At 42.9% G+C, this 281,114-nt stretch overlaps 11 protein-coding genes, 1 non-coding gene and 3 pseudogenes across 18 annotated transcripts; 9 read left to right on the forward strand and 6 right to left on the reverse strand.

Moving 5' to 3' along the window:
• The first annotated feature begins 733 nt into the window (after window positions 1–733).
• Window positions 734–27,098, forward strand: ETF1 (eukaryotic translation termination factor 1). Its single transcript, XM_054568388.1, has 11 exons — window positions 734–864; window positions 1,027–1,130; window positions 17,738–17,913; window positions 18,293–18,432; window positions 21,846–21,984; window positions 22,322–22,512; window positions 23,524–23,653; window positions 24,196–24,351; window positions 24,774–24,838; window positions 25,628–25,775; window positions 26,142–27,098. The coding sequence occupies exons 2-11, from the start codon at window positions 1,045–1,047 to the stop codon at window positions 26,222–26,224; spliced, it is 1,314 nt and encodes a 437-aa protein (XP_054424363.1). The 5' UTR covers window positions 734–864; window positions 1,027–1,044; the 3' UTR covers window positions 26,225–27,098.
• Window positions 11,295–12,460, forward strand: LOC129066650 (60S ribosomal protein L7a-like; annotated as a pseudogene).
• A 17,089-nt stretch (window positions 27,099–44,187) lies between the features above and the next one.
• Window positions 44,188–44,290, forward strand: LOC129066789 (U6 spliceosomal RNA). The gene has a single exon (XR_008528727.1). It is a non-coding gene; the product is annotated as a U6 spliceosomal RNA (small nuclear RNA).
• Window positions 44,291–52,761: 8,471 nt separating this feature from the next.
• On the reverse strand, window positions 52,762–56,114 carry EGR1 (early growth response 1). Its single transcript, XM_054568389.1, has 2 exons — window positions 55,537–56,114; window positions 52,762–54,824 (listed from the first exon to the last, which is right to left on the reverse strand). Exons 1-2 carry the CDS (start codon window positions 55,835–55,837, stop codon window positions 53,497–53,499), a joined length of 1,629 nt encoding a protein of 542 aa, XP_054424364.1. The 5' UTR covers window positions 55,838–56,114; the 3' UTR covers window positions 52,762–53,496.
• Window positions 56,115–70,181: 14,067 nt separating this feature from the next.
• On the reverse strand, window positions 70,182–75,929 carry REEP2 (receptor accessory protein 2). 2 transcript variants are annotated; one of them, XM_054567973.1, is made up of 8 exons: window positions 75,814–75,929; window positions 73,766–73,838; window positions 73,423–73,499; window positions 71,939–72,059; window positions 71,599–71,712; window positions 71,096–71,237; window positions 70,863–70,993; window positions 70,182–70,651 (listed from the first exon to the last, which is right to left on the reverse strand). In XM_054567973.1, exons 1-8 carry the CDS (start codon window positions 75,843–75,845, stop codon window positions 70,583–70,585), a joined length of 759 nt encoding a protein of 252 aa, XP_054423948.1. In that variant the 5' UTR covers window positions 75,846–75,929; the 3' UTR covers window positions 70,182–70,582. The 2 variants fall into 2 exon arrangements, with proteins under 2 accessions (XP_054423948.1, XP_054423947.1); XM_054567972.1 differs by having other exon boundaries at window positions 71,096–71,243.
• Window positions 75,930–77,971: 2,042 nt separating this feature from the next.
• On the reverse strand, window positions 77,972–131,373 carry KDM3B (lysine demethylase 3B). 2 transcript variants are annotated; one of them, XM_054568390.1, is made up of 24 exons: window positions 131,147–131,373; window positions 116,993–117,160; window positions 114,333–114,446; window positions 112,811–112,916; window positions 111,124–111,248; window positions 109,247–109,321; window positions 105,990–106,589; window positions 101,067–102,306; window positions 100,024–100,225; window positions 97,022–97,236; window positions 96,116–96,268; window positions 93,355–93,462; window positions 91,869–91,996; window positions 90,326–90,599; window positions 89,316–89,572; window positions 86,898–87,164; window positions 85,981–86,152; window positions 85,487–85,577; window positions 85,218–85,348; window positions 84,404–84,523; window positions 82,817–82,956; window positions 82,365–82,541; window positions 81,736–81,870; window positions 77,972–79,395 (listed from the first exon to the last, which is right to left on the reverse strand). In XM_054568390.1, exons 1-24 carry the CDS (start codon window positions 131,342–131,344, stop codon window positions 79,315–79,317), a joined length of 5,277 nt encoding a protein of 1,758 aa, XP_054424365.1. In that variant the 5' UTR covers window positions 131,345–131,373; the 3' UTR covers window positions 77,972–79,314. The 2 variants fall into 2 exon arrangements, 1 of the variants encoding a protein (XP_054424365.1); XR_008528712.1 differs by lacking the exons at window positions 77,972–79,395; window positions 81,736–81,870 and having other exon boundaries at window positions 82,402–82,541; window positions 84,445–84,523.
• Window positions 131,374–134,967: 3,594 nt separating this feature from the next.
• FAM53C (family with sequence similarity 53 member C) lies at window positions 134,968–143,913 on the reverse strand. 3 transcript variants are annotated; one of them, XM_054568392.1, is made up of 5 exons: window positions 143,882–143,913; window positions 140,341–140,570; window positions 139,891–139,948; window positions 137,593–138,377; window positions 134,968–136,673 (listed from the first exon to the last, which is right to left on the reverse strand). In XM_054568392.1, exons 2-5 carry the CDS (start codon window positions 140,416–140,418, stop codon window positions 136,416–136,418), a joined length of 1,179 nt encoding a protein of 392 aa, XP_054424367.1. In that variant the 5' UTR covers window positions 140,419–140,570; window positions 143,882–143,913; the 3' UTR covers window positions 134,968–136,415. The 3 variants fall into 3 exon arrangements, with proteins under 3 accessions (XP_054424367.1, XP_054424366.1, XP_054424368.1); XM_054568391.1 differs by lacking the exon at window positions 143,882–143,913 and adding an exon at window positions 143,427–143,472; XM_054568393.1 differs by lacking the exon at window positions 143,882–143,913 and having other exon boundaries at window positions 137,593–138,374; window positions 140,341–140,618.
• Window positions 143,914–144,712: 799 nt separating this feature from the next.
• On the reverse strand, window positions 144,713–147,114 carry LOC129066315 (oocyte-specific histone RNA stem-loop-binding protein 2-like; the record flags this gene model as incomplete). The annotated part of the gene is made up of 5 exons (XM_054567853.1): window positions 144,713–144,838; window positions 145,722–145,842; window positions 145,991–146,143; window positions 146,806–146,910; window positions 147,017–147,114. Coding segments are annotated over 5 exons (603 nt in total), but the record flags the coding sequence as incomplete, so codon positions are not given.
• A 2,013-nt stretch (window positions 147,115–149,127) lies between these two features.
• CDC25C (cell division cycle 25C) lies at window positions 149,128–169,620 on the forward strand. The gene is made up of 12 exons (XM_054568395.1): window positions 149,128–149,367; window positions 150,344–150,438; window positions 151,853–151,898; window positions 153,292–153,325; window positions 153,439–153,528; window positions 158,694–158,870; window positions 163,159–163,209; window positions 166,558–166,620; window positions 167,942–168,040; window positions 168,592–168,725; window positions 169,111–169,222; window positions 169,423–169,620. The coding sequence occupies exons 1-12, from the start codon at window positions 149,171–149,173 to the stop codon at window positions 169,573–169,575; spliced, it is 1,251 nt and encodes a 416-aa protein (XP_054424370.1). The 5' UTR covers window positions 149,128–149,170; the 3' UTR covers window positions 169,576–169,620.
• Window positions 151,474–151,570, forward strand: LOC129066777 (uncharacterized; annotated as a pseudogene).
• Window positions 169,621–175,054: 5,434 nt separating the features above from the next.
• On the forward strand, window positions 175,055–197,429 carry GFRA3 (GDNF family receptor alpha 3). The gene is made up of 8 exons (XM_054567974.1): window positions 175,055–175,136; window positions 184,628–184,900; window positions 191,997–192,089; window positions 193,371–193,683; window positions 196,154–196,257; window positions 196,419–196,553; window positions 196,947–197,026; window positions 197,221–197,429. Exons 1-8 carry the CDS (start codon window positions 175,055–175,057, stop codon window positions 197,308–197,310), a joined length of 1,170 nt encoding a protein of 389 aa, XP_054423949.1. The 3' UTR covers window positions 197,311–197,429.
• On the forward strand, window positions 181,784–182,143 carry LOC129066427 (40S ribosomal protein S20-like; annotated as a pseudogene).
• A 30,439-nt stretch (window positions 197,430–227,868) lies between the features above and the next one.
• Window positions 227,869–242,761, forward strand: CDC23 (cell division cycle 23). 2 transcript variants are annotated; one of them, XM_054568407.1, is made up of 16 exons: window positions 227,869–228,042; window positions 228,131–228,203; window positions 229,907–230,044; window positions 230,925–230,967; window positions 231,474–231,579; window positions 231,678–231,810; window positions 233,830–234,007; window positions 234,088–234,185; window positions 234,332–234,413; window positions 239,320–239,473; window positions 239,594–239,713; window positions 240,101–240,176; window positions 240,471–240,532; window positions 241,210–241,288; window positions 241,512–241,631; window positions 241,825–242,761. In XM_054568407.1, the coding sequence occupies exons 1-16, from the start codon at window positions 227,882–227,884 to the stop codon at window positions 241,993–241,995; spliced, it is 1,794 nt and encodes a 597-aa protein (XP_054424382.1). In that variant the 5' UTR covers window positions 227,869–227,881; the 3' UTR covers window positions 241,996–242,761. The 2 variants fall into 2 exon arrangements, with proteins under 2 accessions (XP_054424382.1, XP_054424383.1); XM_054568408.1 differs by lacking the exon at window positions 228,131–228,203 and having other exon boundaries at window positions 228,004–228,042.
• Window positions 242,762–243,420: 659 nt separating this feature from the next.
• On the reverse strand, window positions 243,421–251,074 carry KIF20A (kinesin family member 20A). The gene is made up of 18 exons (XM_054568405.1): window positions 250,910–251,074; window positions 249,391–249,480; window positions 249,168–249,287; window positions 248,355–248,493; window positions 248,045–248,232; window positions 247,829–247,958; window positions 247,447–247,641; window positions 247,228–247,339; window positions 247,058–247,126; window positions 246,697–246,840; window positions 246,384–246,549; window positions 246,124–246,288; window positions 245,865–246,004; window positions 245,618–245,720; window positions 245,110–245,308; window positions 244,801–244,892; window positions 244,450–244,587; window positions 243,421–243,805 (listed from the first exon to the last, which is right to left on the reverse strand). Exons 1-18 carry the CDS (start codon window positions 251,072–251,074, stop codon window positions 243,485–243,487), a joined length of 2,676 nt encoding a protein of 891 aa, XP_054424380.1. The 3' UTR covers window positions 243,421–243,484.
• A 1,001-nt stretch (window positions 251,075–252,075) lies between these two features.
• BRD8 (bromodomain containing 8) lies at window positions 252,076–272,654 on the forward strand. 2 transcript variants are annotated; one of them, XM_054568396.1, is made up of 22 exons: window positions 252,076–252,132; window positions 253,089–253,185; window positions 259,467–259,536; window positions 260,160–260,209; window positions 260,420–260,542; window positions 260,884–260,964; window positions 261,593–261,657; window positions 262,340–262,476; window positions 263,033–263,251; window positions 263,662–263,806; window positions 264,655–264,864; window positions 265,274–265,554; window positions 265,896–266,348; window positions 266,644–266,737; window positions 266,938–266,984; window positions 267,746–267,960; window positions 268,331–268,423; window positions 268,621–268,689; window positions 269,080–269,257; window positions 270,021–270,125; window positions 270,558–270,602; window positions 272,276–272,654. In XM_054568396.1, the coding sequence occupies exons 1-22, from the start codon at window positions 252,114–252,116 to the stop codon at window positions 272,333–272,335; spliced, it is 2,856 nt and encodes a 951-aa protein (XP_054424371.1). In that variant the 5' UTR covers window positions 252,076–252,113; the 3' UTR covers window positions 272,336–272,654. The 2 variants fall into 2 exon arrangements, with proteins under 2 accessions (XP_054424371.1, XP_054424372.1); XM_054568397.1 differs by lacking the exons at window positions 264,655–264,864; window positions 270,558–270,602.
• The last annotated feature ends 8,460 nt before the right edge of the window (window positions 272,655–281,114 follow it).

Consider the following 281,114-nt stretch of genomic DNA (forward strand, 5'->3'; position numbering starts at 1 on the left):
CAAACCATTCAAGGGATCAGATACCTCAAGTCTCAAACTTCAGATAACCAGCCCCTGCCTGGCTTCCCCCACCCCCCCTCAAAGTCCCGTGTACAAAGTGAACCATCTTAGCACTGAGGCGAGGAGGAACACGCCTCTTTCGCCCCAGCGAGTGGCGGGGTCCCGAACCACCCGGGGTAAATTTCCTAATCCGGACGTCCTGGCCGGGAGTCTGAACACTAGTCCAGTCAGCTGTGACGCACGCAGGCCGGAACACTTCGTCAGCTGTGAGGCCGGGAAGCCGCGAGACGCTGCTTTGAGGCTTCTCAGGCGCAATTCAAACCTCGCGTCCCGACTCCAGCGTCTAGTCGCGCGTCCCAGACCCTCACAAGTCCATTCGATTCAAGGAGGAGGGACGGGAAACACGACGACCCACGTGCCTCGCCCTTTAAGAAACACCCCCATTCGAGCCTGGCGGGGCTCTGAGTAAATCCTCGCGATAGCTACCGGATTTCGCCCGCTTCCTCCTCTCAGCTTGCCGGGCCGGAAAAAAGATAGTACGTCCCGCCCCTGGCCTTATCTCACAAGGCAGCGCGGTCTCAGCTGTGGCCAATCGGCAGGCTCATTGTTGGCCACGACGCAGAGAGCCAATGGAAAGTCGCGGCGCGCGCCGACCTTTCCCTTTTCCGCACAGCCCCCTCCCTTCCGCCCGCCGACTTCCACTCAGCCCCCTGGCGGAGGAAGTGATGTCACAGGCCCCATGTGAGCGGATTGCAACACATGCAGCTGCCTGGAGAGAGGGAGCCGGTGTCCTACGTCAGAGCCGCCGCCGCGGAGCCGCCGCCGGGGAGGAGCAGCCGCTGCCGCCCAGGACTGGGCCCTTAGGTAAGCCAGGGGGAGGGAAAGGCCAGAGACCACTACGGCGGGTCGCGCGGGGCGGAAAGAGGAGGGCCTCTCGGGGGGTGGCAAGGAAGGGGGCCGCTCTGCCCCAGTGGCGGCGCTAACTCTGTGGTCTTGGTGTCTCCGGGCCCCGCCGGGCCGCTCTAGGGAGGAGGAGGCGAGAAGATGGCGGACGACCCCAGTGCTGCGGACAGGAACGTGGAGATCTGGAAGATCAAGAAGCTGATTAAGAGCTTGGAGGCGGCCCGCGGGTGAGCGCTGCGTCCAGCCCCCCCGTGCCCTCTTGGTACCGGGACCCCTCAGGATGGCCGCCCCCGCGCCGCATGGCCGGATGAGAAGAACCAGGCACTAGCCAACTCCCGCCTTCTGGACCTTTGGGTAGTTGTCCCTGACCCAAGGGCTAGGGTCTACATGATTGACCCAAGAAGGGGTCCTTCCCCCGCCTGGGGTAAGAGGCCCCGTCCCGGGGCTCGGACCACTCGACCCCCTCGTGGCAGGCCACTGCTACTTTTGTACCCCTCCTAGGTCCTTGAGTCCAGCTCCTCTCTCTCAGAGCTCCAGGTGCTGCCACCGTGTTCGGGTGCTGTTGGGAGAAAGGACTCGGCCTCCTTTCCGAACGTCCTTTCCTGATTTCCTCCCTTCTTCTTTCACGTTCCTCAGCCAGGGCTCATTAAAATGGCCTCTTCCTCCTGGGCTTCTGGGACCCGGTTGGGTGAAGTTTGCGTGGGGCAGGAAGGCGAGGTGGTCAGGGACAACCTCTTCCTGACATCCCCCGATTTCTCTGGGTCTTGCGACTCTCCCAAGATGACTTCTCTAAATCCTCTAATTACTCCGGAGCTTCCTTGTTTTAGTTATTCCAGGACCCACCTATAAACTGAAAATGCCAACGTGTGAGGGGTGAGGGAGTAGGGGAGGATTTGGTTGACGAATCTATATCGGTATATCCAAGAAAAATCCGGATTATGGGGCTGCTGATAGGAATACAACAGGGTCCCTTTTGGCCCCTCTGGACCCTCTGAGGCTAGAAGTACCTGATGCTTGCTGAAATTCAGAATTAAAGTAGGTGGGCTTGAATCTCCTTTTGTAAATTTTTATTAAAAACTGTTAGGTGTGTCCACTGTGGGAAGGGTAAACTAGTGTAAAACTGGCTTTATATGCTGTTTTTACTTTATTTTACTTTTTTTAATTAATCGTTTGGGAAAGGTATGTCAGAAGTATTTGTTTTCTTAATTATTTTGTTCCTTTCCCAGTCGTGGAAACTTTTTACTAATAGGAAGTGGCCAAAAAAAAAAAAACTGTTGGGGACATTTGTGGGTCTGAGCATTCTTAGAATAGCTGAGTGACTGTCCTGAGCCATTGTGAAAGTTTTCAGCTGAGGAATTGAACGTTTTGGTTTCAGGCCCAGGTTTGTCCTTGATTGATAGATTCACAGTAAGATTAATTAAGCTCTTAATTGTTATACCTTATGAAATAAGGTGTACTTAGTTCCGCAGAAGGCCCAAAGTTAAGACTGGTTTTGCCATAGTACTTTGTTCTTAATGAATTAGTGACAGTCCGGCTTGAGATGAAGCTTCTGAAAGTTTGGCCCTATTTGGTGACTTGGGCTTTGGCTCACTCTGATATGAACTGAAGTAGCAGATTATTTTTTATTCTTTAGGTTTGTTTTTATTTGAATTTAATAGAATATTCAGACTTAGTTAATAATTTTACAGGAATTTGTACACAAATAGTTCTGTGCCACATGGTGAAATGAATATTCATTCCCCAAGTGTGAGAATACTGAACAGTAGGGGTAATATAGGTCATGACCCATAACAACGCACTACCAGGAATTAGCCAAGTTCTTTGTTTCACTAGGATCTTCTGTTGTGTTGACTCACTCGGTTGAGTATGGCATTTTTTATAAATTGCTCTTGTAGTGTTGTTTAAAGTTGGTTGTGACTTATACATTTGTTCTCATTTAATTTGGAAGCACGTTCATACTTTAGAATTGACAGACACTATGTTCTTCAGAAGCGTAGACTATGAATTCACAGCTATAATTTGTTGTCTCAGTGAAATGACATTGAAGAAATAACACTGCTTGTAAGTAACAACATTTCTTTCTACTGCTTTAGGAACCTCATTCTTATTTGTTCCTAGCCACTTCTAACTTTTAAGTGCCCTTTTAAAGCTTTTAAAAGGCTTTTTTCCCTCAATTAGCAGCGTTCACTAAAGATTAAGTTCTTATGTACAAGTTTTCTTTCAAGTGATGGAGTTAGTTTGGATGTTTTAGGATTAAGCTGTTCAAAATAACTGGGGAGTAGTTTTCCTCTAAACAAGGTGGTTGATAATCTTGTCCTACTTTGCCTACTTAGCTTTTATTCAGGTTTTGGTTGCACCTTGAGCCCATGAAAATTTAAAATCTTGGCCATCTCTAGGTATCAGTAAGGGAGTAACAAGTTTGTTCTGTTTGCTTCAGAAGTTTCCCAGTACATACCGATTTCTTTTCAGGAATAATAAGATTGTGTTTTCATGGCTGAGTTGTGTTACAGTCAGACTCAGATTATCGTAGTGTACAGTGAGAGTGTTTTTTTCTTCTTTACCCAGTGCTAAAATATTTTAAGGAGAAATGTAATGGACTTCAGAGACAAACTGGATGGCAAAAATGAATCTGTATTGGGGGTAGTCTGGGTCTCAGGACAAAACTGAGGTGGTATTTAAGTGTGGTTATTAGCACTAGACAGTGCAACTTAGGGATAGATTAATAGAATTGTGAGTTGAAAGGGGTGTTACATGTTTTAACTTGAATTTAAGTTAAGTGGGACATCCCTATTTAGTTTTTAGAAAAGTCTGTTTGAATGTTTCGGTTTGTGTGTGAGTAAAATAACCAGTTCTTTTGCTACATAAGTCCCACTTAAAGTTAGTGGGAATTTCTTCCTGATTTATGATTTCTCCTGGTATATTCTCCATGGTTGGTTTAATGAGGATAAATGTGTACATTAGCCAAAACTGGAACAAAGGCCATGTGAGTAGAATGGTGGTTGCAGGTATTCTTAATAAGAAACTAAAGCAGGTGAATGGTAGGTGGGAAATTTGGGTGGTGGTTTTTTTCCTAATGTTTCCTGAACCAGCAAGAAGTAATCCCAGAAATAGTGTTGGACACTTTATGATTTTCAGGTAGTAAAACCATAACCAGAGTCTGTTGTAACCAAAGCAGTGGTGAATGTGACAGAGGAACATACAAGGTTAATTTAGGCTAAGTTGTGTCTGTGGGTGTTAAAAAATACTAACTTCTCTTTGGCAAGGAACCTTGTATATTTCAGATATAATGAGGACTGGGTCAGTTAACCCATGTGTGAAGATCATTGAAGTTTGTAAACCTCATTTGGTTGTCGTCTTTTGTCTTTTGGTATTTTTAAGGCTTACTGTTTAGTTAAAATAACTTGTAGCCCTGGCTGTGTAGCCCAGTTGGTTAGGGTGACATCCTGATATGCTAAGGTTTCAGGTTTGATCCCAGTCAGGGCACTTGCAGGAATCAACCAATGCATGATGGATGGGGGCACAGCTATCACTCTTTCCTCTCTTTCTCCCCTCCTTCTAGCCCCTCCCTCCTTCTCTTTCATGTCAGTTAAATAAAAATAACTTGTAGATACCTTGACTTTGAAAGAAGTAGAAATTACTTGCCTGTACTTGACTGTCTTTCTTGCCTCCAAATGTAACACTGGGCGGGAGGAAACTACTCTCTCAAGAATTCTGATAACCAGGTATGTAGGGGTTTTCCCCATACCAAGCTATTCTCCAGTTCTTAGCCGGCACCAGCTGAGTGTCCTACAATTTAGTTCATTTCTCATACTACCTGAATTAACATCATATCCCACAAGGTAAAGGGCTCAATACCACAAGACTGCCCTATTTCTGACCGACATGCTATAAATTTGGGGTTCAGTAATTTGCCAGAATTGCCCACAGAACTAGGGAAACACTTTAGTTGTATTTATTGGTTTTTTACAGAGGATACTATAAAAGATAGAGATGAACAGCCAGATGAAGAGATACATAGGACAAGGTCTGGACGGGTCTGACTGTGGGCATTTCTACGCCTTTGGAACTGGGGTATATCACCTAGATTACCAACCTAAAGGATCAATATACCTTGTTCAGGAATTTTATAGAGCTTAATCTGTAGCACACCACTTCCCTTTCCCCTTCCCTGCAGTCCGTGGACAGAGCTAATATTTCCGATCATGGATGCACTTTTTTTTTTCTGGTGACCAACCCCATCCCGAGGCTTAGACCCCGCACTCTAAGTCACTTAATTAGCAAAAACCTAGATGTGCTCTAAAGGGACTCCTAATGATTAACAAAAGCACTCCCACAGGGAATTCTAAGGATTTCAGGAGCTTTATTGAAAGCCTGGGACAGACCAAATTTACTTATTATACCATGTAATATTTTTTTAATCGCCACAAAATTCCTTACATTGCGTTGAAATAAAAGTTAGTAATTTTGAGAGGTACTTGACTAGGTTTTGTAAAAGTTTTATAGACAAAATGTACAAATTGTTAATATAATTTGAATAAATTAAAAAATACTAAGTGTGTTTGAGTACCTTCCCCAAGTGAAAATTGTTGATTAACAGAACATTCACTTAAATGACACTTGGAATGTTCTCAAGGCCATGATTTTAAGAGGTAGTAAAGGGAAGAGGGGCAGAAAGGAGTATACTTGATAGGCTGTGGTGGTGTTCCTCAGGCCACTTCAAGTGTCTCAGGCTGCCTTCCTTAACTCTGAACTTGTCCTAACAGCCCTTGTATTCTGGCATGGTGTTCTATGCACTGTGAACCTAATGAACAATTACTCTCTTTGAATTTCAACTCCTGACAGACTTCTCATTGTAATAGCAGATATACTTACCCTTCCAGGAAAGGAAGGCCTACTCTGGACACACTCCTAGGTAAGCAAGAGTACCTAATTAGAATACCATTTAAGGCCTGCTGCAGTCTGGGTTATAGGTGGCCATCCCCCACCCCACCTTTCACACACAGCCACATCAGCTGGACCCTTTTTTGTAGAATGCCCTTTTTCTCTGAGATTGGGGTTGAGTGTGTGCTCAGTGTGGCCCCTGGTACTGGGAAGGTGTTCAGATTTGAGATAATTTAAAATGTCAATTTTGCAGCAGGTCTAAATTGTCCTTAATCCCATTGAAGAGTCAGAAGGAGAAATTTACGTCTTTTCCTAGATATGCTGCTAGAACTGTTCAACTGAGAATTTAGGACAATAGAAATTTCTTTTCAGTCCAGCATATTCTCCAGGGATCTCAGAATAGAACCTTCTGGGATACATTCTGTAGGTGTTTCTTATTCTTCAACAGCCAGGTCTCAGTGAGGGGGAGAGAGATTAGGGAGGTTCAAGGCTCTTCTTTCCATTAGAAATTATGAGGTTTCTCACTTTGGGGCATTGTCCTCTTAGAGCATAATGAAGTTTCCCTGATGACAACTTTATCTTATGCCACTGGACACACTTTGAACCCTTGCCTACTGTCTGTTAGAAAGAGAAAATTCCCTTTTTTATTTTTTCACTTTCCCAGAATAGGTATACTTTTCTTCCTTTGAATCTAAATGAATGGATATCAATAAAAAGAATGATTTTGCTTGTATTCTCAACCCAGAGCATGATTGAGTCTAATTAAGAGCTATAATTTTATTATTCTCTAATAGATAAAACATTAAAATAGACATTAAAGCTTTCTGTGTTTTAATGCAGGCCTTTCTCTTTTTAAGTTTACTTAATTATGTGATAGGTACCTTCTAAGTCTATATCCTTGCTTGTCCTTTTTTCAACCCTCCAAGTTACTTTATATTTTTACTGTATAAACACTAGTTTTCAGACATGTGACTTTTCATCCAGTGTATACTTTTTACTCTTGTTATCATCCTTTCTACCCAGTTCAGAAGACCTCACATTTTCAGATGCCCAACACTGCTTGTCATACAGATAACTGGGGGATATTTGTCCCGTAAGTCTTCATTTGATTCTCTAAGGTCTTCTTTAGTTTTCTTTTTGTTTTGTTTTTTTAAGATCTTATTTATTTTTAGAGAGAGTGGAAAGGAGGAAGAGAAACATAGTTTGCAAGAGAAACAGCAGTTGGATACCTCTCTCATGCCACCAACTGGCCTTCAACCCAGACGTGTGCCTTGACTAGGAATCAAACTGGCAACCTTTTGGTCCTCAAACTGGAGCTCAGTCCACTGAGGTCTCCTTTACAAGAGTGATCCAAGTCAAAGCAAAAATTTGTGTCTTCATGTCCTATCTGTGGGCTTCCAAATTGGGTTTTCCACTGACTCGCATCTAGGCATAAAGTAAGTCCGCAAATGCATTTTTACTATTAATCAGTCAGCTTACAAACTTCCCCGAACATCTGTTATGAGTTGAGCACTAGATGTTTTGTTTTGTTTTAGATTTTATTTTTAGGGAGAGAAGAAAGAGAGGGAGACAAACATTGATTGGTTGCCTCTCACATGCCCCCAACTAGCCAGCAACCCAGGCATGTGTCCCAACCAGGAATCAAACTGGCAACCCCTAGGTTTGCAGAATGATGCCCAGTACACTGAGCCACACCAATCAGGGCTGGGCACTAGACATTTTGGAAGAAGTATGTAATACAGTGAGAACAAGGTCTGGCTCACAACCCTGGTGTGATGATAAGAACCATTTTCAGCCCTAAATTAGTTACGTACAGAATAACAGTACATGTTGAAGGGGGTGTAGTGTAAGCAGATGATTTGGCTCTTTAATAAAGTGTTGTAAGTCTCAGAAACCAAAAGAGATTGTGTCACTACTCAGGCACATTTCCTAGGAGAGGCAAATATTGTCAAAGGATGTTACTTTGGGCCTTGGTGTTTTTTGACTGATGACAATATCATTGATACAGTGGTGGAGTGGAGCTGTAACTGATCTGCAACTTTGAAATTATAATTGAAATTCATTCTTGATTAAAAGCCAGTTAGTTTAAAATTAGATCCAAAAGCTTTGTGTTGTTTGATGGTTGGTAAGCTGTCAGGGTATTGAAATAGTGCAGATCATTTGTGCATGCATACCTTGTTGGTAAAGTGGACATGGCAGAGCTTATGGCCATTCCAAAACGATTTGCTTTCAGCCCAAATAAACTTTAGTTTGCGAGTAATGAAACTGTACTGATCCCCAAACACTAATTTCTTAACCATCTCTGGACATTTGAGCTTTTTACTGAAAAATGAAAAAAACTTTTACTTTTTGACTACCCCCTTTTCTGGCATCTTAAGGCTTTATGACTCCACTTAAGCAAAGAGAATCCTCAGGAAAGACTGAGTTAGTAGGTCCATAGCTGAGATGTGTTTTAATCAAATAATGAAACTGGTTTTCTAAAAATGAGTTGAATAGCATACATTTTGATTCTTTACAGCAGCTCTGTGAGGATAGCTATTACTGCATTTCATGGACAAAGAAATTAGGTTTGGAGAAATCAAGTACAGATAGGGGCATTGCTAGATTCTGTTTGTACTTTTCTGATTTCAAAGCCTGTGATCCTAACTGTACCACACTGCCTCTTGCTCTTTGATTAGCATTTTGTTTGCTGAATAGAAACATCTCCCATTCCCTTCTGAAAGGAGGAGACCCAGGATCCAGGAGCAAAGATAAAAGGAAAACAGGCAGACCTGGCCTGGCAGTTCAGTTGGTTAGAGCAGTATCTTGATACATCAAGGCTGTGGGTTCGGTCCCTGTGCTAGAGCACATACAAGAATCAATCGATGAATGCATAAGTAAGTGAGACAACAAATTGATGTTTCTCTCTCTCCCCTTCTCTCAGTACATAACAAGTTTTTAAAAGAAAGGGAAAAAAAGCCATGCTGTTTGCAGTTCTATCCTAGGAAAAACTTGGGTACTAAACATGTTTTTTGTTAATGAGCATCCATGATGAGGGAAATAAGTCACTTTTAAATCCCTCCCTAGAAGCTTATATGTATATGAGAAAGAAGATGAACAGGAAGGGGATGGCTTTTGTTTTATTTGAATAATACTTACATAGTAGTCAAGAAAGATAGGAGCTGGATTTTCATTTATAGGATCCCATATAGAACACTGGTAGTGATTTCCTAATGCTGGTTGTGATTGATATCTCCTGGCTTTGTGCTGATGTGAGAACACTAGGGAAATTTTCCAGCTTCTGCTGCTCCCTGGTGGAATATTCCACTAGGTTAATTTTGTGAAGCTGTTAACATTTTTTTAAAGACAAAGTAAATGTCTGTACTTGTAGAAAAAGTAATACTCCATCAGGCATATACATTTTTGTTGTGGATAAATGAGTAATCCTAGTGCTTTTGAGGGCAATACTAAAATGAACCTATGTAAACTTTTCTACTGAAAATTTTTGGGACAGCTGAGTTATCCTGTCCTCTAGGGTAGAGGCTGCTTTATTTTAGAAATTAACCATTCATTCATCAAATGTTGGAACGTCCACTAAATGCTAAAATGATTTCTGCTCTCAAAAGGCTTGTATAGACCTAGTATAAGCAATGTGTTATTTCATTGATGCTTAGTGGAAGAGAAAACAGGTCAGGTCTTTGAAGTGACTGATTGTAGGTTTATCAAAATAGTGCGCCCGTGCTACAGCTATAGATTAGAGCCCACTTAAGCTTTTACATAATATAACTGTTTAAAGTTTTAGAGGGGAATGAATTTTACCCCCTTATGGTAAATTACAAAAAGGCTTCTGGTGTTCTGGCCATGCTGTTTTGAACTACATTTTTTTGTTTGGGGCATTTGTTCTCTGGGAAGATTTGGCAAGTCCTATAATCCAGTAAAGGTGATCACCGTCTACCACAGAATTAACCTCTTCCTCCTGCCCCCCATTTGACTTAGATTCAGATAAGACTTCAACACCAATTACCAGTGTCTTTTTTCCCCCCCTTCTAGCTGTGCTGTGATAATTCTTTCTAACTTATACTATAAAGGTTCAGGAGGATAGGGCACAAGGAGCTAGAGTTCCATCTAGTTACCATTCAATGCACACTACCTACTATCCATGCAGGGCATTTAATATATTTTTTTCTTAATTTTATTGTATTATTTCCATTACCATTTAGCCCCCTTATATCTCCCTTTCCCCCTGCAATCACCACACTGTTGTTCATGTCCATGTGTCCTTTTTCCTTTTTTGCTCAATCCCTCCACCCCCTAACCCTCCCCCAATAATTGTCATCCTGCTCTCTATCAATTAATCTGTCTCTATTTTGCTTATTCAGTTTGTTTGTTAGATTCCACATATGAGTGGAATCATATAGTATTTGTCTTTCTCTGACTGGTTTATTTCACTTGGCATAATGTTCTCCAGATCCATCCATGCTGTTACAAAGGGTGAAATTTTCTTTTTTGTGGCCGAGTAGTATTCCATTGTGTAAATGTACCATGGTTGTTTTATCCACTCATCTACTGATGGACACTTGGGCTGCTTCCTTATCTTGGTGATTGTAAATAACACTGAAGTGAACATAAGGGGTACTTAAGTGTTTTCAAATTGTTTTGGGTTTCTTTTGACCTAGCAATCCCAGAAGTAGGATTGCTGGGTCAAGATGCAGGTCCATTTTTTAATTTTTTTGAGGTATCTATACTGCTTTCCACAGTGGTTGCACCAGTCTGCATTCCCACCAACAGTATAAAAGGTTTCCCCTTTCTCCACATCCTGGCCAGCACTTGTTAATTTATTGATGATAGCCATTCTGACCAGTGCGAGATGATACCTCCGTGTGGTTTTAATTTGCATTTCTCTCGTTAGTGATGTTGAGCATCTTTTCATATGTCTGTTGGCCATCTCCATGCCCTCTTTGGAGAAGTGTCTATTCAGGTCCTTTGCCCATTTTTTAATTGGATGGAGGGGGGGGTTGTGTTGAGTTTTCTAGGTTTTTTATAGATGTTGGATATTAACCCCTATCAGATATATCGGTAAATAGGTTCTCCTATTATGTGGGTTGTCTTTTTATTTTGTTGATGGTTTCCTTTGCTGTGGATATATATTATCTTAATAGAATCCTCATAACCTTGTAAATAGAAACTGAGGCCCAAAGGGTTTTGTTTAGTTTTCCCTACACACAGATAGGACAGGACATGAACCAAAATCTCTCTGATTTTAAAAGTTCTGTGCACTCATAACCACCCTCCTATTCTGTTCCCCATGCTAAATCCATATCAAAAAGATTACTTTAGTCTCAAAGTTCAAACTTAGCTGTGTGCATTTGGTAAAAGAAGAAAAATTGAACCCCTTGATGAATAAAAAATAAGGACATAGGTTGTAAAATAGGAGAGATGCTGATTTTCAGCTGGTGATCCATATAATATGGCTAGCGTATCAACTTCCAGAAATGATCTGAGGGGGGATTTTGTTGTTGTTTTAAGATTTTAATTATTTGTTTTTAGAGATACATCTGTGTGTGAGAGACATTGATCGGTTGCCCCTCTCATGCTCCAAACTAGGGACCTGGCCCACGACCCAGGCTTGTGCCCTGACTAGGAATGGAACCAGTGACTTTTCGGTTTGCAGGCCGGTGCTCAATCCACTGAGTCATACCAGCCAGGGCTGGTCTGAGCTTTAAGTTTTGTGAGCTTGAAAAGGGTATGGTGGCAACCTTAGCCATCTCTATCCTAGGCACAACCCATATGCTCAAGGGGAAGAAGGTGACACTGGCCCTTGCTGTCATGAAGCAGGAGGTCAAGAAGGTGGTAAATCCCCTATTTGAGAAAAGACCCAAGAATTTTGGCATTGGACAAGACATCCCACCAAAAAGGAACCTCACCTGCTTTGTCAAATGGTCCTGCTACATTAGGCTGCAGCAGCAAAGGGCTGTTCTCCATAATCATCTAAAGTGGCTCTTGCCATTAACCAGTTGACCCAGGCCTTGGACTGCTAAACAGCTAATCAACTGCTTAAGCTGATCCACAAGAACAGGCCAGGGACAAAGCAAGAGAAGCAGAGGTTGTTGGCCCCTGGCTGAGAAAAAAGCTACCAGCAAAGGTGATGTCCCTACTGAGAGGCCGCTTGTCCTTCAAGCAGGGGTTAACACTGCCACCAGTGTTAACAAGACGTTCCGGTGGAGAACAAGAAGTCCCAGTCGTGTGATTGCACATGGTGTAGATCCCCTCGAGCTGGTTGTCTTCCTGCCTGCCCTGTACTGTAAAATGGTTCCCTACTGCATTACCAAGGAGAAAGTCAGGATGGAGTGTCTAGTCCACAGGAAGACAAAGGAGCTCTGGCTAAGCTAGTGGAAGCTATCTGGATCAGTTACAATGACAGATATGATGAGGCCTGCTGCCACTGGGGAGGCAATGTCCTGGGTCCAAAGTCAGTGGCTCACATTGCGAAGCTGAGATAAAAGTGTACACTGTTGAGTTTTCTGTACGTAAAAGTAGTAAAAATTCTCCTTCAGCCAGTGCAGGGTGGGGGTGGGGTTGAGACATTGAGATGAAAGCTTTTTGGAGAGCAGATACCCTAAATTCCACTAAAAGAGTGTAGTGGGTGGTCTCTAAACTGTTCTGGTCCTAACCTAAAAGTAATTTTATTTTATTATATCGGGGTGATGAGATGGATGGCAAGGCATTGCATGAGGAGTGAGTGTTCTGCCTAGGAAAAGTTGGACATCTCTGAGCCTTGACAATTCACTGGTTGTTAGTGCCAGTATAAATGACAGCAACTCACCTGTGAACTTCTTTTTAGGAGGGGGTGAAGTCATGGAATCTCTGATTTCAGCTGGTCAAGACATCTTCTTCTTAAAGGTGTAGAAAGCAAGTCAGACTCATTAGTTCTCAGTCCTTGTTGTGCATTAGAAATTAGCGAATTCTATTTGAAAATTGAGATTCCCTCTTACCCACAGTCACCACTCTCTCTTTCCCTATTCAAGACCTATTGAATTAGAATAATGCAAGGGGAGCTCATTTTCTACCTGGATTATTTGTTTTTTGCATTTCAGGGGGTTTTATGTTTGTTTTTTAGAAAACTCTCCAAGGATTCAGGGTCCTCATGCAAATTTGTCAGTGGACAAGCTTGTAGAAACCACATTTTTTTTTTTTTTACACCTACCTTTCTAAAGTGTTCTTGAGCATTGGTAATGTTGATGAGCTTTCATAAGATATTTACAAGTCAAAGAGTGCTTACTGCATTTTCTCGTTTGCCTATTACTAGGACTGACCAAAACGCACCTTGCATCCAAAGTCTGGAACTCCCTAAAGTTACACACGCAGAGACACTACAGCCCAGGCTTTGCTCTAAACACCTTGAGTTTTCTTCCTTAGAGACATTCTAGTCCTGACAATTCCACTGACCCATTGAATGGTTCCCTGTTCATAGTGCTCAGGGGCCATGAAACCTTGGATTGGATGAGTAACTTCGTGGTTCTACCCTAACCTCCCATCCTAGGAAGACTTCCTTCAACAGTCCGAGAGTGAGGGAAAGAAGAGCTGTCAGCTGTTTGTTTTTTTAATTCTCTTCCTTTCTGAGCTTTGTCTAGTTTTTTTTTTATCCTCCACATTTAGTCTATTTACTACTTCCGTTCTCCCAGCTGTTTTATTTCTCAGAAGTTAGAGCTCTACTTGGAAGCATTGATGAACCTTCTTGGATAAGGGAAAGTGTCCCTAAAATGAGACAAGAAAGAATCTGAGAGCAGAGGTTCCTGAAAGCCTTACGTTGGAGCACATTGTTATATGTTGTGTCTTGGTTTTCTCAGTTTCTACAACCTGCATATCAGTTACTGCTGTCCTTCATAATTCACTGGCTCTGGAATGAGTGCCTTTGATTTTGAAAAGGGACATGATGACAAAGCTGAAGAGTGAATGAAAAATATTAAAAATTTTAAAAGGATGTAGTTTGCATATGTAGTCAGCAGCTCTTTGCTTTTATTGTATTTTTCTGGGGTTGTTCACTCTACCTTAAAGTGAAATATTCATCTTCCTTTGTTTTATTTTGGTGTTTACACAAACTGGTTTAACAACTTTTGATTGGCTTGCCTGTGGGGTAAATGAGTGTTTATTTTGTTTGGAAACTTTCCTGGAAAAAACTTTAATCTGCTTGTATTAAACTCAAGATAAAAAACATCAGAGATTATGAGTAACCTTTAAATTTGTAAAGTAGAAGCCATGCATTTAATACTTGTTTCCTCTTTGCCAGTGAGGTGTCTTACAATAAAGATGAATTTAGAACCTTTTAAAGTTACCCACAGATGAGATTCCCCCCGATGGGGTAAGGAGCGTCACAAGGGAAAACTAGTGAGGGGTAATTATTTTTAATCTTCACCTAAGGTTATGTTTATTCATTTTTAGAGAGAGAAAGAAATCAGTGTGAGAGAGAAACATTGATTGGTTTCCTGCTGTAAACACCCCAGCTGGGGATCGAACCCATGACCTTTAGGTGTATGGGACAATGCTCCAACTACCTGGGCCACCTGGCCAGAGTGTACGGGTAATTTTTTGAGCATTAGTCAAAACTCAAAAGGAGTGAGAGACCAAAACTAATTTGGAGTAGTGTTTCAAATTTAGCAACTTGGTAGAAATCTACCAAACAATATTTTGGCAAGCTGCACTTACGAACCATTTTTTAAATGGAGTCCTGTAATGAGATTATGTTCTTGGGTATCTTCACCACTTTGTCCCCTCCAGAAGTTACTTAAATGTGAGTGTAAGGTTGCCCAACTCTGGTGGCTGTACAGTGAAGTTGCTTAATGAGTACTTATCTTCTTAACCTATCTGCTGTAGGAAGTAAGTAGTTGCTTATCTTAATGTCCTTGCTTTGTCCTCAATATAATTATCTTGCTTTAAGGATTTTCTTCAGGCAATTTGGATTCACTCAGTTAATTTGTCCCAACATCCTCTCTGGCCTCAAACTTTCCATTCCCCCCTTGCCCCCCGAATTTTTATGAGTTTATTTGAGCAAACTGATGGCATATACTGGGGAACAAGATCTCAAATGCTCCCAAACTTTCCGTCCTTTGGGGTTTGGGGCCTGTTTGCTTTCTGTGTTCTGAGCCTTTGCTCCTGCTATCCTTGTAGCCCCTTCTCATTCCATTCTCTACTGATTGCCTCTTCGCTAGTTCCATCTCCTAGGAAACAACTCTGTAAATCAGAGCACGTCAGCTTTTAAAAACTGAGCCCTTTTGAGAAATAACTCCTTGGTCCCTAAAGATTCCAGGAGCCTTTCTAGGGTGAAGAAATATGCTCTCGAGAATTGTTAATCTGAAAGGAAGCACAAGCCAGTAAAGTCAGCATTCAAACTTACCCATCTTCTTTTTTTCCCCAATCTTGTATATTTTCATATTATACATTTGCATAAGTTGACAATCTTTGTAGAGACTGGTAGGTGGCACCTACAGTCCAGACAATGTTTGAAGTTAAATGTACTTGCCCAGTGTTTCCAGCCACTTCCAGAGCAAACTCCTTTCTCCTCCTTGGCCTGTAGGGTCTAACATAACCCCAGAAAGAATTATCAAAAAGGTTTTTTTGTTGTTGTTTTTTAATTTCTCTGTAGAAGCCTAGCAAAATAAATTATTGGAAGAAAAGCAGTTACATATGACAGCTTAAAAACAGGACAAAGGACACTCACTGGCTGTAAAGAGATTGTTGGTGCTGCTGTTCGTGGTATTGGTTTTGTTTTGGTTTTGTAACAAAAGATACCAGGTTTTTTTATTTGGAAATTTTTTTATATCTTGTTCAAAAACTAGAACAGGGCCACAGATAGAATTTTATTTGTGCCTGATATTATGACTTCTAGGCAATTTGTCCTGGTTTTTAAAAGTTCCTTTTATGTAGTTGTGCTGTGAAAATTAAAATGAAAAACATTTTAGAGAGCGATACACCTGACTTCATATGTGTGTGTTTGTGTGTGCTCCTGCATACACACAAGCAAGGGATTGTTCTGGGTCACTCTGGTTAGTCAGTACTATATTGAAATTTGAGCTGATTTGAATATTGGGAATAACATGTAAATGAAGAAATAGCTGTGGGTCAGGTTTGGCATTTTGGAGATTTATATGAAATGTTTCTTGGAAACAGCTTTGTTTTATGATCATTTTGCTTGTGTTTGTGATAACAACTGAAACTGCATATCATAAATTTGCTTGATTCTCTGGGAGAATACTTGCTCCCCTATCCAAGGGGTGGCAGCACTGAGCACACACCATACTTTACCTGGTACTGTCATTAATCAGTTTATGTTCATTGGGGAAAGTGTTGCAAAAGTTATGAACCAGCCCTCTAGGATTTGAGTAGAAACCCCAACAGAAACAATGCTGGTTTTGGAGCTAAGAGTTGGCAATCTGAGAGTAACTATTTTGGTAGTAGAAAGCTTGCCCACACGTAAAGAAGACTTGTCTGACAAGAGGACCTGTGGAATTTATCACCGGGAGAAAACTTTCAGAAGGCAGGGTCTTGTGTAAATGAGGTCCTGTTCTAGTGCTAATGCTGAGGAGAAATAAATTCCATGGTGCATATTTGTGAAATTTTTAGTATATGAAGATGTTTCCATTTTCAAATACCTAAAAGTACAAAGCTAATATAGGAGTTTCTCTAATTTTTGTTACTGTTCCCCTGACTGCTCCATGTCTTTGTCACTTGGCACATTAAGCCCATTTGACTGGACATTGTACCCATCTTTCTAATTCTTTTTCTTGCCATCTTCCCTTGGATCAAAATTCTATTAAAGTTGATGTGTTGGACTATTGTATGCAAGCTCAGTAATTAGTGGAAAGTGTAGGCATTTTTGACAGTCTTCTCTTTTTACCTAAAGAAAGCCCTCATGCATTTCCCATGATACAATACTTACAGTCATTAAACTTGTCATAACCTTTAAGGGCATAATCTATACCAGTCTCAGAAAGTAACAAGTAGGAACATTTTATAAAATGATTATCACATTTTTTAACATGCGTTTGCTCATATCAGAGCCACTTTTGCATTTAAAATATAAATCAGCTCAATTTATATTGTAGATATTATTAAAAAGTCAGCCATTAGATATGGTCAGGGCAGATTTAGGGCTTTTAATTTCCTATGTATATGTGTGGTATAGATTAGTTTCTGTTTATATTACTACCCATTCTCCTTATAAAATTGATAATTTAATGTTTTTAAACATAAAATTAACAATTTATGTTCTGTGGCTCTTTTAGTAAGCTGTCAGGTTAAGAGACCAACAGACCTTAAAAGGAAGTATCCTATTATGTACTGAGTCTTTTCACATAGATATTTTAAATAACAGCTTTATTGAGTTATAATTTACATACTATAAAATTTACCCCCTTTTTAAAGTGTACAGTTCACTGGGGTATTTTGTTTGTTTTGTTTTTGTTTTTCTCAGGGTTTTGCAATGATCACCACTGTGTAATTTTCATCAGTCCAAAAAGAAAACCCCCTCCCCGTCCCCGTTACCAGTTATTCCCCATTCCACGTTGGCAATCACTCTTCTTTTTCTGTGTCCAGGTTCCCTGAAGTCTACTTGATCCAAATCTCGTAAACAGTAATTTTCCATGCAGTTTGGTTGTTAATGAAAGCTCATTACATTTCCTAAACTTTCTTCTTAAAAGTCAGAGATGAGAAAAATACCTTAAGGAATGCAACTTACAGGAACCTTTTTTGAAAAGGAACCACCTAGAATGATCTCCCCGGGTGGTTTTAATGTACAGCCAAGATTAAGAGCTGCTATAATAAGGAAAGTGTGTGTTTTAGCTCTTTGATTACACCAATATAGTCCCTACCTTGCTGGTCACTGAGAGTGATCTGTTTCTACCATTTTAAGGAAATCTCTAGTTCCCTTTATTAACTCTTCACTTACATGATTCCTCTGATGTTGTTCTTTCTTCCACAGCAATGGCACAAGCATGATATCATTGATCATTCCTCCCAAAGACCAGATATCGCGAGTGGCAAAAATGTTAGCAGATGAGTTTGGAACTGCATCTAACATTAAGTCACGAGTAAACCGCCTTTCAGTCCTGGGAGCCATTACATCTGTACAACAAAGACTCAAACTTTATAACAAAGGTAATCTGGAGCTTAATCATTATTCTCCTGCTTTGTTTGTCTTGGTTATGTTGACATGTTGTATTTTGATCTTGCCATGATACTTTTAGTCACTAGTGTTTCCTTTAGCCAACTTTCTCAGCCATGTCCCTTTGACCTTGGAATTTAACCTTTTGTTGTTGTTGTTGTTACTTTTTGAAAGTTAAGTAGTATTAGTATTAAAATATTGAGTAAGTTTCAAAATCCAGGATAGAATTCTGCCTAAAAAGTACATAGATATTTCTGCTTTATTAAAATTATGATTTAAAGGGTAGGGACTGTAGGCTGTGGGTGTATTTTCTGTTAATGGGCAGAAATTAGCTGTGGGTTTAAGTAGAGAAATCGTTTGTGTTCTTTGCAGTACCTCCAAATGGCCTGGTTGTTTACTGTGGTACAATTGTAACAGAAGAAGGAAAGGAAAAGAAAGTCAACATTGACTTTGAACCTTTCAAACCAATTAATACATCATTGTATTTGTGTGACAACAAATTCCATACAGAGGTAAGAAGTTCAAGCACAGAATATTTTCATCACCTGAAAAAGAAACCCAAACCCATTAGTGATTAATCACTCCCATTCTCCATTTTCCCACCCCAAAATCCCTCTTCTCTTGGCTACCACTACTCTACTTTCTACTTCTGTAGATTTGCTTATAGTGGCCTTTTGTGACTGGCTTCTTTCACTTAGCATAATGTTTTCAAGATTCATCTTCTATGTTATGGCAAGTACCTGTACTTCATCCCTTTTTATTACTAGACATTTGCCGCATTTATTTATCTATTCATCAGTTGATGGACATTTGTGTTTCCACTATTTGGCTATTATGACTGATGCTGCTTTGAACATACAAGTTTTTGTGTGACCATGTTTTCATGGGGGAAAGTATGTACCTAAGGGTGGAATTTCTGGACCCTATGGTAACTGTTAAACTTCATGAATTGCCAGATTTAAAATAATTGTATCGTTTTATAAGGCTGGCTATTTTCTTTATTTTTTAAAAAAGTAATTATTTTAAAGATTTTATTTATTTTAGAGAGGGGAAGGAAGGGAGAGAAACACTGATCGATTGTCTCTCGCATGCATCCTGACTGGGGACTGAACCTACAACTCAGGCCTATGTGCTATGACTGGGAATCAAACCAGTGACTTTTTGGTTCCCAGGCCGACGCTCAACCCACTGAACCCCCACAGGTCAGGGCTAAGCTTGGCTATTTTCAAAAAATGAAAGAGTTTACATTTATTACAACACACTGACAGACATCATTCAGCTTGTTTGAGTAAAGTGGTAAGCTGGGTTTGGAGAACTAATTAGAGGTGAAGAAATAATTGGCTATGTGATCTCCCTTTCACCCTGTGTACCCATGATACTTGCCTGTATTCCTTGAACACTTTGTTTTCATGCTCAGAAATTATAAAATCTTTAGTAACAGGACTGAAAGAGCGCGTGCGCGCACAACTTTTGAGTGACAGAACTGCCATAAGATGAACTTTCAGGGTGGAAAAGAAACCTCATTAGAGTGACCTAAATCAGTCAACAATAGAACAGTCAGGAATTTGCAGCTGGCTCCTAGTTCAATCTCTTGCTTTTCATCAGCATAGGGGAAACTCTCTACAGTGGAATTAGAGCTGACATTTGTCAACATCATTCAGTGGGTGATTTTTGCTAACTCAAAAGGAAATCCAATTCCAGTTGGTTCTTGATTGATTGTGTGGATGGTCAAGACTCTTCTCTTGGGTATAACAGTCATCTTCCAGCAAAAACCTTCATTGGGAGGTTCTCTGCCACCCTGTCCCACTCTCCTGTGTCTGATTGGATGAAAGCAGATTTTGAATCTTGTTGATTTAAATAGTACCTGGTACACATGTTATCTAGCTTGAACTTAACTCAGTTGGCTTCATCTTCCAAGGTACCATTTATTCTTGCTAGCTTTGTTTATTTTCACTTTAGTTAATATGTCAGTAGATATGAATGTGGCACATACTGCACAACACAAATTATTTCCTGTTAATCAGGATAATTACACCTTTTAATGAGGGATAAGTCTATTCCTTGGTGAGCAAACTCGTTGAAAACCTAAATTAATCAAGCCACCTAACAGGGATCATTTCAGTAAAGCAAAATTTTTAACGTGCAATATTTATGTCTTAGTGCTAATTATCAGGCATGGTTTGGTTGATTCTTAGGGATTAATCTGCTTTCTAGTCAATTATTGAAGATGCTATTTTCTTCTTAGTTAAAATGGAGTGGATAATTACTTAGCTCTAAACAGGCTGCCACCTAGCAATTAGTCATCTACCAAGTCTATGGTATTCAAACTCCATTATGAAAATTCCTGCCCATCTATGAGTCTCAGGACTATTTAACTATTTGCTCTTTCAGGAGGCAGAAATACCAGGGATACTGTACTAGCCCAGAAGGAGAGCTCTCCCTTAAAAACTCAGAATCATTAGCTATAATGCCTTTAAAATGAAATTGGGTTCAGTTCGACAAATAAGTGCTGGCACAGATACAGAGAAAAGGGAACCCTAGTGCACTGGTACAGCCACTGTGGAAAACAGTATGGAGTTCCCTCAAAAAATTAAAAATGGAACTGCCTTTTGTCCCAATGATCCCACTTCTGGAACTATATCCTAAGAACCCTGAAACACCAATTCAAAAGAATGTATGCACCCCTATGTTCATAGCAGCATTATTTAAAATAACCAAGATCTGCCCTGGCTGATGTGTCTCAGTGGGATGGGCATCATCCTACAAACCAAGAGGTTGACAGTTCAGTTCCCAATCAGAGCACATGCCTGGGTTGCAGGCCACGTCCCCATTTCAGGGCGTGTGAGAGGCGGATGTTCTCTTTCCCTCTCTCTAAAAATAAAGAAATAAAATCTTAGAAAATAAAATAGCCTAGGTCTGGAAACAGCCCAAGTGCCCAACAGTAGATGAGTGGATAAAAAAAGCTGTGATTTCATTTACATATGGAATACTACACAGCTATAAAAAAAAAGAAGGAACTCTTACCTTTTGCAACAGTATGGATGGACCTGAAAATTATATGCTAAGTGAAATAAGCCAGTCAGAGAAAGACAAACACCATATGATCTCACTTATATGTGGAATCTAACGAACAAAATATACTAATGAGAAAAATAGAAACAGAGGCATAGAAACATGGGATAGACTGGCAGCTGTCGGGTGGGGCCAGGGGACTAGATGAAGGAAAGTGAGGGAATTAGCCAAAGAACACATAGGCATAACCTGTTGACACAGACAACAGTGTGGTGATGGCCAGAGGAAAGGGGTGTGGGGACTGGGTGGAAGTAGGCAAAGTGGGTGGGGAATGGGGACATATGTAATAGTGTCAACAATAAGTTTTTTAAGAATTGAGTTTTGTATCTTGAGAAGATCGTTAGTGATGCCTAAGACGTAGGAGTTAAAGAAACATTTCCAAACTAGAAGATCTTTCTATAGACTGGGTTTTCTACTCATGTAGTCATACTCTAGAGGTGATTTACAAGATATTTTCTATAAAGAGAACTTCCAATTAATGCTGGGGTTATTAATGGTAATAGAAAGTCAACTTTTGGAGGTTAGACTTTTAATTTGAACATTATGTTCATACACTACCATCAGTCTAAATCAACTAGGACAGATTTGCACCTATAACTCTGGATTTTGTAATCATGTGCCCAGGTCAGTGTTCACATCAATATCATTGGCTTTTTCCTGCATCAGGAATTCAAGTATGTCTGTGTTACATATTTATAGCTGAAGTCTATAAATTACTTCATAAAATGGTTTTTCTATGATATTCATCCCATTATGAGAGGGATGGAAGGGCTCATATATGTCCTTTCAGAATTTGTCTTGACCCTGTCAGAACTTTGGGATTTATTGAATGGTACTTGTGTTTGCTTTTCAGGCTCTTACAGCACTACTTTCAGACGATAGCAAGTTTGGCTTCATTGTAATAGATGGTAGTGGTGCACTTTTTGGCACACTCCAAGGAAACACAAGAGAAGTCCTGCACAAATTCACTGTGGATCTCCCAAAGAAACATGGTAATATAGTAAGAGAACATTAGCCCATTTGCTTTGTGTTTGGCAATAAAGAAAACAAATTGTATGGGACAGAGGGTGGGGGTTGGGTATGTAGATGATGGGAGAAGTATCATGAAATTACTTAGTGGTGTTTATGGCTCTTTCGATAACAGAATTAGTAGTCATTCTCGGGAAACAACTAAAGGTTTATGCCAAACTAATTTAGTTGAGGAAATAGTGATTTTTCTCTTTTTCCTTGTTTTGGGATAAGAGCATGATTATTCAGTTAGTTTTTAATTAGCAGGGCATCTTGTACTTAATCATTGACTTTTTTCCTCTCACCACTTTTGTGTCAAAGGTAGAGGAGGTCAGTCAGCCTTGCGTTTTGCCCGTTTAAGAATGGAAAAACGACATAACTATGTTCGGAAAGTAGCTGAGACTGCTGTGCAGCTGTTCATTTCTGGGGACAAAGTGAATGTGGCTGGTCTCGTTTTAGCTGGATCGGCTGACTTTAAAACTGAACTAAGTCAATCTGATATGTTTGATCAGGTGAGAAGTAAATGCTCCATTATGTAATTTCCGGGTGGGAGTAGTGAGTGCACTGAGCACCGGGACATGCACGTCTTTATTTTTACTGTCTCTGAGTTGTTAGGATTTCAGGTGTTTATTGGGAAACATTCCCCTTCGTTTTTCTGGACCTTTTCTCTTTTGAAATCAGCCGTGTTTAGATAGGATCTTTCTGGTCCTGTGGAGGCCCATGGTCAAGTGGGTTACCCTATTTGGCTTTAAAATGGAGTTTGATTTCAAAAAAAATTAGGGCCTCTTTTTTCCTTTTTATGATTTATTCTTGGAGGTAAGTAAAGCAGTGATACAACAGAGCTGATTCAGCCAAAATAATTTAATCCAGAAAGATCTTTTGGTTTATGACTTGGGCTTGGCCATAAAACACATTCCCAAGGTGTTCTCGTTGTAAGGGGGTTGGTAACATTATAATAGAGGCTCACCAAAGAAGCTGTCTTACACTATACCACCTGGGATAGCAGGAACTAATAATTCTCCCTTTTCTTCACAAGAAATTTAGTTTTGTTTGTATTTAATGAGTTAGCCTCTTATAGGTCTAATACAATGTGTTATATGATTGGCTGGGGAAGTATATCCCAGCAGTGTTGCTCACTGAGATTTAATTTAATGAATAAATTGGGCTCTTTCCCCATATTCTCCTTCTTTAGATTTCAGTGATCACGTTGCTGAGCTTTGCATGCCATTAAGAGGTAGTGGGTCTTGCCCTGACTGGCGTGGCTCGGTGGATTGGGCGTCGTTCTGCAAACTGAAAGGCCACCGGTTCAATTCCCAGTCAGAGCACATGCCTGGGTTATGGGCCAGGTCCCCGGTTTGGGGCATTTGAGAAGCAACCGATTGATGCTTCTCTCCTCTTTCTCCCTCCCTTCCCCCTCTCTAAAAATAAATAAATAAACTTTTTTAGAAAAAGAAAAAAATGAGGTAGTGGATCTTGGTGAAGGTGTTTTTAAAGTACTAATTATGTTTTTTTGTGTGTGTCAGAGGTTGCAATCAAAAGTTTTAAAATTAGTTGATATATCCTATGGTGGTGAAAATGGATTCAACCAAGCTATTGAGTTATCTACTGAAGTCCTCTCCAACGTGAAATTTATTCAAGAGAAGAAATTAATAGGTATCAGTGAAATGCAACTTATTTACTTATTCTGTGAAATGTTTTTATATGTATATACATGATTGTATGAAACAACGCTGAAAAGGTAAGAGGAAGATTTAGCATTTTTCTCTAAGATCTTCCTCAGTGGAATCATTTTTAACATTTCTTTAGTTATTAGGTCTAATAATGTATTTATATTTCCACTATTTTTACTCTTTGACAACAGGAACCAAATTTTAGTCTTATTTCTCATGTTAATTATCCTCTGTAGTAGAGTGATAAAGAGAGAGCCTGAATTAAAGATTAGTATGGCCACCATTTGGCTTTGTTTCTGACTTAACTGGCGCATACATTTCCAGATGGTTCTGTGTTTGGCCCAGCTATTGCCTCTTTAGAGTCAATTTCTGGGGCTTCAACCAGTGGTATCATTTTTCACTGATTTGGGACACTTACTCGGTTTTAAGTTGGGTTTTTGCCTTCCTGATTTTGAGTGTAAGAGTGTCTATATCTATAAAAAAAACTTTAATATATGTCCTTGTTTAACCTCTCCCTAATCACAGGACGATACTTTGATGAAATCAGCCAGGACACGGGCAAGTACTGTTTTGGAGTTGAAGATACACTAAAGGCTTTAGAAATGGGAGCTGTAGAAATTCTAATAGTCTATGAAAATCTTGATATAATGAGATACGTTCTTCATTGCCAAGGCACAGAAGGTATGAGAATTAGAAAATCAGGTTGTTCTTTGTTACTGACCTATGTATTCAGGAATCCTGGGGTAGAGATTAAGCAAGATGGCTGATGGCAGAGCAATCAGAAGGCAGATCTGTACCTTTTTCCCATCTCTTTCATTCTGTAGCATAATTCTGCATAGCTTCTGCTTGAACTGATAAATGTCTCATTAAGGTTGTTAAATTTGTTTAGAGGAGGACTGTATCTTGAATGCCTTTGGTGTTGCCTCATGATAGGAGCCAGGGTACCCAGTAGACACGCAGTGCATGCTAACTAATAAAATATTTTTAAAAGGTTGATAGAATGAGTTCAAGAGCCCTTTCATCTAACCTAACTCTGCTCATGGGACTTACACTTCTTATTGTATGAGAACCAGGTTAACACATTTTTCCCCCCAATGTTACAGAGGAGAAAATTCTCTATCTAACTCCAGAACAAGAGAAGGATAAATCTCATTTCACAGACAAAGAGGTATGTGATTGTTTTCTTGGTTCAGTGATACATGCAAGGAAAGATAAATCCATATGTTAGAGCACTGGCAACATAGAGTATCCATACGCCTGGGAAACTAAACCTTACATTTGTCAGTTAAGAGCAACAGGAGTGGTCATCTCCTATGTGTTACATACCAGTCTGATTCCAACAAAGGAGGCCAAGTTGTCCCTTAGGTTTAAAGTAGTTAAATATTCTCATCCATCTGTCCTGCACCATGAAAGCTGTGCTGCTGTTTTCACTCACTATATTAGCTCTTCTACTGAAGTGGCTTCTGCAGGTTTGTCTAAATGCATCACCGTGGCTTAAGGTACCACTTACACAGCAAAAGTCCGTTTATGTGATCGCTTCCTCCAATTCCAAGATGAAGTTTGGTGGTGGGGGGGGGGGTTTGTTTGTTTGTTTGTTTGTTTGTTTTGACAAGGCTGCTCCAAAAAGCAGTTGTGGCTTGTCTGTTCTGGGCTATTGAATGCCTAGAGACAGTGCACAGCAGCCTGGCTTCTAGAGACAACAACAGGATCCGTAAGTTGAAAAACTGCGAAATGTATGTTGACATTTCATTATTGAGACTAGAGCCTGGGCAGTATTCTTTGAAATAATAGGAATTCTGTGCTATTACAGTTACGTTACCAGAAACCAGAATTTACTTAGAGAGTTTTACACACACACACACAATGAGAGGGAAAACAGTCTCAGGCAGGATTGAGGGTCACTACGTCTTGATATACTCTAATCCCATTGTTTCTATATCTCATGGTCACCCTGAAGACAGGACAAGAACATGAGCTAATTGAGAGCATGCCCCTGCTGGAATGGTTTGCTAACAACTATAAAAAATTTGGAGCTACATTGGAAATTGTCACAGATAAATCACAAGAAGGATCCCAATTTGTGAAAGGATTTGGTGGAATTGGAGGTAAGTGACCAATTGGAAAACTAAACTTAAAGCCAGAGTGTCAGGCCAAGGCCTTTTCTGGACATCCCAAAATAATGTTACTACTCCCCCTACCCCCCCTACCCCCAATTGACTTGAGAGAGAAACATCCATTTGCTGTTCCACTCATTTAAGCATTCATTGGTTGGTTCTTATATGTGCTCTGACTGAGGATCAAACTCTACAACTTTGGCATATCGGGACAATGCTCTAACCAGCTGAGCTACCCAGCCAGGGCCAGGGACATTTTTTAATCAATACCTCTTTGCCTTCTATAATTCTGCAAGGGAATTGGGCCTTCTGCATTCTGTGAACATGCTTGATTTACTCTTTGGTTTCTGTCTCCAGGTATCTTGCGGTACCGAGTAGATTTCCAGGGAATGGAATACCAAGGAGGAGACGATGAATTTTTTGACCTTGATGACTACTAGGTAGTCGACATGGGTCCGGCAAAATGTGCCTCACCCTCCAGCATCCAACCCAAGGAGCATACCCGTGGTGGAATCCAAACAGATCCCTGCCTTACAATTGGAACATTTCCAGAACTTAATCCATGAGCATTGGATATTGAAAAGAAAACCGAAACAAAACCAGACCCAACCCTACACTTTGGTTTGTCATGGTGTCAGCGCAGCAGCTACAACTAAATCCTAAATGCCACTTTGGACTAATTTAAACAAGAATCCCAGTTTTTACTTTTACTCGATGGTGAAATTGGTTGCTCTTGTATTTTATGGGAAAAAATGATTTTTTTAACCTTCATACATAGAAGCAAAAATACCTTAACTGCTGTAAACCTTCAAAAGTTAATAGAAATGAGATCATACTGGTTTGTTTCTTATTTTGATTGGAAAAAAATTAAATTGCTGCATTTCGCAGTGACCCATTTACATGGCATTCTCAGCTTAGACTGCATAAGAAGAAATATATGTGGTGAAATGTTGGAACCATTTCTCTCTTGGTCTCTTGTTTAATGTTGTGAAAGGGTGAGCTAATAGGCGATTTCAGTTTCTCTCCCTCACACTACCCCTCCCACCTCCAGACTGTCAGTTTTAAGGATGCAAATTGCATTGTAAAGTCAAGCTGACACATGAAGCATTTAAGCCAGTGCACTGTTTACTTCCATCTGTTTTGCAGACGCATTTGTGCGGGGGGGTTGGGAGCCTTTAGCATCAGTTAGTTTGATAAGGGTATCCCAGGATCTTAGCCTACTAGAAACCAATTTGGGCTGGACATGATGGGGCTTCTGTGCTATTGCTGGGATTGGGAGAAATAAAACATGCAATTTAAGTGGAAGCAAAGAAATTTAGAGAATATTTTATTTTGCTTGGGTCTGTCCTTGGTAAAGGGGAGGTGGTCGTGTTTTCCTTGTGTTGGATGGCATGAGATTATGTGAATGTTTTGATTTTTAAAAAAACAAACTGCAAGGTTTTTCACAGGAACGACAGTTAAAGACATGTATGGCTGCATGTAATTATAACCCCCTGACCTCCTGGTGGGGTTGGAGCATCTGTTTCAAATATGGGACTTGCAAGCACCTCTCATGAGAAATTATGGGAGGGGGGTGGGAAGGGCAGGGGGCGGGAAGGGATGGGACACAGCTTCTGGCACCAAGGACTTAACCATGTTGGGTCCAAAGGTGGGCCTGAAAACCTGAAGCTCATGCTTCACAGCTGGACTGTGAGTTGGACTTGACCCCAGCTGGCATGCAAGGTCATGGCATGCTCGAGGTGGTGACTGAACAAAGTGTATGGGACGTGCCCAGTGGTAGCAATGGAAAGAAGTATACCAGATGGACTTTGAAGGACCAAAGGTTTTAAAAGTCAATTGGTATCACCCCCACACTGATAGGGTAGTGGGGTGCATTTGATTTTCAAATTGGGTACTTTCAACACTTTAGTGCCTGACTGCTGTTCTTCATTGACTTGACTCAGTCACTTGTAGCTTTATTGGTCTGAACCAGCTCCTTGTTCCCAGGTTGCAGACCTGCCTATCGTTCCAATAATCCTGTTTCACTTGAATGAAGGGAGTATGTCTTAAATGTAAAGTTTCTGGTTCTCACACTGTACTCTGAGGTCCAAATGACTGTCTGTCGATGTGTAACCTGATGTCTCAACCCCTGGTGAGAGAGTCAGTTCTTTGGTATTCAACGCGGAGGCTTCACTGGAACAGGCTTTTGCTTTGGGTTCTGCTATTTGTTTGCAGAACACCCAAGAGCAAGCAAACATGCTCTCTTCGCAGCAGTACCTTAGGGTTTTGCCATTGTAAATGGGTCTAATGTGATATGACAAGACCAGAGAAATTGGATGTAAATTTACATTTTTGAATATGCTTGTTGTTTCACATGATACATTTAGGGTATGCAGCTCCTTTTGTAGTTTTTATTTTTACTATTTAAGTTTGGAAATGATGCCAAATTTTTGTATTTCTTTAATCAATGTGTTCTCTTCGGTGATATATATTGCATTATATATTGATGTGTGTATCAATATATACTGATATGTATTACACTTAACATGCAAACACATCAATACAAGGGGGTAAAAACCGTAGCCTTTGCATTCTCTATAGCCTCTACAGAGAGATCCTAAGCAGCAAAATCTTGGTGTTGTGATGTACAGAAATGGAGAAGAGTATTAAACCATATTTAAGAATATATACTTTGTGTGCTTGAGATTCTTTAGGACTGTTCCTAGAAAGGCCTGAATGTGGCGATTGAGTGAGCTCTTTAAGGCATGTGTCAGTTTAGTCATGGCTGATGCCTTTTCAGCCTTAGTTGTCTTTGTTACATTTGCCTATGGAAGGGTATGTGCAAAGGATGTCTGAAGTCATCTCAAAGTTCATACTAGAGGAAGGAGGTTCAAGTTACTGGGGCCAAACTAATTTGTATCTTCTGTAATTCCACATGCACACCAAAGGAAAACCTACCCTCACTGTTTTTTTAAGGCATTTCAAGTATGTTGTCCCATGTAACTCAATATTCCATAGAGTTAGATGATGTACTCCATTTTACAGGTGATGAAACAGGCCAAAGGGGGTTACATAGCACTTCAGAAGCAAAGCCAGATTTTATCCCAGGCTGAATTTCAAAATTGTCATTCTACATCTGGTTTCCTTTGAGTCAGAGTGGCACAAATGGAAGGACAGAAACTAGGCCTCCCACTCTCGATCTTGTATACCTGACACCGAGTAGGAGAGCAAATAACATCCAAGAGCAAGCTGGTGGCTGGTCCAGTTGCAGCACTGCTTCCAGGCTAGGTCAACAGCACTAGACAGTTAATTTTTCCTAAGGGTCGAGGTGCTGGGGCTCCTGTGCGGTACCCGAGGAAGTCTAGAACTAGGGTGGTACATGATTTAGTCTCTCCAGATTTAAGGAAATGTTTTCAGTAAAATTGACCCGTAATGGCACATCTGTTGCTTTGCTTTTTCGGCATACTTTGGCCCACAGTCTGATCTAGATAACTTTGATGAAACCCAGTCACCCTCTGGGAAGGGCAGACCTGTTTGCACATGCCTTTACTCATGCATCCCTACTTACTGTTTGAAGTCAGAAGTTGGAAGGTAGCTCAGTGGTGCTGGGCATGTAGGCTGTTGGTGCTTGCCTGTCTGGGCCTGCAGCACTTGCCATCTTTTGTTCTCTGGCTCCAGTTCTCATGCCATGATGCTCCAAGACAGCACAGTGGATTCAGGGCTGACTGCCAAGGTGGAATTTTAAACCTTGTGCCAGCTTCTCCCTTGTTGCCAATTTGAGTGAGTGCCTGTTGAGACTCCCACCTGCCAAGTCCCACCCTGATGGGGATTGTTCCTCCAGGGACATAGGGGCTGACCTGCCAGGGAGTGTGGAAGCCAAGGAGGTTGCCAGAGTTGCTAAGGACATGGGTGAACAACAGGAACTAGAGATACATGTGAAAACAGTTTACCTCCAGGGTTCTCTGAAAATCAACTCCAAACCCTGTCTGAGAACTCGATGGCAGGTATAGTCTGAAATTGCTTGGCAGGCACATCCTGAGGCTCAGTTAAGAGCCAGGGCAGAGTCATCTCTTCAGACAAACAGCTCTGGTTCTGGGCTTGTGGTTTTAGGTGCGTCCCTTTCTATCTCTCAGTTTATTTAGTGTAAAGAAAGTAGTGAATCTAAAGAGCTTTCCAGGTGTAAAACTATCAGTAGTATCATGGTGAACAAGATACCTGACATCTGGCTCTGCCAGTGAGATTGGCAAATTATTTAATGTCTCCGAGCAGCAATTTTCCCACCTGTAACAATGCCTACTCCATTATAATTATGGTAAGGATTAAATGCAGTAAGGCACGTGAAATGCATAGTACAGTGCCTGGCACTCAGCAAGGGCTCCAAGATGGGAATTGCTCTGACAGGGTCCCACCACTAGCAACCTCGGTCCTCCAAAAGAGGCCAGGGTGAGTTTGCGCTGGCAAACCACGAGGTGGTGCTAGAGTTAAGGATACTGGCTACAGAAGAAATGTGTTGCTTCTGGTGGGGAGAGTTGTGACAAGCATTACGATGTGCCTGGTATAGTTTGTCTACTCTTGAAATTTGGAGAAATAGAAAAGGCAAACTACCAAAGGAAGTAGGGATGAGTAAACAGAGAGGACACTCAGCAGTCTCATTCTGGCCTTCGGGCTACCCATCTATAAAATAACTACAGTCACTAATATTTGTTGTACAGTTACCATGCACCAGGCAGAGTGCTATGTCACGTGCATCATCTCATTTAATCCATAGGAAAAAAAATGAGGTAGATACTGTTTTGCATCTACCAGTCCAAGTTTATAAGCTACTAAATGGCAAAATCTGGGACTCAAAAGACAAGTCTGTTTGGTTCCAAGACCAGTGGAAATGCAGGTCATTCCTTGCTCAAGAAAGGAGGCAACAGTTGCTGGTACTGCTGAGAAGATAGGTGGTGGACTCACCTCACCAACCCTTGTGTTTTCAGAGACAGCCAATGGCTCAGATTGCATCTGGAAGGCACCCAACTAACAGCTCTTGACCTTGCCCAACACATCACGCTTTGGTCAGCTCAGCTTTTCCACAGCCACAGTTGAAGATGGATAAAAGGAGCTCCCTTGGACTCTATAGAGGACCCCTATAATTTTATCTAACATCTTCAAAGAAGAATACATATGTAGTGAAATTTCTCAGAGACTAGGGCATCTGCCACTGCTTTTAAATATGTTGCCAGCAGAACAATTAATGAAACTGGAATGTGGACTATAGATAAAAGTATTGTATCAATGTTAAATCTGTATTTGGTAACTGTACTGTGGTTATGTAAGAGAATACCCTTTTCTTAGGAAATACACATTGAAGTATCAAGGGGGTTAAATAAGACATTCATTTGTATTTTCAGAAATGCCAAAGAAAAAGGTAAGAGCATCATGTAACTGTCTTTAATGGTTCAGGGTCATCATGACCATCATCAGAACTAGTGTGATAATGAGCGATTCGGTTCTAACTGGTTCACAAGGTATGTAAAACACAACTTGCATTTGATTCTTTATTCAAGTTTGGTTTTTACTCGGAATTTGGGTTTGAGTCAGAGGTCAGCACTTAAAAGAGTTCTGCTAGAGGGTTTTTCCATTCAGGAGAAATCCTTACTCTGAATCAGCCAGTGGGGTTGGGGGCTGAGCCTGGGATTTGGGCCCAAACTGGAAGAGGAGCAGAGGCAGGGCCAGGAGAGGAGCTGCTGCCACATGCCTCAGAAATGAAATCAGCTTTGGGGTTGGTCGGTGCTGGGTGAGATGAGGCAGTATTGATACTGAGCAAGAGTTTTGTGGGGAGGCGGGAAGGAACCCTGGGGATCATGGGGAGAAGGCAAAGCTGCACGTGGAAGCCTAGCGCCCACTCTCAGAAAGGACAAGAGTGTCATTAGGCTAGTCCTTTGTCTTCAGCCACATCCTTATGTAGTTCTGTTGCTCCATACTTTCACTTCTTAAAGAATCATTTTAGCACCTGAAAAGGACCTTACAATGCAGTCCCCTCACTAAAGAGATACAAAGCTGGAGCCCAGAAAGCAATATAATGACCTGTCATGATCTAGTAGCAAATGAGAGACAACATAAGCACCTGATGTTACAACTCCAAATTCAGTGCTCTTGACACATGGACGATCTTGTTACTCTTCAGCTAAGCCTTTTCCTCCCCCTTGTTAGGAATGAGAAAAGGGAGGATCAGAGAGAGTCAGTTGAGCAGCCTGAAACCAAAGACAAAACTGGGAGAGGAAAGGTGGCCAACCTCCAGGTGGGGTTATGAAAGCTGTTTTGAAGTCACTTCCCTGTGAGTCAGAGTTGCCTTGAGTGTATAGATTAACTTGCTTGTCCAGCCCCCAGGGTTCCAAATTAGTTCCATCTAGTTTTCTCTGACTGTCAGACTTCTGGCTCTTCCACTCTGCTGAGCTACCCTACCTGGGCTCAGCCCCTCTGTTCTCCATCCCCACCCAGAGGAAACCTAAAGGGCAAACCCATTTCCAGGGAACCCTGAAGACCTGGGAAGGAGGATGGGAATTTCAGAGAGAGGCTCTCTAAGCAGGTATGGCACAGACTTCTTTTTTTTTTTTTTTTTTTTTTTTAGATAAAGGCAAAGATTTAGTGATACTCTGCTTCATGGGGAAAGGGATGTGTGGGAACTGGGCTTAAAAATGAGAAATGTCTCTCATGCTGAATGCCTGCCCTGTGTTACGTGGCTATCCAGACCCAAGTACATTCCTAGCACAGGCCCCCAGTGGGGTGAGGTGGACCAGCCTCCTGACACAACTCCACTGGAGGGCTTGTGGAAGGGGACTCTGTGCTAGGGCAGTATGTCACCTGGGGAAGAGGAGTTGAAGCTCTTCTAGATAAAGATGCATTCCTGTGCTCAGTGCTAAAGGCCCTCCACCACCCCTGTCAAACTGATTCTGAAGAGAGGTTGTCTGAAAGAGATTCTGCCCATCCCAGGGGAACTGAGCAAATGCCCTCAGAAACCAAGTCTCCAGCTTTCAGTTTCCATATACACAGCCCACTGCTGTCTCTATTCCTTACATTTGTCTTGGGTTAACCCTGGTCTCCTTTTCTCATTCAGCAAATATGTACAGACATTTCCTGCATACTGGGCCCTATGCAAGATGCAGGGATACAATGGTGAACAACAGGCACTATCCCTACCCATCAATGCTTATGGTCCAGCCCTGGCTGGTGTGGCTCAGTGGATTGAGCGCTGGCCTGTGAAGCAAGGGGTTTCTGTTTCAATTCCCAGTCCAGGCACATGCCTGGGTTGCAGACCAGGTCCCCAGTAGAGGGCGTGCGAGAGGTAACCACACATTGATGTTTCTCTCCCTTTCTCCCTCCCTTCCCCTCTAAAAATAAATAAACAAAATCTTAAAAAAAATAATAATAATAATGCTATGGCCCAGCAGGGGATTCAGGGGATGACAATAAAGGAATGAAAATAAATGAGAATTAAAGCACAATGGGAAGGCAAGATGGCTCCCACTTCATCTGGGTGTGCCCAACTGACCTGGTGAACAGGGACCAACCTGGAGAGATGAGGAGTTTGGAGAGGCAAATGGTTTGGCCCTGACTTGATCTAAAGGCCAGGAAGCCACTTGGACTTCAGAACATGGATTTGTTTCACCCTGGTATCATTTTTGTTGTTAACAGTTTTATTGAGATGTAATTTATAAACTATAAAATTCACCCGCTGTTATTTTTTGAAATAAATTTGTACAGTTGTGCAAACATCACACAATCCAGTCTCCTACACCGCAAGAGGCCTTTTGCATCCCTTTGCAGACAATCCTTGCTCCCATTCCCAGCCCTATACAACCACTGACCTGCTTTCTATCTCTGTAAGTTTTGCCTTTCTTAGATAGAAACTTCATATTACTGGAATACAATATGTAGTCTTTTACATCATCAGACTTCTTTAACTTAGCTCCTTCATTTTTATTTTTATTGGATTTACTGGGGTGACATTGATTAATAAAATTGTATAGGTTTCAGGTATACAATTCTATAATACATTACCTGTATGTTCCTGGGTCTGAACTGTATACTCAGTTTTCAATCCCTTCATTGTAGGGTCCATTGTATATATTTGGTCTTTATACCCAGTTCCTGACACACAGTCTCTGAGGGCCCCTGGAGAGCCTCAGGACGGGGACTGGTACTAGAAAGGCATGGCTACAAGGTTGGAACTTCCAGCCCCACCCCGAGGGAGGAGAGAGGGGCTGCAGATTGAGTTAATTACCAATGGCCAATTATTAATGATGGAAAAGTAATGGCACTTCCATAAAAACCCTTCAGTAATGGAGTTCAGAGAGCTTCCAGGTTGGTTGGTGAACACTTCATGGTACTAGGAGGGCTTTTTGCAATTTCACATGAATTTAAGGATTAACTTTTCCATTTCTGCAAAAAGGCCATTGGGATTTTGATGAGAATTGCATTAAATCTGTAGATTGCTTTCGGTAGTGTTGCCATCTTAATCATGTCTTCCAATCATAAACATTAATGTCTTTCCATTTATTTAGGTCTTTAATTTCTTTAAGCTGTGTTTTGTAGTTTTCTGTGCACAAGGGTTTTACCTCCTTGGTTAATTTTATTTCTAGCTATTTTATTCTTTTGAGTGCTACTGTAAATGGAGTTATTTTCTTCATTTCCTTTTTTGTATTGTTCATTGGTGGTATCACTCTGGTTTTGATTCGCATTTTCCTGATGACTAATGATGAGCATCTTTTCATGTGCTTATTAGCCAGTCATATCTTTTTTAGTGAAGTGTAATCTTTCCATCCTGGCTGGTGTGCCTCAGTGGATTGAGTGCTGGCCTGGGAACTGAAGGGTCAATGGCTGGATTCCCAGTCAGGGCACATGCCTGAGTTGTGAGCCAGGTCCTCTGTTGAGGGCCTCCCAGAGGCGGCCAATTGTTGTTTCTCTCCCCCTCTCTCTTCCTCTCCTCTCCTCTCTCTAAAAATAAATATTTTTAAAAAAGAAATGTGATCTTTCATTCTTAACCTCCAGTTCTGTATTTCCATGAGTGAAGAGATGGGGAGTCCTTCCTTCTTCTCTTCTTTACTACTTTCTCTTTGCTTTCACAAAGCACTTACCAGCCCTGGTCAGTGTGGCTCAGTTGGTTGGAACATTGTCCCGTATTCCAAAGGGGCTGAGGGTTTGATTCCCAGTCAGGGCACATACCTAGGTTGTGGGTTTAATCCTTGTTGGGGTGCATATGAGAGGCAACTAATTGATGTTTCTCACATTGATATTTCTCTCCCTCTCTTTCCCCGTCCTCTCCCCTCTCCCTCTCCCCCAAAAGGCACTTAACAGGTGAAGGGCAGCACAGTGCAGGGAGTTAACAACAGGGACACTGGAGCCAGGTGTCCAGGTCACACGCTACCACTTAGGCACTTACTAGCTGCATGACCTGTGACCCTGAGCATGTTACTCCTCTTTCAATATCTTAAGTAGGGCTTTTTTGTTAAATGAACTAAGCTTTTATTTCATTTGTTACATAAAAGCACCTAGGACAGCCCTGGCTGGTGTGGCTCAGTGTATTGAGCACCGGACTGCAAAGCAAAGGGTTGCTGGTTCAATTCCCAGTCAGGTCACATGCCTGGGTTGTGGGTCAAGTCCCCAGTAGGGGGCACAAGAGAGACAACTACACATCCACGTTTCTTTCCCTCTCTTTCTCCCTCCCTTTCCTTCTCTAAAAAATAAATAAATAAAATATATTTAAAAATAAATAAAATCTTTAAAAAAAGAAGCGCCTGCTACAGCCAAGAGTGCACTTATTCCTAAAGAGACACAGTGGGCTTCATCACTCTAATGAGTGTGAAATCCCTACTGAAATTAATATGTGAAAGAAGGCCACACGTGAGAAGCTGCTGCAGAGGAACTGGACCTGGCCTGAGCCCACAGAAAACTTTTCTAAAGACTGGTGCTTAAATGAGCTCAGAAGATTTAACTAGGCAGAGAAGAAAGAGCATCAGAGGTACAAGAACAACGTGCGAGTGAGTACAGTTGAGGAGATAGGTGGAGAGCAGTGTGGATGAACCAAGGGGTCATGTGCTGGAAGGATGATGCTAGAAGAGGCCAGCGGGCACAAAAGGGGATGAGCCTCGAGGCCTTGCTGAGAACTTGAAATTTTATCCTGAGCCAAAGGTACCTACTGGGTGATGGTAGGAATACTCTGAAGTCAGACACCAGTTCCTATCACAGTGCAAGATATTTAAACAGCTGAAAATATTCTCCAATCTGTAAGCCCCCGATTAAATGTGACAATGGAGCATGGATCAAATATGCTACAAAGAGTATTAGCTATCATAGGTTCATATTCATTCACTTCACAATTGTTTATTGTGCCAGGCAATGGCAATATAGTAGTCGACAAGGCAGACACCATGTCAACAAAGGATGCCTGCCCAATCTAGTGGGGAACCCAGTCAAGCAAAGATTCTGTGCTTTGATGGGAAAGTCACCAGGCACTGGGTGGAGGATCGGGTGGGTGGGGAAACAAAAGTTGCACCCAATCCAGTCTTAGTAAGGAGGGATTGATTTTCCTTTTGGCAAGATCACTTGTTCCAGCGTGAAGATGGGGTTGGTGCCACTGGCCAGAAAAGGTTTGGTTCCCATCCTTAAAGAGAATATACTTTGATTGAGAAAGCATGCATAGGAAAACAATGCAAGAAAAGAAAATGCAAATGAGAAGACAATACAATGAGAAGAAAAATGCAGACATACCAGGCGACTATCGTATTGGCATTTGTTGCAAAGTCTCAGCTTATCCATTCCCAGGTCCAAACATCCCTATGGCAGAGGCAATATCTGTCTCTCTCAAGGCAGGGAGCCTCCCAGCATCCCTCCTGCTTCATAGGACTTTCTGAGGCTCTCTCCTGGGTGCCCTCTCACCCAGGAGAGAACACAAGGCCTACCCAGCAGAGACCTGCAAATTCGTAGCTGGAGAGGTGGCTGCTGGAGCTACCCAGCTCTTCTCAGGACTTCCCCCTTAGCTAGGCTCAGCTATAAATAGCTTGCTGGTTTCCAGCTGGGGATCTCCCAACCCAGCAAGAAGCGGGTACCGCCTTCTCACCCTGTGCTGCCCTCAGCCCGGAGCAGAAGGGGGTGGTGGCTGGCAAGCAAAAAAGAAGGGTGGGAGGGTGGGAACCAGCATCGCAGAGAAGCTGGCTCTGTACTACATTACCCACAATCCTACGTGGTAGCTGGGAAGAAGAGGCTGTGTGGGCCTGCAGCCTTAGGTGGGAAAACAAAGTCAGAGGCATCCTAGGCCCTGGATATGCAGCCCTGGCCTTGAGACCCAGCCTTCCCTCCCACCCCCAAAAAATCTAACCCCTAACCCTAACCCTTCAGTTCCGGACCTTAGAAATCGCTTGCTCTTCATGCACCTAGTTCACAGGCACTCAGCTGATCTGTGGCCAAGGAAACCAACAAAACTCCTTATCTTTTGGCTCTACCCCACTGTGTGTGTATGTGTGTGTGTGTACACACAAGCCTGGCCAAAGGCTGGAAGCCTGTGAGTGATTTTATCCTGGATCAAGCCCAAAGGCTGCTTGGCACTAGAAGCCCCTTCCCTGGCACATTCTCGGACTCTGTCTCAAGCTCTGAGCTTTTCTTTCCCTGCCTCACCCAAGGCAGAGCAATGAGGGGCTCGCAGGTTGGTCCAGCAGAAAGCCTGTACTCTGATGACCTGTTGACTTCTGGAAGAGCTCGGAGGTGAGGATTAGGGAACTCTGCTGAGGTTTGGCCCCTATCTCTGACCTTTGTTCATCTCCTGGCAGATAGATCAGGGCAGTCACATGGCTGGGCCAGGTTTTAGTCTCTGGAAATGCTGTAGGGGGACCTGTAGGGGCTTGCTGGTTCACGAAGTGGATAAACCAGAGTTGTCAGGCTGAGCAAGGGAGGACATTCCGGCTGGTGGGGGCACGCAGTGTAAACCACATCCAGACTTCAGCCCGGCTGAGATGTATACCTGCCCCAGCTCTGGCTCCCCCATCCCATCCCTCCCAGCTTTCCCTACAGAGTCAAACAAACTATTTATGTAGGGTTCTGGGGCTCATGAACCTCGAGACTGCAGGAAGTCTAGCAGGTGAAGATATTACCGGCCCCTGTTCAAGGTGAAAAGGCACTGCGGCTGGCCTGAAAACAGGGTCCTTTCCCTTTTTCCCCTTGCTCAGATATAACAACTCTCACTGAGCTCGGCACCAGGAACTCACAGATGAGTAAGATCAAATCACAGCATCAATAAATAAACGATGCATAATACTATGGGAAGGGCATAACAGACCTATGCAGTGGTTGTGGGAAGGATTTCCACACGGTCAAGGTCAGATGTCTGAACTAAGTATGAAGCCGTTCTACCAGAATGGTGCGGGAAGGGCATTCCAGGCAGAGGGGAGAGCTTTCAGTAAAGGCAAAGAGGAGCAAGAAACAGCCAAGTAAGGAATAAGGGAGAAATACCAAAGACCAACTTGAAGAAGGCGAGGGGAGGAGCAGTAAGAAGAGCGGTAGGCCCTACACCAGGCTTAGGAATTTGGACGTTAGGCCCCGGGCTGAAGCTGCGGAAGGATCTCCAGCAAGGTGTGCAGTGTCCAGGATTGGGGGGAGAAAAGTGGGTCAGAATGTGAAAGGAACCTGGTGGGGGCGGGCAGCGGTGGAATGGAAGAAGGTACCCTGTGGAACTGAGGCTCCTAAGTCCGCCTGTCCCGCGTTTACCTCGGCCAGGCCCGGGCCGCGCGTTCCCAGCCCCGCCCGCCGCCCCCTCCTTGGCAGCGGGTCCCCTGGCCGCTGGCTCCCGGGCGCGGGCGGACGCGGAGGGCCGCGCTCCCGCCCACAGCCGCCCGCGGGCCGCCTGCCAGACGCGCCGGGAAGGAAGCGCCTTGTATGGGCCTCGGGCCGGGAGGAAATGCCTTGTAGGGCCCTGGGAGGAAGCGCCATACATGGCGAGGGGCGGGCGGGGGCGGGCCGGGGGCGGGGAACCCGCCCGAGATGGAGGCCGTTTCCGCCGCCGGGGGGCCGGGAGCCGCAACGCGCCACCCCCACCCGTGCCCGGGCCCTTGGGCCCTGTCCCAGCCGCGGGCCTCGGCCTCCACCCGACCCCCCTCCTCCCGCGACGCCCCACCTGTGCCCTGGGTCTTCTCGGTGCCGGAGCTACAGGAATTGGAGGCTCCGGCGGGCCTCGCGGCGGGACATCCAGCCTGGCTTGGAGGCCTGACCGAGCCGAGTTGAATTCCCAGCCACGCCACACACTCACTCTGTGACCTTGGGTAAAACGCTTTCGTCTCTGAGCCTCAGATTTCTCCTGTGAGCGTTAGGGAGATAGAATGAGAGGATGTCCGTTAAGCACCCTGTGACGCGGAGTTGGAAGCAGCGATATTCCTGTCTTCCTAACAAACAGAAGGAGAGGGGGGCACTGTTCCCTGTCACCTGCTGTCTGTGTCCTTTTAGCCTCTTCCCAGCTGAATGAAGGGCTGGGGAGCCTGAATGAAGGACTTACATGGCAGCTGACGGATTGAGAAGAGCTATTTCCAGAAGAAAACAAGGCAACTTTAAAGTCTAGAGAGTTTTCCTTTCCAGGCTGTGGGGTTTAGACGGAGGGAGCTCCAATCCCAGCTTCTCCCCTAATCAGCTGGTTGACGCAGAGAACGGAGAACGGTACTTTCTTCTCTGAATCTCACTTTCCTGAGCGGTAAAATGGGGACAGTAATTCCTGATTTGCAGGGTGGTTGTGATAGTCAAATGTGTGTAAAGTGCCTGACCTGGAGTAGATGCTTAATTAATGTCAGTTCCTCAATTCTCTGTGCACTTTCCCAAGTGGGTGTGGGAAGAAGGAGATATGAAAGGTTTGAGTACTTGACCATTCGTCCTGGAAACCTGTCTCCTTGGGGAAGGCTGTCCCTTCCTTGGCACCTATGGGACCTTATTGCCCAGATTTGGTGCCTTAACCGGAAGCGTGTGTGTGGCCACGATGCTCCCCTTTCTCAGTTCAGCCACCACCCAGTGACCTGCCCTCCCTGACTGCTGCTCTTCTCTACCTACCCCAGAGCACAGGTGACCTGGAACACCTGGCAAGGACAAAAAAAAACCTGGAGGAAGTTGAAGTTCCCATCACAGCCAGGACCTGGTATCTAGGACACCGCACCCTCCCACGCCTGCTGCAGTACCACACCCACACATTTCAACCAGAGATGGGTATCAATCTCAGAAAAGCATTTCCCAATCCTCCCTAGTTATCCCTGCTCTGCCCTCATCAGCTCTGCCTGTCCTGGAGTTCCACTTAAATCTAACCTGAATCCTCCTGCCTTTGAGTTGCAGCCCCATCCTGCTGAGCTGCCCTCAGCAGCTCCTAAGAGGTTCCAGGCAAATTTGTAGACACACACAATAGATGTATATCACCCACGGCCTTGTTTCTTTTCATCCTTGTTGGACAAGGAGGCTGTCGTTGGCATGGTAACCTTCCCTGTATAAGTTGCAACCCTCAAGGATGTTTTTCAATTCCAGCAGGGACATAGCTCCTTCCCCCCACTGTAGATCACAGGGTGACATGTAGCTGTGTCATTCTGCCCTCCCCCAGAATGCAGATGCGGTGCAGGTGGCACAAAAGAAGGACTGGTTCATGGAGGGCAGCAAATGGCTTAAAGGAGATGCTGATTGAATCTCTGAGGAACAGGTTCCTTCTGCCTTACAGGTTGATCCTTGGCCACCCAGAGAAACCAGTTCTGAGGCCCAGGGTATTTAGGGAGTCTCTCGGGATCTCATGGTGAATGATAAACACACATCTTCACTAAAACCAGGCAGCCAACAAATGGTATAATGCTGGTACTTAATTCTATGGAAGCTGATAAACCATAAAGCCTCATAATCCAGTGATTTTCTTTCTCCTCAGTGCCTCTGTGGAATAAATTGATACTTATTAACCATCTCACTTGTTCCAGTTTCCCATACATTATTCCAACTAATCCTTCCCACAGTCCTTTGAGGAAGGTAGTAGACCACTCATTTTACCAATGGGGACACTAAAATGAGGACAAAGATCTTAAGCAACTTGACCCCAAAACACACAGCCATGGGGTAGCTGCATGGGGACTGGAACTCAGGCATTCAGATTCCCAATTCCACACTCTTCCTGCAAGGCCCTGTGTTCCTCTGTAGTTGTTATTGCGTTCCTGAGAAAGAAATCCTTCCTGCCAGGTCCCAAGACAATGCCTTTCTAGGAGCTCTAGGAACCAGGTGGGCATCGGCATCCGTCTCCGTGGCAGCGGGGTCCTGTATGGCCCGGGTTGGCGCAGCAGCAGCAGCAGCAGCAGTGTCCTCAAACTCACGAGGCTTCCCCCTGCCAGCTGCTGAGTCTCCGTCATGGAGTTTCCCCAGCAGAGGGCAAGCTGAGGGAAGTGGTTCCCAGCTGCCAGCTTCATCTAGGCAAAATTGCATTACAGCCAGCCCGGCTTCCCTCTGTCCCTCCAGAGTGAGCACATTCAGCTCCCCCGCAAAAGGGAGGGGGAGAGAGACATGGAGGGAAAAAAAGGGAAACTTCTAATTTTTTTTCTTGGCTGGGAAGCACTTGGCTTCAAGCTGCCACTCATCTTGTAGGTGGGGGAGATTAATACTGATCCTTTATTATACAAGTCACTAAAATGAACCCTTGGGCCAGAGCTTTGCCAGGGCAGAGATGCCAGTAGGAAAGCCCTGGTTTTGAATGCTGTGGAAGGGAAGGGGAGGCAGGTCTCAGGACAGAGAGAGACCCCTGCATCTCTTCCTCCTTGCCTCATGAGCTCCTTTCTGGGTATCGTTTTTCTTCCTGCATATCTTCTGTCCAAAAAGACAAGAAAGGTCATGTCCTACCAACTGGAACAGGGTGAGGAAGAAAGCAGTAGGAGCAGGGAACTATCAGGCTGTGACCTCAAGCAAAACAGGGGAAGTGTTAATAGTATTAACAGTTAATACTTACAGGTGTCAATCACACTTCACTTATTTTCTCATTTGATTTCCTCCCTCAAGATCCTCCTGTTATCCCTGCTTGAGAGATAAGAAAACTGAGGCTTATCGGTTCCTCAATAACAATAGCTCCCAATTAATGGGAGTGGGTGGGACACTCGATAGACATTATCTCATTTAATCCTCACCACAGGCTCATGAAATGAAACAGGTGAAAACTGAGACTCAACAAAGTAGAGAACTTGCCTGTGATCATAAGTAAGTGGCAACAGGAGGATTCGAATTCGGGTGTGGGGCCCTGGCCGTGTATCCCAGTTGGTTGGAGCGTCATCCCGATACGCCAAGGTGGTGGGTTTGATCCCCAGGTCAGGGCTCATCCAAGAATCAACTAACAAATGCATAAATGAGGGGAACAACAAACTGATGTCTCTCTCTCTCTCCCTGTCTCTCTCGAACCAATACCTTTTTTTTTTTTTTTTAAATAAAAGAATTTGGTGTGGGACTCCAGAGCATGTGTGCTTGATCCCTGCGCCTGGCTGCCACCAAGCTTCTCCCCTCCCTCTGGGGCCCCTGCTCACAGGTGAAGACCACAAAAATCTGCTCACACCTACATGCTCCTAGTGCTCACCACACAAGTGACAACCTGGCTGGAAGTGTTCACTTGTTATTTCAGACGTGCCACCAGAGCAGTTCTCGGGGCTCCGTCTTGGGACACTGGCTGTCTGCAATGCAAACTCCAGAGGCAGGAGGAAACCTTGAGAGAGCTTCGCTATCCTCCCACGCCTTGAGAGGCAAAAGTGCATACATCCAACAGCCCTCAGGAGGTCTCCTTAAGACCCAGGGAGGTGTTCCTTGGAGAAGAGGATGGAGAGCCTAGCAATCTCAGCCAGGGGAGAACAGCCAGCAGCGGCCTCTCAGCCAGGCAGGCTCCCAGTGGCTTTCCCAGAGGCTCCTCTGCACTGTGACAGGGCAGACTCCATCATTTCCACCCACGAGGCAGGCTGTGGGGATGGGACATACTTGGAATCCTGAGTCAGAGGAAAGGTTCCACTTCACTTTCTCTGCAACAACAAGTCAAGGATGTGGCAGTCAGTCTGTCTGAAGAGGAAGGGGAACTGGAAAATGAAATAGAATAGTGCTCGCTTCCTTCCCTACCATCTCTTTTATTTTTACAGCCTTTTATTTGTTTGTTTAATTTTGCCATATGTGATGCATGTTCATTGCTGAAAATACATGTGGTGGAAATAAGATTTATTAGTGAGTGTTCCTCCCTCCTCCTTTTTTTCTCTCCTCTTACCCGTGTACCAAAAGACTCCAATCCCAGGTTCCAGTTTAGAGAGCTTGGTGTTTGTCAGCCCACTTTCTGGACCTTTTGTAACAAAGAATCAAAATGGGGACCAGGGGCTGCTTCTTAGAGAGAGAGGATGAGGTGTAGAGACTGAGAGGCTGGGAAAGCAGGGCCTTGAGCTGAGAGGCTAAATTGATCTCTATAACAAAGAATTAGGAAGGGGAAGGGAGAAGAGCAAGAGGCCAGTTAGGAAGGAAAGGTGGGAGGAATTTTATGACTTATTGCTGTGGGGCAATAAATGGATTCCCCAAGTAGAGATTGGAATAACTTTTTTATTTTTTGGCTCTAGGATCCTAATTTTTTATTTGTTTGTTTGTTTGTTTGTTTGTTTAGAGGGAGAGGGGAAGGAAGAGAGAGGGAGGGAGAGCAGCATCAATGTGTGGTTGCCTTTCATGTGCCTCCAGCTGGAGACCTGGCCTGCAACCCAGGCATGTGCCCTTGTCTAGGAATCGAACTAGCAACCCTTTGGTTTGCAGACCGGCAGTCAATCCACTGAGCCACACCAGCCAGGGCCTAATTCTTTATTTGCAACACCATATAGCACTCTAACCATGTAGAGACCCAGAATTTAATAGGTTTCCATACAGGAAAGTACAAAATATCATTATTTGATCAATGAATGAAGGCAGTGAAGTATTTAACCTTCCTTTTTTTTTCCCCCAACTATGTTTTAGTGTAAGTTCCTTATAGACAAATTCTGGCTAATAAATGCAAATGGAATGAAAAAATTACAAAATCACCATTTTGTAAGCTCTAATTAGATAATGGATTTAGATAAGGATCAGCAGTCATTGGGGATTTCTAAAACCCACTGGGTGAAAGATTGAGGGGAACTTCAAAATACCAATAATACTTGCACCCACAAATTAATTTTAGCATCAGAAAAAGAGAGGCCACCCAAGAGAGTTGAAAACATATGTTCACACAGAAACCTGTACATAATGTTCATAGCAGCAGCATTCATAACAACCAAAAATGGAAACAATCCAAATGTCCATCAACTGATGAATGGGTAAACAAAATGTGATATATCCATAAATCGAATATTATTCAGCCAAAAAAATGAAGTAGTGACACATGCTACAATATAGATGCACCTTAGAAACATAATGTTAAGTGCTCGTTTTGGCAGAACATGCACTAAAATTGGAATGATACAGAGATTAGCATGACCCCTGTGCAAGATGACACACAAATTTGTGAAGCGATCCTTATTAAAAAATATATATGCTTAAGTGGCCAGATACAAAAGGCTACCTATTTTGTTATTCCATTTATATAAAACGTCCAGAATTGGCAAATCCATATCCATAGAGACAGAAAACAGATAGTGGTTGCCAGGTGCTGGGGGGAGGGGTGGAAGGGGGAGTGACTCTTAAGAGATGTGGGGTTTCCTATGGAGGTGATGGAAATGTTCTGAAACTTGATAGTGCACAACATTGCGAACATATTCAAAACTATTGAAGTGTACACTCTAAAATGTAGAATTTTATGTTATATGAATTATTTTGCAATTTAAAAAACATATCTAGGAAATTTAGAGAGACAACCAAAAAGTAGGTGCCTCTTGCTATGTTGCAAAAGCAAGTGCATAGCATCACTTAAAAAGTGAACCTGGATCTGATTAAGCCTTTAGGTGTAACAACCAGTTTATAGGAAATTCATGGGATAGTAGAGCATATTTCACATCGTTACAGGGGGAAAGTGCAATCTGTCGGATTCCAGAAGTGGGGCATTCTTCAGGACAAATAACCTGGTTTCTTAAATCAATAAAGAGCAAGGGGAAGAATTATGAATGGAAGAAACTTAAAAGGCCTATCAACCAAATGCAATCAAAGAACATTAAAAAATACTTATAAAGATATGTACTGAAGAATTCACAGATGAAATTGTATAACACCTGGAATTTGCTTCGAAACAATCCAGTGCGCCAGGGCGGGGAGGGACGAAAGCGGTACGGATGAAACAAGAGTGCTTGTGAATTGACAGTTGTCAAACTGCTTGATAGATACAGAGAGGTTTATTACACTATTCCCTCCTACTTGTAATGACTGGAAATTTACACAATAAAAAAAAATGAGGTTTGACTTATCCATGAATTTGGAGCACATTTACAAGTTATATCTTATTTGATGGAAAATGGGCTGAGATCAAATAATTGAGTCTGAGGTGACTCATACTTTATTGAAAGCTGAAATTAAAAAGCATGTGTCTGAAGTGACCAGCCCAAATTATTTTATTATTACTGTTATTATAGCAATAACTAAATTGGAAGTGAGTCAGGGGCACCAGGACCCTCCCAAAGAGGGAGGAAGAAGTGTGGCCTTCCGAACACCCAGAGACATGTTCAAACTAAGTTGTTGGCTTCCTTCATTCCCTTCTTCCTTCCTCTCTTTCTCCTTCCTTCCTTCCTTCCTTCCTTCCTTCCTTCCTTCCTTCCTTCCTTCCTTCCTTCCTTCCTTCCAACATCAATGTGTGATTGCCTCTCATGCACCCCCTCCGGGGACCTGCAGCCCAGGCATGTGCCCTCACTGGGAATTGAACTGGCGACCCTTTGGTTCGCAGGCTGGCACTCAATCCACCAAGCCACACCAGCCAGGGCTCAAACTAAGTTGTTGACCTTCTTTCTAACATCTTTTGAGTCCTTGTTGCCTCTTAAAAAAATGGAACCTTCCAAATTTGGCCCCACCTGCCTTTCCAGCAGCATTTCCTGCCCCTCCTCTCCTTGCTTCCCAGCCACACCACCATTCATTCCTGAGCACATGAACCTATTGCCTTTGCACATGCTGTTCCCTCTGCCAGCAAATCCTCCCATGAACTCCCAATCTTCTTTCTATAACCTGTTTCTTTGCTTCCTCCTCCTTGACAGAATTAGTCACTCTCTGTTCCATATACACCTCTAAATTATCACACTGTAAGGTAATTATTTATTGCTACATCACCCCCCTCCCAAATCTGTACTGTCCCAGACTCTGTTTTGTTTATCTCTACATGCTCAGGGCCTGATATGAAGTCTGGTTTTGATACATGTGTTTTCAATAACAGACTGACTGACTGACTGAAGGAGCAGCATAGACTGGATGGCCCAGTGCTGAGTGTGGTCCCAAGAAAGTTATCCAGGCTTGGGCTCTTTCTTACGAGACATGGCCACTTAATCTGGGCAAACAAAACAGTCTGCTACAAGAATAATCAACAGGACCACCTGGTTAACACCAACTCAGTAATAGGCAAAAGAAAGAAATTTAAGAGAAAGGCTTTGGGACTAATAGTATGCATGAGATATGTATATATGAAATGGGAATAGAGAAATTATTCATAAATGAGGGCAAGATCTCATGAATCTTCTAAGAAATAGGTGAGGGAGATTGATGATCTAATAAGATAACTATCCTTTCTAACTTAAGAAAAAAACAAACCAACAAACATACAGCCTCCAAACTGATAGGTTGCCTTGTAGGCGCCCAGAACTCAGATGAAACTTACAACCCAGTTATGTGCCCTGACCGGGAATTGACTGAGTGACCCTTCCCTTTGTAGGACAATGTCCAACGAACTGAGCCACACTGGTCAGGACTGGCTCCCCAGATTTCTGAAGTTCTCTCCCTCAAAATGAGTCTCAAGAGGGCCTTCTCCCCTACTACCCTAGGGCCTGCTCTTTGGCCTCCACTTTGCAAATCAGCACCATGATTTTAGAGGCTGTGTCCTCCAAGCAGAGGGGCTGGTCAGGGCACAGACCAGGGCAGCTAACAGGAGAGAGGACCCAAGAAGGTGACCCCAGGGATAGAGGACGGGTCTGTAGGATGAAATGAACACGAGGAAGCCCACCTGGAGCTGGAGAATGGGCACTCAAAGAAAGGGAAGAAAAAGACTTAAAAGCTAGCTTTATGGAGGTATAAAGTATTTCAAACTAGCTTTATGGAGTTATAATTTACATACAACAAACTGCATCCATTTTAAGTGTACTAGTCAATGACTTCTGTCTTTTAAATTTTTATTTATTGATTTTTAAAGAGGGAGGAAGTGAGAGAGAGAGAGAGAGAGAGACATCGATTTGTTGTTCCACTTATTTATGCATTCATAGGTGCTTCTTGTACGTGCCCTGAATGGAAATCAAACCCCATAACCTGGAAGTATCCAATGATGTCCTAACCAACTCAGCTACCCAGCCAGGGTCCATTCAACGATTTTAGAAAATTGACAAAGTTGTTCAAACAACACAATCCCCTTGTAGAACATTTGTATCATCCCCAAAATAACAAGCTGATTTACAGTCTAAACCTACTTTTACCCCAGACCCTGGCAACTACTAATTTGCTCTCTGTCTCTATGGATTTGCCTTTTCTGGACATTTAATATAAAGACAAATGCAATCATACAATATGTATCTAACTTCTTTTTTTTTGTTAGTCCTCACCCAAGGACATGCTTATTAATTTTAGAAAGGGAGAAAGACAGGGAGAGAAACATCGATGTGAGAGAGAAACATCGATCGGTTGGTTGCCTTTCACATGCGCCCCGACCAGGGATCGAATCCTCAACCTAGGCACCTGCCCTGACAGGGAATCAAACAATGACCCTCCGGCTTATGGAGAGCATCCCATACAACTGAGCCATGCTGGCCAGGGCTCTATCTAACTTGTTTATCATAACGTTCTTGAGGTTTATCCATGTTGTAGCACACGTCGCATTTTGGTTTTTTTTATTGTTGAATGGTACTTAATTGTTTGGGTGTACCACATCTTGTTTATCCATTGACCAGTCAAATAGACATTGGGTTGTTTGCACTTTTTGGCTATTACGAATAATGCTGCTATTAATATTTGCATGCATATCCTTGTATGAACACTTTTTCATTTCTCTTGGGCAGATACCCAGGAGGAGAATTGCTAGACCATTTTCCAAAGTGGTTCCACCTTTTTATAGGCCCACCAGGAATATATGAGGGTTCCAGGTTTTCCCACATCCTCACCAACACTTGTTATTATCTGTGTAGAAAAGCTAATTATTAAGAATAATTTCCTAAAATAGATAAAGCCACCCTCTCTCCACTTTAGCCTTAACACATACCTGGGCAGGCAGCAAGAGCCAGTTTATCAAAGTCAGGAACACAGACGCAAAACCAATTCTCTGGGCTCGGCTGTCCTTTTCGTTCAGGCTGCTCCACAGTCCCAGGCTCCCTGGGCCCAAAGAGAAGAAAGAAAAGATGAGGTTCAACACTATTCCAGAACTCAGAGGGGTAGGATACAGGGTTAGGGACAACTAGTAGATGCGTTGAGCCTGTGTTTCAAGAACACCACCCAAGGAAGAACCCCCAGAAGATAATAATAAAAGGCAAGGCATACAGATCACTTCTTAGGACTAGTACCCCACAAGGAAACTTCCTGTATCATCTGATCTCAGCTGCTTCCTCCTTATGATCTAGGAGTGTCTCATGAATGTGTAGCCTACCACCTATGAGGTACCTTTCTCTGTAGAAAAGTATCACCAGGGACTTACATGCCTTTGCCAAGATGAAGGAAGGAATAAACAAACGGGAGGGAGTTTGAAGTAGAGAAAAAGAAAATGATGAAGGGGCTCACCCTGTTCACCAGAGGAAAGATTAAATAAAGCAAACCCTTCAGGAGCCTGGGCCCCGACCCTGAGTATGAGGGGAGATGGGTGATTATTGCTCTGAGTAAAAGGAAGGTGAGTAAGTGGGGACATGGTAAGATGAACGCGCCAGAATGGGGGCTTTGGAGTAAATAGGGACACATCCCCACACAGCTTTGTGCTCAGGTGTGCACAGCAGCTTTATTTATATTGATAGTAGCCCCAAAGGGGAACCACCAAAATATCCATCCACAGATGAAAGAATGAATAGATTATACTATAGCTATACTGTGGCATGCTACTCAGTAATAAAAAGGATTGAACTATTTATTCAGCAACAACATGGATGAATCTGAAAGTGATGCTAAGTGAAATAATCCAGATCAAAATGAGTGCATACTGAATTACTCAATTTATATGAAACACCCTAAAATACTACTAATATATATAGAAACAGAAAGCAGGTAAGTGGTTGCCTGGGGACAGGGGTGGAAGAAGGAAGGACCACCAAGGACATGAGGAAAGTTTTGGAGGTTGTGGATAAGTTCACTATCTTAACTGTGGGGATGGTTTCACCTGTGTATACATATGCTGACTCCTAAATTGGAAACTTTGTATGTACAGTTTACTGTATATCATTTGTATCTGAATAAAGTTGTAATAATAATAATAATAATAATAATAAAAACAATAAGTACTGAGGAGAATAAGCTTGTGGGAGAGAGTTCCCTGAAAAAGGAAATGAGTTAATTTCACTCGGATCTGAAGAGCTGAGTCACCAACTTGACCTACTAGAAGTTCTCAAGTCTGCTTTGCTTCAAAAGGTTCTCTTAGATTCTAGTAATGGGAAAAGGGAAATGGGAAGAAAAATGACTGAAGTAGAGGACTAGATTTTATATTTGGGTGCAAAAAAACTTATTAGCACCCAAAGGTTTATGGGTAAAATGTTAAAATGTTACTTGCTCAACACCTGATCCTTTTAGACTTGGCCTCCTTTTCTTTATGACACTGGGATCTCACTCTGCCCAATCTTCCCATCTCAGAACATCCTAAATATGGCTGAACCAGGAAAAAACCAGCAGGCATGGGGAGAGAGGGGGGCATTGCAGGTGTACCTCTGAGCCGGTAGTACCCATTCCTGACTTCATTTCTGACTGGGGAGGGGGAGCTCCAAGTAGGGGGAGGTAGACAACTCAGCCTGACAACCAGCCTAAGTGCTTAGAATCTTTGAAAAGGAATGAGACTGAACATTTCTGAAATGTTCAGGAGAAGAGCCTCAGGTCCTGGGAGGAGGGATCAAGGGGGCTGAAGACCTGGTTCTTCAGTTCACTTTGGAATCTAAACCTGTCCTTTGCTGGAGGAGTCCCCCCACCCTCTCTGCTCTACCACCTGACTTCTCTGTGTCCTTCTCCACATTCCTGAAGCCCTAGACAATGTCCCCAGGGAGCAATCAATTGTTCAACATTATCTGGGTCCCTTCCCAAACCTCAGCCTTTATGATGATAGCTTTTATCAGCACTGCCCTGTGCCCTTAGTTTCAGATTTCCTCACAGAAGCAGGAGTTAAAATGAACACTTTCCTTTTATTTTATACTATAGGACTGTAAAATGGGGCAATTTTTGAGTCTTGCCCTATTTTAACCATGCCAAGAAATTTGAGTTTGGACTGTCAGAACCTAACGATACCCTGCTGGCAGAACTTATAAAAAGTAGCTGGCAGCCTTGGCAGAATGTCTCACCAAGCCATCTGTGTCAGAATCACCTGGGGTGCTTGCTGCCAAGGCCAGATCCAGGACCCCATCCCAGACCTCAAGAATCAGACGACCTGGGAATCTGATCCTGCTGCATGGTAATAACCTAGGAGACCCTCTGCTCTTAAGGGACTGATTCTCTTTGCTCTTTCTTTCAGATTTCATTCTTGCTATGTTTTGTCTCTTGGGAGTATGTGGGAGAAATTCTTAAGAATGTGTAACAGGCATAGACTTGTGTTCCTGGGCTTAGAGTGAGATGGGGAGAGGTAGGTGGGGCTGGGAAGAGATGTGCCAACGCAAATATCGTCCCATCAGGACCTGGCAATTTTGCCTGGAGGCACACAAGGATCTGCCCTGTGCTAGAGAGTGCGGCTTGGTTCCCCCTGCTCCAGACGGAGGAAGCTGGTATCATGGGAAAAGGCAGAGATCAATGGTGTTGGTCGGGAAGGCTAGAATGAAAGAGAAAGAATCGAGCCAGTTCCGGGGGATTGCTGGAATTCCCCCGGCCCCAGGAGAAGTTGATTGTTGGTAACCCGGGAGAAATCTTCAGAGGGAAGAGGAGTGGAGGCAGGTGACACCTTGACTTGACTCAGAGCCTGAGAACTATACCAGGTAGGGAGGGCAATTCTTCATTGTCCTTAATTTTCTGGGTCAGAAAATGCGAGGGGAGCAAAGGCTTGTGAACTCCAGGACACCAAATCTATGGCACGCATCTGACCAATGGATGGCGGTCTGATCAATTCACATAAGACTTGTATCAAGGTTGGAGGTAGTACTTCCATTCAGTGATCCATTCATCACTCTCACTGGCAAAGACTCAGCCAACACCCTTCCTGCCTCACACACAAAGGAAGTCAATCAGGTTGACTTGTACTTACCCTTCCCAACTCAATTTTTCCACCTTTCCTAAGCCCCAGGGTTGGGTGTCCTTCCCTGTGATCCCATAGAGACCCATGATTGCCCATATTATATAACATAGCACCATGCTATGTTTGGCTTACATCTGTCTCCCCAACTGACAATCTGCACTGTTGTGGCCAGCTCAAGGCCTCTCACAGAGCAGACAGATATTCATGAGCCCACAAGGATTGCTCTATACTCATGAGTATGGACCTTCATGGGAACTGGGGCCAGAGGAACCTAGCATCTCAGGCCTCCAACAAAACAGGTACAGACTTGGTCTGGATGGGAACCTTAAACACCAGGCCAGCCTCCTGCCCACTCTGTCTTTTGTCCCTAGAAGCTGCCAAGGATGGCAGCTCCAGCTGGCAAGTAATGAGATTTCTTCCTGGAAGGATTCTTGGCTTGAGAACTGGCCCTCGCCTCTTCTAGGTTTCAACACCCTTAGGTTTCTGGGGATATGGAGAATGGAAGGAAGAGGCTGAGTCAGCTCCCGCTTTTATTGTTTCCCAAAGCCCTTGTGCCCACCCCTTAGGAGTAAAGACCCCAGCCAAATACGTGGCAAGAATTCCCAAGGACATAGATTTTCCCAACCCTTGGTAGAGATGGGGGCAGGGCTTGCTGAATGTTTGGGGCCAGGAGGAAAGCACTGCCTCTGACAACATGTGTTCCACCCTACCTCTGGCCTTCTTTAGCTTTAACTAACCAAGATAAGGCTGCAGCCCCCCAGACTGAGGAAGAACAGGCCCAGAATCAAGAAGAGGAGACCCACGTCCAGTCCTCATAAAGAATTCACTCCAATGACACACAGTGGTCACTACAACTCTGGTGGGAAATCCTTGCCTCTGTAAAAGCCCATAAGAGCCCTCAATAGGGAGAGTGACTACAGAGCCCACCCCCCAGCCCAGTGAAGACATGTGCAACCACAGCGATTTTATTTTCCTTTTAATTTTTCTGAAGGATATACACCACATATCCCATGGGCAATAAAGCGCATTCAATGTGTTTATAGGCCAAACAGTCACTTTGTTTAAGCAAACACAAGTACAAAGTAAAATAAAACCACAAAATAATGAACTGCATGTTCATAACATACAAAAATCGCCGCCTACTCAGTAGGTAACTACAACATTCCAACTCCTGAATATATTTATAAATTTACATTTTCAGTTAAAAAAATAGACTTTTGAGAGTTCAGATTTTGTTTTAGATTTTGTTTTCTTACATTCCAGAGAACGAAGGCTCAGCTCAGCCCTCTTCCTTATTTTGCTCCCAAAGCCTCCCCGAATCATCACTCCCTGCCCCCCTTAAGGCTGGAGGTGAGCACGTCCCTTAAACTGGCACATGTCAAGCTGTCAGCAAGGCGCATCACACAAAAGGCACCAAGACATGAAACTTTTTAAACTAAAAGGACAAAAAAAAAAAAAAAAAAACAAAAAAAAAAACACACTTTCAAAAAAAAAAAAAAGGAAGAAGAAAAACTAAACCATATTTTGCCACATGTGAGAGTACAGTCGGGCAATATTTACAAAAAAAGTTGACAGAACATCACTCTGACACATGCTCTGATTAATACCAAGGACTGCTGTTTCAAAAAAAGCTTCAAACTTAATCATCACAGCATCATCACAAAATATAGAATCACCATTGGTTTGCTGGGCTTTTCTTTTTTATCCCCCCCCCCCAAAAGTGAGGATCTAACTCCAAATAATACAATAGAATATGCAAATTATCTTCACATCAAGAGTACCCCAATAAAAACAAAATCCATGGCACAGACACTGTACAAGGGTCAGGGCTGGGCTCTGAGAGGCCCAAACCCCATTTTGCCAACTCGATTTTCTAGCATTGAAGGGAGCAAGGGGTCAGGCATACGGTGGAGATGATACTGAAATGATATATCCAAAATCCATGCAAATCAAGTTCTTTGGATAGAGGTGAAGAACTTGGACATGGCTGTTTCAGGCAGCTGAAGTCAGAGGGAGTAGAGGAGGGAGGGGAAGTGGGCAGAAAGGATTGTTGGCCAACAGCCTTTCCACGCTGACCCTGGGGTCAAGGAGGAGGGGAGGACTGGCTCTGAGAACCTCCATCTGGCCGAAGAGGAAACCCTCCTTTGGCCATCTCCTCCTTCTGTCCTTTAAGTCTCTTGTGTTTTTTTCTCTCCTTTCCCTTTTTCCTCTTTTCCTTCAGCAAATTTCAATTGTCCTTGGAGAAAATGTTGTTGTCATGTCCGAAAGCCCTGTGGAAGCGCTGAAGGAGTTGGTAACAGCTGAGGAAGGGAAGCTGCTCACTTGGGCAGGGAAAGCAGGGGGAACAGAGGAGTACGTGGTGGCCACTGAAGGTGAGGGGAAACCACTGTGCACAGGGGATGGGTAGGTCGAGGAGCCAGGAGAGGAGTAGGAGGTGGGCACAGGTGATGGGTATGAGGTGGTGGCTGGGGAAGGATAAGAGGTAGTGACAGGGGAGGTATAGGAGGTAGCCACTGGTGACGAATAGGAAGAGAGGGAGGCGGTTCCAGAAGAGGCCACAACACCTTTGTCTGCTTTTTTGTCCTTCTGCCTCAAGTGGATCTTGGTATGCCTCTTGCGTTCATCGCTCCTGGCAAACTTTCTCCCACAAATGTCACAGGCGAAGGGCTTCTCACCTGTGTGGGTGCGGATGTGGGTGGTGAGGTGGTCACTGCGGCTGAAGTTGCGCATGCAGATACGACACTGGAAGGGCTTCTGGCCAGTGTGGATGCGAATGTGGCGGGTGAGCTCATCTGAGCGGGAGAAGCGGCGATCACAGGATTCCACCGGACAGGCGTAGGGGCGTTCGTGGGGAGGTGTCTTGCTGGGCCGGTTGGGGTACTTGCGCATGCGGCTAGGTTTGATGAGCTGGGACTGGTAAGCGGTGTTGAGGGCCTTCAGGTCCTGGGAGCCTGATTGTGTGGCAAAGGCCTTGATGGTAGAGAGTGGAGTGAGCGAAGGCTGCTGGGTTCGGCTCTCCAGGCCCTGGAAGGGCTTCTGGTCTGGGGTGCCCAGGCCCAGGTCCCCCTGCTGTTGTGGAAACAGATAGTCTGGGATCATAGGGACCTGGAAGCTACCCTTGGCAGCAGGGTAGGCAGGAGGCGGGTACTGGAGCGCGGTGCCTGCAGAGCCTGGAAAGGCCTGGCTTTGTGGCTCAGGGAAGATGTCAGTGTTAGGTGTGGGGAAGGTGGGTGCCGCTGAGTAAATGGGGCTGCTGTCGTTGGACTGCACGGCACAGCTCAGGGGCGGGCTCTGCGAGGCCGAGGATGAGGAAGAGGCCGCTGGAGATGCTGCTGAGCTTGAGGTGGCCGGTGGGTTGGTCATGCTCACAAGGCCACTGACTAGGCTGAAGAGGGGTTCAGGCCACAAGGTGTTGCCAGTGTTGGGTGCAGGCTCCAGAGAGAAGCGGCCAGTGTAGGTGATGGGGGGCAGCCGGGTGGTTTGACTGGGATAACTTGTCTCCACCAGAACCTTCTCGTTATTCAGAGAGATGTCAGGAAAAGACTCTGGCAGGAGAAAGAGAGAGAGGAGACTTGGTTACTGGGGAGCAATCACTGGAGGACGAGGAGGAGCAGAGCTGCCAGACAAGAGGTCGGGCCGGCTACCATTGACTGCCGAGCTAGTTAATAATTGATAGCAGCAGATTGCAATGTTCCTGGACCCGCTCCAGCAGCAGAGCCCATTTCAACAACAGCTGACGCAAATACGGAGAATCCCCCTCCACTGCAGCTCCCAGCGCTCCGCAGCTGCGGCTGCGCGGCCCAGGGATTCCCGCCAGCACCCCTCCGGCCACCGCCAGTGCGCATCCCCTATCCCGGGCTGCCAGGACATCCCTCGCCAGGGATTACGGCCCTCCCTTGGGGACCGGCGGCAGGCAAGGAAAGCCTTTCTGGAGGGGGAGAGCGCCTCGCAGCCCTGCTTATCAAAACAAGCCCTCCCCCCACCTCCACCCACCCACGCAGCCCAGAGCTCTCCATCCAAAACAAAAGCTCGCTCCTCTGCGCACCATTAAGGACACGGAGGGTGCGGGTGGGTGTCACCAGGCAGCCCTCTAACACATGACCCTGGGGAATCGAGGAAGAGAAGGGAAACCCCACTTGCATCCCTGAGGTCCAGCAGCACGGCTGCGGTTAAGGGAGAGCTGCAAAGGCTGTGGGGAAAGACCGGACGCTAGGATGGTGACGAAGGGGCTAATTCTCGGCACAGGCCCCCGCTTACCTGAGGTCAGGTGCTCGTAGGGCTGCTCGCCCGTCTCCCCTTGAGGGTTGAAGGCGCTGCCGCTGCTGCTGTTGCTGCCGCCCCCTCCACCTCCACCGCCCCCGCTGCTGCCGCTGCTGTTACCGCCGCTGCCCTCGGGGGCCCCAGGGCCCCCGAGGAATTGGGGAGCCCCGTTGCTCAGCAGCATCATCTCCTCCAGCTTAGGGTAGTTGTCCATGGTGGGCGAGTGAGGAAAGGAGCCGAACGGATCGGAGATCTGCAGCGGGGACATCAGCTGCATCTCGGCCTTGGCTGCGGCCATCCCGGACGGGCGGGCTGGAGAGCTGGTGTTGGGGCGGGTGGGCGCAGCCCGGGGCTGGAACTGTGGGGGGCACACTCTCGGGGGCCTGGCCGGGTCACATGCGGGGCGCGGGGCACACTGTGGAGAGCGCAGGTTGGGCTCCCAGGCTTGCTCTCGCCGCCGGCCGGCGTGGACGCGGCGCTGCTGCCGGGGCTGGGGCAGGGGCCGGTCCTGGGCGGCGGAAGCTGGCGGCGGCGGTAGCTGGCGGCGGCGGCTCCCCAAGTTCTGCGCGCTGGGATCTCTCGCGGCTCCCCGAATCCGCTTCTATTTGAAGGGTCTGTAACCGCACGGGCCCGCCTCTGTCGTGACGTACATGGCCATATATGGGAAGCAGGAAGCCCTAATATGGCAAGACCGGCCGGGAGGACCCAGAGTGACGTGAAGCCCCCTATCCGCGAGCGGTGGGCTCGGCCATCCGCACCCCGAGCCTGCGCCGGCTCCCGCACGCCGGGCACCCAGGTCTCTGGAAACCCTAAGCCTCCAGTCGCAGCTGGAGACTCCCGGACCCAAGCTGCCCCGGAGTTCCCGACGTTGCCCCCGCCCCTTCCCTCCGCCTTCTTTCCCCCGCCTTCTTCCCTCCGCCCGCAGCCGGAAGTGGCCGGGCCATATAGAGCCGCTCCAAATAAGGCTCTGACCAAATAAGGGTTGTTCCGGCGGGGGGATCCTTCCTCCTCCTTATATGGCGTTTCCGGGTCGCTGCTCGCTGCTCTCTGGCTCCCTCCCTCCTCGCTGGTTCCAAGCCGGGAGCCCGAACGCGCGCAAGAGCGGGGGACGCCCAAGCGAGGAGGGCTCCAGCGCGGAGCTCGAAGTGCGCCGCGTCCCAGGCGGCTCCCTGGCGGGGACTGGCCTGGGGAAGCCCGGCCCAGGGCGGGGGCGAGGGCGAGTCGGGCCAGGGTTTTGTCGCCGTCATCCAGTGCCCGCCCGCCCACCTCTGGGACCGTGGGAGCCTGGCGGGAGCGAAGGGGAGGAGCGGCTGGGCTGGCCGGGTCGGAGGCCGCCCAGGAGAGGCGGGGCCTTGACCCCGGCCTCGACCTACAAAACGGTGCTTTTCTAGGTGTCACCGAGGAAACTGAGGCTAGGAAATAATAGCTAGATGGTTCCTGGGTTCCTGTGTTGGGCACCTGTTTCTCCTACATTTTCCAAAGGGATATTGGAGCCTGGGGATCCCTCTGCGCCACCCAGAACCGAAAGGCTATTCCCTGGTGGCTTCCGGGAAAGAGACCACCTTTGGGTAGCCGGCTGAGGGAATCTGATTGCCCTAGGAGAGTCCTTTTCCCACCAGGAGCTGGTGATCTTTGTGGTGGTGGGAGACTTTCCCATCTTAACCCAGAACAGGTGGAGGTGGGGTGGGCAGTGTGGGAATCTTGAAAAGGGGGCTTCCCTCTGGGCAGTCTGGGGAAGCCAAACCAGCAAGTAGAGGACCTGCTGAGCGGTTTGGTGCTGCCCCCTTGAGGTCGCTCTCCAGCTGGGTTCCCTGAGCCCCTGACCGAGTGGGTTCTTCCGCTGTCTTCCTGCTCCCCCTCCCTGCTCCTGTGCTGGGCGCCGAGCCAAGACGGGGGAGCCTTAGACGCAGTGAGCCCGAACTGAGCAGGCGCCGCAGCCTGGGCTCTCCCTGCAGTCCCCGGGGAGCCGTCACTGCCGAGGCGACCAGACTCGGGGCGGGATAACACTTCCCTCCCTGAGATGGAGGGGGAGCGGTGTAGGCGGGAACCGTTACTGCAGAACTCCCAGGAGTCGGACGCGAGCAGGGAAGCCCTTCCCTGTCCCGATTACCCCGTAGTCAAGTGCGCAGCCCAAAGACCACAGGGACTCCGGGAGCGAAAGGCTCCAGCTCTAGCTCTGAATCTAGGGGAGGTGTTTTTCTGAATTGAAAAAGAAAGCGGAAAGTGTGTGTGTGGAAGGAGGGTGCCGATGACGCTTGGAGGGAAGGGGGCAAGTCCAGTTCTTTGGGAACCCAAACAGCCTCAGGCAGTCGGGGTCAAGGAGTTTGAATGCAGGGTGGGGATGGGGTTGTAACTCCTCTGGGCTTCATCCCTCTGTCACCCCCCGCCCCCCCCCCACACGCGTTTTCTTACAAAAATCTACTTAAGGAACACAGCGATGAACCAGAACTCCCTTGTCTCTCTGCTCTAGGTACTGAGCTCCCTATCTCAGTGCCTAGGGCCGGGTAGGGGGGGGCCCACTCCCACCACCTACCTACCGAGTTGTCCCTTAAGCGGCAGGAAGCATGAGCCTGTCTGAGGCCTCCTGCAGAGCAGGAAGGCCAGGCCAGGCCAGGCCAGGCAGGGTCAGATGGCTCTGTGTCTAATTGCCTATTTTTACCACTCCCTGGTGGGGTACCTTCCCCAGGCTTTTTGTATCTCGCTTTTCTCAGCTGTAAAATAAGGGTAATGTAATGATACCCACATGGAAGGATTAGTGTAAGGACTGAGACTTACATGGACTGCCATCTGTGAGGTCCCAAAGCCCAGTGTCTGCCTTGCAGTTGGCATTTAATAAACAGTGACTGTGGTTGTTTTCAGGGGCTTTTGACCCACAGGGTCACCCGCAGTTCACCCACCCATCCTCAGACTCTAAGCAAGCCCCAGTAACCCTTTTCTGACAAGTGGTACAGAGAGAGAGAAACATTCCGATTCTAACACAGGGGACATTGTCCTGAAGAGCTAATCTGTATCCTTCTTGCTGCAGTAGAACATCATGTCCTAGAGCAGAACTTTTCAACCTTGATGGTACAGCAGAATCACCTCTGGAACTCTGAGAAAGAAAGATTTTACACTAGACCAACTGAATCATAATCTTCTTGAGCTTGTGAGCGCCAGAGCTCAGCAAGCACCTCGTCCTAGGTTCCCTATTCTGTCCCTGGACAGCTGCCCAGACTCCAAGAGCAAATCTTCCTTCACCAGGCAGGGCAAACTGGTTCCCCTATGATTCTAATGTGCAGGCTGACCTGAGGTATCTTAAGTTCCTCACTGAAGCTGGACTCTGGAAATCCTTATAGTTAACATCTTTTGTTTTGCATATCCATCATCAGTTCCCCTTTCTTTTTAAAACTACTCCCCAGTCAGCGATTTCCTTTTGGGAACAATCCCACTCTGTGTGGTTGGGGGAAGATAACCCCAAGACTTAGCACTGTGTCTAATACAAGCAGTGGTCAATTAACTTTTTTTTTTTAATTTTTATTCAACCTTACCTCCTACTACATCCAAGTAGGAAGCCTCTCTACTCCAGGCCATTCGTTTCTCCCAGGCAGACCACACATGGACTCTCGGCCACCTCACCCCCGACCCCAGCCTGAAACTGCCTTTCACTTTCTATCCACAGAGTTTGGTTCTTCTCATGTTCTTTCTCTTCCAAAATCTCTTCATCGTCCCTGCCCTACTCCCAGTCTCCTGAAACCTCTTCCTCCCCTTATTCCCTATGCGCTTTGGTGTAAGGACTATCCTAGATCTCGGAGAGGGTATGTCATCCATCTAGGAACATTCTATCTTTCTAGCCATGGAGACTGAATCCAAATAGGCACATGACTCAAACCAGGCCAACAAGATTCAGAGAGTCTCTTTAGTGGGCTCCCGAGGAAGAGGAATTCTCTTTCCCTGGTGGTATTCACCCCACGGAATGTGAACCTGGAAACAATCTTACCGACTGGGCTGGAGGGCCCACCTGAGGGTGCCGCCAATGCAGAGGAAGTTACAGAGATAAGAGCTACCTACAGAGAGTAAGTCTCTGGATAAAGCCTGGGAGTTTTAGTTATGCAGACTAGTGAATTCCTCCCTTATTTAATAAAATAAAACAGATTTATTTCCATTTCTGTTACTCACAACCCAGGAGGTTCTGATTAATACACCCATTATCCACAACGGCAAAAAGCTTTTCTGAGAACTAACTGTGGGCAGGGCCTGGGATAAAGCCTGAGGCATAGGCCCCTGTCTCTGAAGAACCTAGTTGGATAGAAGAAGTCTGGGTTCCATTTTACATGAGAATTAAGAGTAAGAAGCAGCCCCATTAGCCACCAAAAGTTAGTTACACAAATAAAAAGGATAATTTCAGATTATAAGTGTAACATACCAGAGAGGTGAAGGAAGACATCTCAGAAGAGGTGACATTTACACAGAAAGAAAGGAAGGACAAGAGGAAACCAACTCTGCACAGAGGAGAGTAGTAGGGAGGGCACTCGAGGCAAAGGGGGTGGCTGCGTGAAGGCCTTAATGGGGAGAGAGGTCAGGCCATGATCAGTCTGGAGCTGAGGCCAAGGTGTGGGCAGTGAGAATGTTCAGGGCTCCACTGCACCCTCCACCCTCATCTCCTTTGTTCTGCCCTCTACAGCTCACGGAGAAGAGAAGGTGGCCTTCCCAACTCTGCCCAGCCTCCATGGCGTATGCTGCGGGAAGGCAGCCTCTGGCCAGGAACAGTGAGGGGAGCTGGCTCAAAGCCCCTGCGCACTGCGCAGGCCTAAGCCCTCTCTGTGATGGGGTAGCCATGAGAGGGAAGGCCCGGGAGCCTGCGTCCTGAGTAGGTTTACGCCGTTGGGCTGCCTTCTCAGCAGCAGGGCAGGGGGCATCTGAGTTATCCCCACACTCCTCTGTTCTGTTAGGCCAGTGGCATGACACACTTCTGGCTGCTGTGGCTTGGGGGACAGAAAGGGGAGGAGACATGGTAAAAAGAACTGTCACCTTCCAAGAAACCAAATTTCAACATGGGCACCCAACTTGTAACCAACAGCCCAGATGGAACAACTAGCCTGGGGCCAGCTGGGGGTAAGGAAGGCTCTGAGCCACTCCTGCACCCTGGTGTGGTACCCACAGGGCCTCAAGGCATGTTTAGGGGTGAGTCTGGGACTCTCAGACCTTGTCCACCACGTGACTGGTGCCAGAAGCCCTGGGAAAGGCAAGAGGCCCTCAGAGGAACTGCAGATATGAGTTGCTCTCTGTGCTCAGACTTTTCTTGCAAACAGGGGAGGAGGAGGCAGGGCTGGGAGAAGAACTGAGCTTGTCCATGGCAGCAGGGGCTCTAGGAGAAAGCCAGCAGGAGCCATCATGTCTCAGACACCCGCCCCAGGGCTGAGCAGGCTTCAGCTCTCAGAGAAAAACAAGCCCCTTTTTCCACTGCCGCTTCCTTCTCCCCAGCCCCGGGCTACGTCAGCACCTACATGTGCTGCTCAGATTGTGGTTTGCCACGGCTGTGGCCAGCCCCAGGGCTCAGGAAGTGACTCTTTTTTTGGTTCTGTCTAGGGAGCCTGTCACACTTTCCGATGGCTGATGGGCGGAAACATGGAGGGCTTGGTCTTCAATGGGGGTGGGGGAAGCTCGGCTCCCACCCAACGAGGGTCTTGAGGGGTGAGAAGAAAGGCCAGGTAGAGGGTGGGACAGGAGGTGCACTGAGAAAGGGAGACGTAGATACACAGAGAAATGCAGGGGAGATGAGAGAATCATCCCGAGTGTTGCCATCTCATCTACTCCAATTACTGATGGGAAAGTGGGTGCCAGAAGGGAGCCTGAGTCCTAGTGCAGGTGGAGAAGGCACGTTCTGAGAAGGACCCATGCAGAGGGTGGTCATCTGGGCTCTGAAGAGGATACCTGGCGTGCTCTAGAGGGGACCCAGAGGGTGTAGGAAAGAGACCATGGAGGACTTGGCCCGGGGCGGGGTCTGCCTGAGAGAATCGGGGTCTGGGCCCCTGTCCCCAGAGTCTGTATGAGAGGTCCTATGCCAGCCAGTTAGCTTAGGCCTGAAGTAGAAGACACTGGGGCATAACAACCTGGGGAGGTGGCACAGAGGGTCTGTTAAGGGAAGAGGGAGTGGGTGGAGGTCAGTGAACACTTAGGCGAGGTGCTCCCGGTCCTCTGGCCCCAGAGTTCCCTGCAGATGCAGAAAGCAACTACTACCCTTGGACATCAATCCCTCTGCTCCATCCTGGGTAGCCTCTCTCCCAAACCAGGGCTGGCAGGGCCCTGGCCTTAGAGGACAATCCAGCCTGTGGTAAGTTCTTTGCTCCCCCACCCTCAGCTGAGTGTGCAGCAAAGCCCGCTGCAGAAATCTCTGGAAGCTCCTTGGGCGGGCAGAGGGAGGGGAGTGTTATATAAGAGCCCACTGATGTGCAGGAAGTCTAGAGCAGCCTTTAGATGAGAAAGGCAGTGTTCCCATCCAGCCCAGAAAGGCAGGAATAGCAACGACGGTTATTTCTGTCCCTTCACCGCTGCCTGAGCCGGGGCTGCTCAGCTCAGGGCCGCGGAGCTTGGGCTCTGCCATTGTGGCGTGAGGGGGAAGGGACAGGGCAGGCAGCCTCTGGGGTTACCCCACCCTGGCGCTGCCCTCACCCCCACCCCCACCTCCAAACACCAGAATGCAGCAGTCAGTGGCAGTGCTTGTTTCTTCTGACTTGCCTTAATCTCTGGGTGCGTTCTGTAGCATACGCCCCTCACCCCCGAGAGTCACTTACTGTGTGACAGTCCGCTAAATGCTTGACAGGCATTTGCCCTCCCAATGCCTCATAATGCATTCTCACCCCCATTTCACTGATGAGGACACCGACTCAGAGAGGGCAGGTGACTTGCTCAGTGTCAGAGCCTGACAAATGTGGAGCCAGGATTCCAGTCCACCTCATACCAAAAACCGTTCCCTGGGGTCCCAGAATGAGTCAGACAAAGCCTTCACCCTACAGCAGTTCTTGAGTCAAGTGGAATAGGGGAGACAGACATATGAACAGATCACTCAATCCATTCATTCAACAACTATTTATCAAACATCATTCTGCTCTAGGCATTAAAGATACAAAGAAAAGTAAAGAGGGTACTCCTTTTGCCATTCACGGCCTAGCAGGGGAGACAGACCAATAAACAGGCAAGTTCAACAGTGTGATCTATGCTCTCTCAGGGGAAGCACAGTGATGAGGGGGGCCCCTAATCCAGCTCCCACCCACTGAAGTGGTCCCCAGGCAGTCAGAAAGCCAACTTGCCATTTTTAAATAATGGCAGGAGGCTGGGTGGGGGAGGACTGGTGGAGAGACCAGCTAGGAAACCACATGACGGTCCTGGAGAGGGGGTGAGGGCTGGATGCTCAGCACCAGGCACCACAGACTCCCTTCAGGGGCCTCCCAGTCCAAGGCAGAGAGCAAGAAAAAACTGATGTCCAACTGCTGACGGGCAGCTCGGCCCAAGTGCTTCCATTTCTTGGTACAATGGCAGTAGGATAGTCAGAGAAGCTGGATGGAAGGGGGTCTTCTCGTCTTCCTCCCCCAACTACCCCCCCCGACTCCACCCAATGGAAACCCTGTTTTAGTGCAACATCAGAGTAAGTGACTGAAGAGGAAGCTCAGAAAGAGGAGGGAGAGCTTCCATCCAGATGATCACACTGCCCAGTGGTGACAGGAGGGAGAGTGCGCTCCTCTTCCCCGGGAATATCTGCAGAGGGGTCTTCTTGGCTTTGCTCTGGGCTGAGGCAGCACTTCTGCTCCTATCAGCAGGCAAGGGAGGGAGTCTCTGGAACTTAGAGGACCCAGTTTCCCTCTGTTTCAGCCACAGGAATAGCCATCATGGTGAAGGATGACTGTGCCTTCTATTTATTATTATTGTTATTAATTTTAGAGAGAAAGAGAAACATCCATTGATTTATTGTTCCACCCATTTATGCATTCATTCATTGCTTCTTGCATGTGCCCTGACCAGGGATCAAACCCAAAAGCTTGGTGTATTAGGATGACTACCCAACCAATGGAGCTACCCCGCCAGGACCAGGATGTCTGTGTCTTAAAGCTGACATTAGACTCAGTGCCTTTTTAAAAAAATTATTGTGGTAGAATATATGTAGCATATTTTAACCATTTTAAGTGTACATTTCAGTGGCATTAAGCCCATTCACAGTGTTGTACAACCATGATCACTATCTATTTCCAGGACTTTTTCCATCATCCCCAAACAAATCCCTGTACCCATAAAACACTAATTCCCCATCTGCTCCCTTCCCCCAGCCCCTGGTAACCTCTATTATAGTTTCTGTCTCTATGAATCTGCCTATTCGAGGTACCTCATAAGTGGAATCCTATGTGTGCTTTTGCAACTGGCTTACTTAGCATAATATTCTCAAGGTTCATCCATTTTGCAGCCAATGGCTGAATTTCATTCCTTTTTAAGGCTAAATAATATTCCACTGTGTGGGTATACTGCATTGTGTTTATCCATTCCTCTGTTGATGGACATTTGGGTTGTTTTGACTGATTGACGTTTGTGAATAATATTTGCTATAAATATTAGTGAGAAAGTATCTGTTTGTGGGTTTTGTTTTTGTTCATCATCTATTTCAGCTATCACAGGAGGGATTAAAGTTAGAGTTAAGGAAGAGTTCCTGGCTTCCTACGACCAGTGACCAAAGCAGCAGCATCTCCTTCTTTGGAGAGTAATGATAACCAGAGTCTCCTCAGCCTCTCCTGACCACACCCCTAGACTGGGATAATGCCTGGAATGGCGGCACTGAAATAGGAAAGAGGCTTTATAAGGGTCACCGTGGGGTCATGGCTCTGTGTGGTTTATTTTTAGGAGCTGGGTGGTGGGGGTTTCATAGTCTTCTCTTTGGTATGTTTGCCACCACTCCTCAACCCAAACCCAACTTTCTTCTTTCCCTGGCAACATCCGGGCTGTCTCCCTTGTTCTCTCCCAGGCTAAATTGGGAGTGTGAAGCTGCTCTTCTTCCCAATATAGCTTTTGAATTAAAGTGAGAACTGAATGTGGCTGGAAAGCTGACTTCCATCTGTGTGTGTGAGAGAAAGGAGAGCAAGTGAGCCTGAGCACCTGCGGGGCAGGCGGGGAGAGGGGGCGGGCGCTCCGGGCGGCAGCCCGCCATCCTCAGGTGCAGTCACCACTCAGCCGAGGGAGGCTGACGTTTGGAGGCTGGTGTTTTTCCAGGGGCACTGCAAGGACATCATTCAAACGTCCCACAAAAAGGTGCCGAGTGCTTACCATGCTAGATGCTGGGAAAACAGTGGTGAACCAGGTAGACTCATTGTCTACTACGTGGCTTTCAGGATATGGTGGGGAAGCAGACAGTGACCAAGCAGGGCAATGTGTGCTGTCAGGGAGGAAGAGCAGGATGCCACAGGGGCCTGGAGGGAGTTGGGTAGGGGAGTCACATGTGAGCAGAGACTTGAAGTGCATGCAGGAGTTGCCCAAGTGAAGCCGGTGAGCAGGAGTGCTTGGGCAGAAGGCACTGCACATGCAAAGATTTGAGTGGGCCAGGCTTCTGCAGCGGCACTGGCACCGGGCGAATTGGGTTCAAGAGGGCTCAAAAGCATTCAGCTCCTCCCCCTTCTCCTCCCCTTCTTCCAGGGAAAAGAAAACCAGAAGAGAGTGATCTAGGCCAGAGAAGTCTTGGAGCACGTAAGTCCCTTCTGCTCAGGCTCTAAATAGTCGAGGTGGGGGCGGGGAAATTTCAGGTCTCCTTTTGAGCCACCACTCAGAAAGCTGGACCTGGCAGGTCCAAGAGGCACAGGGAACAGAGTGAGTAGGATCTCAATTGCATCATAAAAGGCACTTGTATCAAGAAGCGCCTGTGCTTCGTTTAGCTTATCCCATCCTTGGGGGGTGGGGGTGCTGGCTGAGTCAGCCTCGGAGGGACCTTCCCTCTTACTTGATAGGAGTGAATCATGACTCTGGCTGAGATGGGAACAGGTTGAAATCTTGGCAAAGGAAGAGCTTCTGTTGGCAGAGAGGGAAGAGCTCTCTGGGGGCCACGCATTTCTCTGTCAGCTCTCGCATTCCCCAATGACAGGCACAGCTAAGGGATCCTGGTGTAAAACTCACCATCAATATTTCAGGCAGCATTATTTATTGATCACTCATTTGGCCAGGACAAAAGGAGAGGGTAATTCATTCGGGATACAGGGCTGGTAGGGTCAGTTTGGGAAAAAGGTCAAGGAAAGGTAGATAGCTGAGGATCCCCAGCTTGGGCTCCTGCAAAAATACCATTGGATTACAGAGTTTGGAGATTAGGGAAATCTTTGTCTTATTTTTTAACCCCATGATACCCATGAAAGTAAGTGAAGGGGCAGGGGACAGGGAAAACCAGGGCAGGCCTGGGACTGCCACTAGGCTCATATCCATGAAATCCTGTACCGGGTGAGCTTCCTTTCCTCTGGATCCAATCTGCCCCTCCCAAGTTCCTTGTCTCTTGGGTCCCTCTCCTTACCTGACCCTGAAATCGGCTCCAGCAGCCTCTCTAGATGCCATTTCAGGAGCTCAGGTTGGGCCCCTTGGGCTGCAGGGCCCTTTCTGGGTCAGCCTGGCAATTTCCCTGCACCCAGGAGATGCCTGACCCTCACCCAAATGGAATACCTGCCCTCTGGTCTGACCTTCTGAGAGGAGGAGGCAGAGGGTGTGCACACGGGCTGGGCTTAGGAAGCGATTGCTTGAGGATCTATAACTGTTCTGTCTACCCACAAGAATGCTTTCTTCATGAACCTCTAGCTCCAGGGAGTGAGGCATGAGGCACTCCTCTCGCCACACTTGAAGCAGACTGGCTTCAGGAAAGATTGTGCCCTGCAAGAGCCAGGGAATCCCATATTGGGAGGGAGCTGCGCCACCCAGTGGGCTTTTTCTTTCTTGCAGGCATCCTTCCCACTTAGCTCTGCCTCCAGTCAAGATGCTGGACAAACTCTCAGGCAGAACCCGAATGGCTCTAAACCTTCAGGTGCCCTCTTCCTCCAGGCAGGCCTAACCCAGATCAGAGAGGAAAAAACTAGGGGAATTTTGGAGCAAGATGGTCATGTACTGGCTGAAATTTAAGACAGCAGGGAAGCCAGCAGTGGATTTTGACCTGGAAACGGTCTCTCCCTGTTATACTAGGTGCCGCAGATACGGGGACCACGGTCCAAAGCCCCCAGAGCCCCTGTCTCCTCTGCCTACAGGGGCTCTAGAGGCTCTGGACCGTGGTCCCCGTATCTGTGCCTGCCTCTCTTTCCTCCAGGCTGAGCAAGGCTAGGCTTAGGTCTGTTGATAGAAGAAGAGCTGGCACAGGCTGGAGCTGCTGGCTTTCTTCTGGTGTCACGGCCCGGAAATCCCATTTTAAGCAGATTCTCCAGGTGTGGGGCACACAGAAGAAAGGGAGAGGGAGCCAGATGAAGAAGCTCCAGGCCTGAGGCCATTCTATCCAGAAACCTCAAACCTGGAAGGCTGCCCAGTGTCCCCAGGATGGCGGGGTGTGGGACAAAGAGCTAGACCTCAGCCCCTACTCCAAAGCTAATGATCCCTCAGTGCCCACTGAGGACCTAGGCAGCGATTGAGCCCCCTTCACACAGCTCTAGCCATACAGCTCTGTTCTGACCTTTCTGTCCCACTCTCCTGGCATTGAGGGATCTACTGAGACAGAGGGGAGAGGACAGGTGGTCCCAGGGAATGAGAGAGCAAGGGCTCACCTGGACCCAGATGTGTCCCACCAACCTCCTCCCAGGAGACCTCCCACTCATTCTTTTTGTCACACCCTCCATCTCTCTTCTCCCCTGCACCACAGTGGCCAGGCCTCGTGCGGAGTTCTAGGAGAATGATTGTTTCCATGGCAACGGACCAATGAGCTTAGAAATCTGAGCATATTCTTGTTGACACAGGGAAATCCAGATGTGCATAGAGAGCCTAGCAGTGTGGCATCTGGAAGTGACCTCCTTAGCTACCGGTCACTGTGGGTGCCAGTCTGTAACTGTGTGTGTGTAATGCAGCAAATGAGATTTAGGCTCGAGAGGGCCTGAACTGGTTTCTTGGCCATATGGTAGCTGCTAGCACAAGACTGCAGCATCTTACTCTGTGGAGATCTTTCTAGAACAAAGGAGTCTCTTCCCTGAATTCCACCCTGACACTTCGTCTCCTTTCTGATAGAGAAAGGAGCCCATTTGCTCAGAGGCCAGTGGTGACAGAAATGACCTTGAGAGGGCTCTTGACTGGAGGATTCCAGGGAACATGGAAAGGGCATCTCATGCCTCACTTCCACAGCTGGACCTTCTAGGCCAGCTTGGCTCAAGTGTGGCTGGAGGAAGTACCCCTGTGATGCTAGGGAAGGAAGAGAAAAGCCTGGTGTAGGGGCATTTTGCCAACCTTGGGGCCGGAGGCTGGGGCTAGGTCACCACATTCCCCACCCCAGTCCAAGCTCTGCTTCCTCCATTTTCCTTCCGCAAGCCTCAGTGGTTCTTTCTCTGCTCCTTCTCCCTCTCCTCCTTCCCTGCTCTCCCTCTCCTCCCTGTTTATTTATTTCCTTTGTTTATCTTCTTTTCTAAAAATTAATTAATTAATTTACTTATAGAGACAGGGGAAAGGAGAAAGAGAAACATCCAAGTGTGGTTGCCTCTCCCACGCCCCCTGCTGGGGATCCAGTCTGAAGCCCAGGCATGTACCCTGACCAGGAACTGAACCAGCAACCTTTCCTTTTGCAGGATGGTGCTCAACCAACTGAGTCACATAGGTCAGAGCTCCTTTGTTTATCTTCTGATGCTACTTCTACTCCTCTGCCATTCTTTCCCTTCTCCTGAGTTCTGCCTTCCAGGGTCTCAATCCCAGCCACCCGTACCCCTTGGCCCTGGTGACCTGGGCTCTACCTCCCAAGGGCTTAGGCTCCATGTCCTATAGCCTTCCTGGAACCTTGCCCGACCCCTCCCTTTTGGGGCCTCATGGGCTGCTTCTCTGGCCCCAGTCCTTGGGTAGCTGTCCTCCTGTTCCCAGGGTCAGACATGAACCTTGGGGCTGGTTGCTATCTCCACCTCTTTCCTCAACCCACCCGCCTCCTCCTTTCAGTGTCTCTGGTTCACAGCCTCTGTCTGACATTTTTTAGCCTTCCCAGGCACTATGGCCACCCAGCCCGCCAGCCCTGCCCAGCAGTCTAACCTTTCTCCCGGGGGCGTCATTGGGGTCTTTGTCCCCAGAGCTTACCCCGGCACTTTCCACGAGGTACCAGAAAGTCCACTTGGGGAGAGGTCTCAGGGCAGGATTGTTCAAAAACATTTTTTAAATTGATTGTCAGCCCTGAATGGTGTGGCTCAGTGCATTGGGCATCATCCCACAAGCCAAAGGTCACAGGTTCAATATCCAGTCAGGGCACATGCCTGGATTGCAGTCCAGGTCCTCAGTTGGGAGCCTGTAAGCGGCAACTGATTGATGTTTATCTTACACATTGATGTTTTTCTCCCTCTTTCTCTAAATATAAACAAAATCTTTTTAAAAATTGATTTTTAGAGAGAGAGGAAGGGGAGAAAGAGAGAGAGAGAGATTTGTTCCACTTATTTATGAATCCATTGGTTGATTCTTGTATATATCCTGACTGGGGATCAAACCTGCCACCTTGGTGTATTGTAGTGATGCTCTAACCAACTGAGCTACCTGGCCAGGGCCTAGGGCAGAATTCTGAGGGACAACGCAATCCTAGAGCATTGAGGCTTCTAACCCTTCTTAAGTCCTGACTGCTCTTGGTCTCCTGACTTTATCTTGAACCCAGAGTTCCTGGGGTTCACAGTCTGACCTTTTCCCCCTCCCTTGCACAGCTGGGCCCTGCTTCTTGTTTCAGGTCCTTCCCATCTGGACTGGATAGGGCAAGAACAAAGCACAGAGACCAAAATTAATATGGTGCCAGAGTTTGGTTTATTGGCTCATCCAATGCCAAAGGGCCAATGAGCATCCACTTTCTACTGAACTGGGAGTCCCATGGCTCCTGCATTTTTCTTCCCCCTCACACATTCCTCCTGGCTCTGACTGAAACCACGGCAGAAGCTGGGGCAGGGTGTGGAGCAAAAGGCTGGGCTCTGGCAGGAGTCTGCTCACGTGGGGCCCAGTCTGCTTGGCACAGGAAAACCTGGGGGGGAAGGGTGGGCCTCCTGGTGTGGAGGAAAGGAGCTGGCTCAGCGGGGGGCTCTCCAGTGGGCCCCGAGGGGGAGAGGAGCCCCGTCTAGGGGCAGGAAAGGAATGGGAAGAGGCAAAAGAGAACTGAGGTCAGAGGAGGAGGTGAGAGGCTCCTCAGAACCCTGCTGCCTCATGGGCTGGGGTCCTTTGAGGTTCAGAGACTAGGAGGGAAGGCTGAGGGTGGGGAGAGATCACTGCGGGAGGGAAAGTCTTTTACCCCAAATCCCCCAGCCCTAGACCCGGAAACATCCACCCACGCTCACACCCACCCCCGAAACCCCACATCTTTTTGGTGGGGACACGTAAACACACAGTTCATTCAGTGCCCCAGCTACGGCTCTGGCCTGGCCATCCTGTCACTTAAGCCCACACTAAGCCCCTGTCCCCCACCCACAACTGTGGCCTGGAACCCCTGCCCAGGCTCCCTGAGGCCCTCCTCACTCCCCCTCCCCCAGGTGCCTTCCAGCCCCTCTCGGGTTCACCGGGGCTTGACTGCCCCCCGCCCCCAACCCAGGGACAGCAGCAGGTGCGCGTTAGGACCTCAGAGACGCAGATGGCCATGGTCTTCAGCAAGGCACTGGGTGGGCTAACAGGGCTGGGGAGGGGAGAATGGCAGTTCAGGCTCTGAGGAGCCCCCACCTCCTTGGGCGGCTTCGTCTCCAGCTCCTGGTCCAGCCTCTACCTTCTAACCCCCCAGCAGGGCTTCCCTCCTCTTTTCCAAGCCCTTCCAGACAAGTGGCCACTGGGCGGGCACCAGAAACAGCCATCCGAGGGGCCCTGGGGCCTGAGACACATGGGCTACGGGCACAGTGCGGAGCAGGGGCTCTGCAGCCTGTGGGGCGCCGGGACCTCAAGCCGAGTCGCCCCCCGCAGAGGTCTTCTTCTTGGGCCGGGTCTTCAGTGTCTTGGAAGCCAGTGGCTGTGGGAAGGAGGGAGGAAGACAGAGTGCTCAGCCTGGAGCCACAACCCCCTCCCCACCTCCTCACTGCCCCCCACACCCCGCCCCAGCCTTCCAGCCCCTCTCGGGTTCACCCGGGCTGTGACTGCCACTCTCCACCCCCAACCCAGAGACAGCAGCAGGTGCCCAGTAGGACCTCAGAGACGCAGGTGGCCATGGTCTGAGCTCTCACCTCAGCTTTGGGCACTTTTTTGACGGATTTGACCCTCTTTGGGGCCTTGTCTCCCACATCATCCTCAGAGGGCTCTGTCCGGGAATCTGCCTGGTTCGTGCCAGACCTTAAACTCAGGGCAGGGTCATCTCCTGGTTGTGGGGAGAAAAGGAGAACGGGGTTCTGGGTGTCTCTTACACCTGGTCACCTCCTTGCCCTCGTGCCCCCTGCCCAGCCGCGGGCCCTGCCGGTACCTAGGTCCTCAATGGTGTCCAGGAGGCTGCCGGGGCCCGGTCGGAGGCGGCCGTCCGGCCCGCGCAGGGGCAGTGAGTCCTCATCCCGGATCAGGGTCAGGTCTTGCATGCTGAAGCTTCGGAGCTTCTCTGACAGCACCCCCTGGCCCTGGGGTCACCACCACGCACCGGGAGAACCGGAGGAAGGGGCGGGGTGGAGAGAGAGGTCACCATGGGGCACTGGGAAGCCGCTGGGCTCAGTGCCTTCCCATACTGTCCTCATCCAGTCCTAGGGCAGCACTGATGGGCTGGGCCGTACTTTCCCTTTGGATAGATGAGGAAACAGTGGCTCGGAGAGTGAAAGTCACTTAGCCGGAGTGTGGCAGAGCCAGGACTGGAACCCCAAGCTGCACAAGCCCCAAACCTTCACGGCCTTGAGGACAGGGTGGACGCAGAAGGGCCTAACCAGGGGGACGTGATGAGCAAGGTGGGGCCCTGGGGGCTTGGGCCTGCCCCCATCTCACCTTGGCAGCAGCTGTGACGGCGGCGTTGGCAGCCAGGTTCAGGCCCCTCTTGCCCACCCTCATCATGGTCTCATAGCTCTTGTCTCGAGCCTGTGTGATGTACTCGTCGATCTCCTGAGGGATCGGAGGGGGAGGGGGAAGAAGTGAGAGCCAGCCCTCTTGGCCAGGCCCTGCCCTGCCCTTGTTCACACCTGGGCAAAGGCACTGCCTACTGCGGGCCAGGGCCCTGCCAGGTCACTTTAGGCTCTGGGCACCCCCAGGGAGGGCCAGGAATATACGTGGCTGCAGGCACTGGTCTGCCTTGGCCTGGGGCCGGCTGGGAAGCCCAGTGGGAGCAAACCTTCTCCTTGTTGGACAGTGTCGGGTGCACGAACTTGCGGTAGAGCACACTGGAGCCCTTGGTATAGGGGGACAGCAGCCATATCACAAAGGCAATCTTGAGCTCAAAGTAGAAGGGGAACCTGTTGGGGGGACACAGGCAAGCGACAGAGCCCAGGGCAGGGAGTCAGGAGGTGCACTGATCCCCTGCGTGACTCTGGCCAGCCCCCGACCCATTAGTGCTCTGGGGTCTCCACGTGGCCCGGGAGACTGGTCATTTCTAATCTCAAGGGGACTGGGAAGTTCAGCTGAGATCCCAAGTGGGAAGGTGAGAAGTGAGCCCAGCAGGAAGTCCCCGCAGCAGCAGCTCCCTTACCCTCTTCTCTCTTGGGAGTCCCAGTCCTCTCATCCTGACAGAAGACCCCCTATTCCTCTGTCCTGGGGCCAACACCAAGGGGTGCTCTCTCACCTAGGTCTGCTGCATCCTTACCCGCTTCTCCTCCTCCCCTTGCTCCCAGGGAGATGAGGGCTTTTCCAGCTGTGCTCTGGATCCTATCCCTTGCTGCTAAGACATGCCCCTTGCCTCTAAGGATTATTCTCTTTCCATTCCCCACAGTTTCCTCTGTCAGGTTACAAACTCCTTCAGGCAAGTTTCACGAAGCCTCCATCCAAGCTCTCTCCTTTGCTTGTGTTAGTCAGGAGGCATCTACACGCACTGCCCTCAATTTTCAACCCACTTTCCTTCCTCTGCTAACATTATTTTTCTCAAAGGCCATAGGCCCTTGTTCAGCAGGTCCAAGAATAGCATCCTTTCATTCAATGTCGTTTTGTTATAATGTTGATGAGATGGTGTAGGAACTTAACTATTATTTATATCAATTGGCCTACAGTAAAACTACTATTGTCATACACCACTTTGCTTATAGTTGCAGAACCTACTGATTAAGTGAGGACTTAGTGTAATCTACAAATGCAACGGTCTTTTGTCCTCTACCTCTCCCTAAAACTCTCTTCTTGTGATTCCAATGTACTGTGTGTGCTCTGTTAGTCCTCTCTTCCAAGAGGCATGTATGTGCCCATTCAATAAACATTTCTGAGCTCTGGCTGTGAATACACAGATGATTAAGACACTTCCTTCCTGTCCTCATAGGGTTCAAACATAGTCTAGTTGTGTCTGGAAAATGGCTTTGATGTACAAGTATCCCATGTGTTTCGGGTTGAATCATTTATAAATAGAGAAACTGAGGCCTAGAGAGCTGTGACCTGCTGCAGACCTAAGTATGCCTGGCAGAAAGAGCTTTCCTAAATTCTCTTGTGGTGCTTTGGCTCCCACCAGAAAGAGATGTGAAGGGTATGTTTGTTCTTATTTTGCCGATCAAGCCAGGCATCCAGAACCCCATAGAACTGTGGTCTCCATCCTGGGTCTCAATCTTTTGTTTGATTGGCTGGGTAGAGGAAGTCAGAGCCCTGGACACTGAGATGCAGGGACGGGACGCTGGACCTCACCAGGAGAGCACGATATCTGTGAGTGTCTCCGCTGTGGTGAAGAAGGCAAAGACGATCCAGTACATCATCCATTTCACCTGTGGGCGCAGAGGCAGTGTCGGCTGGGGTCTGAGGGGCCTCTGCCTGCCAGCTATGCTAGGGGTTTTATGGGGGAAGGGACATTCAGGACCTCCACTTTGCCTGAGGGTCACACCCAGGCAGGGGGGAATACATAGCCTCCTTTGGACCAGGGTCTCATTAGTCCCAACGGCACTGGTACAAAGTCATCCCATCTATGTGACCTACTATCCTCCCCTATCTCTACCATGTGGGTTGGGTGAGAGCTGAAGGGTCATACACTCACATATTCCTTCACGTTTTTTGTCTTCACGGCTTTGTAGGAAGAATAAGCTGGGTACAGGGTGCCGAAGATGAGCCTAGGGAGGCAGGCATGGTTACTGGGCCTCTCGGCCAAGAGCAGCGGCCTCTCCCTCCCAGTTCTGCATCAGTCCCCACGTAGGTAACAGGAGCTGGATTGATGAACTCATGACTCTGGGGAGCCCTGGCCAGGTAGCTCAGGTGGTTAGAACATGATCCTGCTATGCCAAGGTTGCAGGTTCAATCCCAGATCAGGGTACATACAAGAATCAACCAATGAATGCATAGATCAGTGGAAAAACAGATCAGTGTGGGTTTTTTCCCCTCTCTCTCCCCTCCTCTCTAAAATCAATAGAAATTTTTAAAAAAGACTCAGGTGATACAGAAGCATGGAGGTCCCAGCCAGCTAAGGTGATAGATGTCCTTTCCCCCTCATCGTTCAGCTTTTCTCCAGCCCCTGAGATATAGAAAGACCCAGAGGCCAGAGGGTCCAGTGCGGTCCCTTTGGCCATGGTCCTTGGTTAGGCACAAACATATGGGGGGGCAGGGTCTAGTCACTGCCAAAAGGGTGTCTTCCTTCCCCAAACACCATGTCCAGTCATACCCATCTGCCCTTACCCTCTACTCCCCTATCTCAGAGCCAGGTTGGGCAGGGCCAGGTGTGCGAAGGAACCTGACACTGTCTACAGGGCACGCTACCTGGGAGAGGCACCACTCTGGCCCTAAGGAGCAGAAGGCATAGGTGCAGGAGGCCCTGTGAGGAGCAAAGAGGTTCATTCCCTCAGGTAAGCACTCTTGGACCAGTCTCCGGGGAGGGCCTTGGTCTCGAGACCCTGGTTGGAGTGGACCTGATGGGGATCCCATTAGAGATGATGTACAGGTGCAGGGCAGGGGGTGGGGTGGGGGGCGGTAAGAGGCCCAGGGCCTCTCAGGGACTCATCCAGACAAGAGAAGCAGCTACTCTGAAGGCCACGTGAAATGAGGCCCCTGGATTCCATCTGGGCTGAGCTGGGCGAGAGGAAGGAAGGAGATTCTGGTAGGTTCAGGGGAAGCCAGGACACAGCACTGAATGGGAAGAAGGCAACAGGGAGGGGATTCTGGGGTGTTAGTCCCGGGTGGTGGAGGCTGAGGGTCTGGGTCCTGAGATGAGGTGGGGGTTTTCTGAGGCCATGTGGGGCCCTTGCCAGGCTGAACCCTTTGACGATCCGGAGGGTAGGTACTGCCTGTTCCCATATGGACCGGCCTTATAGAGGCAGGATACTTGGACCCGGCCTGTGGAGATGGGGTGGGGGTGGAGTCCCCAAGGACAAAGTCTGGGGTGTGGGAGCAGGGTTCCCTCCTGCAGCCTAGGAGAGGTGCAGTGACACAGCTCCATGACTGGCTGGCATCCTGGAATGAAGGCCATCTAGCGCCCCCCCTCCGTGGCTTCCCTGATCCCAGGCTGAGCCGCACATCCTCTCGGGGTGCCTCCCACACTTTGTCCTCCTAGCATCTCTGCCTCCCCACACCCAGATGTCGCCTCGGGGGCCCTCAGACCACGTGCCCTCACCCCCATCTCCTGACAGTCGGGGGGAGAGGGAGGGACCTGGCCCTTTAGGGAGGCCAAGGCTGTTGCTACGGCCCTAACTGTGGAATGAGGAGGCCCTGCCTTGCTCCCCACTCGTCCATCAGCTCCCTCTTCCCAGGGGGCCGAGGGCCGAGGTCTGAGCGGCTCCTCCAGACCAGATCTGCTGGGTGGGGAAAGGGACCTACCCGCCCCCCGTAAATCAAGCCATGCTGCTCAGCCCTAGGATGAGGCTGAGAGACGGAGCAGGGAAATTAAAAATGAAAGGGGTGGGAAGCCAGGCCTGCCAGGCTCCTCGATATTCGTCCCCAGCCCTGGGTCCCCACACCTCGATGTCTCCGGGGACCCCACATAGCGACGATGTGTCTTCGGGCGACTGTGCTGCAGGAAGCCCCCGAGCGGTCCACCCCGGGCTTCGGGACCCCCGGCCCCATCCCCCTCCCGCCCGCCGCGCCCGCCGCGGCACTCACACCACCAGGCGAGAGATGATCCAGGACACCATGGCGGGGCGCGGGGCGGGGACCCCGCCCGGCCGCGGATGCAGCTGCCGGAGGTCGAGCGGCGGCGGCAGGAGGACAGTAGCAGCAGCAGCAGCAGCAGCAGCCGCCGCGGGGGCCGCGGAGCGACGAGGAGCCGCCGCCGTTAAAGGGGAGGTCCCTGCCGCAGCGGCCGGCCGTGGGCGGCGGTTCTTAAAGGGGAGGCCGCCGCGCCCCCCGCACCTGCTGTCGCCGGGCATGCGCCTTTGACCCTCGGTGCCCCGCCGTCTGCGCGCATCTCCCGCTCATCGTCCTCGGGTTCCAAGCTCTGGCCGAGGTCCTCAGCGCCTTCGCGGCTCTGTCCTGACGTCCAGCCCGTCCCCTGCCCTGCGCACGCTGGGCTGAAAGGCTTAACTATCCCACAAGGAATAACATCTGTGACTTTGAATGCTTACTGTGCGCCAAGCCCTGTGCTGAGGGCTTCACGTGCATTGTATCAGTGAGTCCTCACAACCAGCCTCTAAGGCAGAGGTTATTAATTGTCCTCATTTCAAAGGTGAGGAAATGTGAAGACGTATGGAGGTTCAGGTATTTGCCAAGTGTCACAAAACCACTAAGTCACGCTTCTAAGATGCGAACCCAGGCAGTCTACTTAAATAGGCTACTTCTCCCAACCCTCCTTCCCCAACACAGGCCCTGTAAAGACACCTACCTGAGAAGTCCTGAAACCTAAGTTATAGTTGCACCTGTTCACCCTACCTCTTCTCAGCCACCAGTATAACCAACCCCAGTTGGGTTCTGGCTCGTGTGACTCAGTGGACTGAGCACCAGCTTGCGAACCAGAGGGACACCACTTGGATTCCTGGGCAGGGCACAAGCCTGGGTTGCAGGCCAGGTCCCCGGTTGGAGGCGTGCAACAGGCAACTGATAGATGCATCTCTCACATGTTATTTCTCTCTCCCTCCCTTCCCCTCTCTCTAAAAGTAAATAAAAATCTAAAAACAAAAAATCCCAACCCCAGTTGGAAGAAAACCCCTGAATTTGACCCAGCTTTTTTAGGGTTGTCAGTCTCTAAGCTTTGCAGGGGAGCCCGGTGCGCTCAGGGTGACCACTCTGGGGCAGGGGGTTGAGCCAGACCTTCTCCCAAGGCCTGAGGTCTAGGTTGGAGGTGCATCCAGGGGCTCCGGTTCCACCCCCAGCGAGCACGGACAGCTCTGCATGCCCTAATTCTGAAGACATTTATATCCAGAGTGTAGGCTAGCCCCAGCCCGCCTCCTGGTTCCCACTGAAGCAACAAAGCTCCAACCTCCACAGCTCCCATCCTCCCCATCGCTTTCCTTTCCTGTCCCATTTCAAAGCTTCTGCAGCCATTTACCTTTTATGTGGGGTGTCACACTTCTGGTGATCACAGCATCAACCCGTGCCCATCCAGGCTGAAAGAACATGCTCAGAGCTCTGTATTTCAGCCATGGTCCTATTCAATCTTGGTATTTTTGCACCACACAATGAACTATTTCCACTCTGATAATTGTATTTCCAGGCTTAAACACCTTGGAACACGTTTTCCAACAGGCTCCAGAGAAGCGGCCTCTAATGACCCTTCTTGCTATTCTTTACAACTTCCTCTTCAAAAGGCCTGTCCTAATTAGAATACAGTCTGTCCAAGCTCTTCAAGCCACTTTCATTGCTGCTTGATAAAAATAAATCCCCTCTGGGTCTTCTCCCACCAACTCTGAGGTGGATCTAGAGACACATGTTTTATATGTGGGCCTCCTGCTTTGAGGAACTCCACCATGGACCGTTCAAAACCTTGCTCAGGTCACACCCCATGTGCCTTTCCCCTAGAATGCCCCAGGAGGGTAGGACCCCACCTTTCCCACTCCATTCACTGAGCATGGACTATGGGAAACCATCTCTCCTCCCATCCTCTAACTCATGTGGGCCCTCCCCCCTCACTCCAAGCCCTCAAACCACAATGACCTGGCATTTCCCTCTCCCAACAGGGAACAATTTTGGAAGCAAAGGGCAGTAATCAGATGCAGCCATGTAATGAAGATCTGAAAATGAACCATCCTCTACTTCCAACCCCAACCTCTACCTGGCCTTTCAGAATGGCTGGCACAAGAAGAATTTAGTTCACTCCAAACAGGTTTGTTAGATTTTTAATAAGAACATGGAAATCCCAATCAGCCCTTCAACAAAATTAAAGTACAGAAAGTGAAATTAAAAGTATTCTACAGTAAATGACTTTTATTTAAAAAAAAAAAAAAAAAGTAACTGTGAACATATAAACAAGCCTGCAGGGCACTACAGTACAGCCAGAAAGAAGACAGATACATTTTCCAATGTACCCGTGGGCTAATGAATTCCATTATTTTCAAATAAATTCTTAATAAAACTCCACTGAGTTGGAAAGTTTTGCTGAAAATATTTCTGGACAAAAAACCCCCAAAACAAAAAAAGCCTCATGTAGGAAAACAAACTTTCCTTTGCATTTGGAACTGTTAAGAGGTGTCCCAAGGGAACGCTGGTAATAGGTGGAAACAGTTCCTGAAGTCACCAGTGTGTGTGCGTGTGGAACACACCACAGCTCAGACACGACAGAGTTCTTTCTCACATGGCTGTTCCCTCAAGATAGGACTGAGATGGGAGGGGGAGGAACTAAAAGAATCCTAAAAAGCCAATTCTTTTAAATTCTGCTTTGGCTAATTTTGTGCTATAATGGGCAGTTGATTTCTAAAAATCATATTTCTTCAAAGAGTTTTATTGAAAGGAAGACTAAATGTAATGTGCCTTTCCTCATAATCCAGGAAAACAACTGTGGTATTTCAAAAATTCTAAAAATATCTACTTTCATGAAATAGTAACTATTTCACTACAAACCTATTTTTCACTAAATACACACGTTTCCTAATCCTGGAGCCTCCTGGGAAAAGCAGTGGGTCCTCCCCGGGTCCTGCAAGACTCCAGTGTTCACGGGAGAGATTGTGGGGAATGGCTTCACCCTGTCTCCTGGGATGGGCTGTGTCAGAGGTCACGTGCAGAGCCGCTGTCGGGCTTCCATCAGGCTTGGTTAAGCAATTAGCCTCTACTTGTACCACTTGTGTGATCCCCCATACCTCCAGACATTCCCACTTAACTAGGCACGAGAGAGAAAGAAAAGTGTGCCCACATTCCTGGTTTCCACAAATCCCAAATCACAAGACTGTGCAGAAAAGCCCAGCGATGTTCAGGCAATTCAGAGTCCCAAAAGGCCACAGGATGGGAATGTGGCACCCTCGGCGTGGAGTCCGAAACTGTGTGTGTGAACAGTGTGTCTTTCCTGTGTCAACCTTCAGTGTTGAGGCAGCGTAGAAAAGAGTGGCTGGAGAGTTTGTAATACTGACCACACTGGCTCCGAGTGAAGGGCCTCCGCTCCAGCAGAGAACCCTGCCGTTCCCTGTAAGTGTGTGAGTGAAAGACCTGCTTCACAGGGGAGTTGGAATTTCTCCACGCCTAAGACCTTGCCAGTTTGGATTCATGAGCTTTGAGGGTGCCAACAGCATCTTTCACTGCATGATAAATGATGTTCTTCACCTGGAGAGAGCAAACAGCACAGTCAACACGGCAGCTCCATGCTGTCTTCTGCAGATGGAAATGTATGCTCTACACTGCCTATAAGCCTACTGATTAGTGAGGAAACTCCTCAAGCAGGACTGCACGCTTCCCAATACCATTCCAAAGGTGGTTTACAAGTCACACAGCATATAAAGTCTATGTTCAAAAAGAATAATGAAATCACTTAAAGGCTCTATAATCACCACCATCTGTGTGATTACTATGTGCCAGGCACTATTGCTAAGCTCTTTATGTGGATTTTTATTTAATTCTAACCATAATCCCATGAGATAGATTGATTTATTATCCCCCACTTTATAGATAAGAAACTGAAAAAATCAAGGTTCCATTGCTAAGAACCTTGTCTAAGGTCCTGTAGTGAATAAGAATGTATTAAACAAAGTGGGCAGGTAAGATAATTGGGTATTTTTTCCTTTTGTACTTGTAGATATTTTCTAATTTGTCTAAAAGAAACACATACTACGTGTGAAGTAGGAAGATATAGTAAAAGTTATTAAAAGAAAGTAAATAGCTCTGGCTGGTGTGGCTCAGTGGACTGAGCATCGGTCTGTGAAACTGAAAGGTCACCGGTTCAATTCTCAGTCAGAGCACAAGCCTGGGTTGTGGGCCAGGTCCCTGGTTGGGGGCATGTGAGAGGGAACCAATTGATGTTTCTCTCGTATTATCAATGTTTTCCTTGCTTCCCCTCTCTCTAAAAGAAATAAATAAAATCTTAAAAAAAAAAGAAAAAAAAAATAAGAAAGTGAATAGACAGTTTTAAACCAAGATGGTGACTATATCTGGGGAAGGAGAGTGGAGGGATAGAATGGGAAGGGTACCTGGAGATTTCAACAATGTAATTGCTGTACATGTTTATGTTGTACATGTGTTATGTGTGTATTTATGATGTTTTATTTCTTCAGCTGTGTAATGGACACATAAGCCCACTTGTGCTACTTTCCACTAAATTTTTTGTATTAATTCAACGAATATTTACTGAGTACCGACTATATGTCCAATACTGTGCTAGTGAAAAGCAGTGAATAAAACAGTAAAATCCCTGCCTTCGTAGAGCTTAAATAGCTTATATTCTAGTAGGAATAGAAACCAAAAGATAAAATAGAAAATATGTTAGATGGTAAAAAATACAACAGAAAGAAGTAAAGCAGTGGCAGAAGATTAGAGGTGACCTGTTAGAGGCAGAGACCTAATGGAGGTGGGGTCTGAAATATGTATGCCTGAATATTTGCACTGTCTATAATGTCAATGTTATAGTTATCAATATCATTGTACCTTGTGTAAGAACTTTATGGTTGAGCCCTGGTTGGGTTAGAGCACTATACAGATGTGCCAAGGTTGCAGGTTCGATCCCCAGTCATACAAGAGGCAACAATGAATGATTAAATAAGTAGATCAACAAAATTGATGTCTCTCTCTCTCTCTCTCTAATTAATTTTTAAAAAAATATTTAAAGAAAAGAACTTTATGGTTGAAATATTCTACAATTTTGAAAAAGGAATAGCAAAACAGATCAAATTAAGGTTGAAGATGAGTGAATCTACTGGAAACCAAGAAAAATCTCCAACCTCATTGGTCATTGACCAAAGAAGACACACGTGAGACACAAGTATGATGGATGAAAACAGGCCACAAATGAGAGGCTGGGAGAGTGTGTATTCAGATTGCAGAAGTTCTGCCTGGGCAACATTGTTTCTTTATTCTTTATTCTCTTATGCTATTAAAGCACACAAGTGTATTAACAATGAAATTTTGCCCTTAAAGTTCCAATCCACTTCAGGAGCAGAGGAAAACCTAATCTGATTGTCCATCTTAGATCTACAAGGGGAAAACAATCCTTACTTCTCTTAGGGCCATGGACTGCAGTCCCTAGCAGAGCTCGAAGGAACTGAGTCTGCACAGAAATCTGTCTTGAGAAGCAGCTTCAGAGAAATAGCTCTTCTAGGAAACCTGCTCAAAACAAACTGCCACAGTGCTTTTTCTCATCTGACTGGGGAGGTCAGTCTAGTCACAGTTACTAACACTGAAACACTGTATCTCCCAGGGGCAGAAAAATAGAAGACTGTTACATTGTAAATGATTAGGTTAAAAGATGAGTATTCTTTAAGTCCAAACCTGAAAAAGACTGATTAAATACTTCCTGGGTGGAGGACTCCATACCCCTAGACATGGTTCCCTTTATCATCTCTCCACAGTCTTACCTCCCAGAGAATACTCTAATAAAACAGAATGTGCCTCTTGTGTATGTTAGCTGAGTAGGAGATGAGAAGACAGAGCAGGGGTGAAGGAGGAAATATTTACCTGCAGTTTATCCTCATGGTTTGTATGAGTGTTTGAGAGATGCCTGAATTCCTGCGTCAGGCGGAAACAGTGCTTTACATGTTCTGGAGATACAAAATCTTCTGCTACTTTTATGCAACTGTATAGATTGTGCACCTGGGAGAGGAAAGGTACATAGGGAAAATACAGGCATTAGAGATTCAGTAGCACATGCAAAATGGCCATGATCTAGTTAAAAACAAAAACAAAAAAAAACTTTAGAAATACTTATAATAATTCTATTTTTATATAAACAACATATGCAGAAATACTATAAGTACAAATAAAACATTAGTATATGCATAGAAAAGGGTCTAGAACTGTTAAGAGTAGGCTACCTCTGGGGAGGGCAGGATGAGGGGCCTGGAAACGGGTATGGCACAAGGACCTGAGCTGGGCCTTTCACTTTATCTTTAACAGTCTCCATTGTTGCAAAAAAATTTTAATGAGCATTTACCATTACATAGAAGGAAATTCAAAAACCAAATATAAATTATACTTTCAAAGCAATCTATCTTATCTAGCCACTTAAATCTACTGCCAGGCCAGCAAGAAAGTCAAAGAAGGAAGCCCATGGAAGTGTGAGGCCCAGCTCCCAAGATGAAACCCACCTGGTGTGGGGCTCCAGCAGGTATGAAGACGGCATCTCCCAGGAACTGAACGATGGCCCAGCCTTGCACACCATACTCTTCATAGAGTCGTTTACGGAGGGTCTGGTCCAGGTACCAACTTTGGTCATGAATTGGGTCATGATCAGGAGGATTCTCTTGGCCTTGCTCTTCTCCAACCTGAAACCATGACCAAAATACAAAGACAGAAAAATCAATAAATACATACAAATTATTAACAGCATAAATCCAACTTGCTGCAGCAAAGTCCTTGGTGGGTCAAAGGTTCTCTTTTATTCAACACCCTCTAGGTTCAGATTCAGGCCTTTGGGGCATTTTGACAAGGGGTAAAGGTCTTTAAGGCCAAGGGACCCTGCATGAGAAACCACTAGGGAGGCTGTCTCAGCATCTCCAGACCTTTAATCTATGAGCTGGGAGCCCACCCAGGGGCATACCTTTCGGAGCAGCTCCCGGATCTTCTCTGCATCCTTGGCTGCATAGATGTGCCACAAAGCACCAGGCTTCTCATTTCCATCATGAATCCTCTGCTTTGTCACTTCATCAGCATCTCCCTCATCAATTGTCTTGAGTACCTCTGAAAAGAGCAAAATGTCACCTTTCAACATAACTAGCAATTTCGTACCTCTGAATGAAGCAAAATGTCTAATTCAAACAAGTTCAGTCTCCACTATTCTTGTCTTTTTGGCATAATACAAGGTAGAATCTAAGAATCAAAACTCATATTGATCTAAGCTTCCCAAACACAGGGGGAGCAAACCTTATCTTCCTTATTTAACAGAGACGTGGCATTTTTGGGAGGCATAGTTTTCCTTTAGAACATATTTCTTGTTCAAACTGTGTAGCCATACCTTATGTTCAAATTGCAGGTTATTTCCTGCTGCAAATAGATGAACTCTGTACTTTCTCTAGATCTCTTCTGAACTCTATGGAGTTTATGGATTTAAGGCCATTAAGCATAAAGCTTCTCTAAGTAAGTTAAGAAGGCTGGCTTCTGTCCTGACTGGTGTAGCTCAGTGGGTTGAGTGCTGGCCTGTGAACCGAAAGGTCGCTGGTTACGTGCCTGGGTTGCAGGCCAGGTTCCCGGTTGTGGGTGTGCAAGAGGCAACCGATTGATGTTTCCCTCACACACAGATGCTTCTCTCCCTCTTTTTCTCTCTCCCTTTCCCTCTCTCTAAAAAGAAATAAATAAAAATCTTTAAGAGAGCTGGCTTCTAATGCTGATATATAATCCCTCAAAGCACAACACAGTGGAAGGATCTGCAGGTGTGAGGCATTAGGAGCATATGTGTGGCAGGAAATAGACACCAAAATAACGATACTGAATATGCCTGAACTTTGAGATTTTGAGTTCCTTATTTTCTTCTTAAAAAATTGCCTGCTTTCTGCCCTAGCTGGTGTGGCTCAGTGGACTGAGCGCCAGCCTGCGAACCAAAGGGTCACTGGTTCAATTCCCAGTGTAGGGCATATGCCTGGGTTGCAGGCCAGGTCCCCAGCAGGGGCTGCGCAAGATGCAGCCACACGTTGATGTTTCTCTCCCTCTCTTTCTCCCTCCTTCCCCTTCTCAAAAAAATAAATAAATAACCTTTTAAAAAATTGCCTGTTTTCAAAAACTTCCATAATTGTACTGAGATAACAGGGAGTATAAATGCAGCAAAAATATCACTTTTTATGTTTCATTTCTGTGTGTGTGACCTGTCTTTATCATCTGTCATCCCACAGCTGATCTGGCTGATGACCAAGTAGGCTAGTTTGCCATTCCTTCTTTATTCCTCTTTGTGGTGCTACACACTCAGTGGAAAAGGGCAGCACTCCCAGGAGAATGACTGGTAAGATACACAAGTAGCATTCTTCTCTGCTAAAGCCTCCCCACATCTAGCAATATCCACTGGGCACTTACTACACATTAGGCCTGGTAGAAATTTAAGAAAAAGCCACTGTCCCTGACTAAGGAGGAAGACACCTAATTCTACTCTCAAGGCCAGCCCTCACCATCCTGAGGCAGGCGGTTCTAGAAATCATACCTTCATCATGAGCACCCTCCCCGATGGGGATCCCAACGTACACCATCACATTAACTGCATCAGACACATCCAAGTGAAGATTTGTTGTGCCAACTCTTCTATCTTCCGCTGTTATCAAGCCTGAAGGTAAAAGATATGCAAGGTGAAAGGGAATATTCTGAAGAACATACCGAAAGATGTGTATGTTCTTAAGAACATCTTCCAAAAAACAAACAAACAAAAACAAACAAAAAAGGAGAACATCTTCCAGTATGTTTTTAAATGAGTAACATTGGGAAAAGAAAGAATATCTGTTTATCATGTGCCTATCTTTTCTAGTGTTTTAAGACTGATTTCTGGCTTGGTTGACACTATCGTTTCATTAGCTTTGGCCACTGAACCAATTCCACCCCCCAAAATGATCTGTTCTTCAAAAGCAGAACAGATATGGGCATTATTGACATTCAAGTATAACTTGGCCTTCATAGTGATTTAGGACATTACTGAGACTTCGCAAAGAGCTGGTTGGGCAGCATGGTACTCAGACTCCTTCATTATTATTTTATCAAGTCTCTTAAACACCAAGAATCATGTCTCCTTGGATAGAATTTTTGAGAGGAAACTTTCTAACTACTAGAGATATACAAGCCTCTGGACTGGGCCCATATGGATATTATGCAAATTAGTATGGCAAAACCAAACATATTCAAAACCATCCTGGATACTGTTAACTTCGCTAGTACCTGACACTGCCCTCTATCATCTCTACACTCTTTTTATAGGTGAAATGGGAACACTAATGTCCAAAAAGGGCAATATGGCCTTGTTCTCATACCATAGGCATTGTACATCTTGGGGCCAAGATCGGGCCTTACGAAGTAGCTGGGTAGCCTGGAGGCCAGATTGAGCCTGCCATCTCGTTTGGTATATTCTGGCAGAGGAAGGTTCTCCATCAGATCTTCAAACCTACAAAAAAGCAGGAAAGATGACTTAACTTGTTACTGGGGAAAAAAGCAAAGAGGCAAAGTTCATTCTCCTGTGATGACTCAGTGATGGCTTCAGCAAGGCCAAAGTCTCTCAAGACGACCGCTGTAGTTTACTAACCTTGTTGGCATCATGTCCCGGAAATCTTCCCCAGGAGGCCAGTCCTTGAGTTTGAGCACCATTGGCTGTCCATCTTCTGACCTTAATCGCTCTGGAAGACAGAAATCCCCCCACAAACATCTGCTGGATCAGCTGCTGCCTGATTTTCCAGTGACTACAAGTTTTAGGAGACTAAGCTCTTACTTTCAGACTTGTCAACTCCCACAACAGACTAGATGGACCGTTTTCCTCACCCACTGCTTTAGTACAGGCTGTATTTTTCCATCTCAGAGGGATTCTATACCCCTTCCTCAGAGCGAAAGATGTTCCACACATCCCGTGGGATCACATGCTTAAGCTCAGATGTAATTGCCATGCTAGCTACCCATTTTGCACCGGGAAAGAATGTTCCTCCTGCCAAGAGGATGTAAGTTGTTATTCTATGGGCAGGGATGAACACAGAGATGCTTACTTCCCAGCCTGCCATTACTGAACTAGATAGAAAAGCTACTTACTGCATATGATCTCGAAGCCATCCCAGAAATCCCGAACTTTCACATCGGAAATTATAGCACAGTTCCTGCAGTTCACCAAGTCCACATCCTGGTCTCCAAATTCTTGGCTAAAGGCTTCTGGCTTCCAGAGTTCAGACTTAAGCTTTTTATGTACCCCTGAAACCAGCACTGGCTGCGGAAACAAAATTATCCCATTAAGGAAATACTTTTAGCTCAGCACTAAGAGATGGAATAGAAGAAGGGCTTCCTGAGGGCCACCTCTTCTTGTCCGTAATGATTTATTGTTCCTTTCCAGTTTCAGAATCTATGGATTTCAACCTGTCCACTACAGCAGATGGAAACTACTCCTACTCCATTATACAATACTTGATTCCCACCCTTGGGGGATGCCATAGAAATCACTTTTGTTGCCCTGGTATCTATCACTATTTTGAGGTGAGAGGACAAAAGCTAACAAATGCACCTTTCAGAAAAAGTATCCAGATAATTCCATAACCTGTCCCTTCCTCAAGCACCTGCTAAAGCAGAAAAATTAGGCGGTGTTATCACACCATCACAAAAACTTGTGCGGCCTTGAAACATTTACCTACGAAAGTACCACCCACTTCCACCCACCCTACACATCACAATTAAGGATTTTCCCCTAAAGGTGTCATTAACGCCAGATCACCACCTAACAGAAATTTCAACTGCCTGTTATTAACAACACAGAGCTATACAGCTCAGAAATAATAGAATCTACAATGTATTTTCAGGAACCTTTTGATTTTTAAAAATCGAAGAAAACTCAAAGTAGCAAGACTATCTACAATGAAGTTACTTATGTCTACATCTCCCTGGTCAAAGATCTTCCAGAGAGAACTGCAACTCCCCAGGTGACAGACAGGCAACACAGGGAATAGCTCATTCTTGCTTACCTGGCCTTGCTTCCAACACTCCCGGAAGATCTTCCAATTATTTTTGTTGCTGGGGTCATGGAGACACAGAAGTCTCCCATCACAGAGCCAGGAGTGGGAGGTATGGGGGTCCAGCACATTTAACCCCATCACCATCTCCTTCACCTCCTTTTGGGTATCAGTCAAGTTGCAGGCCCGCTTTGCAGCATCTGAGGTTTTCTTATTTTCTACCACTGAGGCAATGATGTGGTCAAGAAAGTTGGGTAGACTGGCCTTGTTCTTCACTCCCTGCCAGATACAAACCCATGAGGTAAGTTTGGCTGAGGCAGCATGAAAAGAGCATTCAAAAACTTATCTAACATTTGTGTTCATAAGAAGGAGTTCTGATCTACTTCATTACATTTCATGAAAGTTAAAATGTCTTTTATAATTGGAGGGGGGAACCTATTAAGTCAGTATCTTAAATTTCTCTATCCATCACACTTTCTTTACATTAATGAAAGAAAAGTACAGAAAGATCCCCTCTGCCTCAAGAGATCTGACGCCTAAGAAATAGCTTTGCATTCAGCCCTTAATTTGTATTAAGCATATGCATGTAGACCAGAGGGATCACAAAATACTGCAACCGAGTGAAAGAGATCATTTACTTTGAAGGTTATCAATTTCTTTTTGGGCCACAATGCCCAAGGGGTACAATACTTGGGGTTTTTGTAAACTTGATAATCTTATGCCTGCTATGTCTGAAGTGTTACTACTCATTATCTCTGTAGAATGCATGTAATCATAAAACATCCTGCGAAAATTTAAAAAGAAAAAGAAAGACTGGGGCTCAGAGCAAGTATAAAAAAATATAGAACCAAAATTTCTTTAAAGTAACTTATCCAAAAGATACAAATAACCCACAATGTACAAGGCTCAACCACCTACTATCCATCAAATTTCAGCCATTAATTATAAAACGGAATGAGAAACATGTTTATGTAGTTGTTTGAAATGATCTTCAAGATACAGAAACTGAAAACAGAAAAACACTGTGTAGAACACTTGTGTAAAAAGAGGAGGGAAAAGCTATGTACACATGATAATAGCACTAAAAGGACACTCCTGAAACAACAGTCACCTTCAGAAAGGAACCGGGTGGTTGGGAGACACCACGGTAAGGAGATTTTTCACTGAATCTTTAAAACCGTGTACCTTGTGAATTCACTTGTTCAGTAAATGCTTACAAAACATCTACACCAAAGCACTAAGGATATAATGGTAAATAAAACTGCAAAAAATGCCTATAAGGAGGGGTGAGCAGACAATAAATAAAGCATACAGTAACTCAGGTGGTGGTAAGTGCTATGGTAAAAAGAGGAAGTGTAGGAAAAAAAAACAGACGAGTAGGATGGGAGTGGGATGGACTTTCTAAAAAGGTGATCTAACACAAAGCCTTACGGAGCAGATAATATTTTGGGAGGGAGGCAAGGAAGTGACGAAGCAAGCCACATGGTTACCTGAGGAAGAAAGCTCTAGGTAGAGGAAAGGACAAGAGCAAATGCTTGGAAGAGGGTGCATGCCGGGCCGCATCCAAGGAACAGCAAGAAGGTGTGTGTGGGCGAACAGGGTGAACAAGAAGAGGGAGAGTGGTAGGTGAAGTGAGAGAAGTAAGGGGGGGACACACAGATAGGATGGAGCCTTACAGTCCACTGAAAGGACTCTGCTTATATTATGAGAGAAGCAGGAAGCCCATGAAAGCTTTTAGGCAGAGGTGACATGATTTGACCTATATTTTAAAAGGACTACCTAGCTCCTGTGTAAAATTGACTGCAGAATGGAAAGGGAAAAAATAGAGGACCTGTAAAAGGAATTCAGTGAAAAAATTCACATAAGAGGCTCAGACCAGAGGGAAACCAGCAGAGCAGATGAGGTAGGGGTGGACTCCATCCATTTTGAAGATCAAACGGAAGGGATTTGCTGACGAATTAGTTACGGAATGTGAGAGAGGGGAGTCCCAACTGACTCCAAGATTGCTGGCCAAGCAAGTGAAAGAATGAAGATGCCACTGACCAAGAGAGGAAAACTAAAGGAGGGGCGAGCACAGGTAGATCAGAAGTATGGTCTTAGTTGTTAGGTCTGCGGTGTCTGTTAGATAGCCAAGAGAATACAATATGGATGTAGTGCCTAGGTTAAAAAAAATTTTTTTTAAATGTCTGTCAAGGAAACAAAGTAGTTCCTACTGATGACTGAAAATTTCAATGTCTCAACTTCCACTGACTTCCTAACAAAAGGCTCACTACTCAAAAGGATCCTAACCTTAATGTAAAGAAAGATCTTGTTGTCTGGACAATGTAGAGAACACAGGTCACCCACATACCCTCTAACCCAGTTATTAGATCTCTGATGGGTCTTTCATGGAAAAGCAGCAAAGGCAAGAGTTGTAGAGGGGACACTTACTGCTGAGGATGTAGAGAAGACCGGGGGGAAGGGTATGCCTGTGTCCAAGGGGGTTTGAGGAAGCTTTCCGGGCCCGGAGTGAAGGAGGTCTCGAAGGCTAGAGCCTTCAGTTTTGTTGTTGGAGGCAGTGGGACCCAGTAACAGACTGTTAAAAAGCTTTGGAGTCAACGGAGAGACCTTTGCAGTGGAGTTGAACGAGTCCAGCCCAAAGGGTGAATGAGACTCTTTATTGAGCACCGACCTCAGGGACCCTGCTTCTGTAAGAACATAACCAGGATAGCATTAGGTACGACAAAGAACACCCCAGCAGGCAAATGACTCCTAAAAATTGGCCAAGTGGAAAGAGGGAAAGACTCTTTCCTCTCCCCTGTCCCCAAAGCTACCTTATGGTTTGTGTGGGCCAAGCCTGACGAGCTACAAGTATGGTAGGTCTCATTCATGGCCAAGGAAAAGCTCTCCTTATTTCTTCCTTTCTTTTCCAGATCTGGATTTCAAACTTCCCTTTGTTCCCATCCATCTTTCATCTCCTTTGCTTTCTAAGACAGTGTTTCTTCGAGTAAGTCTCTGGAACACTTGTATTGGAATCACCTGGAATGCTTGTTAAAAATGGAGATTCCTGATCTTACTCTAAAAGATCCTCATTTAATAGTTCTGGTGGGGCACAGGAATCTGCATTTTTAACAATCCCCCAGGTGATTTTTGAAAACTGCCCATTGAAAACTGTCTAGCTCTCAAGCCTAGCTGGCTAACAGAGCCATCTGGGAAGTTTATTAAAAATCTCGCATCAATTCTGACTACAGAAGTCTAGGGTAGATCCCAGGCATGTGCCTTTTAAAAAAAGTTCCAATTCTAGAAAGAAGTCAAAAGAGATTCCATCATTTTAGGTGGTCAGCCAGAGAAAGCAAGCGGCATGTTTCATAAATGTGGATGGTAATGTGTGAGTTTGAAGAACCCCAGAATAACTCAAGCGTTCCACCTGCAGGCAGGGCAAAGGCTTTTGTTCATCTCACCTTTTGTTTCTTCTTTAGCTTTTTGAGTTGCTAAATCCGCCAACCAGTGCAGGGCAGAGGAGGGTGGGGCTGTGTCAGGGCAAGGCGGCCTGATGGCTTTTAGCTCACTATTGCTGTTTGATGCCAAACTGTCTGCTTTCGGAGGTTCATCTGCTCTGGTGTCAGTGCCGTCGCCTTTGGGATCAGGCTCTGGAGTTGTGGCCGCTGCAGTTCCTCCTCCACCTGAGAAGGTGGTTTCACTTCCAGAAGAGGCACTAGGGTTTATGCTAGGAAGCTAAAGCACAGAAGACCAGCCAATATGGTTAGAATCCTGTCCTTGTGGAGCAAAAGTAATGGCTAAATAGGTCTATGTAGTTGACACTAAATAGGTCTGGGAAAACAATCTAAAACTGTTCCATAAACGGTAACTTCATTCATTCATTCGTTCAACATATACTTATTGAGTCCTATGATATGACAGAAACTACGCTAGGTCCTATGGAAAGAGAAGTGAACAAGACTGGACAATAAAACAGGGTTTTGTGTAGCATGTCTGAGTCTCAAATTCTGCAATGGCAAATTAGTGATCGGAACTTGACCTCATAGAGCTGTCCTGAAGATTAAATGAGATAGTATATGCAAAGAGCTTAGCATATTTTCTGGCACACATAAACTCACTAATTGTTTATTATTCTATTTTTGAATTTTCCACATGATTTACTCTAATATGGTAACTCTACTGAACATTTATCTTGAGGTCCCTCAGCATTAATCCCTCCAAATGTAATCAGTTAGTAGTGGGACGTGTATGCGTGTGCTTAAAAAAAACCAACACAACAGCCTCTTGTTCAAAATGGTCACGATCAAAGAGGAATGACCTCCACGTCTGATAGAGCAATGAGAAAACCACTGACTCTCTTTGGAGGCTTGGGATTGCTTTCAGGATAGAATGATCCCAGCTCAGCAAGTCAATCTTCATATTTCTGTCCTCTGCACCTAACACAATAAGGACAGGAACCATGTACAAGGAGAGGACTATATTTCTAGTAACCTTTTCTATACTCTTCACCTATACTGGACCCTGAGGTACAATATAAATCTTGACAAAATGTAAAGAATCTCTTTGTGCTATTTATCAACTACACCTGAATTGGTTTTAAAGATGCATCAAGAGAAATGTGTACCAGTCAGGGGGAATTAAAATTCCTTCAGTAACTCTTCTTAGGCTCTTTCTAGAAATGCTTCCCTAGAAACTTCCCTTAATTCCCCAGGAATTGAATCCTATGTAGTCTGATACAAAAGAAGTAAAAATTTCCTGGTACTAAGAACTTAAGTTTCAAAGTCAAGGAACATATAGCAAGGACTCATGGACAAAACCAAAGGGGAAGAGTTGAGGGAGGGAGGGAGGGAGGGAGGGAGAGGGCAAGGGAAAGTGGTGGGGGTAGGCAGAGACAAATGTATTTGAAAAAATAAATAAATAAATTTTAAAAAAAGGAAAAAATAAAACTGTAAAAAAAAAAAGAACTTAAGTTTCACTCAGTTATTCCCACACACACCACTTTACCTGTGACATCCCATTGGTGACAGCAGGTCTCAACACAGATTTGTTTTGCCGACTAATACAAGGGCAGTTTGCTTTAATTCCCCACTTGCCCCGGGCAGCATGTACCATATCTCCAATATTATAAAGAGCTGGAAAAAAGACAATAATAACAATAAATATTAGAATGCCCATATGTGCCAGGTATTGTGCTAAAGACCTTATTTAAATTACCTCCCTCAATCCTTACCACATTTCAATGAGGTAGTAGCTTTCCCGCTCAATTTTTGATGATGAAAGTGAGACTCAGATGTTAGGTCACTTATTCAAGTACATATAATTGGTCAATGGGAAGTATTAAGACTTTAACCCTACAGTTCTGTGAACTCAACCACTAAGCTACACTCTCTCCCTCCTCTAGTAAACGTTAACAAGGTATCCTCTAGGCAAAACTTTAGGGGTCAGATCCCTCTATTTTTTGTTTGTTTGTTTGTTTGTTTTTTAAGATTCAGTTGTTGATAGCTGTGAATTTGTTGTCTTTTTAATTCTCGGTATTGAAGAGTATGTAAATATTTTGAAATGCACACTTGAGATTTAGGTACTTTACTGTAAGTTATACCTAAAATAAAGAAATAAAAGTTAAAGAAAAAAGTAGAAAAAGTGAGAAAAAGAAGACCAATGTAATCTTTACTTACACAAACCTTTAACCAATGCTTGGGCTGGCAGGAAGCAGGCACCCTACTGCTGCACTCAGGCAGCCCTGCTGCCTGAAGGCACTGGGGTGGGTATAAGGGTGAAGGAGTGCACTCCCCAAATCTTTCTTTAGTAGAGAAGAATATAGGAAGTAAATTTGCAGATTCACCATCTTTAAAGATTTTATTTTTAGAAAGAGGGGAAGTGAGGAAAATAGAGAGGGAGAGAAATATCGATATGCAAGAGAAACACTGAGAGGTTGTCTCTCGGACGACCCCAGCTGGGGACCTGGCCCGCAACCCAGGCAAGTGCCCTGACTGGGAATCCAACCTGCAACTTCTAGGTTCATAGGCTGGTGCTCAATCCACTGAGCCACACCAGCCAGGGCAGATTCACTATCTTTAACGCATGTGTGTTAGTGGAAGTGTGCAAGCTGTCTGGAGGAATCAATGAAATAAACCAGGACTGTGACACAAAATGACCATTTATTCCTCCTGCTAAACTGCCTTCTTCATGGATTCAAGAGACTGGATTAGCTTCAGCTGGATTTTTACAAGCCCAAACCCAGAGGTCTTTCTGATAGCATGGGGACTGGCCTTTTCTGTTCTGGTCCTACCTACCAGAGGAACGTAAAATGATAATCTGGAAAAGTAACTAACCTCTCTGACCAGAAAGAAAGGTGAAGCAAAGTGTAAGCAGAGGCTGCATACAACCTAACACCTATCTAACAGTGCAGCTTCTCAGAGATCTGGTGAGGCTTCAAAGAAAAAGGCTGAGATGAACTATTTCACCAATTCAAAAAAAGGAATTTCCTTACCCGTGCCAGGGATGATCTGTGTGGGCATTAGATTCTCTGGTTCATGGGACTGCCCTTTTGCACATTTCAACCAGGAGAAAACCTCTTCGTCACCCATCTCTTCTGTCTCTGAAACAAATGAAATGCCTTCAGTTATTTTATGAGGTCACTAGATATATCCCTCTCAGTGAGTCAGAGTTTCAGACCTTAAAGGCCAATTTTCTCATGGGTCAGAGAAGATTAATAGCTAACTTTAAAAAAAAAATCTGCTTCACTGAGACATAATAAAATTTATTATGCACAATAAATTCAATGGTACAGTTGTATAAACACTGCTACTATTATGATATAGAACATTTCCATCTCCCCTCCTAGAATTCCCTTGAGCCCTTTGTAGTCAACACTCCTTTCTCAACCCCTGACCACTGTAGATCAACTTTCTAACACTTTTCCTATAATTTCATATAACGGGAAGCATACAGCATATAGTCATTCGTGTAGGGTTTCTCTTACTTAGCATCATGATCTTGAGATTCATTCATACTGTTGCATGTACTAGTAATTCATTCCTTTTTATGGCTGAGTGGTATGCCAGGGTATGGATGTACCATATTTTATTCAGCTGGTGGACATTTAAATTGTTTCCAATTTTTTGGCTATTATGAATAAAGCTGCTAATAAATACTCAAATACAAGTCTTTGGATGGACATGATTTAATTTCTTTTATAAATACCTAGAAGTGGGATGCTGGGTCTTATGTTAAGTTTATGTTTAAATTTATAAGAAATGGTCATACTGTTTTCCAAAGTGATGCTAGCAATTCGCATTCCTATAAGCAGTGTTTAAGATTTCTAGTTCCTCCACTACTAGGGTATGGCCCTTTTGGACTCTACCCAGTGTCTCTCTGCTCTGGCTGGTGGGAATACAAACTGTGAGTTCTGTAAATTATTCAGTCACTTTCTTTCTAAAGGTTCTTTTTTGGGCCTTGAGGAGTTTCATCTCATGCATGTGCAGATCACTCTACAGCCAAATAACTGAGGCGACCTCTTCGCAGCCATCTGGTGTTCTCTCTCTGTGTAGCTGTGACTTCTTCAGCACTCTGCCTCACTCTCCTCAGACTCTGATCTCTCTTAATTCAGTGAGATGACTGAGCTGTTTCAGTTGCCTTTCCCTGTGCTACAGCCTGGAAACTGCCTCCAGGAATTAAACTGGGGCAACTGTAGGGCTCACTTTGTTTCTTTTCTCCCATGGGGATCAAACTCATGCTGCCTGTTGTCCAATGCCTGAAACTGTGGTTTCATATATTTCATCTCATTTTCTCGTGCATGGTGTTTTTTTGTTTTTGTTTTAGTGGCGGGAGGGCAATTCCTACAGCAGTTAATCATTTCATGGGCAGGACTGAAATATCTAACAGCTACTTGACATGTAGTCCCTAGTGGGTGTCAGGCCGTGTGCTAATCACTTTACATTTAAACCTCATAACAGTGCTCTGAGAGAAGTACTCATATTATCTTTGTTTTATAGATAAGAAAACTGAGGCTCTGAGTAACTACCCCAAGATACCATAGTTGGTGTAGTAAGATAGGGAAGTAGGTTTCAAATCCCAGTAGCCTAAGCTGCCTTTGCAATGATTACATTGTTTCTCTGAAACTGAAGAATTAGGAGTTCAAGAAGCAAGGGGGATTCCTGGCATGTAGTAAGATAAAACAGGAACAAAGGGAAGCAAACGATTTGAATAACCATTTCTCCAAATAAGATAAACATAGGGCCAAGAAGCACATGAAAAGATGCTCAAACATCATTAGTTATCAGGAAAATGCAAATCAAAACCATAGAGCAAGATACTATTCCATAGCCACTATGATGGCTTTAATAAAAAGACAGACAATAGCAAGTGTTGGTTGAAAAGCTGGAACCCTCGTACATAGCTGGTAGAATTATAAAATGGTACAACTACTTTGGAATACATTTTGGCAGTTTCTGAAAGGGTTAAAATGTAACTGTCATATGATCTAGCAATTACACTCTTAGGTATACACTCAAAAGAATTAAAAACATATGTTCATACATGAGAAACAATTTGTATACAAATGTTTGTAGAGGCACTCTTTGTAAGATCCCAAACTGAAAACAACCCAAATGTCAATCAACTAATAAATGAATAAACAAAGGCAGTATACCCAAACAATAGGATATTATTTGGCAATACAAATAGTGAATTGCTGATATGTGCTATAACATGGATGGAACTTTAAAACAGTATGCTAGGTGAAAAGAGGCCAATCACAGGAGGCCAAATATTGGATGAGTCTATTTAAATGACATGTACACAACAGGCAAATCTAGAGAGACGGCAAGTAGATTAGTGGTTACCAAGGGCTGAAGGGAAGAACGATTAGGGAGTAATTACTAATGGCTACAAGTCATTCTTTCACTTTTGGGAGTGATGAAATGATGAAGATGTAATTAGGTAGTAATGACGGCTACACAGCCCTGAGGATATACTAAAAACCTTTCAATGTATATTTTAAATTGGTGAGTATTATGACACGCAAATTATATCTCAATAAAGATGTTACTAAAAACAAAACAGAGGAAGATGAACAATAATCCTTCTTGGCTTATATCAGCCTTCCCAATGATGCTAAAATATTGGCAATTGCAATGAATGAAGCTAAGCGGCTAAAGAGGGCACACAAACCCATTTCTGCTTCAGTTTCCAACTGCCATACCTCCATTGACAAGTTACCTTTTGAACGGCAAAGGACAGTATTTGCTTACCACTGCGTGGACGGCTTTTCCTGAGCCTGTAACAGTCAAGGCAGACCCCAAATCCACATTTGCGACAAACCCAGTGGATGTTGAAGAGAGTTGTTTCACATACATCACACATCTCCCGAACCCCACGCACTGCTCGCTTCCATGCCACTTTCTCTGGTGGGAAGAGGAAGAGAAATATTGTTGATATCAACTCCTGAACAACAGCAAAAGACCCAGATCCACTGATTCCTACTCGAGTCATTCTGTCCAGCAATAAAGCTCAAAGATTCATGAGAAGCAAAATATATGGAATTTCTGATATTTCTGAACAAGTGTCAACAGAGAATGAATGCCACATGTTGTTACTTAAGATACTGTAAAATTGTCAATTTGGGGTAGTTTGAAATAAGAGGATTCTTCTCTTGAAAAGTAGGGAGTAATTTCATAGTACAATTTCCCTTGGCCTAGAAGTATGATCCAGTATCTCACAGACGTGGAAATAATCATAAATGTCTGAATAATGTGAGTTCTAGGTGTGAAAGATGGTGCCCAGTAGCACTTCATCTATTCATAAACCATAGAGCATTGCTTACTAATACAAGTTGGTTCAAAGGAAATTGAAAATATTCAGAGTGAACCCAACCTAGGAAGAGATCAAAATGCTTATTATGGAAGTTGTGCTACAAAAATGAAAAGGCAAGCAAGGGAAGGGGTTTTTGATTTCTTAACTTTCAAAGACTAAAACAATGAAGTCTGCTGGATATTGTGAGGACCTCAGCTACACAGTTTGCAACATAGACATCTTTTCAGTCTTAATTCATCCCTAGAACATGCCATCTGCCAATTCCTTCCACTCCTCCCCTTCAGCAAAAGAGAATGAAAGCTTCCACTAGGAATGCCTGGAAGACGAGCAAGATGGTGCCTTACGGTGTGGTTCTACCATCATCATGGCCTCCTTCTCAGACATCACGAGCTGACAGAACTGGTCCCCGACATTGGCCAGGATATACTTTGAGGTTTCTAGGTCTATCCCTTCTGCTAGGGAGGAAGAGGGAATCCACAGGTTCATGGCATCAGGGTCACTTTGCTGAGGACTCAGAAACCCCTCCACACGGAGTACCCCCTTTCGAGTGAAGATCAACCTGAGGCAAGAAGGTAGACAAGTCAAATACAGAGTAAACAGCAGCAGCCATGCAAACTAACACACACCTAAAATGCTAATACCTAAATGAAATTACATGAGACTTAACAGGAATTAGTCTGAGTTTAGAATTTTCATCACATTTGACCAACGTAGTATGCATTCTTTGCACTAGTAAGAAAGTTTGTTAATACTTAGTAGGTCTGGGTTCTTTAAAAAGCTGTCTCAAGAAATGTCTATCAGTTTCTCCACTCACTTCTAATATCTATGCCCCCACCAGCTAACTGTGACCAGAGAAAAACACAGAGCCGTGCTGTCACACTTTAAATTGATGCCTTCCTATATCAGGTGAGTCCTTAATATTGCCTGGCAGTAGCAATAGTTTCCTGGTGCACTCCCTCTCCTAGATGTCTGCCTGGTTCACATCTTTCTTTTCAAACCTCCAATATTATTTTCCCCATGAGGGCCCTTCTAAGTATTTCATGAGGAAATACAAAGAGCCAGGAGAGAACTCCCACAAACCCTCATCACCACACCTTCCTGCACCTGGGCCCCCATACGCCATGTGATCTTCTGCTACTATGAATGAACTAGGTCCCAGCAAAGACCAATCTCTCCACCTACATTCTTTCATAAATTGTCTCTTCTGCATCATCTGTTTTCCTTTCTGCCAAATCACTGTCAGTATTTGAACTTGCTATCTCAAGAATCCTCTAACAATTTGTATCTTAAAAGTCCTCTTGATTCCACACCCTCTTCCGTTTACTTGCTCGCTAGAGCAATTTCTTGAAAGAGTTGTCTGCACTGGTTGTTGCCAGTTCTAGTTCTTTTTATTTTCCCTTAATCCATTCCCATCCCACTTTCCCACACCAATCTACCAAAAATGCTTTTGACAAGGTCATCCCCCCCTTGTTAAGTCCAATGGTCACGTCGGGTCCTTATCTTACCTGACTCAGTCAGCAGCACTTGCCACAGTTCATTATTCCTTCCTGGAAATACTTTCTTCAGCTGTCTTCCAGGACACCTCACAAGATGTTCTTTCTCGGCCTCTTTTACTAGTTTCCCTCTCATCTTTCCTATCTCTAACATTGGAGAGCTCTAGAACTCAGTCCTTAAACTGCTTCTCTTCTCTATCTATATGCCTTCATTTCTCTGTCTACAGTCCTTAATTGTCTCAGTTAGACTCATGGTTTTAAATACTTGGTGACATCCACATTTTTATTTCCAGTTTGGACCTCTTCTCTCACCTTTAGAGCTACATAGCCAGCTGTCCTTTCAGCAACTCCATTTGAAAATCTAATAGGCACTGCAATTATAACATGCCCAAATTAAAGCTCCCCATTTCCTTCCTAAACCTGCTCTTCCTTGAGAAATCTCCTTATCAGCAAATTCCATTCAGTTTTCAGGCCAGAAGCTGTAGACTCCTTTCTTTCAGTCATACTCCACATCTAACCCATCAGAAAATCATGTGGCCTCTATCTTCAAAATATATCCTTAATTAATCCACTTCTCATCACCTCTATGGCTACCTCCCTGCACGAAACCACCATCATTTCTAACCTAGATAATTGCAACATCCTCTTCTCTCTGCCTTTGCCTCAATATAATCTACTCTCAAAAAGGTAGACCCAGTGCTCCTTTAAAACATTCATCAGTGTCAAACACCAGCTCTAAACCGCCAATGACTTATTTTGACATAAAAGCGAAAGTCCTTAAAGTAGTCCTTTAAAATCTGAATCCATCATTAACTCTCTGACCTCAACTCCTTTTCTCCCTGGTTTACCTGGTTTCAGTCACCCACGCTCCATAAACACACCAGGTACACTCCAGCCTTAGGACAGTCGCTCTTGTTGTGCCCTCTACCTGCAATACTTGTCTCCCAGAAAAATGTGTGGCTCACTCCCTCACCTCCTTCAGGTCATCGCTCAAATCTCACTTTCTCAAATCATTTTATTTAAAACTGTAGCTCCTCTAGCCTCCCCCCACATTTCAATCCTCTTTCCCTTCTTTATTTTTCTCATAGTTAGTATCAGCTGACATGCCATATATTTAACCTTTTTTTCCTTATTTATTCTCTGCCTCCCCAACTCCAATGCAACCCCACTCAGGACTGGGATTTGATGGGTTTGTGTGCTGCTTAATCCTCAGAGCCCAGAACAATGACTAGAACCCATTATGTGTTCAGTAAACATTTGCTGAACAAGTGAATCCACACTGTGGAAAAACCATTTGGATTTCTTTATTTAAAAAATTAAAGTTTCTTGAAAGATCATTTAGAAGAAATTCCTCTTCTAAGTTTATCAAGCAGAAGTGACTAAATAGCTGTTGTTTGGTAAAAGCAGGAGACACTCCTAGGATTTTCATCAGCTTTCTCTTTTCAAAGACAAGTCATATCACCTCCTAATCTTGCTTCCCCTTCTTTCTAGGAGACTCAAGTTACTTTAGTGCTGAAGAGGGGAGTAAGGGGTCAGGCAGATTCATAATCCAAAGTGGAGCTCTGCTTACACCACTGGTTTCAAATGGAACCCAAGTTAGGGATAACTCAACGCAGGTCAGGGGCTGACAGCTGAGACTATTCGGCTTCAGTTCTCCAAGGACAAAGCCACATGTCATTTCACAATCCAAACTAAGTGGCTACTGCGGCAGAGCCTCAGCAGAGACTCTGAGAGCAGAGAGGAAAGGAAAACAAAGAGGAAGAGAGTGAGATATACTTACAGATTCAGAAAAACAGTGGGAGTTACGTGTGAATGGAAACTGGGAAGGAGGCAAAGAAGAGAAGTTTGGGTACCTCCGGAAGTGAAAGAAGCGGCAGGCCACAGTGGAATCATCTTGCTCCTGTTCCTTAAACTTCCGATACCGCTCCAGGCGGCACTCGCGACACTTGTGCAGGTGAGGGGCTACATTGATGCATGACCCATCCTGCAGGAAGGGCTCTCCGGACTGCTTCAGCTTCTTCACTTTGCTTACATCCTTCAGGACTGACTGGCCAACTGTGACAAGGGAGAAAGGTGAAATAGTTGGTCGTGACAGGTGTAAATGAGACTCAATAACATGACCCTTTTGAGGATGCTTGCTCTGACCTGGGCTACTTCTCTTTGCACTGCTTGGGCATGTGCCCATCAGGTCCATCCTTGACAGAAAGAGAGCAGAAGGAGCTTCATTTTGGAGCTAAGGACCATGGAAAATTCAAAGGAAGTGGCCCATTAAAGTGAAACAACTCTGGGCATGGGTGAGGAAAACCCAAGAAGGAAGAAGGTAGCTGCCACCTGTCCCTACCCCCTCAGGATATGACTGTTTTAATCAAGGACTCTTCTAATCAAGCTCCCACAAGACACTGGTTCCTAATGACAATAGCTACTTTTACCACAAGACCTTTTTTTTTTAAACCATCAACTCTTACACACTTCCGGACAATAATCTCATACAACAGGATTTAATAGCCTCTGAAAAAGGCATTAAAAGCTTACATATGTGCCACAGAGAAGCAAAGTGAGGGGTGAGTGAACAGGATGGGCCAAAGGGAAGCAGACAAAGACGAGAAAAACATAACAGAAGAGCTCCTGAAGAGAGAGACTACCAAGGAAGATCAACGCTCCTCCTTTGTGGGACTCTCATAATATGGAACAGATACCTCTCTTATATTGCTGACTTAGATGTAGTCCTCCCCTGAAACAGGTCTAACGAGGGGCCTCTGTTAGGCCCTCTTGGCTATGTAATTCTATGAGATTATAGAACTTTCCATCAAAGGGAGGGCCTTTGCTGCCCTAGAAGCACAACAGGTATTCAAGGTTAGTGCCAGAGCCAAGCCCATGTACAGCCCAGCAGGATCACCTTTCAGGGGTGCAGTCCGTGGCCGGCCCTTGGGGGCCTGCTTCCCTTTGCTTTTGCCCAGCAACAGCTCAGCACTGCGCTCCCCACTGGGGCCCAGCTTCCCCATCAGGTGCTCTGGAATCCCCTTCAGGCCAGTCTTGGCCTGCAGCTGCTCCTCAGAGTCGCTCAAATCTGACAGGTCACTGTTGGTGCTGGAGTCCGAGTCCTGTCTGCAAGCCAAGCTTCGCTCATCCAGTGAGAACCTTTTCACAGCTTCAAAAGGAGCTTTGTTCTCCTGTGAAAAATCTACTGGGGAGGACAGAAAGCTGCCTGAGTGCCTGCCAAAGACGTTACTAAAGGTTTTGAGGAGGGGATTGTCCTGCTGCCCAGGCCCCACAGTTGGCCTCTCCTCTGTGGGGCTGGAGGAGAGAGTAGGCATCTCAATGGGCTGGGTGAGGCTGCTGGTGGGCGAACTGGAGCGGCCATTTCCCATGGCAGAAAGGCTTGGACCCCCGGTGGTAAGAGCTGAGCCCAGAACACCAGACACCAGTTTGGAGGAGTCAGTTGTGATGAAGAGGGTTTTCTTCTTTGCTAAAGATGCTGAATCTGAAGAGGAGTGAGACTCGGGCCAGCTGGGTGCTGCCTTGGAGGTGACAGTGGTAGCAGAGGAAGAGCTACCTGATGATGCCTGAGATGCAAAGCCACTGAAAGGGCTATGTTCAACTTTCTCCACAAATGCCAAGAAAGGGTTAGAGGGCTCTTCCCGGGACAGTTTAGGGGGCTGTAAAAATAGATTTTCATGACTCTCTGGGGTGCGGGCATTGAGGAGGCTCCGTGGGAAGGCTGGTGTGAGGGTGGGCATGGACTCTGTAGGCACTTTCTGGTCCACAGAGCTGCCAGCCTTAGAGCCTGATTTAGTGTCTGCTCCAAGGGTGGATCTGCCTTTACACAGGCTCTCAAGGCTTTGTTTGAATGAGTCTCGACTGGAGGAATCATCAGCCAAACTCTCTGAAATGGTAGTGAAGTAGTTACTGGTGGGTAAAGTTTGGGGCATGCATTGAAAAAACAAGTTTTTGGAGAGATCGGAGTCTTTCTGAGACTCTGGTGCAGAGCTACTGCCAAAAGAAAAGCCCAAAGGTTTGTTCTCTGTGGCCAGAACCCCATTGGACTGGCTTCTTCCACTTCCAAAAGTCAAAGGTTGTGATAAACTTGGGAGAGATGCTCCAAATCCAGAAGAGGACAGAACAGAATTTCTTGAATTCTGAAAAGAAGATAGCCTGAGTTAGTGATGCTAGCTTCTCTTGACAGCCTTATGATCTCTTTCTTGGACCTAGGCAAACATTTCTTATGGGCCAATCAGCTTTCCTTTCCTACAATTGCATTAAAACTTCTCATAACGAGATTTCATCAGCATAGGGAAGAAACCTGTCACAGACTGCACAGAGGGCATCTTTAACAAGACGAGCCAGAGATAGCAAGATGTCATTCATCCTGCCACTCCCTTGGCTGTTAGCCAACTGGTTGTCACAACACTAGGGGTCCGTTTAGGCTTCCAAATATCTATTTGGAAATAACGACTCCACCAGGGAACTGGTGAAAAGGATTCCTAACCAGACATCAGCTTTTACTTTAAAATATGCCAAGTGACCCTGTAATATTAATCTATCTCAATGACCTTAGAGGCTATTGTTAAAGTTTTGGTTGACGTAAACCAACCAATTACAAATTTCCCATCTTACAAAGGTGACTTTAGCCCTGTATCAAGCCCACTGTACATTCATGAACCCTTTTGGAATTTGGCCATTTAATTATGGGTCCAAGTCAACCTAAAAGTTGACTATCTGCTTCAATTAAAGTTAAACCTAAAGATGCTAAATTAAAGAAAGCACACTGGTTATTGAATACTTGTGCCATCATTAGGATCTAACAAGTCTCCAATCAGGAAAAGTATAGATACTGATATGCCCACCAAACAAAAGCATTCAGCATAACAAACTGAAGAATAAAAAAACCTTTCTTTTTTACCTTAAAAATGTTAACATCTGCACATGCATAAAGAATAGGGTCGCTTTCATATATATTACACACTCATTTACATAAACAGAAATATCCATAGGTAAGTATGAGAACTATTCTAATACTTGTAAATTTAATAAAACCCAGATCCTCCCACTTGACTAACACCAAAAAAAAGGGAAGGGAGGGAGGGAGAGAGGGAGGGAAGGAGGGAGGGAGGGAGGAAGGAAGGAAAGAAGGGAGAAAATTAGCCCTGGCTGGTGTGGCTTAGTGGATTGCGTGCCGGTCTGCAAAATGAAAGGTCACCAGTTTAATTCCTGGGCAGGGCACATGCCTGGGTTTTGGGCCAGGTTCCCACTTGGGGGCATGTGAGAGGCAACCAATTGCTCGTTGATGTTTCTCTCCCTCTTTCTCCTTCTCTTCCCTTCTCTCTAAAACTAAATAAATAAAACTTTAAAAAAAAAAAAAGAATTAACCTTCAGGTAGTAGCTGATGACAACCCTAAACATTCACTTTAAAACACTGGAAATTAATTATTCCATGACTGCTTCATGAACATGGTGTTTCCTTTTGGGATGATGAAAATTTCTGAAACTAGATGGTCATGGGTGCACAACATCGTGCAAGTATTAAATGTCACAGTACTATATACTTTAAGTAGTTAAAATGGTAAACTTTATGTTCTTTACCACAATTAAAAAAAAAGTTCCAGATAGGAAAGGGCTATGTTAAAAAACAACAACAACAAAAACAAGAGGGAGTTTCAATTTACTTAAGGCATTCTTGAAATATGCAAGGAACCTCCATTAGGACTTTCCTGGAGGGAGGTACAGAGGCATGAGAACCAGGCAGGATCCCAGGCAGGCTCCCTTGGGTTGCCTCCAGTTGACATTTACTATAGACGTTTTCAGAGCATTTTAAGAGTTCATAATTCTGCTTTCTTTTCCTTCCCACTAACCAGCTACCATTGACTTAAACCCCCCTAACGAAAAAGAAGAGAATAGACATACACAGCCCTGAGGCATTGCAGTTGCTTCACCAGCAGGATTTGGCCTGGAGCCTTGACACCTGCATGACTGCAAGGAACCAGCACGGGGTAGCTCAGGTTTCACTACTAAAGTTACCCTTTAAAAATAAATAACGCACATGAATGAAGAACAATTTGGACGGTCTTTCATTTTCCTTCAAATGATTAAATTCCAAATCCCCTTCTTATACAAAAGTGATGACAAGCTGATTTCAACTCAATTTTCTGGGCAAGAAGTTTCTGGGGTGGGGGCAGTGTCCCTATTTTAGATTTGACATCATAAGGGAAACATCTATATCTATATTTTTAAATCCTACCCTCAGGGAGAACACCTAGGCTGACACCTTAGCAAAATTACTGATGTAGTTACAGAAATTTCTCCAACCTGTTTGGAAAATGCCCTTTGAGTCCACATTTCATCTATTCAGGTTTGCTACTCCTAAGAATAACAGCATGCAGTAGAACTTTCCTTGTAGCATGTAAAATTTCATCTATTTTATAATTCTCCGTTTTCATCCACACTGCCTTTGACATGTAGTTAATTTTAATTAATTTGGGCAATATGATGGCACATAATCTGGAAATCCACATAAGATCCTCACCTAGTTCTCTTTGGGAATGCTGATCAACTAACAGAGCACAAACCATGCCATGAACAGTGTGAAATTTGCATTTACAGGCCGCCTTCTCTTCTGCCTGAGCATTTTACCTCCTTCCTCATCTCTGCATGCTAGCAATTAACAAACTGTATTTTATAGAGAAAGGAAGAAATCAGATGAAATGTAAGTGCCATGTTTTATCTGGCATTGTTATACCTAAAATGATTCGATTTTAGGATATGAGCTCCTTCAAAAAAGGATTTCAATTCTTTATTTATAATAATATGGTACTTAGCATATAGTAGTTTCCTATACATAATTTAAAAAATAATTTAGTATTTTATATTTGTATTTAATATTGCAGCTTGAAAAAACTATGACTAGCATTATAAACCATACTTCGAAGATTGAAACGAGTCTGAAGACTGTAAGAACTGATTTTAATATTGTTTCAAGTTTGATTGGGGAGTCAACTTAACATTAATTTGTATTTACCAAAAGTTCCAATTCAGCAATAATACATGCATATTAAAGAAAATAGTAAACTGGATAATTCTGTGATTAAATTCCATCAAATTTTCAAGGTAAGACTTAAAAAAATTAAGTTAGGCCCTGGCCAGGTGGCTTAGTTGGTTGGAGCATCATCCCGAAGACCAAAAAGTTTGTGGGTTTGACTCCCGGCCAGAACACATGCCCAGGTTGTGGGTTTGAGCCCTGGTTGGGGTGAGTCAACTAATCGATGTTTCTCTCCCCCTTCTTTTTCTCTCTAAAATCAATAAAAAGATATCCTTGGGTGAGGATTAAGGGAAAAAAAGAATTTCATGGCCATATCAAATCATGGGGAAGAAGCCCAACCTCAAGGGAAAATATCATAGAAAATGATGAACTAAAGATATGGGTTGGTAATAGTAGTTTTTGCAAAGCCTTAATTATAGCGCTACTATAACCAATACTGTATGTAACCAGTTAACTTTGCTTCTCATAGGCTTGGTGGAGGCTCAACCAGTACTTAATAAATAGGTAATTGAATTAAAAAGATATATGTTAACACCTCATTAAATTGGGTTGTATAATTAGTTTTGATTAGCCTAATTGTTCAGGTGACTTTTAAGAGCTAATAAAGTTATTAAAATATACACATTTGCCCAAAGAGCAGTAAAGGTCTATCCACAAAGTTCAATTTAAGCATATCTCAGAAATAACTCCTTCCCTGTGGCATTTGAGATGCCTTTTAATGTTACCAAGAAAGTAGGGTAAAAGAGTGAACTCAAACATTGCATATCTGCCCCTGAAACAACTCACCTCTCCTGGGGCCTGCGACCGGCTGCCTTTCTGTTTTTCGGGCCCAGTCCCTGCTGCAAGGCCAGTGTCTGAGATCCTCACCGTGGTTGGGGTAGAGCTGGCGGTAGTGACCACAACTGCTGAAGCCACCATGCTCTGGCCAACTTGTTCCAGTGTTTTTCCTGCCTCTTTGCTCTCAGCTCCACCTACCTCTGGGGCCAAAGGTGTCTGACCTGTGGCTGTAGAATATGGAGTAAAAGGTACGGGTGTGTCCCCACCTACAGGCTCATCCTGCACCACCAGAGTCCTGCCGTTTTCTTTGGTGTAAGTGGCAAAGCGAATGCTGCGGTTAATCTGGGGGACAAACGTAGTTGGTGGTTGCTTGGCTCTCTGATCCAGCCCTGGCTCTCCACTGGCACTCCCTCCTTTCCAGGGGCCTCGGCTTGCCTCACCTCCATCGTTCCCATTACTGTCTACTTCACCCCTGTCTCCTTTTAATTTCTTTGTTGCGGGGTCACACCCAGAGTCCGAAGCACTTTTTCTCCTCCGGCCATCTTTCCCCTCTATGCTCTCTCTCTTCTTTTTTCCTTTGGAAGGTTTTACTGCTTTTAACGTACTCCCCTAAAAAACAAAATTCAAAAAAGATTGATTACAAGGGATTTTCCATCTTGTGAAAACTATAAACCATTAGCTCTTTCCCATCTCTAGAAGCAGAAAATCAAAGCAGGCACAGATGGCTAAATTCCAACACCAGCTCTAAGACATCCCTTTTGTCAAAAAGCTCCAATCTTTCTGTGACTCAATTTATACACACATATTCAAGATAATGGTCACTAGAGATTAATTCACTTGGCAAATCTTCCCTTAAATAAAATGCACTACTTCCTCAAATGAAGGACCATTTTAAACATTTGTGAAATTTTTTTTTACAAAATAGACTGCCAAAGCTACTAGACTGGGAGCTCATTTCTCCCTTGATTTAAAAAAAATCAGCTTTATTTCATTTTTATCTCCTTGTTTGACAGTAACTGGCATTTCATATATTGAAAAATAAAATCTCTAGAAGCCATGAAAAACTGATGACAACAATAGGAAAACTAACATTTATGAGTCTGTGACCAAAGAAAAAGTGAGCAAACAGAGACAGGTTTGGATTGCTCTTATAGACACTATAAAGATGCAAGCAACCTCTAGATCTTATTTAAAAGCATTAGACAGAAGAAAGCAAAAATGGCAGGCTACCACACAGTATACAGTTAAATCTCTGAGCTCTTTCAATAATTTCAACATATCTCATGAAATCTTACTTGTGCCTTATTTGAAAGGCCAGATAACCTTAAAAGATACAGGTTAGAAGGGGCAATTCCTATCTTCTTCCCTGAGAAGGACAAAGGAAGAGGGGATTGGGACACAGCTAACAACCTCTCAAGCAACATTTGTACAGCAAGGACTTGTATCTGGAACATTCTTAAGACTGGTATTCCACCATAAAGCAGGTATTCATTTTTTTATTCAAATAACTTTCATATAGTTTAATTTGGCGATAACATGTTAGGGTGGCAGTAGCTAGGAACACAGTTATTTGGCTATTAACATTATCTAACTTAATAAATCTACTCTTATTGCCCTTGAATATTTAGATTCTTTGTGTAGATCTGAATCTTTGCTGTAATCATTATTATAGGTGCTATAACAAACTGTTTCAAATTTTATATTTCTTCAGCCAGTTCTAGTTCCTGTATTTTTCTTTCTTTCTTTGCTTCCTTCATTTCTTTCTTTTCTCCTTTAATTTCCTTCTATAATTCTTAACCAAAGCCCAAGATTTCTTTGTTTCTCCCATACTTTCGGTAATATTGATCTAAGTTTCTAAATCTTTCATTTAAGAACTGTTTCTGTTTGCTAGGAATTGTTTTCACTTGATCCTTTCAAAACTTTTTTAGCTCTTGTTCAACCTCTATCACCACCCAGTTTCCCTTGTTGTAAACTGCAGAAATTTGATCAGTGAAATCTCTCCTTTCTTGCTCACTCATCATTCAAGAAATGAGGTGAATCTCTAAGAAGGGTTACTGTAAAACTTAGCAGAACTGTCGATAATAATCATGCTTTGCTAGTTAAGAAGACAGTCACACCATGACAAAGCTGAAAAGGAAAGAATCAAAATCTATTGCTGGAAACCACAGATCGACCTCACCTCTGACTCATCTGGCCAACTTGCAGAGCCTGGCTCATAGCAACCTTCCTGAGCAACAACTTATATGTATGTCCTACTTACGGTGAGCTACTCACATGTGAGTAGACAGCCTAGGACACTGAGATCAGTGACTCTTCAGCTATATCTGGCCAGCTTAACAGTACCTGGCACATAATAAATGAATAAATGAAATAAGGAAGGGAATAAAAAAGGGGCCCAATATACCATCAAAGTAACAGGTGTTTACAGCCATGTAAACACAGTCAAGACATTTTTCCTATTTGTGGTAATATGTAGTAAAGATCTATTAAATTTAACCTTGATTCTTCTTTTCCTACCCTCATCTTGTGTTATGAAATCAAGAACGACTGGATAAAGAAGATGAGGAAGAACTGTATACTTAGCAAGAGTGGCCAAAACAGCAGTATTATAGAAGTGCTAAGAGAATATGAGGAATATGTGGACAGTTGGCCATCCTCGTCCATGTCCTACAGAAGAAAAATAACAAAGGATTCCTTGATTGGTTCAGGTACTGATTTATAATCTTTTTTGGGCTATGGTAATTTTGAATGAACCAAAAGTTGGACTGGTTCACAGTAATTACAGAGTCATTTACTGTGTGCTGAGCACCAAACTAGGCACTTGTCTTATTTGATCTTCTTGGGATATGGAATCTCAGATTCCCCTGGAGCTCACTACCATCTAGTGGAAAGAAAAAGATGATATAGCTTCTCCTCCATTTCTTATTATTGGGTAGGCCATGAATATTACTATTGCTTATTACAGCTTTAACTGTCTACTGTACCTTTCAAATATACCTGTCCTAAAAGAAAGTAAGAAGAAATAGTTAGGCTATGGATTTTTAAATGGCTAGGTGACACAGCCATTACTGAATGGGATTGCTCAGACTAGGTCTTTTTCTTGAGACTATCTATCCTTCCTTAACTAGCAAAGACTGTGAAAAAAACAAGAAATGTACAGAGATGAAATCCAAAGGGTATCCATGGATAATACACACATAAGGAATCTACATAATAACATAAAGCAAGCTCACAAGTCTGCTCAGAGACTCAGTCCATTACTGTACCTCGCTCTGAGGCGTTGAATTATCCATCAGCATCACATGAATCAGTCTAGGATCTACAGACTTGATCTCACCACTCTACAGTAGGAGCAGGATAACAGATAATATGAAAAAGAGGGAAAAAGATTTAATACGTTATCCACCAAAGACATAATTAAGTATTTTTCTAATCTACATAATTATTTTTGTATTTCTACTCCTATAGTAGAACAAAAGCGCTACCAGATCGGGGATCACTATTATCTAATTCATTGCTAGATAACAACATCTGAAACAAGGTCTGGACTATGGTAAGTGTTAGAGTATTTGGGTCTCTTTTAAGGATGTTAATTTCAAATTCTCCATCTCTAAAAAACTTGCTATTTTGTACATTATAGAAACCGAAAACCTTCAGAATTAATAATGATTAAAAGCATCACTGTACTATTAAGGAATAAAGGATTTCCACACCTAGGAATTTATCCCAATAAATAACGTGAGTGAACAATGATATATATGCTCAAAGATATTCACTGCAGCATTATTTGTACTACTGAAAATACTGGCAATGATTAAAATGTCCACCAATTTTTAAAAGAGATTTTATTTATTTATTTTTAGAGAGAGGGGAAAGGGGTAGGGAAAGAAAAAAAAGGGAGAGAAACATCAATGTGTGGTTGCCTCTTGTGCGCCCCCTACTGGGGACCTGCCCTGCAACGCTGGCATGAGCCCTGGCTGGGAATCAAACCGGCAACCCTTTGATTCACAGGCCAGCACCCAATCCACTGAGACACAACCATGGTAAATGTCCATCCATTTTTGATTACAGGTAAATTAGTCATGATATATTAATCCAGTGGAATAGTTTGCATCTATTTTAAAAGGACAAGGCAGCCCTGGCTGGGTGGCTCAGCTCAGTTGGTTGGAGTGTTGTCTTGTGTGCCAAAAGGCTGACGGTTCAATCCCCAGTTAGGGCACATAAGTAGGTTGCAGGTTTGATCCCCAATCAGGGCGCATACAAGAGGCAACAGATTGGTGTTTCTCATATCAATGTCTCTCTATCTCTCCCTTCTTCTCTCTCTAAAATCAATAAACATCCGTGGATGAGGATTAAAAATATAATAAAATAAAATGAAATAAAAGGACAGAAACATTTCTATATGTATTTTACACAGAAAGATGTTAATTTACAATTAAGTAAAAAAGGTAATTATAGAATATGTAATATATACCAAAATGTTAATGGTAGTTATCATTGTGGAGGGAAGAGGTCGCTCTTAATATCTACTTTATATATGTATATTATGTGAAATTTTAAAAAGAAGATTAATTAATATTTTTTTAATAATTCAAAGAAATAAATAAAATAATTTATGTTTATATTATCAATACATATGACTGCTAAGGGCAGGTCCGAAAGCAATTTGAAGGTATCAAATACAAATCTGTCTGCTTCAAAATACTTATGTAGTTTTCCCTACACAATTCTCTAGGTAGCTTTAAATGCCATGTTTTTCCTGTTTACTTCATTAGAAACAATTTTTCCAGTATCTAAGGGAGAGTGGTACATTACAAAAGCAAATGCTAACTAAATTTTTAACTACTACTAAGCTTTACATGATAAGATGATAATACAACTTCACATTTATACATTGTTTTACAGATTTCAAAGCACTTTCAAATACATTATCTTACTTTCCAACAGTGCTGTGAGATCAGTGGGGTGGAGGTATTACCTAATTAATTCTAATTTACATATGAGAACAATGAGGTTAGGGAAGTTGAACAGCCTTTCTCAGGGTCTTACCCTCTTACACACAAAGTGCTCCCTTTTTCTACACCTCCCTCTGTAAGGGAATGGATGGGCCTCAGATGAAATAACAAATAACATGAAGCCTCACCTCAGTTATAGATACCTCCATAAGACGAGTAATGGAATCTTGATGGCTTACAACACCATAGATCCAACTTACTTCCCCTTCTGGCTGGTATACTTTGACCCTGTGACCTTGAACACTGTAGGGACCTAAAGGAGAGGTCAGTCAGTATCAAGTATCTTTGGCTAAGCTACATTTCATAATTGGCTTTAAAAGCAGAAGGAAAACTATATAGTATAAATATCTGGCACTTTTAGTCTTGTATGGAGTTGAATAAATGAGTAATTTCAGATTTACCATACTCAGCAACTTAAAAACAAAACATAATAGTAAATTCAGATTATTTAGAGATATCTTAGGCTCTCCCAGGCCTCTGATTCCACCTTATCTCAATCTTCCCATTCTAGAATACATGAAAGAGAAAGGAAACTTAGAAATAAATCAAACGCTACAGGTAGTATAAGAATGTACTCAGATCTGACACATAACATTAAAAAAATAGGAGGCAAGTAAGTTGAATATACTGTTTTGTTAAGTGACCGTATGAGTGATATATAACCATTTACACTCTACTAACTGACTTTCAGCAACAGCAGGTAGAAAGTTCCATTTATGAGATTTCCAACCTTTGCACTAATGATAATCTGAACAAATATAGCACCCGTTTTCCTAGGAACACAGGATTTCAAAGATATTACTTTCTCAACTAGTAATGTTACCCTGCAGTTTCATCTGGCCCTCCAAGACGGACACTTTCTCTCTCCTGCACTTCTTATCCATTTAAGACTATATAGCTAAATTGGTTATTTTAACGTTACCTCTCAGTTATAATTAAACTTTGTTAATTTTTCTACACATATGGATACACACCTCCACCTCTCATTCTGTCCAACTTTCTTCTCTCTGCTATAATTTTGTTCTCACATTCTTTCTTCCCCATACCTTTCCTTGATTATTAAACATCATTTTATCCTGATACTCTTCTTCCCTAAAGAGGCCAGTGTTCTTACTCCCACCTTTACCTGTTTACATTTAGATTGACATAAGAGAACCAAGGATATTATTTCACTGAAAATTATGATCATGATGAGGTTCAGAAAGGAAGAGTGGATGTATGACATGAAGGGAAGGATAAATGAAGCAATGGTACGCCCTTTGTATAGAATCTTGGGCGACTGTATCTGAACATGAAAAAGGTAATCTTTCTTGTTTTCGTTCTTAAAAAATAACATGCTATCAATGTGAATTGAGTCTGTGGACATCTTCCTTTATGAATATACCTTGCACTCTAAGTTGTTATGATTTGCTGATGTTAACAGTCTTTAGTCCTTGATACCCTTACAGACAGTAAGCTCAAGAAGAGCAGAGATTTTTCAAGCTTATAGTTATATCTCTAGTACCTTAACATTGTGTCTAGATCACAGTTAGTCCTTAATAAATATTTAAGGAATGAAGAAACAGCAAAACAAAACTCACAACAAAACTGTGTATTATGAAATGTAATATAAAAAGGAAACAGCGGTCTGAGCAAGGTCCTATTTTCCCAATCTAGTCTAGAGATCCAGCTAACTGGAGATACTCTTGACTCTACCCCCCAAAACAGACAAGCACAAATATTTAGATTTGCATAATGTCTTCCCCATTCCATTACTTTCAACATTGACCATACACTTGATTCAGAATTCAAGGACAGAAGACTACCTGTTCTTACCTCGGCTGAATATCTCTTGTAGCTTTTGGTCACTGATCAAAGCATTAACTGTTTCTCTTAGTGCAGCGTGTTCCAAAAGAATCTGGTTTTGGCTATCTGTTCCCATCTGGTAGAGATAAGAGAAGAAAGCAACTGAATGTTAAAATGAATAACAAAAATATCTAACCATATGAGAAAACTCATACCCCTGAGGAGCTTTATATCATCATTTGTCAAAGAGTGTTCTGTGGAACCCTAGGCTCATGAGATCTCTGCAAAAATTAAGGATGTCTAAGGTCAATTAGGTATAGGAAATATTATATACTCTATCTTTCTATATACAATAGCACATTAAAGGCTCTGAGAAGACATATAAGAAAAAAATATCTGTTTAGGTATTTCTCATATTTATTTAACCACAAAACATCTTTTTAAATTGATTTTAAAGAGAGAGAGGAGGGGTGGGGGGGAGAGAGACTGACTGATTTTTTTTGTCCTACTTATTTACGCATTCATTAGTTGCTTCCTGTAGGCGCCCTGACTGGGGATCGAACCCACAAACTTGGTATATCAGGACAACACTCTAACCAATGAGCTAACCAGCCAAGAGACCACAAAACATTTTATTTTCATATTTAGCCAACATTTACCAAGTGCTTATCCATATAAGCACTAGGATTACAAAGATGAATAAAGCAAGGTTGATGAATAAGAGTGAAGCCTAATGAGGAAGAAAAACGTACCAACAAAGAAATCATCATTAAACCTTGACTGGGGAGCTTTGTGGGTTAGATCGTCAATCTGATATGCCAAGGTTGAGGGTTCAATCCCTGGTCAGGGCACATCAAGAATTACCAATGAATGCATAAATAAATGGAACAAGTTGATGCTTCTCTCTTTCTTGTTCCCTTTCTCTCTCTAAAATCAATTTAACAAAATCATTATTAATATATCACAGAACATAGTTTAGAAAATACTTCTCTTAGCTGCCTCAGTAAGACAGCAAAATTCAGAAGCCTCCTGACTTTTAACCTTCAGAAGGTAACCCTTACTAATGAGAAATAAATATTAGCATCCATAAATTCTGAGACTCTAATTCAGATGCTAGTTTGTTTAAACTGCTATCTTACCCTGTTTCTTTGGAACTAAAGATATACCTAAGCTCTTCAATATTTAATGTTGCTCAGAATCAGCCCAAACTCCCAGCCTCCCTGCCACTGACACAAGTGTAGGCCCCCTCAGGCTCAAGTTATAGTAGCAACCACCTCTGGGAAGCCACCTCTTCTGAGGAGACCTTGTAGAATTGTGGTCTTAAGTGTGAAGTGGTTTCAGGGTTGGGTTGCGGGGGTGTGTAGAAGAAAGAAGCCTCAGTCACCAATTGTACTTTTCGAAAGAAGAGAAAAGCTGTAAAAGGTACAGGGAATTATTGGGAGGAAGTACTTTGTTTCAAAGCTAAAAGAAAAAGAGAAACACTATATTTATAACCAACAAAGAAATTAACAAGGAAAGAAATAAGCTTAGTACTAGAGCAAGTGTTAAGTACCTGGAACAGATGCAAACCATTAGCATCTGACAGGAAGCGAAGCTCTCTATCCAAAAGGTATTCAACTGGAACCACTGACCCCAAACCGACTTTATCTACTAAGGGAGTGAAAGTCTGTGAAGTACAATAACAAGAAATTGATTAGAACTTGGAAAAGAAAATAACAATTCAATCAAATCTCTAACTTCAGAGAAAACATCCATTATTATCATTTTTCACACCAGTAAATACAGATTAAGCTAAAGCATTAGTCATTGGAAACATTCCCAATCCAGCATCTGTCCCTCAAATAATCATAGAAAGCAAACTAGCTTTTCTTTATAGCTAAATAGGAAAAGAAGAATGAGAGATTCCTCATTTTTTCCAGGGATCTGACTAATCTTTTCGCCTGGCTTCAGGAAGTCTAACTTAACATTAAATTCCCAGGATAAAGAGTTACACCATTATCATCTCTAGAACTCCTAAAATCTTTGTGAGGTTCTAAAATAATCACTGGTATAAATATGCATGAGTACATTCATATTTCTGTTTCATAAATAAATAGCCTACAAAGCCACCCAGGGGCTCATATGAGTTTGAGCTTATTCTAAAAGTTGAATTAGAAAGTGACCTTAAAAACAAATGAAAAAAGAGAGTGTAGCAAGTGATGAAATTGTATAATCACCAGGTGAAAAATACATTTTGACTATTATTTATTTAATTTAGCCACAGAATTAGATTTTTTTTAAAATAAAATCTTTAAAAAAATTTAACCATATATGCCAATACTTTGCTAACAAGGATAGATACAAACAAATGAATACTCTCAAAATTAAATTTTATAGTACTATTTTTGTCTGACTTAAGACATCAAAACTTAGTAATTTAAAGAAAACTGTAAACACAAGTAACAAAAGTAAAAATAAAAAAGTGGGACTATATCAAACTAAAAAAGCTTCTTCTGCATAGCATAAGAAATGATGAACACAATGAAAAGGCAACATAAGAAATGGGAGAAAATATTTGTAATCACATATCTGATAAGGGGTTAGTATTCAAAGCTATGGAGATCATTCAACTCAATAGCAAAACAAACAAATAATCTAATTTAAAAATGAGCAAGAAGATATACAAATGGCCAACAGGTACACAAAAATGGGCTCAACATGCCAGCCTGTGAACCAAAGAGTCACTGGTTCAATTCCCAGTGTAAGGCACATGCCTGGGTTACAGGCCAGGTCCCCAGCAGGGGAGTGCAAAATGCAACAATACATTGATGTTCCTCTCCCTCTCTTTCTCCCTCCCTAACCTTCTCTAAAAATAAATTTTAAAAAAATTTCCTATCTCAAAGAGATATCTGTATTCCAATGTTCACTACAGCATTATTTACAATAGCCAACACAGGGAAACAACCTAAGTGTCCAGTGATGGATGAATGAATAAAGATGATGTAGTGTGGGTATGTGTACACGTGAATATTATTCAGCTATGAAAAAAGAAAATCCTGCTGTTTGCAGCATGGATGAAACTTGAGAGTGTTATGCTAAGTGAAATAAATCAGAGAGAGAAAGATAAACACTGTATGATCTCACTTTTATGTGGAATCTAAAAAAACAACTGAACTCATAGATACAGAAAGTGGAGTGGTGGTTGCCAGGGGTCGGGGGAGAGAAGGAAACATGTAAAGATGATCAAAAAGTACCAACTTTAGTTATAAATGAGTCAGTTCTGGGAATCTAATGTAAGCATGGTGACTTTAATTAACAATATTATATTGTATACTTTAGAGTTGCAAAGAGAGTAAATTTTTAAAATCAATTTTTAAAAAAGATTTTGTTTGTTTGTTTATTTTAAAGTCGGGGGGATTAAACCAGTGACCCCTTGGTTCGCAGTCCAGCACTCAATCCACTGAACCACATCAGCCAGGGCAAGAGAGTAAATCTTAAAAATTTTCACCACACGCACATAAAAAGATAACAATGTGAGTCAATGGACAGTTAACTAGCGTTGTGTTAACGTTTTCAGAATATATACATATCTCAAGTCATGCTGTGCTCAAATTTAGACAATATATGTCAATTATATCTCAAGAAAGCTGGCAAAAATAAAAGTTTCTATGAAAAAAATACTTTAAGGATTACAAACATTGTTTCATAGCCTTATTATGAGACAAGAATAAAGATGAAATATTATTAGAAATAAAAAGTATCAAATATCTAATACAAAAAGTTCAGAAGACACAGGAGAGAAGATTTCTCCCAATTTTTGCATTGGTTACTTCAGAATAAAAGTGTGTTAAGGACAGCTGTGTGGCTCAGTGCATTGAGCACCGGACTGAGGACCAAAAGGTTGTAGGTTCGATTCCTGGTCAGGGCACATGCCTGGGTTGCAGGCTGGGTCCCCAGTAGGGGGCGCACGAGAGGCAACTACACAGTGATGTTTCTCTCCCTCTTTCTCCCTCCCTTCCCTCTCCCTAAAAATAAGTAAGTAAAACCCTTTTTTAATTTTACATGTTTTTAAATCTTTTTTAGCCACACAGCTAGGGCTAAAATCTTTTTTTTTTTTTTAAGTGTGTTAAGGACAAATCTCAGCATGTGTTTGGGGAATTCTAAAGAGTTCAACTATAATTCATAGTATAGGAATAAAGTCCAAATATCTTCCAAGCCAATGAAGTCACTCACCAGAGCTGGCCACTGTGCAATTGAGACTCGACTGCCCTGGATAAGGACTGGGTCCTTTCGGGGTGCCCATACTAGAGAGCCTTCCAGCAGAAGCACAATAACTTCTTCAGCATGAACTTTAACCCAGGAGTGTTGCTTCCAGTTACAGCCATCAAATTCTACAAAGATCTGCAAAAAAAAGAGATAAGCAGCTTGGAGGTCACACTTGAAAAATCCCACATTACTATATATAAACAAGTATAAACATCATTTTGAACAACTGACTAGGAAAAGTTTTACTAACTTGTTTTTAAGTTCTTTTAATAGATTTCAATAAAAACTGATCTTACTTCAGAGCCAGGTAGCTAGCCCCACTCTGAAACGAGGGACAGAATGAAGGAGGTGTGATTATCCAAAGTCAGTAATTTTTAGCTGTGAAACTACTGGAACTTGTAACTTTTAGCTTCCGATTCATATTTATGCACACTAGTTGGGGGCTTACTATGTATAAGGCACTGTGCTAGGTTTAGGAATACAAAAAGAAATCTGGCACATTCCCTGGACTCAAAGAGCTCATAGTTTTTTACAGGTAGGAAGAAATCTTTTACACTTCTACAGAAAACGACCATGAACTTTTTTCATTAATTTTTTGAACAGGTGACATATGCACATGATACAAAGTTCAAAAGGATAAACGCTGGGGGGAAAAAAAAAAGTTACCCTCCTAGTTCTGGATTTTTAAAGTACCACTGCCAGCAGCGATCTCTTGTCTGCCCACAAAGGCATGCCCAGAAAAAGATACTCCATTTTCTGATATATGCTTAAGTAGACTTTTTTTTTTAAAGCAATTCATGTTAAATGAAACCACATTCTTCTAATAAACAGCATGGTAAGGTTTGGCTTTTCCATATAAATGTTGACTTCTGAGCATGTTCAACAAACACAGAACAAAGGGCAGTACATATGCATATAGGTATTAATATTTAGAATAGGTATGTCCAGTGCCTAAAATATAACTGGTCACAGAAGAAGGGCTGGAGTATTTATTTATATTCTACTTCATTTTAAAATAATTTTAGTTGGTTTTTGGGAAACCAACTAAATGCAATTAAATGATAAAACATAAATTTAAAAAACCAGGGCCAAGTAAACTATACCAGGAAGTCACTTCAAATGTGTAAAAAGGGAAAATTTGAGCGGGCAATAAGGATCTACACAGTTACATAATGGAGTGATACATTTGGCTCTAGGCTTCCATTTTATGGGCCACTCTGAAAATGGAGGTCAGCTGCATAGCTCTCATTGTCTAAAAACAAACAAACAAACAAACAAACAAAAATAAGCATAAAGCAATTACTCAGGGAAGCAACCCTTTTCCAGTCACTTGGCTGTATAAGAAATTTCTCACGTTAAGTTTCCTAAGGCAACAATGAGTGATGTAGGACAATGTCGGAATCCCCACAGCAGAGACTCCCAACTGGAAACCATGGAATTATCTGTAGGTACTAAGGGCGCAAAGCAGACTCAGGCACCAAGAATGGTAGTAGCATAACAAACAAAGCTTGGGGCTCATGTTCCAAGAGGCGTGGATTTGAGTCTTGGCTGCAAAACTTGGGCAAGTCACTCTTTCCTCCTCAAGTCTTGGTTTCTTTCCTTGTTGATAAGACATCTGTCATACCTCATAGACTACTGAAAATTAAATAAATGGATTCAAAAGCAGTCTGGTCAATGGCAAGGCATTACTTGGATAACAATATGCCATAAAATAAACAGAAATAAAGTAAAATAAAGGTGGGAGATGTTCAGAGGCGGGAGAGATCACTTCAGGTGTACAGAGGGACTACATGGGCTGAGGCCAAAATAAATGCCATCAAGTTCTATGAGGCCAGGAGCTTCAGCGCACTGTAGGGAAGGAAAGGGAACTGAGGCTAAAACAGACTAAGAGTCAATGGGAAAAAATCTCGAGTACTGGGCTAAAAATTTTGGCTTCATCCAGCTGCCTATGGGAGATGTGTGTGCATGTGTGTGAGTGTGTATAAATGCAACTGCCATTAAAAGAGTTCAAATTGAGGTCAAGATATGAACAGAGCAGTTGGTTTTAGGAAAACACAGCTAGCTAGCAGTGGGTATAGATGAATTAGAGGGAAGGGGAAGGTTTTTTTTTTCTTTTTAAAAAAATTATTTTTGTCAAATTTATTGGGGTTATATAAGTTAATAAAATAGATTTCAACTGTACAATTCTATAATGTATCATCTGCATATTTTGTTGTGTGTTCACCACCCACAGTCCACTCTCCTACTGTCACCATTTATCGCCCCCTAACCCTCTTCTACCTGTCCCTACCCACCGAGGGAGTGCTCTTAACGTGACCTAGAGTGGGAGCAGGCAGGCTAGGAGGCAACTGACTTATGCTCATGAGGATCCATGAGTCCCATCAGCAAGATTGATGACTGGCTGAATATGAGGAAAGAGGAAAATTTTTATTTTTAAAATTCTGTTATTTTTTTATCATCACCCAGACATTTTTATTTCATTGCTTTTTTTTTTTTTTTGAGAGAGAGAGGAAGGGATAAAAACATCGGTGTGAGATAGACACATCGATCCTGTACATGCCTGGACCCCAGGATCGGGGATTGAACCTGCAACCTAGCTGGGTATGTGCCCTGACCAGGAATCAAACCAGCAACTTTTTGGTTATGGGATGATGCTCCAATCAACTGAGCCACACTGGTCAGGGTCAGGAAAATTTTTAAGTGACTTGGAATCTGAATCAGAGCCCAGGAGAACAGTGGGGCAATTACATAACTGATGTCAGGAGAAGGTGCTGGTGGGAGGGCTGTATACCTTGCAAGCCATGAAAAAGAGCACGGAGTGTTCAATGCCCAGGCTGAGTCTGACCCTGAGTGACAGTACTACTCTGTTGTTCATCACTTAAAAACCAAAGAGTGAGGCTTCACGGTGACTGACAGCTAGATGCCATGGTGCAATTCCAATCTGCCAACCACTTTAAAAATCAACATATGAGTCACAAAATTCTAAGTCATACCAACACACAAATATAAGAACACTAAAAAAGTCAATGTACTACAACCGTCACAATTTGTATTCTTAGTACATAAGAACTTAAACATTTAAAAAATAATATTCAGAAATCCTATTATCACATATCTGAAAACAATAAGGAAAAGCTGAAATACTTGAAAGCCAGATTTCACCTAATTTAAGGGCAATTATCTCTTAACCTGCCTGGACAAAGGATAAGGAATAAAGTGCTTAACTTGACAACAACCACAGGACTCTTTGTTCTGGGATCAAACAACAGCTCCAGGTGAACAACATGGAATGTGGATGGATATAGGTAAACCTGTTTTCCAACAGTGAGGCTTACTTCTGGCCCTAGAACTGTGCCTCACTTCCAACTAGAGTAACGGAAGCAGTTACAACATGTAAGGTAAAGAATCATTTCAGATCAAAATACATAGAACACAAACTGGCAAAATGGCAGTGACCAGGCTCCAGGACAGGAGAAGGGATATAAACTACCAAAATCAATGGTGGTGGTTGGGTTGAGTCAGAAATGGTCAAGGCAAGCTGACAATCTGAACAGAACAGGACTAGAAGCAGTTTTGAGTTGATCTTTTAGAAAGTCTTAAATTTTTTTTCTGCTGGAGTTAAAGTAGCAAATAGGACTTAATGCTGTCCAGCTAGAACCCAAGGACAAGATGTAAAATATTTTCATGAGTTAAGGATAGAGTTAGTGGTAAAACTCTTGCTTTTATTTCAAAATTCCTTTTATGGTCTACATGTGATTTACGCTCATTTTAATGACATTAAACTCAAAAAAATTATTTAAAATTCAAATAAGTTACCCTAAATTTGATAAAATCAGATGTCAGTAATCTGAGTATATAGGTCTTCATGTTTATCATGTAATCATGTTATCATCAGTTTGGATTCTGGTTCTTTCTAAGGCCATTCTTACTACAATTAATAAAATTATTTTAGTCACCGACTCAACAAGAACAGAATGCCTCTTATATAAGTGTGTATAGCATCAAGAAAATCAGGTAGCCCTGGCTGGTGTGGCTCAGTGGACTGAGTGCAGCCTGCAAACTGAAAGGTCGCCATTTTGATTCCCAGTCAGGGCACATGGCTGTGTTGAGGGCCTGGTCCCCAGCTGGGGGAGTTCATGAGGCAACTGATCGATGAGAGAGATACATCTATGTTTCTCTCCCTCTCTCTCTGAAAGTTGTAAGAGAGAGAGATGAGAGAGAGAGAGAGAGAGAGAGAAAATCAGGTGAATAAGGTAGCACTTGGCAGGAGGGTCTCACGCCCTACATGAGCCAACACAGAGGTACAGAAATTTTTACAGAGCTATGTAATAAGGGCAATAATTAAGATTTGAGCATGTTTTGTTAGGCAGAGAAGGCAAATGCCTTGGGAAACTAGAAAAGTTTCACAGAGGAGATAGCCACATACAAGCTGGGTCTTAAAGGACAAGCTGCATTATTCTGGCAGAGAAAGTAAAGACTTTCCAGCAGATGCAAAGGCAGAGAAACATAAAAGGAGACTGAGCGCTCTAGGAGGAGGGAGAGAGTACTAAGTAAGCTGTGAAGAGCTTTGATTGGCATGTTAAAAAGATAATAAATTAAGACCTGGTAACAAAGGTACCTTGTTAAGCCAGCATAGTATTTTTGTTGTTGATTTTTTTTTTAAATTTAATTGATTTGAGAGAGAGAAAGATTTGTTGTCCCACTTATTTATGCATTCATTGGTTGCTTCTTATATATGCCCTGACCAGAGGTTGAACCTGCAACCTTGGTGTATCAGGACAACACTAACCAACCGAGGTACCAAGCCAGAGCCTGCTGATTTATTTTTAATGTGCATCTTTAGATAGTGTATATACTCCCCAGCTGTCAATTCCCCTTACACCTTTTGATCTGTCACCCAGCTGTGTCTCATAAGCCTGGTCCCTGGATACATGTGAGTTCATGTTGCCTGCTACAGGCCTTAGAGGAGCCACTGATAGTTTATATTTTATAATTAGGTAAAAAGCTAAACACACTTTAATCGTACTATGGAGTAATATAGAGAAATTTTTAAAAATGAGGTATATCTGAAAAACTAATGTGAAAAGACGTCCAAGATATATTATATAGAAAAGAGCAAGTTGCAGATTAGGAGGGGAGAGGGAGACTGGGGACAGGAGGCAGCTTGGGATAGGAGGATGTGAACCCTGAGTAGGGGATGAGGGGGAAGACACCTACTGAGAAAGGCTCCAAGTGACTCACTGGGCTCAAATTTTTAAAAACTGCCTAGCAGCCATTTCTGCACAGGAACCTCTCAACAACCTGCACCTCCTGGAGAAGCCTATGCTGAACTGCCTGTCTGCACTGTTTCTGCCGTCTGAGCCAGCCCTTATAGAGGAGTTCCTGGAATCTATTTCAACGAAAAGGACTGAGGCTTTCCCCATTCAGTCAGAGCTGTGCAGCTCTGACCAACCTGGGCAGCTTTATTATGACCAATCAGGATAGTGCCTTTTGGACCAAACTGTGAGGATTTGGAGGGACCAGGTGCAGGGACTCCAGTCCACATAAGCCAGCTTCCCTCTGGGTTAGAGGGCACAATTTTCCTTTCCACCAAAGGCTTTCTTCCTGGGTGAGCTGAAACACCAAAACGAAGGGCTGTACAGCTGTGCTGTATCACAATTGAGCTATTTTGCACAGAATAAAATTTCTGTCTTCATTGCATCCCAAATTGGGTATTCCTCTTGGTGCTGAATTGGCGCCAACGACCATCAGTTGACAAGGGATAATACTTTTTTAGCTTTATCAGTAAATGTTCCTCCTCTTTTTCCTTTAAAATATGCAATCATATATTACTTTTATAATTAAACTTTTTAAAAAGGAAAGACTTAACTTTGGGATCAGGTTGGAAGATAAACCATTGAGGGAAGAAACTGAAGACAGGAAGACCAACTGCAAGGCAATGATAGCCCAGGAAAGATGAAAAAGACCTAAATCACTAAGACTACATGAATGGAAAGCAAAGTATATTTTAAAAACTAGAAATAAAAATAACTGGATATGGTGATGGCTGTGAGAGGGTACCAGAAATGGAAGACTAACTCCCAAGGTACTTAAATTTTCTTTTCCAATTTTCCTACCTACATTCTGAACAAAATATAAATTCTATTACAGATTATTTTATAAAACTAGGATAACTTGACAGCCAAGGTATGGAATAAATGCATGCCTAGAATACTGCTGTTTTCAAATAAAATATAATTTTCCATGGTTTCTTGATAAACAGCTTTCTGAGTGCATCTTCACCACAGTACATTTAGAGAAGAAAAAGAGAGATAACTATCTCACAATTATCCCCAATTTTTCCTACTTTCAAACATCCTTAATAAATTAAAGATAAGTACTTCAATAGCACAGGGATAACCTGAATAAAAACTCAAGCATGTATAGTGCTTTTAGGAGCTGTGGAGTCATAAAGGTCTAGATTTGCACACCAACCTCCCCATTTACTATGTAGTCAGGAGCATGTTAGTTTAGCCTCTGTGAGCCTCACTTCCTTTACTATGAATAAGGACAGTTTAAGTACCTCAAAGGATTGTCATAGGATTAAATTAAATAAAACCACAAAATGCCTAGCAGACCATGTGGCTCTTGATAAGCATGCATTTCTTAAGCAAATTCATATTACTGGCAAATTCATATTACTGACCAGATTATAGATCAGTATGGCTCAAAAAAAGAAAAAAATTGCTATTGCTATATCAAGAATCTTAAATATATGTATATGTCTCTATAATACCAATCCTGGCATTGATCCTAGGAAATAATCCTAAACATAGAAGAAACTTTATTCACAAAAGTGTTCACCACAGAATTATTGATAAAGCCTAAACTCTGCAACAATTTCAATATACAATCAAAAGGGAACAGTTAAATATATTATCCAGCCAATAAAAATTATAAGATTTTGTTAGATCACTGATTGTTTTCCTTTTAGCTATGAAAGCAATACACGTTACCTGTGGAAAATACAAAAGAACCAAGAAAATTAAAACCACCCATAATACAGAAGTTTTTAGTAATACAGGAAAATTGCCACATTAAGTGAAAAAGTAAAACTCAAAATTGAAAATACAGTATTCACTTTTTAACAATTCTAGAAAAAGCTTAGATTATGCTCAAAATGTAAACAGTTTCTAATGGGTTGTGACACTACAGAAACTATTTTTTCTTATTAAAATAATTTTTACACTTTGTATAATTAGTATGCATTACTCAAAAGTCAGAAAAACAAAACATCTAGTGCTTCTTATTTAACAACCCAAATATAATCAGAAAAACCAGTGGACAATGTACCTTGGGTTGGGGTTCAAAATATGATTCCAATAGTGTCAAGACAAAAAAATTAGTAGTGAGTCTGTATTAATAAAAATACATAAAAGGAAAAAAAACCTTAGCTCTGGCTGGTGTGACTCCATGGATTGAGCGCTGACCCGTGTATCAAAGGGTCACTGGTTCAATTCCCAGTCAGGGCACATGCCTGGGTTGTTGGCCAGGTCCTCAGTAGGGGGCACATAGAAGCAACCACACATTGATGTTTCTCTCCTTCTCTTTCTCCTTCCCTTCCCCTCTCTCTAAGAATAAATAAATAAAATCTTAAAAAAAAAAGAGAAAAAGCTTAAAGATCAGTCATAAATACTTTATAAGAAGGAGCCATAGGGTAGAAATTCCGTAATAAATGAGAAGTGAAAATTAACAACCTAATACTGGCTTCTAAATATTTTATTTTTTAAGACATGGTGGTCAGAGATGGCCTTTTAAAATAGTAATAGGAAAATGCATGTGCTTCCTGCTCTTGATGAACTTATTAATCTAGTAAGGGAGATAAATTATATATCTTGTTATTTATCCATTAACAAGAAAATACAAGGCCCTGGCTGGTGTGGCTCAGTGGACTGAGCACCACCCTGTGAGCCAAAAGGTTGAGGGTTCAATTCCCAGTCAGGGCACAAGGGCATATTCCTGGGTTGTGGGCCAGGCCCCAGGTTGCGGGAGAGCGAGATGCAACCAACCAATGTTTCCTTCCTTCTCTTTCTCCTTCCCTTCCCCTCTCTCTAAAAGTAAGTAAATAATTTTTTTTAAAAGAAAGAAAATATCAGATAAATATTCCAAAAGAGATATCCACAAAGTGCTGTAGAAGCAAAGAAAAAAGAAACAGTGACACAGTGTGGATTCAGAAAGGCTTTACAAAAATGATGGAAACTAAAATAGATAGGCTTTCTTTTCTCTTTATAGGATTTCGATGGATGACAACACTAAAAGCAAAGAGTAAAGTGGGAACGAAGCAATGGGAACCTGAAAGTACTGAAAGTGGAGGATCACCCAATCAAGGCTGCTTGCTGTAAATATTCTTTGGGCAACACTCAGTTTTCCTTGTCTGATTTCTTTGCACACCAAGGATCCTTCTTATCTGTAATTTGGTCTCTTGAGTAGACCAGCAGGGGGCATCTCTGGATAGGTATATTCCCACTGTAAATTAATACCCTTACATGTGGACTTACAAATCCATCTCCAGAAACTTTGGTTAGTGAGACTCAGCCCCCTAGGGCCTGATTACCCCTGAAGACATACGAAAAAATGAGTTTCTGCCATTGCAAACCCGACAGGCCACACTGTATGAGCTACTACTAAACAGAGGTTTTACCCATCTATTGACGAGGGTAAAAGATGCTCTGGCAGTAGGGATAGTGGGGAGGGGAGAGGGGCTTAAAAACCACCCACCTGTCAAAGGCAGTGGAAAACTGAGAAGCAGGAACAGGTGTTGTGTCCCTCCCCGGGGCCTTGAGGAAGCAAAGCCTACAAGAGCCCACCCCAGCTGTTGCTGAGAAAATCACTAACAACAAAAAACGTATGTTACTTACCCACCATTTAGGAGGGGAAACTACATTAACCAGAACAAGGTGGGGATGAGGACCAAGGAAATGAGTACTAAAGAAATAAACCCTTGGCAGGTGGGGAGTTAGTGAAGCAACTCTTAGAAACAAATGGGTAATTAAGAGGAAAGATCTGATTGCGTTAGTAAAGGGAGAGGACAGGACACTGGACAAAATGACCAGTGTATAATGTGTGCAGTGCTGAAACAAACAGAATGCAAAGACAAATTAAAAGAGAGCTATTTAAAAAATTACACACACATTAAGACCAAAAAAAAAAAAAAAAAAAAAAAAAAAAAAAAGAACTGTACCAAGCACTTGAGTGCCTGAAAAACTCAATTGTGGCTCAATGTTTCAAAATATCTTCTGCTGTAAGAGAGTCAAGATGAAAAGTGTGCTTACAGGAGGAGTTCAGACTTAAAGGTTAAATATTCCTTTGTAAAATCTCATTTTATTTAAAGTTCTCTAAATCATACACTGATCCACAAAAATATAGTCTATTTACTTTAATAAACAGAGAATGATATCAGATATCACTCAGATGTTTAACTTCTGGAATTACAGGCGAGAAAAGGACATTTAAAAATAATTATTAAAAGCCATGCACTGCCATTTCAATTAGGGCTGAAGTTCTATGTTTGTTTGAACATAGGTTGAGAATAAATACTAACGGATTGCACACTGCAAACATGGTAATATCCTGGACCTGACTATACTTATTAGATAACTAAAAACAAAGTAGAGAAGTATTTATTTTGAAGGCCACTTAACCTGAGGAAAAAAGGAAAGGCTAGAGGATGAGGCAAAAATAAGAAAGGAAAGAAAGGAAGGAAGGAAAGAAGGCAGGTGGGCAGGCAGATAAAAACTTTCACTCCTCTTGGAAGACTCCCCAACAGAAGAAAATGGTACTAGTTCAACACTGCTACAATTATTACATTATCTCGAATCAAAGGAAAAGAGTATTTTAGAGACCACTTTTCTTCCAGATAAAGATGAAAGATTAAAGCATAAAAAATAAGGCAGATATGCTTTTACTCTTCTTGCAAGTTCTGGATAGCTGAGATAGCTAAAGATACACATTCAAAACAAATCAATGTACCACAAGCATCATTTAATTCTACCATATAGCAAGTAAAGGATGGTTTACTTAATAAAACTGGTGCTGCCACAACTGGTTACACTGTAGGAAAAAAGTTAGAACCCCTTCCACCTTCCATTTAAAAAAATATTCTATATGGACCAAAGATATAAAAGTAAAAAATAAATACATGAAAATACTGGAAGGAAAATTTGAAGAATATTTATACAGGCTCAAGATGAGGGAGCTCTTCCCAAGCAAGTAAACGCAGAAGCCATTAAGGATGATCAAAAAAGTTTTATTTTTCTGTGTGGCAAAGCAACCCATACACAAAGTCAAAAGACAAATGAGAGAAAATAATTGCAATACACTTCACAGGCAAAGAGGTTAATATCACTAATATGCACAGAAGTTGTACAGACTGATAAGACAACTCTCATTTTTTCAAAGGGGCAAAAGACAGGTATAAATAACTCAAAGAAGAAATGTAAAAGGCCAATAAACATAGAAAAAACACTAGTGATCATAAAAATGCTACATATTACTGTATTTTGCAGTGTATAATGTGCACTTTTTGCCCAAATATTTGAGAGAGAAATAAGAATGCACATTATACAGGAGTATGATTACATACCATGGGCATAATAATGGGAATAATAATCCCGTGTATAATGTGCACAATAACATGGGTGCACATTTTACACGGGCGTGCATTATACACGACAAAATATGGTATTTTTCACCTATCAGATTGCCAAAAATGACAAAGATGAAGACACCAGTGCTAGTAAAGGTTAGGGGACACAGTCATTACATGCATATTCTGCTGGTGGGAGCATGAAATACTATAATCTTACTGGAAAATAACCTGGCATTATCTTGTAAAATAAAAAATACATACATACAACTCATATATTCCTTAGCCCCACAATCCTACTCCTGGATGGCTGAACTACAGAAACAAAAAACCATGATTATATAAAGAGCTTTGTACAAGTATATTAATCACAGCACTGTGTGTAATGCCAAAAAATTTAAATATCTTGAGTATCTACCATAAGGGGGAAGAACTGAATAACTTATGGTATAGCCATGTTATGGAGTGTAATATAGTTATCTAAAAAGATGAGTAAGATCTACAGGCACTGATGCCTATGATGTAATGTCCAATGGAAAAAAGAAAATGATCAGGCTGTAGATATTGTGCAGTATGCCATTTGCTTAAAAAAATAAAAAGCAACCCTGAATGAATGTTTTTATATTTTTTGTACCAGTATTAAGGCGAGCAAAGCCTTCTTTGGTAAGAGGGAGCTGGTAAAGGATGATATCGCTGGCTGGCTTTTCCTGGCATACTTTTGGTTGTTTGACATTTTGCAAAATGTAATTTTTGCTTTTATAAAATAAAAGGAAAATCCTTTTTTTTGGTCTTTTTTTTTTTTTTAAATCAACCATGTCAACATCTGTGAAGGTCTCAAGGTTTATGCAGCATATATGGACCAATAATGATTTAGGAACACAAAGAGGACACCAAGATATAAGAGTGAAATACATATAAATATAGTAAACTAATTTTGCAACAAGACTTAAAAAAAAACAGGTTTATTTTGAAATGTAAATAAAGCTACTCTTCCATGGGGGTGGCTGTTTACCTACTTAATCTAAAAATCTTAATAGCTGTCAGCATGGCTTTGATGATGAAGATGCTCACCTATTAAACCCTGATCAACAAAACTCCCAATCAACAGGATTCTGACTTTCCTTTTCTTCAAATTTCATTTTAAGGTAGCACATAGCTTTGGTACTGTTTTCCTAAAAAAGTGTTCATTAAATGGGTCAGGACTATATTTTGAAAGATTTCTGAATCAAGAAAGAGAATATTAATGGAGCCTAAAATTGAGAAGTATTTTCAATCACTTCAAAAACTCATTCATCCAACCCTCAATTACTCATCCTTAACAGGGGGCGCCCTGCTATGCATTACTCAAAACCAAGCATGCCTGAAAACATCTTAAACATAACTGAATGAAGATCTGCCCAATCACAGGCCAGCTGCTTGCAAACTCCACCTTTGAGTACAGGAAGAACACTTTTGATTGGAAGACGGTTGTGTTTACTACGGTGTGTGGTACAAATTGGAAAGGCCCACATGCCTAAGGTCCAAAGGAAAGCTTTTTAATGAAAAATGGGAAGAAACGGCCAGTGCTGATCCTATGCTAGTCATTGTCATTAAGAGAACCTCATCACAGCAACAGCAATTCTTGAGCAATGTTGCAAGCTGGTGAAAATTTCTAAAGGCTCTAGGTTTTGTTGTGGCTGTGTTCTCCTCTATGTCCCTTGCAGTACATACAAGCACAGTGCATTCTCAATACCCAAATTTGTTTCTGTTTTTATATGCATACAGCTCCAAGCAAGACCTCAATATCCAAGAAAAAATGTAACTTTTTACTTGGTTTGAGAAATGAATTCCATACACCCAATAGTAAAATTATTCAGTATTTAGCTTAATAGATGTCCAGCATCTCAGTGAGCTTCAAAAACCTCTGCTCACAGAGAGCTCAGCAAACAACAAAGTGAATGGGTAGCCATTTCAGGTGCAGAGCTCATTAGCAATTCATGTAATGGAGGAAACAACTAGAATGTAAAATTCAGAATGAAAAGCTAGGCCTTTGGTCAAAGTTTGCATACAATGGTGGATCTTAAGTAGGTGTTGCATTCAAGGGGGTAAATTACTGGATCTAAGAGGAACAATTCTCTCTCTCAACCTAGAAAGCAACCTTCTAAAGAAAGCACAGAGGAATTTAAATGTAAATCTCCTTAATCATCATCCTCACACCCTTATATTCCTCGGTATTCTTTTACAAATTTGCTTCACTGAAGCCTCAAAAATTTCTAAACAGCCTTTTCTTACGTAGCATGAAGAAAAATCAAAGCAAATGAACGCAAGCAGCAGAGGCAAAGCCTAAACGGGCCACAAGTCAACCGATAAAGCTTGCATACTGGGGGTCGGGGAGGGGGGCTGCCTAACACAGCTGATCAACAGAAAAATTAATAACAGCAACCTACACTGTTACTATTAAGTCTCAAGAATTGCGTCCTCTTTTACAGTGAATAAAATCTGCAGAAGCAAATTCACCAAGAAAATTTACCTTCTACCTGCTGATCTATTACATTCCGAAAGAATCCTCCTATTTTTCATAGCCTTATCTCGACAGAGAAGCTGGGGCCGCTATCAGAATGAGGAACTCAAGAGGCTTGCCAAAGCTCAAAGACAGTGTATTTGCCGCCACTTAACAAAAATAGCACATCATGGTCCCAAATGCTAGTTAAGTTCTATTACTGAACAACTTTAATCACAAAATACAGCAAGGCAAGTATTCAAAAGCGGCCAAGCCCCAACACAAAGTTTCAAAACAAAACCTCTCCCAAGGCTCGGGGAGTAGCCGAGCCGAGAGCCAACAAGCACCACCATTCAGCTGCTAAGACAGATCTCAAAGTTATCAAAAACAGCCACAACTGCAGCTCCTGTCACCCAGAAAGGCAAGGAGAGCTGGCCTTTCTGGAGACCGCCAGGCCGAGCCCGGCTCAGACAAGGAGGAAGTAACTGCCAGATAAAAAAAAGCCCCGAGCAGCTCCAACTGCAGCCTCTGTGCAGCTCACAACTGCCCACATTCCCGCCCCACTCGGGGCTGCGGGAGGGACGGAACAGGGCGCAGGTCTCCAGGGAGAGGCTGGGGATTACAGGTCCGGGTCTTCCAGGGGACAGCGGCAGCACCGGCCGAACTCTGAGGCGCCCTGAGGCCCAGGGTTCGAGAGCCTACTCCGACGGCGTGTTGGGGGCGGGAGGGGGGTGAGTAGCAGAAAAAGGGTCGCTCAGGAGGCGGGGCCTGCCGGATGGAGGCAGCAGCTTCTGGCGTCCCGGCCACCCCCCGGGGGAAACCGGGGCGCGCACCCCGACGCGGAAGCCATGCCGGCCAGAACTCGGGGTGCTGAGGAGCCGGTGGGGGGCGCTGAGGAGACCTGGGGGCGCGGAACTGGGTCACCCCCACCCCACCGCCCCCTCACAAAGGCCCCCGGGGAGGCCGCCCGCAGGCCCCGCAGCCCCGGCCTCGAGTGCCCGCCTCGGCCGTCACTCACCGCTAGGTCCTGCGGCACCGCCCCGCTCATGGCCCGCACCGTGCCGGCCCGCCAGGCCCGAGTGCGCAGCACAGGCCCCGGATCTCCTCCCGCCGCCGCCGCCGCCGCCGCGGGCACCGAGGCCGAAGCCGAGGCCGCGGTGTCCGCGAACAGAAGCAGCAGCCGCTTGCCCACTGGGGAGGCCGCTGCGTCCGCCATCGCCAGGGCCGGCCGGACCCGTGCTCCCGCCCGCCGCCTCCCACCACCTTCGCCGCCGAGCGCCCGATCCGCCCGCAAGGCCTCCCTCCGCACCACCCGCGGCCGCGGCTCCCCCCCACCCCCCCAACAGCCACCACCAACCACCGGCGCCGCGCAGCGCCCCCGGTGGCCGGGAGCGGAGCTGCAGCCCGGGCCCCGGCACAGCGCCCCCCGCGCTCCGGAGCGGGGTGGCAGCTCCGGGCCCCTCGCAGCGCTCCGCCCCAACCTCCCCGGGGCCTGCAGTGCCCCCTGCGTCAAGGAGGGGAATTGCAGTTTTGGCAGGGGTGGGGAACTGGGCGGGTCTTGCAGTCCTCCAGGGCACCATCCCTAGTCCCAACCTTCCTTCTGGGGGTCCCATAACTGAGAAGGCTTTAGCTTACCATCCTCAGACACCAAAGACTTTTACTGGGGTGGGGGGCTGAGGGGCAAAGTACCTAGAGAGTGAGTGTTTTGAGCTGAGAAGTTAACATCCCCAATACCTATTGATTTCTATCTTGAAAACATGTACTGCCCTTTCTGTCATTGTCTTTTAGGAAACTTCCCCCCTGTTGGTCCATCAGACAATCTTTTCACTGGCCCATAACATGCTACCACCTCATTCTATACTACCATGACTTAATGGGTACCTTTCCAATTGAACAATGTGTTACATCCATTGGATGTGATAATGCCACTTTCTTCACTGGCTGAAGGTCAATGAGCTACCAACATCTTAGTATTCTGTCTTAAACCCACAGAGCCTCTTCCCCTTCCAAGTGTGCCAATATTGTTAAGTCCAGGTGTTTCTCACCTCAACTTTTAGGGGAATTGGAAAGAGACAAACAGTGGAGATTATTTTCTTTGGTTCAGTAATAGTACCTCATCTTACCATGGAAGTAGTGGGGCTGGGGACAAAGAAAACCCCACCGCTTCAATCTGAATTCACATTAAATGTGGGAAATTGATAGCTCCTGTTAGAAAGGGGCTGTGGGGGGAGAGGTAATGGAAGTTTTTGCTTAGGTTGTTTTCACACCAGGCAATGGGAAATCTCAATCTTTAATGTTGGTAATGTCAGAGAGTAGCACAGTTTCCATGGTCTTAAGGATGGAGAGACTGAGTATACAAACCAGGAAGATAAAGGGTCTAGTAATAATCCATGATTGTTACTCTAAAAGCAGCTGTTTCTTTTACAGATTTGTCCTACAGACAGGAAAGAGCAGTAACTGGTTCTCCATGACTAATGTGCCTGCCCAGTAATGTGTCCATAACCTCATCTTTACCCTTCACCTACTTGGCTTGTAGCAAAGATTAGGGGTAGGGGGTAGAGAGTAGGCACCAACTATTGGCTTTAGCTAAAGTATAAAATACTTAGGAGAGTGAGTCTAAAACTAACCCTGTGGAGCGCCAAGGAAACACTTCTTTGGAACTTCCATTTCCCATAGCCAACCTAAGGCCTAAGAATATTTTCCTGTGTTGAGACACCTCTTAAAGCACATGGCCCGCAAGTTGTAGTTAGTAGGAGGGGGACAAGGTGACTCCATATAGGATCTAGCTGCCTTGCAGCTTTTCTATCAACATTCTCCACTGGAACTTTCTCCCATGTGGAGCTCTAATAACTACCCCAGTGTTCAAAGCTGGCTTCTCACTGAATCAGAAATAAAAATGTGCCTAAGCTCAGTGATGGGAAGGCAAAGGTGGAAAATTCATTCAAAAAACATGTCAGGCACTTTTCATGTGCCAGTAACTTCTCAGAGTGCTGGAATGCAACACTAAATTAAAAAACAAACAAAAACTCTTGCCCTCAGGCAGTTTATATTCTTTCCTGCATTAGCAGGACTTTAGGAATGGTAAAGGAAATCACATTTGGCCTTAGAGTAAACAAACAGTAGAAAAACCAACAAAATCGAACAGAAAGGAAAATGGTTGGGGAAGAGTTATATGTTCAAATTTTACCCCTGCTGAAACAGCAGATGAAATAACACAGTAGTTTTGAAGGAAAAAACTATAATGGTGAGCTTCTTTAACTACATGCCCATTGCCCCACTCCCCTAAGCCCCTCCCTTTGTTTCCAGAGCAGGTGACAACTCCCACTTCTTTTAGAGCATATTTTCATCCCCTTAAAGGTTTCTGTCCACCCAGGCCCTCTTCCCCCTCCCACCTCAGCCCCCACCCCAACATTCCCATCCTCCCCCTTACCTCCCTCGACCTTCCCCCCTTTCCCGGGTGTGGAACCAGGTGGTCCCCACTACCCCATGCATCCCTCCTTCCCTCCCTGCACCAGGAACACATACACACACGCAAGTTTCTTGCTCCAGGTAGTCAGGCCAATCCTGTCCACTTGCACACTTCATTGGTATTCAATGATGAGTGCCACCAGTTTGGAGCTGGAAACTGGGACGAAGGCTAAGCAACTTGACTCTTCTTGCTGCCTGGCAAGTCAGCACCAAACTGGTAAAGAAAGGCTATGCCTTAGGGACAGAGGCTCCTGCCTGGATCTCTAAGCAACTACAGTTCACCCACACACATTAGAAGAATGCTAACGTAGGGAGAAGAAAGGGTGTAATAGAAAGGTCTAAAGAAAGTGAGCCACACAGCTTCTTTCAGGAAGTGAATATTCCAAACTGAAGCATTGCTGGTAGGATAATTTTACAAAAGCATTATTTTTAGGATGCAGAAATTGCCTAGGTCTTTGGAATCTGAATTCTGATGACTAAATCTCCATCTATCCAATATGTGAAAACTTTTTTGAAAGATTCCTGTCCTGGCTGGGCAGCTCAGTTGGTTAGAGCGTCATCCCAATACACTAAGGTTTTGGGTCTGATCCCTGGTCAGAGAACAAATGAGAATCAACCAGTAATGCATAAATGGGTGGAAAAACAAATCGATGTTTCTCTCTTTAAAAGTCAATAAATTAAAAAATTTTTTTTAAAGATTCCTGATCAAATCTCCCATCCTGCCTTTCCCACTTTCCAAAGCCTACAAACCAGTCTAGACAAGTCCCTGCCTACACCATCAAGCATTCTCAGGGAGCTAGAATATATTAATACTTCACTTCAGTGTGTTGGAAGTGAGAGCAACAGCAGAGCCCTGACTGATGTGGCTCAGTGGGAAGGGTGTCGTCCATGCAAACCGAAAGGTTGCTGGTTCAATTCCCAGTCAAGGCACATGGCGGGGTTGCGGGCCAGGTCCCCAGCTGGCAGTGTGAGAGGCAACCTATTGATGTTTCTCTCCCTCCCTTTCCATTCCCTCTAAAAATAAACAAAACTTAAAACAAACAAATAAAACCTTTAAACAACAACAAGAAGAAAAAACAGCAGAGGAGACTGGTGTACCAGGGAAACAGAGACCTGATCAGACTGCTGGAAATATCCAAGGCCTTAACCCAAGCCTGGGCCACAAGCATATGACTGCTGTGGCCCCAAAGGGCCTAGGGACCAGATACTGCCCTCCAAGGGCAAAGGACCATCCATGCCATGGAGGAAGGGGCTAGAAGAGTTAGGTGGCCCTCTCCCTGCTTTCTCCTTGCCTTTCTTTGTGGAGAAAGGAAGAAGACACTGTAGAACACAAGGTTGCTTGGGAAAATGGATTATTCTAATAAAACTTTATTTTTTCAAACACAGCCACAGAGGCAGGACCTCATGTTTAACACACACACAGACTTATGGATTTTTTTTTAATATAAAACAAAGTTTACGAAAAAATTTTTTTCCACTTTTTGTATTTGTAATCCCATTAGCACAGGGACTTTGGCAGCAGGTGGGAGTGAAGGGCAGCTGCAGCTGCCACTGGGCAGTCACCGGGCACAGGAGGAGAGCACCAGCCTGGGAGTGGCTTAACTCACACACGCAGGAATACTCACCTACTGGTCAGCCACACCACACACACAACACAGATGCAAATGTCTACCCAGTGTCAACCACAGCCCTATAGAGGTGCGCTCCACTCTGGGTAAGCCCAATATGTGAAAATCCAAATAGTCAAACAGCTAAAGTAGAGGGAGGTTGCTTGCTTTACAAAAGAAGCAATTACAGGCTGCTTTTAAATGGTCAGCAGTCCAAATGCATCGAAGGTCAGAGGGTGAGGGGAAAAAGGTCCCAACAGTAGAGGGAAAGAAAGAGATGAAGCCCTTCAACCCTGCCTCAGTTACACACATGTGCTTGCATCTACTTAGAGTGAGAGGCAGGTTGTATACAGCCTAGGCAATCTGATAAGAAAAGAAGGCCAGCTCAGAATCAACGTGAAGAGCCCTCTCCAGCCCCAATACTAAATCTATCTAGGGGAGGGGAGTGGGCCTGAGGAAAAGACCACTGGCTGAGGTCACAGCACTTAAAAGACCCTGCAGTACCCCCAAACAGAATCCTTTGCAGAGCCAGTAGTGCTTATGGATTATAAGCCTGGTTCCAGAGCTACTTAGAAAGAAGAAAAACTTGGTGCCCTCCTTCTAACTCCTTGAACAAGCCCACTGTCCTGTGAAAACTCAAGATCCTGGGGTTATCATGATGCTCTACTGTTAAGGAGCAACTGCCTTCCTTCCCTAAGGCTACGCAAACACACCTTTCCTCAAGTATACTCCCATGCATGCACACACATGCACACACACGCACACGCGCTCACTCTCGCGCTCTCTCTCTCTCTCTCTCTCACACACAATTTCTCCTAGGAGGCTGAGTGAACCCCCCCACCCTGGCCAAATTCTAAGACACAAGTGCCCTTTGAAGCAAAGGGGCTAGTGAAATTCCCCGAGCTGGGGTCAGCAGACCCCTTCCTTCCCTGCCCACTGCTTTCTCGGTGGCAGGGATACTCACACTCAGGGCCGCCATGGGAAGGGTCTGCTCTGGGGCTGTCCCTCCCGCCACCAGCTCTGTATATCTTGTCCCGGCCAGTCTCTCGGCATGGTCGAGCTTCCTGGAGTGAGAAGATTTCCGGCTGCCCTGAGTCGGAGCCCTCAACTCACCCCCATTCCCAGGCTGGGTCCCCAGACTTGGGGCCTCGACACTTGTTAGTAGCCATAAGAGAGTCAGTCTGTGTGGCCCCAGGAAGTAGCCTCTCAGTTTTAGTTCTCCTCAATCAGATTCAAGTCCAGGTCCCCAAAGTCCTGCTGGCACAGTGTCCTCTTGCTCAGTGCCTGCCGCCCCCACCGCACGGACCCTTCCTCCTCTTCTTCGCTTTCACTCAGCACCTGCGAGGAACCCCCAATGGGGCTGCAGGAAGCGGAGAGGGGTGGGGGACTACAGGCCATGAACCACGGTGGAGAGATGCTGCTGCCTTCCCGGGCTGTTTCTTGGAGACAGACACCTCCTGAGTATGGTTTCTGTCAAACAAACAACAAAATTAAGGCAAAGGAAGATACTAACATCCCAGAGTACCCTGGCTCAAGCTGTATTTCAAAGTGTTCTTAGTTACTCTTAAAGTCAGGAGTCCCATGCTTTAGGGTGAGGTTTATGAACTCCATGATAAAATTTGGAAAATTCAGCGCACACGTACATTTGTTTGAGGGAAGAGTCCATACTTTCTATCAGATTCAAGATTAGAAGCTCATTTATAAGTTTCACATGGGCAGGAATATCATCTGCCTATTTTATTACTTGTACTGCCAGGGCCTAGTCAGAGTCTGGTACATGCAGGTATCCAATAAATGTTTGCTGACTGGTTAGATGGGTGACTGTGAATAAGTGTATAAATTCTCAAAGAGGTTTTGACCCAGTGGTCTAGAAGAAAGAATATGAATAAGTGGGCAAATGCATAAGACAACTGCACTCGCACTGGGAAGTCAAAAACATTTGCTGAACAGATGAATGTTGCAGCAGCCTGTTTTAAACTCTCCCAGACGCACTTAAAGCAGTGTACGGCAAGTGGCAAAACCAGCCTTGAGCACGAGGGGGGCAGGGCAGTGATAATGGCACTTAATGGCTTACGCATTCTCAGAGAGGAGGGAAAGTGCCTCTAGCAAGACAATCTGGGATTTCTTGGAAAGGTTTAACAAGGGTTTCACCCCAGTTTCTCTGAAACCTCCAGGGCTGAGAAGTTTCACAGGACATGGGACTTCAGGATTCAGCGTTAAAACAAGACAGTCCTGGGTAAACTGGGGTGATAGATCACACTAGTGAAAGCTCAGATGGAAAGGAGCTCCAGGGGTGGCCCTGGCAGGAAAGCATGGAACTAGGGCAGCTCGAAAGTGAAATAGAGTCCCTCTGCTCCCATCCAAGCTTCCTTAGTCCAGCTGGTCCCACCTGATTCATCTTGTCAAAGTCCAAGGAAGGCCGCAGCCGCCGGGGATCTTCCTCGTGTCGCCGCTTGACTCCAGCTTTTCGGGCATCCAGATCACAAGGCTGTGAGCGGCTTCGGGGAAGGTTTCGGAGGCCTCTAGGTCGCCAGGGCAGCTCTGGGGAGGATGCGGGGGAGCTCCGGGCAGAGGGCAAGAAGCGGCTTGCCTGTGGGCCCAGGCTGGGTGACAGGGAAAAGCGGCGCTGGGGTGGGCAAGGTGACAGGGATTCAGCATCACTCTCCCAGGAGCCACTCTGGGGGGAGGCAGCGCAGGGTCGAGAGGAATCTTGGGCCAGGGCCAGGCTGAAGAAAGGGGGACTGCAGGGTCTGTGGGCTGGGGCACACTGAGAAGAGGCACTGGGAGCTTGGAGGAACCTGAGGCTGGAGACCCGCTTCGGGGGGCTCTGGTGAGGCACCTGCGGCCCACCCCCTCCACCACTGCCCCGATGCTTGATGGGAGTCCACAGCTTGGAGGGGGCAGGCCGCCACACCGGCTGCCAGCGAGACAGGTCCACGGGCACTGAGAGTGAGCGGCAGTGCCTCTTGGATGGAGGGGCGGGGGGCACAGGAAGCTTCTCTGGGTCAGGGGGCTCAGGGCTTAGGACTTGGGAGAGGGGTTGCTCTGGTGGGGAACTTCCCCGGCTTGGTGGTCTGAGGTGCAGGCTCAAGCCTGAGGGGTGGTAGCTGAGGTTGAGGCTGTCCTGGAACTCAGCACAGGAACAGCGGGGCAGGCCCCTCCAGGAAGCACCTTCTGGAAGGTATTCATAGGAAAAATCATATTAATGATAGTTAATATACTTTCAAGAGCTTACTATGTGCTCCGCAATGTAACTGAGCACTTTATGTGAGGTTTCCCAAAAACCTCATGAAGTAGGTACTATTATTATGCCCCTTTCACAGATGGCGGAAGTGCAGTAACTTGCCCAAAGTCATGCAACAATCAAATGACCAAAGCAGGATTCAAACCCAGGTCTGTCTGATTCTAAGGCTCTGTTTTTTAACCACTATGCTATTCTGCCTCCATTATGAGAAACCATGTTAAATTGAAAATAAACTCTCCTATAGTGCCTTGCCACTCCCTCTCAAAGGTAAAAACAATAGAAATAAACATGTGTACACAGTGGGCCTTGTTCATCCCGCACTTCACTCAACCCAGACCTACTTTGCTCCCCACCCCCACAGCCCCAGGTTGTGAAAAGAAGGCCTATGCTCTCCTATCCTTAGCCTTTCCCCTTTCCTAGGTATCAAAAGCACCAAGACAGGAGTTCAGGTTGTCAAGTATTAAGGTAACCAAACACGGAAGAGATCACTTTTATTCCTGGGGAGGGCAAACAGGTTGCAAAAGGCCTCTGATGGTGGAACCCTGCTTAGGTACGGTGATTCCCTTTCCTTAGGCCTGCTCTGAAATCCAAACATGTTGGGAGACTGAGGAGTGGAGGGGAGGTGGACTAAAAGGAATAATTCTCACTGCATTCTAACCAAAACTCTGACTTTTAGGAGGCAGCTCACTAAGGGACAAAGGGCCTCCTCCAAGTTCCTCTGGCTAGACGACTGCAATTCTGCAGGGGCTATATATTTGGAACTGATAAGTATATGAAATCATACTTGATGATGGAGGAAATCTACATGTCACTTTTTTGGTCCACAGTTCTTGCCCCTACTGACCTCTATGAGGGCAGGGACCATGTGTACTGTTCTATATGTATTGCACGATCCCTGGCTCTCAGCAAGTATTTAATAAATCAAAGGAAAAAGTTGAATGAAGATGCTTTTGACAACTGACTTCCCTTGCCAGGTATCCCAGAAAAGAAAATGGGTTGCATAGCAGCCTAGCAGCATGGGTCAGAGTTGTGGTTGTACAATAGTGACGCTTCTACCCAAATGTCCCCATGATCACAGGCCCTTTATTGAATAATTCATAATCTAGAAATTTATACCTCAGATACATTTTCACAGGTGCAAAATGACACATACAAGGCTATTCACTATGGTTTTGTTTGTAAATAACCTCATATGCATTAATAGGAGACCGTTTAAACTATGGTACGTCCCTACAGTGCAATAATGTAGAGCTATATAAAACAAGGAAATGTTCAACACTACATAATGATACCTAAAACACAGACAGTGCCCATCTCAAAAGGTGACCCTGGCAAGAAAGTTGTGGAGGTAGAATACCTAGTCCTAGCCACTGGAAACCAATGAAAGAAATATGTGGATAGAAGTAAGGGCATACAAACATATATGCAAACACAATACCTTACCAGGCACAAGCTGGAAAGGGTTCCCACAGGTGGAGATGTCTGCATGATCAGGCAAAGGCTAAAAGAGAGAATATCCGTCATGATTCAGGTTCAGGCCACAGACCTCCAAGAATCCCTGTTCAGTTCAACCCTGCAATTCCTGGGCTACTGGGATGTTAGGGACTCCTAAGTGTTCTCTTCTTCTTGTCTTCCCGAAGTTAGTGAGTAAAATAATGCACATCTTCCAATATCTCAAACCCTTCTCCACCCAAGTTTTGGTGTCCCTTCTCTATCAGTGGAAAAATCCCTGCCCCTTTCCTTTTGGGCTGGGTTTCTTGAGCTTTTAGTGGACTCTTCCAGTACAAGTACCATGACTCATATAGCACAGGACAAGGGTGAAGTAGTAGCAACAAACAGCCTCTGAAAAAAGGGGGAGGGGGTCGTGGAGAAGCAGGAAGACTGGTCTTTTACCAGACTGATGCTGAAGCGTGTGCATTTCAGCTCATCCAGAGTCTGCTTCTGTAGCTGCTCAGTGATCAGGGTTATCATGATTCTCCCCAGGATCTGACTTGCACACTTTGGAGCAAATGATGGATGTCTTCCCTGTTGTTCTTCCACACCTCACTCGTGAGCCGTCTTCTGCCACTGCAGCACCATTCTAGCACCATTGGGACTTCCCTCTCCAGTCATGCCTGCTGAGTCTGCCAATTACAGAGGGACCAGCCCCAAGTGATATTAGAGATGTACCTGGTCCAGAGATGGAAAATGCATGGCACACATACCACAGCATCCTTATGCCAGGCCTCTGGCAGACATCAGTAGAGATCACAGCTCCTTCCTGCTAACCCTACACATAGCCTCAAACACATTCGAAGCTTGACAGACCACATATCTGGTAAAATGAACTGCAGTTGGCAAGCAAATTAAAACCTATTTGCCACTCCTAACCTGGTTCATGCTCTGCTGTCTATCCAGACTACTAGCACCACTTAAGAAAACAGCTCAAGTGAGAGACAGGGAGGACCAAATGGTTACTCCCATTCTCATCAGCCCAATATTTTCTTTATCTTCTAGTCAGGAGCAAAGAGAGGTATCCTTTTCCTAAACTACAGAAATAATAGGGAACAGGGAGGAGCAGTGGTCGTAGCAATGATTTTCTGCTTCAGACAAGAGTAAACAAGGTTTTAAGTTCTTCCCTAGACTCAACAGCTGATAGGTTACAGTTTTCCAAAAGAGACTACATATATTCTCTTAAAAAATGGGAAGAGGATAAGGAAATGGTACCAGTGTAGTTCCAATTACATTTCAACTCTAGATGTTGAAAACAACTCTGTGACTTTACTCAACTGAGTTTTTAGCCTGATCTGACTCAAAGACCATGAACACAATTAATCAAGACTCTTTCTCAGGTCAATTTTGGTAGAAATACACTAATTCTATCAGAGAACCGGTGTTAAGTCCACATAATTGCCTGAGGGGCCTTACTTAAGAGATGAGCAGAGGTTAACCTAGTGTCTTCTTACTATTCTATTCCCAGAAATGACCAGCAGGCAGACAACTCACCAGAGGGTATAGGTAGCATTTGCTAGTAGAGAGAACAAACTATCAAAAAACCTAAATCCTGACCCAATTTGCTGTGGCAGTTTTGGCAAATCACTTAAGCTTTCTCTCAGTTTACCCAGGTAAAACAGGCTGAATAATCTTAATCCGTCACACACAACATAACACACAATACCAAAATGTAAAAACCATCCCATCTGGCCTATAGAAACCAGGAGTCCACACAGGCTGTTTCTCACCACTCTGTCACTCTACGAAGCCTTTGAATGCCACAAGTGATGATATCATTAAGATGAAGGCAACAGGGTTTATCTATTTGGTTAGGTATCAACTTCCATCACCTGAATACCAAGAGAAGCCCAAAAGAGCTCTTCTGTGACCTTGGGGGCAAGATCACTTTCTACATTTACAAAAAAGGGAATCACCTCTACCCCATTCCTATCTCAGAGGGAGGCAGGCCACACGGAAGAGCAGAGAAAATACACGTGGATATACTTAAAGCGTTTTTTGGAAGAATGGTGTGGGAGAAGTCAATCATCATTATAGTTAACTATCATTTTCATGCAAAATTATTACAACCCTGAACAAAGTCCCGGCTTCCTAAGAGCTCCCTTCAGCCGCTTCTCCTGTTCTTGTGGGAGAAGCTAAAGCTTATATCACTTCTGCTCTTGGTTTCTTAACTCTATTCTCAAAGATCAACCAGAGAGGGAACCTAAATGCAGGCTTTTACCCCAGAGTCCCAGGCTTCAGGCTGACCAGTCATGAGGAGCAAAGAGTGAAGCAAAACTCTTTCAAGCTTTTCATGAGGCATTTGGCCAAACAGCAAACTCCCAGCCCTCTCTGGGATCAAGTGAAGAGAGTGATTTCGTGTTTTTCTGCATTTTAATTGTTGGGATGTGGCCACACACGGCGGTAATTGGAACAATGCAACTACCACCACGCAACTGATACTCTCAGCCTGAGTTTCCTAACACAGGCCAGGCTGAGAGGGGGAACAGAACGGAAGCCATAAGGAATCAAACCAGGACACAAAAGAAGGCAAACCAGCTCTGCGAGGGGCCTCCTCTTTCTCAGGCAGGCAAAGAAAAAAGTGTAAGAAGCCCTCTCTTGCCGCCTTCCTTCCCCTTCCATTTTGTGTATTTGGGAGGCAGAGAGCCCTGAACGTTCACTAAACAAGTTAAAACTTCTCAGCTTAACTGGCACGGGGCTCAGCCTTGCATAGAGCAGCAGGCCGCTAAGGCCCTCCCCACAACCCCGCCAGGCCCAACTCTCAGTCCAGGCTTTCCCTTCACCATCGGCCCCCTAAAATAAAGGTTGGACCCTCAACCCATTTCCTATTGGATGGCAGTAACCCCAGACATTCGTGCTAAGGTTATGCTGAAACCTGGAGAACGTAGGATCAAGTCAGGCTAAGGGGAAGGAGAGTCACCTATCCCCTGGGGACCTTCCCCCAGGTCCCAGCCCCACATCTCTGGGGGAGACTTAAGGAAAACATGAGGGATGCAGGGAGGTGCATGAACAGGTAAGTGGGGACCTGACTGTTCGTTCCCCATATGGCTCTGGTGGGGATAGGGGTGACAGTGGGGAGAACCCCTCCCCCCACTCCGATGAAGAAGCAAAAGGCTAGGCCCCCTCCAGTCTTCAACCTCTCCCTCGGTTGCCCTGTCTGTCCCCGCGGGGTGGGGCATGGGGCGTCCGCTGGCCCCCGGTGGGGGGGCGCCAGGGCTTGCTCAGGGGGCTCGTCGCTCCCCTTTTCCCAATTAGCTTCCATCATCTGGCCGCGGAAGCGAACTCGGGACGCAGGGGATGGAGAGGGTATGGGACTTAGCACTCAGCCACCCCCTCCCCCACCGGGTCCCGTGCTCTCCCCGCGGAGGCGGACAGCGAGGCCCTGCCGCGCGGGCGGCCGGGCTGGGGTGAGGGAAAGAGGGAAAGAGGGAGCAGAGGCTGAGGTGCCCACCCCGAGGCCTGAGAGCCACCTGCCTTCCGCCACCTACCGCGGCTCCTTCAGCTCCCAGGGCCGCGGCCGGAGCAGCTCTGAGCGTTCGGCTCGCCCCACGGTGCCCTTAAAAGGCGCCGGCGCGAACCAACGGGCCTCTCAGGAGAGTAAGGGAATCTCTCTGGTTCACAGAGCCCCCCTGAACTGTCCGCGAAGGTTCTAAATTCGCGTTGTTTCTCTCTCAAACTCCTTCTTAGATAGCACTGTCGGGAAGGAGCCCGGTTCTTTGATTTAAGGATAAGGGCGGTTTCCTCACTATTGTGTCACCCCCTCCAAAATATAGCAGACGGTGGACGGGCCCAGTTAGAGGCACATCGCGAAACCCGCGGGGGAGGCCATGTCCGACGAAGGTAAACAAAGCCATCGCCTCTGCCCTCCATTTCTGTATTGGCCCAAGCACAGCCCTCTAATAGGTTCGGGCCGTGTAACAGTATTAGCCAAGGTCCCTCTCACCTGCTCTCCTGTCCCACCTTCTGCCGCCTCCTCTGTGACGGAATCCCCCTTCCCCCAGCAGAGGACCTGTCCACGGCGTGGAGGCTTCTGGGAAGTGTAGTCCCAGCGCCGATTAGGGCCTGCTCTGAGTCCCAGGAGCCCTTCTTCCAGCGACCGGATCGGCTCAAACCTTTATAAATCCAGTACTTATAACAGTTGGGGTGCTGTTCCCATTTGGTTTTGTAATTAGCCCTAACCCAAAACACTTTGTAAAGCTGAGGAGGGCCCAGGGCTGTTCACTCCTTCTCCTCCCTCTACGCACCGCCCCCCCAACAGGATGAGGTAATGGGATTGTGATTATGACATCATAGGCGGTTCAGCAGCTGGCGGGGGGGGGGCGGGGAGTACGGGTCGTTACAGCTGGACTACTTTCCTTAAGACCCGGAGGGAGGAAACAGGCTGATGGGGAAAAGATGTTGATGGTGCTATATTTCCTCTTCAGGTAGAATAAATCACCTTTTATTAAATCGCCACCACTGCCACCACCTCCCACTTCAGACAAAGTTTAAGTCCTTTTTGAAGAGACTGAATGTGGACATAGACATTCATTGGGGAACAGCTAGATGGTTTCTGGTTCTTATGTAAATTTGAGCCTCATTTACCAAAGGAGGTTTAGAGAGACAGGCAAAACATGGAAAAGGAGAGGTTTTAAACAAACAATGCCTTCGTGTTGTGATCTCTTTGTAGGGCAGAATTTTAGATTTATTTTTTAATCGACTGGAAAGTAGCAGTCATGCAAGTAAATCCTCACTACTACAGTTAGCAACAAGTCTCCTGAAAGATATGTTTTCCCTAAATATTTTGTACCCCACTCAAGTGTGGGACAGATAAGTAACTGTGATCAGTTAGAAAGTAGAACCAGTGTGTATGATCTTCACAGAGCCAGGGAAGCGACGAGTGAGGAGCCAAGTCTGCAAACTGGAAAAGAAGAGGGGAAGTTAGGTACTTATCAAGAAAATGGGGTGAAGGAAAGTTGTACTTCACATTTCCTTGCCCTGAACATTTCCCCCTGGCAAAAGAACTGGCAAGGATCATGAAGTTACAGGAGACGTGGTTTCCAATATTTGCTATTATGGAACACTTACTATGTGCCAGGCACCATGCTACATACTTTAATATGTATTCTTCTTTTTGCTTACAAAATCTTCTTAATTGACAGAGGAAATGGCTGGAGAGATTAAGTGATTTCCCATATGGTAGACAAAAGTAGTATTAAAAAAGCAGTCTGAGGTTCTAAAGCCCTAGGTCTTCACCACTAGATGATCCTCCTTTTTATTATTAACCATGCTTATTAAAGTTAGATGATAAAGTATAAGAGGTTAAGTTAGCACTGGCTCATTCGCAAAACACTGAAAGAAACTGAGAGTTAAAAAATAAACCCTGCAAGTCAGGTTTCAGGCTTCACTTCAAAAGAAGATTATGCCTCTTTCATCAAGTATAAAATAGCCCCCAGTGCAGTTCAACTCCCCCCATTACAAACTGTAATTAAATATCCTTATGCCACTTTTAGTTCCCAAGTTTTTTGTTTTGTTTTGGTTTTTTACTCACATCATGCTATTTTTTCCTGCTGCTCTATTTTTCTTCTTCTGTTCTTGGACTACTACCTTGAACCCCATCTTAATTGTGACCTCATGTACCAAACCCCATCTCTGTCTGACCCTGCACTTAGCAACAATTCCCCTGAAAGATATCTGTTTTCCCTAAGTATTTTGTATCCCACTCAGTTCTGGGACAGATAAGTAACTGTGATCAGTTAGAAAGTAGAACCAGTGGTGGGAGGAGTTTTAGCAGAGGTTACTACCTGGCCTCTCTTCTGGTCTCCATCCAGATTCTCTGAGGCTTCCAGGGGCTGGAGCCAGTCATTCAGGAGGTCACCCAAAGGGGTGGAATCCATTGGTTCTAAGAGACTCTCCATTCCCTGCCTAGGAAGGCAGCAGAGTTAGAGGAACATGCACCTCATTCAGACTCTCCCTATTCAGCCAGTAAAGGTTAAAACTCTGCAAAAAAGGGAGAGAGAGAGGTAGGGCTCAGTCCACCACTTAAGACAGGAACCAAGAATAGTGCACATACCCCTCATCCCCCCTGCACTGCAGAGGCTGGCTCGGGGGGTCCCAGGAATGTAGGGCTCTTCTCCACTGCCTGACCTGGGCATCCCAGGAACGGCGGCTATACCTTCTGTTTTTGTCTGGTGTTTGAGGATGAAGTCCTGGCTGTCGTTGTGCCCTGGCAACAACAAATATGAGTCAGACTGAGGTCAAAGTGAAAGGGCACAGCTCACTGCTTATCACAGTGAATCAGGAGGTTCATTAGGGATTCTCTAAGAATAAGGTACGATGAATGCCCTCAGTCCCATACAAAAAATAAATCTTCAAATGAGATTAAACATCCAACTTCCTAACTCCCCAATATTTTCTTCTGAGAAGGGTAAATTAGATATTCCAATTCCCTCAGAAGTCAAAATACATATAAAAGACAGTATTTGGCACCCCTTTCGAATACATTCTACCTTTTCATACATTTAGTTTCTATGTATGCATGTAGACTTACATATAGTTAGGCAAATATATTGCAGTTAGCCAAGTCAGCTGGAGGCATCAGGTTGGAAAGCAAAAAGCTTCATTAGCAAACATGGATAAAGGGTTTTTTGTTTTTGTGGGTTTTTTTTTTTAGATACGCTTTAAAAAAAGGCTTATGGGCCAAGTATGACTTGTTCCATTTGAAAAAAATCTTGGAAACTTAACCTCGAGGCCAGGTTGCAGGAGCATTTGATTTTGTAATGCTGCAAGTTTGTGAGACCACTCAGATTCTAACATTTTTATCACCTGACATCGAACCAAAGCCACGTGACTGACACTCTTGTTGTGACTACCCACAACTGCACTCACTTGGGGACCTGCTGCAAAAAGCACTGGTAACCAGGTGTGCGCTTGCCATAATCTATCTGCTTTTGCCGCCGCTGTAGGACAATTTCATCTGTCTCTACCTTCCACCTGTGGGGAAGTATATAGTGGTCATATGAAGTGTGAATACAGTTATGAAAGAAGAAACCAACTCATCCCACACTCCCTTGATCCCCAGTCTGATTTTCAAACTCACCTGGCACGGCAGGGCTCTGTGCTGACTCCCACACTCACCATCTCTATCCTAGAGGGCAAAGATTCTTCGCACAGCTCCTTTCTGGGGAAGCAGATACAACAGATGAAAAGGGTATTGGGTCAATACCCAGCTGATTACACTGCACCTTTCAGCCACTACAACCACCAAGATCCTGACATCAGCTAAAAGTTGTATTTCTGACTTACTGTTTCTCAAAGATAAAGGTTGCATGTCTGATTTGTTTCTCAAAGTATAGTCTGCAATCTATTTGCATAGGTAGGATCTGGGGATCTTTATAATTCCTGGGCCCCATTCTAGATCTATTGAATCACCATTTGAGGGGGCCTGTATTTTAAAGAGCTTCCAAGGTTATTTTAAACATTTTTTGTTATGGAAAATTTCAAATATACAGAGAAGTAAAGAGAAAGCATAATGTTTTGCTACTCAAAGTATAGTACTCAAAGCATCAGCTGGGAGCTTTTTAATAGTAAAGAATCTTAAAAAAAAAAAAAAAAAAAGTAAAGAATCTTAGGCCCCAACCCACACCTACTGAATCAGAATCTGCATTTTAACAAGATTCCCAGGTGATTAGTATGCAGATTAAATTTTGAGAGCACTGATATAATAGACCCCCAGTTTACCCATCACCCAATACTCATGGCCAACCTTGTTTCACCTCTACCCACCACCACTCCACAGGATTACTTAAAAGCAAGTCCCCCAAATTAAGAATAAATTCTATTTATCACCTAATTAATGCTCAAATTTCCATAAACAACCCCATTTTTGAGATCCTTTGGATTGTGATAAGGATTATGCCAAAGAGATAATTCAGCTCCCCTCCTTTCCCTGAAAAGAAATTTCCTTTAATCATATAGCGTCTTAGAAATGCTGCGTACTAAAATGGAGATCTTACTAGGAAAACTCTTGGAACGGGCCAATGCTGCTTAGCATAAATACACACACCTGTCTCGCCCCAACATCCGCCACACCCAAGGCAAATGTTCCATCTCCAGTGGAAGGCTAGCAAACTAAGAGGTAAAAGTCTGTATAATACACGAGAAAGAATCAAGGAAAAAGAAACCTCTAAAACATCCTACGATCCAGGTTAATTCCTCCAGGTACTAACAGAAGGACAGGACGTCCCTAGCGAGGTGCAATTTAAATCTCCCGGGGTCGAAGGGGCAGAGCGCAGGGAAAGATCCGGGAGGGTGAGGCGATTGGCCACAGGGAAAGCCAATGGTGCACCAGGCTCGTGTGGGGCGGGGCTTATTAAACGGCTTGCCCAAGGCTGGTGGGCCAATCGGCATCCTGCTCTGGCTGTGGGGCGGGGCAAATTGCGCTCCTCTCAGAGTAAGCTCAAGCCCCCAGTGCTGGATGAGCCAAACGATTGGCTGAGGGGGTTCTGGGCGGGCGCATGAAGATTGGTTAACTCATCTTAGAGGAGAGCAGGATAGGTTATTGGGCGGGCGGAAGGTTTGAATGGTCAAGGCCTGTGGCTGTTGATATTCCTGCTCTGAGGCCCTGAGGAGAGAAGCGGAAAATCCTGACTCCGGCCTATCCAGTCGAGAAGTAGAATTGCAGTGTGGTTAATTACCTCCTTTTCCCAGAATTCCTTTAATTCTGCTCAGGTCTTTACTGTGGCTGACCCCCATCCACTGCCCTTTCTCCTGAAGGTAAATCTCAGACTCAAACCTGAGGTAAGACCGGAGTCATCTGTCAGAATCGCGGAGACCCATTTCCCCTCAGGGGCCAGTCGGAGCCCCACAAACAGAAGGTCAGGGCCTCTGAGGTCGGCATTGTCGCGAGTTAAGAGATCTGAGTTCTTTCGGGTCAGGAGTCACGAGCTGTGTGGTACTGAACAAGTCAAAGCCTTCTTTTCATTTTTGCTTTAAAGGTCTGGGGTTTCCTCTTGGTAAGTTCACGTTCCGACGAAAAGGCCAGGCCTCTTCAGGCCAGTGTGATTTAACCGTCAAGCCAAGTGATGACTGATTCACCGTTTGCGGGTGCCCGTCCCCCAGTACCGATCCCCGTGGCCGCGACTGGGAAGGGTGGAGGAGGTTGTGAAAGCTGGACGATCTGTGATGGGCCTGTATAGATGACGTTCTCCTCTTAGCTAGGTTTTATTTTTTTCTTAGTAAGTACTTGGAGACTATGTCTGCAGAACTCAATTCATCCGCAAGAGAGGAGGAGGGAAGTCTTGGCCCAGGACCCAGTTTTAGGTCCCGTCAGAGGAAGATATTAAATCTGCTCTTGGAGAGAGACACTTCCTTTACTGTGTGTCCAGATCTCCCAAGAACGCCGGTGAACAAACTCTTTGGTGATTCTGCAAACCTGAGCATTTTGTCTGGGTAAATCCACATTTCATGCCTCATCTCCTTTGCTTTTTTAAACAGTTTTGAGTTAAAAAAAAAAAAATTACCCTGGCTTAAAGATATAAGTTTAAGTCTTAGCCCTGGACTGTGTGACCCTTTTGATATTCAGGCTTCTTTTCTGTGACATAGGAATAATCTCTTCCTATTTATTAGAATCTTGTGAGAATCAAATGTGATGTGTGGGAAAAGTCTTTGAAAACTATTGCATTATATGAGTTGGTCACTTTATTAGTATTTAGAAAAACCTTTAAAGATTTTATTGATTCATTTTTAGATAGAGGGGAAACGAGGGAGAAAGAGAGGAAGAGAAACACCGATGTGTGCGAGATACCGATCTATGGATAGGTTTCCTCTCACACACCCCCAACCGGGGACCTGGCCTGTGTCCCAGGCATGTGCCCTGACTGGGAATCGAACCAGCGACTTTTCCATTTGCAGGCCAGCACTCAATCTACTGTGCCACACCAGCCAGGGACTTTATTAATATTAATTTTAATATTAGTGTAATTGCACTTTAAATTTTGGCTATGCCATGCCCTAATGCCTCAGCTAGCAAAGTTGGAGAGTTAGAGACTTGTGAAGTATTAGAGACTTCAGAGAGAAATCAAATTAGTGTGCTCACGGTGTACAGAGCAGAAGATGTGGGGTCAAGACCCACCTTGGTCTGTAAACTTTGGTTCTCAATTTAAAAATAAAAAACAACAAACAACCCTACTGTCTCAGGATGTTGGTGAGGAGAAAATTAGGTACAGATTATTGGAGAAGAGAAAAAGTGGGAGATTTTTCTTAACATAATCTGAAATGTTTCTAAAAGCAACTGGATTTATTTGGACACTGTTCAGATTATGTGATAATCATTGAGGGGTGTTTCAAATTGAGGATAACGTGATCTTTTTCTTTTACGAATATTACATCCTAACGAGAATATTGATGTACTGTTATGTCTCAACAGAGGAACCCCAAAACGTTGCCTTGATCTTTCGAATCTTAGCAGTGGGGAGATGTCTGCCACTCAGCTTACCACTCCTGCAGACCTTGACGGAACTGGTAGGGAGAAGGGAGGTAAAGGCTGCAAAGAAAGAAATAACTTTTTCTTAATTTTAATTTATTGATTTGAGAGAGAGAAAAACATCAATTTTGTTGTTCCACTTCTCCATTCATTCATTTATTTCTTCCTGTATATGTCCTGACTGGGGATTGAACTTGCAACCTTGAGTATCTGGACCATGTTCTAACCAGTGGAGCTACCTGGCCAGGGCCAGGAAAGAATAACGGTTAAGGGTGAGGTCAGGGTAGTAAGATGGACATGGAAGGTGGTAAAAAGTAGGTAGAGAGCCTTGAAGTTGGAATTCTCTTGGTACCAATAGGATTTTTGAGGAGAATGATAAAGCCAATGGGAAGAGAAAAATAATTAATGGTAGTCACTTTGCAATTAAGATTTTATTTATTTATTTTCAGAGAGGGACAGAAACATGATATGCAAGAGAAACATCAGTCATTTGCCTCTCACATGCCCTCAACTGGGGACCTGGCCCACAACCCAAGCATGTGCCCTGACTGGGAATTGAACCAGCAACTTTTCCGTTCGCAGGCCAGCACTCAATGTGCCCTGACCAGGACTTAAACCTGCGACTCAGACTTGGTTCCCAGGGTAATGCTCAGTCCACTGAGCTATACCAGCAAGGGCCACTTTGCATTTGAAAATTTTAGACAGGAAGGGATATTTTGTTGACTGATTGATGGTATGAATTGAAATTGACTGAATGATGGGAATGAAAGTGGTAGTTAAGATGAGAAGTTTTATGACCTACTCTCTTATCAGCAGAGTCAAAGAAACCAACATAAATAAATACTTTGTCATCTAATTCTTGTGTTTCTATAGGGCCTAAGCCCTATGTTTTACTAGTTAATCATTTTAGTATTTGTTCTAATTTCAAATTTCCTGATTGATAAGCATTCTCTTCCATTCATGAAATAAATCTCTGTAGGTTTTGGGTTTTTTTTTTAAGATTTTATTCACCTTCAGAGAAAGGGGAAAGGAGGGAGGGAGAGAGAGAGAGAAACATAAATATATGAGACATAAAGACTATACTTTCAGGGATCATTTCTATAGTTTGTTACTGGAGATATGTTGATTGATTGCCTCTGGCATAACTGGGGACCTGGCCCTCAACCCAGGCACGTGCCGGGACTGAGAATCATACTGGCCACCTTTCGGTTCGCAGGCTGGCCCTCAATCCACTGAGTCATACCAACCAGGGCTTTGTTTCCCAGCATTTTGTCTTTCAGTGACACATGTAAATTCTTAACTTTCTATTAACTTTTACTTTGTACCATGAAATTGGTACCTATCAAGACCTTTTGTGTTTAGAAGGTCAGCTTTGAAATTAATATGGCAATGAAGAAAATTGGAAGGAAAGACATGATGCATAGACAAGAATAACCTCATATCTGATTGCAGGTCCTTTGGATTCTTCAGGATCTCAGGAAATACAGTTAGCTCGGACGTAAGTTCCTTTGCTGAACTAACCTCATGCTAAAGCCTTTCAGCACTGGCACAGGATTTTATCCTATGTAAACTCTGCAAGTATAGAACATTTCACTTTGGGTAATATGGACTTGGAGTCCTTCCCCTGAAAGGTTTTTAAGTTTTTCTGAGTGTTGTGAAAATGAAGGCTATTTATTTTAACCATCACACACGATCAGCAATATTGTTAAAAATAGTACATACTGCACTTAGGCGTAGGCTGTTACCTGCATGTGAGTAGCGCTGTATCTTAGTACTTAAATGCGCCTAGTGTAGGCTGTAGAATCAGTGTGTCTAGATTCCAGTGGCTTTCTACCTCACCAGCTGTGACTCTGACAGGTTTCTTAACCTCACTGCACCTCAATTTCTTCATTAATAATAAAGAAAAACGTTAATGGAGATAATAGTATTTCTTATAAACAGCTATTGTAAGGATTAAATTTTCATTTAATCCTTAGCACCTGCCAAAGTATTTTAGAATATTTATTGATGGACTTGATAGATGGAGAGCAGGATGACAGTTGTGAAGGGGGGGCGGTGGTTAGCGAGTGGAGGGATTGAACAAAAAGGAAAAAGTACACATGGACATGGACAAGAGTGTGGTGATTGCTGGGGGGAGAAGGGTATAAGGGGACTAAAAGGTAACGTTAAAAAAAAATACAGTAAAGATTAATTTTTTAAAAAATGAATATTATTACCAATGAAGATCCTTCGTTGGAGATCTTTAAGTGTTCGGTCAGGGAATACTCAATGAATGAAAAATAATTTTAACTCAACTTCTTAAACTTACTGTAAGTTTTCTCTTTGACTGTTTTAATCTTCTTAGAACTTTATCCTTCAATATTTAGTTGAATTAGGTACACTTTAGTACACTAGGGAAGGCTTTCAATGACTACATTGATATCAATACATGTGAAAATTTATTTTGTATTGTTTGAACTTTCTTTGAATTGCTTAAAATGCCCTAACCTATGTAGACCAAATGAACTCCTGGGAAGGGGGATAGAAATTTATTAAAAATAAATAAATATTAGTTCTCAGTAGTCAATGATGGAAAATTAGTGTCTGTATAAGATGTAGGACAAAATCGTCATCTTTTATGCATATCTATGTAAACATATGGTTATATATATATGTATGCAAATAAAAAGTAAGGGCTTTATCTTCAGAATGTCACTCAAAATCTTAATATTTACCACAGAGAGTCCCCTACATACTGTTATTGGAATAGACATATCAACTAGTTATAGGGATCCTAGAATGCAAGAAAGGAAAAGTTGGCATGCTCCAAGCCACTGGTGAATAACCAAACAGTATTTGGGGCTAAACTGACTAGTAATTTTTTTTATTTTTTTTTATTTTTTGATTTGCAGAAATCATCACCAGCACCTTATAAAATGCAGCCCAGTGAGTAGATCCCCTTTCTTAGGTTTGGCTTTGTTTCTCAGGTGGAAGACAGGGTTTCCAACTCACCTGTGGCTGGGGGTTGCTGAATGTTCTCGGAAAACCATCTCTTGTAGGCACAACTGCTTTGTAGCACACCGAATGCTTTGGATCATGGCAGCAGGAAGAAAGATGCAGTGTGTACCTCATCCACAAACAAAGAAAATGTGAGTGTCTAATGGAAACCTAGATACATTAGCAATTGTATTCCTTTGAGCAGAGCAAGTCATTGGTATCATGAGACCTCAAGCTCATTATGCCTCAGTATGCTAGACAAACGAATAGTATCATTATAGGAAAAAAACTTCTTTATGGTTTGTTTTCTGTTTTTCTCTTTAAGGTTTGACCCTAGAGCAGAAACCTAGCTCCAAGTCTTGCACAGTAGGTCATGATTATACTCATGTTCAGTTTATTGGTTTAAGGACAAAAATATCTGTTAATGTTGTTTAAGGACTTTAGGACTTTTTTTTAAAAAGTAGGAATAATGTAAATAACTAGTTCACAGACTATTTGCATGACTTCACATACAAGTCTAGAGTTCTTAATTTCTTTTTCTGTGTTTTTATTTTTTATAGAGCAGGGAAGTGAGGAAGAGAGGGAAAGAAACATTAATGTAAGAAACAGTTGGTTGCCTTTTGTATGTGTCCCCACCAGGGACTGAACCTGCAACCCAGGCATGTGCTCGACAAGGAATCAAACCTTCAACCTTTCAGTTTGCAGCACGATGCCCAACCAACTAAGCCCCACAGGCCAGGGCTAGAGTTCTTAATTTCTTATTTCTCTTTTAACCTAGCTTTTTAGTCCCTATTCAGAGAAAGCCATGGTCCTTTTTCCTCTGAGCTTCAGGCCATCCTTGAGTCCCACGTGGAAACTGACTTCTCCAGAGCTGCCTTATCACTAAGATAATTTTCTAAATAATCTCTCTTTTTAATTGCTTTTAGAGAGAGAGAGGAAGGAAGAGAGAGACAGAGACACCAATTTGTTGTTTAGGTTATTTCTGTATATTCATTGGCTGATTCTTGTATGTGTCCTGACCAGGGATAGAACCTGCAACCTTGGCATGTTGGGACAATTCTCTAACTAAGCTACCTGGCCAACGTGCTAATCTCTTTTTCTAGCCATTTTTTCCCTGCCCCCCATTCTTTCCTCCAGGTCAGTATAATATAAAAGATTGCTGTTTTCCTTTTCTCACATTAACTACGTTATGCCCATGTTTTTGGCTATCCTAATCAGCTTTTTAAAAAAATTTAATGCTGTTCTTTTAATCTTCCTTTGCTCAAAAAAATTTTTTTTATTTATAAACTTGAGAGAGAAAGACATCAGTCTGTCATTTCACTTATTTATGCATTCATTGGTTGATTCTTGTATGTGCCCTGTCAGGGACTGAACTCACAACCTTGGTATATCAAGACAACACTAACCAACCTGAACTCTCCAGCCAGGGGCCAGTTTGTTGTTTTTTGTGTTTCATCCTTCATATGAGTGAATTCATACCATTTTTTGTTATTTCCATCTGATTTATTTCATTGAGCTTAATACTCTCAATATCCATCCATGTTGTTGAAAATGGCAATATTTCTTCTTTTTTATGGCTGAGTAATATTCCTGTGTGTGTGTGTGTGTGTGTGTGTGTACACACCACATCTTCTTTATCCAGACATCCATTGAAGGACATTTAAGTTGTTTCCATGGCTACTGTGAATAAAAACAATATTTTTTAAAACATTTTTAATGAATGTTTTTATTCTAATTAATGGACCATACTTTATGTCTGTACTTCCCTATTGTTTTTAGTGATATCTAAGTTTTGATTTTATAAATAATGCTATCATGTAAGTTCTTGAGCATAGATCTTTGCCTGTGTTTCAGATTTTTTTCCTTAGGATTGGTACCAAGAATTATAATTACTAGGTTAAAGGGTATAAATATTTTTTAATTAAGATTTTATTTTTTTTTAGAGAGCAGAAAAGGGAGGGAGAAAAGAGGAGAGAAACATCTGTGTATGAGAGAAACATCACCCAGCTGCCTCTTGCACACCCCTAAGTGGGGACCTGGCCTGAAGCCCAGGCATATGCCCTTGACTGGGAATCAAACCAGTGACCCTTCAGTTCACAGTCTGGCACGCAACCCACTGAGCCATACCAACCAGGGCAAGGGTATAAATATTTTAAAGATTTTTGATACATATTGCCAAATTCCTCTCAAAACAGTTATAAGAATTTAAAACTTTGCCCTGGCTAGTGTGGCTCAGTGGATTCAGTGCTATCCTGCAGAGAAAGTTCCCTGGTTCAATCCCCAGTCAGGGCACATGCCTGGGTTGTGGTCCAGGTCCCCAGTTAAGGGTGTGTGAGAGACAACCAGTGATGTATCTCTTGCACATCAATGTTTCCCTCTCTAAAAGTAAATAAATAAAATCTTTTTTAAAATTAAAAAAAATTACAATTTTATGAGCAATTTATAGCTCATGTGGGTAAATTATTGTTTTTAAAAATTGCTAATTGAGTAAAATGTTTTATAAAGCTAATTATTAGTGATTTCATGTGAATATTAGCCATGTATATTTCCACTAGTGAATGATTGTGTCCTTTGTCCGCTTAGCTACTAGAGTCTTAAGTTACCCAGACATTCACTTGCTTTTAGTAGATACTCCAGAGATTGGATTCTAATCTCAACCCTATGGGAAGGCCATTTTAACATATCCCATCCTAGGTAGATAAAGTTGATCATGTTTCAGACTTTTTATTTCCTGGTAGAAGGGAAGACTTGGAGCATGGTAAATTACTGAATAGTCTTTTTTATGTGTGATTTTTTTTTAAGTGGTAAAATATATATAACATTAAATTTACCATTTTAATAGTATTTAAATATACAATCCAGGGGCACTGAGTACATTCAAAATGTTGTACAACCATCATCGCTGTCCATTTCCAGAATTTTTTCATTATTCAACATAGAAGCACTCTACCCATTAAACAGTAACTCATTCCTCTTTTCCCCCAGTCTCTGGTAGCTTCTAGTCTACTTTCTGCCCCATGAATTTAGCTACACTAGGTACTTTCTGTAAGTGGAATCATATAACATTTTTCCTTTTCTGTCTCGTTTATTTCACTTAGCATAACGTCTTCAACGTTCATCCATGTTTGTAACATGTATCTTATGTATATATCTACATCTTGTTTATTCTTTAATTTGTGATGGGCTTTTGTGCTATTCCCACCTTTATTATGACTTACTATGACTACTGCTGCTATGAACATTGGTATACAACTATCTGTTCAAATCCGTGCTTTCAGTTTTTTGGGGTATATACTCAGAAACGGAATAGCTGGATCATTTGGTAATTTCTTGTTTAATTTTTTGGAGAACTGCCATACTGTTATCCATAGCAACTGTACCATTTGACATGTCTCACAGCAATATAGAAGAATTCCGATTTCTCCATATCCTTGACAATACTTGTTACTATCTTTTAAAAAATATAATAGCTATCCTAATGAGTAAGAAGTATCTCACTGTGGTTTTGATTTGCATTTCCTGAATGACAAGTTGTTCATTTTTTCATGTACTAATTGGCCATTTATATATTATCTTTGGACAAATCTTTATTCAAGTCCTGCTTGTTCTGTTATCGGACACACACACACACACACACACACCCCTCTGTCCAGAAAGTATCCAGCCATGCACTATGAACGAGACATTTATTGAAGAAGATACAAGAAGCATTGTACATAGGACAATGGTGCCTCAGTTACCTTCAAAGTAGGCACCTTGGGACCTCACGTAGTTCTCCCAGTTGCCATCAGCTGCCCCATTATATTTCCCTGAATGTCATTGACGGTCTGAAATCGCTTCCCTTTCAAAGGTGATTTTAGTTTTGGAAAAAGCCAGAAGTCACAAGGTGCCAAATCTGGGCTGTAGGGGACTGAGTCACTTGGGTGATTTGATGTTTTGCAAAAAAACTCTGCATGAGGCATGCTGCATGAGCTGGTACATTGTTGTGATGTAGCTGCCAATCACCAGTTGCCCATAGCTGCAGCTCTTTTTTGTTATATTGCATCTCTCAATGAAGAATAACATTGAAGTAGTACTCCTTATTTATTGTTTGGCCTAGAGGGGTGTACTCGTGATGGACAACACCTTCCCAATCATAAAACAGAGTTAACATGGTCTTGATCTTGCTGCCACTTTGCCTTGCCTTCTACAGGCATGGAGAACCAGGTGACTTCAGTTGGGACGACTGGGCCTTCGTTTGCAGAGCATAGCTGTAGACCCATGATTCATCTCTGGTTTTGACCTTCTTGAGGAAATATGGTTCATTCGTAGCAGTTTGAATCAAGTCATTAGCAACTGCAGCACGATGTTCCTTCTGCTCTGGTAGCAGAAGCCGCAGAACAAATTTTGCCACAACACATTTCATGCCAAGATCCTGTGTCAAGGTCTCAGACACAGTAATCTTTGGAATCCCCAGATCAGCTTCTAGTTCTTGCACTGTCAGTTGCTGATTTTTGTTGATTGCAGCCCATTAACATTCAACATTCTCATATGTTCTGCTTTTTGCAGGCCTTCCAGAAAATGGATCACTTTCAACAGATTCTCAGCCACCTTTGAAGTGTTTGTGCCATGCTCTTATTTGCACTGCACTCATTGAAAGCCTTCTGAAGCATCCAGATTGTTTATGTGAAACAATGTTCAAACTTAACTCAAAATTTGATGCAGATTCATTGCTCTACTCACTTAGTCATTTTGAATTCAACAGCCACATAGCACACGTGCTCATGCAACTCTGTCTACTGCCCCCATTGACTAGTACCGTGAAGCTGTCATTGTTCATGCCTGTGTTTTCTAGTCCACTCTCCTTGGCTGCCAGGTTACATTGATGGCATGTAACCTGATCTCCTTATATTAACAATGGCTGGACTTCTACTAGACAGACCTCATAACATCATACACACACACACACACACACACACACACACACACACACACCCCCCCCCAATCAGATACACGATTTGCAGATATATGATAATGGCAGAATCTCCCATTTTGTGGTTGCCTTTTCACTTTCTTGATACTATTCTTTGATATGCAAAAGTTTTAAATTTTGATGAAATTCAGTTTATCCATTTTTAAAAGAAAAATGTGCTTTTATGTCATATCCCATAAATCTTTGCCAAATCCAATATCATGAAGCTTTCCCCCTATGTTTTCTTGTAAGAGTTTTATAGTTTTAGCTTTTACATTTAGGTCTTTGATTCATTTTGAGTTAATTTTTATATGGTGTAAGGTAAGCATCATGGATAACTTATAATATTGTCAATATTCTTGGCAGGACAATGGAAACTTGGTGAAAAGTAAAATGAAATATCTGGGCAGTCCCATCACTACAGTTCCAAAATTGGATAAAAACCCAAAACTAGAAAAAGACCAGACAGAGGAGATTTCAGATGAATTGATGGAGTTTTCCCTGGAAGATCAAGAAGAGGCCAAGGGACAGTGCTCTCTGATGGTATCTTTGCATTTTCCATTCATTCTTAAATGAAGAATACTGCATATCTAATATGTTGCAGTCACTGTACTAAGTGGTAGGTCTGCAGAGATCAAGAAGACATAGTCTCTACACTCTAATAGCTACCTGACTGATAGGGTGTCAGGTCTCTATAGGACTCTTCTTACCAGTGGGTGAGAGGTTCTAGTTGGTACTTTGAATAGATCACCATCAGTGTAATCTGGTGTAAGTGAAAATGGTAATGGATGGAATATACCTATTAATTCATTCACTTAACACTAGGGATAAGGTAGTGACCTCAACAGCACCAAAAAATCCCTGCTCCCACGGAGCATACATTCTAATCAGTAGGAAACAGATGAATAGCAAATAACATTTATAATATGGAAGATGGTAAAAAGCAGCATAAGGAGAATAGTGAGTGCCTAGATTGAGATGGCATAGAGTTGGGAGCTGATATGTCGCATAGATAGAATTCTCTGAGAATGGCACTTGAATGGACATCTGAAGCAGTGGGGGCTGAACAAACATATCAAGAAGAGTAAGTTATTCTAGGTGGAAGGTAAAGCAAGTGCAATGCCCCTAGGGTGGGAGCATGTTTGGCATGTTCATGGAATAGCAAATAGGCTGTTGTGGCTGGAGCAAAGTGAGCAAGGGCGGTGTGCAGATGAGGGCAGAGGGTAGGCAGCAGGAGGACAGATCAAGTAGGGTCGTGTCTGCCATTGTAAAGACTGCAAAAACTCTGACTCAAGGTGGAAACATCTTGTCTGCTCCTGCAGTATTCTTTCTCCTATATTATCAATTTTCTTCTTTCTCCTAGATTAATGGTTCTTAGTCTTTTTTTATATCAAGAATGCTTTACAATCTTCTTCTTTTCTTTCAGTTTTGTTTTGTATTGGTTTCAAGTGTTACAGTCTTAAAATTATTGAGAACTCCTTGCCTTGTACCCTATCTAACAGGAAAAGCATCCAGTTTTTAATCCATTGAGTATGGTATTTTTATAGGTTTCTTGAGATGCCACTTACCAGGTTGAGGAAAGCTCCCTTTTATTCTTAGTTTGCTGAGAAATTTTGGCAGGAACAGATACTAGATGTTATCAAATACTTTGCATCTCTTAAGATAATCATATGAGTTTCCTTTTTTTAACCTGTTAATATGGTGAATACATTGATTTTTGAATGGTAAAACAACCTTGTGTTCCTGTGATAACCTTATTTGGTCATGGTATATTATTCTTTATATATATATTTTAGATTTGATTTGCTAAAATTTTGTTGAGAAGCTTTGTATTTATGTTCAGGAGACACAGTGATCTTTAATGTTTTATTTTCCTTGTAATGTCTTAGGTATTGGTATCAATGTAATGATGTCATCATTTGGAAAGAATTCTCTTTTTCAGGTTTTTGAAAGGGTTTGTGTAGAATTGGTTTTTATTTCTTTATTTAAATGTTAGGCAAAATTCACCACTGAAGCCATCTGGGCCTGGGCTTTTCTTTGTGGAAAATTTTTTAATTACTAATTCAGTCTCTTTTTGTAGGTGTAGTCAGATTTTCTGTTCCTTGAGTCAGTTTCAGTAGTTTTTGTCTTTTTAGGAATTCGTCCATTTAATCTAGTTTTCTCACTTATTGTCATATAGTTGTTCATAGTATTCCCTTATTATCTTTTTATTGTTTTTCAAAGGTTGGTAGCAATGTCCTCTCTTTCATTGCTGTTTTTAGTAATTTGAGTCATCTCTTTTTTTTTTCTGGTCAGTCTAGCTAAAAGGTTTATCAATTTTGTTGATCTTTTCAAAGAACCAACTCTTGTTTTTTATTTATTGTTTTTCTATTCTCTACTTCACTCAGTTTACTCTAATCTTTCTTATTTCCTCCCTCTGCTTGCTTAGATTTAGTTTCTCCTTTGGTGGAAGCTTAGTTCATTGACTTGAGATCTTTCTTCTTTATTTTAAGCATTTGCAGCTATACATTTTTATCTAAACACTGCTTTAGCTGCATATCATAAGATTTGGTGTGTTGTGTCTAAATTTTCATTTATCTCAAAGTAAAGTATTTTCTAATTTCCATTATGATCTTTGTCAACCCACTGATTATTTAGGAGTTTGTTGTTTAATTTCCATATATTTCCAAATTTTCCAGATTTTTTTCCCTGCAATTAATTTCTAATTATTCCATTGCAGTCAGAGAACATACTTTGTATGATGTCAACACTTTAAAAGTTATTGAGGCTTATTTTTATCCTGGGGAATGCTCCATGTATATTTGAGAAATACATATTCTATTGTTGTTGAGTACAGTGTTTTATCAATGTCTGTTAGGTCTAGATTGGGTGTTCAAACCACGGCCTGTGGGCCACATGTGGCCCAGGATGGCTATGAATGACCCAACACAAAATCATAAATTTACTTAAAACCTTTTTTTGGCTCATCAATTTTCATTAGTGTTTGTGTATTTTTTTTAAAGATTTTATTTATTTACTTTTAGAGAGACGGGAAGGGAGGAAGAAAGGGAGAGAAACATCAGTGTATGAGAGATCACATGCCCCCAACTGGGGACCTGGTATACAACCCAGGCATGTGTCCTGACTGGGAATTGAACCAGCGACCCCCTCATCCACAGGCTGGCACTCAATATGCTGAACCATACTAGCCAGGGCTAGTGTTTGTGTAGTTAATGTGTGGCCAAAGACAACACTTCTTCCAGTGCGGCCCAGAGATGCCAAAAGATTGGACACCCCTGGCTCTAGATGGTTTATAACATTGCTTCAATTTAGTTTTTGAGCTAATAGTACTGTGCTAAATGGAGCCATCCTTGGCCTTGCCATTCTTACCAGGGTCTTTGCATTTGTTTTTCCTTCAGCCTGGAACATTCTCCCTGTAGGCAACACATGATTTTCTCCCTCATTTCAGTCTCATTTCCCACGTATGTCACCTGATCAGAAAGTTCTTTGCTAATTAGCTTTCTAACCCTAATATTTAAAAAATGTTTTTATCCTTCTTTATTTTTTACTTAAAGCATTTATCACTACATACAAATATAGAATATATTTATTTGTCTGTCTCTTCTACTCTCTTATTCACTGCACTATTACCTAGTATGTACTCAAAAATTGTTAAGCAGGTATGTGGATGTGGAAGTCTGGATGTAAAAGCAGAGGTCTTGACTAGAGACAGGAATTTGAGAGTCATTGGCCTAGAGGAGAAATTCAAATTTATGAGTGGAAAAAAACATCACCTACGACAAGAGTGAAGAGGTAAAAAAGGACCAGGACCTAGCCCTGATGAATCCAGCATCTGTTGGAGATTTGATAGGTGAGGAGGCCCAACAAAGAAGACTGAGAAGGAGCAACAGAGAGGTAGAAGCATCATGTTCTTTTAGTATAAGGGTTATCTCTGTTGGAAATAAACTAAAAAACTAGAAGTTTTTGTCATTGAAGCCAAGGAAGAAGGGATTAACCAACTCAATGGAAACCTCTGAGGTTCAGAAAGATACATGCATTATGGCTAAAGAAGTGACTCTAAGACGTGGCAGCATGAAGATTGTTGATTGAGTGATTCAGAGAGTAACGAGCCTGTGTGTGCTGAGGAGTGTTTAGGCCATGAGGAAATGGTTATGCCTTCTCAGTATCCAATGTATAGCCTTCCTTAAAAAAAGAAAAATAAATACATTTGGCTATTTTATAAAATCAATATATGATAGTATAGAACACTCAAATAAACAAAAAGAAGCTGTTGGAAATGCCCATAGTCCCACAGGCCAGAGATTATTACTGTTAACACTTGATGTAAGTTTTTTCAGACACTTTTCTATACAATTATTTTTCTTTTATTAAAGTGGTATTACAAAGCATTTTTCTAACATACTTAATGATATCATGAACTTATTTTCATGTCAATAAACTTAATCTACAACTTAATTTTATTGCATAATAGTAATCTTTAATATATGGTATATGATTTGTTTAACCAAGACTTTGTTATTGAACATGTAATTTATTAGTAATTTTTTTCTATTATAAACATGCTGGAATATCCATCTTTATAACCAATTTTTTTTTTGCATGTCCTTATTTCCTTAAGAACAAGTAGAATTACTAGAACAAAGGGTATGCAATTTTTACACTTGATTTTAGTCAAAAGACTGAGAAGCAATTAGGGTATGCATTTTTTAAATGATTCTCCACTTCTTTCATCCCCTGATTTTTAAACATTTAACATGAGAATTTGGGATGTCATTTTCAGGGCTTACATCTAAAGAAAACAATCTGTCTCTGTGACATTAATATCACTCAGATGCTGGAGGAAGATTCTAACCAGGGGTATCTGACTGGTGATTTCTCCAAGGTGAGTGTGGGTACACCTTTCCTATATTTCAATGAGTCATTTTGGGTCTGAATCTTTTCTACTCTGCTTGCAGAGAACACTAGGTATAATTATTCATCCTCACCAAATACACTCTGATAACCTGAAGGTGCTGTAGTGGTAGATCTAAGCCCTAAGCCTTTCCAGTGAGAAAGTATTCCTATTCAGTCTGGGAAAATCCAGAACAGTGGGGAAAGTATGAGGCTTATTACCTTTTTTCTTTTTAAAACTATCTTTTGAAATTATATAAATAATACTTGGTCATTACAGAAAAGGTAGAAAATGAAATCTATACCAGATCTTTTTTTATTAATCCCCCTTTTTTTTTTTTTTTTTTAGAGAGAGAAAGAGAAGGTAAGTGGAGGAGAAAGAGATGGAGAGAAACTTCTAATAATTGCCTCTCACATGCCCCCAACTGGGGACCTGGCCCACAACCCAGGCATGTGCCCTGACTAGGAATCAAACTGGCAACCTTTTGATTTGCAGACGGGTGCTCACTCCACTGAGCCACACCAGCCAGGGGGTTTTTTTTTTTGGTTTGTTTGTTTTTTTTTAAAGAAACCAAAAACAAAGTAACTTTTATATATTTGGAGTTAAACAAATCAAAACTAAAAGATAGCAGTTAAGAGATAAGTTTCTTCAAGACAAATCAAGCAAACATTTTCAGTTGTTTAATCACCAAGTTATTACGATGATCTTTCTTTGAATTTGTGTCCTTATTTTTTTGTTGTTATTGTTTACCAGCAAATGTTATTCCATTAGCCACATAAAACTAATCTCAGTAGATGAAAATGCATCTGCTATCCTGGGCATTCGAAGGCTATCCCTTTTATTACCATTACTTTAACTTAATGAAACATTTCCATTTTTGTCCTGTGGGCAACCCTTAATCACCATCTTCCTTTATTCCTTCATTGAATATATAACTTGTGAAAAATGATATATTGCTAGAAACAGTAGAAATAGAGCAACTAACTAGTTACTTACATGTGTTATAGTTTTGGGAGAATCTACAAACTACTACCATATTTTTATATTCATAGTGAAATGGAATGTTAATTTCTTCTCTGTAATTTTAAGCTTCTAAATGTGGGACTACTTTACTGTCATATTATACATAGACAATGGTACGTATCATGTACTATATTGCTTTACCCAATACAAAAGTCATGGCTATTAATCCCTGAAGAACTAATTGATCTTTAGAAAGTACTTATTTCCCAAACTGCCAAAACATTTCTTAAAACCTTAGAAGTATTTCTTCTCTTATTTGTCTCTATATAGCAAATTAGTTGCCTGGGAAAATGTTGTTCTTATTTTTGTTTTGCTTTTTTTCTAGTATTGTCATTTTTGTTTTTTTGTCCACCCCCTGCCCTCCAAAGAAGAAAAAGGTGCAGAAAGTTTGTTTGGCTCTGCGCAGATCTCTGTTGAATTCTTTTGATGCAAAGAATGAACTCATATCTGAAATAACCTGAAAGTCATAGTCTGCTAATGACATTGGTTAGAAATACTAAATTTTTAATGAATTGGAGTGACATTTGTTAATAAAATTATATAGGTTTCAGGTGTACAATTCTATAATACATCATCTCTATGTGGTATTGTGTGTTCACCACCCCAAGTCTCCTTCCATCACCATTTATCCCCCTTTATCCTCTTCTACCTCCCCCCACCCCCTTTCACCATATTGTTGTCTGTCTATAAGGTTTTTGGGTTGTGGGTTTTTGTTTGTTTGTTTGTTTGGTTTTGCTTAATCCCTTCACCTTTTTCATCCAGCCCCCCAACCCTCCCCCCCGACAATTGCCAAGTCAGTTTTCTATATCTACAAGTCTGTTTATATTTTGTTTGTTAGTTTATTTTGTTCATTAGATTCCACTAAAGTGAAATCATTTGGTACTTGTCTTTCTCTGTCTGGCTTATTTCACTTAACATAATAGTCTAAAAGTAAAGGGTTGGAAAAGATATTTCATGCAAATTAAACTTTTTTTTCATGGAAATGAGAAAAACGCTGTGATAGCAATACTTGTGTCTGACAAAATAGACTTTAACACAAAAGCTATAGTAACAAAGAAGGGCATTACATAATGATAAAGGGAACAATCCAACAAGAGGCTATAACCCTTGTAAACATTTATGCACCCAACATAGGAGCACCTAAATATGTAAAGCAAATCTTGATGGACAGAGAGGGAGAGAGTGACAGCGCTACAATCATAGTAGGGGATTTTAACACCCCATTGACATTAGTGCATATATCGTCCAGTTGGAAAATCAGCAAGGAAACAGCAGTCTACCCCAAATCTTATCAATCACAATATAAGTGCTTTTAACATCTTTTTTTTTTCCTAATTCTATATTATTTATTTATTTTTTAATTTTTTTTAATTTACTTTTTAAATACATTTGTCTCTGCCTCCCCCCCACCTCTTTCCCATGCCCCCTCCCACCTTCCCTCCCTCAGCTCTTCCCCTTTGGTTTTGTCCATGAGTCTAACATCTTGATGTATATCTCTCCAGACTTTTAAAAAAAAGTTTATCGATTGATTGATTTTTAGAGAGAAAGGAAAGGAGAGAGAAACATCAATTTGTTGTTACACTTATTTATGGATTCATTAGCTGATTCTTTTTTCTTTTTTAAAGATTTTATTTATTTATTTTTAGAGAGAAGGAAGAGAGGGAGAAAGAAAGGGAGAGAAACATCTATGTGCGAGAGATGCCTCTCACATGCCCCCAGCTAGGACCTGGCCCACAACCCAGACGTGTGCCCTTACTGGAAATTGAACTGGCAACCTTTTGGTTCTCAATCCACTGAGCCACACAAGCCAGTGCTCTCTAGACTTCTTTTGTGTTCTCACAAACATACATGTACACACACAAACACATTTATTGGTTTCTCCACAAAGACTTTTTTCTGTATTGTGATCTCTTGGGGTTCTTTTTTCATTTATTATATCAGGAACATTTTTTTCATGTCAATAAAGAGTTCTGCTTCATCATTTTGTCATTTTTAATAGCACAGTATTTTATTTTTTGGCTGCCCATAATTTCTTGATAAATTCCTTCTTGTAGAATATTTTATAATTTGTCCTTGTGAAGTATACCAAGATGGACATAGTTGTAACTAAATCTAAAACTTTATACACATCTTTAATTAGTTCCTTAGAATCATTTCTTAGAAATAGAACTGTTGTAGTTTTTAGAAATGGAATGCACGTTATAGAGACCATTGAGGGTTTAAAGGTCATTTGGAAAGAAGGACAATATATGGGCATTTCATCTCAAATTTGGGTATAGAAAATTTACTGTTATTTCTGCTCCTTGGTAATTCTAGGTATGTATGCTGCCAACCGTGTCAGGGAGACACCAAGATCTGAAGTACATCAACCCAGAAACAGTAAGCAGATTTCTGGAGATGGTAACTGGTTACATAAGCTACCATCTGGTCTGTTCTGTCCCTAAAATCCCCACTTCCAATTGTATTTCTTTCACCGTGTTCACTAACAAGCTCCTAATTCAACTGAAGCTATATTAAAGGACTTACTTTTATCCCATTCTTCTGTTACCTTTTTTAATTAAACAAATGATATATAATTTTTATGAAAGGGGAAAAAAATGAAAGGAAGGAAGGAGGGAAAGGAAAATTAAAGAAAAAAAGGCAGAAACTCCCAAAGGAAAAAAGTAAAAATCACTTGATTTGGGCGACCTTACATCCTGGTTTACATGTTATATCATTTATGCCTACTAGCACAGGTTAATTATTAATAGTGTTTTCTTTCACTCTGAAAAGTGCCCCAGTTTGTGTAATAATTACTTGGTCACCCTACCCATAATCTTGCCATCAGAGACAACCACAAATAATCTTCTCCTTATGGCCTTCCAGATTTTATTCTGGCATATGCTTTATAAAATAGAGTCATGATAAATATGTAGTGGTACAATTAGCTTAGTAAGACATTGTTAACATCATTCTATATCAATAAAAAGATTGATCTATATTATCCTTTTAATGGCTATATAATCTGTTATACTGACATGTGTAATTTATTTAACCAAACCCCCATTATCTGTAATATTTTGATAACCTAAAACAATGCTGGGATGAGTAGTATTGTGCCACATTTTTTGTACTTTTCTGTTTACTTAAGATGTTAGAAAAAAAATTGCTTAGTCAAAGTATAATTACATTTATATTTATATGCATTTACAAAGTTCTCTCCAGAAAGTCTGAACAAATTTATACTCCTACAAGTAGCTTACATTTTCTCCTCTGGGTATCACACTTTTTCTTCTATATTCTTTTCTAAAAGACTTGCTTTCTTCCTTTATATCGGAGGGTGGGGAACCATTCCCCATCTCTTCTTGCAAACTCTGGATCTTTGGCTGCTACCTGTGCCACTGTAGAAGTATTTGTGTATCTTCGAAAGACTGATTCTAGCCATGTCTGTCTCAAGATGAGTAGCTTCAATATGTACCCCCATCCCGCACCCCCCCCCTCCCCGTATCCTGGCAATACCAGCTATTTTGGTTCTCTAAAAAGGCCACTTCCTATTCCATTCTCACGTGGGACGGGGCTCTACCACTGAGGGGACTTTGGAGGCTGGGCATGCAGTGGAATCTTGGGTGACTAAAGGGAGTATAAATCAGAAACGGTGTGACTGCTCTTTTTTCCTTCAGAGTGACAGTGAGCAGGGTATTCAATCATAGTTTGTGTGCAGGTGGCTGCCTTACTGTTGGGGAAATTCCAGGGTCTGATTGAGAAGTTTTATATCATCGATTGCCGCTATCCGTATGAGTACCTGGGAGGACACATCCAGGTGAGGTTGCATTGGGGACATTAGCAAGAGAAGGGGTGGAAATAGCTCTTTACTGAGAAGAGTGTAGACAAAGAGTCCTGTGAACTCTAGAACCAGGGCAGACATTATACATTTGGAGCACATCAAGATGTAAGTCTTCATTTCTATTCTAGTTCTGTATACCTTGAGCAATTTACTTTCCCCTTCTCTTCTAGACCAATCTCCCTCTTTTCTGTAGGAGCCAAGTGTTCTTATATGGAAATAAAAACATTAATTAGAGGACTGAGAAGCACTTTGCAAACAATGTACTGCTCATAGACATTCCTCACAATGATCCTACACTTGAGGCAGTTTAATTCTATGAGCATTTATTGAGCAACTACTACATACCAAGCTTAAAGCCAGGCCCTGGGAGTATATACAGAGACACAATTACGTCTCTTCTCTGCAAGTGCTTATAGTTTAGCCTTCCTGGCCCAAATTTCCCAAGTTGATATGTTATCCCAATTATTTCTAAGTATCATCACTGTCCAGAGGCCCTTGAGGAAATACTTACTAAAATTCTTCTACAGGGAGCTTTAAACTTGTACAGTCAGGAAGAACTGTGTAACTTTTTTCTGAAGACACCTATTGTCCCTTTGGATGCCCAGAAAAGAATAATCATCGTGTTCCACTGTGAATTCTCCTCAGAAAGGGGTCCCCGAATGTGAGTGTCTACATGGGTAGGGCGTGTGATGGAAATTGAACTTGAGTTAGGACTTATAAGGGAACCTTCCCAGACCAGCTCAGACAGAGAATGAATGAATGAATGCTGTCTACTGTGGCTTGAAGAATGGTATGGAGTAGTAAGAAGGGAGTTTCTACAGTTCAAAAGTTTGGAGCAGTGAAGGAAAAAAAATTGGGAATTAGACACCAGAGGAGGGAAAGAGAAAGAATGGTGCTAATAAAACTTGTTTTGCAAAAATAATGAGATCTGGAGGTCCTTATTGGGTTAGCAATAGTCTATTCTTTCTTCCCTTCCCCACTGAGCGGACCATGGAATCCTGACCTACCTTCTTTCCTCCCCACACATCTCTGGGTTTTCTATAAAGGTGCCGCTCTTTGAGAGAAGAGGACAGGGCCCTGAACCAGTATCCCACATTGTACTACCCAGAGCTGTATATCCTCAAAGGGGGCTACAGAGACTTCTTTCTAGAATATACGGTAAAGGATGGAGCATGTTGGGCAACGGGGGAGCCCATATTTGGGGGATCTAACTTTAATATGCAACTCCCTAGGCCTACAGGGCCCTCTGAGAAGAAGTTGCTGCTGCTTCTTAGCCACTACCGGCAGATTCTTTATTATACTTTGTAGGCAGAGTTCAGGAACCTAGAGAATCCCTTACTCTGTCCCTGACCTTTCAGGTGCTGTGTGAACCACAGAGCTACTGCCCTATGCATCACCAGGACCATAAGGAGGAGCTGCTGAAGTGTCGAAGCCAGAGCAAAGCATGGGAAGGAGAGCGGCAGCTGCAGGAGCAGATTGCTTTGCTGGTGAAGGATGTGAGCCCACAGTAATAGATCAGCTGCTGGCTGCCTAGGAGTCACCAAAAACACTGTAGAAACCCAAGGTGGAAAGAGGCCATCTTCTACGTGGCTAAGCTCAAGATTGTTAAAAGATGTCTGCAAACCAACAGGCTGCCAAAGTGATGCAGTCATAGACCTGGAAATTAGCTAGGTTTCAGGAGAGCTGCTGGCTGGTGGTGAAGTCCTGGAGCTGTCTCGGAAAGCTGTAGCCTCAGGTTGCACTGAGATGTGTGTTGCCTCAGGAAGTGCTTGCATTCTCTAACTACTTGTGTCTTCTCATAAGCCAGCCAGCTCTTCCTCTCTGAGTTTCTGGCTATGCAAGAGAGTTGCCCACCTTCTTTCTCTGTATTACCGTTCTTTGTTTCCCCCTCTTTTTCTTAAATGGGAAAATAAATATTATAGAAAGAGAGATGTGATTAGAAGCCTAGTCTGCTCCTAGAAGATTTATACGAGGAAGTGATCACCAAATTAGACTCCTTCTGACATAAAGGTATAACCATCTCTAATTCAGAGCAGAGACCATATTGCTTTTTCCTAGACTGACCAGTGGTTCTCAAAGTTTAGACCCTGGACGATCAGTATCATCTGAACTTGTTTGAAATAAAAATTTTCAGGCCACACTCCAGAAGTATTAAATCAGAACTTCTAAGGTTAGGGCCCAGAAATCTGAGTTTTTAAAATTTTCCTTGTAGGTAATTCTGATCTGCGCCACGCCTTCAGATCCACTGCTCTGGAATTAAAACCTTTTAAAGTGCATTCTTCAGCAATAGTCCAGGCTTTCCTTTCCCAAAGGCCACTCCATGGTATGAGTTACATAAAGATATGCCCCAGACTTGGCCCTCTGGTATCTAGGCTCAGAAAACCAGGTGAGTAGCATTCTGTATGACAAGTGATAGGTTGAGTTTGGCTCAAAAGTTTGTCTATAGCTTCAGTAGAGTTTTGACTTTTCCATTTCCCAGACTCTTCTCCACTCCATATCACAACTCACAAATAGAAGTTTACATTTAAGGTGGTTGGAAGTAGAGATTTGTGCTATATTTCTTTTATTTGTGGAATAAGAGTAAAGGTACCAAGCAAAATCAGTTAGACTTAAGACCTTTTAAGCTGCATTCTTCATCAATAACCCAGGCTTTCCTTTCTTAGAGCTTTTTAAGGCTAGCAGGCTTTTGTCTGCTTAATGATATCCAGCCCTATTTGGCCTGGGGTGACAGTGGAATGTACTATGAACATTGTCACTCCTGCATTAACTTAGTAAAAGTGATAGCTCAGGACTAAAAAAGGACAAAAAACCCTGAAACCTAGGCTGAGATAGGCTCCCAGGTTCTGGAGCAGGGAGATTTTTTGGAAGTAAAAAGGTGGAGAGAGGGCTGGACTGCTTTTTGCAAGGTTTACAAGTGCTCTTCTGCTGGAGTGTGGAGTGCGTGCCTCACAGCAGAGGGCACTGCAGCATTCTCTAAGCCAGCCTCTGCTCCTAGCACGCACCTGTCTGTCCAGGGGGAAGATATCTCTCTGGCCTCCCTGAGCCCTTGAGCCCAAAACTAGAAGAGGTGCAGAAAAAAAAGGAGAGAAAAGCTGCTGCCCCATCCCCACATACTTACCCCCACCAAGCAAGAATTCTTAGTAGCCCAAAGAGGAAACTGCTTGAAGCACTTCTACTTCCCAGTGTGAGGAGGAGTCCCTGACTCATTGCCTACTCTAGTGGGTCATTTCCTGATAATTCCTCCCCAAAAAGGTAGAACCAGGCCGTCACCTGGGAAGAGACTGGTACACATATGTTCACATTTCAGTAATCTTAATAAGTGGAAATTCTGAGTTGCAACCATGTGGGCCCTAAAAAACCAGGGCTTAATTAATTATCTACTTTGTGAAAAATTATGTTTGCCTAAAAGGCAACATTTTCCAATATAAGTTTTCATAACACCCTCCTACTGTATAGGTACCATGTGATTTGATTCATATTGTTTTCAGGAACAAAAACAATAGCTAACACATTTCAGGTATTTATTGCATGCAAGATTTTTTATGACCTTGTGTTTATATAAACTAATTTTAACAATTTTGTGAGGCAGTTACTGATTATTATGCACATTTATAGATAAAGAAAATAACATTTTAAGGTTACACAGCTAGTGAATAGTGGAGATGGGATTTGAACCCAGGCAATATGGCTGCAGAGTCTGTACCCTTAATGGATTTTGCTGTTACCAAATTCTCACCAAAGAACAATGTGTCTTTCTAGAGTTGGCATTGTATTGCATGTTAAATATGTAAGCCTCAATTGTAGGTTCTTGAGAAGTCAGGGCCATAAGGGTTGCTTGGGCTTGGGAGATGAGGTTAAGAGCAGACTCTGCACTGGTATCCTTGCATGACTAGTATTCATTCATCATGAAGTAATAAAGCATGGAAACTTTTTGGCCTAAAACTGATTCTGGTTGTCAGTCTCAGCCTAGCACCTGATGACTTCTGCCATAAAGAGGGAGGAGCATTTCTCTTCTCAGGAGTATAAAGTGGGAGGCATATAGTATTTTCTTTCCCCATTCAATTCAGGCAAATGTTAAGGAAACACCGATTCCTTTAAAATTATATGTATCTGGAGTTATCAATTCTGAGTACCACAGATATTCAAATATGATACAGTCCCTGCCCTCAAAAAACTGACAAGGTAGAAAATGATGCTCTTTGTTCTCATCCCTGGTCCTCTAATATATTCAGCAAAAGGAAGAACTATATGTAGTCTCCAGATCCAAAGCAGCAAGTTGGGTGGTCGGGGTTGGCCAAGTTCACAGATCATTAACTCTTGAATGCCATTTGGGATGATACCACTTTATTCAGTGCTTGCTTTGTTTCAAGCACTAAGCTAAACCCTTTACTCAATATATACTTATTTAATTCTCACGGCTGTTATATGTATGAAGTAGATACTGTTATTACTTTTACAGATGAAGAAACTGAAGCACAGAAAAATGAAGTGATGTGCTCAAGTTCACCTAGCATGTATTGAAATGTCATTTGAACCCAGTCTATAAAGCTTGTACTCTTTATCTATTATTCACTATATTGCTAATATCCTGAGTTAAGGTAGCTGCAGGAATTAAAGCTTAACAGTGAGGGAAGACTTGATAGAAAGCAAGAAACCAAGAATACCAGTGAAAATGGAGTATGTTACAGGATCTTTGGGCCTTGGAGCCCCAATCAGGAGGTTGCAGTGCCTCCCAGGGCAGGGTTTGTGTCAATCTCTTTGGTGCCTGGCACAAAGCTGAACCCATAATCAGTCTCAGAAAGCATTATTGAGGTGAATAATGGCTGAGTAACATCATTTTTGTAGACAGGACTGACTCTTGTCATCATCCACTACGTTCCCAATGGCAACGCTCCTTATCTAGCAGGTGTTGGCAGTCATAGAGGGCATGTTTGTGGGGAGAGGGTATGCTGGAAGAGCTGTCAGTGTTAGTCTTGGAGTCATATTTATTTGTAGAGGCTTCCTCAACCCCCCTTTAGCTTTGGTTACCAGTCCTCATTAAAGGCCCAATGATGTGAAGCTCTCTGATCCTGTGCCCAGATACACGCTCTGGGCATCTCATTTACTCTCAAAAGAAGATTGGCCTCTTATAGGTAGAACCGGGCATTGCTCTTCACCCATTAGTTAATCTTGTTCCAGGCTTTCTGATCCATTCCATGGGGATAGCATAGACACTGGGTAGGCACCCTGAACAAATAACCTACCATCCTACCCGACACTTGGTTGCTGAAGAAGAGGGACAGCAGAGGTGACACCCCTTGACCACATCATGTCTTTGTTGATTTGTATGTCTCAGCCCTTTCCCAACCACTGGAAATGGTTACCTTTTGCTTTGTAAATTCCATTTTGAAACTGTTGGTAGAGGGGAGTGGAAAGTGGGGCCATTAATTGGCTCCCCAGCTACAGGTTTCCTAACCTTACTGGAGGGGAGGGCTTGGGAAAGTACATGAAAGGAAGGGTGGAGCTGGGGGAGAAAACCGGCCTTGTGCAAAGGCTGGGCAGCCAGATGTTCACTTTCGCAGTTCTCCAGTAAGACTGGCAGGGCAGATATAGATTAAAAAGAAGCACAAACTCCATTTAAAGTGCATTACAGCTCAGGAACCAGCTCCCCCTGGGCAGGAGGAGGGAGGAAAGGGCACAAGAGGCCACATCAGTCTCCTTCCTTATCTAGGGCCACATGTCTCTCTCCTAGCTTTGTGCAGGGTGATTTACACCCCTGGCTGGAATGACTCTCTTTCTGGGCTGATTACATCGGCAAATGCCCCCCAGAGGCCACAGCAGGATGGCCATACTCAGAAGCAGCAGCCAATAAATCTCAGAGGTTTATATTGCACTTCTCAATACCCTTCCTCCGGGCCCTCCGCCACGTGGGCTGTGGAAGTTAAGGCGAGGGCTTTGTTGGAGGGTTAGGGGATGAAAACCTCTACTTCCTTTCATCATGCTCCTTTTCCCTTTTTCTAAGCACTGCTTTATTCTCATTCTGCAAGTCCATCTGCCTCTGTATTTACGCTGGGAGCAGGTGGAAATTGGCCCTGAGCCCATAAGTACCCTTGCCCTTATAGATAGAAATCCTGGGCTCTGGGCACAGCTGTGTTTCTACCTAGCTGTTTCACCTCAGGAGAGTAGCTTGCTCTCTGCAATAGCCTCTGAAGATGATGAGCCTCCTAAATGGTCTCTCCAGCCACCTTCCTCAGTGATCTTGTCTTTCTTCCAGGGAAATCTCTGCCATTTAGTCTAAGAAGTGTTTAATCCTTCATCCTCCCCCATGACACTGAAGGGGCTGAAGAAGTCTGGTCTGGCAAACGTCCTGGGATCTGGCACCAGATCTGCTGCCAGCTGCCTGGGACCCATCTTTGCAGAATCTTGGTGTTGAAGTCAATGGCCGAACTTAATCCTTGAAGATACTTATGAGGGGTAAATGAAACCATAAATGTGCACATTCTAAGAAAAAATATACTAGAAATGCAAGAGCTGTAGTGCTTGTTTAAGTTGTATTACAAGGTTTCATTTGTGACGGTTGTTCCTTGGTGGTAGTGGGGTGGAGTGGGAAAGGGTGCTTTTTTTTTTTTTTTTGGGTAGATGTGGGGAGCCCTCTAGTCTCCAGCAGCAGCTTTCCCAATATCTCAGGCGGGAGCCGACAGTGGGTCGGCAGGCTCGGGAGGAGCGCTGTCTTCCTGCGGCTCCCGCGGCTAGGGCACTTGCCCTCCTTCGCCTCCACCCCGGAGCTTTCTCCGAACTGTAGAGGCAGCGGGGCATTTGTCCACTCCGGAGTTGGAGGGCGGCGCCCAGGACCCTGATGGGAGAGTTGGCGCCTTCTGTGCGAGGAGGGGCGGAAGGCAGTGGTGGGAGGCGCCGGGGAGGGGCCCCCAGGCTCGCAAAGCTCCAGTGCAGAGCACGGATTAGGCGCACGCAGAACGCGCCGGGGGGCAAACTCCTCCGTGCTGACCCCCAATGGCGCACCCCGAGAACCTGCTACCAGCGCTGTCCGTGCTCCTGCTCCTGCTGCTGCCGCCGCCAGCGTTGTTCGGAGCCGGTGAGTGCCCTCGGTGCTTACACTGGACCGCTCCGGCCAGGGTGTTGGCGGGCGGGGGGGCGGGGGGGGGAGGAGGGGGATGTGTAAGCGGAGACCTGTCAGCACTGCCCGGAGAGGACTCAGACACCACATGGCCACCTGGTCCCGGCTGTCCATCCCTCTGAGCCTGGGGATCTACAGGAGGGAGCCCAGGGTGGCAGGAAGGGGCTGGGTTCCATGCCTAATAAAGTGTCTGAACTGTTGTAGATTGAGTCGCATGCTTTGGCCAGGGCACCCAAGCATCTCCCAGTTCCCCGTTCCTCCCTTCCCTCTCTCCCGGCGCATCTGCACAGTCAGAAGAGCCCACGGCCAGAAAGGCCAGTTCCGCGACAGCAGCATCTCCAGGAGGCGGGACGGTCTCCATTTGCTCCACGTGGGCTTCATCTCTTCCACCCCCTGTAAGCACTGGGGAACTGGACACTAGGTACAGATGAGGAAAGTTTTATTAGAACTGACATGAAACGAATTAGGTTTGTAAACTGCTGCCAGAACATGCTAACACCGGTATTTGGTTGTATTGCTGAGAACATTGGTCACCAGCAATCTACCCCTCTTAAGGATATACTTTTTGTTACTATTTTAATTAGAGGAGAAAACTCACTGTTGGGCAAGATGGCGTTTCCTTGCAAGCTGCCAAGCAGCGCCTTGCCCTATTATTGATACACAATAGATATTTTGTGGAATGTGTAGTTCAAGACCTGGTTTCTGAAGCATGTCATTGCCCCAAGGAAGGGCAGCCTGGGATTCATGATCCCAGGGAATGGCCCATGGCCTTTTGGAATGGGATGGGTGCTTTGGAACCTCATTGTGGGGTTCCTACCCAGAGTATGAGTGGAGGGGATACTAAGGCAGATACCACACATGGACTGACCTCCATCCACAAGGTAAGTACTAGAGAAATGCAATCTTGGCTGAAAGACAGATATGGAAGGAAGGAGGGGAAGGACTAGCCTGCCCAGACTGACTCCATCAGTAAATCAGGGCAGCAAGACATCACTGGTCTGATTTGACTGCCCCAGGACATTTCACTAACCCTGCCAGTATGGCTGCCTGTCAGGATCAAGGATAAACATGGAACACCTTTCCCGCACCCTCTGTTGAGCTGCAGTGCCCCTAAATCCACTGTTGCTCAGACATGATGAACTATCAGCTTAGAAATTAGAGAGGTTTACTTCTGAAAATAGTTACAATTCAATATTTAGTCCAGCTAAAGCAATGAGACTTGGACCTGCTACATTTCTTTCAGCAAGCATTTATTGGGTATCTACCAGAAGTAACATCTGAAATATTTAGTATTTCTCAAACTATTTAAAATCATGTTCTCTTTTTGGTAAAGATGAAAATCTCATGCCTTTCTTAATTATTTTTTGAAACTTCAAAAGCTGTGCTTTTTATCTTTCACATATAAAATTATCAAATGTGCTTTTTTTTTGAACCACACATTCCCTTTGAAAATTCTGATATACCCCTAAAAGGGGCCTAACCTCTCTCTTTCTCATCCCCTCCATCCAGAAACTCTGGTTTAATCCAATCCCCTTATCTTATGTTTGTGAAGCTAAGGTCCAGAAAGTGAATTAAATTGTCCTTTGTAGAGCTGGGGCTAATGTGAGGTGAGTGAAGGAGTTGCTAAGAAACTCAGTAGTCAAGATAAAGGATATTTTAATGCAATATTTTTTAAACCAAAATTAACGCCAAAAAATCCATGATGAACAAGATGTCAAAATTTTAAATAAAAAAGAGTAACGATGTCATACTAAGGCATATCGGGGCTTGAAGCAAAAGGAAAAATCAGTAATTTTGATCCCGTCTTTATGCATTGAATATAGCACCGATTCTTTTTTTTTTTTTTCTATTATAGCTGTCCCAATTTTCCCCTGTTGCTCTCCCTATCCCTCCCCTCGCCACAGTCAATTCCCACCCTGTTGTCTGTGTCCATGGGTTATTTATACTCGTTCTCTAACTAGGCCCTTCCCTTCTTTCCTCCCTTATCCCCCTCTGGTCCCTGTCAGTTTGTTCCTTGTTTCCATTGCTTCTGGTTTTATTTTGTTTGTTTGTTTGTTTGTTTGTTTAGTTCATTAGGTTTCTATAATAGGTGAGATGATATGGTATTTGTCTTTCACTGACTGGCTTATTTCACTTAGCATAATACTCTCCAGTTCCATCCATGCTGTCATGAAAGGTAGGAGTTCCTTCGTTCTTTCTGCTGCATAGTATTCCATTGTGTAAATGTACCACAGTTCTTCAATCCACTCAGTTACTGATAGGCACTTAGGTTGTTTCCAGCACTTGGCTATTATAAATAACATTGCTATGAACATAGGGGTGCATAAATACTTTTGAATTGGTGTTTCAGGATTCTTAGGGTATAATTCCAGCAGTGGAATTGCCAGGTGTTGATGTTGAGCATTCTTTCATATGCTTATGGGCCTTCTGTGTGTCCTCCTTGGAGGAGTGTCTGTTCAGGTCCTTTGCCCATTTTTTAATTGGATTTTTTGTCTTCCTGGTGTTGAGTCATATGAGTTCTTTATATATTTAGGAGATCAAACCCTTGTCCAAGGTATCGTTGGCAAATATGTTTTCCTGTATGGTTGGTTCCCTTTAGTTCCCTTTTCATTTTGATGATGCTTTTTTTTCTTTTTCTTTTTTAATTTTTAAGACTTTATTTATTTATTTTTAGAGAGGGGAAGGGAGGGAGAGAAACATCAATGTGTGGTTGCCTCTCGCATGCCCCCGACTGGGCCCACAACCCAGCCATGTGCCCTAGACTGGGAATCAAATCAGCAACCCTTTGGTTTGCAGGCCAGCACTCAATTAATCCATTAAGCCACACCAGCCAGGGCTGGTGATGTTTTTCTTTAGCTGTGCAGAAGCTTTTTAATTTAATGTAGTCTCATTTGTTTATTCTTTCCTTTATTTCCCTTGCCCTATCGGCAAAAATATTGCTGAGTGGGATATCTGAAATTTTACTGCCTATGTTTTCCTCTAGGACTTTTATGGTGTCATGGCTATGTTTAAGTCTTTTATCCATTTAGAGTTTATTCTGGTGTATAGTATAAGTTGGTGATCTAGTTTCATTTTTTTGCATGTACTATTCCAGATCTCCCAGCACCATTTGTTGAAGAAGCTAGTTTTACTCCATTTTATGCTTCTGCCCTCTTTGTCAAATATTATTTGACCATAAAGACATGGGTTTATTTCTGGGCTCTCTATTTTGTTCCATTGATTTATGTGTCTGTTCTTATGCCAGTACCAGACTGTTTTGATTACAGTGGCCTTGTAGTATAGTTTAGTATCAAGTATTATGATCCCTCCTACTTTTTTGTTCTTTCTCAAGATTGCTGCAGCTATTCAGGGTCATTTTTGGTTCCCTATAAATGTTTGAAATATTTGTTATAAATCTGTGAAATATCATTGGTATTTTAATAGGGATTGTGTTGAACCTATACCAAGCTTTGGGTTGTATGGACATTTTAATGATGTTGATTCTTCTGGACCATGAACACAGTATATACTTCCATTTGTTTGTGTCTTCCTTAATTTCTTGCTTTAGTGTTCTGTAGTTTTCTGAGTACAGGTCTTTTACCTCCTTGGTTAAGTTTATTCTTAGGTACATTTTTTTGTTGTTGCTATAGTAAATGGGATTTATTTCCTAGTTTCTGATATTTCATTGTTGATATACAAAAATGCCTTCAATTTATGAATATTCATTTTGTATCCTGCTATTTTGCCAAATGCACTTATTAGGTTGAGTAGTTTAGGTCAAGTATAACGTATAGCACCGAATCTTAAACTATAAGGTGGATATGACTCTCCAGTGAACTTGCTAAAATTCAGATTCCCGGGCCTCATCACTAGAGATTCTGATTCAGTTATTCTGGGATAAGGCTCAGAAATCTCAATTTTAAAAACTAATCTAATTGATTTTCATATGATTGGAAGAGCAGGTTGGACTAACTAAACTCTGAGGCCCCACCCAATTTTGGGATTCTGATTGTAAGCAGATGGAAGGCACCCAGAGAAGTTATAGAGGTAGTTCACAGATTGTCTCTGTTATCTGGCTATTTCTTTTTTTTAAAGTGCACTTTATTGATTATATTACTACAGTTCTTCCAATTTTCTCCCATTACTCCCCTTCATCTGGTTCCCCCCTTCCCTCCAGCAATCCCTCCTTAGTTCATGTCCATGGGTTGTGCCTGTAAGTTCTTTGGCTTCTCCATTTCCCATACTGTTCTTAACGACCCCCTGTCTATTTTGTTCCTACCAATTATGCTTCTTAATCCCTGGACCTTTTCCTGCATTCTCTCCCTTCCCACGCCCAGCTGATGACCCTCCAAATAATTTCCATACCTATTATTCTCTTCCTGTTCTGGTGGTTTGCTTAGTTTTTTGTTGTTTTTGTCTTTTAAGATTCAGTTATTGATAGTTGTGAGTTTGTTGTCATTTCATGGTTCATAGTTTTGATCTTCTTTTTCTTAGATAAGTCCCTATAACATTTCATATAATGTCATATGATGATGAACTCCTTTAGCATTACCTTGTATGGGAAGCACTTTATCTGTCCTTCCATTCTAAATGATAGCTTTGCTAGATAGGGTAATATTGGTTGTAGGTCCTTCTTTTCATCACTTTGAATACTTCTTGCCAGTCCCTTCTTGCCTGCGAAGTTTCTTTTGAGAAATCAGCTGATAGTCTCATGGGTACTCCTTTACAGGTAACTCTTTGCTTTTCTCTTACTGTTGAATATTCTCTCTTTGTCTTTAACCTCTAGCATTTTAATTATGATGTGTCTTGGTGTAGTACTCTTTGGACCCAACTTGTTTGGGACTCTTTGTGCTCCCTGGACTTAGTATATCTCTTTCCTTTGCCACATTAGGGACATTTTCTTTCATTAATTTTTCAAATAAGTTTTCAATTTCTTGCTTTCCTTCTTTTGGCATCCCTATAATTTGGATGTCACCACATTTGGAGTTGTCCCAGAAAATTCCTTTTCTCTCCTCATTTTTTTGCATTCTTGTTTCTTCATTCTGTATTAGTTGACTGTTTATTTCTTCCTTATGTTCCAAATTGTTGATTTGAATCCTGGCTTCATTTATTTCACTGCTGGTTTCCTGTGGATTTTTAAAATTTCACTTAGTATAACCTTAATTTCTTCCTTTATGTTGTTGCCACACTCAATGAGTTCTCTGAGCATCCCGATCACCAATGTTTTGAACTCTGCATCCGATAGGTTGGCTCTCTCTGTCTCATTTAGTTCTTTTTCTGGACTTTTATTCTGTTCTTTCATTTGGGCCATATTTCTTTGTGTCCTCAATTTGGCAGCCTCCCTGAGTTTGTTTCTGTGTATTAGGTAGAGCTGATCTCATTCCCTGTCTTAGTAGCATGGGCTATGTAGAAAAGGCACCTGTAGATTGTGTGGGGCAGAGTCTTAGGTAATTGCTAGGGTGGGGCAACCCACTTCACTGCCTTGTGGCTGTGTGTGTTGGGAGGGCTCAGAGGGAAGACAAAGCCACTGTCTGGCTTCTGGAGGTTTGCCCAACATGCACCGTTACCAGTCACTGCCTGTATGCAGCTTGCACCCTACTGGCTGCTGCCCCAGTGGTGAACCCCAGAGTAGGTGTGTTTGCTTATGTTCTAAGTCCCTGTGAACATTTGAAGTGGCAAAAATCAGGCAGTTTCTTCTGTGGCTCCAACCTCTGCTGGTTTTTACAGCCAGAAGTAATGGGAGTTTATCTTCCCGGTGCTGGAACCCTGGGCTGTGTGATCTGGCCTGCATCTGGGACCGCTTTCTCCCAAGGCATCCCTTCTGATTTTTATCCACATACATGATTGTGGGACCTTCTGTTCCTCTGCCACTGCTGCCACCTCTCTGCACCATGCCACCTCCACCCGTCTCCGTGACTCTGATCCTCCTACCTGTTTGGATGAATGTGGCTTATTTAAATCCTTCATTGTCAGCCTTCTACACAGCTTGATTTTCTGACAGTTCTGGGTGTTTTTTGTTTTAAGATCTGGTTGTAATTCTTTCTATGGTTGTGTAAGGAGGTGAAGTGTGTCTACCTATACCTCCATCTTGACCAGAAGTCTATCTGGCTGTTTCTTAATAGGAACTCACAAAGAATAGGCACTGATGACAGAGTAGCAATAAGATAAACATGGAAGTCTGGAGGGGAGATAATCAGAAAAAAATTAAGTAAAAGAAAATCGAATGGTGATAAGTGCTATGCAGAGAATTGAAGTAATAATGTGTTAGAGTAGTGAGGGGGTTAGTTGGGGATGGCCTTTCGGAGATGACATTAAACTGCAAACTGGATTGCCAGAAGGGAATAGCGATATGAAGATGACAGAGAAGAGCACTCCAAGCAGAAAGAAATGCTAGGGCGAAAACCCTAAGGTAGACACAAAGTTGTCTTGTTTAATGTCAACCAGAGGAAATGTTAGTGTAGATGGAGCGAAGTGGGAGAGGAAGCGAGAACTAGGAAGTCAAGTTAAAGAAGTGGGATTTTTGAGGAAGATGCGGTTGCTGTTGCATGTCAGCCCACATCTGCTCCTGAGTCACTGCTTTTCACTCTCAACGAGGAACAAGTCAATGAGGAAGCAGTGCCACAGCAATGGCTTTTAAAGATACTAGAAAGCCACCTGTGAAAACAGAGGTGGTGATTCATTGAATTAGAATTACTCTAATTCTAATGAAACATAAAGTCTTTGGAGATGGTGTGTGCTGACTTGATCAGAGGCGTAAAGGAAAAGAATCTCAAAATGAAAGGACCAGTTGTGATGTCTACTAAGACTCTGAGAATCACTGCAAGAAAACTCCTTGTGGGGAGGGTTCTAAGACCTGGGATTGATTTCAGATGATGATCCGCAAGCCACTCATTGGCTTGCACAGCCCTTCTGAGATTGTTAAGCAGAGTACTTCCATCAGTATTGAGCCAGGAGTCCAGGTTGAAGTCATCATTGTAGGTGCTTAAATCAACCTTTTTAATAAATTGACTATCAGTTGTCAAAAAAAAGAAGAAGAAGAAGCGGGCAAGGACTGGGTCTTAAAAGGTTTTTATAATGAGGGTACATAATTAGAAATATGTTACATTCAATGGAATGCTATATAGCAACAAAAAATAAGCTATTTTCAATTACACTTAACAGTATGGGTGAATTTCATAAACATAATATTGAGCTAAGGAAACCAAGACACCAAAAGCAATTGTTGTATGACTGAAAAACAGGCAACATTAGAAATAAAGATGCTGGTTTCCTTGGCAGGGATGGTGACCAGCGCAAGTCCTCCAGGGTGCTGGTGATGTTCTGGTCCTTCGCTTGTCTGATTACACAGGTGTAATCCCTTTGAAATTCATTGAACTGTACTTACTTGATTTATGTACTTTTCTATATGTTATACTTCAATAAAAAATTTATTACCAAACATGTTATACAAATGGCTACTCTGAAAATGCCCTCAACATCATTCGTTATTAGGGAAATGCAAATGAAAACCACAATGAGATACCACTTCACACCCATTAGGATAGCTATTTTAAAAAGTAAAATAATGAGAGTTGGCAAGTGTATGGAGAAATTGGAACCCTTGTATATTTTTAGGGGGAATGCAAAAAGGTACAGCCACTATGGAAAATAATTTGGCAGTTTCTCAAAAAGTTAAATATAGAATTATCATGTGACCCAGCAATCCACTCCTAGGTGTACACCCAAAAGAACTGAATACAGATATTCAAGCAAATACTTGTACGTGAATGTTTACAGTAGCACTGTTGACAGTAACTAAAAGGAAACAGCCCAAATGTCCATCAACTGATGTATGTATAAACAAAATGTCATATATCAATTCAATGAAATACTGTCCATCTATAAAAAAGAATGAAGCACTGACACATAGTACAATGTGGATAAACCTCAAAAACAGGGTGTTAGGTGAAAGAAGCCAGATATAAAAGATTCAATATTTTATTATTCCATTTACATAAAACATCTAGGAAAATGTATAGAGACAGTCCTGGCTGGAGTAGCTCAGTTCATAGAGCTTTGTCCCCACATGCCAAGGTGATGGGTCTGGTTCCCAATCGAGGCACATACGAGAATCAACCAATGAATGTATAACATTCATTGTTTTCAGATGAATAGTATACATAAGGTATTTTAAGTGGAACAACAAAAATCAATCTGTGTCTCTCCCTCCCCCTTTTCCCTCTCTGAAATCAATCAATAAAAAAATTTTTTTAAATGTATAGAGACAGAAAGCAGTTTAGTGGTTGCCAGCAGCAGGTGGAAGGTAGAATGGTATGTTTAGTGGGTATGAGTTTCCTTCTGGAGTGAAAAAAAGGTATTGAAATTAGGTGGAGGTGATGGTTGAAAATAATCACGAATGTACTAAATTCCACTTAATTGTACCCTTTGAGATGTTTAATTTTATGTTGCATGAATTTTATTTTGATAAAAATGTTTTCCCACCTAAAAATTTTCATTTAAAAAGATGGCTGCAACAACAAAATAGTAATTGTATGAAGTGAAGGATATATTAACTAATCTTATTGTGATCATTTCACAATACATACGTATATCACATCATCATGTTGTACACCTAAAACAGATAATGTTATATGTCAATTATATCTCAATAAAGAAAGGGTGGGTGAGTGGTTCAGGAGAATGAATTTGGAAGATGGAATCAAAGAGACCAATAAGGAGTCTTGGCAGTAGTTCAGACAAAAGTTATTGGTAAGTAGAGCAAAGGAGGTAGTAATTGATGTGGAGAGAAGTGGACAGATTCCAGATATGCTGCGGAGCTGACAGGACTTGTTGGATTGAATGTAGGATGTGAAGGAAAGAAAAGAATTAAGAATGACTCCTAGATGGTTTGCCTTGAAAAACTGGGGTTACGATGGTGTTCTATTACCCACTGATAGGGGCCCGACATCTTAGGATGCAGGGCCTTCCTCCAGAGCTGAGCTATCACTAGCTCTGGGTATTCCTGAGTGAGTGACAAAATCAGCAAAACTCTCCACCCTAACCCAAACCAGTTCCCACTGTAAGGTATTTTAAGTGACTCAGAATTATTCTCATTAAGCTTGCCCATGCACATGCTCAACTCTCTGATTATGATGCTAGCTCTTACCCATCACATAGCTCTGCCCAGGGCCCTCCTCCCTACGCCTGGCAGGGTCATCAGGGTCATCGTTAAACAACTGTCCCTCTTCCCCAGGAGGCTAAGCAGCCTTTCTTTAGACTCCTACCTCTTCTTGGGCCTGATCTGTTCTCCACTCCTGTTGGGCTTCCTTCTCCCCACACTTATTCCTGAAGGTCTTTTGTGCCACCCAAGATTTTCCTGCCCAAGGCTTCACCTGAATTCTTCCCCCCACCCACCTAACCTGAGGACGTGGTACTCCCAGGTAGCTACTGTGACCTTATGTGAGATTTATGTGTTCTCTCTTCCTTCACAGGGAACCTGCGCCCCACTGGGGGTCGGCTCTTGAACAGCTGTATCCAGGCCAGGAGGAAATGCCAGGCTGATCCCACTTGCAATGCTGCTTACCGCCACCTGAATTCCTGCACCCCATCAGCTGCAGAGGAACTTTCAGTTTCTGCAGACTGCTTGGAGTCAGCACAACACCTCAGGAATAGCTCTCTGATGAGTTGCAGATGCCACCGACGCATGAAGAACCAAACTACCTGCCTGAGCATCTACTGGACTGTACACCCTGCCCGCAGCCTTGGTGAGGTCCCCATCCCAGAGCAGACTAAGCTAGGAAAGGTGGCTCTTGGGGTTGTTTTTCAATCCTTCAGCAAATGAGCCACATGGTAGATTCTGAGAGCGATGATAAATGAAGCTTTCCATGTGACATCAGTAAGAAGTGGAGGGAGAAATTGCCAGTATCCTTTTGGGTCCCCCAACATTGCCTATTTCCCCCTTTCTTATCTGATGACATGTAGCTGCCTCTTGGCAGAGATATGAACCAGGCTGTGGCCCAAGCTGGGGAGCTCCTGGAACAGAAGGGTATGGAGAAGGAGATGGAGGAAAATGGTCTTAACCCATAAACAGGCTCCAAATACAATGTAATCCATAAATGCAGAGACTGGGAGGCAGCGTCCTGGTGCAACCTTTAACAGAAAGTGTACTCATTAGCTAGGCAGGAGATGGTAAAAGAGAGAGGGCACTGGAGGAGACAAAGAAAAGAGCTTCCTCTGACTCCAAAGGCCCCTCTGCGTATTAGTCAGCTTTCACTAGATTATGCTGTAATAACTTGTAGAACAAATAATTTGCAAAACAAAGATTTAGTTCTTGCTCATATTCCATGTTGGCTGTTTCATGTGTCCCCTTCATTCCAGGCTGAAGGTACAGCCTCTACCTGGGATATTCCTTTCTCATAGCAAAGGGGAATGAACAATGGCAGAACCATGCCATGGCTTTAAAAGCTCCTGCTCAGATTTTACATAAAATGCTTCAGCTCACATTCTATTGACAGAGGAAAACACATGGAGGGCAAACCAGACATCACTGGAGAGGGGAAATGTACTTCTCCCTCAGGGAGGCATTGAAGATTAAATGGCAATAAGTGAGGATATATAATCTTACAGTGAGAGCAAAAATAACTGGAAAAAATAATACAACTTTCACAGTCCACCGCTGAGGGGGAGGCAGACTCTGTCCCACAGAGCCACTCCAGGTCGCCATGAATGGGGAAATAAAATAAGTCATTCCAGACACTTCTTGGTCTGCCAGGGAAAGGGGGTGGTGATTCCCTCTAGTGGAGAATGCCCCGAGCCCCTGTGTTCAATGGCTTTTATTGAAAGGGTTATCAATTGGGGCTAGGTAGTAGGAATGTACAGGTAATCTCATTACATCAGTATTTTAATGTTTACAGAGAATAGGTAATGTATGAGGAAGACAAAGGGCAGGAACACACTGATTTGCATGGTTCTGAGACAAGTAAACATAAGAGAGCCAAATGGTTTAGGGTCAGGGTCTGTGAATAATGTAAATTTCCTTCCCAGCGTGAGCCAGTATCATAATTTTAAGAAAAACAAGGCATGCTTCAAGGAAAGTAATTTACTTCTAGGCCTGATTTCCCTTGGGAACCGCCTGATCCAGTTTAGGACAGCATCTAGTATTGTTTCAAGCCTGTTCCAGGCAGGCAGAGCAGAGCAGTCAAGAGATAAGGAGACTTCTTTCAGGTAGAATGGGGACTCTATCCATATCAAAGCCAAGGGGTGAGAGTCTTTTGCCCTTTCTCCATGTCTCCCAAGTCCTTCCCTGATGGCCCCTATGGGACTGTGCCTGTCTTAGGTTGCCCCTACCATCAAGGGGTCTTACCTGTCATTGACTAACCAGTTATCCTTCAGGGCCAAACAGGGTGATGTGAGGGAGGCAGGGTCTGCGCCCCTGCCAGGGGGACAGGTTTTGTCTCCTCAGGGGCCTATTTTACACAAGGCCTCTTTGCTTAGCTCCAGCCTTGGGGCCCTCTTGCCTGTTGGCGAGGCTATAGTTCCTGATACCAGGCAGGACAGTTCCCAACACACCACTTGTTCAAAATATTCATTTTCCTCCTTTCCACAAGCATTTTATACCAACACAATTTCTAAGAAAGATGCCCTAAGAGTTCTACCCAAACATGACATCAAGCTTCAAGTCTAGGATCTTGTGATTATTTCTGTATCAGGTATGGATATGGTTCCTTTTGATCTAGAAACTTACAAGCTAAAAAGACTTCCACTCAAGATGGAGGCATAGGTAGACACACTTTGCCTCCTCGTGAAACCATAGAAAGAATTACAGCCAGATCTCAAAACAAATTGACACCCAGAACTGTCAGAAAATTGAGCTGTATGGATGTCTGACAACCAAGGATTTGAAGAAGCCACCTTCATCCAGATAGCGAGGAGGGTAGGAGTCACAAGGATAGGCAAAGAGGCGGCAGTCATGGTAGCAGCAGAACAGAGGGTTCCACTTTCACGTACAGTGAGTAAGAAAAGTGGGTACCTTGGGAGTAAGTGATCCTAGCCCCAGGCCAGACCACACAGACCAGGATTCCAGCACCAGGAAGATCAACCCCCATTATCTCTGGCTATAAAAATCAGTGGGGGTTGGGGCAGCAGAAGAAACTGCCTGATTTTTGATGCTTAAAAGGGACTTAGAACATACGCAAACACACCCACTCTGGGTTTCAGCAGTTGGAAGGGCACCAGTCACATATAGGAAACAGGTGAAGTGACTGGAAATGGGGTGAGTGCTAGGCAAACCTCCAGAAGCCAGACAGTGGCTTTGTCTTCCCTCTGAACCCTCCCAACACACACAGCCACAAGGCAGTGAAGTGGGTTGCCCCACCCTAGCAATTACCTAAGACTCTGCCCCACACAATCTACAGGTGCCTTTTCTACATAGCCCATGCTACTAAGACAGGGAATGAGATCAGCTCTACCTAATACACAGAAACAAACTCAGGGAGGCTGCCAAATTGAGGACACAAAGAAATATGGCCCAAATGAAAGAACAGAATAAAAGTCCAGAAAAAGAACTAAATGAGACAGAGAGAGCCAACCTATCGGATGCAGAGTTCAAAACATTGGTGATCGGGATGCTCAGAGAACTCATTGAGTGTGGCAACAACATAAAGGAAGAAATGAAGGTTATACTAAGTGAAATAAAAAATATATATATAGGGATCCAACAGTGAAGGGAAGTAAGCTGGGATTCAAAAGGAAGAAATACACATTTGACTAGAACAGAAAGAAGAAACAAGAATTCACAAAAATGAGGATAGGCTTAGGAATCTCTGGGACACCCCCAAATGTGTCGACATCCAAATTATAGGGATGCCAGAAGGAGAAGAGGGAGAGCAAGGAACTGAAAACTTATTTGAAAAAATAATGAAAGAAAATGTCCCTAATGTGGTAAAGGAAAGAGATATACTAAGTCCAGGAAGCACAGAGTCCCAAACAAGTTGGACCCAAAGAAAACCACACCAAGACACATCATAATTAAAATGTTAAAGACAAAGAGAGAATATTCAACAGTAAGAGAAAAGCAAAGAGTTACCTGTAAAGGAGTACCCATGAGACTATCAGCTGATTTCTCAAAAGAAACTTCGCAGGCAAGAAGGGACTGGCAAGAAGTATTCAAAGTGATGAAAAGAAGGACTTACAACCAATATTACCCTATCTAGCAAAGCTATCATTTAGAATGGAAGGACAGATAAAGTGCTTCCCATACAAGGTAATGCTAAGGGAGTTCATCATCACCAAGACCTCATTATATGAAACGTTAAAAGGATTTATTTAAGAAAAAGAAGATCAAAACAATGGATGTTAAAAAGGCAACAAATTCACAACTATCAACAACTGAATCTAAGCAATGACAACAACAACAGCAACAAAACAACTAAGCAAACAACCGAACAGGAACAGAAAAATAGGCATGGAAATAATTTGGAGGGTTATCAGCTAGTGAGGGGGAAAGGAGAGAATGGGGGAAATGATGCAGGGATTAAGAAGCATCATTGGTTGGAGCAAAATAGACAGGGGGAATCTTAAGAACAGTATGGGAAATGGAGAAGCCAAAGAACTTACAGGCATGACCCATGGACATGCTGGAAGAAACTAAAAAATGTAAGTACAAAATAGCAAAAAAAAGAAAGAAAGAAAGAGAAAAACTTACTGACTAAAAAGACAAGTCACCTGCCTCGAGTACATACTCAATATACTATAATGGAACAGGGACAGGAAAGACCATAACAGATAATTTCAGTAAGAAAAGGGAGGGATGAGAGTCACACAGCAGACATTGATTCATAGTAACTCTGAAGTCCCACTAGACAAATGTCTCGAGGGGCATACTCCTTGGGAGCAGTGGTTATTCTTTAATAAGGCCCTGGTTTCGCTGCATGGGAGAATTGCTCTATTCATTGTTCTCCATGGTTCTTGGCCCAGCTCCCTGGGAGGTCCTTCCTTTTCCATTACAATAAATCCTCACTCGATGTCATCAACACATTCTTGGAAACTGTGACTTTAAGTGAAATGACATATAATGAAACCAATTTTCCTGTGGGCTAGTTGATATAAATAAGAGTTAAATTCCTACAGCATATTTCTGGCCTCAAAACATCACCAGACTTCTAAATAAAGATTCAAAACACTAATGATGTTAAACATTGAAATAAATGTGAACTATACATACATTTAAAAAATATTAATGAAAACAAGATAATTGTTTTCCAACCAATTTAATCCAGATCAGGGCTGGGTGTGACCAGAGCCTTTCTTGGCAGCTCAGGGTACAAGGCGGGAACCCACCCTGGACAGGATGCCCTTCGCAGGGCCACTCACACCCCCAGCCACACTCCCTCAGACTGGGACAGTGTACACATGCCAGTTCACTTAACATGCATATATTTGGGATGGGGGAGGAAGCCAGAGTACCCAGAGAAAACCCAAGCAGGCATAGGGAGACCTCACATTCCACACAGACAGTTGCTTTACTGGGAATGAATTCTTTTTTTTCCTTCATTAACATCATAACAAAAAAAAAATGTAGAACTAAATAACATGATTCAAAGACCTGTCTTTTTTCTTTGGCCACATCTGAAAAGGGCATGGAGACTCTGACCTCCCTGGGGACCGAGCACCGATTTCAGCTTGTTTCCTTTCAAAGGAAAATTGGAGCATTTTAAGTCTCAAATAGTCACAGTCTCTTTTAATCTAAATTGGTGGCTCCTAGCAGTTCACTCTCTCAAAACATAATTTCTTTTTATAGTTTGATTTGTCACCACCTGTGCCAGTGATGGCCTTTACTATAATTCTTTTCAAGACATGCATCTCTTTCTACACTGAATTACAAGTACCTTGCCCTTATCAGGGTTCTGTGGGAGGGCCTCTACCTTAGTCTTCTTTCCCTGAGCTCATTCGTCCAACTGGCGGGATTTATTGGATAGCATCTTAATCAATGAGAAATCCCCACAAAGGGCATGCTAACCACAAACTTGATTTGGTCTTTGCTCCAAGGCTGAGTTGTAATAGACCTTATTACTCAAAGCATTTCTCAAATTTTATCTTTTACCATTTGATTATAAGAAGCAGTTGCAACTTTTCTCAATCCTGCACGTCCCACAATTGCTGGATTCTCCCTTTTCTGTTTCCTCTCTATTTGCAAACTAGCCAGTTCTTCTCTGAGCTTATATCTTCCTTGGAGTACCTTGCCAAATGCAGCCAGTAACAATCAATACATACTAGTAATCTGCTTCTCAGCTTCTCCCGTTAAAGCACGAGCTCATTCGGTATATAACCTTTCTTCCAAGTTCACCACCCACTGCTCAGTCCCAAAGCCAATACTATATATTTTAGACTTTTTTTTTCTTGTAGCACTCCACATCTAGATACCAATTACATTTTTAGTAAGAATTTGCTAGGTTATGCTGCAGTAACAAACTACCAACACCAAAATTTCTGTCTTTCAACAACAGAAATGTATTTCTTGCTCATGTTATACATCTGCTGCAGGCGTCCATGAGTCGGCTTTGTCTTTGCTCTACCTGTCTTCTTCATTCAGGGATCCAGGCTGGTAGAGGGAGAAGAGCAAAAGCAGAACCAGGTGATGGTTTTTAAGGCTTATGCTAAGATGTGATTTACATCACTTCACTCAAAATGCACAGGCCAAAGCAAGTCATGTGGCTGAGTCTGACAGTGGGTGGGGACCTGAAAGTCACAGGGCAAGAGATGGGGATGTATCATCTTCCCACTGGGTGGATAGCAAATAATTGGAAACAGCAATACAATTTACCACACTCCTTGTTTCCTGCTTTCCACCCCTCATCTTAATCCCTTCTGTTTCAGAACTTCCCTTGAGACTTCTCCTTGGATCTTTTCCCCCAATCCCCCTTTCCTTGGAAGCAGCAGGTCTTCCCAACTATCCAAATTATCCTCTCCTGCTTGCCTAGCATGATCCATATGCCTTGCCTCCTAAAGATGTATTCACAGGGGCTTACTGTATGAAAAACCCTGCAAGCTCACCTCTCTCACCTCTCTCCCCTCTCTCCCCAAATAGATTAACCAACATTTACTGAGTACCTACCATATACAATATATGAACTATGCAGAGATTTTGTAAGGCCCAGTAAGCCCCCTTAAGGAGCCTACAACCTCATGGAGGTGACTGAGGGAGACGTGTTTCCTTCGAGATCATTACTTCTTCCTTCTTTACTTTTCTCCCTCTGGTTTGATATGGGACCTGGCCTCACACCTCCACACCATACAATGCTTCTCCGTAGCCAAATAGGCCTGGAACAGTCTATCACTGCCCCCTCTCCAATAGGAAGAGAAAACAAGACAGAGTCCTATTACTTGCTCATGGACCCACAGGCAATATATCTAGTGGTTAGAAGCAGAGATTCTGCAATTGTGTAGTCTAGGTTTCAAATCCCAGCTCCACTTTTTAGCTTATGTGAGCCTGAGTGAGTAACTTCTCTCATCTTGTTTCTTCTTACCTACCCAAAGCCTTCTTAGGAGGATTAAATGAGATCAAGTATATATAAAATATATATATGTATGAATTTTTTTTCACTTACACCATTGTGCCCAGCACAGTGTGCTCAGCAAGGTACCTTTACTATTCTCATCATTAAACCTAGGTTATTCTCACACTCAGCCTATACTTGATGCCCCTGATTTTTTTCTCACTTCCACAGAGTTTGCATCTAGTTAGCAAGAGACTGTTTTCCTTTTTTCTAAAGGGCTTTGAGGTCTGGCTCAGCAGCCTCAGGCCTGCTGCTCCTGCCCCTAGACCCGTCCTCAGAACTCTGGTGCTCTCTACCTTGTCTCTAGGAGACTATGAGCCGGATGTCTCCCCCTATGAAGACACAGTGACTGGAAAACCCTTGGAAATGAATCTCGGCCAATGGAGCATGATCAAACCAGGTATGGAGGGCAAACTGTGGTGTGGAGGCTGAGTCGTGGGCGCCTGCTGGGGAACACAGTTGGGGGGCCTGCGAGGGAAGAGTCCTCACTTGCCAGGTAACTAAAGCAGCATTGTGTAGGATGGGCGTCTGACTGGTGGGGCATGATCTGGTCTCATAAGTCATCAAAGTAATAGTTATTAGGGAGGCATTCAGAGAGAGCCCATTAGGGCTCCTTCGTTCCAAAAGGCGAGTCTCTACAAAGGGTTTGGTGGGAGTGGCAGCAGTCCCAGAAAAATGTGCTGAAATGGAGTATTTACCCTCATTCAAGGCGGCCACAAAAGTAAGGTTTGTTTTTTTTTCTTTTTGTCCCTGAAGACTAAGAAATTGCTTGTTTTCAACCATTCTAATGGGATGGGCAAGGAAAATGGTTAGAGAGAGTGTGATGCTTCAGGGATGTCTCAGGGTGTGGAGCCATCTGTCTGGCAAGGACTCCGATGCATGTTTTTCAGGAAACTGAAGCTCTTGCTTTAATTGGAAGGGAACACACACACATGCACTACTCTCTTTGAGAAAGGTGAGTTTTGTTATATAGTCCTATATATTAGAATTTTGAGAGAAAAGCATAGAGATTTATACATAAACTCTTAGTTACTACAAGGAATCCAGGAATTTACCTGCTTTGGTTACTCTGCTGTTCTGACTGCTGGAATATTCTGTTAATAGAAATATCACCATAATTTCCCAAGATTCAAGAGTATGGGAAACTTGTATGCATATATGAACCAATGAAAGACAAGCAGGTGATATTAATACTGAGCAGAATAGACAGATGTAAAACAAAACAAAAATCCTAAGTAGAATTTGGTTGCATTTTTTGGACAGTTTAGAAAGTTTTAGATTGTTGTAGAGCCTCTAGCTTATTCCCACCATGAGCTCCCATTCAATGCATAGGATTGAGGAAAGGGTTTTGGTTATTTGAGCTTTCTGGCTGTTTGAATTCTAAATAAGGGAGCTTTAGATGTATGTGGCCTTTTCTTTTCTTTTTTTTTTTTTTTCACCTAGTCAAACTGAGGAGTGGGATGGGGGAGGTTCACAAATACCAGACACAGTTTGCGCGTAGAGGGCAAGCCCTGGACTAGGAGTGGCTTACTCAGGGCAGTCCTCCCTTTTCTTCCTAGCCCCACTACCAATGCGTGATAAATCAGAGTGTTGCCGGGGAGGCGGGGCGGAGGAGGGGGATGGTTCCCGAGGGAAGCTGGTTTTGCAGAGGACTGGTGACTTTGTGTCGCTCTTTCCACAGACTGGGACCTCTGCCTCAAGTTCGCCATGCTGTGTACTCTTAATGAAAAGTGTGGCCGGCTGCGCAAGGCCTATGGGGAGGCGTGCTCGAGGCCCCACTGCCAGCGCCGAACCTGCCTCCGGCAGCTGCGTGCCTTCTTCGAGAATGCAGAGACATCCTACGCAGAGGGTCTGCTGCTGTGCCCGTGCGCGCCTTCTGACCTGGGCTGTGGGCAGCGACGGCGCAACACCATCGCCCCGAGCTGCGCGCTGCCGTCTGGGACCTCCAACTGCCTGGAGCTGCAGCGTCTCTGCCTCTTGGACCCGCTGTGCAGGTGCGGGGCTGGGTGCGGGTGGACCGGGTAGGCAAGGGCACAGTGCGCACCACTCCCTCCAGGCGCCCCGCCTTGGGAGCCTGGGTGCGGCTCCCCAGGGTCCGTGGACTGACTTAATGATGTATCTATCTTTCGATATCTAATGAAACTTATTTCTCAAAAAGAAATATAGCATTTTCTGTGTGTAAAAACTTCAGAAAATATAAAAACGTATAAAAATATCACTCAAAATCCATGACCAACCCTGGCTGGTGTGGTTCAGTGGATTGAGTGCCGGCCCGCAAACCAAAGGGTCACGGATTGGATTCCCAGTTAGGGCACATGCCTGGGTTGCAAACCAAATTCCCAGTAGAGGGAGCCTCCGAGAGGCAACCGCTCATTGATGTTTTTCTTCCTCCCTTCTCCTCTCTCTGAAAACAAATAAATAAAATCTTAAAAAAAAATCATAAATGCTTTGGGGTTCATGTTTAAAAAAAAGAAAGAATCCATGACCAGCTCTGGCTGATATGGTTCAGCGGATTGAGCACTGGCTTGTCAAACAAAAGGTCGGGGGTTCGATTCCTGGACAGGGCATATACCTGGGCCAGGTCCCTGGTTGGGGGCAAGCTAAAGGCAACTGATAGATGTTTCTTTCCCTTTCTTTCTCCCTCCCTTCCCCTCTCTCTAAAAATAAATAAATAAAATCTTTTAAAAAAAAAATCCATCACCTAAAGATAACCTGCTGTATTTTGGGAGAGCATTTCCTTCTAGTCCTTTTTGCATAGAGAGAAACAAAATTTGGTATTCTAGGACAATATTTGTATCTTACATTGTATCTCTTTCATCTATGGTGCATATCTCATGAGCACGTTCTGGTGGAGGCAGTATGGAATAGTGGTAAAGACAGACTCAGAAGCCAGACAGATCTGAATTTAAGTCCTGGGTCTGTGCGACCTTGGGCCCATCACTTAACCTAAAATTCCATCACTTAACCCAGCTTTCCACTCAGTCCTCTGTAAAAACTGAGATAATAATGTGGACCTGATAGGATTTTGGTGAGAGTTAAAGTACATAACTTACGTAGAGTGCTTAACTTGCTGGTGCAAAGTAAATGCTCAATAAATGGTGGTGCTTATTTTGTGATTTACTGTCCTTCGACAACTTGATTTTTAAGAGCCTACACCGTGCTCCGTTTTATGGATGTCCGATACTTTATTTAATCATTCTCTATTGTTGGATATTTAAGTTGCATTCTAAATAATACTGCATAAATATCATTCTTGTTTATTAATCTGTGTGCACAAATATAATTACTGATTAGGGTGTGTTGCTACATTACCGAATCAAAGGGCATGAAGATTTGTAAGGTGTTTGATGCATATTCTCCAGCCAAATTCTGATCTGGCTTTCCTTGGCCTTCTCAGGACAAAACACTCACCAAGTTGAAGTTATCATCCATTCAAGTGACATTTTTTGACAGTGGGGTCACACCAACCTTGTTTTGCAATCTACCACTTACTCCTCTGTAAGCTTGGGCAAGTTATTTAACCTCTGAGTCCCACTTTTCTCTTCTGCAGAATATTACCTAGTTAGAGCTCTCACTAATCATAACACTAATACTTACTGAGTACTTACTATGGGCTAGGTACTGTTTTAATACTTACTATGTATTATTAATTAACTCTTCTAAACTTCACTCACAAGAACCCTGTGAGATAGACGCTGTTTTTATTTTTTTGTCATCCTCAGTTTACAAATGAAGAAGCCACAGCAGAGAAAGGTTTAAAAACCAGGTAATAAGTCAAATTTGTTAATAAGGTTTGGAATGAAGTCTGGCCTAGAGTCTGTGCTGCTAACCTCTCTGCCATACTGCCTATTATTGTGCTGGTAGCCATTACTGTAACATAACAAGTGCTGGACTAGATGATAAAGATACTGTTTCTTACTTCAAGGAGTTTGCATTTAAGTGGAGGTGACAGAGAAGTAAACCATCAACCTGACACAAAGCTAAATATAAGGAAAACTGCAGAAATCTGTACAGAGAAACAATCATTATCTGAAACATTCCATTATCTGAAGATAACCAGCTTTACCTATTAGTAACAATATCTAATATTGTTAATAGTAACAATATCTAATATTTATTGAATACTTCAAAAGTACCAGACACCATGCTAAATGCTATACATACATTTTCTCATTTCAGTCTCACAAAAATCCACGATCTCTACTTACAGTTGAGAAAACTGAGGTTAAGGAAGCTGCCTGAGATCTCATAACTAGGGATTGTGAAGCCCAAATTCACAGTGATATGCTGTGGGGACTGGGATGATAGTGCATTTAATTGTGACAGGAGCAGACTTCACTGGGCCAGGCTCTGAAGGCAGGGGAGGATTTGGCATGCAGGTGGGCATGTCGACTAAAGGGTCAGCAAGGGTGGAGATTGCACACCAGACCCTTAAAGGAAACTCGTGAATTTTTCTTTTTCCAGATCACGCCTGGCCGATTTTCAGACCCACTGCCATCCCATGGACATCCTCGGGACTTGTGCTACAGAGCAGTCCAGATGTCTGCAAGCGTACCTGGGGATGATTGGTGAGGCTGGGGGATCTGTGTAAGGAGCCCACAGGCTGGTCTTGGAGTAAGAGTGCGCTGGCTACTGAACCCAGATGGAGTGCTCCTGATACAGGTGAAGGAGGGTGGGAGCTGAAGCTGGGGCTGGCCTAGGTCCTAACGATCCCCTCTTCACCCCACAGGGACTCCCATGACCCCCAACTTTGTCAGCAATGTCAATGCCAGTGTTGCCTTAAGCTGTACCTGTCGAGGCAGTGGCAACCTGCAAGAGGAGTGTGAGCGGCTGGAACAGGCTTTTTCCCGCAACCCCTGCCTCAGTGAGTGTGCTCCATCTGCTGCCTCCCTGATGGCCAGGTCTGCTGGACCCAGGGGGAAGAAAAGGGTCAGCTCCAACCATCTCCTGCTGCCAGATCAGCCTCCTCCTCAGAATAGTCTTACATCGCTCAGCCTGGGCCTTTCTTCCTTCTCCTGCTCCCTGAATGACCGCCCCCCCACCTCACCCCACCCCCAAGCTGCCTGTTCAACCTGACTAGGCCTCAGGGACACTCGACACTATTTAGCTCAAGGAATAAGCAAGCAGAATGAGAAAGTATCCTATTCCCACCTATCTACCCTCCTACATCCCAGGGTTTCTGAGACATTCCCTGTCCTGCCTTGGGAGCCTGAGAAATCTCCGTCTGTTTCCAACCTACCTTCTCATTTCTCCTCAGCGAAAGCCATTGCAGTTAAGATGCATTTGCACAGCACACTCTTCTCCCAGGACTCTGCCTCACATGAGAAGAAACTCAAGGTAGGACCTCATCTATTAAACTCCTCATACCTTTACCGAACCATCTGGAAAAAACCCAGGTAAGGCAGACAAGGGGATGGAGGCGGTGATCTCGTTGCTGTCATGAATACTCTAGACTTCTAGTTGACACTGCAGGGGAAGGGGACATGACTGATGAAGTTGGTGGAGCTGACTCCATTGCATTTCTTCCACAGAACAGAAACCTTGAGCCGAGGCCACAGCCCTGGATGCTCTCTCTTTTCTCCTGCACTCTTACCTTGATTCTGCTCCCAAGTTCCTGGTAACTGGACTTCCCTGGGGCCCTCTTCCCCTCTAATACATCCAGCCTGACCTGCCGCCTGCAAGAAGTGAGGAAAGAACGGCATCAAGAAGGAGGTGCATGAAAACATGACAACCCTGACCCACCCCCATCCCCCACCGCACATTCACAAAATAGAAGCTGACTGGCTCAGTTCTCATTCCCTCCACTTCTGACTCAGACTGCCCCTCTTTAGGAATTGGACACCATGATTTAGCCATATCTTCTGGTGGTAACCAGCTCTACTAAACTCTCTCCTGATCCCTCCCCATCAGGATCACCAGGTTCTAACAAATTAGTCATTCTCTATTGCATTCAATAGGCAGTCAGGGCTGGGTGTTCTGAGGCAGCCTGGACTCCTGTTCCCTTGTCTCCTTCTCTGAATGGAGGTTGGGAACCTGCTGCCTGCCCTGCCCTGGGATCCTATAGAATGTTCGAGCATCAGGAGCTGGAGCATTTAAGCCTTGCTTTCTTCCTGCTGTTGTCCCAGAGTCCCCCCAGTCTCTTGGATCATGATTAAACATTTTGACTTAAAACTTTACTCTTTTTCCATTCTCTCACATTGCAAAATTTATACAAAACAAGAGATTTTACAGACAGAAGAGCAGAGACCAAGTGATCAGGAGACACATCAACTCTGCCATCAACTTGCTGTGTGACCTCAGGCAAGTCTCTCAGCCTCTCTGTGTACTTGACATGGAGCTGGAAGGAAAAAACTAGCTTATGTTAGGCTATGGACCTGTATCTGTCCAAGCTCCAGCCATTTCTGGGATACTGCCTGGGATCTGCCCCAGCAGCTTAGAGGGTTGGGTCCTTGGTCAATCACAGCATTTATTGAGTACCTGCTTGGCCTGTTCTACACTATAATGGGGGCCAGAGGAAAGGGGAGACTGGTCTTTGATCTAATTGGCAATCCTGTTGGAATAAGAAAACAGCCACCTATGCAAAGCAGTCGGAAGAATATATTTACAGAGCTGTGGACATTTGTCTGATAACTCATTCACTCACTCTTTCCACAAGCACCTGATGAGTGCTGGCTACAAGGTGCTGTGCTAAGTGCAAGAGATTCCAAGGTAATAATACTCAGATCCTGTTTTAGAGCCTTTCACACACCAGGGCAAGGGAAGAGGCAGGACAGTAAATTTTAAAATGCAGTGTGATAAGTGCTATACAATTATCATAATGATAACCCTTAGTTATTGAGTCCCTACTGTGTGCAAATACATGAGGATTAATTCTTTTAATCCTCCAACAACACTTGACTTTGTCAGCCATTAGCTATGTGACCTTGGGCTTAACCTCTTTGGGATTTAGTATCCACATCTGTAACATGGAAGGGGACTAGAACCCACCTCATAAGAAATGAGATAATCCATGTAAAAGCATTGTGACTGACATGTAGTAAGAACTCAAGAAAGTTAACAATTACAAGGTTTTTGTAGAGAATTTGGATGATATGGGTCATTATCAAGAAGAAATTAGAAATATTTAAAGTCTTACTCTCAAACTTCCAAACCTGCTCTTTGTGTGTTTCTGCACATGAGAATCTAAATTAATTAATTTTTACATAAGTGGAGGCAGATGCTACCTATCAAAATGTAAGTCATAGTGTCTTTCAGCATCCATGAATAGAGCTTGGGCTATATCATCCTTTTTATCATCTGCATAACATGGGCTTGTATGAATGCATATTTCTATATACACCATTTAACCATTTCTGCATTGATACATATTTGCTTGTTTTTCTATTTTTCTCCAGCCAAGTTTTAAGGCAATGAGGAGGTGACTTAAGGTAGGATGTACAGAGTGGTGGGTGAAATAGAAAAGCTGCTCTCTATACATTTTTGTATCCCCATAGCCCATCCTTCCCCAGGAAATACTCAACCTGCCTCCTTGCAAAGTCCAGTGGGGCACTGGCTGGAACTTCCCCTTCTTCCCCTCTCAGGAAGATTTCTGAGCCGTCAAGACCTCTCCATTTGCATTGGCTCTTTGGGTCCATTAGCCTAGGGCTGGGGTGTGAATGGTACAGTCATTCCTTGCTAAGTGCTTGAATTAGACTAATAGGTCATCTGTGCTTTTCTCTGAAGAAGGTCCAAATTCCTGGTAAACAACCAGACCACTCTCCCAGCCCAGGGCCCAGAGCCAAGACCGAGGGTGGGGGCACAGTGGCTGGACTGAAACTCTTAATGGTATCCTGGCTGGCTAGGATGGTTAATGCCATTAGACTAGCTTCTGGGTAACGAGGCGGGATTGGCTGCTGGCAGCAGTGATAAGTAAAGAGCACTGAATTGTAGACCTCTGCATGGTCGGGGTGAAGCAGGCTGTCTTTTAAACAACTACATATCTTCAAATTCACTCATTCAATCATTTAGTCAGTCAACAAACATTTAACAAGCACTCCCTCTGTTCCAGGCTGTCTTTTTCAAGATCTGTCCCTACCCACTCATGAGCTGCCATTTCGATGAAGGGGCTGCCCAGGACACTAGCAGCTGGGCCTCAAGTTTGGGCAGCTGGGATTCTTTACTTACCCTGGTTGATTATAACCCTCAGCTGTTTGACCTTAGGAACTATTCTTTACCCCTCTGAGCCACCATTTCCTCATCTACAGTGGGGATGCCAATAGGAATACTTAACTTAAAGGGTTACAGTTTTTGTTTGCTTTGTTTTTAATACATATAACATAAACAATTTAATTGCAGCTAAAAAACTAATTTGCAATATCAAACTAATGTTTGTATCAATTCTAGTGGTTTTGCTTCGCAATCGTTTGGCTTCCTATTTCCATAAAAGCTTATAAGCATGAGGAATTTATGCTTGTTTTGATCTCCATGTATATTTTAAGATAGATAATAGTAAAAATATTTAAAACCAATCAGGGTTGTTTTGAGGACTGGAAATAATTTTAACAGCATGGTGCCACCAGTGTTAGCTATTAATATTGTAGTTTCTGGGAGAGGATCTGTGGGTACCGTATATCTGCTCTCTGCCCTGGAACAGTGGTGAGAGATGGTGCTGGCGCGCCCTCCAAACGTGAGCTGAAGTCTCTCTAGGTGGGCTGCCCCTGGGAGAGACACTATTCAAGGTCTCTACTCCAGGATGGAAACCAGAGCTCTGGGTCTGAAACTCAGGCCCTAAGGGACCTTGTACAACCCATGGAGTCAAAGAAAGTGCCTTAGCCACGGGTCTTTTAGCTACAAGTAACAGAAACATTGGAATTACTAAATAAAAGGGGAGTGTCATGCAACTCAATCCCAGGAAGTTCAGCCAGGCCTTAGGGGAGCTAGAACTGGCCAGTCAGGAACCAGTTTTGAGCCCTATCTGTTGAAGCCATGATGTCTACATCATGGACCATCCACTTCCTTCTGTCTGCAGACTTCTTTTCTCTGCATGACTTTCCAGGTCCAGCAACTTCAGCCAAATGATCTCCTATCCCAATTTCAAATTCATGGGAAATCTGATTGATTGTGCACAGGTTCTGAATTGGCTTTTCTGGACTGAGGGTCCATCCCAGGCCTATCAGCTGGGTAAAGAATCCATACCCATGTGCTACTAAAGGAATTACAGGATCCCAGGACTATTAGTGGAGGGCAGTTCTCAGAGAAGTCAGTGTGGCTCACCAGTACCCTCAAAGGCATAGTTTCTTTGAGGTGAATCTTAATCACCTGAAGTCCAGATATGTTTCTTTTATGGCTTCCTCCCTGGCTAAGGAGTGTCTTCTCTGAGCTTCCCTCTTGATGCCCTGAAGGGATGGGGATATAGGAGCACAGGGCAGGTACTGCGGCTCCTTTGAGTCTGAAAACTGCTCTGGGAGCTAGACCTGAGACGTTCTTTATGGCTGCTGAAGGAGGCTTTGCTACTGTGGAGCTTGCTAGATTCCTGGTCCTTGCAGTTGAAGAGGAAGGCAAAGTGAAGAGGATCAGAATATGCCACCCTAAAATATGCCACTTTGGCATGAGGATTTATTGTTACTTGATGGCAATTTAGAATCAACAGAGGCAGGAAGGGTTCTCTGCACATGACTTACCTCCCTGAAAGCAGGGCATCAACACCAAGATGATTTGCATAAGTGGCTATTACTTAAATAGCCCTTACCTTCCGTTAGTTTCCTCCATATATTTCCTAGTCACTTCGCCACAATTTATTGTCCCTTTGGAGCCCAAAGCCTCTCTCCTTTGTTAAAAAGGAATATAAGGCCCTGGCCAGGTAGCTAAGTTGGTTAGAGCATCATCATACACCAAGGTTGTGGGTTTGATCCCTGGTCAGGGCACATACAAGAACCAACCAATCAATGCATAAATAAATGGAAGAACAAATCAATGTTTCTCTCTCTCTCTCTCTCCCCTGCTAAAAATTCAATTTAAAAAAAGGACCTATAAGACTCTGAGTCTAACCTTAAGTCTTGAGTTTTACTTTTTTTCTGAAGGTAAATATTCATAAAAATTGTGCCTTTCCCCAATTAATCTGTCTTTTGTTAGCTTAATTCACAGGTCTCCAGTTCTAAGAGGATAACGGAAAAGGTTTTTCTTCCCCGACAAAAGCATTGCCAATAACCTTATCTAATAACCCTCCGTCTTTGTCCCTATATCCCCTCTGACCAATAGCCACAGGCTCTCACCCTCATTCTTTTCTTGGAATCTCTGATTCTTGGAAATTCCAGTTTCTCTTCAACATCTCTGCTTCTCTCAGGAGGAAGCCTATTCACACCAGGAATCTGGGAGATTCCTTACAATAAAATTCCCCTTCAGATATTGAGCTGGCCATGGCCTTATCTGACATATTGTGGGTGGGTGTGAGGGTGGAAGAGAAACAGACACAATAATAATAGCTAACATTTATTAAGAGCTTAATGTATGCAAAGCACCACGCTAATGGCTTAATGAACATTATCTCATTTTTCAAAACTATCCTATTTTATTTTCCTTGTTTTACAAGGGGTCTCAGGGAGGCCAGGCCACTTATCCAAGGTTATAGGACTAACAAGTAGCTGATCCAGAAATCGAACCACAACCTTCCTGGCTCTCAGCCACCAGCTTTGATCCCCGTTATATTTCTCCAATGTTGGGGGCCCCACTTCCTAATTACAACAGAGGTCATGATGAGGGGTCAGAGGGAGCTCTTTCAGGCTGCAGAGATGGTTTCCTGGAAGAGAAGCTATTTGGGCTGGGCCTGGAAGAATGAGTAGGGCTTATTAGGCAGAAATGGGGGAAGGGCACCCTAGAGATCAGAGTGAGCAAGTGCAAAGACTGAAAAGGGCAGGGAGTGCTGGGGGGCATAAGAAGTAGTCTTCTCTGGCTGATGTTCTGTCAGGGAAGGTGCTCCCAGGTCTTCCTGTCACTCGTCTCCCCACAGTTTTGGGGCAGGGGACCTACACCGAACTGCAGAGCTGCTGCAGTGAAACCTTGGGGAACTGCTGTGCAGAAATCTGGCCTGGCATGCTTGACATCCCTGGCCACGGGGAGCTCCATGGCCCCTCGCCCCCTCAATGAAATCCCAGGGCGCAGAGGTCAGCGTGTATGGGTGAGAAGATAGAGCGAGCCTGTGCCTGGCCTGGAAACAGTGACAAGCAGGAAGAGAGGGCCCATCTCCCACAGAGGAATACCAGCAAATAGCCCCCTCTGGGTGCTGACCCCCGTCCCAGTCGCTGTGGTCAGCCAAAGTGTCAGGACATTTGTTCCAAAAGTCTGGTCTTCCCAGACTTTGGTTGGCTTTCATGCTCCCATGGAAGCTTCTTGCTGCTGAGCCCTCACCATGACTGCGAAGAGCAGACAGTAGGTTGGCACAGAGATGAGGACAAGTTTTGTGGTGGAGACAGACAAATAATAGTGAGAGACATCATTATCTGAGTATTCGGTATGTGTCAAACACAGAGCTAAGAGCTTTGCTGTGTGTCCTTTGAAAAGCTGAGCTGCCTCATGGTCTCATCTCCTCATGATATCAACCTTGCCTCCACAATATTTGAAAAAAATTTAATTTGTGCAGTCTTTAAAAAAGTACACAGGAAAACTTTTTTAAAAATGTGTTCAATATTTATTAAGGAGTGGCTTTAGGATCAACACGTGTGGAAGGAAGATGCCAGAAGCAGGTATGAGCAGAGGTGGAGTTTGAGCTGTAAGGCAGATGAAAGAACAACAAACACCCCCACAGTGACTTTGACTGGAGAGGAGCCCTTCAGAGTTATTCCAAGCTGGGCCACGATAGCCAAGCTTTTGTATTCCTGCATCAGTTAGTTTTTGATGAGGGCTCTCACGGGAAGGGGAGTGTCTCAGGCCAGGTGAGCCTCTGCAGCAAGACCCAAAGATGGAGGCTTGCTGCCAATACCACCCCCAAAGTCTGGGGCACAAGATCGTTTCTTGAAGAGGGCTCTCCAGAGTGTACTACAGCATCCACTTCATGAGGTAACTGCATTTTAGAGAATTTAAGTCACTTATCTAAGGTCATCCACCTTGGGTCTGAATTTAGTTTTATCTCACTCCACAGCCCATAATCTTAATATTTTTGTTCTATTGTACTTGTTGATATAAGCTCACTCCTAAGTTGGTGAGGGTGGGGGTTGGAGTTTAGAGGACTTATTCTCAGGTTTCTGGGTTAATACAGTGCAGGTCAAGGCAAAGGACCTTTGTGTGGCACTGACTCAGTCCTTTCTTTAAAACATTTTTTGTTTTTTTTCCCATTACTATTTAGTCTCCTTATACCCCTGTCTCCCCTGCAATCGCCACACTATTGTCCATGTCTATGAGTCCTTTCTCCTTTTTGCTCAACATAGTAAAACTTAAAATTCTCTTCCCCCATCTGTCTTTATTGTATATGCAGCAGCCACCTGGCCAGACTCCTCAAAGGAAAGATTTAGGCTATGAATGTACATAGGCAATATTTTTCACCCCACATGCATATCTCTTTGTTACAGTTGTCTCATTTTTTTCTCTCCCTTTTATTCGCCTCCAAACTGCATCCACCCTCCTGCCAGCATTGGCCCCCCCGCCCCCGGCTTTAGTTCATGCCATGGATCATACATACTAAGTTCTTTGGCTTCTCCATTTCTGATACTATTCTTAACCTCCCCCTGCCTATTTTGTACCTACTATTTATGCTTCTTATCCCCTGTACCTTTTCCCCCATTCTCTCCCCTCACCTTCCCCTCTGATAACCCTCTATGTTATCTCCATTTCTGTGATTCTGTTTCTGTTCTAGTTGTTTGCTTAGTTTATTTTTGTTTTTGCTTTTTTCAGGTTCAGTTGTTGATAGTTGTGAGTTTGTTGTCATTTTACTGTTCATAGTGTTTGATCTTCTTCTTTTTCTTAAGTAAGTCCCTTTAACATTTCATATAATAAGGGCTTGGTGATGATGAACTCCTTTAATTTGACCTTATCTGGGACGCACTTTACCTGCACATCCATTGTAAATGATAGTTTTGCTAGATAGAGTAATCTTGGATGTAGGTCCTTGCCTTTCATGACTTTGAATACTTCTTTCCAGCTCCTTCTTGCCTGCAAGGTTTCTTTGGAGAGATCAGCTGATGGTCTTACGGGAACTCCTTTGTAGGTAACTGTCTCCTTTTCTCTTGCTGCTTTTAAGATTCTCTCATCTTTAATCTTGGGGAATATAATTATGATGTGCCTTTGTGTGTGCTTCCTTGGGTCCAACTTCTTTTGGACTCTCTCAGCTTCCTGGACCTCCTGGAAGCCTATTTCCTTGACCAGACTGGGGAGGTTCTCCTTCATTATGTTTTCAATTTCTTGCTCTTCTTCTTCTCCTCCTGGCACCCTCTATGATTCGGATGTTAGATCATTTAAAATTATCCCAAAGGTTCCTAAGCCTCTCCTCATTTTTTTGAATTCTTGTTTCTTCATTCTGTGTTGGTTGAATGTTTATCTCTTTCTTCTGCTCCAAATAATTGATTTGAGTCCGTTTCCTTCCCTTTACTGTTGTTTCCCTGTATATTTTTTCTTTATTTCACTTTGCATTGCCTTCACTTTTTTCTCCATTTTGTGACCATACTCAATCATTTCTGTGAGCATCCTGATTACCAGTGTTTTGAATTGTGCATCTGATAGGTTGGCTATCTGTTCATCACATATTAGTTCTATTTTTGGAGCTTTGATTGGTTCTTTCATTGGGCCATATTTCTTTGTCTCAGCGTGCCTTTTATGTTGGAAGGGGCAGAGTCTTCTTAGGTATTTGCCAGGGCAGGGCAACCCAGGATGCTGAGTTTTGACACTGTATGTGGGGGAGGGGTCCAAAAGGGAACAATGCTGCTTACTTGGCTTTCAGCCTTCTTTCAGTCACTTCTCCCGCTACCCACAGCAAATTGGGCCCTTCTAGTGCTGATTCCTGGGTGGGTGGGTTTGTGTATGTTCTAGGACCCCGTGGGTCTCTCCAATGAACTCCTGTGAGGCTGGAAGTTTCTCCCGCTGCCGCATCCCCCACAGGTTTTTACAATCAGAGGTTTTGAGGCTTTAGTTTCTCGCGCTGGAACCCTGGACCGTGCAGTCTGCCTTGCTCCCCAATTGTTCCTCCCAGCTTATCCCGCATGCAAATGTGGGACCACCCACATTTGCCAGCTGCTGCCTTGCTGCGAGTCCTCTCCACCCCGGCTGCCCATTTCCACCCACGCTGCCAGTCTGGATGGATATTTCTTCTTTCACTCCTTGGTTGTCGGACTTCCATACCGATCGATTTTCTGTCAGTTCTGGTTATTTTTTGTTTTTTTGTTTTTAAATTTGTTCTTGTCCTTTTTTTGGTTATGCAAGGAAGCAAAATATATTTATCTATGCCTCCATCTTGGGCAGAAGTCTGCATATTTCAGTTTAAACTTCTTCACAGCCCTCTGAGGGAAGGCACTATTATCCCTATTTTACAGATGGAGAAACAGCTGCCTAGAAGTTAAACTTGCCTAAATTCACAGAGCTGATCCCTGGCAAGTGGATTTGAAGCAGGCTCAGTGCATGCTGTGAAAGCACATGTGACCCAGGACCTGTTAGATTCCTGATGGAGGGGCAGTTAATCCATCGTGGGGGTTTCAGGAGGAGGCAACATGTGAGTAAGATCTGAAAGGATAAAGAAGCTCAACTGATGGAGATGGGCAATGGAAGTGTTTCTTAGGAAGGGAAGGAAGCCCAAAAGATAATCATATCCTACAGTGGGATGTCAGAAGGGAGCCCATCTCTTTCCTATCTCTCAGTGGCATTTAGGAGATCTGCCTCATTTCCCAATTGCCCCAGGCAGATTCTGCCTGCCCTTTAAATAGTCTCTACCACAAAGCCTCCTTGTGTTTTCTGAAAGAGGCCGTCTGATTCAGGCTGGCTCCTCAGCCAACCCCCTTCCCTATGGGGGGACTCTGTCGTGAAGGAGCCCAGGAATGAACTCCTTCCTAGGCCAAATCAAATACTCTTAATTCCTCAGGAATTACATGTCACGTCGTAGGGAATGCAGCTCTCTTGGTTCAATGAAAGCATATTGTAGTGAGAAGAACATAATAGAAAGTGAATCCAGCTTGAGCTGGGTGTGACTCTCAGCAAAACTACAATTGACCCTTGAATGATTTGGGGGTTAGGGAAGCTGACACCCTCTCCCCATCCCCCCATATTAAAAAAATCAGATACAACTTGTGACTTCCCATAAACTTAAGTTGTTTGTCTGTATCCACAGGGGGATTGGTTCCAAGACCCCTCTGCATACCCAAGTCAGCAGATGCTCAAGTCCCCTATATAAATGGTGTAGATCAATGCACGCTGTTTGTCCTTAAGATCTGCTACTCCAACAGGTATTTATTGGAAAAAAAATGCATAAGTGGACCCATGCAGTTCAAACCTGTGTTATTCAAGGGTCAACTGTACCTTATCAGTTGGGTGAAGTCAAGCAAATTACTTAATCTTGCCAGGCTTCTTGATCTAGAAAAGAATGGGCTCTAAAGTGTCATCTGATAGGTTTGTCAGAGGAAGAGGAAACGGTTGGCTGGGGGTTTATTGACCTAACATTTACTTTAGTGTCGGGTGTTAGGGAGTTGTCAAATCTGGGTTTCTCCTGCAGTAAGTGGACAGCATGAGGTCTCAGGACTTGGGTGGGAAGATAAGTCCCAGCAACCCGGCGGGAAGGCGGGAGGTGGCGGACAAAGCCTGGACTGAGCGTTTCCAGGCCTGAAGTCTCATTGCCGTGCTGGCACAGGCCCATGAGCCTCTCCCAGCCTCAGTTTCCTCACCATCAAATGCCAGCCCAACTTCATGAATATTGGCCAGACACTTGAATTGCTATTTCATCCGTTTTACTTTTAAATGTATTTTTTCATATTTTGCCTCATCCCAGAAGAGATTTGAGGTGTCTTATAAAAAAGTACACAATAGAACAAAATGATAATAAAGGCATGCCAACCAGGATGAAAAGAGAATCAGAGTGAACAGCCAAATCATTTCGGTAATCTGTAATGCATGTGAAATGTCCTGCCCAGATTAATCCCATTACCACAAAATCCCTAGTATATTGTGCTTGCAGGGAGTAGGGGTTAGAAAATGTATCTGGAAAAGAACTAAAGGCAATATTTCTATTTTATAAATGAAACCTGGGTAAGTCCTGCCCTGGTTCCAGTATCCAATGTGCACGTGTGTGTGTGAGGGAGAAGGAGAACTCCTTTGTAAATTATACAAAATTTAGGAGGCCTGTGTTTGTGTTTAGCAAGAAGTCACAGGCAGCAAGAGAGGGGAGCCAAAGGAGAATAAACCTGCATTAATATTTCAATAACTTAGGCTGCCACACAAAAATTTATAGAGTGTCTTTTACGTGCCAGCTAGTCTGCTAAGCACTTTACATTTAGTCTATTTCCTATGTAGTAGTATCGTCTCAGTTAGGTGTTGGAGAATAGGTAGCCTAGTAGGCAGACTCCCCCCATTTTGGGTAGGACAGGTGGGAGTCCCGCTTCTCTCAGGAGCTTGCTTCTTGTCCTTGGCTATTGTGCCTGTTCTCCGCCTGCGAGCCGCAATTTCCTCTCTCTGCCTCTTGAGTCGTGGTAATGAATCTGTAAGCTAAAGTGTATTAAGTGTTTTGCCCAGTGTTGGTACACAGTGAGCAACAACAGAATGGCAAGCGTTTTCTGACTGGGACGGGTGGGAGGGGCATCCAAACCCCGAAACGCTACCCCCGTCTCGCGCCGGGGCACAGCACCCTGGGGGGACGCTGCAGTCAGCGTCCCACACCCACACCCGGCACGCGCGCGGGCAGAGCGGCGGTGGGGAAGCCGCAGGGGGCGTGCGGAGGAGGCGCGCCGCCTAATGCAGTTGTCCGTTAATTAGTGTAGAAGGTTATGTCATTAACGGCGGGATCGATGCAAAGGGAATTAAGAGGATCTGGCAGCGCGGCTGCCGCGCTTTCTGCTCGAGCCTTGAGCCGAATTCAACAAAAATTCAATACGCATTAGCGGACTATCAACGGCCGCCCGGGGCGCGGGGCTTCGAAGCGCGGGAGCGGCGCCTGGGTCTGGAGGCTCCATCGGGCTTCAGGTGCCGATGAAGGCCATGCCGTCCGAACCGCCTGGAGGCCCGCCCTGCGAGGGGCGGGATGCAGGTGCGGTGCAGGAGGTCCTCGAGGGCCTGCATCGCAGCCTTAACTTGGGAAAAGCTGCGGGCGATGTTAAACGTTCCAAAGTGCTCCTCGTGCTATGTCCTAGTGCACTCTGACCCGGCTCCTCAGCAGGCCCACTCCCACTCATGCTTTGAGTCCAGTGACTTTGGCACAGGGAAGGCTCCCTGACGTCCCCAGATGAGGCCAGGCCACTGTGTAACCCACTCTCATAGCATTTACTTCTTCTTCATGGACTTTATCGCAGATGTACAGCTTTCTGGTCCATGCCTTTCTCCTAATCAGGTTGTAAATTCCAGGAGAGCAAGGACTGGGCAGGTCTGCCTTGCACCCACAGAGCCCCAGGCATGACAGGTGCTCAGTAAATAGTTACAGGAAGAATGAAGCCTTTCAGCGGCCCAGTGAGTTGGTAGGGTGAGGAAACTGAGGCTCAAAGAAATGAAGTGACCTGCCTAAGATGAGCAAATCATCTAATCTCTCTGAATCTTGGTTTTCCCATCTAGGGAAAAATTACTTATAGCTGCCTCTATAGTACATGCAGGGGACTGTGCTGACATTTATTTAGATCTGCCCCTTTAATTCTCACAACAACCCTGTGAGATGGAACTATTTTATAAAGGGTAAATTTGAAATTAGCAAGACCTGGGCCCATCATTTGCCTGCTTAGCCTCAAACCTATTGCTTGCCTTCTGATACGGTGTCACAGGTGGGTCTCCCCCACTCCCCTACCCCCATCTCACCTCCTAGCAGGCTGCGTTTCCCAAGCATCCTTGTCTGCTGGGTTTTGGTTGAGTATGGCCATTGGGAGCCACTTGCACAAGATTGGAGGGCTGAGGACAGGGGGAGCCAGGATATCCCCAGCCTTGGCAGTGTGGTGGAGAAGCTCTCCTGGACACCCAAGTTTCTTTCTGAGCCCTGACTGGTGTGGGCTGAGGGAAAGTAGGTTGAGTGTCGTCCTGCAAACCAAAAGTTCACTGAGTTTGATTCCCAGTGGGGATACATACCTGGGTCGCAAGCCAGGCCCTTGGTTGGGGGTGTGTGAGAGGCAACCAGTCTATGTTTCTCCTGCACATTGATGTTTCTCTTCCTCTCTTTCTCCCTTCCTTCCTCTCTCTCTAAAAATAAATAAATAGAATCTTTAAAAAAAGACTTGAAAATAACCATACTTTCTTTTAAAAAAAAGATTCTTTTCGCTGGTCTAATAATCAAGTAGACGTGAGACAGATTAGGAAGAGAAAACAACCAAATTTCATTGCATATGTATGGGAGCCCTACATGCATGAGAGCCAGAGGCACATACACAAGAGGTTCAGAGGCAGAAAGAGTGTGAGGTAAGGCACCTTGGGGCTTCAGAAGGTAATTTCAGGGAGAACATATGTTCAGTACTTAGTACTTTTCCCTGCCATCTAGATAAGTCATAAAAAGTTATTTCTGGTGATAACTCTTATCATGGGCCAGCCTCCTAATTTAAATTCTTCTAGACAAGTAAGGGGTGTGTAAGTTTCTCTTGAGCCTACAGAGTCCTCGTTGCCTTTAGCTCAAACAGTCTGCACACCGCATAGGCACACTCTGATTTGCCTTGTTCTAAACCCCTGCAGCAGCTCCTTCCTTTGGCCTACAGACCAGGAATGGTAGTGGTTTTCTGCTCTTGCTAATCTCTGGGCTACCTCACTTTCCTCTGTTTGGCTGCTTAGTTCTTCCATCACCTGAGTGGTTACAGCGTTAAATTCTCTATATTGTTGCCCTGGCTGGTGTGGCTCAGTAGACTGAGCACCAGCCTGCAAACCAAAGGGTCACTGGTTTGATTCCCAGTCAGAGCATGTTCCTGGGTTGCAGGCCCGGTCCCCAGTAGAGGGCATGGGAGAGGCAACTGCACATTGATGTTTCTCTCCCTCTCTTTCTCCCTCCTTTCCCCTCTGTCTAAAAATAAATAAATAAAATCTTTAAAAAATTTAAAAAATATGCTCTGTGTTGAATTACTTTTGTTTGGAATACTGAGAGTGAATTCATTTTCCTGATTACCAGAAGAGCCATGATTGAAATCCAGATCTGCCTCTGACCACAGAAGTGCACTTAAAGTTTATTATAGAAGATGACAGTGGGGCAAAGCAGTAAGAGAGTGAGGACCATTTAACCACCCTGCTCAGAGAGCTCTTCCCAGGTCCCTTCCTCAGGGAGAGAAATTAGTTTTAACGGTTATGTTCTACTCATAAAACCTATTCATAATTTATTATTATGTTTAAGAAATTCTACTTTCCATAGTTAAAATATTGTTTATACCTGTAAATAAAGGTATTAATAGCATCAACCTACTAGAGTTGTTGTAAAGATTAAATGAACTAATGTATGCTGAATACCTGACGTGATAAAAATTCAATGATAGCTCCTTCCCCTACTCTTCAAATCTGGAGAATTTTTAGTACCTTCTGCTTTCTCAGCTTGGTAATCCTGGAATGTCGGGGACAGCAGCTTTGTCTTTCATTCTCTACCATTCTCCTTATCACAATATAGATTCACCTTGTCCATTGGACCAATGAGTGAGTGAGAAATAGTAATCAGATGGCTTGCTTGGCAGCTACTATACACAGAAGATTGTGCAGTGAATATTAGATCTGAGTGAATGCTCCTAAATCAATTGCACTGCCCCAGAGACTTGGCTGGCAATGAATGAGAGTGTGAGGTGCTTTTGACACATGCATGCAGGGTCTGATTTGAGCGAAGATGTCTGCTCAACAGTCCCGAGGGCAATTTTCTCCTGATTGATTTGCAACTTTCAATCTTAATGGAAAAGAAGCCAAGTGTAAAGGAGGTAGCTTTTTCCCTGAACCAGAAATCCTTGTTGTGCTTTCCTTTCTGAACTCGACAGAAAAGGGGTGAGGGTGGGGAGTGGGTACCATTTTCTATTACTTGCAAAGGGGTGATAGAGGCCAAAGTTTACTGAGGGTGGGTGCTTTATGGTGGGGGTGGGAGGTGGGGAGAGGAGCTGCTTAACTTACACCTTCTCCTATGATTCCGGAGGACCAGGGGACCGGACACTGCCTAAGATGATTGAACAACTGCAGATCACAGATCAGGTCTTCAGCCACCACAGCCTAGAGCCTGGGGCTGGGAGTCCCACCTGTAGGCAAGGCACTTCATTTGATCCTGCCTTGACTACTGCACAGGTGGCTGGAGGCTCATATGAATCATTGATATAAATGCACTTTGAGGACGTTTGTAGACCTTACAAATGTACAGGGTCTGGCAGAAGTAAGGCCTGCTTGAGTGTGATTGGTAGGGTAATAATATGGGTATAATAATTTATAGTTTTAATTTGAACATTTCAACTAAAATGTCATATGGTATGATATTGTTATGTTACTGAATTACATGCTTGTGATTTTGTAATAAAAGATTGTGTAATAAGAAAGGGCATTATTTGTGCCAGACCCTGTATTTGAGATTGCCGCTAAAGAGCAGCAGCTGAAAACTGCTTTTCATCACAGTAGTATAAGCCTCCTACTCCTAGAAATCAAGAGCACAAGATTAGGAGTCAAATAGATGCAGGTTTCAATCCTAGCTCATTGCGACTTGCTTACTTCCCACTCAACCTTTCTGATCCCCAGAATCTTCATCTGTAAGGCAGGAATGATAACGCCTATCAGGGAGGGCTGTTGTGAAGATTAAATTAGATACTAGAATAAGAGTTTAAGAAATGGTATCCATTATTAAAACTGTTCACAAATTTATCTGCCAGCTAATGTTTTGGAACAAAATGGGGAGTCTGGTCAACTAGGTCATTATAGTCTCCAGAATTGTTGAGTATACATGTTTTGCTTTGCCACCCCAGGAATTGTTCCCACTCATAGTCCCTGCCAAAAAGCTAGACATGGACAGCCAAATATGTACCATGTGATCCTGTCCCCTTGGCCACATGGGGACAAGTGGGGAACACTCAACGTAAGCTGGACAAATCATGTTCCTCTCCTGGGAACCAAACCAATCAATTATGGGAAATCGTGTAGGCTCCAGAACTAGTACTGCCATTAAAAAACCTCAAATGAGGCTCTAGCTGGTAGCTCAATTGGTTAGAGTGTGCTCCCAATACACCAAGGTTGTGGGTTTGATCCCGTTAGGGCGCATACAAGAATCAACCAATGAATGTATAAATAAGTAGAACAACAAATCAATGTTTCTCTTTTTCTCGCTCTCAAATCAATAAATAAAAATTTTTTTAAAACTCTTAATGGTGTTCTTAAAAATGAGCTTATATACTCAAAACACACCCTTACCTCAGTAATTTATTAAGCATAAATCAGTCAGACAAGGTATTAAGCAGTGTCAACCACAAATTAGTTGAGAAACATTTTTTTAGCCCTGGTTGGTGTGGCTCAGTGGATTGAGGGCTGGCCTGCAAACCAAAGGGTCACTGGTTTGATTCCCAGTCAGGGCACATGCCTGGATCGTGGGCCAGGTCCCCAGTTGGGGGCACATGAGAGGCAACCACATACTGATGTTTCGCTCTCTCTCTCTCTCTCGCTCTCTCTCCCTCCCTTCCCCTCTCTCTAAAAATAAATAAATAAAAAGTTTTTAAAGTGAGGAAAAAATTTTTAAATAAACACTTTTTTAAAAAGATTTTTTAAATTTATTTTTTAAAAGAGGGGAAAAGAGAGAAAGAGAGGGAGAGAAACATCAATGTGCAAGAGAAACAAGCAATTCCTTCTCCCACGCCCCTAACTGGGGACCTGGCCTGCAACCCAGGCATGTGCCCTGATTAGGAATAGAACCAGTGACCCTTTGGTTTGCAGGCTGGCACTCAATCTACTGAGCCACATCAGCCAGGGTGAGAAACATTTTTTACTCATGTTTTTTGGATATTTTGTCATTATACTGACAGCACCTGGAAGTTCTCAAAAATTGCATTACGTGATCATATAGTTTTTAAAACTATGTTGAGGACCTAAGGATGGGTGGATTTAATTAAAGAATCAGGGTAAAGGGGTGAAAGGCTATCTGAGAGTGTTTCTTTCTAAATGTCTATTATTCACATCAGTAAAATGGGTATAATAATGCACCTACTCTATATCATTGATCTGAGTTAAATGAAATAGTACATACAAATTCTTTGCCTGGTGCCTGGCATGTATGCAAGTTAAAATCCATAAGTGTTTTATTAGTTGCTATGATCATAAAGCTATGACAAAGCTTGCTGCCCGAGCCAGATTTTACAGAGAAATGCTCCAAAATTAAAATTAAAAAAAATGCTCTAGTATCTACTTTGACCCAGTAGCTTTATGAGGGTAGGGACTGGGTCTTAGTTGTTGTGGTTTTCTCAGAGCCCAGTGCCTATTCAATTTTTTGAATAAACATTGAGCGTTCAGTATGTTTATCACAGAACTGAAAAGCAGTTTGAAATCTTTGGAAAGTAAAATAATTTTTAAGAGGATTCTAATGGTGTAGAGATATTGAAAAACAGGTAGATGAGAAGAGTGGAGAACGGGGATCCATGGACTTAGCTCTGCATGGCCACAGGAAGAAAGTGACAAATTCTTAAGTATGTAAACATGAGTTTAGTCAAGAAGTGCTAACATGAATTGTGTCCCCCCAAAATTCATATGTTGATGCCCTAACCCCCAGTACCTCAGAATGCGATCATATCTGGAGGTATAGTCAATGCAGATACAGTTAGTTAAGATGAGTTCATACAGGGTAGGGTGGGTCTCTAATCCAACACATCTGGTGTCCTTATAAAAAGGGGATAATCAGATATAGAGGAGCACACAGGGAGAATGTCATGTAAGGATGAAGGCAGAGATCAAGGTAGTGATTCCACAAGCCAAGGAAGGCCAAAGATTGCCAGCAAACCACCAGCTAGAGGAGAGGCCTGGAACAGATTCTCCTTCACAGTCCTCTGGAGGAAACCCCGCTACTGACACCTTGATTTTGAACATCCAGCATCCAGAGCTGGAGACAATAAATTTCAGTTGTTTATGCCACTATAATACTTTGTTACAGCGCCCCTGGCAAGCTAATATATGAGGCAAAGAAATCCAGAAATGCGGCCCCTCTGGCTCTCCCTGTGGTAATTCATACTCAAGTCCAGGTATTTAGAGCTACATGTGCTGGCCAGCAACCATTTCTGTTATAGCAGCTCCAAACAAGGTCCCTTCCAAGCAGCAGGCAGAATGATGTGGAAAGCCCTTGACCTATGAATCCCAAGGAGCACAGTTTTTTTTTAAGTCTAATCAACCAAAACCATGTAATTAAAAAAAAACCCTGCTTAAGTCTGAGGAGCTTTAAAAATGTTTGGAATTATTTAGCTGCTTCGCCTTAGCATTATAATAATAAGTAATCATAACTGCTATACATTGATTGATTATTAGGGGTGAGGGAGTTTGCTAAGCACTTTACATACATCATTTCTTCACTCCTCTTAACAACCTTCATAGACAAGAACTGTTATTATATACTTTTTATAGATGAAGAATCTGAGACTCAGAGTTAGGTTCTCTATAAAGGCACAGCTAGTCAGTAATGGAGCTGACCTCAGATGCGAGTTGGCCTGAGCCCAGAGTCCACATTCTTTGATCCCACAGCCCTCTATCTCCTGAGAGGGTACTGGGCCTAGTACATAGAGAAGCTTGTGGAATATTATGTCGGGGAGGAAGAAAATTTCCTCTGCCCTCAAGGTTCTTCCTGCTGGTTTACTAATCAAATAGACATGAAACAGATTAATAAGAGAAAATAATCAAATTTAATACATACATATGTATGGGTGCCTCATATAAGTGAGAGAGTCAGATATCCCACATGCACAGGAGATAGAACTTGAACATGAAAATGTATGTAAGACCTTCTGAGCCCTGGCTGGTATCGCTCAGTGGATTGAATGCTGGTCGGTGAACCAAATGGTCGCCAGTTTGATTCCCAGTCAAGACACATGCCTGGGTTGCGGGCCAGGCCCCCCAGTTGTGGGCCTGTGAGAAGCAACCACACATTGATGTTTCTCTCCTTCTCTCTCTCCCTCTCTCTAAAAATAAATACATAAGCCCTGGCTGGTGTGTCTCAGTGGATTGGAAACCAGCCTGAGAACTGAAAGGTCGCTGGTTTGATTCCTGGTCAGGGCACGTCCCTGGGTTGTGGGCTAGATCCCTGGTTGTGGGTGTGCCTCACACATTGATGTTTCTCTCCCTCTCTATCTCCCTCCTCTCCCTGCTCTCTGAAAATAAATAAATAAAATATTTTAAAAATAAATAAAATCTTTAAAAAATTAAATTAAAAAAAGAAAGACCTTCTGAGGCAGGGACGAGGAGATTCCCAAGATAATTGCAGGGAGAGCACGTGTTCAGTAATTAGTAGTTTGCCCTGCCACCTTGGTAAGGTAAAAAGTCATTTCTGGTTTTAACTCTTATATTCTAATTTAATTTCTTCTAGATAGTTAAGCAGGGGAGGAAAAGTTTCTCTTGAGCCTGCAGCGTCTTGGTTCCTTTTCGCTCAAAATAATCTGCATGCCACATAGGCACATCTTGTGGGGGCTTGTTTGGAATCCCTCCCGTTTTCTTACTTAGTCTCATTGTAATGGACATAAAAGCTACTGTTCTGCTTGCATTTTCAAGCTCAAGATGAAAGAAAAGTGTCTGGCACATAGTAAATGCTCAGTGTTATCTGGTATGACTATTAATATTGCATTGTACATGTTCCTCTTTGGCAAGGAAGGTGAATCCCTAGTCTATTGCTAACAGTGGGTACTTAGGAGTGTTCTTGGAGAACATGACCAGTGGGGTAGGGGGCTGGAAAGTAAAGTTGATCTAGAAAAAATGAGAAGGGAGGTTGGGGCTGGGGAATGGGGGAGGGACAGGGAGAGCGGTTGGCCGGTTGGCTGAAGGCCAGACTTCACTTTGCCTTTGGTGTGGCTGCCCCTAGGGTTTGGGAGGGTGGTGTATAGCCCCTCTGCTCCTGATTGGTCAGCTCACCTTGCTTTATCCTTTATTTCTTCTCTTTTCTGGTGATGGGGAGGCTGCAGCTTGTGGTTACATAAAGCTTCCTGGAAGAATTCCAGGAAGAGGGGAAGCAAATGAAGTGCGGGCAAAGATGGGGGGTGTGTGAAGGAGTATGTGAGGAAGAGTGATTGCCTATGAGCAATATGGGCAATCAGAGGGCTGGAGAGGACTCAGGGCATTGGAATCAGGACGATGTAGGTGTAAATCCCAGCTCTTCTTTTCCAGCAACTGTGAGACCTTGGGCAGGCAACTGACCTGCCTGAGTGTGATTTCCACTTCTGTAATAAGGATGGTAATGGTACCGACTGTATGGGCATTTTGTGAGGGCTTACTGCATTAAAAAGCTTAGTACAGTGCCTAATGAATAATAGTTGTTATATTTTTATTGTTATAACATTAAGTGTTATTAAGAATTTTATGTTCTCTGTGCCTGAATACACGGATTTCCCTCCTCTTCCCTCGGTCATGAAAATTTGAGTCAAATACCCCTAGTGTCCCTTGATACCGCCACTTTCCTCTCGGCCTTCCAGGGGGGCCAGGCCTTTGGAGATGCTTGGGCAGCCCCAGGACAATGCAAAGCATCCCTCTATGGCTGGGGTCCCAATCTCTGGGCCGTGGACAGGTATCAGTATCGGTCCCTGGCCTTTTGCAAGGGAAGCTCATCTGAGCTCCGCCTCCTGTCCCCCCTTCCCCCGCCGTGGAAAAACTGGACCCTGGTGCCAAAAAGGTTGGGAACCGCTGCTCTGTGACTCTGGGACAGTCTCCCCCCACCCCCAGCCAAGGAAGGATTGATAAAAGCCTTATCTGAGTCACATTCCATTATGGGATTAAATCAGACTTGCTTTGGGGCCTTCTGGCTGCTACCCTGAGGCTGGATACCTGCAGCTTTTGGTTATTGCCTTTGGCCCAATCTGAGGTCATCACACTTTTTTGGGCCCTAGGGACGTGCAGAGGCAGGGACTGAGGAGAGGCTCTGGCAGCCATTTGGAATTACTAGTCTCAATTAGTAAGCACTGACGAAGCATGGAGGCCAATAGCTAGGCACATACTAGGCACGACGGGAAGAAGCAAGCAGGGCGGTGGGACATTTACCCAACCAGCTCCAATCTGAGGCAACAAATGACAGGCTCCATGAGGGCAGTCAGCAGGGAGGTAGGAGATTAGCAGACTTAATGAGGCAAAGGAATAAATCTGTGATTGCCAGTAAATTGCTGAATTTCTCTGAGCCTTGGTTTCTTTGTCTCTGAGTTAAAGGTTAATTTAAATAGAAAGGTACTAGTTAAAACAAGGTTTTTAGATATAAACCTGGGTTTCGATCCTGCCTTGTCCGTGTACTGGCTTTGTGCTATGGCTGTTAACTTCTCAGAGCCTCAGTTTCCTCACATATGAAGAGGAGGAAGTAACACTCTTCTCCCAGGGTTGTTGAGAAAACTAGGTAAAGCAGTTAGCACTTACTGTACACCCTCACCCTTACCCCCACCCCCAGGGTGGCTCAATAAATGGGAACTCATCTCAGGTCAGTATGGATAGTGGTTTGGTTTAGCCTTCTTGTCAGCCTTCCCAGTTAGAGGCAGGAGAGAAAATGCACTTTTTCTTGCTGAGTGCTTGAGGGTTGGGGATGGGGCTGGTGGGTGGGCTGCATGTCTCTGTGTGTCCCCTGGCAGAAGGAGCCTGGACTGAGCCACATGCCACCTCAGCATGAGGTCACTAATGTGATGTGTTTACTGGACTTGGGTCAGCTTGGGACCAGCCTCAGCTTGGAGGGTAGAGCAGGGGGTAGGGGGAGGGTAGAAAGAGGCATTTCATTTGCCTCCGACAACCAGGGAAAACTTGGTGTAGGCAGGTGCCACCTATGAGCTGTCTGGGAAGCCTAAATGCTCAGTAGACAGGATGCCCCAGCAAAGACCGGCCTGAGCCTGAGGTGCCAGCTCAGGACTCCCAGCTTGTACTTCAGTCTCTCTCTGCCCAGATTTTTCCTCTTCTGGGCTCCCTTCCTCTCCTTTACCTTTGTTTTTATTTGCCACCGACCCTAAATTTATTGTGGTTGATTCTTTCCTGACCTGGACCCAGTCAGTAATCTGGCAGATGTGGAAGGACACTGGGAAGGGAGAGAGAAAGAGAGGAAGAGAAACATTAATTGGTTGCCTCTTGCACACCCCCAACTGGGGACCTGGCCCCCAACCCAGGCATGTGCCCTGACTGGGAATCAAAGCAGTGACCTTTTGGTTCGCAGGCTGGCACTCAGTGCACTGAGCCATACCAGCCAGGGTGCAACCTTTTCTTAATACCCTCCTATTCCAGTTGAGGGAACTCTCTCATTATAAGAGATAAACTGCTCATGGTCACTTGGCTAGGAAGTGGCTGAAGCAGGACTTGAACTAAAGACTGTCCGACTCCAAAGCTGTGACTTCTACGCTTGGACTCCAAATAAAGAGCATTCTTAGGGTTGAGCTGCACTTTCTACCCTCATGGCCCCTGGGCAAGAATGAAAGCTCTGCTGTTTTCTCAGGGAGGGCCCACAAACCCACCACAGTGGCTGCTGTGGCCTCCAGAAATGTAGGCTGGTACAGGGCCCTCTGATGTCTTCCTTAGAGAGCAGAACCAGGCCCCGAGGTTACAGGAGAGTGGAGATGTGAAGATTATTCTGTTCTAGGTATTTTTTGTTTTGTTTTGTTTTGTTTTTTATATTTTAGGAAGGGCAGGAGAGAAACATCAATGTGTGGTTACCTCTCATGCATCCTGTATCAGGGACCTGGCACTGCAACCCAGGCATGTGCCCTAGACTAGGAATCGAGCAGGAGACCCTTTGGTTCACAGGCTGGCACTCAGTCCACTGAGCCACACGAGCAGGGCTATTTCGTTTTAGTTCTAAAGGGGAGCCCATACGTTTCTGGAGAGCATAAGCAAAATAAAACAAAAATGGGTGAGGCAGTAGGTGCCCATAGGTTCCCACTACCATGGCAATGGTTAGGCATGTGGTCCTTGGAGTCTGGCAGACCTGGGTTCAAGTACCACACTGGCACCTGCTTCTTCGGGTGACCTTTGGCAAGGCATTAAAATTCTCAAAGCTTTGTTTCTTTCTCTGTAAAACTGAGGTGGTAGTAGTACTTTGTTGCGAGGATCAAATGATAGCATGCACATAAAGCATTTAATTTAATACCTTGACATGAATTAATATTTAAAAATGGTATCATTTGTAATAAAACTGGGTTAAGCGTAAACCCTTGTCAGGAATGTTCTACAGTTGATCCTTGAACAACATGGAGGTTAGGGGTGCTGATTCACCATGAAATCAAAAATCTACCTATGACTTAGGTCAGCTGTCTGCATACACGTAGTCCCAACTACATATCAAAAATTCTTATCTCTTGCCCTGGCCGGTGTGACTCAGTGGATTGGGTGCTGGCCTGTGAACAAAAGGTTGCCAGTTCAATTCCCAGTCAGAGCACATGCCCAGGTTGCAGGCCAGGTCCTCAGTTGGGGACCATGCAAGAGGCAACTGATTGATGTTTCTTGAGTACATCCCCTCTCTCTTAAAAAAAATAATAAAAAATACATATATCTTTATCTGAGTGGTGGTTATATGAATATGTGAATATGTAACAAAATCATCTAACTATACACTTAAGATCAGTATACTTTTCTCATTTGATTGTGTATATTAATGAAAAAACAAGAAAAACAAAAGGAAGCTATTGTCAGTCAATGTTGGTAAAGTGAAAATGTTCACCTTTTTTAAAAACAAGAAGTTTGTAGCCTAAAACATAGGGGAAAATATATTATTGAGGTATGACAGTTAATTAATAAAAATATATGGTTTCCACCCTCCTGGATTTTGTAATGCTTGTGGTATGTCAGTTTTCTTAAATGTGTCATTGTTATGACTTCTTTTATTATTCTAAGTAAATATTCACTTTAGAAGTTAAAAAATGTACCCCGCCCCTTGGTAGAGCCTAGCAGTGCAGGAGAGAAAGCAGAAGTTGCTAGGTTGGATGAGGATGGAGCCACATCCAGCTTGGCACAGGAGCAGCCTTGCGTGGGGTCCTGTGGTCATCCTGGGGGAAGCCACCATTCTGGCCTGTCTGATGGGAAGCCTGCTGCCCCCACAGAGGGAGCCCTTCTGGATCTTCTTCCTGAGGTAAAAAGGCTGAGTAACACAATGATGTCAGCCTGATCAATTCTCCTTCTTCCTCACAGTTCTCAATAGTGACCTTGGAGGTGAGGTGTCCTTAGGGGGATCTCAATGAGTAATAGAGATGAAGGACACTGAGAAGGCGGGTACCCCGGCTGCAAGCCCCTGATGAGCAGCCCTGGTAGCAAGGCCTCCCATTACATCCTGGGGCTATTACCTTGGGGAGAAGGAATTGGACAAGCCTGCCTATCCATTATGCAAAGAAAGGGCTTTTCAAGTAAATTTCCATTTAAGTATGAGCTTAGATCAGTGAAGATGGGGCCATAATAGCTTAGATGGTCATCACAGCTATTAAAAATACATTTTTTCCCCTGTGCTCAGGCTGCCTATCATCTTCACATCGTTCGTCCCCAGAAGAATATGACTCAACCTTTCCCAAGCTTCGGGAAGGCAGGTTAATGTTCATCTGTATTTTCAACATTTTAATTCTGCCCACATCCTAGCGCATCTAGTTCCCTAAGTTTTTTCTTCACTGCTCTTCTCATAACTGTTATTAAATAATCCCTTGTGTAATTATTTGGTTATTGTTTTTATCCCCCGCTAGACAGTCAACAAAGTCCACGAATGTAGGAATTGACTGTTTTATTCATTATTCTATTTCTAGAGCTTGGCACAGAGTGGGAGCTAAGTAAGTAACTTAAATAAATGGATGGATGGATTGATGGATGGATGGATGGATGAATAAGTAAAAGATAAGGTTCCAGGAATCCCCACATTGCAGCATAAAGCTTTGGAGATAATCCTGGAATCCCAATTCTATCATTTCCTAGCTGTTTGACCTCAGGCAAATTCCTAACTCTGAGTGTTTCAGCTCCACATTTGCTCTCTCCCCTTTTCTCTGTAACTCTCTTAGTTTTTCCTACTCATCCATCAAAGGCAGCTAGTTTCCTTGTCTTAAGGGCCTTTCCACAACTCCTAAGCATTGGAAATTGGGCTTTCAGGGCAAGTGGCCCTCAGATGGAGTACATCCCACATTCTACAGGGTCTGGCACAAATAATGCCCCTTTTTAAATTACAAAATCGTTTACTACAAAGTCATAGCATGTAATTAGATAGCATATTATCACACTCAAGAACACGATATGACATTTTAGGTGAAGTGTTCAAATTAAAACTACAGATTATTACACCCACATTATTACCCTACCAACCACAGTTAAGCAGATGTTACTTCTGCTAGACCCTGTATATAGACCACTGCCTCAAGACCATTAGTGCCTGTGAACCAGTGGTTCTCAAAAAGGAGTGATTCTCCACCCTGCTTTCCCAGACATTTGGCAATGTCAGATATTTTCTGTTGCTACAGCTTAGGGAAGGGGCGTGCTACTGACATCTAGTGGGTAAAGGCGAGAGATGCTAAACATCTTAAAATGCACAGGACAGCCCTCCCCCCAGTCCCAACAAAGAATTAACCAGCCCAAAATATTAAAAATGCTGAAACCCTGCTGGGAACTGACTGTTCTTTCAGTCCTCAGTGGGTTTGTATGTAATAAATTCTTCCTGGTAGCAGTCAGTCCTCGCCCTTCTTTGGCCTCTAGTGTGGTGGTGGCCACAGTCCTCCCATCTGTGGACCACACAGCTTTTAAACAACAGCTTTTCTGCTTAAGCGGTTTGAAGGGTGGGGAGGGAGGGAATGACTCTGTCTGTTGACCAGAGCAGGGATCACGGCAGGAGAAAACAATGAAACTTTTTCCAAGAAAGGCCTCAGGTGTGTTAACTGTACTACACACCCCAAGGGCAGCTGGAAAATGTTAGGTGAGACAGGATGTGCCTGGATAAAGCTATTACTGAAGCTGTTGCACGTGACAAGCTTGAGGTTAGGGCCTAGAGTTGTATTTAGCAATTTCTAATTCTTCTTGGAATGCTTTTTTATTTTTTCTTCTTGTTTTCTTCTTCTTCTTATTTTTTAATTGTGAAACAGCCGTGCTGAGTGTGGCTCAGTTGGTTGGAGTGTCGTCCCATAGCTGAAGGGTCACCAGTTTGATTCCCAATCAGGGCACATGCCCAGGTTGCAGTCTCAATCCCCCGATGAGGCCCCTGTGAGAGGCAGCCCCTGCGGAGGCAGCCCATTGGTGTTTCTCTCTCACACTGATGTTTCTCTCTCCCTTTCCCAATCCCACCTTTCTCTTACAAGAACAAAATAAAACTTAAAAAATAAATTGTGGCCCTGGCCAGTGTGGCTCAGTTGTTTGGAGCATCATCCTGTAACTGAAAGGTGGTGGGTTTGATTCCTGGTCAGGACACGTACCTAGGTTGTGGGTTCGATCTCCAGTCTGATGCGTAAGGAGGCAAGGCAACCAATCAATGTTTCTTTCTCACATTGAGTTTCTTTCCCTTCTTCTCTCTCTCTAAAAGCAATGAAAAAAGGTCCTTGGGTGAGGATTAATAAATAAATAAATAAGTAAGTAAACAAGATTCTTAAAAAAAAAAAATAGCCCTGATTGAGTGCCAGCCTTTGAACTGAAAGGCTGCTGGTTCAGTTCCCAGTCAGGGCACATGCCTGGGTTGCAAGCCAGGTCCCCAGTTGCGGGCGTGCAAGAGGAAACTGATTAAGGCTTCTCTCATACATCCATGTTTCTTTCCCTGTCTTTCTCCCTCCTCCCCCCAAAATAAATAAATAAAATAAATTGTGAAACATATGATACATCATATCATATGTATACAGTATGGAACATATGATACGGTATATAAGTACGCTTATGCATGGTATACAGCAGGGGTCCCCAACTATTGGGCTGCGGATCAGTACTGGTCCATGGCCTGTTAGGAACTAGGCCACTCAGCAGGAGGTGAGCGGCAGGCCAGTGAACAAAGCATTACTGCCTGAAATCCTCCCCCTGTTTCATTCCCACCCTCTCCCCAATGAAACAGATCCCTGGTGCCAAAAAGGTTGAGGGACACTGACATATAGTATCTAAGTACCTTTTAAAGAATAATATTAAAAGAAACACCCATGATCCACTACTCAGATTAAGAAATAGATCATTACCAGCTCTTTAGAAGCCCCCATGTGATACACATTATCTCTTTGCTTCCTCCTTCCCTCCTTTCCCTGTCTTTTTTCCCATTTCCTCTCCTCCTTTTTTACAGCCTTTCCTCCACTCTGTTCCTTTTAAAGAATTTCTTTTTTTTTCTTTCTGCACTCTGCCATTTTATAACTATGAAACCTAGAACAAGATACTTAATTCTATGGACTTTAGCATTCTTATTTGTAACATGGGAATAATAATGTAACAGTGGAAAATTGTAACCCACCTCACCATTCTTTTGACATTGTTTCTGTAAGTGCTGACTCTAATATGTAGCTTGTAGATGAACAGCACATACGTATAAGAATCCTAGAAGCTAGTTTCAAAAGATATAGACTCCAACCTTCAAGCATCCCAGTTTCCAGAGATTTGCTAACCTTTATCCATGAAGCCAGGATGACGAGAATCCAGGATGACTAAACCAGGATGATTCACACTGGACTAACACTTGCCTTATCAGAATGGACTGTGCTCGTCTGCACGTAGAGAATTTTGCAACCCCCTCCCTTGATCTCTTTGTTCTATTCCCCTCTCCCTCCTTATAAAAAACCTCTGCCTCCACTGAGATGTGGAAATGGGCTTTGAGACGTGAGTCCCTCATTTTCCCAGGAGATGGGCTTTGTGACATAAGTCTCTCATCTCCCAGGTGGCCAGCACCTGAAAATAAGCCACTTTCCTTTACATCAGCACCCACCTCTTGAGCGTTGGCTTTTGTAGTGGCAGGCAGCTGGACCTGCTTTTGGTTATAATAAGAGCAATATCTACCTTGCTGGCTTGTTGTGAGATTTAATGAGATAATGTTTGTCTAAGAGTTAAAGTGAGATAATTCATGTAAAAGTTTAGTACAAACCTTGGCATATAGTTGCAAGTCAATAAATAGGGGCTGTTTATATTTTTATTATTTTATTATTTTTTAAAAGATTTAATTTATTTCTTTTTTAGAGAGAGGTGAAGGGAGGGAGAAAGAGGGAAACATCAATGTGTGGTTGCTTCTCACGCGTCCTATACTGGGGACCTGGCCCATAACCCAGGCATGTGCTCTAACTGGGAATCAAACTGTCAACCCTTTGGTTTGCAGGCCAGCACTCAATCCACTGAGCCACACCAGCCAGGGCCTAATATTTTATTTTATTATTTTTATTTTTTCTAGAATTAAATGTATTTACTTATTTATTTAATTGTATTTTTTCCATTACCACTTTTTAAAATCCTCACCCAAGGACAATTTCTAATTGCTTTTAGAGAGAGAGGGAGGGAGGGAAAGAAATATCAATGTGAGAGAAAAGCATTGACTGCTTGCCTCCCAGACTCACCCTGGCAGAACTTGCAACCCAGGTATGTTCCCTGACCAGGAATCTAACCCTCAGCCCTTCTGTTATGGGATGATGTTCCAACCACCTGAGCCACACTGGCCAGGGCCTCCATTACCATTTATCCTCCCTATACTCTCTTTTACTTCCACTCAACCCTCCCCCCATTTATTATTTTAAAACCATTTCTTCTCTGATAGAACTCCATGGTATGATGGAAATAGGCATGAACTTTGGAGACATGGGTTCAAATTGTGGCTCTATTTTATACCAGCAGTGGCTTAATGCAAGAGTCACTAAAGGTCTCCATCTATAACACAGAGGTGATGACACTAGGATCACACAGGGTTTTTTCACTGTCTTAAAAATTCTCTGTGCTCTGTCATTCATCCCATCTCCCCCACTTACCTCTGGCAACTACTGATCTTTTTACTTTTCCAGAATGTCACATAGTTGGAATCATACAGTATGTAGTCTTTTCATTTTGGCTTCTTTCACTGAGGAAAATGCGTTGAAGTTTCCTCCATGTCTTCTTATGGCTTAATAGCTCATTTCATTTTTAGTGCTAAATAATATTCTGTTGTCTAGATATACCAGCTTATTTATCCATTCACCTACTGAGGAACATCTTATTTCCATGTTTTAGCAATTGTGAATAAACATCTGTGTGCCTTTTTTTTTTTTTGCACATTCAGCTCCCTGAAGTAGGTACCAAGGAGCACAGTTGCTGGATTATATGGTAAGGGACTGTTTAGTTTTTGTAAGAAACTCAAACTGTCTTCCAAAGTGGTTGTACATTTTGCATTTCCACCAGCAATGAATGAGATGTTGTTTTTTCAGAGAGTGGGGAAATGGAGGAGAGGGAGAGAAATATCGGTGTGAGAGAGAAACATTGATTGGCTGCTTTTCATGCACGGCCCTATTGAGGACTGAACCTGCAACCCAGGCATGTGCCCTGACTAGAATCGAACTGGTGACTTTTTGTTTGCAGGATGACTCCCAACCAACTGAACCACATGGGCCAGGGCTGAATGAGAGTTCTTGTTTCTCCACAGCCTTGCTAGCAGTTGATGTTGTCAGTGTTCTGGATTTTGGCCATTTTAATAGGTATTTAGTGGTATATTTATTTTTGTTTTTGGTTACTATATTACTCAAGTTGTTTGTATTGACCATATGTTATTTTGTAATAGAAAAAATGTATTATAAAGTAGAAAGCTATAAAGTCCATGTACTAGCAGGGAGTGGGAGGGATGGTGGAGAAACATTAGATAAATAAAAACATAATACAAAGTAGTGATACTATCAGAACAGCTATGATTTTAAACATTGTAAAAAATTTTGTGTGACAATTATATCCAGTTTAGCTTTTCATTCCTTGAGGGAAAGATTGGCTACACCCAAAATGTGTTGTTTGTAGACCAGTGCTTGCCAAAAGCATCTTGAAATCATCTCTATTATCTTGTTATTGAAAAACAAAAATTATATACAATTATAAACAATTTGATAACTTAAAAGGACAAAATGTAAGAATCTTAAACAAGTCATAAAAGCATTATTTGCCCTGACTGGTGTGCTTCAGTTGGTTGGGCATCGTCCTATTAACCCAAAGGTCGCCAGATAGAGATTCCCAGTCAGGGCACGTGCCTGAGGTCCAGGTTCAGTCCCTGGTCGGGTGCAACGGGTGGATGTTTCTCACATGGATGTTTCTTTCTCTTTCTTTCTCCCTTCCCGTCTCAAAATCTCTCTAAAAATAAACAAATAAAATCATAAAAGCATCATTTCACTACCTACAATGCCATCGTTAAAGAAAAAGTTTTAACTTCCACGACTGAAAGTGTTTATCAAAGTCAAGGGTTTATTAGGCTATGTCTAGCAAAAAAAAAAAAAAAAAAAAAAAAAAAACCCAAAAAAGAAAAGACCTGTTTGGAGCATAGCGTCTAAACCCAGCAGCTTGGCTAGATAGGAAAGACAACAGGTCATCTCAGTTTTGCAAGCCTTTTAATTCATCAAGTAGGGGGAGAAAGATGTAATTCGTTCTGAAAGGATTCACTAGACACAAGCATCACTTGGCTATTCAGTGGCACAGGATGCGCCCACAAACTACACTCTCTCTTTCGTCCGATCACATCACCCCAAAGGTGCAGAACACACCCTCTCTGCCTTCTTTCTTGCTCCTACTCCCCCTCCTCCCAAGCCTCCCAGTGCACCTTCCCCAGTCACTTATTCCTTTCGGTCACGCGCGGAGATCGTGGCTTTTTTTCCCCTCCCTTTCCTGTTTCTAACTTTCCCGCCCTAGTAGCTCTTGGCCAATAGGAAAAGTAATCGCCTCTTCGTTCCCGGCCTCTTGGTGACGTTAGGAGAAACGAGATTTCTGATTGGTCTTTCCAGAGCAAGAGCTCACCAATAACAGGCAAATTTTTTTGGTGCAGGCGCGCAGCTAGTATTGTCGCTGGTGATTGGCTGGAGTGGCTGAGACAGAAAAATGGCAGTGAGTCCCTCTGTAGTCCCTGTGGCCCTGACGGCTTCGGTGGTACCAGTCTTGTCAGCGAGTGGCGATTTCTCAAACTTGCGGGAAATTAAAAAGCAGCTGCTACTTATCGCCGGCCTTACCAGGGAGCGGGGCCTACTGCACAGTAGCAAATGGTAAGATGTCGGGGTGGGAAGGGACCCGGCTTAATCCTTGGCCTTGGGGGGCTTGTGAAGCTGATTTCGGTTTGCCGGGGTGTTCCAGGTCCGCCGAGTTAGCCTTCTCCCTCCCGGCGTTGCCTCTGGCCGAGCTTCAGCCGCCTCCGCCTATTACAGAGGTAAGGACTTCACAGCCAGCGCTCCCCATCAACTGAAGAGGGAGCTGTCCCTGGCGGGGCGGGAGTGGGGGGAGTAGACTACTTAGCAGGAATGTTTTTAGAGGGAATTCAAGCATTTAAAGAGCTGGGTGGTTGTGATGAGCTTTGGAGGACCTGGTGGTGCTTTTACTTAAGCTGGAGAGAGTAAGTAAACAATCCTTGCTTAAGATTTCACCCTTTTAAGTTTTGTAGCCCATCTTAGACAATACTCAAAATGATGAGCAAAATTGAAGATTTTTACAACAGTACGAAACTGGCTTTGGTTTCCAACAGCTATGTGTTCAAATCTCAGCCACACTAGTGACTTTCAGCAGGTTAACCTCCTGAACCAAAGTTTCCTCATCTGTGAAATGAGGATAATAGTATTTACTTTATGGGGATATTGGGAGAATCAAATGTGTCATCTACAGTACATATGTTTACATAGTTTGTGTAGTCTGAATGCTTTTATCATAATCCATTTCGTTACATGATTCCAACAGCCCCACCCCCCACTTAAAAACAATGACTATTTACCCCAAAAGGTGTAATGTAGGTGAGAGGGGGTTAGAGGAAGAAATAAGCAAACGGCAAGTGGATGTGAAAAGCACCACCAGAATCCTAAGCTGAATAGCCACATTTAAGAAATGTTTATCCAGTGAAGAATACACCGAATATATTTTGGTTCCTGTTTTGGGGCGAGAAGAATGAAGAGAATGAAATTATTAAAGTTTTAATCATCTTATTCCTAGAATTTGGTTGGGGAGGGTTGTATGTTTTTAACTTAAATATGCATCATTTCATTTTTTTTTTACATAGAGAATTATAGCAGTATTCTATGGTTTTTGCAATACTAACATGTCAAAACTTTATTGATTTTTAAAGAGAGAGAAAGTGAGAGAGAGAAACATTGATTTGTTGTTCCACTTATTTAAGCATTCATTGCTTGATTCTTGTATGTGCCCTGACCAGGGATCAAACCCGCAATGTTGGCCAAGTTAGGCGTATCCCAACGATGCTCTAACCAACTGAGCTACCTGGCCAGGGCTTTTCAAAATGTTCTTGAGGTACAAAAGGTATAAGTAATTCCACAGTATATTGCATTTATGTAGGGATTTAAAAGCCTAGAGAAGGAAGGGAATGTCAAAAATTAATGCCAGACATTTTCCATAACATTTTTACTCTTTTCCTCATGTCAAATCTATATTATTGGCTCCATTTTACAGATGAAGACCTGAATACTGAGAGAAGCTACGTAGCTTCCTTACTAATGTCATGAAACCAACAAGTCAAAGAGTTAAAATTTTACTACAGGTCCCTAATACTAAAGCTTATATGCAACTTCCACTACATTTGCAGAAACAATACGAATTTCTGAGTGTGTTGGTTTAATCTTGTAAAAATTTTTATTTTGGTAAAATGGAGACAAATGTATTTGAATAATAAAAAAATTTTTAAATGTTTATATTTTTCCCCCAGTTTTTTTATTTTTGGGGGAAAGAAGTTCTCTGACCTTGTTTCATAATAAAAAATATATATATATTTGACATTTATTTCAGGTTTTTGGGGAGGAGGAGGAGGAAAAATTACTTTTTCTTACATCTTGAAATTAATGAATATACATCATGGATTTGAACTTTTATTGTCCTATTCCCAACCTCTTACAAAAACTTGTCTTTTTTTAGGAGGATGCCCAGGATATGGATGCTTACACCCTGGCCAAGGCCTACTTTGATGTTAAAGAGTATGATCGGGCAGCACATTTCCTGCATGGCTGCAATAGCAAGAAAGCCTACTTCTTGTACATGTATTCTAGATATCTGGTGAGGGCTATTTTTATAGGCCTTCGTTTGAAAGACAAATGGATAGCTCTTGTTTGGTAGTTGCTATAGGATTTGCATCCAGTTGTATGAGAACATGTTATTCCTTCTTCAGTGAAGCATCCATATTTAGAACCAAGTGGAAAGATTTAAATCTTTCCACTTAAATAGCTTAGCAGTAGTCTAGTTGGTGAATGTACTTTATAAATACTTGTAAATAATAAATAAAATGTTTAAAATATAATATTCATTACTGACAAAGGTGTGGGGCGGTAGACCCCATTTTAGGAGTTTTGGAAGTCAATTTTGGCAGATTATGTTACTTTGAGATACTATGACCAAACAATTCTTCTTTAAGTAACTTGTCCAGTGCAAATACCTCAATATGTGCACAAGGTTACATGTACAGGTCTGTTCACTGAAGTATTTTTTGTAATACCCCAAAATGTCAACAACCTAAATATCCATTAGACAAGAAATTCAATGTTATTTCTTGCCTAAAGTATTTTTTACTATGATGTTGCAAAATGATGATTTTCCCCTCTAGCATTCTCCATATGTACTATTTATCACTTGGCATTCTACTCTAAGAAAGAGCCTTTCCTCCCCTTTCCATTTACCTATCTATTATCACTGTGGGCTCAAGGATTCTTTTATTTTTAATTGTTTATAATTCATTACTGTACTTAATTATTTTGGTACTCAAATTATGCCAGATTTGATTAGTGGGAGCCCCTGAATAGTTTCTTAAAATTACTTGACCAATAGTTGATGCCATTTTGGTTAGTCTTCAGTCCTTTAGGTATTAGAATCAGGCTGCTCATTTTAGAACAGGTTCAGAATAAATTGGTAAAAAGACCTATGTGTGGATTTTCTCTTACAGTCTGGAGAAAAGAAGAAGGATGATGAAACAGTTGATAGCCTAGGTATGAATTTCTCTTTCTTACCTTTTAGATAAACCAAGGGTTGCAGACACAAATGGCTATAGGAGCGAGGCAGATAGAACAAATGTATTAAGTAATTTAAGGAGAGCTGTTGCGAATTAGATAGCATGACTGGCTGATTGTCACCCAGCTCCAGCTGAGGGCTGCCTTGTGGCCTGGTATTGTCAGGGCTTTCTTCCCTTGGTCCTACCCCATTCACTGCAACCTGAAGCTGGAAAGTCAGATTTTTAGTTGAGGCTTCTGATTTTTAAATGTTGATACTAGTTCAAAAATTTAAACACTTTTGTGGTCCTAACAACCTATGACTGCAGACCAGTTATCAGTTGTGATTTTTGGAAAAAAATAAATTGTGTAAGATATCATTGGCCACTTGTGAGTGCTTGCTGTAAGTTTCAGGTGTAGCTGCTTGATGCCAAAGGGAATATCTTTGTCTATAAAATGAAGACCAGCAGTGTTCTCTTAGATCAGAGACTCTGTTTCTTTCCTAGGTCCTCTGGAAAAAGGACAAGTAAAAAATGAGGCTCTCAGGGAATTGAGAGTAGAGCTCAGCAAAAAGCACCAGGCTCGGGAACTTGATGGATTTGGCCTTTATCTGTAAGTGTTCAAGTACTTTGGAATTTCCTATAATATTCTCCTGAGTAGAAGAGATGTTACAGAGCATTAACTTCTGTGGTTGTTTCCTTCTTTGCTAGGTATGGTGTTGTGCTTCGAAAACTGGATTTGGTGAAAGAGGCTATTGATGTATTTGTGGAGGCTACTCATGTTTTGCCTTTACATTGGGGAGCCTGGCTAGAACTCTGTAACTTGATTACAGACAAAGAGATGGTAAATTGAGATGAGATATGTGAAAAACCCTGTGCTTCAAGTCTTATGTAATTCTGTAATAATGGGGTGGGGGGAGAGAGGTTTGCTAAGCCTTTGACTATAGCTAGCTCTTTGCTTCTTCTCTGGTCTCTTCCACTGTTGGGATTTTGGTCTTCAGGTCTTCGTTTGAAAGACAAATGGATAGCTCTTGTTTGGTAGTTGCTGTAGGATTTGCATCCAGTTGTACGAGAATATCTTTTCATGTTCATATTTTCACATTCAAGTTTTCCTGCAACTTGTTTTTATAGACTAAATGCTGTTACAGCCTCTCTCCTAATTCCAAAGATGCTATAGGAAAGGTCCCTCTGAAATCAAGGATTATATTTAAAATATTTTAAGTCTCTGCTGAGCTCCTGGGACTCTGAAGATACAGAGATTTGTCGATTAATGAAATAATGTATATTAAATTGCTTTATAAACTGCAATCATTTTGTTAGTCATCATTAGAGGATATTGTCTACAGAGTGTATTTTGCTGTTCTTTAGTAGTTAATGGAAATGGCAACACATTTCCATTTGCCTGCTCTAAAGAGCCAAAGGCTGATGGATTCCCCCCAGTAATGATAAATGCTACTAAATCTGTGTCTGAAATCTTAGCCTTGGTTTACTATATTCACCTATCTCTAACTGCCTGCTAGACTTTATCTCTGAATACACAAAATCAAATTTCTCATCTTACCTACCAAATTTCTTTTTCTCCCAACTCTATAGACTCATTAGCGGCACTATTTCTCAAGACATCCAGTATTAATGTCTCAGAATCATATTTGTCTCCTCCCTTTCTCTTATTTCCTTTACCTATTTAGTCACCAGACATTGCCGTGATTTCTTTTTTGTATGCATCTCTTTCTTTTGGCCTCCTTTGCCATCTTGGTTATCATCTCCAATTTGGATTTCTTCTAAGTAATAGATATACTTTTATCTAGCTTTCCCATCTTTACACACCCATTTCCAAGCCATCTTGCATACTGTTTCCAAACTTACTTTTTTTATTTTTTAAAGATTTTTTTAATCTATTTATTTTTAGAGCAAGGGGAAGGGAGGGAGAAAGAAAAGGAGAGAAACATCTATGTGTGGGTGCCTCTCATGCACCCCACATGTGCCCCAAATGGGGATAGAACCTTTGGTTCGCAGGCCACTGCTGAATCCACTGAGCCAGGCCAGCCGGGACTCCAAACTTATTCTTAAAACACGCATGTCATCCTGTCATTCTCTTGCAAAAAACTGCAGTGGTTTCCTATAATTGCATCCCATTTCTTGTTGCACCATAGGACCCACCCTACCAGTTCAGTCTTATTTTTCCACTACTTCCCAGCACAAAGCTTCCTCTCAAACAAGCTTGTTTGCCCAACTTCTTTAACCACACTCATCATGACTGTTTTCCCTCTTCTTATGTTGCCCTTGCGTAAAACATTGTCTTTTTTTCTCTCCTACTCCCTTTTTTCTATTCAAATTTATCCGTCCTCCAAGAAACTTCAAATCCTATCTATCTTTTGAAGCCTTCCCCAACTAGGTTGTGCTTGTAAACCCTATTATAATTGAACTGCGCTGTGTTCATTATTAAGTGCTGTAATAAAATTTTGGTGGTAAAATTCTTTAGACCAGCGATTTTCAACTGGCATCTTTTGTGCCTTTTTCATCTCATGGCATACATAAACTAATTACTAAAATTTTGCAGCACACCAAAAATATATTTTTTGCCAATCTGACAAAAAAAAATAGGTATAATTTTGATTCATTCATGCTGTGTGGCTATTGTTGTATTGGCTGTTTTTTGTTTGTTTGTTTGTTTTTTAATTTGACAACCTAAGGGAAAAGAGGTCAGTGCCCCTGACTAAATAGTCAGGTATCACATGATTTAAAAATTCTCATGGCACACCGGTTGAAAATCACTGCTGTAGGCAATAAAAATAGTCCATTGATGTTCATTTGGAGAGAGGTCAAAGTATATTAAGTGTGTCCCTCTCTCTCCTGCTGCCAGCTGAAGTTCCTGTCTTTGCCAGACACCTGGATGAAAGAGTTTTTTCTGGCTCATATATACACAGAGTTGCAGTTGATAGAGGAGGCCCTGCAAAAGTATCAGAATCTCATTGATGTAGGCTTCTCTAAGAGCTCATATATTGTTTCCCAAATTGCAGTTGCCTATCACAATATCAGAGGTAAGTGAGTAAGGACAATGAAATCCATCAAACCCTGAAAGTAGCATTGTGGTGTTTTCTGAACTATCTTCTTTCTGCAGATATTGACAAAGCCCTCTCTATTTTTAATGAGCTAAGGAAACAAGACCCTTACAGGATTGAGAATATGGACACATTCTCCAACCTTCTTTATGTCAGGGTGAGCTGCTGCTTTTACTTGGATTTAATTAAGCTCTTTTGTGCTTTCATCTGGTTTGGATTGTCACCCAATTGCATCAGCTACAAGAAAAATAATTTAGGGGGTTCCTTTTTCATGCTTAGACCCGTCCTTTTCTTTTCTTCCAGAGCATGAAATCTGAGTTGAGTTACTTGGCTCACAACCTCTGTGAGATTGATAAATACCGTGTAGAAACGTGCTGTGTAATTGGTAAGAGTCATTATTCTTTTTCTTTTAAGTTTTACGTTTATTGTAAGTAATTCAAAAGTAAAAATAACAATATAAAAGTGTCAAAGGTAACAAAATTATATACAGTAGAATGTGAAAGCTCACTGTAATCCCATTCCCAAGATTGTTTGGTAAACATGGCTCCAGAATATTTTTCTGTGTGAATACTAAAAATGAGTGTGTGTACAGTTTGCTTGCAAAAACTGTATCATTATACACACTGCTTTGTAACTTTTTTAAACATATCTTTTCCATTTTTTTATTTTTGTACATTTAGATTTTTATTATTTTTTATGGTTATTTAGTATTTTATTATAAAGATGTGCCATCATTTGAATTTAATCATTTTCTGTTATATAAGTTATGACCAGCATTTGTTAATACAAAAATTGCATCAGGAAACATCCTTGTATATGTACATTTATTTTTGCTTGTTTATGCAGTTATTTTTGTGTAATAAGCAGTGAAATACTGAATCAAAAGTGTGTATTTTTTAAACTTTAGTATTACTAAAAAGTTTGTAAGAACTTCCAATCAAACCTATGAAAAGAGATGAGAGTACCTGTTTTTCTGTTTTAGGGTGTCTGAATTTGGCACTAATGACATTTTGGGCTAGCGGTCTTTTTGTGTATGGGGCTGTTCTGTGCTTCGTAGGGTGTTAGCAGTATCCCTAGCCTCTACCCATAGCTCCCTTCCCCCAGTTATGATGATCAGAAGTGTTTGCAGGTATTGTCAAATAACCTCTTAAGGTCATCCCTGGTCAGGAATCATGGTCCCATGTACTTGGCCATGCAAGTGTGGCCTGATAATCAGTTGATATAAAGAGATGAATGGTCACTCCTGGACAAAAGTAAATTTGGTTGGTTGTGATTGAAAGCACAGGTTCCCTGAAGGTGAAACAGATAAACATGTCCCTGGATCTTTGGTGAGATTGCATCAAGATCATGCATTTGTACCTATCAAGATGAGGATGTTGTTAATAAACTGATAGAATTTCAATTCATTAATTATTCAATAAATATTTCCAGCCCTTGTGGAAGTTGTAGTCTGGCATGGGAAATAAGTATTTAAAAAAACATAGTAAGTCCTATGGGAACATAGGTAAGAGTAGGAACAAGTCATCTTTTCAATATCAGAACATTATGAATCAAGTCCATTAAGGTGAGGGTGGAACTCTCAATTTATTCAGAAAACATTTTCATGCATCTTCTGAGTGTGAGGCACTATGCTTTTTATTGCAATACCTACCCTGATTACCTAATTTAGGAAGGCCAGTAATAAAACAACTGTAATACATGGGCTGAGTGTTATGATTGAGGCAAACATAGGATGCAGAGAGTACAAAGTAAATGTGTTGAATCCAGTCTGAGATTAGAGAAAATGATGCTTAAAGAATAGGCAGGAGTGAAAGGGTTCAGTGAGGGAGAAGGATTGACTTGGGAAGGGCATCGTAGTGCAGAGGCATTGAAGTGTGGAACATTGTGCTGGAAATAGTCCAACATCCTGAAGTATGTGGTGTGGGAGGTGGGAATGCAAAAAGGGGCTAGATCTTGAAGAGCCTTTTCTGTCTGGCTAAAAGTTTGGATTGTATTCTTAGGCAGTAAGAGTCTCCTGAAGGATTTTAAAACAGTGATAAAAGTTTTCAGATTTTCATTTTCAAATGATGATTGGAGACATTGTCCTGGGAGGATTAGAAAAAGGGCAAGACTAGAGGCATGGAGACCAGGTAGGAGGCTTCTACAATAATCCAGTCTAGGGATGATGAGAACCTAAGATGAGGATGTCTTGGCAGGAGGAATGGAGAGAGGAATTTAGGAAATAGAACACACAGGAATTGGTGCCTGAGTGGCCAGATTGATAACAGTGCCCTTTACATGAAGAAAGAAAATAGAGGTAGGGAAAAATAATGAACAGTTCTTTTTTTAATACTTATTTACTTAAAGCCAATTAAAATCAAAGGAGACATACATGTGAATAGTTAGGAGTTTTTTGGGGTTTTTTTTTAAATAATCACTTCAGGTGAACTCTTCGATGAACTGTGTTTTTTTGCCTCAGCATATCTGTAATGCCCACCAAAGTTACTGAGATATGGTCAATAAATGCTTGTTGAATTCAGCCCACCTACAATAAAATTTAAGAATAAGGAACATTAGATGTGACAGAATATACTTCAGCTTTCACATTATAACCAGTTCAGAGGAAGTGAAAGGAGAAAGAAGGGTAGAAAAAAAGAAACCGAAGACCTGAGAGAGAATGCAACAACTTAAGGATGGAGTGATGGCAAGAATTTCCTACTTGTTTAGTCACTGCTTCTGCTTATATGTCTTGATGTGAATTGATTGCTTCCTTCTGCATCTTTTCTGGAGTTCCAGTCTCAGAGAAACTGTATGTACACATCAGCATATATTGCAGTATAACATAGTTTAAATTAGAACACTGGAACCAGACTGCCCAAATTTAAATCTGAGTTCTGCTGCTAACTAGCTGTGTGACCTTGGCCTTAAGCTTTCTGTGCTGTAGCTTCCTCATCCAAAAAGGGATAATAATGGAAACTTCTCTCATATAGTTGCTGACAGATTTAATAAATTGATACATACAAAGCCCTTAAAACAATGTAAGTAGCCCTGTCTGGTATGGTTCAGTGGGTTGAGTGCCAGCCTGAGAACTAAAAGGTCCCAGGTTTGATTCCTGTTCAGGGCATATGCCTGAGTTGCTGGCCAGGTCACTGGTTGGGGGCATGTGAGAGGCAACTGATGGACGTTTCTCACCCTCTCTTTCTCCCTCCTTTCCCTTCTCTAGAAATGAGTAAATAAAATCTTTTAAAAAAAACAGATAAAAACAGTATAAGTTGCCTAATGTATTATAATCATTCAGTACATTTTAGCTGTTCCAACTGGTCAAAAAAATCACATCTACTTAATCTTTATCCAGAACTTAACGGTTTTGACTTCTTAACATCTCCTTTGTCATCCTGACACTGTTAGCAGCTAGGGCTTATACCCTTGGTACCACTACCTCATTTTCTCCTGTTCTGTTACAAAAGTTAACCTTTGGACACTCGGCCTAAAGTCTCTGTCTCTGAGTCAGGGGCAGAAGCAAAGATATCCTTGTACAAGACATAAAGTTCTCCATTTTGATTTTTTACCAGGTGAATGTGAACTTGAATTTGTGCTTAAGCAATCAGGTATAGGGTGCAGACAATTGTTAAAAATGATTCCTAAATCAAACTAACAGCTGAATCTAGAGAGATTTAAATATATATATAGAAGTGTTTGTGTGTGTGTGTGTGTGTGTGTGTGTGTGTGTATGTGTGTGTATGTATGTTTTGTTGTTTTTTGCCAAAATGGAATCATGTTCTATAATTTCTCTGCAATTTGCTTTTTCTACTTGACAGCATGTCATGATCTGTGCAAGATTGTGTGTATGTGTGTGTGTGTATGTGTGTGTGTGTATCTAAACCTGTCTTTTTATATAGTTTATTTATGCACATGCAATTTATACATAAAGGAAATTTTTTGAAGTACAGAATTTTATTTTATTTTTTTTTGCTTGCTGCTCCCTTTCCCTTTGAAGATACATATGTTAGGATGTTCCATACCAAATGAAAATGTATATGCCCATATGCAGGGTTTAATGGGCTATTTGCTTTACAAAAAATAGATCACATTAGCCTTGGCTGGTGTGGCTTAGTTGGATGGAGTGTTGTCCTATAAACTGAAAGTTTGCTGGTTTGATTACTGGTCAGGACACATGCTTGGGTTGCGGTCCAGGTCCCCATTTGGGGCATGCAAGAGACAGCTGTTGATGTTTCTCTCCCTCTCTTTTTCCCTCTCCTCCCCTCTCTCTAAAAATAAATGAAATCTTACCAAAAAAATAGAAATACACATTTCTCTGCATTTTACTCTTTTCATTCAACAAGATCTCATAAAAAATTCCCCTAAGTGTTGGTATAGCTCTCATTCATCTTTTAAAAAATAATAGCTTTATTAAGATATAATTTACATAACATAAAATTCACCCGCTTGAACTTTGTAGTTCATGAGTTTTTATACATTTATACAGTTGTGTAACCATAGCCATAATCCAGTTAAGAATACTCTATCACCACAAAAAGTTTCTTTGCATCTATTTGCAGTCAGTTTCACTCCCACTTCCAAGCAGGCACAGATCTGCCTTCTGAATCTCTGTAGTTTTACCATTTCTAGGAATGTCTTATAAATGAAATCTTGCAGTATTTAGCCTTACTGTCTGGCATCTCACTTAGCACTTTTTTAGGTTCATCCATGTCATAACATGTATCAATAGTTATTCCCTTTTTATTGCTGACTAGTATTCCATTGTTTGGATATATATCATATTTTGTTTATCCATTTACCAGTTGACATAAGACAAGTGGCTTTTGTACCCTTTCTTCAAATAAAACCTTCCACAGAATCCTAGTGTCTTTGACTTGCTCTTTTTAAGACCAATGATAATATAAGTCCTTTGATTCCTGAGGGAGAGGGAGCTCCGAGCTCAACCTTTTCACCTCTGAGGTACCTGCTCAGAACCCTAGGGATATAGTTGGAAAACCACCAATCTGAAGCTTACTCTAGAAATTTCCTACCCTATAAGAAAATACCTGTGTAAAGACTATATCCAGATGAAATAAGATGAAGGAAAACTTGGAGTGTTAGGGAACACTTTTTTTGTTAACCAGAATGTGATAAGTGACATATACTTCCCAAGGGAATGATGATATTCCCCTTAGGTACAGTTTGGCTTTTTTGCAAGGACTTTAGGGGAATGGGTTATGCTTTCATGCTCACTGTGTGGAATGCCATCTATTTTAGAGGACTTGTATTTTTACCTTTCTAATTATACATATTTTTGTTTGTTTTTCAATCAGGCAATTATTACAGTTTGCGTTCCCAGCATGAGAAAGCAGCCTTGTATTTCCAGAGAGCCTTGAAATTGAACCCTCGGTATCTTGGGGCCTGGACACTGATGGGACATGAGTACATGGAAATGAAGAACACATCTGCTGCCATTCAGGCCTATAGGTGAGCTCCTAGTTGTGGGGTTAGGTGGAACAGATTGCCATGATGTTAGGAGCCTCTGCTGAGCCTGCAAGTTGCTAACCTTGATTCTACCCTCTTACCGGTCTCTTTTCCATTTCTTAGACATGCCATTGAGGTTAATAAACGGGACTACAGAGCCTGGTATGGCCTTGGGCAGACCTATGAGATTCTAAAGATGCCATTTTACTGCCTTTATTATTACAGACGTGCTCATCAGCTTCGGTAAGTCTGGCCACTTGACAATGTGTTTTTTTGTGGGAAGGACTGATGCATTTCTTTCTCTTTTAATGGCTACTAAGGGACTAACTGGTGGGTAGTGTATAGAGTATGGATATACTGGACAAGGGGTGACTCAGGTTCTGGATGGGAGAAAGCAAGATGGCCTGAGATTTCATCAGGCTACTGAGAATGGTGTGCAATTTAGAACTTAGGAATTTTTTATTTCTGGAATTTTCCATGTAACAGTTTCAGACTGCAGTAACTGAAATTGTGGAAAGTGGACCTGCGAATAAAGGGGGACCGCTGTAGTAGGGGTAGTGGTTTCTCAAGGGAGGGCTTTGAGCTCTCTATAAAGTCTTTGCTCAGACTGCTATTCCTATTTTCTCTCAGGCCCAATGATTCTCGTATGCTGGTTGCTTTAGGAGAATGTTATGAGAAACTCAATCAACTCGTGGAAGCCAAAAAGGTATCTGAAATTGAGTCCTAGAGAATTTGAATGGAAATTTGCTGTTTGGATGAAGGATTGGGCTATCTGTGCTCTTTAACTGTGCTTCATTCTGATATCTCTACATAAGGAAGTCTGAAACAGGTTTAAAAGCAAAGCTGGGGTGATATTACCAGTGGGAATGGCAGTATGTAGCCTGGACCTATCATATTGAATAAAAATGCCTTGCATGCTGCAAATCTGAAGTTCTGGGAGGCTTACAGGACCTGAGCCTTTTTGTGACTAGTCAAAGTGACTAGTTTATTATTTTGACAGTGCTATTGGAGAGCTTACGCTGTGGGAGATGTGGAGAAAATGGCTCTGGTGAAACTGGCAAAGTGAGTAAAACAGTATTGATATTTCTGTTGGCTTCTCTGATATGGTGGGTCCTGCATGCTCTAGAGCCTCCTATCATCCTGCATGAGGTAGTGCTGTAGCATGGTTTATGAGGACTGGTCTGGAAATTTAGCCATCTTGACTTGAGAGAATGCTACTACTCTTTGAAGGGGAAATTGCTTTCCTATTAGGCAAGAGATCAAGAATAAATTGAAAGAAATGAAATGAAATTTCCACATCAGAATAGTCTAAGAAAACTAAGTACTGATCTCCTCCTAATAAGGACTAACTTAGGAATGGTAGACAGACAGGTTCTTAAATGCAATTTTATTCCTGCCAGTGCTTTTTTGGTTTCTTAGGAAAAAATCTGAATTGTGTCGTATCTTTTTAAAATCTTACTCAGGGTATTAATAGCAAGTTTTTGCAAAGATATGTTACCCAGCTTAAGTATTTACTAACTCTCCCTTCCTTACCAGTAGCAGAGTAATGATTTTAAGCTTTGGTAAAATAACCCATCACATCTGGGCACTAATAACTATTCTGGGTCCCCTTGTGTCATTTGTCAAAATTTGTACTTGTCAATTTTTTGTCTTTTTGGTCTTAATCATGTGCTTTTACTTTTTATCATTAGTTTGGCTTTGAGACCTGACTTTTACTTAAAGACCAATTTCTTTTGTAGGCTTCATGAACAGTTGACTGAGTCAGAACAGGCTGCCCAATGTTACATCAAATATATCCAAGATATCTATTCCTGTGGGGTATGTGTCATGGCCATGACAACTGGGTTGCTGATCTTATTTATTATTATTTTTTTTAACTGACCAATTTGTTGTTCCTTAGTTATGCATTCATTGGTTGAGTCTTGTATGTGCCCTGACTGGGAATTGAACCCACAAACTTGGCGTATTGGGTCAACACTATAACCGATTGAGCTACAGGGCCAGGGCTCTGACCTCAGTCATTCCTGTTTTCCTTATCTAGGAAATAGTGGAACACTTGGAGGAGAGCACAGCTTTCCGCTATCTGGCCCAATACTATTTTAAGTGCAAACTGTGGGATGAAGCTTCAACTTGTGCCCAAAAGTGCTGCGCATTCAATGATGTGAGTATCACTTCTTTAATAATTTGGATTTTCAGCTTGAACATATGATCTTTATCATGATCTGAGGGTGGAAAGAGGATAAGAGGAATCAAAGGCTACCTTGATTTGTGGAACTTATATATGAGTACTTAAGAACCAGTTTTTGAGAATACCCTTGGACATATTTTGAAATAGTTGCTTGACTTTGTTTCAGACCCGGGAAGAAGGTAAGGCCTTGCTCCGGCAAATCCTGCAGCTTCGGAACCAAGGAGAGACTCCTTCCACCGAGATGCCTGCTCCCTTTTTCCTCCCTGCTTCACTGTCTGCTAACAACACTCCTACGCGCAGAGTTTCTCCACTTAACCTGTCTTCAGTCACACCATAGTTGGCTACTTTCAAGCTTGCACATTGCCAGACCAATATTAAGCCTTACCTCCATGTAAAAAAACATCCATGTCTTCTTGTAAGGACCTTAGTTCTTTGTGTGTGTACAGATGGAAACTCCTTGGGCATAGTTTATAGAATCACCTTCAGAGTAGACTGACAGAAGAATCCTGGCAGGAAAGACATTGTCTTTTACCAGTTAGAAGCACTTCTATCTTCCTTATGTTCAGAGAGTAGGTACAGATTTTGGCTTTCTTCCTGGTTTTCCCCACCCCTGCCCCCAAATTCTCTGTAATAGCACTTTAGCACCTGCAAGGTTACAGGAAAACGTTCTAATGCTGCTGGGAGTGGATGATTTCTTGAGAGGTAAGGAAGGGAGAAGTCTGTTGACTCTACCCTCTGCTGACAGTAGGGTCACTGGATACCCTAGCACGGTCAGGGCACTGGATGGACATGACCTTGTTGTTCTTGTGTTTGCTGAACATGACTATTCTGGTGTCAGAAATTAGGTCTAAATCAAGTTAAAGATGTACATTTATTCTTCCTCTAGGGAGACATTCTTCCAAAACATGGTTTTGAAGAGTCTCCTAGATTTCAAATTGGAGGTAACTGACTGGAGTTGAATAAAAGGGACAAAAGAATCTCACTGAGCATGAAGGGCCCCTACTGAGGGCAAAAGATGTCTTACAGAGTAGATATCCCTCACTTAAGTGAAATAAGGAGACAAGATTACAAGTAATTTTGTGGACATTTGGAAATAAACTCATTTCAAGCTGGTCTGTTTTAATATTTTTGTTATAATTGTCCTTTTTTTCCCCTCTATCTCCAACAGCCTTTTTCAGGTTTTAATATGCTTAGACAAGGCAAAGGGAATCATTGTTAGTGTGCTCCTGGAGGGTTTTAAGCCTGTGCATGTGTATTCAGCAGGAAGTAATATGCTATGACTATGTATGCTGTAATGAATTTATGTAGTAGATGAAACAGACTGAGTTCAGGACCCAGCCTTCCTATGTTCCTGTTTCCAGAACAAGTTTGTTGCCCCTTCACCTGCTAATACATGACACTTCATTTTATATTAAGGAAGGGTTAAAATATCTTAATGTCCCTTGGATTCATTTCTTACCAAGCATTCTTCGGTATCTACTGCCATTCCCATGCAAGGTTTCCATGGGCCTAAGTGACTGATTCTCAGTTTTTCTGCCTTTTTATAATTTGAATGATTTTGCTAAATTTGGGATTCGAATTAAAAAATGTAAAAAAATATGTGAACAATATATTTAATACAGCTTTTTGTGTATGCATAGAAACCATATAAGTAAAAAAGCATGAGATTACATAGCTGATTATATTACAAAAGTAGGGGGAAACTAGTGTCAGAATATTGCATTTTGTATCTGAGTTCCAGGTATATGGCAAAGCTTAAAAGACTTTCTTAAGCTGAGCAGCTGACCCACCTCAGGACAAGGACTGCTCTCTTCCTCTCCACAACCTCAGTATTTTTTGCCAAAAGGCCCAGATTTTAGTAAAGGGGAGCGCCGTGAGCGCAGGATCCGGACATAAGGGCTGCAGTCTGTTGAGCTTTGGTAGGTGGGTGTTCGGGGAAGTAAGTTTCGAAGAAATGGTTTCTTTCCTGGGGGCTGTTGGTTTGGTTGCTGGTTTTCCTGGTTGGCCCCAACACGCTTTTTGGTAGAAGAAGCCTGGCCTTGGAGTTTTAGCACAGTATGATACTGCTCTGCGATGCATGCTGCCTTCTTCCGAAGATCGAGTTTTACTAACATCATGTTATTCTGCAGTTCAGCCAGGGTCTGATCCTAAGGAAGAGCAAAAAAATTATAGAAAACATTTATGTCTGGTATATTAGAGAAACAAGACAAGGTATTATTATATGCCATCTACTACTAGTTACAACTGTTTTTATAAAGATCAACTCTTTAGGGTCAGACCTTATAAGTGAATGGAGGTGTTTTCTTTAAGACTCAAACAGCACTGGATAAAAGGCCATTTTCTAACACATAAGGTGACAGAAACTTGAATAAGTTTACTTAACCTCCTCAGTTCCTAGGTATTAAAATTAAGTGCTGTAAGTCTAAGATGTAATTTTTTTTTCATTTTAGTATCTCTAGAATCAGAATGCATTTTCTGATGATAAATGGCATAATTTGTTATTTGTCTTAGTGATACATAAAATAATGGTTTCTTAAAATCTAAGGATCTTGGATGAAATGTGATACTATCTCTCTCTCTAGGGTTATAACAGAGAAAATCCCATAAATTAGTATAGTACCTGCACTTAGTGAATGTTTCTTTTTATTTTGCAAGGAAGAGAAATTCCCCTCACTACAAGGATAACCTAAAAATCTTTATCTTCTTTACCTTTCTCTTTGGCTCCTCATTCTCTTCACATAATTCTGGAGTGGGCTGATGGGAGAGAAGGGCATATTTAGGCTGTCCTAACCTGTTTGATTAAGATGTCATCGCAAGTGGTCAAGGCTTGGCGAAGTTTTCCTGCCCCAGTGCTGTGGCAACAGGCTCTTTCTGCTGACTGAAGAGACTCACCCAGTTTTTGAAGCTCTGTCCGCAGCAACCTGATATTCTGAAAAAGGAGGAGGAGGAGTAACAAATTGTGGCCAAGATCAACCAGGAAAATTATCTGGAGGAGACAGCCATTTGAAGAGAAGTAAAATTAGGCTAGTAAACTGAAAAAAAGTAGCCACTCTCCAGGACAGTGCACAAAAAAACATCCTTACATGAACCAGGCATATAGTTTTGGAAACTACTTTAGGTAAGTTTGGTAACAGGTAATTACCTTCTGGCCCTCCTCTAACTTCTTGTCCACATCAGTGGTGAAGGGCTTAGCTGAGGGTGGTGGTTCTAACATTTTCTGATACTTATGCAGCTCTGAGGGAAGGAAACAAGAAACTTTAATGTGTAGCCTTTCTAACCTTGGACTTACCTCTGAGTTAACAGTAGCTTCCAACAAATATAAAAAGTCCATGTGCATCCTAGAGCAGATGGTCAGGGGACATAGCTCCAAGTTGGCGCCAGAAAGCTGAAGTTTGGAGAATAGTTCTTCCTTGAGCCACTGTTCGGTATCTTGCCCCTGCTCCTTCCTTACCTTCAGTGGTGGTGTTCAGCTCTGCTCTGCACTGGTCCAGTTTAGCTTTAACTTCCTGGAGCTGCTGGGTGGAGGCAGAAGCCGCCAACCTTTGGGACCGCCGTAAGGACAATTCAGACCCTGGTTGCTGATGGGCCATTGGCTGCTGTCTGGCTTCCTGCAAGAGGGCTTCTAGTTCTTGAATCTTTTCATCCCGCTCCTTAGAGGGAAGCAAAGAGCACAATTCCATCCACAGTTAAGACAAATACTGCAGGAGCAGATGACTGAATAATGAACAAAACCATCCCTGATACTTAAACCTCAAAAGCCTGTTAACACGCATATCATTTCCTGACCAACCAGATCTTTAATCAATTCATCAAACATCAATTGGGACAGCACTAAGGATATTAGAGAAAAGTGAGTTACGTATTCCCGCCCCTACCAAAGTTGATAAAATCTGTTTACCTCAAGCAAGCTAGTTATGGGAATCTGAGTAGCTAGTTGGGGCTGGTTCAGGGCAACTCACCTGAAGCTCTTCTTGGTAAAAAGTTGTCAGTGACTCCTTAAGAATCTTTAGTTTCTCCTCATACATTTCCTCTAATAGTTCCTTTTGAGTGTCCAAATGTTCACTGTCAGAAAGAGAAAAATGAAGTTCAGCGAAAATTCTGAGGAGTGAGCATGGAGGACAGATCTTGAGCCATGACACCATGCTAGTCCCAACTTCCCACCCACTGGTCCAGCTGACAGACGAAGAGGGGTCACTCAGCTGGTACCTGCACCACTGTTCACGCTGTTGCATCTGCTCCACCATCTCACTACAAATTTCATCACGGAGCTGCATCTCCAGCTGCAACTTTTCCTGCCGTTCTTTCAAAAGCAGTGCTTTCATGGCTTCTACCACCTGTAGGAGCTCCTATGGGGGACACAGGTCGGAGGTCATCAGATGGCCATGCCCCCTAAAAGGCACAACCTACCTGAAAGGTAGCATGGAAAATGTGTAGCCATTAAGCTGTTGCATCAAGTCTTTCTCACCTCCTTGCCATACATGGAGATGTCCACTTCATTTTCAACGTCATCATCAAGGCATGGGTCTGTCTTAGATCCTGTCTCTAAGCTGGGAGACACCCGCCGACTGTGTTCCTTGATGAATGAATGTAGCGATGGGAATCCTAGTTGTACAGGTGGAGCATGCACAAGCTAGCAGGGGGGAAAAAAATCTTAATTGAATCAATTACTAGTCCCTAGTAACTTGCTTAAATAAAGGTACCACTCCAAAGGTACCAGCTTCTCACCTGGCTGGCAATAGCTGAGAATTTGGCCACATGAAGGGTCTCATCATAGGTAGATGCACAGGGATTCACATTGACAATCATACAGGAGCGGCCTCGGCCTGTGAAGAAGCCTTGGAACACTCGAGTCAACTTGCTATCGCGGAAGGGAACCAGGTTCTGCTTTGACCTGCCCGGGAATCAGAAGAAGAGAGCTGTGAGCAGAACTTCAGCCCGTGGGGTTTTGTAGCACCATCCCCAGGGGTGACCAGAAGTTTCTTAGTAAACTGCAGAGCTCCAAGCCATCCCAGCCCATGGCTTGCAGTCAAAAGCTTACCGGTTCTGCTGGTTTTGGCGCAGGGCAGCAATACAGCGGCCCAAAGCATGCAGAGAAGTGTTAATATTTCCTGCTTCCTTCAGCCGCTCACCACTCTTTTGATCTTTGCAACGTTCTGAGCCAGCCAGATCACAGAGTGACAACCTTGAAAGATGGACAGGATCTGACATAAGGACCCCACACGTTAAGAACCTTTCAGCCCTTCATATAGTTCTGAAGAAGGGAATACCTACCAAGAATCTTTCTACCCAAGGAAGGGAAACAAGAATCTAACAAGTAATTCCTCTGAGGACCTCCCTCACTCCCCTCTCTACTGTAATTTATGGGCAAGAAGTTCAAATTCCTAGATGGATAATCTTACTCGCTGATTTTGGGGACCATATCCCCTTCTCCTTGAAGGTGCAGGATCCGAATGGAGAAGATGCTGTGACTAGAAGTTAAGAAAAAGAAGAGTCATTGCACATCTTCCATGACCAGATGGAGGACTAATGTTTCGTGGAACACAAAGGCTGGCTCTCACAGCCCACTCACCTGCGGCTGGAGTTCTGGTTCAGGTGTGTGCTGGCAAAGCTCTGGTTTTTACGACCCACTTTTAGAAGTTTCCAGGCTTCCTCAGCATCCTGAACATGAATCCAATTGAGATCTAAGGCCAACAGAGTGGGGTACATAAGGTGGGAATACCTAACTCTTTTCCTGGTCTCTCCCCAAGTCCTCTCCAGGGTTCATGCCAGACTCCCTGCTTTCCCATACCTTTCACATAAGGATTGCCATTCTGATCCTCACACAGCCGCAGAACCTGCCTCTTGCGCTGCTGACTAGGTGGTTCTAACAGGTCATAAAGCAGTTCATTGTAGATCTCAAAGAAGGAGATCCAGATGGAGAAGCGAGTATCTGCAGGGACACTTATTGGGGCAGTGTCTGGCTGTGCCCAGCGGTGACTTGTTTCTGGAGAAGAAGCAAATGTACAGGGTATCAACCCTAGAATAGCCCATCTCCCCCTTGGCCTGTGGGGTCCTTAGAAGTCAGAACTCAGGTTACAACTTCTGGTCTCTATCCCTGGCAGTTGTTGGGAGCAGAGACAGAAAGTGATGTTTTACTATTACTTGACACTAAGCCCAGTCATGGTACTCACCATCTAGCTGGCTACTGCTGGTAAACTGACTGGTGGAGGAGAGCCCAGCAATGCCACTGTCAAAGCTGGTGCTGGTACCAATCCGATTTTCAATGTAGACACTCCTCTTCAAGGAGGTAGACAGTTCCTCCTGGAGAGGTCCAGGGAGAAAATAAGTATAAAACTCCCCTGAGATTTGTCCCTCTATCTCCACCTCTGTGGACACTAATACTTCACCTCTTGGAGGCTTCCATTTAGCAGGGCTAGTTTCTTCATTTCCTCCTGCCGGATCTGCTTGCCATCAAGCCAGATTACCTCATTAGAGAGCAAGGGCTTCAGATCAGGTATGGGATGAAGTTGACCCTGGAGACTATTGAAGATCAGAGCCAGGGACCGGGGCAGGATCCCTCCATCTTTGGTAGTACCTGGACGAATGTGAAAGGTGGATATATGAGGCAAGTGCCTTTCTCCTCCAACTGAGAGCATCAAAAGGCAAAGACAATACCATTACAGGCTCATCAGCAATTCTGTGAGGCCTACCACTTACCTTGAATTGTGTGGGTCTTCCCTGAGTTGGTGACTCCGTATGTATAGATAAGCCAGTTCTGCCCTTTGAGTACGTCTTTTACCATGTCCTTCACAGTCAGGTTGAAGAAAGATGCTTGTCCCACTTCTGGCCCAAAGATCTAGAGACAGACCCAGTTTCTCAGAGGCCCATCCTTCATCTCCCACTGGCTTTCTGTGCAGAGCTAGCCAATGCATCTCTTCCTTGGTAGTTGGCTCTGGACAACACTGAAGTGACTTCTTCCTGTAATGTTGCCAGCTGCTCTCTAAACACTGAGGACTCAACCACTCTCTGCCAGTCCATCTTTCACCCAGATTAACAAATCTCTAAGGAATGGTATCCATTAAGTCCAATGCTGCATACACAATGGGGCAACATAACGGTCACAAGCATGGTCTTTGGAGATGGATGGATCTAGAGTCTAGTCCTAACTCTACCACTGAATAGCTCTACTGAGCCACACTATCGTTGTCAGGTAAATAGGCATATTAATGATAATTACCAAGAGAGCTGGGAATTAACACACGTAAACTACTTGACATACTAACTCATAACAAGGGTCCCAAAGTTGTAGACATGCACAAACAGGGTGACGGAAAAAGTAGGTTTCCAATTGTTCATATGGAAAATAATACACTAATTAATACATAAAAATACAAGAGTAAACTGTGTTCCATTACTCACAACTGTAAAAGTACTTTTGCCCTCCTGTACAAGAAACTCACTGTCAAGTAAAAAAGCAATAAAGTTGCCCCTACACATTGGTCTCTTGTTCACAGACCAGTATCTCTATACCTGGGAAAAGGTGAACCTGTGAGTGGCTTGGCCAATTCCCCGCTCATTGCTCTTCTGGGCAAAGGAGTCTTTGGGTGCTTGTAGAACAAGGGTCTCCACATTCTCAATATGGACACAATCCTGAGAAGGGGGAAAACACAGTTGACAGAGAAGGAAACATTCCTGAAAACTTCTTCTGTACTACATCATTCCCACCTTGAATCCTTCCTCCCCAGAAACTCACCTGATCCTCCTGCCTTTCCAACTCTGAAGGCAACAAGGGCCTGACCCTCAGGTATACTTTCACCTTCTCCGTACTATCATCAGATGGAACCTGTGGCAGAATTCCAGGCCAGAACTACAGATTAATCTCAGCAGTTATCTGAGCAGATGGGCAAGCACAGCACAGCTCCTGGGAATCATGCTAACAATACATCATTCTAACTCAAATGTCCCTTTGCAGCTACTCTGGTTCCATAATCATTCTAGCTCACATGGACTTTTTCAGTATTTTATCACCTTCCCTGTCTCTTCAGTATCCTGCAAACCTGGCTTGCCACACCCAGATTTAGATTTAGTTGACTGATATGAAAATCAGCATGTGATATTATAGTAAAGCATAGTAGCTACATGCCTTGGAGGCAGACACACCTGAATTTGAGTCCCAATCCCATCATTTAATAACTATGCGACTTTGAACAAGTTCTTTAAATTCTCTGCCTCACTTTCCTCATCTGTAGATTGGGGTTAATAATAGTACCCACCTCATTGTTCAACAGATATTTACAGATCTCCCTATTATGGCCCAGGAACTCTAAAAGGAATTATCAGGGTTCCTGCTCTAATAAAATTTTCTCTATAAAAGAGATTTCTGGAACACTATCCCTCCCAGAAGCTCATGGGCACCTTTCCCTTCTCCCTCTACTTCCCCCACAGATGTGCATCTCCTAAACTTTAAGGGGCCACATGAGACTTGCAACCAGGGGAGCAATGGGCAGCATTAGCTCATTCCAGGCTAACCCCCTGAACCTGTCTCCAAGGCCCTTTTTTTCTGACTCTCTAGTGAGCAGACAGCAGCCCCGCCTAGTCTCTTCTGTTGCTTCTTCTTTCATAGGCCCTTCCTTGTTTCACTGTCCACAGCTTTAATAAATTGTACTCTCAAAAAAAAAAAAAAAAAAAAAAAGAACAACTCTTCCGAGTAGAGTTGTTCTCAGCCAGAGCCATTTCCTTCTCAAGAAACAGTGTCAGGAAAGGTTTCTAGGTTGTCACAAGTAGAAAGATGCTACTAACATTTAGTGGGCAAAGGCCAGAAATGCTGTTAAACACCTTACAATACACAGAACAGACGCATACAACAAAGAATTGTCTGGTCCCAAATGTCAATGAGAAATTCCAGCCTAACAGAAAGGCTCCATAAATGGAAGCTATAGTTGATGTTAAAACTTGAATGTAAATTCTACCTACTTAATAGCAGTATAATCTTGTGCAAACTCTTTAAGGCCTCTGGGCCTCAAAGTGAAGGAGAGATAACTATTATCCTTCCTTCATAGGGTTAACTGATAGTATGCAAACAGCTGAGGGTATTTCATTAATGCAATGCAAACTATAGTGTTTATGAACACACAACTCTTTTTTTTTTTTGACTTGTCATGCTTTTAATTTTGCATTGAACTCTCAGAATCTGAGGATTGTTGGTCTTTGACCTTGTTACTCTGTAGGCTGACGATATCAACTTTACTCCCACCACTCTCCAGCTCCTTTACCTGCTGTTTGTCCTCCAGGGAGGTGGAGATGACAGAGCAATCTGACAGCAGGTCCTTGCGAACCACAGACCCCAAATCTGCAGCTGTGGACTCAAACATGGGGGAGACTACAACCTCCTCATCGGACAGTAAGCCGGCTGGGGGAGAAAGGATACCTTGCGACATAACAGCCGGGACAGCTTAGGTCTAAAAAGACACAAAGGTGGGGAGGGAGGAAAACCTTAAGGACTGAAGGCGCTGCAGATTCTAGATAAGAACAATTCCCTTACCCCAGGACACCTTGAGCTCGCTGCCTGAATTCCTACTCTCTTTTTCCCTTCAACGGCCAGCAGAAGGGAAGGGGTTTAGAGTTAATCATTTAAACCAGTTAGAGGTGCCATTTCTGACCGCGAACTGCAGTGAACAGATATCCGGCTCAAAAAGCAAAGGGTCACGCTCGAACTAAGGTGTCTCGCCCACAGGTAGTGTCAGTAGCCCTAGGCACCTTCTCCAACCTCACCCCTAGGCCCACAGTGAGGACTGAGGTATTAAGAAAAAAGTGATGGCAACAGCTCCGCCTTCTGACAGCGTATTCCGCGAAGGAAAGAGCTGGTACCCCAGTTGGGCTCCGGCACAGCCGTATACTCACCCGAAGACGCGACTCTTATTTCTCCTGTGGCTCACTCAGATCCCGCGGGCGAATCCCTACTTGGGCCTCTTACAGAACACAACTCCGCCCGCGAGGTGAGCCTTTGTCACTGATACAATGTTTTAAATTACGCGCTGCGTTCGTTCCGCCAATCAGATAGAGAAACCTGCAACTACCAATCAGCGCAAGGCTAGGGGGAAGGTGCGACCGGGAGACGGTTTGTTCCGGTTTGACCTCCCCACTCTAATGTGAGTCCGGGTTACCAACTGTCGGAGTTTGGATTGGAGTACCGTGGAACTTTTCCCGCTTAACCTTTTTTCTTCAACTCTAAGCGTTTCTTTTCAAGGAACCCTAAAGGAAATCCTCAGGCATCAGCAGCCATCCTTTGTCCTTTAGCAAGTTCCTTCCCAGGAGCAGAAAAGAGTACTGATGTAGGGCGCTTTTTCGTCTTTGGAGTGGAACACTACATTTCCCAGCAGGCACCGTGAACAAACGCCCAATCTCCTTCCCAGAGTTCCCCGGGTGTCGGCCCAACCTAGCGGTCTTCCTTCGGGAGTTGGAGACTTTGGGGGCAAGATGGCGACAGGAACGGGCAGTAAGTACCTGCGTTCCTTTTCGTGTAAAGCCTTTGTAGTTCCTAAGCGAGTGACAACACCTGACTTCTGTCACACGCTTAGGGAGTTCGAGCAATGATTTGCCTGAGAGCCCAGGGCCTTTAGAGACTTTCGCTCTGCAGTGTTGTTGAAGGCCAGTGTGTGCGGGTCGTGAAGTGTAGGGTCTCGTGTCCCAGGGAGGCCACGGACATTTGAGAGAAGCCATTCAATGAATCCTTGTATGTTTGGGAGCTGTGTGGGGGGAGTGATAAAGATGCTGTAGAGACTGGTGCGCAGACGAAAACACTTTGTGAACCATACCGTGTGGCCGGCTTCTCAAAAAGCAATTCACGTTCCGAGCAACGTTTGTGGCCCCGTACTCCCTCTCTCGCAGAGAAATGGGATAATTTAACCGGGAGCTTTTTCCGACGGTGGGGAAATTGTTTTTCTTGTATCTCAGCCATTTTCCTTTGTTTCATGGACTGAAAAGGTCTTTTAGGCCAGATAGCTCAAGTAGGGGCAGAGGAGGTACTGAAAGCAGTAAACAGTTTTATGCTGAGAAGCAGGCGGGGCAGTAGGGGGCGGTGGCTGTTCGGAATCCTGGGAAATAAACCCGGGAGTTTAAATTGTGAGAAAGTGTGTATTTTTATAACTGGACTTTTCGGGAGACATTAACCTGACATTCTTTATTTCTGTTTTTATTTTTCATAAAGCAGGGTAGGTAGTCATGAAGAAATAAAATATTTTGCCAGATACTCAGTGCATTTCTCACGTAATGAGGTAGATACCACCCACCCAGTGGTGATATTTTACTGTCAGGTGAAAATCAAGATTTGGTGATAGTAGCTCACTTTGTCCTTACAGTTTGGGATGTTTTATGTTATTAGGCTTTTAGTCCTCCCTCTGAGGCTTGGAACTAGCGACTCAGTGATTGCTCTAAACCTTCACTCTTTTTCAGAACACAAGCTGTTGAGTACCGGCCCCACAGAACCATGGTCCATCCGAGAGAAGCTGTGCTTAGCGTCTTCTGTCATGAGGAGTGGAGATCAAAACTGGTAAGGTATCTAGGATGTCTGGTGTTTTGTTTTTTGTTTTTGTTTTTTAACATTGGTGATTCTATAGTTAATCATACTGATCTGTAAGAAGTATTTCTTTTTTAACAGTTTTATTGAGATATAATTTACATACCATTAAATTAACTCAGTTTTCACAGGATTTAGATTCACAGAGTTGTGGAACAATCAGCCATTATACAATATCTTCTCTCCCTCACCCAGCAGCTCATCTACTTTCTGTTTCTATAGGTTTCCTCTTCTCAATATTTCATATAAGTGAAATAATAATTTGTGGTCTTCTGTGACTGAATTTTTTCACTTAGCATAATACTTTCAAAGTTCATAATGTATCATGTGTGAGTACTTTATTCCTTTTTATGACTAAATAACAGTCTGTATGCATATGCCACATTTTGTTTATCCATTCATTAATTGATGAACATTTGTGTTTACACTTTTTTGGACGATTATAATTGATGCTGCTATGAACATTCGTGTACAGAGTTTTGTGTTAACATTTGTTTTCAGTTCTCTTCAAAGAGTGGTATTGCTGGGTCATGTGGTAACTCTTTAATTTTTTGAGGAACTACAAAGCTATTTTTATTTTTAACTCATCCCATCATTTTATATTCCCACCAGCAATAAACAAGGGTCCTAAGTTCTTTCTTTGTTCAACAACATTTACTCTGTCTGTTTTATTATAGCTGTACTAGTGGATATGAAGTGCTGTTTCATTGTGGTACTAATTTACATATCCCTCATGCCTAATGTTGAATATCTTTTCACATTCTTATTAGCCATTTGTGTATCTACTTTGGAGAAATTTCTGCTCAGATCCTTTGGATTACTTATTTTATTTTTTAAGATTTTATTTATTTATTTTTAAAGAGAGGGAGAGAGAGGGTGAAAGAGAAACATCAATCATCGGTTGCCTGTTGCGTGCCCTGGACTGGAGACCTGGCCCAAAACTCAGGCATGTGCCCTGACCAGGAATCGAACTGGGGACCTTTCAGTTTTCAGGACAGTGCCCAAACCCACTGAGTCATACTGGTCTGGGATATTTTTATTACTTTTTTTAAAAAATTTATTTATTTATTTTTAGAGAGAAGGGAAGGAGAAAAGAGAGAGAAAGGTCAGTGTCTGGTTGTCTCTCGTGTGCCCCCTACTGGGGACCTGGCCTACAACCCATGCATGTGTCCTGATTGGGAATCAAACTGGTGACCCTTTGGTTGGCCGGCTGGCGCTCAATCCACTGAGCCATACCAGCCAGGGCTATTTTTATTACTTTTAAGTTCTTTATGTATTCTGGACACAAATCTCTTGTCAGATAAATTTCAAATGTGTCTATTTTGTATTGTCTTTTCACATTCTTAATTGGTATCATTTATAACATGAAAATTTTTTATTTTCATATGTCTAGTTTATCTGTTTTTTTCCTTCTGTTGCTTATGTTTTTGGTGTCATACCTAAGAAACCATTTATGTTTATGTTTTCTTCTAAGAGCTTTATAGTTTTAGCTCTACACTTTTAGGTCTTGGATCCATTTTGAGGTAATTTTGTGTATGTTCTAAGGCAGGAGTTTCTTCTGCATGTAGTTATCCACTCTTTCCAGTGCATAGTATTTGTTGTAAGACTCTTCTTCATTAATTGTCCTGGCATTCTAGTATTTTTAAATGTAGATAGGAGGACTACAGTGTCCAATCTTTTGCTTCCAAAATACACACTTTTTCTTTCTTTTTTAAAATTTTATTTTATTGATTTTTAGAGAGAGAGGAAGAGGGGGAGAGAGGGAGAAACTTCATTTGTTGTTCCACTTATTTATGCATTCATTGGTTGATTCTTGTATGTGCCTTGACTAGAGATCTAATCTGGAACCTTGGCCTATCAGGAAGACGCTCTAACCAACGGAGCTACCTGGCCAGGGGCCACTATTTTATTTTTAACATTTCTCTTATTTTTCTCTTCTTTTCTTAGGATCCAAGGATACTTTTAAATTGTCTTAAGCTTTAAAATTTCCTACTATACACATTTGTGTTTATATGATATGTCTCTACTACTTTAACCATTTCAAATGAGTTTATAAAAGCACCATTACTAGTCACTGTTAGCATTTCTGCAACTTCATATTTTTTAAAGATTTTATTTCTTTATTTCTAGAGAGAGAGAGGATGAGAGGGAAAGAGACATGGATGTGAGACAAAAACATTGATCATTTGCCTCTTGTATGTGCCCCAGATCGGGAACCTGACTCACAACCCAGGCATGTGCCCTGACCAGCAATCGAACCCATGACCTTTTGGTTCACAGACTGGCATTCAGTCCACTGAGCCACACCAGCCAGGGCTATTTTGAAAATAACTTTTCAAAAATGTAAGTGGGATATTCTGTGTAGCAGCTGTTTTTGCACCAAATTACCATATTTTGCTGTGTATAAGATAGTGCTCCCATGTATAATGAGCACCCATGTTTTATATCCAAACTTTCAGGAAAAAAATCTTTCGTTGTAATTTTTTAATCCAACTTTTACTCATTTATATTTAGATACTTGTTTTTTGTATTATAAAGAAATTTTAGCATTTGTTTTTAACATTATGGTACAAGAAATTTTATGTAACACTTAGAAAACACAAGGCCAGATACAAGGTATTTCAGGCACTACCATTGTATAATGCACATTCTTATTTTTCCCTCAAAAATTTGGGCTAAAAAGTGTGCATTATACTCAGCAAAATACAGTAAATGGTAAACCCCAAGACAAAATGAGCCATGTTAATTTGATACATCTCATTTTGAGCTTAAATATAATTCAGCCATGACTGGTATAGCTCAGTGGGTTGGGTATCGTCCTGCAAACCAAAAGATTGCTGGTTTGATTCCCAATGAAGGCACATGCCTAGATGGAGGGCCAGGTCTCCAATTAGGGGCATGTGAGAGGCAACTGATCGATATTTATCTTGCACATCAATGTTTCTCTCCCTCTCTTTCTCCCCCCTTCCCCTCTCTCTAAAAATAAATCTTCGAATATAATTCAACTCAGATATAAATTGAACTCATTTTTTTAATCCTCATGTGAGGATATGTTTATTGATTTTGGCAGGGGTGGGGAGAGAAAGAGAAAGAAAAGCATCAGTCAGCTGCCTCCCACATGTGCCCCTACTTATGGATGGAACTTGCAGCCTTTTCGATGTACAAGGAGATGCTCCAGCCGAGCACTAGACAAGGGCTTATTTTTAAACAAACCACCAAGTAAACTGGTTTGGAATACAATTGAATCTGTACATTTTCTCACAGTAATTATAAAGTTAGTATTAAAACACTTTGAAATTTTAAATTTACTTTTTGAGGAAGTACTAAGACATAGGTTCAGAATTCACAGTAGTACAATGTCTTTTTCCCATCACTGTACCTCATCTCCCAGTGTTAGCAGTTTCTTATGTGTTTCTCCAGCATCAATTTTGTATATATGAGCAAATATTTTCCTTCTCCCCCTCATTTTAATTTTTAATTTTTTAATTATATTTTGTTTATGGTTTTATAGTTGTCCCAGTTTGTTCCTTTCCTCTCCCCTGCACCCTGTGTTCCCCACTCCCTTAGGCAATTCCCATACCGTTGTCCATTGTTCATCAGTCATGAATATATGTTCTTTGGCTACTCTATTCCTTATGCTGTACTTTACCTCCCCATGACTTCTTTAACTACCAATTTGTATTTCTTAATCCCTTCACCTTTTTGCCCATCCCCCCAAAACCCCATCCCATCTGGCAATCATGAAAACATTGTCTTTATGATTATGTTTCAGTTCTGCTTGTCTTTTAGAATCAATTGTTGATAAATATGTATTTATTGCCATTTTATTGTTCATATTTTTGATCTTCTTAAAGAAGACCCTTTAACATTTCATATAATACTGGTTTAGTGGAGATGAAGCTCTGAACCAAATTGGCAATTCAGAATATAAGGAGGCAAAAAACAACCAATCAGAACAGCAGAAACAAAAAATAATCCAAAAAAATGAGCCTCTGGAACAACTTCAGGTTTACCAACATTCACATCATACGGGTGCTCGAAGAAGAAAAGAGAGAGCACGAAATTGGAAGCCTGCTTGAAAAAAATAGAAAACTTCCCTAACTTGGTGAAGCAAATAGACATACGAGTCCAGGAGGCACAGAGAGTACCAAATAAGATGAACCCAAAGAGGCCCACACCGAGACACATCATAAGTAAAATGCAAAGGGTTAAAGACAAAGAGAATCTTAAAAGCAGCAAGAGAAAAGCAGATAGTTATCTACAAGGGAGCTCCCATAAGACTGTCAGGTGATTTCTCAAACTTTGCAGTCTAAAAGGGATTGGCAAGAAATACTTGAAGTGATGAAAAGCAAGGGCATACAACTAAGATTACTCTCCCCAGCAAAGCTATCATTTAGAATCAACGGACAGATAAAGAGCTTCCCAGATAAGAAAAAGCTAAAGGAATTTTCCCTGTTCTTTATAAACACATGTGGTTATGTACTACACATAGTGGTTTTTTTTTTTTAACTGCTAATTATTCTAGTATATCTTACAAATTATTGTATATCTGTATATGAGGATGTCTCATTCCTTTTTAACAGCTGTATGGCATTATTTTTGGATATACAATAAACTGATACTCTCTTGATGGGCATTTACTAATGCAATCTTACATAGTATATATAAATTATAGCTAAGATAAAGTAGAATGACTAGATCAAAGAATAAATGAATATAAAATTTGATATATATTTCAAATTGCCTCACTTGGAGATTGTTTCAGTTTATACTCCCACTGATGATATATCAAAGTATCTGTTTTCTGTGCCCTGTTCATAGATTGTGTTAGGCGTTTTTGATCTTTGACAGTATTATAAAAGGTGAGAACAATTCTCATTTTTTATTTGCATTTATCCTATGGTGAAGTTGAATATTTTCATGTGTTAAAGAGCCAGTTGTGTTCCCTTTCCTGTAAACTGATTTTTCTATTTGATTATGAGTCCTTTCAATTTTGGGGGTACTTCATATATTGGGGAGATTAGCTAGTTGAGGCGTGAGATACAGTTTTTGAAACCAGTGTGCCATTTGGCTTTCTAGTGGTGATCTTTTTACATTAAGACTTTTAAAATGTAGTTTATTAATAATTCTCTTTTACTGCTTCTGGATTTTGTGTCATACCTAGAAACTTCTTCCCCAGTCTGAGATAGAAAATAATTGTTCTATGACTTCTAATTCCTTCATGGTTAAACTTTTTGAACATTTAAATCTTTGGTCTATTTGGGACTTTTCTCAGTAAGTTGTAAATTATGGATCAAAGTTTAATTTTTGGCTGTAGCTATCTATGTAACTATGTTGAAGTAAACTTTTTCTTTAAAAGGAGTTATCCCAACACAAAATTTAAAAACTTTTTAAAGTTATTAAATATTTAGATCTCACAGAGAAGTGTGGAAAGTAATATAAATTGCCCATGTACTTAGTACCTGGACATAACAAATTCTAATATTTTTGTCATGTTTTCTTTTTAAAGAAATAACATACAGTTGGAACCCCCTTACACTTTTCTTTGATCCCATTCCAGTCCACCTTTTTTCATTTTTGCTTGTTTCTCTGTCTTTATACCTACAACTTTTTAAAAGATTGTATACTTCCATCATAGCAGAAAGTTGTCATATTTTTTTAGTTAATATTGTGTTATCAACATATTTCATATTACCACATATAACTCATAGTTGTTTTTATGGTCTGTTTATATTTCATAGAGTTGATGTGCCATAAGGTAAAAATCCTCTTGCAGGCATTTAGGAAAAATCTAATTGTTCATCAGTCTGATCAGATCCACCTGGTACTTTCTTCTTGGTGCTTGCTGCTAAATTATTACTGGAAACTATGTTAGTGGATCAAAAGATCTACTTTTTGGGGTCTGTAATATATTACAAATTGCTTTTCAAATGGCAGGTCTTTTCTTAAAAAAAAAAATCAACACAAAAATATATTCCCAAATGAACAGAAATGATACTGTATTAACATTATTAGTTTCTAATACCTTCCTTTCACCCAGGAAATATATTATCTAGGAAAACTGGCAATGACTCTTTACTTCTAGATGACTTTCAGGTTGTATCATTTTCCATAATCATATATTGCAGTATACTTCCCAGTGGCAGGTTTTTATTCCAAGGTTTATACTCCAAACATTGAGCTCTCAGCATAATTTTTCTGTTTCCTCCCCACCCCCAACTTGGTGTGTAATAAGACTTTTTCTCATTTTATAGGGTATCAGTTAGCAGAGCAATCAAGCCCTTTGCAGAACCTGGCCGTCCTCCAGACTGGTTCTCTCAGAAAGTAAGTTCCCAAGCAAGTGCTTAGAGCAGTCTTGAGATGAGATGTGAAATGGATTCACCGTCTTTCAATCACAAAGTTTTTGTATAATATGAAGAGGGAAAATAGTTAAGAATACCTTTTTATTATCTGCTGTTCTCTAATCCTTCCATGTATGCTCATTTTACAAACTGTTATAGTCGGTGTAGCATAACAGAACCAAGCTTGGTAATTAAATAGATTTGAGTTTAATAGGACTCCGCTTAAAAACTTTGGACAATGATGTTTAGTTTTCTCACTTGTAAAATAGGTAAACATTGCTTCAGGATTGTCCTGAAGATTTAGATGAGGTAATAACTATAAAGCATTTAGCATAGTACCTTGCATATGGTAACTGCTCAGTTACCTTTTAGCTCTAAATATTGCCTATTAGGTTGTTTTTACCCAAATACTCAAACTCTAGGCCAGAAGACTCCCTTCTCTGTGTCTTCGTATTGATTATTTTGAATTGAGTTGATGTTAAGTAATTTGCTTTCCTAGAAACCACTTGTGTCTCCCCTGTCTAAGCCTTAGTTTAATATGTTGAAACATTGAGAGATCATTTCTTTTCTCAGCTTGCTCATCATATTTTCACTTTTTTTCCATAGCATTGTGCTTCTCAGTACTCCGAGCTCCTAGAAACCACTGAGACCCCAAAGTGAGTACAAAGCCAGGCACCTAAGCTAAATCTCTTTAGCAGAGAGTGGTTACTGAGTAAGTCTGGTTTATATGTAGTTACATTACTGGGTGATAAAAACATAGGAGAAATTATCTGTGGTTAGGATGTCGATAAGGCTCAAAGAAAGAAAGTAGGATTGGAAGCAAATGTTCTCTTACTCAAATGTATGTATGTTTTAATTTTCCACAGACGGAAACGGGGTGAAAAGGGAGAAGTGGTGGAAACTGTTGAAGATGTCATTGTTCGGAAACTGACTGCTGAACGAGTTGAGGAACTAAAGAAAGTGATAAAGGAAACCCAAGAAAAATATAGGTACTTATCAAAGATGTCAAATGGTTGGGCGAGCCAAAAGGGGCTGACTTCTAATATTGGTCAGAATTTTTTAAGTATCAGATGAAAAAACCCAGTCTAGTCCTGACTGGGGTGGCTCAGTGGATTGAGTGCTGACCTGTGAACTGAAAGGTTACTGGTTCGATTCCCAGTCAGAGTACATGCCTGGGTTGCCAGCCAGTTCCCCAGTTGGGGGCATGCGAGAGGCAACTGATAAGTATTTCTTTCCCTCTCTTTCTCCCTCCTTTCCCTCTCTCTAAAAATAAACAAGCAAACAAATAATCTTATTTTTTAAAGTCACCTACCTTTTTTTCTTCCTACAGACGACTGAAAAGAGATGCAGAACTAATACAAGCTGGGCACATGGACAGCAGACTGGATGAGCTTTGTAATGACATTGCAATGTGGGTTATATTATATTGTTCTGCTTACACTTCTCTTTTTACCCCCTTGTATTGTAATCTTGCTTATTTCCTTCACCTGTCATTCCTTTAGACTTGAGAGATTCTGGAAGGGAAAGCTGCGGAGTTCCCTGGTAGCTGGGAAGGGGGAGTGAGTCCTAAAATGTAATGTGATGGAACATTCCAACGTGAGAACATAACTTAGTTCTACCTTAAAAGTGGCTTTAGTTTGTGTGAGTGAAGAACTGGTAGTTAGGCAGTACACTCAAAATTCCCTGTTTTGCCCTGCCTCAGTGGGTTGGGAGTAGTCCTGCAAACCAAAAAGTCGCAGGTTGGATTCCTGATCTGGGCACATGCCTGGGTTGTGGGCTAGGTACCCAGTTGGGGGTATGCGAGAGGCAACTGACCTGTTTTTATCTTGCACATCGATGTTTCTCTTACCTCTGTTTCTCCCTCCCTTTTCCTCTCTCTAAAAATAAATCTTTTTAAAAATTCCCTTTTTTGCTGATATGGGTTCCTCTTCAGCCCTTTCCTCCAGAAACTACTAACCTGTCAAAAAATTCCCTTTTGAGGCACTGTGAACTGTAAAAATAGAGCTGGCTAGGGTCTAACCCTTTCATTTCCTCTTTAGGAAGAAGAAATTGGAGGAAGAGGAGGCTGAAATAAAGAGGAAGGCTACAGATGCTGCATATCAGGGTAAGCTGAGCCTAATGACTGTTTCGCAAGTGACAAAACAATATTGCATGCTAATTACATTGAAAACTATTTTGTAATATACAATCCACTAGTTCTAATTTACTTGCACACTTTTCTCTGTCATCTTCTCTTTTACCAGAATAAAAAACATCCCTTTATATCCAGGGAAAAACTCTTAGAAAATTAGCCCTGTTCAGATCTCACTAGACCTTGTGTCCTTCTAGGATACAAAGGCTTGATAATAAGACATTGAACATAATTAAGGTTTTAGAAGTCAAAGGCTTATAAAATGATGGAGAATGTCCCAGGCAGTAGATAAGGGGAGGAACATAAACTTCTATAACTCCAGGAATACATGCTCTGAGCCATTGAGGTTTTTCCCTCTTTGGAAGCAGAATCTTAATAAGCTGTTGCGGAGGATGTTGAGGGCTGTTCAAACCACTTTATTATTCCAAGGACCTTTGGGGTAGTCGAATGGTTTATAAATGAGCTTGCTTAATATGAGAATTTCTCTTAGGTAAGTTTTCCTATCTCTCAAAAGTGGTAAAAGGAAACTTTCTAATCCAAACTCATAATGCTTCTTTAGTATTGTAGTATCCTATTTGTTCTTTATTATATAATAGCCAAGTAGGGTTTAGTTTCATTCGTTTAAACTTAGAAATTGTCCTGTTATATTTTCTAGCTCGTCAAGCAGTCAAAACACCCCCTCGGAGGTTACCTACTGTGATGGTTCGCTCTCCTATAGATTCTGCTTCTCCAGGAAGTGATTATCCACTTGGGGACTTGACTTCAACCACTATGGAAGAGACCACATCTGGGGTGAGTATATTGCCAACTGCAGGAATTAATCAGCAAAGGGACAATAAGCCAGCAGAGAGCTGAGTGATGAGGAAACCACTTTTGGCCTAGAGGCAACTTCCTCTCTCAGTCTGGAAGCGAAAGACTTAATTTACCTTGTTCTGTGCTCCAAGATAAGGATGGACCTAAAAACATTGAGACCAATGACGTTTTGAGAAATAGATAAAAGACTGTTGGCAATACTGTATTGTCAAGGATATATTTGTAAGTGTGTTAGTCCTATGAAATTCCTGCTGAAATAAGGGACAATTACTTTGTAAATATAATATTGGTAGTGGGTAAGGAGTTTATGAAAGGTAAGTTAGGTGGAATGGTTGGGTTAGTGTGAGTTTGAGTATGTTTAAGAAAAAAAATTGTGGGGGAAAAAGTTGTGGCTGAGAGCAGGAGGGTAGAGGGTTTCTGGGCAGTTCCACTCAGGACTAATAAAATACCAGTTAGATAACACTAACCCATCCAGATTAGTAGGGAACCTTTCAGAGTGTGAGAAGTCAGATAAAGGTTCTCTGTTGTCTCTTAGGTAACCCCTGGGACTTTGCCGAGTACCCCAGTCACCTCGTTTCCTGGGATTCCTGACACCCTTCCTCCAGGCTCTGCACCCTTAGAAGCCCCCATGACCCCAGTAACAGATGATTCACCCCAGAAAAAGATGCTTGGACAGAAAGCAACTCCACCCCCCTCCCCTCTGCTGTCAGAGCTCTTGAAGAAGGGCAGCCTCCTGCCTACTAGCCCCAGACTGGTATGGAGACTTCTGTGGGTGTTTGAGAGCTGTGGTGATTTAGTACTTTGGAAGGGAGTGCCTGGGACCTAAAATGTGACATGGATAAAAAAGTTCAAAAGAGGAAGAGATCTCCCAGTTAAACGTTAATTAAGGGGGAAGAAAAAAACAAAAAACAAAAACACAGCACAGTAAGTTAATAGTATCCTTGGGTCCTGAGGTATTTAAAACCATAATTATTTTGGTTCTCTTCTCCAGAGAACTCCTGTTAAATAAGTTTTGAAAACTAGAGTTTCCCTTGGGTCTGAAAATACTCTCTTTGGATGTTAACTTTTAGTTTTGTAAAGTTTGGTAAACTGCTGGAGCTTTTTTGGGAAGTGGTAGTGAAGGAAAGCTTGAGTGTAGCCTTCACCTTTATTCTTCCCTGGTAGGTCAATGAAAATGAGATGGCTGTGGCTACTGGCCACCTCAACAGTACAGGTGTTCTCCTGGAGGTAGGCGGGGTCCTTCCCATGATACATGGTGGGGAGATTCAGCCAACACCCAACACTGTTGCAGCCTCCCCTGCTGCCTCAGGTAAGTCATCACTTTTCCATTATGTACTTTACTTCAGAGATATTGAACTTGGCATTGACAGTCCTTGGTTTCCAGCCTTTGTTACTAAGCAATTGTCAATCCTAGATTTAATGCCCAACCTTGTAGCTACTTTACCCCATAGTGCCTGGATTTTAAATTCATTGTATCTTCAAAATATTGGTAGTCCTGGATGGCCACAGCATAGATATTAATGGAATAGTCAAGTTAATAGTGAAGCTGCTTCTCTGGGGCTTGCAAGTCAGAGTCCTGAGTTTATAGAGTAGGGGATGAGATTTAGATCCAGGGAACTAGACTTGAGTTTCAGGCCTGCCACACCCTGGTTTTGTGACTTTGGCTAGGTCAACTTAACTCTTGAGCCTCAGTTTCCTTTTGTTAATTGCAGTGTATACAGTTCACAGAAATGTCTAGTGAGAATTAAATGAAGTAGAAAATATAAGGCCAAAAGAAAAGCCCTTTACAAAATACTAGACAAACATTAGATATTGTTCTTTGAATGTTATTGAATTTGGGTGGTTTACAGCATGTTTAATTTCAGCAGAAGTGACATTTATTCATCCCAGTTTTTTGTTGTTGTTATGTTTAATTTTTTTCTGAGGAAAAATTGCCACCCATTTTTCATTTGCATTGTATGTTTTAGTGCTTTGGGTCATTCCTAACTTGGGAGAAGATCTTAAGTAAGGTTGGAGAAAGTAAAGATATAGGTAATGAGCTTATTCAACAGAGGAGTTGCTTTCATCTTTTGAGACTAAAAATTTTCTTGGTTGAGTCTTAAAGTGGCTGTTGTCAGGTGCTTCCTTCTTACCTCATTTTGTGTACCTCTTTGTTAGGTGCTCCCACTCTTTCCCGGCTTTTAGAAGCTGGTCCTACACAGTTCACCACACCTCTTGCTTCCTTCACTACTGTTGCCAGTGAGCCTCCAGTTAAACTTGTGCCACCCCCTGTAGAATCTGTGTCCCAGGCTACCATTGTCATGATGCCTGCGCTGCCAGCACCATCCTCTGCTCCGGCTGTCTCCACTCCTGAGAGTGTAGCTCCAGGTGCGTCCCTGACCCACGCCCTGAGCAGCCGCTAGGTCCAAAATTTCATCTTGAACATTAGTTAGAGAAAGGTGATTAAGAGCATTAGGTCCAGTACAGATGCTTCTGTTATGTTCTCCATGGACATTTGCCATCTATCCTTAGGAAAACTAGGATGTGAGAAGAAGTGGTTGGGCATTTATGAGTTGGGGGGAGGGCCAAGTGTACACATGGGAGTGGGCTTAAGAATGTGTTGTCACCTTACTTTCTAATGATAAAACTGAAGAGAAGAGAACAGACAGATGTAAGATAGCTCTTTCTGAGTTTTAGTGTGTGGGTACCTAACATCTGTCTACATTCTTGGTGCAGTCCAGGTGGTCACTTGGTTCAAAATAAGCTTCTGAGGTGCTTTTCTCTTCCTGTTATTTAGTGAGTCAACCTGACACCTGTGTTCCCATGGAGGCTGTGGGAGATCCACATACTGTGACCGTTTCCATGGATAGCAGTGAAATCTCCATGATCATCAATTCTATCAAAGAAGAGTGCTTCCGAACAGGGGTAGCAGAGGCTTCTGGAGGATCAAAGGCTCCAAGCATAGATGGGAAGGAAGATTTAGATTTGGCTGAGAAAATGGATATTGCTGTGTCTTACACAGGTGAAGAGTTGGACTTTGAGACTGTCGGAGACATCATTGCCATCATTGAGGACAAGGTAACTATTCAGCAAAGCCCAAAAGAATCTCTCATGGGTCCTTCATAGGCTTCTCTCCTCAGCCTCTCCTTGCTTCTTGTAGCAATTACATAAACAACATTGCCTCCTCCTGCCCATCTCCATCTCTGTAGTCCCAAAGCCCTTTGGTGCTGATGTTAGTGATCTCCCCAGCCATCCTGTGTTACTGGTTTGCACAGGACAGGTTCCTATTCATTGGTTGCTTCTACATGGAGAAGATGGAGAGAGAAGCTGCAGATTGTGGCCATCTCATTTGGTGCTAACAGAATTGAGGTAATTGGGCTTCTTTCTGTGACTTCAACAGTGTATGTATTATGGGACAGGTAGATGATCATCCTGAAGTGCTGGATGTGGCAGCAGTGGAAGCGGCACTGTCATTCTGTGAAGAGAATGATGATCCTCAGTCTCTTCCTGGCCCCTGGGAGCACCCTATTCAGCAAGAACGAGACAAGCCAGTACCTCTCTCTGCACCAGAGTTGACAGTCAAGCAGGAGAGGCTGGACTTTGAGGAATCAGAAAACAAAGGAATCCATGAACTGGTGGACATCAGGGAACCCAGTGTTGAGATCAAAATGGAACCTACAGAATCAGAGCAAGGCATTTCAGGGGCTGAAATAGTCACTGGAGTTGTTCCAGCCACGTGTATGGAGCCACCAGAACTCAGGAGCCAGGACTTAGATGAGGAACCCAGAAGTACAGCAGCTGGAGAGATTGCTGAAGCAGATGTTGCCAGTGGGAAAGGCGATGAGACTCCACTTACAACTGTGAAGACAGAGGTATTTAAGATTAGGGCCTGGGAGGACGGAGGGTTATACCTTAGGTAAGAAGTGAAAGTTCAGGCCTCTGGTTTCTTTGTTGCATTCCTGAGTTCTGACATGTTTGATGTATGTAAAGCATATAGGTGTGATCAGTTCTATACATATCTATTCTATTTCTGTTAAGGTATATATTAGAATCAGATTATGTGGTTAGGACTTAGAATTGCTGCTGTAATCTCATTATCACTGGAGAATAAAACTGTAAGCTGTATGATTTGTCAGTACTTAGGGTATTTGTTCTTTTGGTCTTCAGGCATCCCCTGAAAGCATTTTGTCTCCATCACATGGCTCAAATCCCATTGAAGATCCTTTAGAAGCAGAGACTCAGCACAAATTTGAAATGTCAGGTAAATAATAAGTCCAGGAAATTTGATTCAGTAACTAACTTGAAATCATTTGCTTTGTCTTCTGAGGGATTGTGGGTTGTGGGAAAGTAGAGGAGGTAGAACAGGTCAGTGTGGAAAGGAGAGCTGCAGGGGATTATTGTCCATAGGAAGGGGAAGGCTAAGGTGGAAAAATCTTCAGGTAGTCTTTCTCTCCTCTGCAGACTCATTGAAAGAAGAATCAGGGACTATTTTTGGAAGCCAGATAAAGGTATTTCAGACTTTTCTTTATTACTTTTGGTGTGTGACTAGATTATAGCACTACCTTTTTAATGAATTTTAGTAAACTCGTATCTTTATTTTCTGAGATGAGACTGGTTAAGGAGTTGCATGGGGAAAAGCTGCAGTGGAAGTTAGGTATAGTGGGAGTACTATGGCAACCTGTGCTTTCCATCTGAAAGAGTTTGAACATCACACAGACCTTTCTTTGCATATAATGCACAACGAAGCTTTGATATACCTAGTGATTTGAAGTGAATAGAGATATAGCCAGGGAGAACATATAACAAATCAGATTATTAAATATACTATCCAGAGAAAATCATCCAAAGTTTTCTTTTTAGATTTGCTAAAGCAGTAGTAACAAACAGAGTTAAATAAAGGATATGAGCTTGCTCCATCAGATAAGACATAAAATAAAAACTATTTTTGGTAACTTTGTACCCAGGGTCAGAGTTCCTCTCAAGAGCAAGGGGAAAGAAGGAACGCCTCTTAGCTTAGTCTTAAGTAAGTAGCTTTTTTTGTTTCTTCCTTTTAAAAAGATCCTGGGTCTTATTCTTTGTCCAGGTTCTAAATTATTTGATCAGTCAGTGTCTGTAAGTAGATGGTAGTATAAGTGATAGAGGGCTCAGTCAGGAAACAGTGTGAGGTCATTTTCTAGAACTGATCTAACCCAAAAGGCAGATCATGTTTAATGATGCTTTGCTGGATAGCTTTACTTGCATTTGTTAACTGGAGCTCACTGTGTTTAAGGATGCCCCAGGTGAGGATGAGGAAGAAGATGGAGTCAGTGAAGCAGCCAGCCTAGAGGAGCCTAAGGAAGAAGATCAAGGAGAAGGCTATTTGTCAGAAATGGATAATGAACCCCCTGTGAGCGAGAGTGATGATGGCTTTAGTATACACAACGCCACCCTGCAGTCCCACACACTGGCAGACTCCATCCCCAGCAGCCCTGCTTCTTCACAGTTGTGAGTATCTGAGATTGTTTCTCTGAGGTCAAGGCAGTGAAGGTGAGAAGTAGGAGAGGATCTTTTCTTTAATCTTACCTTTTCATCTTCCCTTTCTTGGCCTGGAACAAATACAGGCATACCTCGGAGATACTGCAGTTTGGTTCCAGACCACCACAATAAACTGTGTATCGCAATAAAGCGAGTCATAATCTTTTTGCTGGTGGAGGGTTTTGCCTTCAGTTTGTAAAAAATGTAACATCTGTGAAGCTCAGTAAAGCAAAGCGCAATAAAGCAAGGTATGCCTGTAGTTGACAAAAAATAATTAGGACTTTTTTTTTTTTTTTTTTAACTTATGCCTGGTGGAACTTCTGTATTTCTTTTATTTTAGCTCTGTCTGTAGTGAGGACCAGGAAGCTATTCAGGCACAGAAAATCTGGAAGAAAGCCATCATGCTTGTATGGAGAGCTGCAGCTAATCATAGGTAAGTGGAGGCTTTACTAATCAGTAGGAACATCTTCTCCTGCTTGTCTTTGTTGTGGATGACTAGAAAAAAGTTTGAGTAGGCGTATTTGGGACTGGAGGAATTGCCTTCTACAACCTTCGGCCACTTAAGTCAGGTTCTTTCACCTATGCTTCTAGAGGATCAGCTAGTAATTGCACCTTACTCTTTTTTGGCAGGTATGCCAATGTCTTTCTGCAGCCTGTTACAGATGACATAGCACCTGGCTACCACAGCATTGTGCAGAGGTAAGCCATAATCCATTCAGCAGGCTAAAACTTCCCTGGATTGTAAGTGGTCCAGTCTTAATGGATTTTGCTTTAGACAGTAAGTTTAAACAAATGTTTTTGATGTGAGTAAAGGTGACCCAACCACTAAACTGATTATTTCAGTGGGTGGATCATCAATGATAGTCTTAACAGAATTAACCCCTTTTATTACCTTTCTCAATGCTTATTATAGAGACTGACTTTGGTTTTTGGGTTTAGTGCATGTTTCAAGGTGAGGGGTTGATGTTTAAGTCCTGGCAGCTGGGACTGAGGAATGTGTGAAAAAGTATATGGTAACAGTATATTCAGGGATCCAGTTTAGTCCTCTTCCCCTCTCTGCTGCCATTTTACCGCTCTTCTTTTTTTCAGGCCAATGGATTTATCAACTATTAAGAAAAACATTGAAAATGGACTGATCCGCAGCACAGCTGAATTTCAGCGTGACATTATGTTGATGTTCCAGAATGCTGTAATGTATAATAGCTCAGATCATGATGTCTATCACATGGCAGTAGAGATGCAGCGAGATGTCCTGGAGCAGATCCAGGTACTTTGAGGATCCTCAGTGTTTTAGCAGGGATGAAATGAAAATACCCAAAGGAATGATTCACATTGCTATTAGGGAGGTGTGCTGTGGCTTTTACTTGGAATAGTCATCCCCTGATTGGACAGGGGATGCACAGGAACATAAAATTTTGTTCCTGCCAGATTCATGTTAGTTTTTTCTTGTTGGTTTGGTAAACGAGTTGTGAGAAAATAGTCTACCTTTCTTGGGCAAACTTCCTGAAGTTTTTTAATAAAATTCTTATAAAATGATGAGTGTATATTTTTTATTATGTGAAGTATATACATAATAGACAATCAACAAATAGTTTCTTCGCCCTTCTATTTCATTACAGATAACTTACTCTCTCCTATAGTTCCACTACCAGGCACTCTTTGGGATATTGAACTTGAAGGGATGTGGTCTCTCACTTCAGAGTCTGCCAAATAACTTAAATTGCATGATGATCTTTGGTTCATCTAGTTTTATTCTTTTTTCTCAATCTCAGAGCATAGAGATTTTAATCCTTTGTTATTGTAAAAAAAGAAAAAAAACCCAAAATAAAAATACAGCCATTTTCAGATTCTTGAGAATGCACAACACAGATTAAAACTTAGTATGCTAAACTTGTAATCAGTCGAGAAGTATTTGAATGCTGATTGCAGAAGGGTACTATATGAAGTCCTATTTACAAAGCCTACAGTGTCTTTAATTCTCCTCTACTGGATCAGGTTTCTAGGGCCAACTTTGTTTCTTCTCCCTACAGCAATTCTTGGCCACACAGTTGATTATGCAAACATCTGAGTCTGGGATCAGTGCTAAAAGTCTTCGAGGGAGAGATTCTACCCGCAAACAGGATGCTTCAGAGAAGGTGAGGAGACCAAAAGAGGGCTTGTGTGCTGCTGTTCCAGTGTTGGAAGTCTGAAGCATCCAAAGAACCTTATGATGCTGTTTGGCATTGTTGGGCTTTGCTATACTAATGGTGTACATAGAAGAAACCTGCTGTGACTGGAAGGCTCAGTCACATGGGAGAAATTGCAAGCCAAGTGAGCAAATTACTAATTCCACAGGGAGAGTGCTTGCAAGGTCGGGGAGATGACTTAGCTTGTAGCAATTGGGGACCATCAGTTCCTGTTCCAGAGGCATAATGGCCCGATTGCTTTTGGATCTCTTTCCTCTTGTTCTTGAGTTTTTAAATTTTGTCTTTGTATGTGTGGTGCTTGTGTCTTTGTCCTGAGGTTTGGGGTGCTTATGGCTGAGAGTTTCTGTGGAACCTGATCAGTGTTTGTTTGTCCTCTAACAGGACAGTGTCCCCATGGGCTCTCCTGCCTTCCTTCTCTCTCTCTTTGTAAGTATTGAATGGCTGCAAGGGGCGGTGTTGCCACAAAGATTCTCTGCTCCTGCTGGGGGTGGGTGGCAGAGGGAAATCCAACATGCAGACTGTAGCAATGTCTTGAACTTCTGTTTATTTGGGTCATTAAATAAGAAACTCTCTCTTCTGCTGCATTCCTGTCTTTCTGCATGTGTGTGTGTGTGGGCCTGGTAGGGACTTTGTATGAGTTCACTGGGCTGAAATGAGGTATTGGTAAGGACCTAGGATGCCCTTGCTCCCTATTTCTTGATTCCTCCTTTTGCCAATTCTCTTCTTAAAAATAGAAGATTATTTGAAGCAGCAGCTGCTAGCTGGCTCTTAAAAGATGTTCCTTGTACTGGATACTCAGCACATAGTTTTTAATCTTTTTCCCTAATACTAAGTTGCAAGACTGATGCCTGATACACAAACATTCAGTAAAATTAAGATAAAGATCTCAAAAACGTTGACCACTGCAGTAGTGGTTGGTGGAATTAGAGATACGCTTAGTAAAGCTAGTCTAAAGATTTATTCCTTCCTCCATGAATTGAACGACCCTCTGACTCTGTGTTATTCATTATGGGGCACTGAGACATGATATAATTGGAAAGGGCATCAGGCTAGATAGAAAACCACATGATCTTAAATTGACTGGATTATTTCTGGAGCCTTGGTTTCCTTCTCTGTGTGATGGAGCTAATAATGAGGTACCTGTCCAGCCTACCTCACAGGGATGTTGTGAGGATAAAATCCCTCACAGGGATGATGTGAGAATAAAATGTAAGATAACAGGTATGGAACTGGCTTGAAAAAATTTAAAGTGTTATACAAATGCAAGGTGGTATATTTGTTTTTACTATTGCCTCAAAGGCAACTTGTGTTCGTGAGCTCTAAAAATTTTAGAATCCTTGCATGTTAGAAACGTAAAAATGGCCTGACCCAACAAAAGTGTTCACTAGTTCATCTTGCCTACAGGCCTCAGCCTGTACCACAAACAGAACACTATAATCTCCATTCTTTTTTATTGGCCTGCAACAGTGACTCTGGATCCCCAAGCAATTGGCTGGCTGTTGCAAGGCTGGTTAATAGGATCTTTTATCTATTGAAGACAGCAAAGTATTGCACAAGAGGAAGGATCTGGGCTGCAGGGAGAGAGCAGCACATGGAAAGAAGCCTTCTGATTATCCTGATCTCATGGAAAACAACTGTCAGGAGGTGCTAGGGAACTAGTGCCAGGGTCAGTCTGCAGGAAAGGCCTTTCTTATAGGGACCAACAAACAGCTGGACAGGTATGTTAGCCAAGAATCTCACTATCCACTGCTACTGCCCTTTCTGACTCTCCCACTTTTTTTTTTAACTCTTTATGTTCCTTTGCACATAATTTGGGGGCTGGGTGGGATCACTAATAGTCATTCTGTGGGACCCCAGGTGAACTCCAGCAACCTCTGTGGTCAGCAGGAGCAAGATACTCTGTACTTACATGTTTTCACAAACTACTACCAGGTGATTTTTACCACGCTCTGTGGGAAGACAGATACATGCCCCTCATTTCCTGGATTTCTCTGCTGATTCCCTCTCCCCCAAGAAACCAAATTTCCAGCATTTTTGTACCTTCTCTTCTCTTTTAAGCACTCACTCATGCTCCTTTTCTTTGTCTGCCTGTCATTTAGGATGGGGGCACCAGGGGGCGCCGCTGTGCCATTGAAGCAGATATGAAGATGAAAAAGTGAAGTCTCAGAGTACCCTTACTGAGCTGAACCTGAAAAAGAAGTAAATAAGATAGAGCTTGGGCTTGTGGGCCCAGTTCCTGAAGTGGGAGTTCCAGAAGAGGAGGCACCTGGACCATGTGACATGAGATGGGAAAATCTCTCTCAGAGAGTTGGAGTAGCACAATTGCCTGTTTTAGGGCAAAAATAATGGGCTCTGTTAATGTCCTACTGTGTAACTAGCAGATTGTAGCTAATTTGTACTGTCTTGTGAAGTGTATAGACTTTTTAAAAAAAAAATCTGTGAAGTGTGTGTGTATATACAATAAACTCTGAAAGAAAACTTTAGTCTTTGGTGTATTCTCTGTGTGTGTGTGTGTGTGTGTGTGTGTGTACACAAAACCTGTGATTTTTCTGCATGAATAACTTTCCTCATTTGTTAGGGAAAGTGATCTTATAAAATGAATTGTTCTGCTAAAGCTCAGAGAAGGTAAATAACCAAGATCGAATTTTTAATGTTTTAAAGTGTTGCATTGTGTGATGAGGACTCTCTTACTCAGCTTTTATTGGATGTTTGGAAAGACTGAAAAGGTTTTCAAAGTTTTGTTCATGGCATTGCCCTAAGATTAGAGCATGGACAGAGGTAGCACTGATTTTTATTTTAGACATTTGTACTTAATACTATCTTTGCAGATGGTATTTCTAGGATAGTATATTATTATTTCCTTATCTATTTCTATGTGTAGGATTGTTTTAGAATTCATAACATTGCTGTTTGAAGACTGAACTCAGTATAAGAACAAATTTATCAGCTGGGTTATCTCTACTTAATAAACAGTGAAGTGAACCAGTTATGAGCCTTTTATTATAAAGAGATATAAATCAATAGGGTATTGCCTGTTGAGGATGAGTTTAAGAGATGGTTATAAGTCTTAAAGCTTGTTAAGATGCTGGCAGAATACAGTCCATATTTATAAAGTGATGGAAAGGAGTTAATCCAGGAGTTAGAAAATTAAATAACTGAAGTATATTTACAAAGCAATGCACAAATGTGATAATAAGCAGTGAAGCCTGAAAAGTTGAAGTATATGGACAAGGAAGTCCATTACAGGAATGTGGATTTTGGGTTGGTAGGTGATAAATGAGCTTAGCAGTCCATGTTGAAGGTGTAGGCATCTGTGGTGGGTGCAATAAAGAGAAATGTAATTAGAAAAGGGATTTAACTAAGGAAGGGTAAAGTACAGGTACTAAGCCAAGGGAACAAAGTAGGACTTAATTGGTGGAGGACTTTGAGTGGAAGGTTGAGAAATTTATATTGAGATAACTGTTGTAAAGCCTTGCACAGGGAGACTGTTGAGAGCAGATTGAATTAAAGGTACTGACCAGGAGGCTAGAGCATTTATTCAGGAACAAAGGATGGGCATTGAGAAAAATGGTGGAAGAAAATTGGGAAGTAGACTTGCTTACTAAATACAAGAGGAGTCAAAACAGGATCAAGAAAATAGTGTTGATGGATATAAGGAAATTGGGGAAAGCAAATGATTTTGAAAATGATCAGAAAGATAAGTGATTTTAGTTTTTGAAATGTTGAGCTGAGGGAGAGGTAGTAGGGTACCAAAAGGGAATTGAAGTTTGGGTACATGGAGAAATGAGACCGAGATTAATAGAAAAAAAGGTGGAGAGATTTTGGAGCCACCTGAAAAAAGATCAAAGTTGAAACCTCAAAGTATATACATTTTTTTAAGGGAAGTATTAATGAGGAAGTAAAGGACCAAGCAAGAACATCGATAATAAGAACTTAGTGAAAGTTGTAAAGGGAGAGGACAAAGGGGTAAGAAAACCAGGATAGTATACTGTAATGAGAGCAAAGGAAGATATTTTAAAAATTAGACTTTGTAACTCTCATTCTGAGAAGTGAGTGTTGGATGTGACCAGAAGGATACCACAGGTAACCTTAAAAGTACTGAGGATTTAATGATTGATGAATTAGTGTCTGTACACAGGAAAATATTGCTGGTCCCTCAAATGTATATTGTCTTGCAGTTGATTTTAAGAGTGATTTGGGCTAGCCAACTATGGTCCAGTTCTTTAATTTTAAAAATATTTTTAAATTAGAGACCACTCAATATTTTGTATTAGTTTCAGGTGTATAGCATACTGGTTTAGACAATCATACTTGACAAAGTGCTCCCCCCTGATATTTCCAGTACCCACCTGGCACCGTATATAGTTATTACAATATTATTGACTGTTTCCTATGCTGTACTTACGCTACAGTTCTTTTGGAGTATGAGGTATTCCAGGAAAAATAAATACTGGGTAATATATTGTTTGACATGGAGCCTTTCCTTTATTCCCAATGACAAGATGATTTCGTCTCCTGATGTTTCACTTCAGCTAGCTTTTACTGTTCCTAATGATGAGTAGAAAGAAATTGCTGTCCCTTTTTACCAAACTTGGAAGTTGCAGGTGCCTTGGGAATATTGATTTGAGTGAGTTTAATATTTTTTTTTCTGTGTATTTACAGATGGGGCGTGAGTGGGTTTGGTTGGATTCTGAACAAGACTATCACAATGACTCTGAGTTGAGCAACAACTGCAGGTCCCTCTTCAGCTCATGGGACTCCAGTCTGGATCTTGATATGGGCGGCTGGAGGGAAACTGAGGAGCCAGGGGCTGAGGAACTAGAGGAAAGCAGCCCAGGGACAGAAACTAGTGAACTGCTTGTGGGGGATGGAGGCAGTGAGAAATCTCAGGAAGAGGCAGAGCAAGTCAGCCACCAGAACCTCCTCCACTTTCTCTCTGAGGTAATGGGGATTCATTATTTCCAAAATTGGAAGTCTCAACTCTGTAAGAGAATGCTTACCTGTACATTTTTTTTAAACCACTCTTAAATATTGTTTACTAAAATATAAGTTCCACAGTGGCAGGCACAAAATTCATTGCTGTGTCTTCAGCACTTGGTGCTAACAAAATATGCTTCAGCCCTGGCTGGTGTGATTCTGAATTGAGTGCCAGCCTGCAAACTGCAAGGTCACTGATTCAATTCCCAGTCAGGGCACGTGCCTGGGTTGCAGGCCAGGTTCCCAGTTGGAGGCATGTAAGAGGCAACCGATGGATGTATCTCTCCCTCTCTTTCTTCCTCCCTTCCCCTCTCAAAAAATAAATAAAATCTTAAAAAAAAAATCAGTTGTGACCCACAACAACAAAAACAAAAAAAAATAGGCTTCAAATATGCTCTTTTTGACAGAATATTCTAAAATCCCAGTCATTAGAACCTTGAGTCAAAGGAAATGAAATTTCTGTATTCAGGACTGCCCTATAGAGGTGATACTTGTCCAAACTCTCCTTGAAGTTTATAATGTTACAACTTTAAGGCAGTATTTTAGTGTTCTTACTACCCTGGTTAAGGGCTGTGGACCAGAAATAAACAAAATTGGACAGAGTTTATTTTTATACAGCAACTGCACACATTGAGAAGAACCTAGGTAAAGATCAGCAAGAATCCAGTTCTAATATTGGCACTCCTGTCGACAGCAGACAAAATTTTCAGCAGTTTACAGTGAATCCCAATTAATTAGAGTTGACACTTGAGATGAAACTTTTTCTACACTCTCTGAAGAGACAAGAACAATATCTTGTTTATTGTTAGGGCCCTTGTACCTAGTACGGTGCCTGTGTATATAAAATGTCTAATAAATCATTGAAATAATTAACCTATTAACCATTTCAGGCTTAGTCACAGTGGCAATGTAATCATGTGGCATTATTGATACATAGATGATGCTTCCCATTGGTGTTTCTATGCATCTAACAATAGACTATGATTGCAGGTAGCTTATTTAATGGAGCCATTGTGCATTAGCAGCAAAGAGTCAAGTGAAGGCTGCTGCCTTACATCTGATACCAGACAACAAGAGGAAAGGGAAATTGAAGCTACTGAAGGAGAAGGGGAACCTTGCAGAGAGTCTGAAGAGCTTTCGGCTAAGGTAGAACCCTTAGTAGCTGAGAATTCTGTGGGAGAAAATGGAAGGCCAGAGGTGGCTCCAGCTCCCTCAGATATTTGTGCAGTTCAGGGACTACCCACAGAGAGTGGAGAGGTAAGTGAATAACTTAAACCAGCTGTCTGGTCCTCTGCACAGGGAGGTAGAGCAGAGTGGTTAGAGCACATAGGCTAACTGCAGAAAGTTCCAACTACCTGGATAATCCTGGTTTTAGCACCAATTAGCTGTGTGACCTTAGGCATGTTAGTGAACATTTTTAGAACCTCAGTTTTCTCTTTTGTAAATGGAATAACAGTTGTCTATCTTACATTTTGCTGTAAGGTTTAAATGAGAGCAATTAGTAAAATTTAGAATTCTATTATCATTAATGTTACCTGATCAGCTAGACTAGTTAGTTCCAGGGTGAGAAGTGATAATGAAAATTATATTTTTTTAAGATTTTATTTATTTATTTTTAGAGAAGGGAAAGAGAGGGAGAGAAACATCAATGTGTGGTTGCCTCTCAAGTACCCCCTGATGGGGGCCTGGCCTACAACCCAGGCATATGTCCTGACTGGGAGTTGAACCAGCAACTGCTAGATTTGCAGTCCAGTGTTCAATCCACTGAACCACAGCAGCAAGGGCTGATAATGAAAATCTTTCTTTTTTTTTTTTTAAAGATTTTATTTATTTTTAGAGAGAGGAAGGGAGGGAGAGAGGGAGAGAAACAACAGTGTGTTGTTGCATTTCATTTGCCCCCAGCTGGGGACCTGGCCTGCAACCCAGGCATGTGCCCTACACTGGGAATCAAACCAGCAACCCTTTGGTTCATAGGCTGGTGCTCAATCCACTGAGCCACCGCAGCTAGGGCTGATAATGAAAGTCTTAAAAGGATATAGCATCCATCTAGAATTGAGTATATTGCTTTTTCATTTTTTCTTCAGGTACAGAATCAAAGTTGTCCAGCAAGATTGTGAACAAAAATTCACTGACTTAGATCTAAAGTCACATTTCTCTAATTTATTTTATAGCTTTATATAATTGGCCTCTTCTCACCTAAGGTCAGCTTTCATCTGCTCTTTGCATGTAATATTACCTTGCAGATAGTAAATCTCTTTTGAAAGTTTCCTTTGTTTCCTGGCACTCCCAGGAAGTGGTTCAACAAGAATCCAAAGAGGAGGAAGACCAGGGTAAAGGGTATGTGTCAGAGATGGAAGACCAGCCCTCCTTAGGCGAGTGTGACGATGACTATAGCATTCAGGAGGCTCCGCTGGTGGACATCCTTTTCAGCCGTGCTACTTCCTCAAAGCTGTAAGTATAGATATTTCTCTAAGGTTGTTAAGATTTATATTTTTAGCCATAGCTGGTGTGGCTCAGTGGATTGAGCACCAGCCAGCAAACTAAACGGTTGCTGGTTCAATTCCCAGTGTAGGGTACATGCCTGGGTTGCAGGACAGGTCCCCAGCAGGGGGCACATGAAATGCAACCATATATTGATGTTTCTCTCCCTCTCTTCCCCCTTCTAAAAATAAATAAATATCTTCTAAAAAAAGATTTATATTTTTATTCCTGTTTATGCCTATTTGAATTTGTTAGGGTGAACATAGATTACTTTTGTAAATTAAAAAAAGGGAAATTAGACTTGGAAAACACTAGAAATAGAATTAAATATAATTTTATTGTATAAATAGAAGTCTATATGATTTCCTCTTATAAACCAAGTCTGTTTTATCAACATTAACAATCTTTCATAAATAACCCTTCTAATTACTATTTTTTTTTTAAATCCTTACCAAAGATAGGTTTTTATTGATTTTAGAGAGGGAGAAACAAAAATATTGACATGAGGGAGAAACATTGGTTGCCTCTGGTATGTGCCCTGAGCAGGGATCAAACCTGCGAACTTTTGGTATATGGGGACGACACTTCAATCAACTGAGCCATCTGGTCAGGGCTAATATACTACCTTTATTCAGGGAACATTGCTAAGTCAGATTGTCCCTCATGTCTAATATTATGTACACTGTACTTCTTTTAAAAATACGAAGACAGTTCTATTAACTTGAAATGAAAAATTATTTTGAAGTTATGCTCTTCCTTGTTCCTTTTTTACAAATCTTAGGAAATTGTTTATGTAATTGTTTCATCTTTTTATTAACAATTGTGGGGTTAAATGGCACATTTTAGAATCTTTTTTTTAGTAACATGAATTTCTTTAAAAAAAAAGATTAAGTTATTTTTGTTATGATAATAGATAAACAGTTCATTCTCTGGGCCTGGTCTTTCATCTTTTAAGAGAAAATAGCATGAACTGTTTTGTATGTGTTGTATGTACGTGCGTGCGTGCGTGCGTGCGTGTGTGTGTGTGTTACTGCATCCCAGATCTATCCATATATCTGTGGAAAGGCAAGCCAATAATTATTCTAACCTTTTTAAATTTAAGGCATGCAACTGAACAATACATATATATTTTTTAAATAGCAGATTTCAGATTTTTGTTATACAAATGGAATACAGCTTAAAACCTAGGTTGTTGAAGAATGGCTTCCTTTGCTTTTCTGTAACTCCCTGTGTAAGTATGAGCAGATGGCATATGATGACTATCTAAAAATCAGAAAATCTCTAATTTGGGACATTTTAGACGTTTCAATATCTTGAATGACACACTCCACACTCTTACCTTAGAATTTAGGTTAAACATGAAATCTTTATTAGAAAGTGATACTAGTAATTGAGTTTGTTTGGCCAGATAGTTTAAAGGGAGCTAGAAAGCGGAGTTCTTGAGCTACCATCAGAAAGCTTAAAAGTACTTTGAGGAATAGGCATTCTCCAGGCCCCTCTTTTCTGCCTTAGTCTGTACTGACTCTCAGGAGTAAAGAGAAGCAGAGCCTTCGGAACATCACTCCCAATGTGCAGCTCCTTTCCACTCCCACACTTCTACTTGTAGTTGCTTGGCACACATTTCCAAATAGGTGGAAATAAAGATAAGCAAAGAGTGTTTCTTAAAAATGTTACAAAGGTGATTGATGATAAGGTTACAGAACCTAGTGCAGTACCTCTCATGTAATGGAAACTTAGTAAATATCTGTTGCATGGATGTGTGAACAAAATTGTACCAGTACCAAGGAGTTATTATTCATTCTGATTGACTGATCAGAAACAGGAAGAGGTTTGTTTACAGTACTTTAAATGCCTTGTTCTGATAGGGTTCTCTATTTAAGGATAAAATGATTTTTGTGGTATATAATTTAGATGCAGGTGAGATATTGGTTGCATCATGAAAATGAATAGTTATATGAAGCTGCTGAAATTGGAGAAAGATAAAATGAGATATAAGTTGGGTTCAAATGGATGCACACAATATGGTACATAAAGCAAAATGAGGGTGTGAAAACTTAGGTGTGAAGAGAATTCATTTAGAGTAACATAATGTTTAACTTTGGAGTAAATAGCTTGCTAACTGGGAACATTTTAAAAAGAAATAAAACATTGAGCAGCTGCACCTCTGAAGAAAAAATAAATTAGACAGCTTATCTCAAAGAAGGAATGGCCATAAGAATAAATGAAGTTTTCTTAGGTATTGTAAGGATTACTATATAGAGGAGAGCAAAAAGGAAAAAATATTTAAGTTGTGTAGCAATCAGATAAAATGTGAGAATTATTTGGGATGTGAAACCAAGTATGTACTTCTGTGGAAACAAGGGAGAGATACTTATTAATGTGGCGTATTTCTACATAAAACAGGACAAGGTTCATTTATCAAATACTTAATTGAGCACCTACTATGTGCCAGGCACTTGGGAAACATCAGTGAACAGATTACATTCTTAGACAAGTTTTTTAAAGTCACAGGTGCTGAAGAGCAGATCCTCAAGAGACCAAAAGGCACAGGCAAGTGTAGGTTTGTAGTATACTTTATAAGGAGGTAATGACCTCATGGGGTAATAGTGATTAGTAAGAGAATATTTATAGAGTTTGGAGTCTCTTAAGGAAGTATTAAATACATTTTTATTCTTATGGTGTTATATTCCTTCAGATATTAACTAAGACCACTATGTCTTGAGAAAACTTCATTACCACCTGAGGGAGACAGAATGCCATTTGCAAAATTACTGTTTCTTTTCTGTTCCTTTTTATCGGTAGGTCTGATATAAGCCAGAGTGACCCAGTTCAGGATCACTTACTCTTTAAGAAGACTCTCCTGCCAGTCTGGAAGATGATTGCTAGTCACAGGTAGGTCTCCAGGCCACTCTTGGTATTCATAGCCACTCTTCTCATTCAGAGTGACTTTCTACGGTTTCTTCATCCTTTCTGGATTTGTCCCTTAATAGGTTCAGCAGTCCATTTCTGAAGCCTGTGTCAGAAAGGCAGGCCCCAGGATACAAGGATGTGGTGAAAAGGTCAGTGGAAAAGGGGTCAAGAAAGGTTGGTTGCTTTTATATCTGTCTTTTCATACTTTATTTCCCATCTATTAGATTGTTTATTTCATTTTTATTACTTTCAAACTCAAGATATACCTTACAGCTGAACAAGTTTGTAAAATTATGGTAAATCTAGTCTTTATATGAGAAGGAATAAAAGGAACAAAAGGATAAAATAGCTTTTTTTCATTGTTAATTTTTAAATAATACAAAACATTTATTATGATCTTACATTATCCTTCAGTAGTTTTTGACATTGTTCTTCTGGAGCAAAACTTTAAAAGGAACACTATTCATCCTGAAAGTATAGGTATACTAAGACAAAGACAATAGTCTAAACGATGTTACAAACATTGGTTGATTGCAGTATTTTGGATTTTTTAAAAATCTTCACCCAGGG

The sequence above is a fragment of the Pteronotus mesoamericanus genome, unplaced genomic scaffold, assembly GCF_021234165.1.
Source record: "Pteronotus mesoamericanus isolate MK-2021 breed Mesoamerican mustached bat unplaced genomic scaffold, CSHL_Meso_final contig_2, whole genome shotgun sequence".
NCBI lineage: Eukaryota > Metazoa > Chordata > Mammalia > Chiroptera > Mormoopidae > Pteronotus > Pteronotus mesoamericanus.

What these genes read in the sequence shown, in the direction of transcription:
- ETF1 (XM_054568388.1), top strand. Translation starts at nt 1,045, where the DNA reads ATGGCGGACGACCCCAGTGCTGCGGACAGGAACGTGGAGATCTGGAAG. An exon ending in AATCTGATATGTTTGATCAG is followed by an intron (nt 22,513 to 23,523) that starts GTGAGAAGTAAA and finishes TGTGTGTGTCAG; the next exon opens with AGGTTGCAATCAAAAGTTTT. An exon ending in TCATTGCCAAGGCACAGAAG is followed by an intron (nt 24,352 to 24,773) that starts GTATGAGAATTA and finishes CCAATGTTACAG; the next exon opens with AGGAGAAAATTCTCTATCTA.
- EGR1 (XM_054568389.1), bottom strand. Translation starts at nt 55,837, where the DNA reads ATGGCCGCAGCCAAGGCCGAGATGCAGCTGATGTCCCCGCTGCAGATC. An exon ending in CTACGAGCACCTGACCTCAG is followed by an intron (nt 54,825 to 55,536) that starts GTAAGCGGGGGC and finishes TTCTCCTGCCAG; the next exon opens with AGTCTTTTCCTGACATCTCT.
- REEP2 (XM_054567972.1), bottom strand. Translation starts at nt 75,845, where the DNA reads ATGGTGTCCTGGATCATCTCTCGCCTGGTGGT. An exon ending in ACAGATATCGTGCTCTCCTG is followed by an intron (nt 72,060 to 73,422) that starts GTGAGGTCCAGC and finishes TCCCCCCAACAG; the next exon opens with GTTCCCCTTCTACTTTGAGC. An exon ending in CCGTCACAGCTGCTGCCAAG is followed by an intron (nt 71,244 to 71,598) that starts GTGAGATGGGGG and finishes TGGTGACCCCAG; the next exon opens with GGCCAGGGGGTGCTGTCAGA.
- KDM3B (XM_054568390.1), bottom strand. Translation starts at nt 131,344, where the DNA reads ATGGCGGACGCAGCGGCCTCCCCAGTGGGCAAGCGGCTGCTGCTTCTG. An exon ending in GAAAAGCCGTCCACGCAGTG is followed by an intron (nt 93,463 to 96,115) that starts GTAAGCAAATAC and finishes CATTTGTTTCAG; the next exon opens with AGACAGAAGAGATGGGTGAC. An exon ending in CGGGACATGATGCCAACAAG is followed by an intron (nt 85,349 to 85,486) that starts GTTAGTAAACTA and finishes GCTTTTTTGTAG; the next exon opens with GTTTGAAGATCTGATGGAGA.
- FAM53C (XM_054568392.1), bottom strand. Translation starts at nt 140,418, where the DNA reads ATGATAACCCTGATCACTGAGCAGCTACAGAAGCAGACTCTGGATGAG. An exon ending in CCCTTTCCAGCTTGTGCCTG is followed by an intron (nt 138,378 to 139,890) that starts GTAAGGTATTGT and finishes AATACCTTCCAG; the next exon opens with AAGGTGCTTCCTGGAGGGGC. An exon ending in ACTTTGACAAGATGAATCAG is followed by an intron (nt 136,674 to 137,592) that starts GTGGGACCAGCT and finishes TTTGTTTGACAG; the next exon opens with AAACCATACTCAGGAGGTGT.
- CDC25C (XM_054568395.1), top strand. Translation starts at nt 149,171, where the DNA reads ATGTCTGCAGAACTCAATTCATCCGCAAGAGAGGAGGAGGGAAGTCTT. An exon ending in TGCAGACCTTGACGGAACTG is followed by an intron (nt 150,439 to 151,852) that starts GTAGGGAGAAGG and finishes ATCTGATTGCAG; the next exon opens with GTCCTTTGGATTCTTCAGGA. An exon ending in AGTACATCAACCCAGAAACA is followed by an intron (nt 166,621 to 167,941) that starts GTAAGCAGATTT and finishes GTTTGTGTGCAG; the next exon opens with GTGGCTGCCTTACTGTTGGG.
- GFRA3 (XM_054567974.1), top strand. Translation starts at nt 175,055, where the DNA reads ATGGCGCACCCCGAGAACCTGCTACCAGCGCTGTCCGTGCTCCTGCTC. An exon ending in ATGGAGCATGATCAAACCAG is followed by an intron (nt 192,090 to 193,370) that starts GTATGGAGGGCA and finishes CTCTTTCCACAG; the next exon opens with ACTGGGACCTCTGCCTCAAG. An exon ending in TTCCCGCAACCCCTGCCTCA is followed by an intron (nt 196,554 to 196,946) that starts GTGAGTGTGCTC and finishes ATTTCTCCTCAG; the next exon opens with CGAAAGCCATTGCAGTTAAG.
- CDC23 (XM_054568407.1), top strand. Translation starts at nt 227,882, where the DNA reads ATGGCAGTGAGTCCCTCTGTAGTCCCTGTGGCCCTGACGGCTTCGGTG. An exon ending in CGCCTCCGCCTATTACAGAG is followed by an intron (nt 228,204 to 229,906) that starts GTAAGGACTTCA and finishes GTCTTTTTTTAG; the next exon opens with GAGGATGCCCAGGATATGGA. An exon ending in AGACGTGCTCATCAGCTTCG is followed by an intron (nt 239,714 to 240,100) that starts GTAAGTCTGGCC and finishes ATTTTCTCTCAG; the next exon opens with GCCCAATGATTCTCGTATGC.
- KIF20A (XM_054568405.1), bottom strand. Translation starts at nt 251,074, where the DNA reads ATGTCGCAAGGTATCCTTTCTCCCCCAGCCGGCTTACTGTCCGATGAG. An exon ending in GAAGACCCACACAATTCAAG is followed by an intron (nt 248,233 to 248,354) that starts GTAAGTGGTAGG and finishes ACATTCGTCCAG; the next exon opens with GTACTACCAAAGATGGAGGG. An exon ending in TCTCCATGTATGGCAAGGAG is followed by an intron (nt 246,005 to 246,123) that starts GTGAGAAAGACT and finishes TGTCCCCCATAG; the next exon opens with GAGCTCCTACAGGTGGTAGA.
- BRD8 (XM_054568396.1), top strand. An exon ending in TGGAAGAGACCACATCTGGG is followed by an intron (nt 262,477 to 263,032) that starts GTGAGTATATTG and finishes GTTGTCTCTTAG; the next exon opens with GTAACCCCTGGGACTTTGCC. An exon ending in TTTTTGGAAGCCAGATAAAG is followed by an intron (nt 266,985 to 267,745) that starts GTATTTCAGACT and finishes ACTGTGTTTAAG; the next exon opens with GATGCCCCAGGTGAGGATGA.